Source organism: Rutilus rutilus (genome assembly GCF_951802725.1).
Source record: "Rutilus rutilus genome assembly, chromosome: 15".
NCBI lineage: Eukaryota > Metazoa > Chordata > Actinopteri > Cypriniformes > Leuciscidae > Rutilus > Rutilus rutilus.
In genome coordinates, this window is record NC_140220.1 from 34,809,588 (window position 1) to 35,097,945 (window position 288,358).

Consider the following 288,358-nt stretch of genomic DNA (forward strand, 5'->3'; position numbering starts at 1 on the left):
ACCAGCGCGCTCAACGGGGCGCTCCACCGGCTGCAATGTGATGGTGAGGGGCTCACAGGGATTGGTTACCGGATGGGGAAGCCTCACTATGATCTTCTGATCACCCATCCCACACAGCGCCGTAGCGGGGCGTGGTAATGGGGACTCCACCTTCACCCATTAAGGCGAATCTCGATCTCAACATCGCGATAGTCATATCCTCGCAATTAGAACACAAACTATCCACAAAAAGCTGCTTCAACGTGCTGCATATACAGTGAGGAAAATAAGTATTTGAACACCCTGCTATTTTGCAAGTTCTCCCACTTAGAAATCATGGAGGGGTCTGAAATTGTCATCGTAGGTGCATGTCCACTGTGAGAGACATAATCTAAAAAAAGAATCCAGAAATCACAATGTATGATTTTTTAACTATTTATTTGCATGATACAGCTGCAAATAAGTATTTGAACACCAATGTTAATATTTGGTACAGTAGCCTTTGTTTGCAATTACAGAGGTCAAACGTTTCCTGTAGTTTTTCACCAGGTTTGCACACACTGCAGGAGGGATTTTGGCCCACTCCTCCACACAGATCTTCTCTAGATCAGTCAGGTTTCGGGGCTGTCGCTGAGAAACACCGAGTTTGAGCTCCCTCCAAAGATTCTCTATTGGGTTTAGGTCTGGAGACTGGCTAGGCCACGCCAGAACCTTGATATGCTTCTTACAGAGCCACTCCTTGGTTATCCTGGCTGTGTGCTTCGGGTCATTGTCATGTTGGAAGACCCAGCCTCGACCCATCTTCAATGCTCTAACTGAGGGAAGGAGGTTGTTCCCCAAAATTTCGCAATACATGGCCCCGGTCATCCTCTCCTTAATACAGTGCAGTCGCCCTGTCCCATGTGCAGAAAAACACCCCCAAAGCATGATGCTACCACCCCCATGCTTCACAGCAGGGATGGTGTTCTTGGGATGGTACTCATCATTCTTCTTCCTCCAAACACGTTTAGTGGAATTATGACCAAAAAGTTCTATTTTGGTCTCATCTGACCACATGACTTTCTCCCATGACTCCTCTGGATCATCCAAATGGTCATTGGCAAACTTAAGACGGGCCTTGACATGTGCTGGTTTAAGCAGGGGAACCTTCCGTGCCATGCATGATTTCAAACCATGACGTCTTAGTGTATTACCAACAGTAACCTTGGAAACGGTGGTCCCAGCTCTTTTCAGGTCATTGACCAGCTCCTCCCGTGTAGTTCTGGGCTGATTTCTCACCTTTCTTAGGATCATTGAGACCCCACGAGGTGAGATCTTGCATGGAGCCCCAGTCCGAGGGAGATTGACTGTCATGTTTAACTTCTTCCATTTTCTAATGATTGCTCCAACAGTGGACCTTTTTTCACCAAGCTGCTTGGCAATTTCCCCGTAGCCCTTTCCAGCCTTGTGGAGGTGTACAATTTTGTCTCTAGTGTCTTTGGACAGCTCTTTGGTCTTGGCCATGTTAGTAGTTGGATTCTTACTGATTGTATGGGGTGGACAGGTGTCTTTATGCAGCTAACGACCTCAAACAGGTGCATCTAATTTCGGATAATAAATGGAGTGGAGGTGGACATTTTAAAGGCAGACTAACAGGTCTTTGAGGGTCAGAATTCTAGCTGATAGACAGGTGTTCAAATACTTATTTGCAGCTGTATCATACAACTAAATAGTTAAAAAATCATATATTGTGATTTCTGGATTTTTTTTTTTAGATTATGTCTCTCACAGTGGACATGCACCTACGATGACAATTTCAGACCCCTCCATGATTTCCAAGTGGGAGAACTTGCAAAATAGCAGGGTGTTCAAATACTTATTTTCCTCACTGTATACACATACATTATATACATATATATATAATATACAGTATATATATATATATATATATATATATATATACACACACATACATATACGTTCTACAAACATGTGATACAACTATTGTGACCATCCATTTGGGGGGACAGGGAACAGTCGCATCCAGAAAAGCATGGGTGGAATGGCATCTTGAAAAAGATGCAAACACACCCGTGTTGCTCTTTCAGGAAATGGGACCCATCACCAGTGCCGGAGCACACAAAGGAATGACCGCGGCAACACTGAACAGTGAACTGAAACAGTGCAGCACTCATTTTTCCACCCTCTAACCAGCCATCAACAAACACAGAAATTTGATGCTGTTAAAACAGCAGTTGAGAGCTCAAAGCTCGCGATCACCACTGCACTCGCGCTGTAGAACCACCAGCAACTTGGAGAGTCTTCCTAGAAGAACACAGACACACTCGCTCGTTGTATACAACAATACTCTTCAGAGACATCAAAAATGATCGGCTCCGAAGCAAAAAGCAACTAGTGCGTGCATCCACTTCCGTATTTATACCCGCGCCGCGGAGGCGGAGTATGTGATGCGAATCACACACGCCAACTGCATTGGCTCGTTCAAAAGTACTCGAAGATGACAGGCTCCCTAGTGTGATCCCATTCAGAACGACTGAAAGGGAACTATACTTTAATTCCTGCGTAATAATCAAGGAAATTTGCTGCCGTACCATGGGTGCAGCAGGCACAATGATATTACGCAGCCCCTGAAAATAGTCCCCAGCTAGGTAACTTCCAATGTGACCAGCACTAAGTTTGCATAATATCATTGCGCCTGCTGCACCCATGGTACGGCAGCAAAGTTCCTTGATTATTACGCAGGAATGAGAGTATAGTTCCTAGCCATATCGGCCTAGAAAATCGCAACTTTTCATTTTCTGTCGGTCTTAGTACAGGATGTAACTACAGAAGAGTATCGAAACTCTTTGGTCATTTTTTTGAGAGAGATGCTAACGGTCTAATCAAATTCAATGATCTATGCTAAGCTATGTTAAAAGTGCTACCGCCAGACCTGGAGATCGGCTGAATGGATTCGAAAACGGTAAAACTCAACTCTAGGGGAGTTGGAAAATAAGCCTATTTCCAAAATAAGTGGAGTGTTCCTTTAATATTTGGCATTTTATGTACATTTTATATAACTGATTCATTTACAACATGGAGAAACATCTGTAAATGTCTGTGTGGTTTGATGGATATATGAACGCAACATGGACCAAAGACATTAAAACAAATCAATAACAGAACGTGAGCAAACCAGGACTAAATGTATTTTTTATTTTTTGGCTCAGACCAAAAGGACCAAGAGAACTGAATTACATGTGTGAACACACCCTTAAAGCGTTAGTTCACCCAAAAATGTTTGTAATACTGTCTGTCAGTAATTACTCACCTTCATGTTGTTCCAACCCCGTAAGACTTTCGTTCATCTTCGGAACACAAATAAAGATATTTTTTATGAAATCTGAGAGCTGGCTCACTCCACCATCTTCTCAGTTCTCGCGCATGCATCGTGGCCCACACAGAAGAAAATGAATAGTTGAATAAAGTCGTTATTTTTGTTTTTTTTGTGCACAGAAAGTATTCTCGTCACTTGAGTCACTGTAGTCACTTGGACTATTTTATTGATGTCTTTACTAACTTTTCTGGGCTGGCAGATGATACCTTACAGCCTATGAAGGAGTAAGCCAGCTCTCAGATTTCATCAAAAATATCTTAATTTGTGTTCCGAAGATGAAAGAAAGTCTTACAGGGTTGGAACAACATGAGAGTAATGATGAGTAATTACAGACATAATTTTTATTTTTGGGGTGAACTAACCCTTTAACATAGGCTTTTGCATGGTTCCTTGCACAATACTATTAATAGATAATCTGCCCCAGTACTCATCATTTGTGTAAAAATGGTATAAAAGTTGACATTTTACTGCCTCTAGGATTAATTTCAGATGAAACCTACAGTGAATTTTATGTATAATACAGTAGGTATGTTTTTGGAGTTTTGCAAAAAATGTAGGTAGAGGGCATGTTTTTCCAGTGAGCTGTGTTTATTCGATTTACCATATGCTACATGGTGACATATCCATAAAGCTGCATAAAAATGGGTTTCTAAAGGTTTTTGAGAACCTTGTTTCTATTATATTGGCTGCATCTAAGTTTGAGATGGTGTAACCCTGACAGTGAAGATATGAAAGAAAAAGAAGCTACTTATGTTTGAGTACAGTTATACCTACCCTGCAATATGTGCATTTATGAGTTTTGAAGGGTCTGTTTAGGAGATACATTTGAAGATCACCTGATTTCAAAACTTCATGTTAAATTACAAACACAGCTCAAATACTGTCCTTTGGAAAGATGCTGCACAATAAACACTGATCTCAATGTAAGAGCAGTTTCAGGCATCAAAAGGTGAAGAGCAGAGGTTAGAAGAAGTGTTATCGTAGATTAATAACAAATGAAACTATGAAGCATTTTTTACAGGCTTAAAGCTTTTATTTATTAAATATGCTTTAAGTTTCTATAAAGCACAGAGACTTTGAGTTATCTCCAATATGTGAGCATGCAAATTAGAATTTATATTGCATTTTGTAATTAGATTCAGTACTTTCACACTATAGGATCACTTTAAGGCAAAGGTCAAATATTTCAGGGGAGAAATAAGAAAAGTAATAATCATAGTTGACAAATGATTGTATGTTAGTTTACACTCGCTATTTGTAAATTGGTGCTCTGCATCTTTCAACTAAAATAAGGGGAGTAAAGCTGATAATAAGTGTGATTGTTAATGTGTTCTTAACTGGACCAGCCTTTTTCTTTTAATATTGATGTGTTTTCAGTGGCTGTTCTGTGGCAATAAATCTTGACAGTAAATGGGAATTAGTGGTGCTTTCTTTTGTGAATGAATCAGTATTTTTGAACAAATCTTTCTTGTTCATCTCCATGCACTCCAAGACTTATTTTCAGTCTCTTCCTTTTGAAGGCTTTTCTTGCTTCCAAAGACCAACTATAGCACAAACCAATAGCATTCAAGCCTTTCATTGGTTGTGATTGTAAACCAGTCTTGACCAGTTTTACTGAGGCTTCTAGGCTAGAGTCCTCCACAGCATTGAACGCTAGGATAACCATCTGCCCTGAAGGAGGGAACGGAGACATCACGTCAGAACGAAGAGAGCCCGAGAGCCCAATCACCTTTGAGTGTAAACTAAATGAGCCGATGCACATTGGCGTGCGAGATTTGCATCGCGCAACCCGCCCCGCAAATCGGGTATATAATGCAATTGCACTTTAAAGTTTACGCTGAGGTGCCGAGCTGGTGACCTGGCCGCTTAGCGGTGGTGCAGCAATTGTGGCGATGGGACGTAATGTCTCCATTGGTTACAATAGTAACCTAATCGTTCCCTATCACTCAGTCACATTCAACGTTACGTCAGAACGACTGACGAATTGGGATCCTTACCAAAGCACCACTATTGCTGCCCCTCCCAGCGCTCCACGTAAGCTACCTGATCCCCCTGTACCTACTGGGGCGGAAGATGGGACAGGGCTTTACGCAGAGAAGGTCGATCACCGCTTTTCCTTCTGACCCATACAGTGAGACTATTGGATAACACTGGAAAGCAAGCCTTTTCCAAGTGGAAAAGAATGCTAAGGAGACCACATCCTGCCTGTAGGGAGGTAACATGTGGAGATTTCACATACGGACTGACCAAGAGGGCAATGCAACATATGGAGGGTCTCTGGGGTAGCTCCGGCCTAGTTAGAGGGGAGTCAATACAGAGCGGGCCGTCCCAACTACTTGCTACTGGTGGCAAGTACACGGGAAGACACAGGCTCTACACAGAGATTATAAAATCTCGCAAACGAGTTAGGTGGTGTCGCCCAGCCCGCAGCTCTACAGATGTCTGCCAGCGAGGCGCCATGCGACAGCGCCCAGGAGGAAGCAACACTCCTGGTAGAGTGAGCTCTCACCCCAAAAGGGCACAGCTCGCCTTGGGCCTGGTACGCCAAGAAGAAGGCATCCACTATCCAGTGGGCCAACCTCTGCTTAGAGACAGCCTTTTCCTTCTGCTGGCCTCCATAGCAGGCAATGAGCTGGCCTTAGGTCCTGAAGCTCTGCGTTCGGTCCACTTACAGGCGCAAATCACGGATGGGACAGAGCAAAGCAAGGGCTGGGTGTGCCTTCTCCAGGGGCAGTGCTTGCAGGATCACCACCTGGTCCGCTCTAGCTGAAGTGATTGTGTCTACCACTTCCTGGGGTATACCACTTATTTTCCTCCGTGTCCCGTCCAGAGAGGAGCGGGAGTTCCACAGGGATTTTGCCCGGCTTATAAGCTCTTGCTGAGAGATTCTCGATCTCCCATAGGGTCAAGCAGACCTGCGGCTGTGCTTTTACACAAGCGGCGGCTGGTCAACAGAAGAGGGATCTCAAGCTTTCCAGAGAAAGAAGAGTCACGACTGGTGTGCAACATCTTTAAAAAGACGCAGTGTCACACCCCTTGCTTGCTCTTTTAGGGAAATAAAATAGTGTGCAAAAGAGTTCTTTTAGAAGCTGTAGAAACAGCAGGAAATGCACTTTTAGATTGTGACCACCAATGCAGCGCCGTTACAACAACAGCGCCTTATCTACCCGCTTTGCGGGGCGGAGTGCACGATGCAAATCGAGCACACCAATGTGGGTTGGCTTGTTTAGTTTACACTCGAAGTTGATTGGGCTCTCAGGCGAGATCCCAATTCTTCAGTCGTTCTGACGAAATGTTGAACGTGACTGACTGAAAGGGAACAATAAATACAGTATAATAGACAGATTGTCATATCTATCTATCTTCATATCTCAAACTTGCTTTATCACTCAGCCATTTTAGACATACAATATAACTTTCTGTAAAGCTGCCTTGAAACAACGTGTATTGGGAAAAGCGTTATACAAATAAATTTGACTTGACTTGATTTGGTTTCTTACAGATTTCAAACATTATTCCTTAGAGGCATCAGCACAGAAAAAAAGTTTATTTGTTCCATAACTGCAGCAGAAATGCTGCTTTTCAGTGCTTATAAGAAGGCATTTTGCAGTCTTTCAAATACTATTTCCATTATATGTTGTCACTATAATTCTTTATTATAATACCTTAACAATAATAGCACAAAACCACAATCACAGTCATTTGAATTAAAAAATATTTATCAGGTTGCAAAAAAATGTAAAATAAAAATTCTTAACATCCTGTCAAGTCACATTAATATATACATTTCAGTACATTAAAGATAAAGTAAGTAAAGTAACTAGTATTTCATTATAAATTCACATTGTTATTTATTAACCAACCAATAATCTGAACAAGAATGTCATAATGGTCTTACATGTGCATGTATTTTTTTTAAAGGTACAGTTATTGAAAGAGAAACAAATATGATCTCTGAAGTCTAGGATTTGTACCTTCCATTTGGATTTGTCTGTAGCTTCTCACATTAAATTGAAAAATAAGAAGATGAATGTACACTTTTAAAATGTTCATTTACAAGTGTGAAACTTCAAGAATCTAGACCCTTATAAATTGCAGGTCTTCCAATCATCACAATATCTGAAATAATTTAAGAATAAAACTACTCTGTTCAAAATAGTAAAAAATAAAAAATAAAAATAAAAAAGCAGGAGATTAGAAATTTTGCTGGCTCAAAATTCATCCAGAATTTCCTGTAGTGGAAGTCATTTTAATTTTAACTTAAGTCTGTGAAAGACTCTAAAGTTCAATCATATTGTATGGCAAGAGTCATAAAATTACTGTTCTAATCTTCCTTTAACATATGCTGATAAGAATATAAAACCTTGAGTATACTTTAGAGTTTGTAACTTGAGTCAGCACAGTCAGAGACCTCAAGACTTGGCTGATGTTCAGAAATCACAATCCCAGTCTGAAAACTCCTCCTCTGCTTGAGTCTTATCATAGGGATAGCGGTCAAAGTTTATATAGCAGGGACCCTGAAAACCAAAAATCCACAGACACAATTTGTTACTTTGAATCTTATGTTGTAGATGGATCTGAGTTTCATCCTAAAACAGTTTAAAAAAGCGTCTGAAACCCGTTGCCCATTGGCCCTCACTGATAACTGAAAATATATTTTGAGCTTTGTACTAAAGAGAAACATTCTTGCTAAAGATTTTTTTTTACATTGTGTCAGATGATCTGTGTAAAGAATATGATTTAAGTTAAAAATGTGACCTTTCTTATGAGTCGTACAGTCGGTGCTTCCAGTTGTCCCATTCTTAATCTATGCCAGTTAATGCTGTTAAACCACCTGAGAGATAATTGAGGGAAAATTTGTCATTAATAACAATAGAAACACAAATACACAAAAGCCTAGCACATCAAAATGACTAAATTCAATACACCTAAATTGTAATTGTGGGATATGAAAATATTTGTATTAATTGAAAATATTCATCTGAACTAAGCACAATACACATTCATTAAGGTCACCTGTGATTTCTGACATCTTTGATTCCATTTTTCGTATTGCCCAAACGCTGTCCAGGACGTGACCTGCAAGACATTTAAATAACATATAAACTGAAAAGTAGCATTGTAAATATCTAAAAAAAACTGTTTAAAAAATGGTGACGTTCAAATAAAATAAACTGGGATAAAAGACATTTTATTACTTCTCATACAGAAAACAAATCACAAACTGTGCCAAATAAATTCACTACATGTAAAAACAAGCCAGAGCTTTTGTAATAGTTTCTGTAATTACCTGCACAATTTAGTGATGAGAGATTTGGCACCTTCCCCCATATATGAAGGGAAATTAATCAGACCATCCAAGATCTTGGCGTAGATCTTCTGAGGATCTGAACTGGAGAACGGTGGGCTTTAGGACAAATAAAACTATATTATTACAAGTAATTAAATTTGCCCTGAACAAGAGAAACTCTGATTTAAACACGCATAAAAGGAATAATTTATTCATTTTCACCCAGAAAGTCTTATGTCATATCCCTGATTTAAAGATTTTCATGGGGGGAAAAAAGTGCAAACTTGATAGGAGTCGGACACATTTTTAAATACATACTGTATGAGCTGATCAAATTAGGGCAAGCTCACAGTACAGGACTGTAAGACTAACTGAATTGCTGTGGTGTGCAAACTACACAACACAACGGTGATGAGATGCACAAACTACAAGACATTATGGTCCACAAGAAGTGTGGTGGTGTTTGTGTCTGCAGACATTGTCCTGTGTCTGTGGTCAAGTTTGGTCTGTAGTCATAAATGCAAGTAAGAAATTCACACAAGTGACTTTTCCGTATATAATATCTGCAATGTGACTGGCTGGATTAGCTCCACCTTGTCCACTGTGTCCAAATTGATTTACCGGTACTAAGTCTAAGGGCCCTATTTTAACAATCTAAGCGCATGGTCTAAAGTGCACGGTGCAAGCACACTTAGGGCGACAAAACAGGGCCGTCTAAATCCACTTTTGCTAGTTTAACGACAGGAAAATGGGTCACCTGGTGCATAGTCTAAAAGGGTTGTCCCTATTCTCTTAATGAGTAATGGGTGTGTTTTAGGCGTTACGTGCAATAAACCAATCAGAGTCTCATCTCCCATTCCCTTTAAAAGCCTGTTGCGCTCGCGCCATGGAGGATTCACTATTTATATGGCGCAATTTGCAAGCGGAAAAACTGAACGCTTCTCTAGCGAGGAAACGGATCTACTCGTGCGCGAGGTTAAATCGCGCAAGCAGACCATCTACGGGATAAAGTGTACGCGCATTGTGGACCCGCCTATAGGCGCATATTACTAACGCGCTCTTTAAAGGGATGGTTCGGAGTCATTTCAACCTATGCACCATGACCTCGAGCCAAACACAAGGCTAAAAAAAATAGCCTGCATGCTCGTAAGACAGAAAAAAAAAATGTACGTGTACGGTTTACTGTTGAGGCATGCAGAAAACAATATATGAGAAAACTTTATACCTGCCCACAAGTAGCTCATAGATTAGAACACCAAGTGACCAGAAGTCAGCAGCAAAGTCATGGCCTTGGTTCTGAATGATCTCTGGAGAAATATACTCAGGAGTACCGCAAAACGAGTATGTCTTTTCACCCCGAGAAAGATTTTTTGCAAAACCAAAATCAATCTGAAATCAAAAGATTACAAGAAAATAAGATAAAAACAAACTTCACTGTACTTGACTGTTGCAACATTTTTTTGCATAAATCACATAAATCAAAACAAACTGACAACCTGTGTCGGAAGCTCAGGAAGTTTCGACACAAAAACAATTCACTTATGTTGCTATTGCCTTACTGACTGATATCTTTAACTCGAGTTAGATTATTAGGCATTGTAATTACGTTGTTATGATGACACGTACTGTAATTATTAGCAAGCTAGATTGTAGATGGCTAAAACTCACGTATCTAATACAGATTTGTTCTAATAGATCTGTTAGCTCAGCTGTTCTTTCATGTAGCTACACATAAAATGCTATTATGCATGATAAACGCAATATATGCAAAACAGAGTTGGTTGGGCTGCGTGTGCTGCTGATATCATGTCAGGGGAGAGGGCTTGTTCTTCTGGCGGTTTGAATGTTGTTTTTACAAACAGTAACTGAAAATCCTGCATAGTTCACGTTTAAGGCTGGAATACACTACACACCTTTTGCCCAGATTTCTTCCACGATTTACAGTCTGGAAGAGTCGACACTAGTTGCTGAAAGTCAGAGCCAGTCTGCAGATTTTGAGCAGATAGTGTTGACAAATTTCACAGAAAATCACGTTGTATATAATGAGCACAGGCTCAGATTTTTTTTTTACTTCAGACCATGAATCCATCAAGAGGATACCGAACATGTCTGATATTTTGAGCCTATTTTAAAAGACATATAGTTTAAATGTGTCTTCTAAGAACATTCTTAAGAACATCGTTTAGTGTATGTCCAGTTTTTTTAAAAATGCTGGGTTGTTTTAACCCAATTTTGGGTCAAATATGGACAAACCCAAACGTTGGATTAAAAATTTATTATAAAAATGTAACCCAACGGCTGGGTTTGTCCATATTTGACCCAAAATTGGGTTAAAACAACCCAGCATTTTTTAGAGTGTACAAAGTCTGCAAGTGTATGATGTTTACAATCTGCTCTGATTTTAAAAGTAATGTAGGGTATTCCAGCTTTTAGTGGACTAATAGGGGACCATATGCTTTTAGGTACATTTGATGCCTTGGAATTTGTCTTAGATACATGTTATTTTTTAAAGACAGTTTCAAATTTGTCACTTATAGCAACTCTAAAAAGGAGTTACAGTTCTCTATGACAAGAGATTGGAGGAATTCAAAGAGATAACTTGCACTAACATTCACATTCCACAAAATTGGCATGTATTGTAAAGAAGGAAGCAAGAACAAAATGTGTATCACCAAACTCCTCAGTGAATTCAGATGCCCTGTGTAATGTTTGGGCATCCATCCTAGATGGTAAATCTTGAAATATATCTTGTTCAAATCTATCTCAAATAATTTTTGATCTTTTTTGTTAAGGTAATGAGGATCGATGACAGCCTTGCAGCATGAGAAATATTTGTAATTGTCACAGTGGCAAATTTTTCACAATTTTATTAGCAGCTTATAAATGTAAATGCCTGTAGTTTATCTATTTATGGAAAGTATAAAAACAGATCATTTGTTTTACCAATTTCACATATCCTTTGGAGTCCAGCATGAGGTTTTCTGGCTTCAGGTCTCGATACAGGATGCCTTTGTTATGGAGGTATGCAAAGGCTTCAACCACACAGGCTGTTATAAACACAGCTATATTTTCCTGAAAGCGTCCTCTGCAACATGACAACAAATACACCCACATTCACACATTCAAACAGCACTAATTAGGAATTGTGATATTAGCTTTAAATAAACGCAGTCAAACATTAGAGAGAGACTGGAAATGGATTCTAAAGTGTATCATATTATTCATGCAAAATGAGCAAGAAAGATGATTTCAAGGTGGTTATTCACCAGGGTGTTGCTATGTGTTATCCAAGATGTTGTGAGTGGTTAATGCATTATGGTGTTCCTGCTAGTTTTTATGCAATACAGAAATAGAACAAAAGTAGGCTTAATAGGCATGCTTTCCTAATCAAACTCTACAAACTCATGAACATCTTACACTTCTTTTAGCTTGGTCCAGATTTCCCCACCCGGGCAAAACTCCATTATCATATAGATGTAGCGAGAATCTTTGAAGGCAGCATGCAGCCTGAACAAGAGGAGAAAAGTCAGACCGAAGATTATACAGTTATACAGAAATTATTCAACCCACATTGCAAATCAGGTGTAATTGGCAAAATGTACAGACTTTCAGCTGTTTGCAATGAACAAATCAAACAAAAGTAATTGAAATAGCTCAGCACAGCTAATGTTTCAAGTGGTTTTCCCAAATTTAACTTATATGCAACTTTTAGTGACTTCTGCAGTCTCAAAATTATTCAACCCCTTCATGGCAAGCATCTTTAGTACTTAGTAGAACACCCTTTTGTTGTTATGATCTGCTGCAAACGAGATGCATAACCAGACACCAGCTTCTGGCAGCGTTTCTGAGGAATCTCAGCCCATTCCTCATGAGCAATGGCCTCCAGTTTGAGGTATAATCTCCATAGAGATTTTCTATGGGGTTCAAGTCAGGTGACTGTGATGACTGTAGAATCTTCCAGGACTTCTTCTGAAACCAAGTCTTGGTGGAATTTGAGGTATGCTTGGGATCATTGTCCAGTTGGAAGGTCCAATGACACCCAAGCTTTAGCTTCCTCACTGATGGCATAATGTTTTCTCCTAGGATGGATCTCAACGGGGCGTTCAGAGAACAACAGGGGGCATTGGAAGCAAGATTTTTGAAAGGGGGGCATTCAGGTGTTCACGAGTTTACACCAAAGATCCAGGCAAGACAATATTAAACATGTAATTACTTGTGAATTACATGTAATGCCTACAACATTCTAAAATCTGCCAGTTTAATGCGACATGTAAGCTATGTATCGTTTCTTTTGCAACGACTTCCAGTCATAGACCAGCGCTCAAGAACTGACTAGAATCCAGCGCTGACAAGAATCAGCATTCACATGCTCAAAAATGTGTTTCACGCTGACAACAATCCAGTGGTGGCTAGCATCCAGCGCTGACTAGAATCAACTACTAGAGGAATGGAAAGTTGATAAGCCATTAAAAAAGTATTGACTTAAGAACCACTTATATATTTTCAAATATTTCCAATAAATCATGTTCCCACTCCGGCGACAGATTTTTATATTAATTAAACTAAATTCTATTTATAAGGTAAATGTAGGAGCCATTTGTTGGATGGTAAAGTTTTTGTCCACTGGGTGGTGCTGTGGCTGTGTAATAAAGTAAAAAACAAGTAATAAAGAAAGACATTTGTTTGCATCTACATCCATCTGCATGGATTGCATATACGCGTTCTAAACTTGCTTACTCCTATTATCAACGGCAACGGCATTGAAAAGCCATTACAGTAAAACTTTAGGCATTAACTAATGCCTAATGCCAAAATGTTTTCTTTGTTCACCAAGCAATTTACTGGTCAGGCATTATTGTTAACTTGCAAGACTGTAAGGCAGGGTTTCTCAAACTCGGAAAAAACTGATCAAACACACTTAGCTGTGAGTTTCTAGTGATCCTGAAGACATTGATTAGCTTGCTCAGGTGTGTTTGATCAGTGTTGGAGCTAAACTCTGCAGGACAGCGGCCCTCCAGGACCGAGTTTGAGAAACCCTGCTGTAAGGAGAAAATGACCATTTGATGGATAATTTAAATTTCTGTAATCACATTTTGGTAATGTATTAATTCCGCCGTCACATCTGAGCGCGAAACACTGCTTGGATAGTTTCAAGATAGTTCAAAATAATTGAATTTTTTTGATTATGAAGACAAATTAATCATGACAAACCAAATTAATTGTAATTTGTAATTAATAACATTACCGCTTTAATGACCATATAGCCTACAGTCGTTTTTACTGTCCAATTACAACCCATCTTATATCTACTTTGAGTGGCATGGGAGAGAGTCGGAAGTTAATTTGTTGCCCCTATGAGTTTATAATTGTCACAGTGTCGGGTTTGTGTTCTCCAGGTGTCCACTAGATGTCCTCCTTCCCCACGGTGTCATTCACATTATGAACTACATTTCCCACGATCCTTGTCTTATCATTGCACTCAGCCAATTCCCCATTATCATTGTCTATTCCCTGTGTATATAACGCTGTCTGTTTTAGTGTGTGTCATGGAGTCCTTGCATTTATCACGCCACTTCAGTGTTCTGTTTCTTGCCTGTTCTTGTCTTGTGTTTTGGATTGCTCTATTGGAATTTGACCCATGCCTGGACTTGACCACTGATTCGGATTACCCTCAATAAAAACTTACTGCAAATTGGATCTACCTCTGTTCTTGTGTGGGATCGTGACAATAATAGCATATTTTAACTGATTCTTGCTTTTCCAACTACATATCTCGTCGAGCAGGGATTCAGCCAGGTCATCCACATGCAGTGTAAGTACCGCAATCGCTTGGACTTTCATGCCTCAGGCGCACTAGGCTACAGCTGAAACTAATGTCTCTGCAACCCGCAGTAAAGAAATTAGAAGAAAAGGGGTTGAATCATTTAAATTACAACTGTATGTGAACAATTATTGAATGGTTTGAAAAAAATATATGATTATAAGTTATGTAGGTAGCAGCACCAACCTGACAATGAAGTCACATCGGATTGCCTGAAGAATTTTCTTTTCTAAAACAATGTGTCTTTCCTGCTTCTTTGCAACAATATGCTGTTTACTGATCTTCTTCATAGCAAAGTACTTTCTGTGCTGCAAGGTAGTTACCTAGTAAACAAGCAAATATATTAGTATTTCAGGAGGTCAAATCAGAACAACATTACTATAGTCTGGATGGACTAAACAGTGTTTTTAATTCAGAACTTGTACTGACACATTTTTTTAAATGACTCTCCTCTCACCAGTTCCACTTTTCCAAACCCCCCAACACCAAGAGTGACCGGCTCTCCTTGATAACTTCCCTCCTGGTACAGTACAGGGACGAGCTCTTTCAGCTTTAGAGATGTTTCTGGCCTGGAGACAGCAATACAGAAATGACTACATTATGTATAATTCATATTCTAACTTATTTTAAAGACTTTATTTAGCAGTAGACCAGCAGATCACAATAATTCCTGCTGTTAGTGTATAGGAAAAACTAGATTCATACAAACTCAGATTAATGAAAGGCTTTAAAAAGATGTTATATATTGAACTAATATGTATAAGTATTATACATTAATGCCAATTAAATATTAATAGTAAAGAAATACAGTATATAGAACATTATTTTCCTAATAGGTTGAATTTGGGTTATTCCAGTGATGCTAAAGTTTTCAGCATCATTACTCCAGTCTTCAGTGTCACATGATCTTTCAGAAATCATTCTAATATGCTGCTTTGCTGCTCAAGAAACGTTTCTTATTATCATCACACTTAAAAATGGCTATGTCTAGAAACCTGAAACATGTGAAACCACGATGCAAATATCTTTGAAGAAGAGAAAATCTGAAGAGCAGCATTTATTTGGAATAGAAATATTTTGCAACATTATAAATGTAATTTGTTGAACAAATGTAAAGCAGCCTTAAAAAAATAAAAAAAAATAAACATTTTTAACCAAACTTTTGAACAGTAGTGTATGTGAAACAAGCTTAATATATGACTTTGAAATTGTTCTCTGTCCTATTTGAATTATTAACAAAATATCTTACCCAACTTTCTCTGGCTTTTCATCATCCTCCAGTGAATCAGCACTACAAAAACATTTTGTGATCAATAAACATTTTTCAGAATGAAAATAACCAATACCACTGATGCAAAACACTAGAAAAAGAATATTTTCATAAGTTCAAAACTTGAAGCTGGTTGGAGAACAGAATGCACACTAAATGTTGATAATGAGCCTCCTGTAAACAGGTCAGGAATAGTACAAAATGTTTCTACCGCCTGTCAAATATGTTACACTTACTAGTTAGACAGCTAGCGAAGAAATGCTTTCTGCTTATGAATCATTTTGTGCAAAAATTGGTTTATGGACAAAATCATTTCTCTCTCCTACAAATAGCACCACAGGTGCTCTGAATCTTGCAGACACGGAGATGTGAGTCATATCAAGTTAATTTTGAGTTAACAAGTCCATTCATTTCCACCCGTCTGACTTGCATGCAGATTTGTAAACATGAGCGTTGGTTCAATGGCAGACTAATCAGCCGATCAAAGTGATGTGGAGGCACTGCCTTTTTTCACTTCATTTATTTTGTGTTTATGTAGCAAATTATATTTATTTTGGTACTATCACTATCCGTTATTTTAGACCCGCACAAAACCAGCACTGTATAAGAGCAGGCGTATCTGTATTTCAGTAAAGTGAACACAGTCTCGACTCCACAATCAAAAAGGACTTTCTGGTGGATTTTCCTCTTGATTTCATGTAGGGGAAAAAATGCACTACATGTTACAAGTGACTAAGCAGAAGACTAGACTGAACATATTTACAAATATAGACGTCACAAAGCAGGAAAACTCACTCGTCATGGAGCTCAAGACTTTCAAATGGAATGGTCTCCTCAAAAATTCTGTGAGAAATTTAGGACAATATAAAAAATGTAAACAAATCCTAAATCATATATAGGCATTATATACAAATTAAGTGAAGTAATATTGTCATCATTGACATCAAACTCACTCTTTATCAATGGAAAAGCAAGTGACAACTCCAACCGCTGTACATGTGGCTGTCCTGAGGATCTCTCTGGATTACACACAACAGAAGACTTGGTTGACTTTTACGTTTAAACCAGACAGAACAAATATTTACTCCTGATACAGTGCTAATGATGTTGTCACTAAGTAACAGTCACTATGGTTACCGTATAAGAGCCAGTTCTCCAAAATGTTCCCCCTCTCCCATCGTACGAATTATTTTCTGCTGTCCGTTCACATTTTTCGTCACTGATACCTAATGTGAAATGAACAAAATTATTTAAAGTAAGATTTCTTTTAAGATCATTTAAAATGATGTTTAATACAAACGCAGACCATTCTGTGGCATCTTTTAAAATATGATTGAGAAATATGTGCAAATGTATAGACTTACACAAAAGATTCATGTATTTTGTGTAAGGTTTCGTTTCTGTGTAAAAGTGCTGGAAAGCACACATTTAGATTAAACCCTTATTAAATGCAGGCACTCCTAAGTCATATACTTGTGTAAAGAAATAAAACATGTAAATAATGTGTAATCAGTGTTGCAGAGCATGTTCAGGAATAAAACTATCCTGAGATAAGAGAGCAACTGAGTAATGTTTTAATACGTTTCTTTTACCTCTCCTTTTAGAATGATGTAAAAAGTATTGCCCTCTGCTCCTTCTCGGACAATGACCTCGTTGTTCTGATACTTCACCTTGCAGGGGAACAAACATGGATAGCACATTGAGTCATCATGTCATGCTTAGAAGAAAATATTCCTGATTTACAAAACAAAAGACAATTTTACCTTTAATTCAAACGTCAACTGTTACTAAACATACTGACTACTCTAAAATACACATTAGTACTGATAAAATGAGGGTGTCACACTAATTGACCATTCCTCATTGACCAATTTCCCATCTCTAAGTCAATAGTTTGACTTAATGAAAACTACTGCAAACAACAAAATCCTAGTGATGTCTTGAGATATTTTTTTTAAGGGCTTTTTGTCAGTGCCTGTAGGAGTCTGGTATTGAGGCATCCTTAATTTACAATATTTCCTAATTATAACAATAATGAGTCTATTTACTATTTATAAGAGTAAAATCACACTGACTTCCTCCATGGAATCAATGATCTTTGACAGCTGCACATCATTCAGGGCCTTCAAAGTGCGCGCCCTGGTGGAAACAATTATAATTTACTCAGCAATAATAGACGAATACACATGATGAACAATATACAAACAGTGAAGATTCCAAAGTATGCAACATGCAAAGCATCTAATATTTTACTAGGCTAAATACAAGCCAGAATGTGTTACGCAGAATGTGTTCAAAGTGACCCCAGAATGTCTTACGTTTTCAAGAAGCCCATGAGTTGCTCTCGTTTCATCTTGGATTTGTTGGTCATGATGCTTCGATATGTTTGTCTCTCGATACACCATAACTTTACTGCAGTGACGGCTGTGGGTAAAAGAGTTTTACCGCATCAGTAGGGGGTAACCCACATCACTCGTGTTCAGCCGTCACTCCAGAATGATAACTGACCTTTGACAGATGCCGTGCGTTTACAGTTGTATAGAATGGCCAGTTCCCCAAACATGTCGCCAGAGCTCAAAGTTCGCAGTTCACGTCCAGCCTGAGTGACCTTCAGATCCCCCGCTAGAATGAAAAGAGGAATTTAGGCTCATCAATTCATTTCGACTGTCGAACAGTATTCAAACGAGATGTCGTTTTCAAGAATTGTACTGCAATACATTTTTAATGCAGTAAAAATATATATATAGTAAAACAATAAAAAATTGTTTTCTATTGCACTATATTTTTGAATGTAATTGATTCCTGTGATGATTTTTACCATGACTTTATATGGCAGAAATAGAAAGGGCAGTCTGTTAGTAAGCATTTCTGAATTCAGCGACACTTAATGGCATTCAGTTATCTCTCCTTACACACTCACTAGCGACAATGTACATGCTGTCTCCTTCTGTGCCCTCTCTGATGATGACATCACCAGGACCACAGTCCAGAACCTTCATCAGGTCTACCATCATACTGATCTGCTCCTCATCCAGACGACGGAGAAAGTCGTTCTTCCCAATGGCCTTTACGATCTGAGCTGCCTCACTGACACACACACACACACACAGAGCATGACGTAACATTTGAGGTTCGTTTATTTTAAGACTGGTGTTGAATTAGATTCACAGAGTTCTTGATTAATATGTGTATAAAGTTACCTGGCAGTTTTTTTCACTCTATTGGCCGTGATTTCCAGGACTTCTGGTCCTCGCTCCGGGGCCATGACAGCTGCCCGACTCTGTCGAACCTCAGGCATTTCATCGCAATCTGGCAGACAACATTAGGTGTCAAATAAACATATCTTAATGTGTAAAATGTTTTTATTTTATGCATTTATAATATTGTGAAAAATGGAATGTTAGTTCTTCCATGTTTTTTTAATTACCCAATATGTGACCCAGTCGTCCAAATCGAAATTGATATATGAATTGTTCTGGCTTCAAGCGAAACACTTCATCATTTTTATCAATTATAACATATGATATATGTTATAATTAATTGTTCATATTTTATTAATTGAAAGGAAGCAGATGAAAGGGGACACAGTTAAACCCATTAGTCTGTTCTGTCTTACCGAGCCCATTCAATCGTCCCTTCAGCACTTGTATAAGTCCCTCTTTCTGGTCAAGCTGTCTCTCTGTAATTAGAATACAATATTCTAGTGTGCATTGAAATTGATCACCATCATATACCGTGTACTCAAAAATGAGAAAAACCATTCATCATTCATGCTATGATATAGTGGTCTTACTCAGCTCCTGGTTCTGGTTCTGGAGTTCCTGGTTGAGCTGGCATTGTTTCTCCAGCATTTGCCGGATTTTCTTGAGTTGTGCTTCCATTGGCCTGATGAGATTTACCTCTACTAGAGCAGCATGACACTAACAAAGAGCAGGAAAAAGAGAAAAATTAAAAATTAAAATACTGATTCATTCAACGAGTCTTTAAAATGAATGAATGATCATCATCACAGCATTTATAAAAAGGTTTCCAATGGATTAAAATGTTAAAACAGTTTTAAAAGCAATAATAATGTTGGATTATTGCGCTGACATTATGGTGAATTTTACCGTTACACTTTATTAGTGATTTAAAACGTACTTCTCAAACAACAACATAGTGTCGGCCCAGATCCGGCCCACATCTGGGCCGCGTGGAATCCACGTCTACCAGATGTGGGCCGGATCTGGGCAGACAATATGTTGCTGTCTGGGTTTCCATCTGAAATTTCTATTTGTCTCACACAGTTGTTTGAGCCATTCAGACTGGATCCGACACGTAGATCCTCATCTTCACATGATAAAATCCACAAATTACCTTTTGTGCTTAATAGCACAACAGACTATCAGTTATTTGTAACATACTACTGTAGATGTTATGTGACATTAACAATATGATTAGGTTCAAGAGAAGATAGAACCCCTGGTTCACTTATTGGGTGCTGAGTGCTCTGACACAATTCAATCACTGGTGCTTAAAAAGAGAAGACAGAAAAAGATCAAATTAGACCCTTGGAGTGAAATGGGACAGAAGGACCACAGTGGCATGTTTAGACTAGTGTTAGTTTTTTTACATTCATACTTATAATTCATAGGGTTATTATTACTATCCATTTAAAACATGGGCAGTTAAATATGTAAAATATTCATATAATATTAGCGGATCAAGATGGCACTGATGGCTGTGATAACCATCAGAGGGCACTCCAACCCGGACAATCACCACACAGCCACAAACTACATTTCCCATAATCCTTTGCCCAGACTAATCAGCCATGATCACATTCACCTGTGTATTTACCTTGTTTAGCTCACCCCATATAAGCCTGATTTTCACATTCATTCCCTGTGAAGTCTTGTTAGTTGTTTACACTGCATCTCTGAGCGTTTTCCTGGTTTTATGTCTCTTGGTTTTGGATGTCTTGCCTGTCTCTGGGTTACGCTTTTGCCTGTGCTCCCTGCCTGCCTGTTTGTTTGATTGGACTGCCTGTGTTTGACCTTGCCTGTACTTTGGATTATGTGTTTGGATTGTCCCTATTAAATATACTGCATTTGGATCCTCAACCTTGTCTCAGAGCAGTATGTGACAATGTTTATTTATAATGTGATCTGCTGCAGAAGCCAGCGAATGTATATGTATATATATATATGTAAAAAAAGACGAGGATACAATAAAAGAGGGAGAGTTTTTAAACATGTATGGTACGAGCCCTCATGTTATGCTAGTATACAGAGCCGTCACTGTAATACTTATGAGCTCTGATACATCACTGTCCTTCACTGACTACCTTTCACAACTGTCTTGATAACTTCGGGTGTGTAAAATCTTTGAAGTGACTCCCATGAGCACAGAACTGAGACAAATGTTGATCTAGACTAGAGTGACATGAAAGTCACATTAATTCTGATGTGACTGTGCAGACTGCGGTCATGTTACAAAACATCTGACCTGTGTCGGATTTAGGACCAGATATGGAAGTGGCACAAATCAGAATGAAAAAGATCAGATTCCATGTGGTTTGTGCCGTTCACACTGTCAAGACAAAAACAGATCTGAGTCACATTTGAGCAAAAAAATTTTGGATTTGGGCCACATTGGAACGTAGCCAAAGAAAACCAGAGGCAGCGGATTAAACGAGGTCTTCATCCACTGTAAACCCGGGAGTTTTCATCGTTTATTCTGGTGTGTTTATATTCGCCGTCAAGCCTGTGTGAGTGCAGCACTCCAACAGATGACTGATTTGATCACAGACAAGAAACAATACTCAGACTCTTTCATTATCATTCTCTGTGATTTTAATAAAGCTAATCTCACCTGTTAACTACCTAAATACAGCACATCACATACCCCACTAGAGATAGTAACATACTGCTACTTTCTTTTAAAGGATGCATATCACTCTGTCCCCCGGGCAGCTTTGGGACTAATCACTGTTTGGTTCATCTTCTCCCAATCTACAGGCAGAAATTTAATTCTCCTTAGCCTGTAGTAAGGACTATAAAAGAGATGGACAACTGAAAACAGAGCATGAACTACGAGCCTGTTTTGACTGCACTGATTGGAGTGTTTTTCAAGTCACAGCCACTGATCTGGATGAGCTCACTGATACTGTGAAATTATCTGTTTCCGTGAAGATGTGTGTTCCCACTTAGACTTGTCTGATTTATAATAATGACACAATGTGGTTTACTGAAAAACTCAGACAGCTTCACCAGGCCAGACATGATGTCTTGAACAAGCAGGCAATAAACACACTGACAAAGGTTAAAGAAAAGCTAAAAACAAAACCAAAAAAAAAAAAAAAAAGGTTTTAATCAAACCTGCATCAGTGTGGAAAGGACTGAAGCATTTGAGAGAGTGATGTTGGACTACCTGAAGGACATCACTGGACCCTTGCTGGATCCCCTTGCGTTTGCTCATTGGTTAAGCAATCTCCCTTTACACAAACAAGCTTTTCTTGAAGTTTGCAGACAACATCATGGTCATTGGCCTTATCCAGGATGGTGATGAATCAGTTTACAGAGGAGTTTAAGCAGCTGGCTGTCTGGTGCAGTCATAACACACTCAAATCAGTGGAGATGATAGTGGAGTTCAGGAAGAACACCCCAGCACTCCTCGCTTATCACACTGAACAGCACTGTGTCCGTCATAGAGTCCTTCAAGTTCAAAAGCTCAGCAGCTTTAATCAACAGATGAATTTCAATCTTCCACAGGTTACAATGACAGTTCTACTCAGCTGCACGTCTATAACAGTCAGCCACTGTTGTTCCATGATCCACAAGGACCAGAGGGCGTATTACAGACACGTATATCTTAAGTCTTAAGTTAAGATCTGACAAGTTAATTCATGGAGTTAATTAATAAAACCGACAGTTTTTGTGGAGTTAGGATGCTTCTGTAATAACCTTTTCCTATCTGTAGTTAAGATAAGATAAGATAAGATAAGATTATGCACTTAAGAAATGTCATTTTGTAATAGCTTTTGTCCTAAATGAGGTCCTAAAGTTAGGATCTTTCTGTAATGCGCCCCCAGGCCCAGTGCTTAATTTATAGATTCTGAGGCCCGGAACAATGGGAGGGGATGGATCTGGCAAATTAGATATGAGATATCTAATATCTAAGATATCTGAGATATCTCTTCACAGCATTTAATAAAACGCTGTCCAACAACACAAATAACTCTCTCCCAAGCAATGGGCTCCATCAGGACAAGAGGTTCATAACGTAGTGGATGGAAATGTGCAATGACTCACCTTTTCTTTAGTTGAATATTAATCGGAACGAAATATAGATCGAAACCCAGCATCGCCGGGGAGTTAATTATATAATTATATATATATATATAAATGTATATTATTTGGGTCTGATTATTACATTTCTGCTGAATACTACAGTTTAAGCTTACTTTATTTTTAACTTTGTTATATTGTATTTATCTATGCTTGTAATTAGTGTATTGGTTCTTTTTTCACTGACTGTCAACCTCCAACACTTGTACATCTCCAGAGTGAAGAAATGGGCAGGTAACATAATATCAGACCCCTCTTTTTCCTAGGCCATAGACTGTCTGCACTTCAGACTGTAACGAATGAAAATAAGGTGTGGTCCCTTTAAGAGCTGCGCGCGCCCTGTTGAACTGTCTGCAGTCTGTATTGTATGTGAGCCTCGAACACCCCATATATGCGGGTTATTCCTGTTTGATGCTCATTTTCATCTTATTTTGTTTATTAAGTAACGCTGTGGACGGTAGAACGTATTACAGACAGGTACCCGAGTTCGACTGGAGAATAAAGTGCGAGTTGTGAGATGTCAATCGCCTCCGTAAGTCTGTCTGGCCACAGCAATAACTTCAGCTGTGAGCTATCCCAATTTTTCCTCCTGACACAACGCGTTACAAGACACTACAGATCTCTGCACTAGAACATTCAGGCACAAGAACAAGTTTTTTTTTTTTTCAACAGGCTATCTGTACTCTCCATCAACAGCTAACACACCCACTACTATCTACCTTTTTTATAGGTCAGTATCCTTATAGTATTTATGCCACCAGGCATTGGGCAATACAATAATTATAATTACATGTAAATACATATTTTTATTTTTATTGAAAGGTGTGGTAACACTTTATTTTGCAGTGTCCTTGTTACATACATGTAGGCCTACTTACCATAACAGTAAATTATACATAATTACATGCAACTAACCCTCAACCAAAACCTAGGCTAATCCTACCCTAACCCTTTAGTAAGTAGCCTACATGTAGTTGCTTATTATTACTCAGTACTTACACTGTAAAAGTGACACCTTAAAGCCCCATTATGTTGGATTTCCGTTTTGGTCAAACAACGACCCCTAGAGTCGCTGTGGACTACTTGTATTTAACGTTACTGTCGTAAATACCACTCACGCAGAGCGGTCTCTTCACTCACGGCCTGATCCCCTCCCCCCTGTATACCGGTCCCCGTTCAGTCGGATAGAAGCTGTAACGAGTGGAAATAAGGTGTGGCCCCTTTAAGAGCTGCGCGCGCCCTTTTTAACTGTCGGACTCGGCAGTCTGTATTGTATGTGCGCCTCGAACACCCCGTAAGCGGGTTGTTTCTGTTGATGCTCATTCTTGTCCTATTTTTGTCTATCAAGTAATGCTGTGGACGGTAGAACGTGTGACAGACAGTTACACGAGTTCGATTGTGGAATAAACACAACGCGTTACAAATCGTCGGACATCGAACAAGCACAGCTAGCCTCCGAAGATAATCCATCAACAAGAACGCCAGGTGCTTTTTAGCTCCCACCAATGAGTGAAAGCTTGTCCGAGTGATATACAATATATAAGCAATATACTTACAAGTCCAACAGCATGTGTGAGGACGTGTTGGGGGAAGTGAGGTAGCCTATGCCGTAAAGCAGTCGAATTTTGTAGTTCTTTTTGTGCTGCTCGGGTTACTACCCGAACCCGAAGTTTAAAAGTACGATTTAAAAACTATACAAACCCCGTCAGGCTATGGCAGACGTGTCATTCAACCTATTTTAAGTCGATGTACCATCACAAGGGTTTTGGAAATATATTATGAAGGTTGAAAAGTTACTTAGTGTTACTTTAAAATAAAGTGTAACCAAAAGTGTTTATAGTGTATACAATACCTAATGTGCACATCTGGTCATATGCCTTGGCCCTTCTACTAACTTCATTGGTGTATGTTACTTAAAAAATTTTTACCATAATTATACATTTAATTTTTCTAATAATGATTGTTCTGATGAGTCAAATAATTAATATACCTACCTCATAACACAATGGGATTTTTATACAGCCAGTCACAAACAGACACCGTTATAAAAAATAATTTCAGTATTTCAGTCTATAGTGTCATCTATTTCAGATAAAATAGTTTTTAAATGTCATGTAGATGGTAGAAACAAAAACAAATATAAATGGACACTTTTGGACAGTCTCTTACTGTCGACCCTGACTGTTCTATATAAGCTGGGCCAGACTTTATTCTGTTAGTCAAAAGTCAGGCTAAATGACTTTCAAATGGAATCCATTTTATGATACAGCATATTAAAAGCCACTGTTAAGCTTTAAGGAAATGATTAGCTAGCCTCATTGCCCTCTATGCTGTACACTTTATGACTGAAGAGGTGTTCAGGGTCTACCGAAATCCTTCTAGTGCCCAGCCATCATTGCTTGCTAAAGGAAATCTGAGGGTTTTGACAGGGTTGGTGGACAACATGATGGATAACAGAATCTTTTATACTTGTCCAGAGATATTAAACGTTCTTTAGATTAAAGCGCTCTGTCCCGTCACATGTCTAAAATATTGCCAACTGCAAGGTTTACTAGATAAATGGAAAGCCCTTGTCAGGTATCCCACAGAGCACAGCAGCGTAGATATACACTATTAATCCATAAAAATAAAAATAAAACCTGTTTGTCATCTCTACGGACCAATATCAAATCATTGATTTAATTGTTAATGAAACCTACCTGAAAACCCAAGCTCTCACTCCCTCAGATCAGTGTGTTCTGGCAGAAAGATCAGCTTTATAGGTATAAATCATTAACCTGACGCTCCACCCTTCGCCACAGGTAAAAGGGAAAATGTGATTAACAGACGTAGAAAATGTGTGTGTTCAGGCATTCCTCTTACAAAGCTCAACAGATTTATTGAATGTGTCAGTTATGGGTTATTTATCAACTTCAGGTTACTAAATAATGAACACACAAAGGACAGTAAAAAATGGAGGCTAGTGAGAAAAGCTAAATTCTTAATTCCTTCCACCACTTCTACAGGAACAGGAGTGGAATGGTTACACTGGGAGACAGAAAAATGAAGAATGGTACCTTTAAAGTTTTGTATAGCTCTGAGCTTGTCTGAAAACACCTCTGGGTGTCACTGCAGAATCACTTTTTTTGTATGCAGTGCAAGCAGTTTCAGGACAGTGTCGGCGCCAGCAGCAGAGTTCTGTAATATTTCTGTCATTATGTGGTGAACTCATTTATATACAATATTATTGTTTATCTGTTAAAAATACTGAATCTGTGCACGTCTTATTTTATTATTGGAGCTTTTATGCTTTTATTACTGTCATGCATTATTGTATCGAATTTTGTTTTCTGTGGACAATATGAATACTTTGGTTTTGAATGTATTTATGAATTTAAATAGTTTGTTCCACTGCCCTCTGTTGTATTTATGGTTTGAGAGTTTGTGGAGTGTCTACACACCTTTTTTGTGGAGGGTTTTTGTGTGTGCAATTGTCAAAGTTGAGAAATGATGTGTGTGGTGCATGTGCAGACACATTACGTACTACATAACATTTATTATAATAATCAATATTAATAATTACATATATTAATATTATTAATAATAATTTTGTTTTCAGGGATTACATACACTTTTTTGCAGGAATGCCATGATAAAATGGACTTAAATTGATAGATCCCTTTAAAGGGAAGAATGTCATATACACCTAGGATGGCTTGAGGGTGAGTAAATCATGGGCTAATTTTCATTTTTGGGTGAACTATCCCTTTAAGAGTCAACCATACTGTTATTTAACTTCAATTATAAATGTGCTAACTACTTTTTATGAAGTATTAATGTTGAAGTGATAGCTGTCAGGGAACACTGACTCAAGGAAACGGTGAGTAACTTCAGTAGAAATGGTTTATTGACAACAGATTAAATATGGAGAAATGATGCTGAAGTTCAACAAGAGAGAGGAGAAGGATGACGGTCTGTAATGGTACGTGGCACCACACCCACACACGTTTAGATAGCAGACGGTCTATATAGAAGAATAATGCAGTCTTTTTATCTTACAGGTCTTGCAGGGAGGGATGGTTTAAGATGGATACAAGGACTTGGAGAATCACACAAAGGTAGGTAATCACAGGTAAGTAAGACATTCAACATTATGGCAGTCCTAGTCAAACACCAGACAGTGGTGGGTGGGTGTGTGTGTGTGTGTGTGTGTAGCAGGCTTAAATGGAGTGGAGCTGATGAGAGTCAATGATGGCAGGTGTGGATGATTGTGAAGTGTGCAGGTGGGAGCCAGGAGGGATTATGGGAAATGTAGTGCGAAGGTGACAGGTCATGGTGAAGTGACTGGAAATCGTGACACTTACTAGTGCAATACAACATTGTTACACCAGAGCAATGAAATCCCACATAATTTGCTATTTTAACTGCGCTTATTTCCATTGTTGATATAAGTTGCAGTGGACAGTAATAGACAAGAAATATACAGTTTTACACCATAATGCTGATAATGTTTCTTTAGTCATTATACAATCCTGCATCCTCCTGACTCCACAGTAGTGAAATCACTAAAGATCAAGTCAAACTACAAGTTATACAATAAAGAACAAAAAGGCTTTTAAAATATGGTAACACTTGCAGTGCATTTTGCAGTGTCCTTGTTACACGTTACATATAGTAATTACTATGAATTGTGCATAATTACATGCATCTAACCCTAAACCAAACCCTAATCCCAAACCTATAGTAAGTACATGTAGTTAATTATTATTACTCAGTACTTAAATGCATAATTACACTGTAACACGGACACCTTAAAATAAAGTGTAACCTAAAATATTACTCACCTGTATTATTTTTAAATCTGGCAATTACAACAGTTTTATTTGACCTCAGTTGACAGGCTACTGTATCAATTCAAAATCATCCATTCAGGTTTTAGCAAATCATAAAGTATAAATACATACTACAAAAAAATGACTGAAATATATTAATCAACTTAAGAGAAATGCTGTAGTTTGCTGGAATGCTGCTTCAATTGTGTCCGTCCATTCTTTTAGTATGGTGCATTTTTGTCCACCTTTTGTTTAGATATAATATAATTACTTGGGAATGTCATTGTTGTATGGCCAGATGCTTAAAACAGAAAAGTTTTTCCTTTGAGTTTTCCATGTAGAGGCACACCATTGTCAAAATCCCCATTCACACGGATCCGCGAAAACAACTAAAAACACTGTATTCTGCTACCAAGCCATTAGATGGCGATGAAACACTACTGACTGAACAAGTAATACGCCTGTGCATGATGTCATCGTCCTCAGAGATTCATGTTTTTGTTGCTTACACTGAGACCGTTTTCAAAAACTTGCACTTTTTAAACCCGTTTTCAAAAGTTTGCGTTTTCAGGCTCCCAAAACGCTGTTGTCGTATAAACGAACGGCCAAAACATATAAAAAGTTTACATTTTTAGTTGAAAATGGTATCGTGTAAACAGCCCCTAAGAAGCACTGAATTACTCTGTTCTGGAGGGCAGTGGACGAACAGTCCAGCAGAGGGCGCTGTCAATCTGGAGATTCTGGCAAGATTCGCACTCTTTACACTTTGTACAGATGTGACAATAAAGTCAGTGATATTTTATTTTTGAAAGAAGATTCGTGTTCACCACGGCTGCATTTATTTGATGAAAAATACAGCCAAAAACAGTAGCTAATATATTGCAGGATTTTTCTAACCGGACGTCGTCATACTCAGATTCGAGTCAGAATATGATTTCTGATATCAGTACTGCTCCATTGGGCTGTGATTATGGTTTCAACCGAACCGGGAAAGAAAATGCCTCTGCACTCGGATAGACCTACAACCAATCAGAGCAACGGAGTAGCCTAAGTGACTCAACTGCACGCACGCTGGAAGAAGTAGAAGAAGTGTAAACGATCTTTGCCGGTGTTGTAAAAATCATTTAAGGATACACGGAGTAGCCTACTTACCAACACTTTTGAGAGAAATAGTAAAGGTGAATGCATATACGAACAAGTTCTCCGTTTAGGATTAGAACCATAGACTGTAAAAAAAAATTACACAACTCGCCAATACAGCAAACAAATCTTATCGCAACCCAACCGCTCTTTGGGACGCGGATGATTACGTTACTGTTGATCATCTGTCAATCATCGTATAAAGCCCGCCCTGACAATTTGATTGGTCCGAACAGCTCTGGTTCGAGCATAGTTGCTCCACAACGGATCAAGTCCAGACCGAACTTCCCGACCTCAAAGGTTGTGGACAGGGGCTAAGTTCGGCTGGCATCCAGGCTAGGATTTTTCAAGATTCTTTGATGAACAGAAAGTTTGAATAACAGCATTTGTTTGATATAGATTTGTCTTATTGTAGAAATACATTTAATGTCATGTTAGATCAATTTAAAGGGTCCTATCTGAATAAAAGTAGCCTACCAATTTCTTTTTTTAAAACCTGAAAGCATTTTACACTGAAAGTATTATAGGCCTCATGTCTTATAAACATACTTGTCGTTGTACCTCTATTTGAGTTTGAGTATATAAATATATGAATTCATTAAAAAATAGTACAATAATATAAGTGTGGAAAAATATTGATGAAATGTGTCATTTATATTAATTATTTTACCATGAGTTAACTCTAACACCAATTAATATGATATGATAATATGATACAAAGTGCAAGAAATATGTGATTTAAATATGTTCATGACTTTGAAGTTGGACATGATGATAACGACACATCTTCAGAATCACTATAGAAATTATTTTTACTTCAGCAACCACAAAATAAAATCTGACAGGTCAAACAGATCCTCTCAGGTGCAGATGAATCAATGAATAACATTAACAGTAGAGGGCAGCAGAGAACAATTCAAATCATATTCCTACTATACTGATGTCATTCTTAATTTCAGTAGTTATAGAAACCTTTATGCAACATCACACCTGCAGCTGAACTAAAAAAAAAAAAAAATTAAAACAGCCCATATCATCCTATCACTGTATGTGCTCAATACAAAATTAAAATTAAAATACAAAATATCTCAGAATCTGCACTATTTCTGGGTAACGAATCAAATTTGTGGCAATGACCATGTTAACTTTCTAATCTTTGAACAAAATATTTCCTTGCGTCGAGATGATCAGTGATAACATGATCATCAGCTTCTATCTCAACTCAAGTGGATGTTGTAATAATGCATAAATTAATTTGACCAAATACTTAATATTTTCGAAATATTTTCCATTCACGTTTCAGTCAAACTATTAAACTTACTATTAATCTTATTTGAACATCCTAATTCATGAAAGGAAATCTGACCTTTAGATTAAGCCATCTTTGTCTTAATAACATGGTCAGTGTCACAGAATGAGTGACCTGGAAATAGTACTTTTTCATTTGATGTCCTAATATTCTTGAAATGACTTAAAATGTCCTGCTTATTTAGAGGTTAAAATGTAAAATAAAATATTATGGCTCTATTCTGCCATCTATGGTGTACAAGCTATTGTAAACTTACTAATATCTATTATTATTGTATATGTAAATTAAAAGTTTAAAATATTATATCCAGGATAGTGTTTGTCTGTTTTGTGTGTGCTTGTTTAGATATGTGTGTATAGCACAGCAGTGGGGTGAGTGTGTGTACGTCCTGTCCACAATAGTGCCCCTCTCATAGACAATGAGGCCCGGCAGAGAGCGGCCTGCGCTCCATTATACCCATAATCCCCATGGTATTGTGCTCCGCCGAGAGAGAGAGCGAGAGAGACAGAAAGAGAGAAAGAGGGAGGAGGGACAACCGTGAGCTCATCCTAAACAACTCTCATCCAGGGTCAGATTCACAGAGACACACAAAGAGAGAAAGAGAGAGAGAGAGAGACAGAGAGACGGGAGAGAATGGTGGAAAAGAAACAATCACAGAGACACGTTTGAAATGAAAGAGATGGACAGGAAATAAAGGTTTCAAAAAAAGAGGTCAAATAAAACTAGATTTTTACACAAGAAAATATGAGTGGTGCCTGCCGGTCAAAAACTCGCCACCCTGATGTGTGTGTTCTGGTTGCTTTGTTACTGTTGCGATGCTTAAGTTGAAACACCTCTTTTACACCTCTTGCTTGACTCGAATAGCTTAGGGTTCCTAAAGGGTTTTTGCTTTATTTGGTTATCATTTATCTAAATTATTTTTATTTGCTCATTTGTTAATTTATTTATTTTTTGTGAATTTAGCGTCTCTTTTATCTCTTAGCACATAAATATGGTCACAGTTAATCTGATTACTCTCTTTAAGAAGGTTACGCATCACACATATAACACTGAAGACACAATAGCACAATCCAGAAATTTCTTTTGAGAGCTGGCGAGCTCTCGTGCTTTTAAATATACTTATAATTACACATTTGTAATGAAGTTGCAGTTTAGTATATTCAATGATTAACATATAAATTATCAATATGTTAACTTTAAATATTATATAACAAACTACAGGTAAAATAAGTACTTTACATGTGAGTAAGTTTGTCAATACATCAAAATAAGTGTACTTCTTTAAAGCAAGAAAAAAGATTATTAAAACATGATTTAAATGTTCTTCAAAATAAAACATTTAATTTGACATTATTAAAAAGTGCACTTTAGTGTGTTAAAAAGTGTGTTAAGTGTGTCATGTGGTGTAGTTTTAATTAATATATTATTGTCACATTTATGTTCTGTTTAGGTTTCATTTCATGGTTTCCCCCTGTTTCTGTCAGCCTGATTTTTCCTTCATTTGTTGGTATGGTTTTGGATTAGTTACACACCTGTTCCTTGTTTCGTTAATGATCATTCCCAGAACATTTAAGCCCTCTGTTTTCTGAGTCCTGCATCATCAATGTCACTGTTAAGTGTGTTGTGTTTGCTTAAAATTTCTCTCAGTGTTCATTAACGTTTCTTTGTATTGTTCATTCTGCATCACGCATCGTTCTTGGATTCAACTACACAACCATCATGCGACAGAATGCAGATCCAGCAAAACGAGTAAAAAGAGAAAGACAAATATAGATATACCTGCAGTTTGCCTCCTGCTCGAGCAAGGGGGTTGTTCCCTTGAAGACCACACGTGGGATTCTCTAGATCTGGTGTGCCTCATCCATTATCCCGCTCTCTCGCTCCGGACATTCGATAACACCAGCCCCAATGAGCGGTCGAGGGCACTTCTGCCCGTGGAAGGTCCTCAGGAGAGCTTCACTGCTTATGTGGAGTGGGTGCTGGTTAAGTGTGGATCTCCACTGACCATCTGGCCCGCAGAGGAGGACATCTCCAGTCCCGATTCCACCATGGACTCAGAGCCCAGCCAACCTTCAGCCATGCCCGCAGCGGACCAGTAGCCAGAGCCTGAGCCCGCCACGAAATCAGAGCCAGAGCAAATGCTGAGGTAAATTCCGTCCTGGAGCCAGAGCCCTTCGCAGATTCAGACCAGGTGCATTAGCCGACACCAGTGTCCATCACTGAGGGCATATTATAAGAGTTTGGCTGCATGGATTACAGCCCCACCCATACTCCCATCGCTGAAGTGCGCTCACTGAGCTTGCTCACCCAATTAATAATTATTTGATTTTCTGGATGATGTCATGTTTCAAGGTCTCCAGTCTCCACTGGTCCCGTCCAGTCTCCAGTCTCCTTCGCCACCGCTGGTTCAGCTTAGTCCCTAGTCACCCTTTTCTCTTCATCGCCACTGGTTCAGCCCAGTACCAAGTCGTCTTCCTTGCCATTGATTCAGCCCAGTTCGAAGTCATGTTCATCGCCTCTGGCTCAGACCAGTCCCAAGTCGCCTTTGTCTCTGCTGGTTCAGCCCAGTCTCAAGTTTTCTTCATCGCCACTGGTTCAGCCCAGTCCCAAGTCTCCTTCATTGCCACTGGTTCAGCTCAGTCCCAAGTCTCCTTCATTGCCACTGGTTCAGTCCAGTCCCAAGTCGTCTTTGTCGCCACTGGTTCAGCCCAGTCCCAAGTCGTCCTCGTCACCACTGGTTCAGCCCAGTCTCAAGTCTCCTTTATCGCCACTGGTTTAGTCCGGTCCGAAGTCGTCTTCATCACCTCTGGTTCAGTCCAGTCTGAAGTCATCTTTATTGCCACTGGTTCAGCCCAGTTCCAAGTATCCTTCATTACCACTGGTTCAGCCCAGTTCCAAGTCATGTTCATCACCTCTGGTTCAGACCAGTCCCAAGTCGTCTTTGTCTCTGCTGGTTCAGCCTAGTCTTAAGTTTTCTTCATCGCCACTGGTTCAGCCCAGTCCCAAGTTTCCTTCATCGCCACTGGTTCAGCCCAGTCCCAAGTCTCCTTCATTGCCACTGGTTCAGCTCAGTCCCAAGTCTCCTTCATCGCCTCTGGCTCAGACCAGTCCCAAGTCGTCTTTGTCACCACTGGTTCAGCCCAGTTCCAAGTCATGTTCATCACCTCTGGTTCAGACCAGTCCCAAGTCGTCTTTGTCTCTGCTGGTTCAGCCTAGTCTTAAGTTTTCTTCATCGCCACTGGTTCAGCCCAGTCCCAAGTTTCCTTCATCGCCACTGCTTCAGCCCAGTCCCAAGTCTCCTTCATTGCCACTGGTTCAGCTCAGTCCCAAGTCTCCTTCATCGCCTCTGGCTCAGACCAGTCCCAAGTCGTCTTTGTCACCACTGGTTCAGCCCAGTTCCAAGTCATGTTCATCACCTCTGGTTCAGCCCAGTCCCAAGTCGTCCTCGTCACCACTGGTTCAGCCCAGTCTCAAGTCTCCTTTATCGCCACTGGTTTAGTCCGGTCCGAAGTCGTCTTCATCACCACTGGTTCAGTCCAGTCCCAAGTCTTCTTGTTTGCCACTGGTTCAGCCCATTCCCAAGTATCCTTCATCGCCACTGGTTCAGCCCAGTCCCAAGTCGTCTTCATCACCACCGGTTCAGTCCAGTCCCAAGTCATCTTGATTGCCACTGGTTCAGGCCATTCCCAAGTATCCTTCATCACCTCTGGTTCAGTCCAGTCTGAAGTCATCTTCATTGCCACTGGTTCAGCCCAGTTCCAAGTATCCTTCATCGCCTCTGGTTCAGCCCAGTCCCAAGTCGTCTTCGTCACCACTGGTTTAGTTCAGTCTGAAGTCATCTTCATTGCCACTAGTTCAGCCCAGCCCCAAGTCATCTTCATCACCACTGGTTCAGACCAGTTTCAAGTCATCTTGTCGCCGCTGCTTTAGCCCAGCCTGCCTCTCCCTCCTCTTCTGCCAACATCATCCAGTGCCCCGCCATCGCCTCCGCTGTCTCCCTTCAGCCCCTCGGCTCCTCTCTGTTGCTCTGCCCTGCTGCTCAGATCTTCTTGGGCTTACTGGTTGTCAACTCCGCATTGGTCTGAGGATCCCTCAGCTCCACCTCGAGCTTTGGAGCCCCAGACTCCACCTTGGCCCTCTGCTCCACCAGCTCCACGCTCCCTAGGCTCCACCATGGTATGTCTTCCCTCAGGCTCTGCTGGGCTTCCACGTTCCTTTGGCTCCACCTTGACCTATCGTCACTCTGGCTCCACCCCAGTCACAGATGCCTGCGGCTCCGCCTTGGCCCTCCAGGCCTTTCATCTCCTGGGTTCCACCTGGGTCTCCTCCTTTCATGCCGTGACCTTTGGCAGTGGGGTTCCTGATTCAGTCCTGGCTCCTCCTTCCATTGGTTCCGCCTTGGAACCGTAAGTAAGTGCATTTCTTTTTTGCAAGGGATTTTTTTTAATACCGTGTCGTATCATATGTCGTATCTTTTCAGTTGTGTGATTTCTAAAATTTGTTACATATTATTTTGTTTCTTTCCTGAATAAAGGATGTGAATGCATAAAGGCTGAATGCATTATATTACATCTGAATAGATGGTTCTTAGTCAGAGGAAGGAAATTTTGGCATGCAAGAAACAGTCTTTCCTTATCTATTTAGAGCGACAAAACAGTTTATTTAAAGTTTAATGTCTCAAGTGCAAGAGACATTGTAATTAATTCTCACTGTGGAAAAGATAGCATTCCCAGAAATAATTTTAAAAAAAGCAATAAACTTTTGCTGCCTGTCTTAAGGCCTTACTGGACTAAAGTTTTGACCTCTAATAGTGCTAACAATTCCTAAAGGTGCCCCAACTTTTGTTGATTATTTACAAACCCTACCTACTGCATATTAAATTGCATACTATCAAACAACATTTGATAAACTTAGTTTGTGAAAGTAAAAAATAAAAAAAGTTCTATAAAGTATTCATGCGTGTAGTATGAATACAATTTGGATGTACTACATCCGCTATGTTGGCATTATGGCCTGATGGGATTCAAGAGTGTCCATCAGCTACGCACTTAAAAATCTCGACAGAAGAGGTAAATCACCCAGGTGTTTCGCACGCACTGTTTACGGTTTACACACACATTTTCACATTGTAGTATGGAAGTATGCAGTTTTTGACAAAGGGCTTGTCTATATAAAAGCAGAATACTCTGTTACTATACTCTCTAAAGCATTATTTGGACAGTGTTGTACAGCATGAAGTATAATATAGCTAAATGGCAAGAAAAATACAATTTATGGATTTTAGTCCAAATATGCTAGCCGATCAAAACAATGGGCGTTTACTTTGAAGTCTAAAAGGAGAAGCAGCCCCAACAGGTTTGAAAATGGTCATGTGGTAATACAAGTTATGTTTTTTGGTTCAAACAACTTCACTAACCACTAACATTATAAGTAAATAATAAAAAAAAAAAAAGTATAACACACATCACATCAATGAGTCAGTTCCACAGTCCACAATGCTTTGCACAATCATTAATGGTAAAAGTATGTTTATTTCATAAGAAACCACTACAAACGGAGCATAATGAATATAATCTTTTTATATTTTTTACCCTGCTACAAAATATTAATGATATTGATACACACTATCAAATGAAAACAATTATCACATTACAAACAATAAATAAATACTGTGAATAAATAAGTGAAATACTGTAGCCAAGTCAATTTATAGACCTATGGCGGGCCAAGTAAACCTCCTAGAAAAATCTGCGTCTGTCAACACTGCTCTAGATAGGCGTCTACTATCACCCACAGTGACCAGCTCTGTGAATTGCTAAATTAGTTTGATGCAACATTAAAATTACACCCTTAACTTGATCATAAAATGTAACTTCCAAAGACACAGTCACTCAAAGTTAGGAGGTGATCATCACTTGACTTGCATGAACATGACGTTTTTTGCAGCGATGTTTATATTTGGTTGTTGATTGCATTGTTTTACAGTGTGTAGCAATAGGTACTTCGAACCCCTCAGTGCAAATATCACACAGATGGCTTATACACATAATGATAGATTCTGTATGCATTACTCTCTTGCTCAAAATGCCAGCAGTTTTGCATAGATTTATATCAACAGTCATTTTGGTGAATGCCAATGAAACTCTCGTAAGAACTAAACTCATCATGACAAATAGCTCAACACAAAGGGATAGCAAGTCTTTTGTGCTGCCATGGGTGATCACATTCGCATTCATAGGTATTAGCAGAAAATGTGCGCACATAAATGTTTGTAGTTTAGACACTAAATCTGTACAATATCAATATTAACAGAATCTAAAATGTAAATGTGTTTACATAAGAACAACTTTAGAGTCGTATCCTTAGAGGATTCATTATACATAATGCTTTATGTTTTGAATACTGTCTGTCAGTTCTTTGGTTCTGCACATATTCAGTGTCCATCCAAACATACACATATGCTACAAACCCCTTTTTAAACACGAATACCTATGAATGCTTATGAAATCAGGTTGGTGTTATACAAGCTCACATTGGGCAAAAACGCAATCCCATCATCAGCAGCAGCAGCAGCAGCAGCATTCCAATCCAGGGCTCAGGTCCACCTCACAATCAACCCGCTTTGGTTAAATAGCTTATTTTAAGTTGAGTTGTAGTTACAGCTCTGTTGAATTACTTTCACCCATCGCTTTCATCAGCTCTCTTTTCATTCTCTTCAATGTTCATTTTGTCACAAAAAGTAATCCGGAGGAGTTGGAGAAGGCGAGGTGTTGGGATGGGAAGGCTGAGTCTCGTTCGAACTGACGAGCTTCTCGTAACGCGCTTTGTACGAGTCTCGCTCTCTCAACACGCGAGACAGCTCACACTGCAGCTGCTCCAGCTAGAGGAATCAAAAGAATAGATTTGAAATACTTTTGATTAATATTGGCAAAGAACTTTCTGTAACACTTTACAGTTTTGGCAATACTTTAAAGGTTTCGTTTAGTTAATTCATGAGTTAACATGAACTAACAAACTTCTAAAGCATTTATTAATCTTAGTTAATGTGTATTTCCTCATTTACTAATACATTATTAAAATAAAAAGTTGTATTTGTTAATATTATTTAATGGAATTATATGAACTACCAATGAGCAGTTGTGTCTTATTAACTAACATTAACAAAGATTGTGATAATGCTAGGTAGGGCCTAATGCATTAACTAACCTTAACTAATGAGATCTTATTGTAAAGTGTTACCGAACTTTCTAATGTTTCAAAAACCAAGTGAGCTGCCTTGCTCATTACAGTGGATTATGGGATTGACTTCTTCGCAAAGGATATATGCAGTGTTGCATTAAAAGGTTGGCAATCAACAGAACTTTTCTTCCCTATTGCTAACCAGCTAACAGAAATATGTTCCAAGAACATTATGCGAACAATCCATTTGATAATTTTGTCAGTCTTGAATGTTACTTTTCAATGTTATCTGAACAAGTTCTTCTGAAACAAGTAGGCCTAATGCTGTCAAGGTAGGCAGCGGACTAGGTTTCGGAAGAGAGCTACTGTGACTTTTGTTGTATGTGTCTCAGTTTTGTCATATTTCAGTGTGTGTGTGTGTGTGTGTTGTGTACCTGCTGTGTGAGAATATGTTTCTCGGACTCGAGCGCGTGCCGGTGCTGGAGTCGTTTGTAACGGCAGGACTGGGCGTAACCTCGATTCTTCAGCGTCCGTCTTTTCTGTTTCAAACGGACCACCTCATCTTTGCTCACTCCACGCAAATGTCTGTTCAGCTCTCGCACTGACAGACTTACCAACTGCTCATCAGAAAAACGCTCATCCACCCCACACTGAAAGAGGAAGAGACAAAAAGAGATGAGTCACAGAGATTTGTCACAGAATGGACACAACGTGCGATCATGATAATTAAAGCTTCATCAAACACTCACATGATGGAGGAGAAATAAATAGTACACAGCGCTTGAATTGTACAGTCTGATGAAAACAGCACAGTCATATAGAAGTATTATTTATTTAGTTTGGTTTGCCTTGTAGCTTTTGTATCACTACTAGAACTGTGTTCAAACCAGTTGATACGGACATCGGGAAACATCATGACAATACAAAAACCAGTAATAACAAGAAAACCTGCGATGGTCTGGGGTTGGCTAAGGATAAGGCTGAGCAAGTTCATATTGCAGTACTATATGCTTGCTTTATTCATTCATTTGTTTATTTTTAGTGAAGTAGTTTTGGTTGCGATTGAAACAGTGGAGACAAATTCCTTATAAAACAGCTTGAAAAATGTAATTATAAATCTGTAAGATATTGAATGATTAAGGAATGTTGTGCAAAGTACATGACTTATGATAATTTATTCATGATGTGTTGTGATAATATTAACACACTCTCATGACCATTTGTAATTGTTTTACGTTTTGGCCAATTGAATTGGTCGCATGAATTCGTACTAATCTCATCTGTAATCTCATTTGTACGTCTCCGTACAATCTTCTTACACATCAGTCGGGGTGGACCTTCATGCTTGCTTTTTTTCTAATAATAGTTTTCTTTCGATAAAATCTTACAAATGAATACTATTTTTTTTTCTCATGACAACCATTTGAATAATATGATAATGGAAAATCAAAAATGTATGAGCTTTGTGTAGTACATAGTTTAGCCTATAGATTATGTGAGCGTCTTTGTGCATGTGTGTGATTTTGGCATTACATTTCCATACAGCATAATCTGACTGAGTGTAAGTGACATTGATCAGGATTACATCACAATAATAGTAGATATTACCATAATCTGATAGCGCTGCTCCACATTTAGAGGCAGACATCCACTCCATTAAACTGCTTTCAACTCCCTTCGCCACAATATCACTAGCCATCCACGGTTCAAAATGTGAAACAAGGCGGGTGCACCAACACTTTCTTATTGCATTTATATTTACATGGAAAAAGACAGTGATTTAGTTCTATTAAGATCCCCTTTTAAAAGCAATCTATTTATTTCTACCTTTCATTTGAAACCAAATAACTGTGATTTCTGCATCGCTGCATCAATAATTACAATAATATAAAAGAAGTTCCAGGTGCCCAACCAAAGGGAACACTGATCACCATAATGGTGAGTTCAAACTAAAACATTTTAGGAAAATTAACATCAATTTATGTAGTCAGCTTATGTGATGTTCTCTCAAATGTTTCAGTTGTATTGTCAATTCAACATTCAAGATTACTTTGGGAATTAAGTGAATGCAACCAGAGAAAGATAACTGCAGAAGTGGAGGAAATGAGAGAAAAGTCTATTAAGAATTGTCCCACCTCAAAAACATTTTTTCTTTTTGCTTGAAAATGGTATTTCATCCAATCAATTAATCTTAACTTGGGTTTTCTGAGTAAACAAGGCATATTATGAGAATAGTACAGATTACTATATTTTTACAATTAAGTTAAGATATTTAGTAAAGTTAACTAAAAAGTTATTTTACAGTGTATAGTACACTTTAACTACATTTCACAGACAATAGAAGAAACTTATAAATGGGTCAAAAAAGCATAAAAAAGTTCAGCTAACTGTATTTAACATACATAATAATATAGTTAATTTACATTCAGTTACGTATATTAAGCATATTCTTTTAAAGTATATTATGTCCTTAATAAAAAAAAAAAATTTAAAGTATGTTAAAGTGTACTTCTTTTCACAAAGGAAATGTTTGTATAACAAACAAGCTACAAATTAGTATTACTTGTGGATGTGGACATCAGACTTTGCATTCTTTTAACATTTATTAATTAAATCTCATAAAATGCGGGCATAGCTCTGTGATTGTCAGGGTTCTGTTTAGTTCTGTTTCGTTTCGTTTTGATTCAGTACTTTGTTCCCGTTTTGCCTGTGTTCTGTGTTCCCTAGTTAGTTTCCTTAGTTGTCCTTTGTTCCACGCATCTGTTTCTTTTCAGCTGATTTCCTCTCCACGTGTATTTAAGCCCTGAGATCTTTCTGTTCAGTGTTCGGTCTCGTTTACGTTTGTTTGTGGTTGCGTTTCCTGTTTATTCTGTATATTTGTAATTAAAGATAGCTCTAGTTGGATTATATCATTGTGCGCTTCATTGCAGCCACTCACCCGTTACAGTGATTTCTTTATCTTATGTTAATTAAATATTTAACATATATAATGGGGAAGTGGCATTATCCATTAGCATTCATATTTTGCAGAATTAGAGTCTTAATATCATAGTGGTGTTTGTTGATGATACATAAAAAAAACAGACTGGTTTGATTAAATCATAACAGTGCTTTATGGGGCATGTTGTTCATTGGTCCCTCAAAAGCAACTTGTGTTTATCTGATTTTCAAAGTTATTTTTTATAAAAAAACAAAATGTTGTGATGTGGCCTAAAACTTCTATTGAGCATATGGAGAAAATACTTTGGTACTATTGGTACTTGAGTATGTGATTGTGTTGACAAAGTTTTTGGAGGATAAATTGGTGACTGCTAGTACCTGAGAGAGTTGGAGATGATGATGATGGTGATGATGATGATAATGGCCTTGCATTGGATGGTGTGGGTGATGGAGGCGGCTCTGTGGACTGAGGGGTTGTGAGAAGGGACTGGTCGATGTGTTGACATTGGAAAGAGATGGAGGGGTGGAAGAAACGACCAGTATAGGGCGGTGACACATGTCTGACGGCTTGTTAAGTACAACATCAGCCCCGCTGTCACTGCTGGAGTCACCCATGTGACTGCTGCTCGAACTCTGAGACAAAACCGGGAACTGAGAGTGAAAGACCAGAGGAAATGCAAAGAGATTACAAAGAGCACATTACAAAGAGATTATAATGAAAATGCCACAAACACCCCAACTTAAAAGGCCATTTTTATGCAGGGCGCCAGAATAAGATGGCATGTCAAGTGTTCTCGAGAACCCTGCTCTTTTACATTCTTTTGAGCTCTGTTTTTTGAATGCAAAAACATCCTGCAAAAACTCTCTTGGCCACTGTCCCTGGAGCCCTGCGTGTTTTGTATGTTTCCCTACTCAAACACACCTCATCAAGAGTCTCCAAGACATGAAACGGGTGTGTGAGATAAAGAAAACATTCAAACTGTCCAGTGTCTGGTGGCTCCAGGACCAGGGTTAAGCCCTTGCCAGAGGTGTCAAACACTGCATCTGGAGGGCCACCCTCCATTCAAGCAGGGGTCTCCAACCCTATTTCTGGAGAGCTACCACCCTGCAGACTTCAGCACCAACCCCAAACACACCCGACCTAACTAATCATGGTATTCAGGGTTACTTGAAGTCTATAGGAAGGTAGTTGGAACAGGGTTGGAACTGAACACTGCAGGAAGGTTGACCTCCAGGACTAGGGTTTACGTAAATGCCTTGCTGATACTATGTGGTACATAGCCTACTAAATGTGTGGTCTTCCATTGCTGTAGCGCAGAAGTGCCCAATCCTGTTCCTGGAGATCTACCTTCCTGCAAAGTTCAGCTCCAACACTAATCAGACATGTACTTGCATTGCTTTATGAATTGCGTTTGTCAACAAATTGCGGAATGCAATGGTGTGCGAAAATAAGCTTCAAAGCGTTTGTGTTCACGTGCTTCTACCTGACACACACACACAAATTCGTGGTCCAAATATCTCATATCATACCTGTGAATTCACTGCAGCAGCAGCGGAGTTTAGCAGGGCCTCCACTGCATCCTCACATCCCAGAAACCCTCCTCGATCCCGGTCCCCTCGTTCCGGCACTCCTCCAAGAGCTCCCAGCAGGGACGCGGCGCCTCCGGGCTCCCCACCGAACTGCTGCTGCAGTGCAGCCAGCCAGAGCAGATCCTCCAATGAGGTGGGGTTTGAACATGGTGCGGGGCCTCCAGCGGCTGGGCTCCCGTCCAGGTTCCCTTGAGAGCCGGAGCTCTGGCCCGATATGTATCCAGTGGAGATGGACAGCGGGAAAGAGAGAGAAGAGGAAGAGGAGGATGCAGATTGCGGTGGGTGTCCGTCACTGAGCGTGGGTGATGGAGGAAGTGAAGTGTAGGGGCTGGAGCTGAGGCTGGAGTCAGGAGGAGGGCAAGGAGCATACGGGGAACCGGTGGTCTCCTGATGGAGGCCTGGTTTGGGGTATAGGCAGGTTTGAGGAGGCGGAGGTGTGTCTGGCTTTACTTCAAACTTGAGCAGGTCGAAGTCGTTGAGATACTCCATGGCCAGGGGGCTCGGGGGCAGAGAGGGCAGTGGCAGAGACGAAGACATCGCAACAGGAAGTTGTTGTTGTCTTTCAGTTTTAAAGGCGCGCAACAACAGACTTCGATTGCTACACAGACAAAGAAACAATAATGTGCCAAATTGTTTAAATTATTGTTTCTTTGAATTGAAGGGCTTCCTGTTTTATCATCTGAAACTGGCAGAGGGAAAGAAAGAGAGAAAATAGTGAGTAGACAGCCACAGACTGCTCCATTAATACAGTAGTATTTTTTTTTTTTTTTTTTTTTTTTTTAAAGATGTACAGATCATATTTCACCACAACGTTCCCAAAAAGCTTGTTTGCTTATTTAAAGCTTATTTTTTAGGACCATTAAGTTTGTGGGCCATTTACATTTTTCTTAGCTGTCAAATAATGTGAATTGTGAAGTATTCGTTTGAACATCCATAGTATTTGTTGTACTGTCATGAGTTTATGCAGATTGTTATTGGGGATCAGAATTAAAGAAGGTCAAGATTAAAAAGTCAACGTGCCTTTAGAGATTTTAATTTCAACTCCATATAGTGCAGGTACTGTATAATAATCTGTGACTAAATAATAGTTTGTCTACATTAAGAGGTACTAACCAACATACTTTTGGTTGAAGAGCTGGTGAGATAAGAGGCAAGAAGATTCCAAAAACTGGCTTGATATTACGAGAAAGGCTAATAGTGACACATTTGTTAAAGAGTAAAATATATAACAATGTAAGAAATGAATCGTCGTCATCTGGCTTTAAACCTGTTTTTATGAAACATTACAGAACCTTTGTGATATATGGCAACTCATATAATGGCTAATTATGAATCATGTTGATGTATGGGTTGCAAACAGTTTGAGATTAATAGAGGAAAGGCCTAAATCCAATCCCATAATCTTAATCCATCAATCTAGTCATTCCACGGAACGGCTGCTCCTTAACATAAGTGTTGTAATGTACAACTCAAACAATAGTGAATTTTGTGAGGAAAACTCATAAAATATTGATCAAAGTACTTTCATGATAGACACAGACAACTAAGCACATCTTATCTATAGAAAAAAACAACTATTCAAAGCATTTTGCGCTAAAAAACTGTAACTTTTGTAATTGACATTTCACTTGTTGAAATGTACAAACAGTTAAATTTACAGCACATTTTTTGTTTTAATACAGTAACGAGCAAAAAGACACACTTAAATGGTTAGGCCATAAACTATATTTACTACAAATAAAGAACAAATATGAAAATAAAATTTTGTACCGAAACATCTATATTTTATGAACTGACCTGTCATAGAGTATGTTGAAATTAACATGTACTGAAGTTATTTATTTAAAAAAGTTAGAAGTTTCACTTCATATTCAGCAAGACCTATTTGAATTAAGAGGCTAGATTATAAACTACTAAAGTTATTTACTATTAAAAATCTACAAATAATATTATGAAGAACAAAAATCATCTTCATTATAAGATGAACATTCATTTGTAACTCTAGCTTTGATTACAACATTAGCATTAACAGTCCTGTGACAGTCAATACACTTTTAAAACCATGTTTAAAGTTTCTTACAATCATTATTTGAATCGTTACTGTAGATCGCTGCTAAGAGAATGACCTTCAAGTGGCTTCAGATGGTCTTTACTTTCATTGCAAGAATAGAACAGAAGATAAAGTGGGGAAACGAGAGGATTTGAGAGTGGAATAAAAGAGTAAGAACGACATGGAAAAAAAAAAAAGAGCATCAGGATTACACTAGCATGACTTTAGAGAGAGACAGAGGAAGAAATGTGTTAAAAGTCCATATGTTCTTACCGTGTGTTCATGTGGACAGCTCACACACATCCTGAGTTAATGACTGACTGATTGATTCCTGCCATGAGTGTGTATGTGTCAGTGCGAGAGCTTGTGTTTGGTGTGAGAGCCACTTTGGAGCTGATTGTCACTAACAGCGCCCCAGCCCTCCCCCCTCTGACCCCCCGCTCCAAATCCCCCTCCATCCCATCTTTCTCTCTGTCGTTTTTACACTTATTCTGAAAATGACTGTCAAAGTCAAATGAGGAGCACACTTAGTAAAATCTTGTTTGATTCCTCCAATAAAGTAAAAAAAGAAGAAAAAAAAAGAAGAAGCTGTTCAGAAGACACTTATAGAACTAACAATAGAAAAAAAAAAAAATGTTAGGCTAAGGCTGTTACAAACCCATTATCTTAGAGCTTAACAAGTCGACATCCAAAACCCAAAAATAAAATTCCAACTAAGACAGTGAAAAGCCAAAAATGTATACATGACCATGAATTTACCAGTGTTCTTGTTTAACCATATGACTATTCTTTTTTACCCCTGCATATATATATATATATATGTTTTACATGACTAATAGCAGACCAGTTTTTATTATAATATTCATAGAGCAAACAGGCAGAAACAGGCCTGATTATAAGCGATGAGCTCATGAGGTCCACACCGATCAGAGAGTCATTGCATGCTGCCACCTAGTGCTCTGACTCCAACATCAGCTCTGGCTCTTCAATATAATGGTCAGATTCTATAAAGAAACAGTAAAAGTATGGAACAATTATAATAGTACTACAGACTGTTTCTTTACGTTATTTTAAAGAATCTATAACTATTACTACTTATATCAGAAGTTTCTGTCTTGATGACCTGAAACGACAAATGAACCAAAGTCTATGTTGCATCACCCTATAGTCGAGAAATCCTGCCTATTGAAATTGCTGTCATGATTTTGAACTAATCCCAAAGAATGCTAATGGGATTTTATTATTTCTAACATAAACTTCTGTAGATTTTCTAAAACAATACCTAAAAGAAAATCCTATAAACGTACAGTGTCCTTTAACTGTCCTATAGCGAGACTTTTTTTATAATACAAGTACAAACTGTAGAAATGAAATAATAATAATAATCTTGAAAATGTTCACATTATTTAATTGATTATTAGATCAAAATTACAAAACTTTAGCGATTCCATTAGGAATCCTGAAATTCACTATAATTTTGACATAAAAATAATACATTTGTCTTGTGAATAAAAAAAAGTGTGTGTGGCTTGGTGTGTATGTAATTGTGGAGGTTTACTGGTGGGCAGAAATTGCCAAACTAGCACTTTTAATGATCCTGGGGGGCTGAAGTTGTTAATCTGAGGCTCCTAATAATGTCTCGTTGAGGAATCAATGTGGTAATAATGTCTGAGTAAATCTGATTTAGACACTGGGAGTAGCCTAATACAGTGAGACGTGTAATCTCTCTGACACAAACACACACACACACACACACACACACACACACGCAAGAATTTCTCAGTTGAATTTTGAAATTAGCATGTTCTAGAAAAATACTTATAAAAAACATTAGTACAATAAAATGATATATCTGATATATATATATATATAAAACAACACATCGTTGAGTCACTAGTATTCCAGTAAAATTCACAAAGAGAAAACTAAACAGAACATACCTAATATATTTACCTTCATATCTAACAACCAAGACATATCTTCCAGTGAATGCCCTGATTTTACACCAAACATAACCTCATATGAGGTCACGAGTAGGATGAGAATATTAAAGTGTGCAAAAAAGAAAAAGCCTGTATGGAAGTGATTGTTTTTCTTCTTTCAAATGGGTTTTACAGAAGTCTATGATGCACTTTAATGAAGCTGTCAGAGCCTCCAGCACTCCACCACGATGTGTCCATCTGATCCTGCAGATACATGTCCTAATCCACACTAACACTGTTACAAACCACAGATTAACTATTTCATCCAGCACCCCCCATCCCCCGCCCCACAGAAAACACATTTTATTATGTTACATCCACAAGGGTTTAATACTGTGTGAACTGTTAACAGACGACGCAAGAATTTTAGGTACATTTTAATGAATTAACAACAACATAATGGAATGAAGAAATCATTGGTAGAAAAGAAATAACATTAAACATGTTTTGAAACATGATAAACAAATTTTTTTTCATTAAAGTAGCGCTTTTTTCAGCAGCAACACCATTGGATTAACAATTGTGATGTTATATCTGTTGTTGAGTTTTTAAGTAATATTCTATGTTGGATTTACAATATCTATGAATGCAATTTGGACTTTGCTCTAATTTGGACTTTGCTCTACTCCAGATCTGAGTATTTCAAATGAACCTCTTAACCGGAAGCTCAGAATCTTGCATTTCAGTGAATAGAAGTAATATAACCAACTCTTAATAAGTGCTTTTAAATTCGCTAAAAATATTAGAAATTAGCCATTTTCATAGTGTGACTACTTTACTTGAAAATGTGATTTGTAAAAGCATCAAAAATAACAGTCTTTTGTCATGTATCATTGAAAAGGTCTCAACTAACAGAATACAAAGCATGAAGACATTTTCATAAACATTTTACAGATTGATTTTGTGCTACGTTACGCTTCGCGAAACATTTGGAAACCATCCTAAGGTAGAAAACCATATTCAGAGCGTCAAAACAAGTCCACACACACAATAACATAATGTTATTGATTATTGTAAGAAAAACCTCACGGAATGATGACATGCTGCTTGGCTACAGCTAAAGGACTTCCGGGATCCGATCGCGTCGTGATCTTGACGCAGTGTTTTCCAATGTTGTTTCAAAGTTAAAAAAATGGAAACTGGTCTGGTCAGTGTATGTCGTAATAAAAATCAGTAAAAGCGCACCTTGCTTTGAAACGGAATGAGATCAGATGACGCAGAGGCACAACGTTCTCTCACAGGGATGCAAACTTTTCACCATTCGCCGGTTTTAACATAAAATACTTCGACACGCTCGCAAATTCTCTCATTATAAACTAGCAAAACGTAGACACGGCGTAAATAAGAGATTTGTTGTGCAGTGTGTACTGTAGTTAGATTCATAGATTATGACAGGAGTTTTCAGTCAGTCGATTGCGCTGTAAAGGGTGATCTCTTTGGTTGCTTTGATAGGCTATATAGCCTATAATACATTCACAATTTGAAGAAAAGTTTTGTCATGCTACTAAGAGGACCAACGTCTGGACCACGTATAGGCAAGGCAAGGCAAGGCAAGGCAAGTTTATTTATATAGCACATTTCATACACAATGGCAATTCAAAGTGCTTTACATAGAAGAAATTAAAATAATAAAAAGAAATAAGAATAAATAAAACAGTTTAGAAAAATAAAAAATAAAATACAGTACAAACAGTCGGATGAACATTGGCACAGTGCTCATTCAGTAAATGCATAGCTACAGATGTGTTTTGAGTCTGGATTTGAATGTGACTACAGTAGGAGCACGTCTGATCTCCTCTGGAAGCTGGTTCCAGCTGCGGCTGGCATAATAGCTAAAAGCGGACTCGCCATGCTTAGAGTGAACCCTTGGTATTTCAAACTGATATGATCCTAATGATCTGAGTGATCTGTTGGGTTTATATACTGCAAAGTTTCAGTAGACAAAGCTTTTATTAACAGGAGTGAATCCTGTACAGGATCCATGTGCATTATAACTTTATTAAAATAATAACACTAACAACCAAAATAAACACAAGAAAACCAGGGAGCAGAACTGAGAACATCAACGAAACATCCAACAAAGGACAACACCAGACAAAGAACATGAGAAACACTGGGGTATATCTACACAAGGAGAGACTGGCAAACAAGACACACCTGGGAACAATCAGGAACTAATAAACAAGAAAAACTACAAAGAACTACAAAGCATCGCACAGAACAGGAAATGACATAAAAGTCCACACAAGACGAGGGGAACACAAGACAGGAATCATGACAGGAACAAAAGGAAAACACTAATTTGGTATACAAGAAAATGTGGGTATAGGAGGTGGAAACACAACATTATTAAGAAAAAAAGAAGATTAAATTATAATAAGATTATATATTGGCCACACTGGACTTAATGGTAACCTATATAAACTAAAAACACATCATAGCTAAAAAGTCTTTGACGTTCACAGACAGATTTCGAGAATAGAATAGAGACGCTACTGTAAGTTGCTGTGTGAATTTCAAGACTCACACCTGTAAGTAAATGCGGTTGTCAATCCCAAAAGCTGACAGTGTAAATGGAGCCTAACAGTTATAAAACAAAAGCACAGGAGCAGAAACAAAACAAGGAAACCTGTGACAACTCATGACTCTTATCGAACAGGTTTCATTAATCAGACAAACTGATAAACCTGCCTCAAACTAATGCCATTGGCTAAATTAGAAGTTGACATGTCAGAACAAGAGAACGTTGGTTTTAATGCAACACAATTTAGGGAATTAGCTACTGAACAGCTTACCTTTAATAAAACATTTTTAACACAAATATATTGGATAATAATCTTGAAACTTGATCATTGAGGATTCATTTTAGCAAAGAATATACAGAAGTTTTCAACAGAAATGGTGTATCTTAGTAATGTTCCAGTTTGACCGTGTTAATAATGCTTTCATGTATGTTTTCACATGTTTTGGTTAGAGTAGGTGCTTGTATATTTCTATGTGCATAGAAGTGTAAGTGAGTGTAAATATTCCATTATATCAATGTGCGCATATGTGACATATCAGAGCATTTTGTGTGTGTTTTTTTTACAGTGTGTGAACATGTATGTGACTGTGAATATAGATATGTGTTTATGCATGGAACATGCAGCCGTGTCTGTGTGTGATTAACAGACTGGATTAAGAGACTGATTCTACCATGGTAATCTGGTGTCAGATTAGCAGATTTGACTGATCTGGTAAACTGTCTGTAATGTAGACACCTCCCACCCGTGTAAAGACATACAGCATTAACTCAAGAAAATCACAAAATCCCAAACACAAATGAACAAAAGATTGCTGTTTTTCAGTTGTTTACTGCTTCAGTGCACATGCTATTGAATAAAAAGCTTTTGAACGGCATTGTTTTTATCAGTTCAAGAATGCAGTTTAATCCATAATTTCACAGAACACATTGAACTTTTAAAATAAAACTCTTTTTTATTTAAATGATTGTATTCTATTGGATTATCAGCCAATTTGCATGTCTCTATTCATCACTATTGCATTGTAATGGGTTGTATAGAATTTTTTATAGATTATACCCAAGCCTACCTTTTAAACAGAATGAAAATATAAAGTCTTAGTGTTGATTTTTGTATGTATTTTCGAAGGCTTTTTACATTTTCCGTCATTTTAAGAAGAATTTTTTTTTTTTACGTTTAATATTTAAGAGTGTGAAATCATTAAGAATTTGGACCTCGGTTCAAACAGAGGTAAGTTTCTCTTACAGTCGTACTGGTTTTATTTTAGTCACGTCTTTTATGGGGGAAAAATCGGAGATAATTATTCACTGTGATTCAACATGATTTTACACAGAATTTACTTTATTAGTTTTCTGTGACGAGTTTAAAATGATGTTGCGTTTAGGGTTAGGCTTACTAATGATAAATAACTATTGGTACTTAGCAAAGCTGTACATAATTAGCATTAAAGGTAATTAATGAATAGTTTATTGAATCTGCCATTGAAATATATTGGTTCACCACTCAATCTAAATATTGGTGATCCTTCAGTGTGGTGGTTATAGCCCTGTTACTACTGTATGTGCCGGAAGTTGGAAAAAATAGCTCAGCAGTAACCTTTTTTAAATTATAAAGTTTGGGCCAAATAGCATAATTTCACGACCAACAGCTAAATATCCTGTTTTATCAAAATAATAAAAACAGAATGCTTAATGCTTTGTTTTGTCTAGATGGGCTGTTGGCTAGAATTAATTACCTCTGTCTGGTGACAGTGTCTGCGTTTGAGCCTGAAACCCTCAAAACAACCACACAAACATGGGCATTAGCTGTAATCTGGATAGACCAAAGCAGAAAAAAACTGGTATAAGTGGCAGACAGTAAGTGGTAAAAAGAGGGTTAAATGTAGGTAAGAAGAGGAGAAGAAGTAAGGGATCAGAGGATTAGGATGGTCGATACATATTATCTTACCCTCCAGTCTGAAAGATGACACTAAATCTGTTAAACTCAGCCACCCATGTGTCCCACCTCTCACCCAACCCTTCTTATCATCAGTTCTGACACACTGAAAAAAATGTTCTGTTGACTTTACTTTATTTTATTATGTCAAGGGGTTGCACGAAATAAATTTATCTAAATCCAGATATATTTTGTAATTTGGTTGTACTTTTATTTTATAAGTAATTTCAGATTAATTATATTCATAATTTTAACTAAGTTTAGCAACTTTTGAGTTGAATTTACTAAATTTTTTCAAGAATCAGCCTGTGAATCTCAACAATGGTGACAATTATAAAGCATGTTGCAGTGCATTCTGGGTGCCACCAATCAAAACTCATTCATGGATTGCTGCATGAATAAATAATGAGCTTATGATCAGAGGTGATCATCACCATTGCTGAGATTCATAAGCGAATTCTTGATGTCTGTGTGTGCCTATAAAAACTTTTTTTTAAAGTTTTTTTGTTTTTAATTGATTTGATCATATGGATTTCATTGAAAAGGCTAACAAATATTATGCTGTACAAGGACAGTGCTGCTATAATTAATAAAGTAAACCTAACTAAGAAATTTGGCTCTATATGAATTTAATAATTCAGGTCAAATGATTGTGAAATAATGATAATGCTAAATCACAACCAACACCATCAGATAATTTGATAATCACCTTTTCTCATTGTTCATCTGGCTGTTATAACTTATACCGCAGCCAAATAAAATCTAAAGTTAACGGTTTAAGGGTAAAGAGCCCAACTAAAACACACACTGATCCCCATGATGGTAACTTAAAATTACGGTTTTAACATTACGGTTTTCTCCTTCAATGATTCTGCTTGTTAACATCAGGTGTCTTCAATGTTGGCAATACAAAATAAAGAGTTCTTAATTCATCTTTGACGTCTGTCTGTTATTCAGATATTTTTGTTTACATTTTTTTAAATGGTTATACTTTTAAGGAATTCATTTGATTAATTATTACTCAATTCTAATGTGTTAAATTTAATTAATAATATTGCTTGTAATCTGCGCAATTTTATTGAGTAGATATAGTGTATTCATTTTACAGTGTATATGTAAATTAAATTAAACTTATTTTTTTCTAATTACTTTTAATTGAATGAAATTAACTTGTTTTAAACAAGGGCAGTGAATTTGAAATTAATAATAATAAATAAGTAGGATTAAATAACACATTAAAATCAGTGAAATTAACCAGATAAAAACATGTAACATTTACAAGGGGTCAGAATAATTTTTTTCAGTGCAGTTTTTGACTCAGTATTGCCAATAAATAAATTCACTCTTACATTAAAATGAAAATGAGTGATAACTATAGCAAGAACTCAAATCAGAGTGACTGTCTTTCACAAATTTGTTTATTAAAAGAACATAAAAACTCAAAACAACATTTGCAGCTCTCTCTGGGTCGTGATTTGGGACTCCATTACAGCACACAAACCCCAAATCAGTCTGTACATGTTATGTACTTTGTCATTCATTATGATTCTGGACAGAATTGATGGCGGGACATGTAGGCCTCATATTTCAGACATAAATGTGATTGCAAACTAGAGGCCGTTTCACCACTAGGGGCCACTAAAGTCTTTGTCAAACTCAAGAGGTCATGGCTAGCGTGACCCAGTTAGCCCCTGATGGTAGATACAGAGCGTCTCATTACCAGTGTTGGGGAAAGATACTTTTAAAATATTGCTTTACTCCCTAAAAAAGTAACTAATTGAGTTACTTATTTAATTTTTTATGGAAAGTGATGTGTTTTGTTACATTTGCGTTACATTTTCTTACCTAGGCTTTTTTGGGAAGTGTTCCCGGTTCCGGCTGACCTAATCTATGCAGCCTAACATTGAATTAAAGAAGTTTATAATGTGTTAAGTGTATGCTAGGTCAAAGAGATGTGTTTTTAGTCTAGATTTGAACTGACAGAGTGTGTCTGCTTCCCGGACAATGTTAAGAAGACTGTTCCAAAGTTTTGGGGCTAAATAGGAGAAGGATCTAGCGCCAGCGATCGATTTTTGATATTCTAGGTATTATCAACTGGCAGGAATTTTGAGATCGCAATAGACATGAAGGACTATAATGCGTTAAGAGCTCGCTCAAGTACTGCGGAGCTAAACCATTTAGTGCTTTGTAAGTAATCAGCAATATTTTTTAATTTATACGATGTTTAATAGGGAGCCAAAGCAGTGTTATAGTAATATGGTCATACTTCGTGGTTCTAGTAAGAACTCGTTTTGGACCAGCTGTTGTTTGTTTATTAAGCGTGCAGGGCAACCACCCATAATAGCATTACAATAATCTAGCCTTGATGTCATGAACGCATGAACTAACTGTTCCGCATTTGTTATTGAGAGAATATGACTTAATTTAGATATATTTTTAAGACGGAAAAATGCAGTTTTACAGATACTAGAAACGTGACTTTCAAATGAAAGATTGGTATCAAAGAGCACACACAGGTTCCTAACCGACGACGAAGACTTGACAGAGCAGCCATCAAGTGTTAGACAGTATTCTAGGTTATTACGTGAGGAAGTTTTTTTGTCCAATAATTAGAATCTTCAGAATTTAGTAGTAGGAAATTATTAGTCATCCAGTTTTTTATATCACCTATGCATTCCGTTAATTTTGTGAATTGGTAAGTTTCGTCAGGGCGTGAAGAAATATAGAGCTGAGTATCATCAGCATAACAGTGAAAACTAATTCCATTCTTCCTAATGATATCTCCCAAGGGTAGCATGTACAGAGTGAACAGCAAGGGTCCTAGTACTGAGTCTTGTGGTACTCCATACTGAACTTGTTATCGATAAGACATCTCTTCATTTACTGCAACAAACTGATAACGGTCAGATAAGTATGATTTGAACCATGCTAGTGCAATTCCACTATGCCAACATAATTTTTGAGTCCATTTAAAAGAATGTTGTTGTCAATAGTATCAAATGCAGCAATCCTGACTGGAAATCCTCGCAGATACCATTTCTTTCTAATAAAGAAATGTGCAAAGTCAGGGAGGACGAGGAGCAGGTCTTGCTAGTTGCCCTGTATTAGCCTAACCGGACCTGGTTCCCCGAACTCATGCTCCTCACGACAGCCCCTCCTTGGCCCATTCCTCGGAGGAAGGATCTGCTTTCTCAGAGACGGGGCACCATATGGCCCTCCATGTCTGGCCTCTGGATGGGACACGGAGGACTTAGGTCTACCCCAAGCGGTTCATCCCAAAGATTACACTGCTCAGCCAATAGGTTCTTGCATATATTATATTCTGAGAAAAAAAGAGTTTTTCCCATCGCATCTCGCGACTCAATACGAGTGAACTGTATTGATAGGGAACTCAGATATTTTGTTGTAAATTTTAAAAGTAATGCATTACTTTACAAGTTACTTGAAAAATGTAATCTGATTACGTAACTTGTGTTATTTGTAAAGCGTTACCAACACCGCTCATTACTACACCAACTGGGTGCAAAGAGCATCTTTCTCCACTGACAGACATTTAAAATGAGAAACTTTTGCAATTTGTTTTTGCAAGCAACACATGTGACAAATATTTTAGTACATTATAGCTGCATAGTGTTTTGGATGCATTCATTTTGGAGATAAAAAGAATAATAAGGGAATACGAGAGTGAACATAGCTGTTTTCTTTAGCTAAACCTGAGACATCTACAAAGACCAGCCAGCAGACAACAGTGAACCACTGCTATAATAATGTTCAAACACCTCATTACAACATACTACACAGCAAAATCCCCAGTGTTAAATTAACACTGCTCAGTGTTTATATAATCCACATTGAAGCAGTGTTAAAGTAAATGAGATAATTAAGTGACTAACTGAGTGATGATTGAGCATTATTGAAGACACCTAATGTTAACAAGAAGAATCACTGAATGAGAAAATTTAAATTTGTGAGTCGCCATTGTGGTGATTAGTGTTTGCTTTAGTTGGGCTCTTGACCCTTATTTTATTTTATTTTAGATTTAGTTTGGCTAACTGAATTATAACACCCAGATGAACAAAGAGAAAGTGTTATCTGATGGTGTTGGTTGTGTTTTAACATAATCATTATTTGACCTGAAACACTGAACTCATTGAGAGCCTAATTTCTGAGTTAGATTTACTTTTTTTTTGTTATAACAGCACTGTCCTTGTACAGTGTATTATATAAACACTGAGCAGTGTTAATTTAACACTGAGGATTTTGCTGTGTATGTTGACTTGGTAATCTTTATTGCATCTTGCCAAAACTTGCTCTTATCTGTGATGTGTGTGTCTTTTTTTAGTCTTTATGTTGGCAGAGTTTGAATTTTTTGCCTTATACATTAAGTATATGTCTATCTGCAGATCCCCACAGCAGTTTCAGGTCAGCAGTGTTTGGTCAGCAGTCTCATGGAAGTGAAGGAGACAGAATGCCAAGTGTAATACCATTTTTATTCTGACCTTCTAACTGATAGGTTTATTTTTATATCATCTTATCTCTTCCTGCACTTAATTTGCTTAATGTGCTATGTATGTTTAAAGCAACACAACTTTTTAAATAAAATAAATATTAAATAAAATAGAACTAAATGCACATGTTCTGTGCTGTATTTTGCACTTTGATTATATACTTTACTGTATTGTTTAGCTATGTGCTTTTTGCATGAAATCTAAATCTAATCATCAAATCTAAAATGAAATTATTACGGTTTTACATTGTATATAGTACTGGAACATACTGTTAACAGATTAAAATATTTTTAATGGCATTTTTACAGCATTTTACCATTAAAATGACAAACTGTAAAATTTTGCTGTAAATTTAAATAAAAGCTAAAATGTCGGGACTGCTTTTTTAACGGTAAAGTTCTAGAAACCATAGTTGCCCCTTTTTCTTTTTTTTTTACCATAAATTTCACAATTTCTTTTTCTTTTGTTTTGCAGTGCAGTCTACAGAAAGTGAATCAAACCACACTATTGTAAATAAATTATGTAGTTCACAAAAATCTAGGACATGGAATGATTCCTTCCCCACATAGCAACATTGTGTCGGCCCAGATCCGGCCCACATCTGGCACACGTGGAAAGATGATCTGGCCCACAATGGTTCTTTATTTGTTTTAAACAGCAGACGTAATATTAATCCGTCTCTGGTCATGATTTGGAGACAATGAGCATATTAACCGTTTTGCCGTGCTGCTTATATTTATCACGCAGTAAAAATGCCTCTCCCCGCAGCCAAACCAGTCGTGGATGAGAATCCTGAAACCAGGACTGGTGGGACGTTGTCTTGCTCCACTTCACAGACGCGCGAGTGAAATGAGAATTTTAGAATGACGGGACACTTATTTATATGACACTTTATTAAACAGGAAGACGCTCATACGTCAGGAAGAATGGCGCATCATACGTCATTACGCTATTTAACGTCATTGCACATGCGCAGTCCTTTCAGTTTCGGTTTTCAATCCGATCAAGTGTTTACATGTTCTCTCGATCGGATTACAAAAGGAATAAACCACCCCTTTCAATCCGATCGAAATTTCATTCGGATCGAGCTCAATCGGATCGATTAAGGTGTTTACATGAAGGTTTTTTAGTCCGATTGAGCCGTCAATCCGATTATAAGTGTCCATGTAAACGCAGCTACTGTGTGCTCATACTATGGCCACAATATGAGCTCATCCCAGCTAGAAATGTTATTGAATGTTTTGAGAGCATTATGTTGTTCTTGTAATGTGTTCTGTAGCTAATTTTATTTTTGTTACCAGAATGTAATAATAGGTAGGATAACACTCTCTAAAAACATTTTAAACGTATTTAGATAACATTGATAAAAGCCTGCGCTAGCCGGTCACCACTACCCAGCCTTTTGTTAGCTAACGTGCAGTCTTTGGAAAATAACGCTCAGATCATACCCCTTTCTTCCATATCGACAAAAGCAATACAGAACCTTCATAAATGACAGAGCTGACGTCCAATGAAAAAGTCACGCACCTGCCAACAAATGCTAACAGAGGCATTTCTGCAACTTGACGTTGATTGCGCTCTTAAAAAACTTGCAATGGGTGCTTGCACTCCGTGCACCAGGGAGATCGGACTGCAGCCGCATGATCCGCTCAGAGAGATGGCAATTGCACTTCAAGCTGCATTAAATTTTGATGGACTTGATCAATGGTTGTTTTAGTTAGCAACCTCTTCTGAAGATTATGCCAGCTTTCCATATTATCAGCATGTGCCTTTGAATACTCATGTTCTTATTCTTCCATGTGCAAAATCCACCTTTGCTGAGAGCATTTTCACATTTACAGTGTGCATGCAAAGCAGAATACTGCATATGTGCTGATAGAGTATACAAGCCATGATCTCTTGATTTTCACTAAATTTTTTATTAAAACCTCATAATTGTCTTTTGTGAATCGTCAAGGAACTTTTTCCATTTTGTGGAAATGCTGCATCGGTTAATTGGAAGGAGCCTTTTTTTTTTTTTTTATTCACAGCGCTCATGATCTTTAAAAATCCTGGGCCATTTTGCAACGTCGTCAGACAATAGGAAACTTGTTGTACCTTTGTCAAGATCAATACTGCTGCATGTGGACGAAGTGAGTGGTGTTTCCATCATTAGCAGGTTATTGTTGTTGCAATGTCAGCAAGATTGATGGTACTAAAAACATACAGAAGATATTTAGTCACAAAATACTTTCAAAAAGCACAAATCAATAATGAATTAAATTAGCACTATATCTAACACTCTGAACTTACCATTGTCACTGTCAGGAGAGCCTGGGGAAACTGTTGTCTGAAGTGGTGGTGACAGGAATTGAACCCTAACCCTAACCGACAAAAGCAATACAGAACCTTCATAAACGACACAGAGCTGACGTCCAATGAAAAAGTCACGCACCTGCCAACAAATGCTAACAGAGGCATTTCTGCAACTTGACGTTGATTGCGCTCTTAAAAAACTTGCAATGGCTGACCTCGAAATGAACACGTATCCAGAGCACTTTTTACCATAAAACCCACTTTCTGCAACTGCTGTCTTACACAACATACAGTCCCACATCATTGCAAAAAGTTCTGAATTTCAACAAAGTTTGATGGATAGGATCTACAGATGCAAAAACAAAAGAATTCCAAAATGAGACTTAAATGCCAAACGCCACTCAGAACATGCTCCTTTCTTCAATATTGCAAAAAGCAATACAGAACGATCATCAACAACGCAGAGCTCACAACCAAAATCGCTGCTCTGCACCCAAATCACACCCAGAAAAGAGCATCATGATTCTTCATCATGGGTTGGGAGACAAGCACTTTCGAAACACATTTCCAAGCAAAGAACTATAGAAATGATTCCTGAAAATATAGTCTTAACGATTTATCGAAACTCAATCTGCATTCCATTCTGCTGCGCCTCTCCTCTAAAATGGTTTTGCGAAGTTGAATTCTGTGGGCTTTAACGTTTACGTGACATTTGATGCCTTTTCCTAGCCGGGACCTGCTCCATTGGTCCTGGGCTCCTCTTTCCATTATTGGATTGCCACAAGGCATTCCAGAAAAGCTCCTGAAACAATCCACTTTCTCAAAAGGCACAAATGTCTAACAACGCTCAGATCATACCCCTTTCTTCCATATCGACAAAAGCAATACAGAACCTTCATAAATGACACAGAGCTGACGTCCAATGAAAAAGTCACGCACCTGCCAACAAATGCTAAGGGAGGCATTTCTGCAACTTGACGTTGATTACGCTCTTAAAAAACTTGCAATGGCTGACCTCGAAATGAGCACGTATCCAGAGCACTTTCTACAACTGCTTTTTTAGACGACATACAGTCCCACATCATTACAAACAGTTCTGAATTTCAACAAAGTTTGCTGCATAGGATCTACAGATGCAAAAACAAAAGAATTCCAAAATGAGACTTAAATGCTAAACACCACTCAGAACATGCTCCTTTCTTCGATATTGCAAAAAGCAATACAGAACGTTCATCAACAACGCAGAGCTCACAACCAAAGTTGCTGCTCTGCACCCAATTCACACCCAGAAAAGAGCATCATGATTCTTCATCGTGGGTTGGGAGACAAGCACTTTCGAAACACATTTCCAAGCAAAGAACTATAGAAATGATCCCTGAAAATATAGTCTTAACGATTTATCGAAACTCAATCTGCATTCCATTCTGCTGCGCCTCTCCTCTAAAATGGTTTTGCGAAGTTGAATTCTGTGAATTCTGTGAATTCTGTTCAGCATAGCTACCCGTGTCATGCATTGTAGTTCACTCGTTGGAGCTAAATGTAGAAAATCTTTTAGAAGAAAAGTCACACGCACATTAACAATTCTTTATGTAGACATTTCAGAAACTTGACGTCGGTTTGCGCACTTAGAAAACATGCTAAGGCTGACTTGGAAATGCGAAATGAACCCGTGTCAGGCCTGTTTTTTCCATAAAACCTGATTTCGTATCTGCTGTCTTATCCGAGAAACAATACCACATCGCTGCAAACATTTTAAGTTTTTGCAGTGATGTGGTATTGTCTCTTAGATTAGACAATGTTGGCATTATACAAAAGACGCTGTGACACGCTGTGATTGCTGACAGATCGATTACTCTGGTCTGCCTCGCTGTCTTGCTGCCGTTTGATTTGCGTCTGTAAGCTCCGTATAGTTTTCCGTTTTGAATCTCTATTTACTATCATTCCTTGTCGTGTAAACGTACCCTAAAATCCCCCACCACTGCATATTTTGGGTGCTTCTCAATACTCAAAGTGATGTTTCCTCGTCCTCTGTCCTCCGGCCCATGACCTGAAAACCAATCGAACTCAGGCATCTTGAAGGACATTTCAGTTCTTTAATTGCGGACAAGGAGCGACATTTTCCTCCTCGTATCCTGAGGGGGTGGAGCTCAGCTAAGAAAGGAATTTATATGTCTGAATTCGGAAACTGAGTGCGCCGGAAAGGCTGCTGTTTTTGCATAGTTTGTGCTTGCTGTTTAATAATCATCTAAAACTTATCAAACTAGCAGCTCCAGCATGAAAAGATTTATCTTGAACTCTGTCATGGAAACTATCATTTATAAACCTTAATTAAACAATTTACTAATCAAGTAGAAATGAATTTATACCTGTATGATATTACGCTGTAGCCACATTGGACCATCGGTTTGGAAAATGGATGGATGGATGATTCAGCTTTTTCTGATCGGACACGGGAATTAATTCGACATGTGACTCTCGCTGTGCATTATGGGTATTATCTAGCCACTGAATGTACATTACACTGTTACTGTTACATTACATTGCAGTGCATTATGGGTTTGAATGAGTGCACTTGATAACGTCCTGGCTTTTCCTCTGTGATCTCCGCATCCCTCCCCCTGCACTAACCACTTCTCTTCTCTTGATGTTGATGTCACTGCTGATACTCTCTGACAGTATTAGTCTTCTCATATCCAGCGCTCGGCCCACAGATGCCCTTCGTGACCAGAACAAGTTTCAGTCTCTCCTGTCCTCTTATTCCTCTAGTGTTCTGTTGCCAAGGTATTTTACTATCAAAATATACAGCAACACTTCAGACACTTGAAAAATATTTACAAAATTCTCCTTCCTAGATCCACTCCCACCTTCTACAGGAGATTTGCCAAACCTGCTCTGACATCATCAAGACATCTCGGACCACTTTCCCATTTTTTTTCTGTTTTTAAGCAGGCTCTACCCCACAGCTAAACGCAAACAACACTTAATCCTACAGCAGATGAAAACTATAGACCAGCATCTCTTCAGAAACTTTTAAAAGAGATGTGTTCAGTTAGCTCTGCTTCTCTCTCACAGAACTAGTGGGCAACACAAGTGGACGGCACTAAATACAGGTGTAAACGGGGTCTGAAGTGTTTTGAGCTCGTCCACTTTCCAACACTTCCAGAGATAGTAGAAAACACATTCGACCAGATTGCTTTTGTAGTGTAAACACTCATGTGGTCAAATGCGTTTGAACAGCCACAAAAGACCGTCTCTCCCTCTACTGACCTAATGCATAAACATGGGAAGAGCTCTAGACAGACGGGATTTAAACTTTGTCAGCTGAAGACCTAAGTTTGGTTTGAAGATGAAAAACGTATCAAGCCCAATGTTCTCTCTCCATTTCTGATTTCTAATACACACGGCTGGTCTTGCGTCTGTCAGAGAAGAAACTAAAGCTGCTGCTCTCTGTGTGTTTTTCCAGTCGTCTCCGGGCGCATTCATATAAACTGCGTGAGCTTATTTGTCCATTAGATTGAAAGATCTGAAAAAGCCCAAACATTTACCCATCCATAGACCCTCTCCTTGGAGAAATCAGGACAGAAGTGTTTGAAAGTGGACAAAAGAGACGGATTAAAACACCAGGTGTAAACGGGAATGTGTCTCCCTCGTCTACTTGTGATCCAAATTGACCCAAACACATCTTAATACCAGGTTTAATACAGGGTCTAAGGGCCTGTTTACACCTGGTATTAAGTCTCTTGTGTCCACTTTCGATCACTTCTGTCCTGATAGTGATTTCTTTGAGTGGATGGGTGAAGACATTCAACCACATGAGTGTCTACTAATGCATTTTCGACTGCTTCTGGAAGCTGAAAACGCTTTACAGCCTGTTTACACCTGTATGAAGCGTTCAACAAAAACACATTTTAATACCAGGTGTAAATGGGGCCTAAGACTGGGGCATCAGTCAAAAAGGGGCATCCTGCTGACTGGCAAGAACGAACTTTAGATCATCTATTCTTATTCTACTGGACCGGTCTTCTGTCTTTGACACTGTGAACCTCCAGAACATCCTGTCTGTCCTTTCTGACTTGGGCATTACAGGTATGGTACAGCTCCATGGGGAAACGCTCCTCTGTAGTCCTCATATCGCCCTCAGTGCTAGCCGTCATGGCCTTGTGCATTGCAGAAGGACCGGGGGAAGGAGATTCGACCGCAACATTGCAATGGTCATGTTCTCACAGTGGATGCGTTTACATGCATGTTCTTAACCCGATTATGCTTAATAAGCCATCAATGCACATCATCATTTAAACGCGTTAACCCGTTTTCCTTTATCGGAGGAAGGTCATAAACGGCTTAAGCATAACCCGATCGTCACAGCTGGATTTTTGCATTTACCTGCTTTCTGCTTATTGAAGTGTGCGTGTGTGATACAGTATATGACAGGAACGCATCCTTACTGTGGATTTAAGTGCATCCAGACTGAGCGAGAGTTTTGCAGTAATATATCGCGAACTCAGACACTTTCTTGATCAAACTTTTTCCAAAATGCAGTCAAAATACAGCATCTGTAACTGCATGAGAGGATACCCAGCGGGCACCTTGATGTCAAAATTAGGTCAAGAAATAGGTCAAAAATGAAAGTCAATTTGACGTCCAGAGTTTGACCTCTGCTGATGTCATTTTGCCAAACAAAAAGGTGAAACGCATGGCCGTACACTTATTACCAGCTTCACTTAAAACTAACCAGATTTACTTTATATAATTTCCATTTTTATGAAATCATTAAAATTTTGTATTTTAAAGTCACCATGATGGTGGTTAGCGTTTGCTTTAGTTGTGCTCTTGACCCTTCACTCTTTAATATAAAAGTTCTTTGGCTGCTATACTTGTTATAGGCAAAATAGTCATGAGAAGATAAGGTCAGGGGATGTTGGCTGGTTATAGATGATGACGACAATACCATCATGTAAATGCCTGATTCCCTAATCGTGTTCAGTGTCAAATGTTTTGATTATATAGAATTTACTATTTTTATGACGTATTACAATAGAATCTATTTAATTTTACAGCATTAGGGCAATTTTGTTTATCGAAGACTGTAATGGATTTTAAAAACATTTAGCGCATTAAACATTTTCCTCTACATTATTACTTAGCCATCAAGAATCAGTGTATGACTCTCAACAATAGTGACAATCAATGAAATGCTTCATGCCGCAGTGCATGCTGGGTACCACCAATCAAAACTCACCAAAATCTCCCAGCATGCATTGCAGCTTTAATAAATTATGCACCTGGAGTTGATCTGATTATCTGGATATTTTGTTCGATTGTCACCATTGTTGAGATTCATACGCTGTTTCTTGATGTCTGTGTGCGTCTAAGTAATGCCATAAATAGTTTTTAAAAACCAAGTATGTTATTTGATAAACAAAACTGCTAGACATGCTGTAGAATCAAATGACTTCTGTTATGAATAAAACAGTTTTGAAACCACAAGTCCTATATAATCAGAACATAAGACACTGAATAAGATCAGGGCTTCAGGCATTTACATGATGATATCATCGTCATCATCATCAATAAACAGCCAACATCACCTGATCTCATTTTCTCATGGCTTTTTTAGCTACAACAACTGAGCTTTATAAACACACAATTATAGCAGCCAGAGAAAATTTAATATTAAGAAGTCAAGGGTCAAGAGCACAACTAAAGCAAACGCTAACCACCATCATGGTGACTTTAAATGCAAAATATGATTTCATTAAACCGGAAATTAAATAAAGTAAATCTGGTTAGTGTAAGTGAAGCTGGTAATAAGTGTACGGCCATGCGTTTCACCTTTTTGTTTGGCAAAATGACTTATTATCAAACTCTTGATAGAGGTCAAACTCTTGACGTCAAATTGACATCAACACTTTGACGTCAATATGACTTTCATTTTTGACCTATTTCGTGACCTAATTTTGACATCAAGTTGATGTCATATTGATGTTAAATTGACATCAAATGCCCACTGGGCTGATTTATTAATAAAGTCTTGTAAACGCGGGTTACTTGCTTTGGTTTGCATGTAAACCTGGACAGCAGGTAAGCTGATTTTTGTGAGTTATCAGTGTACTGGTGTGCATGTAAACGTGCTCAGTGAGGAGATGAAGCATCCATGAAAGCTTTGTCAGTGTGGGTACGACCCAAAAACACGAGGCAGACATCATGGCAGTCCGAGGATAAGAGATATCGACCGCATCCAGAAACACACATGTGGATAGGCATCTTTAAAAAGACACTCTCCGTCTGTGTTTTGCTCTTTTAGGGAAACAGGGAGAGAGAGAGGCTGTACCCAGTCTTCTTACAGAGGCGAATGGGCAGAGCGATTGTTTATCACAACCACTCGGCTCCGAAGAGCAAATCTGAATAAGTGAATGCACGCCATATTCTTTTACACCCGTATGTCCGGGGGAGTGGAAATGCAAATTCCACTCGCCAGTTTTCATTGGCCTTTTCTCGAAGTATCAGAGGTGTTTGAGGCTCCCAAGTGCGAGAGTCAGTCTAACATTGAAGTTACTTGCAGATAGGGTAAATTCAGGCTGATTGGCAAAAAGTCCCAGTCACCCTGAATTCACCCTAGGGTTCTGTAAAGATGTTATTTCATCATTCTTTAAGTGGAGATCAGTGTTCGAAATGGACCGGTACACAGAAATAGTTCGGTAGCGTACCTTCACCTTTTCTTGCGTTCCGGCACTTCTCACATGTTGCCGGTATGACCGCTGTCGTAGATTTTTCCCTAAACCTAACTCATCTGACCTAAGTCTACCTGCAGGGCCTATAATATTTATACTCTACCGCGTCTACACATCGACGTCGGCTGAGTCTAATCCTATACCCTAGGATACATTGGCTGGGTGTTAAACCTGTTCCCGTAACTAGCTTACTTCCTGCGCAGGAATAATCGACAAACAGTCCTCTAAATGCTTTAATCACGGCCGGAGGATCTCTCAAGCAGTTCAGAGAATCTCTCCCAAGAAGAAGCAAGGCCGGAGGATCTCAGACAAATTCCATGGAGAATCCCACCAGCTAACACGAATACAACAGTTTTTATAGAATAGGGAGGTATGGCAAAATGATATGAATTTGATTGGTTCTTCACATGCAAACCCTTCTGTTACTAGGTAAAGCAAACTTTGTTTTAATGATTACTTCATTGTTAATCACAAGGTTCAAATTTAGTCATCTGTCTAGTTTCATTTCCCAAATTTGTTATTTTTACACTTACACAACCAAAGTAAAAGGGGTATGGCAACACAACATACAACATTCAAAAACACAGAACAGAACGTTTTAGTACATTGTGTTTCAAAGTGTTATCATGTTAGGCCTGAAAAAGGAAGTAAGGTTAGATGTTAGAGACATGGATAGTTTGATATACAGTTTACTATTTTATCTATTAAAAATCCACCACACCGCCCACACGCTCCCCCTTAACAATGTACTAAAGATGCCTTCATCCGATTGATTTTGAGGACAGCACAGATGCCTCTACAGATGCATGACATCCCACAATCCTGTGTGTAATTCTGCGATGGTATAGCTAAAGGAAAAAGTTACATCTGAACAGACTGGTTGGCAGCTCCTTTGGGTGAAATTAGAGGAATGTGGTAACACTTTACAATAAGGTTCATTAGTTAACATTAGTTAATGTATTTACATTTACAACTTATATGAACTAACCATGAGCAATACATTTGTTACTGTATTAGTTCATCTTTGCTGTAGTTAATAAAAATAAAGCTGTTCATTGTTTGTTCATGTTGGTTCACAGTGCATTAACTAATGTTAACGAGATTTTAATAAAGTATTAGTAAATGTTGAAATTAAAATGAACAAAGATTAATAAATGTATAAGTTCAATTCATGCTAACTAAGGTAGCTAACTAACGTTAACTAATGAACCTTATTGTAAAGTGTAACCAGAAATGTTTGATAATTAAAAAATTTGATGTAATCTGTATCTTATTTTCTGGTGTAACTTTTATTAGAGTATTGCAGAGTAACTGCCAACTAATTGTTACTTTTTTGATGTTTCCAATTTATGTGTATTTATGTGAAATGGAGGAAGCAAGATTGCATCATTTACTTAATGAGTGTAAATATAGACTCATTTGTCCCATTTTATTAACTGTAATCTGGTCATTGAAGAACTTTGAAGAACTAATTTCAAATAATAATGATACTGTTTAAAACGTTCATGTTTTTATTAGTTTGCAGTGTGTAATATGTGTACAATATGTCTTACAATAGTACTTTTTTCTCTCTCTTTTTTTTAAATCAGTTAGTGTTTATAAGTGCTGCATTCTCATTTTGTCATTCTTTCTAGATGGCATGTTTGGAGATTTGTAATATTTGCCAATGGTACACAGAAATGCATCCATTCACGCTTTATAGGTTAGTATTCTCTATAATCTTGTCTTGTTATTTTCTATTTTTTGACGGCTCATGTAAGCTAATATAATGTAATGTTTGAGAATAATGAGATCATATGACATGGTGATACTGGAGCTCTGATGTCATGCACCGCGTGTCCATCTTCTGCTTGATTACCTTCTTCAGGTGTGTTTGATAGTTACAAATAAGTTTTGATTTTATTGTGGTGAAATTTTTGTTTACAAGCTACTCCCAAAATTATGCATGGTCATCAACATGTATAGTGTTATTTTTACAGTCTACAACAACCCTGTTTCACAGACAAGGCTAAGTTAGGCATAGTCCTAAACTAAAATGCATGTTTAAGCTGTTTAACTGAAAGCAACTTGCACTGACAATCTTAAAATATATCAGTTCCATTGTTTTGTCTCAAGATGCACACCAGTAATGTTTTTTTTTTTTTTTTTTTTTAAGGCACGTTTATAATAGCTACTTAAATTGCCTAACTGAACTAAAGCGTAATCCTGGCTTAATTTAAGCCCTGTCTGTAAAACCAGGCTGAAATGTCCTCTGGTCCTTACATTTTCTGATTTTAGCATTTAATCTTTTATCATATGATAAGTTGAGGGGGGGGAAAATGCCATAGCCATGCACACCGTGATGTTTATATTCTAGATAAATATTGAGATTTAATAAAAAATGTACCAATGCACTAGCAAATAGATTATTGAAAATATGACGAGCTATACGACATTTGGCTGATATTGCACAAAAGTCTCGGCGGAAGTGACTCAACAGCGCTTCATGCTGCAGAATAATGCACTTTAACCGCTTAGAGTTTCACATAAAAATGTCTTAAAATGTAATGTTTTCATAAATGCATTTTAATCTCCCACACTGGTCGAGTAATTATCTTAATAAGCTTTTATCGCCGCATTAAGACGGATATTTTTCACACTGATCCTGTTTTCATCTGGATTTCTGCTCATTTGGACTGAAGGTGGACTGAAAAGCACAAAGCGACATAATTTGACGTATACTGAATTTGAGTCAGATTGGGATGTGAACACATTGAATCAAATGTGAAATATTAAAGTGTTTTAAGTGTTGGAGTGACAAGTCGCTTGAGTGCAGTGCGCGAGATTAAACACGTTTGAAGAAGAGATGGACCAAAATGAATCATAAAAAGAGTATATTTATTGAAGGTAAGTCAAAAGACTTAATAATTTGTGTTTATTTGTCTTTATTGTGTTTTAATGAGCTGTTTGTCTTGTGCTCGTGTAGAAATGTGAGTATTATCCGTTAGTTTTCATCGTGTGTGTGTTAGCTCGCATGCTAACCGTGCAGCTCCATTCACACAGGAAAAATACACGCATCTGAGGTCATTAAACAACAAATATACTTAAATTAAAGTGCATTGTATTACACATGTGCAGTTTGAAGGTATGTCCTCTTGTTTAAGCGTTTGTTTCAGTGTATGAATGCTAAAACAAACTGAGGCCTGATGCTATAAGACGATATAAACAAACCTCTGAAATCGTTGAATAAAAATAATGACATTAAAAGACACTAAATGTGCTCATTCTGGCTTGCATCAAAAATTAACAAGACTTTATCTATTTTCATTCATCACCGCTGTCTGTGGATGTTTTAGCCAGTGTTTTAGCGTGGGCCCTTCAATCTCATACAGTGATACATTGTGTGCAGTTGATACATATTATAATGTTATTTCCCTCTGATACGAATGTCTACAAAAGCATATATGATGCTGTTATCAGCAGTATCATATTGCCTTCAAAATACATAAAATGCATTTATAACATTTTTACACATTATGTTGACTGCTCTTGCACTTTTAAAGGAAAAATGTCTGGAGATCTAAAGGTCCAAATTTTACAACTTGAGTTTGAAAAAGTATAAAGATGAGGCTAATTCATGTTCACTGCAGGACAGGTAAATAGGACAGCCATAAAAATGGTAGTAAACACCTCTCTGTCTGTAACAATCTGAAGGTCTGTGCTGAGTTTGGGTTTTAAGTTTGACGTTTAGAAAAGTTGTTCTCAGAACCAGTACTTTTTTAATAATAAAAAGCAAATAGCAACATTTTCCTATTCCTTTACTCCCGTCTGTCAACACTGTTAGGTCTCAATGCTATTGGTCTCAAGTTGGGCCAGTGGTTCAGGAATCTGAAGACAAAAGGGAGGCCACTATTGCATTGCTCCTGGATGTAAAAATGAGTTTTACAGCATTAAAGCAAAGGACAATTTTCATAAACTGCTTCTGAAACGGAGAACAGTACCGCTCCCCGATACACATTCAGACACGGGTCCCATTCCCTCTAGATCTCCAGAGTTTCTGTATTAGTTTATCTATTACTAGTAATGATTGCAGCATCTAGGCAGACAAATCAAAGTCCAGAGTCGAAACTTTAACGATCTTTTTACTTTAATAAATAAGGCACCTCGACACCAAATTTCAAATACCAGTAAAATTTCACAATTCTTGATTCTAAAAAACTAGCCTATATAAAATTCAAATATTATTAATGACAAGTAAACGGGCAGTAATACAATAAGAACAAATAATCAAAGTATGAGCAATGGTACAAATAAATACAAACATACAAGTGAAATAAACAGTGCTATTCATGTTTAGGTAGGTTTAACAGTTGTTTAAAGGTTCAGAAATTCAAATTTAAAGTAATAAAATGTAAAATAACACTGCATAGTCTCTACTGTATAAATTAGCTTAAATATAGAATAATCCTTATTAAAGTTACAAAACGTATTCAGTCCAAGAGCGTTGAGAGATTTTCTCTGTGTCTTATGTAGTTTAATTAACATTAAGGATTCAGACAGTAGCAGAAACATTAGGCATAATGTAATAAACATTATGCCTAAAACATTGAACATAAACATCCCCCTGTGGTGAAAATCAAGCTTTTAATGTTGTGTATTTGCTTTTAATATGCTTTAATACAAATTCATAAGTCAGCACCATTGCTGAGTATTTTCTCCTTAAAACTGCAGTGAACCAAAGACAGTCTCAAAAACACGCTTTGAAATCGCTGGTGTTTCTGACGTCACAAACTACCTTGTAACCAATCAGATCAACGCGTGATCGTCAACCAGTGGATCTCTGAGCTGAGTGAGTGAGTGGAGGCGGGGCTCATTTGCATATTCATAGAACCGCGTGTACTTAATGAGGCAAGGGTGTCGAGTTACATTCAAGCTATTTTAAGGCATGAAGAATTTTTATCAAGAGAAAAACTTTTAAATATGTCATTATGGTGATCAAAGATGAGTTTTAAGGGATACAATTATTAACTACAAGGGGACTTTGAGACATAATGCACGGATCCAACATACTGTTTACACACGCGTTATATTTTGCTCTCTTTCAACCATTCTTACACAATTTGTGCTTGATAAATCTTGTCTTCTTACATGGTTGTTTAAGAAATGAAAAGCTACACACTCCATTGAACTGATGCCAAACATATAACATGATAGAAACATGATGATCGTGGCATTAATGATCCAATCATACACTCACATTCCTATTTAAATCCCAACAGCGACTTTATTTTGGCCGGGCAGCGTAGCTTGTAACATTATAAATGTCTTTAATTTTTTGACCGATTTAATACATCATTGGTGAATAAAAGTCTCATTACAAGCCCTTTAGTGGTAGTTTAACTGTTACTGGGTGAGCTGATGATCGCCAAGTTACAGCTCATTGCATCTCAATAAATGCATGTTGCCGGTCTGAAAGTTGATGTATATTTACATCTCATTCTTATTTCTTATTTATAAGGGAAAGAGATCAAGGTAAATTGATACCTCATGATATAATCCTGTGTATGGCTGTGCTCTGATACGCTGTTCTCATGTGTTTGATAGCCCTGGATAAGTGTGAGGACAGGAGAGATGGAGGCTTTAAGCAGTCCTGGAGGTGTTCTCTCTCAGATGATAGTGAAGACGACAGCAGACATGAGTAAGGTCATTCAGCACAGAGCAGCTTACAGCCCACTCAAGCATCTCTGCATCAACGCTTTGAGTCAAACCATATAACTGTGGTAAACAGAGAAAAATCAAGGTCAAAGAGAAGGTAGAAAACGATATGCGTAGTGGTCCGCTGTGCAGACGAAAAGCTACAATCAAATATCTTTTGCTGAAAGTGGACTTCACTTGTCATTGTCATCGGCACAATCCTCGAAAAAGAGATGTTTAGAAGAATGTTTAAGGTCCTCTTTTCATAACAATAAAAGCATACAGTGACTAGAAGTCTGTCAAGCTTTAGAAAAAGAAAAGGGGAAAAAAAGTATGAATAATAAATGATTGACTTGAAATAGACTTGGTATATGGACAAATGGATCTTTTTTTTTTTGGCGCACAACCCCGGGTCACTTTGCTTTTATTGTATGGAAAAGAGCAGGCTGGTTTATCTCTCATTCTCTCAGTTTTCACTCTAGAACTGAATCTGTGTGATGCCAGGATTCGGTTCGTCTGAAAGTGTTTATGAAGTCGGGTTTACATCAGCAAACCTGTTAGATCGAGTCTCCACGTCAGAAATAGTAGATTCAATCCTGGATGCCGGATCCTGTCAGAAGATATCCATTTTGTTTGGTATCCAAATCCTGTCAACAGCAAGTCAGACTTGTCTGGTTCCCAAAATCAGTGTGTGGCACCCAAAACTGTGTTGACTGAGAAAGACAAAGATGAGCAGAAAGCAGGACATGATGTAATAATAATATAAAAAAGCAATTATTTATTGAGTAATCTTAGTTGCTGATGTTTTAATGCCTAGACTTCGTCTGACCAACAGAAATACAAGTGTCACACCAGTCTGCTTTACCACAACATCCCATAAAGCCTTGAAATATTCCCCTTATCTCTTATTCGTGAAGACAAGCATTCCTCATTCCCTGAAACCCCACATTCATAAGATTAAATCCACTTGAAATGTAGGGAGTGAAAATGCATGAAAAGAGACCTGTGGTGTTGGGGAATAAGGTCCTGATGTACTTCCAGTGAAATCGAAGATTTTACTTGAAGTGTATCTGGGTCTTAAGAATCAAACACTTCGGACCAAGCAATCAAACCAAGTGTGAAAACATCCTAAGTGTCTCTCTCTTGTTGTCCGCTAGCGCTGCCCTTATGACCATGGAGCGAGTGAGTGGCCAGCAGGAGCTTTCACCTGAGGGAATCAAGGTATTTACTCTCTCTGTCTCTCATATGCTCATTTTCCTTTCATTGTCTTTCCATTATCTTTCAATAATTGAGCCCCAATCCTGCCTGTCTTTCTCTTTCCTGCTCCCCTCTGGGTCAGAGTTTGTTTTGCTCTGATGGTGCTACACGTACTTCATACCTAATTACATGTCATGGTACGATACCAGCTGAAGTATCATGTAGTATTACAGGACCAATTCAGTTGTTTGCATGCATCATTACAGGGGCTGTTCTGTTGAATTCGTTTTTACAGGTTACTCAAAGATTTTACTTTTTATGTAAAATTACATTTATATATAAAAATATTATAGTTACATTATGTATTATAATTGTAGTATATTATATATAGATGAACTATGTTATAAAATATAACATTGATATAATAGATGTAGTTTATATTATAATTGCACACAGTTAGTTTAACTTTTCACCTAATTTTTATACATTTTAATTGTTGCAACAAAGTGTCAAATACAGAGTTTTCTAGAATGTCAATGTATGACATATGAGTCCTTCCAGAATTAGCTGGAATAAACAAACTGTTAATTATAAAGGTATTATACTTGTGGCCATATAGTGTAATTGTGGTGAGTTACATGTTTAGCCCTGGTCTCAGGTGTGTTGAACTATGACCTTGTAACCTGAGCGCTCTGATCTGTCTCTAGCAGACTCCATCCATGAAGAGCTTCAGCGCTAATGGCTCTGTGGAGACTCACGAACGACGTCCAAATCAATTAAGACCTCTCAACAGAACTGGCAAGCTTAGGTATTGTAGTTGTATGTATTTATCACCCTGGGTAAAAAAAAAAAAAAAGAGTATTTAAAATATAAATGTTATAGCTTAAAGTTCCATTAATTAGAAACACATTGAAAACATCTGCTTATTTTAGATATTCTCTCTTTTAAGCAATATTCTTTAAGTATTTCCATCAGATATTTATACTCATGCCTTTTGTTGCTGTTCATGGTCTCCCAGTGAAGCAGCTCATTCAGTGAGTGTGTCTGCGCTCCCCAGTCGAACCAGCTATCTGATAATGAGCCCGGCACCGTCCCAAGGAGTCGTGGTTCAGGGGCGGCTCTTCCAGCACGCACAGTTCTCTTCTCCAAGCAGAAAGATGGAGCAAAGGTACGGCACTGGACCAGCTGACTTTACAGAGTTCAGTTCAGTTCAATTTTATTTATATAGCATGTTTAAAAACAACCGTAATTGACCAAAGTGCTTAACAAGATCCAAAATCAAAGAGATAATATACACAAACAATACACAATATACAATACAAAATAACCAACAGTAGAAAAAGGTCAAGATATCAAAGCTCAACTTGAATTGAAAGCCAATGCGTAGTAATGGGTCTTAAGCAAGGACTTGAATGTTTCAATGGTCCGAGCTTTTCTTACATAAATAGGAATAAGTGGCCAATGTAACAAGTGGCCAGCAGAGTAACAAGTGGCCAATGTTTGACATCAAGTAGGTCAGAATATGCTCTACTAGAAGTATGAGTATCAGGAGGAATACTGCCTTGATTTTAGTTAACCGTAAGCTATTTTCAAGTGCAAAGATAAAACAATATGAGACATAAGCCTCTGTGTTCTTGAATTTGCCCCGTTTACACCTGGTATTAAGATGTGTTTTGGTTGATCGGATCACAAGTAGACGAGGGAGACACATTCACCTGGTGTTTAATCCGTCTCTTTTGTCCACTTTCAACCACTTCTGTCCTGATTTCTTCGGGGAGAGGGTCTATGGGTGGGTAAATGTGTGGTGTTTCAGATCTTTTGATCTAATGGACAAAATAAGCTCACACAATTTATATGAATGCGCCCGGAGACGACGGGAAAACACATGGAGAGCAGCAGCTTTAGTTTCTGCTCTGACAGACGCAAGACCCAGACGAACGCTGTGAGTGTGTGTTAGAAATCAGGAATGGAGAGAGAACATTGTGCTTGGTACGGTTTTCATCTTCAAACTAGGGGTGTGCGATATGACGATTTTTGATCGTGGACGATTAAAATGTCTCCACGATCTGCTTTTGAAGAAATATCGTAGTATCGTGTTACAGTGCATTCTATCAGTCGCAGTTCTAACGTGTGCTTTTCTGAGCGCGTACTCGCGAAGTGTAGGAACTAACAGCCTGTCAAACAGCATCTGGAGACTGGACTGAGTTATCTTTAGAGGCTCATTGCGCTAAAACTGTCAAATACACACAAGGTTTATATAAACAGAGTTGGTTATATCTAAAGTGAAAGCAAGAGAAGAGAAAATCTGGTGCGTGTGTCATATGCATGCCTTCTTAAAGCGACAGTAACCTAATAGTAAACATGCTGCCACTTGTCCTTAAAGGGATAGTTCACCAAACAATGAGGGCCTAATGTGAATTGAACCCAGAACATCAGATGTGACGGATCTGCTGTATTTCTGAATTCTCATGCTGTCTGCCAATGTGTCTCTCGTGCAGATCTGATCTGATCCAAAGAGTGGAGCTGGAGAACATTCTTCTCACGTGTCCACCGATGTCAGGTAAGCAGACAAAGCAGCTCCTGCACCAATGAGTCTTCTCACTTACTGACAGATACAGAGCGCATCAAAATTTAGAAAGGAGTGTGATCTGGTTACTGGAGTTACTTTATGAGCAATCAAGTAATGCTGCACTATATAATCTTTTTGTTCGAAATTAAAAAATGTAAACAATGAGCGAGTATATCATAAAAACCCTTTCAAATCGTGTTTTTGCCTTATTCTTAATCACACCACTGTAATTATTTATATTTTAGCGTTGAACTGCATACTTTAATCATACATCCATGCGTGTTTACATCATGTCTGTAAATAAAAGGAGAGGAGCTCAGGCTACTACTACAGTGGAGGTAGCTTGAAGCCCTAACAACTGAACCTTAACACCGAAAAGTGTTTCCAAGCAAAAAGGGGAAGTGATAGTACCCATACTAAAACACAAATCAATATAGTTTTTTTTGCTGTGGATTGATTGTTTATTTTGTTAACAATGCCTGTCTCTAAACAAGTCATAGCCTTGGTTATAGTTTTCACCTTTATCTGCTCTGAATAGCAATCATTACTGTATGTCTAATGTCATCATAAAATAGTGGCATATAAAATACTTACCTACTCATCATAAAACATAACATTGATAAATATGACTGTTGTTCCACTGTACATCCCTAGATTCAGGAAACATCACTATTAAGAGACGTGTCCATCAGAAACGGCGGACGATGAACAACAGTCCTGATACTCTGGGCAAACCAGTTGAGGTGAGATTGGTTTGCTCTACATTTAAATGTATGATAATTCATGTCAAATGTGCTTTTTTGTAGTTTATTCATTTTTGGCTGAACATAACCCTTTAACACAAAAATGTAAAGTTCTGTCATCAATTACTCACCCTCATGTTGTTCCAAATCCATAAGACCTGATGGCTATATATGATGAACAGATTTCATTTAGGCTTTTATTCACGCAGGTGTTTATAGAGTAGGGCTGCAAAATAACGAGATTGCACTTAAGTCTAAAGCACAACTAATGTGAGTAATGCGACGTACTGCTGATATTTACGTTGCGCCATGATGCACTACGCTACTTCTGACATCACAAGTTGCGTAAGTTGCGCTTCAGATGCAAGTAGACGGCGTATGTTCGTTTGGCCGGAAGCTAGAATTTTGCTTTGTAACGTGTAAAATATGAATATTTTTCTTACACAAACTCATTGTTTTGCTTAAATCTGAGTGAACCATCTCACAGTGATGCACTAATAAATAAAAATTGACCATATTGTTTGCCATTGTGGCAGCTGAATAAATGCACTTACTCTCTGCTACCATACAAAAGTATAAATGAAACATCATTTGTAATTATTGGAATTAATATTAGGAATTTCACAGTTTTAGCTTTTGAGAGAAGCTTATTAAAACTACATAGCCACCGTCTGTTTATAGTGTTTAGACTATTCAAAGATGTGAATGGCTAAAAGGAAAAAAAGATGAGTATCTTTCTTTATATATATATATATATATAAAACATTTTTTTTAATTTTTTTTTTATTGATTTTCCATTTGATAAAGCTAACGTATCATGAGTGAAATAATTTGAGCAAAATAATCCTGATTATCAGTTAAACAATTTTCGGGAAGCCCTAATATAGAGCACATCAAATATGGTAAACAAAAGCTCAGACATTTACGATTGACGCGTGAGAACCAATGAGCTTCATTCTAGCTTTTGTTGTGCTGTATGTATGTGCATTGATCATTGATTGTATGTTAACAAAAGGCTGAATTAAATCTGTTCATTATATAAAACTTGGATTCAATTTCTCCATACAAATGGATGTGTTTTACAATCTTATTATAAACGTTTTGAACTGTCAGAAGGCACGTTTCCATTACAGATTTGCGCAAAACTGTGGGGTTTTTTTTCTTCTTTTTTTTTCTTCTAAATGTCGAGAAAAAACTATTACGAGATGACGGCGTTTCCATTAACCGATGTTATGTGACTAAAACTTCCATAAGTCATTACAAAAATCATGGCAACGGACGTTGGTAGGTTTATGTGTATCTCAGCCACTGCACTAGCCATTAGTATTAATCGAAGGAGACGTATGTGTGTTATCATTAATTGCATTAATGTTAAGGAACGACCCTTATAATACTTGTGAGTGGCACATATGAGGTGTTTCTGGGTGTTTCTCCCTCATATCTGCGTCGAGGTCTTGATTGTGGCATTTATTTGAGGTTTTAAATCCAGTATTCCTGTAATTCTTCTGTCTATTATGAATTTAATAAAGAAATCTGTCTCATATTCTGTCCAAACACACCGCGTCGTCTACGTCAGGTGACCTGTAAATGCGCAAAAACTGTTTCCATTGCAGTTTTGCGAAATATTTCTTTTTCGAATTGCCTGAAAAACCTCCTCATGCGAGCGTAAAAACTTTTTAGCAATAAATGTGAGTTTTTGCGAAAATGACGTGTTTCCATTGGCCGTATTTTCAATTCGCAATTTCAATTTGCACTATTTGAAGGGTAATGGAAACGCGGCTTGAGGTTTGGGTGAATAGACTTTCAGTGGAGGGACATACATCTCTCAGACTTCATTAAAATATCTTCACTTGTGTAACAAAGATGAATGAAAGTCTTACGGGTTTGGAACTACATGAGAGTTTTTGGGTTAACTATCCCTTTAAATGATGTCTTCCCACACCCGGCAGCCCCTTCAACCTGATGATTACCTCACAGTTTGTGGTAAATGTAGCCAGCCAAGTGAGGACCATGTAAAATGTGACCACTGTGGAAATATCCTTCCTGCTGAGACTCTTTCTGCTGTTACATCATCACTGCCCCCTCGGCCCTCGGTTCCCTCGCAGACGCCCAGCCTTCAGATCAGCAGAAGCTTTTATGAGCCCACCTCTGGGGGGTGCTCTCAACAGCTAGACGTCATAATAAACCCATCGGTGCGGATCACCCATGGAAACATGCTCGTCCCGCACAATGGACGAGCCGTCGCCACTTCTGGAAGCTCAGCGTGTAACGGACACAAGCCAGCTGGAGGCAAGAAACAGCAGGCCACCAAACTATGTGAATTAAACGACCCTAGTAAGTACGACTACACTTCAAACTCTTACATCCCTTATCACATTATGCTACACCGATCATCTCAAACATTTGTTGTGTTGTTTTCGGTTAGCCGGTTCGATTAGCTTTGCTTAGAAAGGTGCACATAAAAGTGGTCCATAAGGGTAGGGACACACCAAGCAGACGCCAAAGAACTAGCGCTGATGAAAGCCGACTGTTGCCGCCTGCGTCGGGGCAGAAAAACTGCACTTGAACACAGAACTACAGCCGACTCTCAGCTAGCATGCGCGTTCTGTGCCTGCATGGAAATGAGACAACTCTATATCTGCAGATATATTTGTCTATGTTTGTCATTCAAAAAGGGCAATCGACGCAGTTAGATACACAAACAGTAAACAAAGCAGCGCATGCAATAACCACTTTGAATCTCAATCCTGCTGATGTCAATATAAATCCTCCACTATGCTCATGTTAATATTGAAATATTCACCCAGGAACACTTAGGTAAGATTACGTACAATTGGAACTGCCTTCTATCTGCACCTCCTTGACTTCTTTGCTCGCTGTTTTGCTATTATTCTCGTGCACTTACTCATTCACTAAGCTGAACAGCCGACGCTGATTCTACATGCTGAATCGGCCCAAAAAACCCAGAGGGCGTCCGACTAGAGCCAACGGGGCGGATCACACCGGAAACACGACGTCGACCGGCACTCAAAAACGGCACGATCGATCATCGACTTGGTGTGTCCCGGGATTAAGTCTAATGAAGACATGATAACTTTGTGAGGAACGGACCCAATATCAGTAGGGTTGTAACTAATCTAAACAGTAGGGATGTAAACTAATCGATTATAGATTATGAAAATAATCAACTCCGCTTTTGATTGATTAATCGCACCTGCACACTGTGCACAGAAAACATCTGCCTGTCATGTCACTTTGCTATATTTCAGGTGTGTTTTGTCTATAATGCTTGTAGAGGACACAGACTGAGCTGCTACGGGAGACGTGCAAGATCCACTTTACCCAAATCTTGAGAATGCTTTATATAGTATTCTTCAAACTTGTTCGTCAGCGTTTGGTTTGACACGGCTTGGTTTGTCAGATCTGACAGGGTGTGTTGTGTGTTGTTTAGGGGTGGGAATCTTTTGGCACCTCGTGATTCGGTTCAAACCGATTCTTGAGGTCACAATTTGATGATAAATCGATTTTTGAATCATCGATTCAATATATGCATAGGTATATATTTATTTATCTGTGGTAGACAGTTTAATAGATCTTGAAGAAAAAAAGTCCCACTGAATTAAATGTGAACCTTGAAATGTATTTTGTTTTATTATTAAGCTGACTGCAGTCATTACTCGCGTGCCTGGAAGTAATAAAGCAAGGCAGGCATTCTTATTTTATTTTTGATATGAAAAATAAGAACAAAGAAGCAAATTACAAACAATAGGGGAAAAAAAAACTAAGAGAAATATATACAAAAGAAACAAACTTTTTCAGGAACAGTAGCCTAGGTTTATTTAACATGTATAAGAAATACATATCGTATTTCTTTCTTTGTCTCTTCAGCTATCTTATGACTGACTTGCTAACAATTTATTATATTTTTCTTTTTAATAACCTTCCACAAATCCAAGTGCGTAACAAAAGAAGAGGAACATACAACTTGCAACAAAGCAACGTACAATAATGTTACTGATAATAATAAACATTCCAGAATAAATATTATACTATATTCTTAGTGTTCAATAACTGTTTAATCGTGAGTTAAAAAGCATTTTTGATCAGGCTTGACCAAAAGATGTCATATGAGATGACACCAGTAATCCAGATCTGTGTTGTTTGTGTGTTTTGATGAAATGCAGTTGTGCTGTCCAGTGATGAGGATGAAGATAGTGATAATGTCAGCAGCACCGGGACGGTCAACCGTTTAGACAGCGTGTCTCCAAGGCCAGCGGACTCTGCCCACTCGTCTCCAGCGCCCTCCGGTGGCCGGGTGGAAGCAGCGGTGAAAGCAGCCGGGGAACACGAGGACCCTAGTGCTGACTTTTTCACACAGGCAAACCACAGAAACCCGCTGCCCAGGAGGAGTCGAATGAGAGATTCAGTAAGGAGTGTTACATGTGTTTGCTTTTTTCAATAACAAAAATTCAGTAAACATTATTTGTAGAGCACCTGCCATCCGATATTCGCAATAAGCTTTGATACTTTTGATATGAAAATAAATCTGAGCTTTCTAATTATGTCAGTTTTATCTCAGAATAAAAACAAGAAAAACTGTTTTGGCGCTCAGTTGAAGCGGCACGTGAACCGATCATCTCTTCCTCTTTACTAGTTACAGCAATAAGTGCTTCAACTGCAGAAAGACCACAATGACACAGCCTTTAAACTGTCATGTACTGCTGCATTTACCTCAAGAAAGTTATTCAATGTCCATAGCTTGCTAGCTAGAAAAAATATCTTCACTTTTATGATAGCCCCTAATTAAATGTTTATATTTAATTAATTGAATTAGAGTAGAAACTAATTATATTATTAAAAAGTTAATAAAAAACAGCCATATGTGCAATTTAAATGTAGAATTGAGCAGTTTAAATTTTAAGAAACATGCAGATCCGTAAAACTGAAAAACTCTTTACAGGATGTAGAGTTTGTGTTCATTTTTGTTCGTGTTGTGTTTGGATTTTTTATTGGTATATTTCTCTTGCAGTTTGGGAACACTGTGTGTGAAGATCCATCTCCGTCTAAGAAGAGGAAAATGGAGCAGGTGCAGGTGTTGGGCAGTATTATTCTGGAGTGCAGGAGCGTAAGGATTGGCACACTACGCAGGATGGTCACCAAACCTGTCGTGGTGAGATCACTTAAACCAAACACCGGTTTCAGATCATGTGCAAGATTGGGAAATTAGATTAGATTAAAGAATGAACCTCATTGGTTCTTGCAGATGCTCAAACGTGCTGCGTAACACGCCCTCCTAATGCCTGTTAGTTGTCCGTGGATGTGCCTATATTTGGCGTTTAAAATGGAAACGTCTTTAGACATGGAAAATCGATTCAATTAACAATTATGTCTCAAAAAGCGAACAGGATTTTTTCACAAAAGTGCCAGCCCTAGTTCCTGCTATATCAGTAGCCGCTAGCCAATGAGCTTGCGTGCTCAACCTTCAAATACTTAGTTGGCATTTGCCTTAGCAGTGCAGCGCACTTCAGAAACACTCCACCTTCCCCAGCTCCACCTGGATGATTCTGCTACGGGTAATTCATGTACGCTATATTGTAGAGCATCAGCAGGAGCATGTGTTTCCTGCTCACAGCAGCGTGTCATGCATGTATTGGCAGTGGAAACTCCTGTACTTGCTCTGCAGCAGCAATAATCAACAACAGTAGCATCAGCAGCAGTCATACCCATTACGATGCCAAACACTCCGAGAGTTGTCATGACAAGTGTCTTTTTCTTCCTTTAGTTTACAGTGGACTACATTCAGCTGGAGACAGAAGGTAAGACACAGCTTTGAAAAAAAAAGTAAAGTAGAAAGAAACGTTATGTTGTCAAAGGTTACTACTTGATGATTTGTAAAATAAGTGTCTGTTCCAGTCTCGTTTGTCATTTGTTCCCTGTGGTGTTGTGATTTTGAAGGTCCTGAGGTGGACGTGTTGGAGAACGTTTGTTTGAAGTCGTCTGAGCTGACCGGATGTGAGTGGTGTAACGTCAGGAAGCTGCCGGTTCTCTTTCTGCAGACTAACGATAAAGAGTGCCAGCGTTTACAGGCTGAGCTGCAGATGTCTAAGGACAATGAAGGAATATGGTACGACTGCAACGGCAACAGTGAGTATCGGAACTAAATCATATCAAACAAGCATCCAAAAGTTAACGTACGGGTCAGTGCACAAATGAAAAGTTAGTTCTGGGGAAATTTTTGGCAGCATTTTCTTGTAGATGCAGCAACAGACTAAAGGCCAATTCACACTTCACTGACCAACACAGACAAACTATAGTATGTCACTTCTCAGTAGGGCTGCACAATATTGGAAAAAACGTACATTGTGATATTTTGTTTTTCTGTGATATATATGTTCACCAGGTGATTAGAATAGCTCTATTTGTAAAGAATTAATCATTCTAGAATAATTGGGGTGATTTTGTAAAGGTGAATCTGCATAGAAAATAAACAAATTACAGGTGCAGAAATTGAGTATTCAAATGTAAAATAACAGTCTTCACTGTATAAATGAAATATAACTTTATATATATTATATTATTTTATTATATATATATTAAAGCTACAAGTCATTTTGTCTTTCTCTTTTGTTGATTGATCAGCATTGGTGACCCAAACAGCTGCGGGTACATTAGGCTGCTGTCACTTTAAGGACGAATGCACGGACATAATATAAATGACACACATTCGTTTTCTTTCTCTGTTTACAACACATATCCGACTGTGTTCACGAGGATACTCGCCCAGATGGGCATTATGACTTCATTTTGCGTGCATGTGTCCGTTTAAGCTCAAAAGAAAGAGAAAGCGAGCTGAATTCGGCTTTCACGTGCTGTCTGCGCGGCTCTGTGTGTGTGCACGCGAGTCCTCTTGCGCTTGATCCCTGACATCAATCACATGCGTTCCGAACTGGGTGACAGCTGGTCAACCAAACTCAGTTAAACTTGACATCGCACATCCATGCGCGCACATCGCGAGATCAATGCTAAAACGATATATCGTGCAGATTTAACTTCTCAGGAATTCCACAACCCGACAAATGCCGAATCAACATGTTCAGTCGGTGAAATCAAGCGGCACCAACAGACGCAGACAGGGAAGCACACTGATTCGACGAAGAGTCTCTTGCTGTTGGTCAGTGTCTGACGGTGCAGACCGATGCTGACACTTTCAGAGCCACTGCACACGTGCTTATTGCAAATGTCCAAATCAGTTCAAATGAGTTAATGATTCATCAATAGTGCAACTGTTTATAGCCCCAGAAGAGAGTTTTTTCCACGCGATCGATAGAAAGTTCCCACTCAAAAATCGTGACCTCTGTCATGTATCTGTTTTCATCGCTGGGAAATTAAAGTACAATTGCTCAGAGCTGGTAGTGATCACTTCATTGTCTTGGTTTCATCTTTGTTGGTGATTTTACTGCTTACATTTGGACTAAATCTGAATTTTTCTCTGTGATTTCCCTTTCTCGTTCTGCTGATGCTCAGACGATGAGAAGTACATTGTGTTGATTTTCGAGAACGGCCCCTCGATGCCAGAACAAATGATTCTGGAGGATATCCTTGCTGAAATCGGCCGAAACAACAAACTGGCAGATTTCCCCAAGAAGATTAATTTTGATGAGGCCAATGTTAGACTGGTTGAGTACAATAAAGCCTCCAAAGACAAAGTAAAGGTGATTTATGTTACGATCTTTCATAATAATTCTGACTTGATGTTTGTTGTGTTAAAGGTGCCAATATTTGTCCCTCACCTCAGGTTAAAGAAGAGAAAACTGTAGTATCAGCAACACCTTCACCTTCATCACCTTCAGCATCCTTTTCGGTCGTGACGGTTACCGTGGCAACAGCACATGCAGCCCCGACAGTCCCCATCCAGTCTGCAACGACGAGTTTCCAAACACGCATGTCTGCTCGGCTCCTAGAGTTCTGCGAAGAGGAGGATGAGATGGCAGAGCTCCAGCCAACCTTCACTGGTCCAATCGTCAAGTAAGACCCATTACATCTGCCTGTTTCATGCGTCACATTTTGGCTTTGACAGGGCTCAATAATAACACTTGAACTGCTAGCTTAGTCAGGCCAGTAGTTTAAATTAGGGCTGGGCGATCTGAGGAAAAAATATATATAATCTCTTTTTGTTATTTTTTCAGAACGTTTCACCAAGTGATCGACATGGTGTAAACATTAAACAAATGACATGTTAAATATCTGCAGAAAAGATGTATGAAATATGAAGGCGAATATCATACAAACTTATTTTAACCCTAACACTGGCAATGTGATCTGGGTGTAACATAGTTTTTGTCATCTTTTTTGGGGCGTAAGAATGATTTTTATTTAATTTTTTTTCATCAAATCCTTTTTGGCTTTTTTTTTACCATTTTTATGGTAACGCAAGGTCCGATTTCAAAACGGTTTTTCACAGGCTGAATCTTGCGTTTGTAAGCTTTCCAATGATATATAATATGTCAACATTATATGAGTTGAAGTATAGGATATAATTGTTTTAAACATGCAATGGCAGTTACAGTTATAGATTTGATCCTTTTTTTTATACCCTAAACAGGCAATGTGATCTGGTACTCGCAGCTCATAAAGTCCAAAATACATAACATTTTTCAAAAATGATTTTGGATATGATTTACTTAAGTCCAGATGATATAAAAAATGACATGAAATTATTTGTTGCTTATCATTTTCTACTCTTGCCTGTTTAAGGGTTAAACTAACCTATATGTTCAGAGTAGCCAAAAAGTAGACATTCAGTTTTAGATGTCAACCCCAAAAACTCAAGGCAATTCAAAATGACTAAAAGTCACCATCATGTCATAATTGACATTGCTGTATTGTCAACATGTCTAATTGTAACATTTGCTAATATTTTTATTCAAAACCACAATTTGTTGATTTAAAAAAGAAAAAAAGAAAATCTTGGCAAAACATTCAATTCAGATTAATCAGAAAAATCGCCCTGGCCTAGTTCAAATGTTTACTTCTATTTTGTAAATGCATTTTAATCTTATTGTGAATGATTCATCCTGTCGTTTCTTTTTTTTTCTTTTGACTGCAGCACTTTGGTATCTTTTAATATGAATCAATTTATACTTAATTCATAGAGTGAAGACTACAGTATACAGTATTTTATTTTTACAATTGATTATTCAATATCTGTATTATTTCTTAAGACATGTTTTTTATAATGGAATTTTATTTATGTACCAAGTAGTTTTTCTTTTTTGTCTTAGGTCTGCCTTGCTTTATTACAGAAAACTTCCAGCCATATGTGTAATGATTGCAGTCAGCTTAAAGCTTAATGTTGGGTGGACTAAAATGGGAAGAAAAAAATTAATTAATTTCAAGGTTAACAATTCATTCAGTGAGATTTTTTTTCTAGACCTATTAAACTGTCTGCTGCTGTCAAATAAGAGAAGTAACACAAAACCATAAACTACGATCAAATCTATGCATATATCGAATCCTTTGATTTAAAATTGAGAATCGATTTTCAATCGAATCATGTCCTGAAGAATCAATTTGTAAAATTTGAAGAAACAAATCTTTCGTTAAGGTACCAAGAGATTCCCAGCCAACTGTTTATTTCATTTGTGTCTTTGTTTTTATTGTATTTATTTGTGCTATTGCTTGTAATTAGTTTATTTGTTCTTATAACTGACTATTTACTTGTCTTTAATAATGTTTGAACTTTATAACAGTTTGGCTAGTAGTTTTTGCTGTGGTATCGAAATTTCACTGGTATCTAAAATGTTGGTGTCATTGCAATACAACGTTGCATGGGTGAAAAACAACATTAACGGTAGCTTTTTTTAATTATTTTTTTTTTTTTTTTTCATCTTCTTTGTGGTGAAAACTTTGGCATGGCAAGTGAAAATCTGAACCACTGGCCGGACCAGGAAAAAGTCCCGCCCAAATGCCATGTGAAACAAATAAAAAATGTTCTATACATCTACAAAACAGTAAAAGCCGCATTTAAGTTGTTACTGTTGTTTGTTTTTTCTGTAGGTTGTTGGTTTACCCCCCACCACCTGCTAAAGGAGGAATCTCTGTAACCAATGAGGACCTGCACTGTCTGAATGATGGAGAGTTTCTCAACGACGTCATCATTGACTTCTATTTAAAGTCATTATCTTTATTTCAATCAATATTGAGTGTTCAGACTAAATACATTGCTTTGAAAAAATAAGTACACCCCATGAAAGGTTTTGTCCCATGTGGACATTTCATATTAATACTAAAGTTGTATTAATAGGACATTAGAATTTTTGGGACTTTTGGTTTATTTGGAATTTTTATTGATTGGCGAAGGTGATAAAGTTTAGCAAGAAAAATTAACTTTGAAGTATTTAATTCAGCAAAAAACATTGATCCCTTTGCAGAAGTATCACTTGTGTGATATTGAAGAGGTTTTAAGCAGTATTTTAATTGTATGATCTATGGAACTTAGACATTTTTTTATCATGTTAAAAGGTCACTTATGGCTTCAGCTTCAACTTGTTTAGAAATGGGCTTACGTTCTTCTCAAGCACTTTTGTTATAATGTGGAATTGATAGTTGTGGCAACCAATCCATAACAATCACACCATTGATTCACAGTTGGTTTTCTCAAACGGAGTGTTTGGTTTGGAACTGTTGTGAAACATCTCCACCTTTGACTCGTCTGTGAAGGCCTCACTCAGACACTGGATGGAGAACTTCTCTTGGGAATATTTGGTTTAGACAGATTGCCAGTAGTCTGAAACATTCTCCTTTTTTGGTGCCTTTTCTTATTTTACAATCTTAGGCTACGCTAGCATGACAATGATGTACTAAATAACAGAAAATTAGCATTTTTCGCGTACAGATGACAAGTTGTCAAAGTGATCCTTGTTCACACGGATCTTCGAAAACGACTTTAAATGCTGTATTCTAGCTATATATAGGTAGCAATGTCACACAAAAAAACCCCGCTACAGACTGAACACGTAGCCTAATACGCACGTCTCCGTTTTCATTTTCCGACAGCAGCCCCACGATGCATGAACTGACGTTTTTAGTTGAAAGCGGTGTCATGAAATGACCCCTTAGAAGTGGCTTTAAATCTCTTTTAAAGAGCTTCTCAGGCAGCTTGTTTGATGTGGGCATATTACTCCCACGATGTACTTCAAATTTCAACTTCACCTTGAGTTTTTAATGGTTTATATAAGTTGTGTTCTACTAATTAGTGCATTTTCCAAATATTTGGCAGTTGATGTAGTGATTAATGGGCGGCGAATGGGTGTGCTAACTTTTTCCACACAAGAAATTGAAATGTCAGTGTCTTTTAATCTGCTGAAATCATTACGAAAGTGTACGGTTGAAGTGTCTTTCCTTAACTCTTTCCCCGCCATTGACAGAAATTGTCCGGTTTTCCGTGTTTTCACTGTTATACGGTAGGGGGCGCTATTATGGCGGTGTTGATGGACTCGATCTACTCTATCGGTGTTTGATCATCTTTCTGAATCCAGATGTAGTCTTTGGCAAAAACAAGATTTTCAAGAAAAGTTCAATTATATTTCCTCGATTTACAAAAATAGACTTATCATGGGGTGTACTTGATCTTGTATGAAGTTCGACATGTTCTGATCAGCATGTGTGCTCTCTGCTACTAGATATCTGTTTTTGGAGAAGTTAAAGAAGGAAGATGCTGGCCGCAGTCATGTGTTTAGCTCATTCTTCTATAAGAGACTCAATCAAAGAGAGCGGAGAAACGCAGCTGACACGTCCAGCTTACCGTGAGCTTACGTCATTTACTCAAATATTCACCTGTTCTTGGAGCTCGCTTACTGTGCTGAGATTCATTTTTGGGATGGGACTGTCATGTGTTTCAGCATTCAGAAGAGGAAGCACAACAGAGTGAAGACATGGACACGTCACGTGGATCTCTTCCAGAAAGACTTCATCTTTGTGCCCATCAATGAGTCGTGAGTGTTTATCTACATTTAACCAGCAGTTACTTGAGAAGTTGATACATGTGGATGTCTTTCATTGCAGTTTAAATGAAAGTAGTGTTTCAAGTTTAAATTGTTCGAAGGCAAATGGATATCATGAATTGATTTTTGTTTGCATGAATGTTTTGTTATTTTTTTACACTAAATTAACGTTAAATAGCCTTGCTTTAAATGCTTAGTATTTGTGATGTGCAGGCTCATTAAAACTGAAACCATAAAAAAGTTACTTTATTTAATTACTTGAAATAAAATAAGTCTACTGATATAAAGTAAAATATAAAATCTTAAACTTATTTCATTTCAGTCAGTTGCTAAGGCAAACTTTTCATTTAGTTTACCTTGATGTGTTAAAATAGCTAAAACATAAATATATATATTTTTTAAACTATATAGACAATTTAAAGTGCACCTATTATGCTATTTTAAAGGTTCTCAATTTTGTTTTGGAGTCTCCTACAATAGATTTACATGCATCAAAGGTCAGAAAACATCTTAAACTTGCTCATATACATTGCACATCACCTATTTTATCACAGTGCCTGAAAATGGTTCATTTGTAGATTCAGTCTCTCTAAACCCCTCCTTTCCGAGAGCCTCCTCTGCTCTGATTGGTCAGACAGCCCAGTCTGTTGTGATTGGTCTACTCTGCTCTGATTGGTCAGATGGCCCAGTCTGTTGTGATTGGTCTACTCTGCTCTGATTGGTCAGACGGCCCATTCTGTTGTGATTGGCCTACTCTGCCCTGATTGGTCAGATGGCCCAGTCTGTTGTGATTGGTCTACTCTGCTCTGATTGGTCAGATGGCCCAGTCTGTTGTGATTGGCCTACTCTGCTCTGATTGGTCAGATGGTCCAGTCTGTTGTGATTGGTCTACTCTGCTCTGATTGGTCAGATGGCCCAGTCTGTTGTGATTGGTCTACTCTGCTCTGATTGGTCAGACGGCCCAGTCTGTTGTGATTGGTCTACTCTACTCTGATTGGTCAGATGGTCGTCTGTTGTGATTGGTCTACTCTGCTCTGATTGGTCAGACGGCCCAGTCTGTTGTGATTGGTCTACTCTGCTCTGATTGGTCAGACGGCCCAGTCTGTTGTGATTGGTCTTCTCGACATGTCGACAACACGAACCAAACTCTTCCAGTCTCTGATACAACTACAGTGCTTGAGGGTCAAAGTAGACGTTGTTCACGGACAGCCAATAAAAGACCATAGGCTGGCATTACGTAAATTTGTTATGTAGGTTTGTAACAGGAAGTGAGACTGGAATTACTGATGAATCGTTTCAACAGTTCAGATTCGATTCTTTATTCTTTGTGCACTTTGATCTTTGAAACTTTGCAGACCTTTTACATTCATAAACGGCTACATTACACACTACATGAAAGGATAATATTGGAATAAGCATAATGGGGCACTTCAACAAAAAAACATAAAAAATGACAAACTTTTAACTGAAATTGAAATATAAACACCAAATCTAATTAAAAAATAGTACTAAAAACTATAACAGTATCCCAATGATACAAAAATAATACTCCCATATTATCATGTTTTTAAATCGACTTGTAATCTCATGGACCCGTCTTTCTATGTCCGTCTAGTGCACACTGGTATCTGGCCATAATCTGTTTTCCGGGTCTCGAGAAGGCTCATGTTGAGCCAAACCCACTGTACCAGCCTCAAGCTCCTGTCCACAGCACTGCGGCCTCCTCCGGCCCGCCCAACGCTGGAGGTTCAGATGAGCTGGAGGACCCCGGCCAGCACACAGCCGTCCTGCACAGATCAGCAGCTGATGTGAACAGACAGCAGTTCACAGGTGAGCAGACGTGAACCGCACCAGTCAGCGGAGGCTGGCGGCTGTTGAGTGTCACTGCTTGACGTCTGTTTGGCTTCTGTTGCAGATGGTTTACACAGAATAATCGAGTGTTACGGAACAGACGACTCCCAATACTCTGATGACCAAAGCTCATGTCCGGTAATTCACTTCAGTTTGGATAATCTGTGGGCAGTAAGATTGCTTTATTTATTTTGGAAGAAATGAATACTTCTATTCATCAAGGATGCATTAAATTGATCAAAAGTGACAGGAACAACATTTATAATGCTACAAAAGATTTCTATTTCAAATAAAAGCTGTTCTTTTGAATTTTCTATTCATCAGAAAGTCATGATTTTTTTAATTTATTATGGTTTCCACAGAAATATGAAGCAGCACAACTGTTTTCAACATTGATGATATTCAGAAATGTTTCTTGAGCAGCAAATCATCATACTAGAATGATTTCTGAAGAATCATGTGACAGTGAAGACTGGAGTAATGATGCTGAAAATACAGCTTTACTATCACAGAAATATATTATAATAAAATATTTCACAATATTGCTGCTTTCACTGTGTTTTTGATCAAATAAATGCAGCCTTAGTGAGCATAAGAGACATCTTTGAAAATAATTTAAAAAATCGTACCGACCATAAACTCTTGACAGTAGTGTAAATACTTATTCCTGCAAACAGGTGGTAACATTGGGCTGTTTTGACTAACAGAAACTCTAACATTGCTGTTTATTTTTCTCTACCCCAGAGTTCTCACGTTGATATGCTTTGCTTGTTATCTGTGTTTTCAGGATGAGTGCAGCGATGACGGCACTTTGGTCGATGACACTGGGAGCTCTGACCGAGCGGAGTGGACGTCCAAACCCACCATCTGCAAACAGTGAGCGCAAATATTCCTCTCTTATTGTGAATATAATATTACAGGAATAAGGAAGGATAAATAAAAAAAAAAATAGCTGGTAAAATGAACACATCTGCAACATTCATTTAGCGAAGGTTTTTCATTTAATATTTACACTACCGTTCAAAAGTTTGGGGTTGGTAAGGATTTTTTAATGATTAAAAAAAATAAGTCTCTTCTGCTCACCAAGGCTGCATTTATTTGATCACAAATACAGTAAAAACGGTAATATTGTGAAATATTATTACAAAATAACTTTTTATTTTAACATATTTTCAAATGTAATTTATTCCAGTGATCAAAGCTGTATTTTCAGCATCATTACTCCAGTCTTCAGTGTCACATGATCCTTCAGAAATCATGATATGATGATTTGATGATCAAGAAACATTTCTGAATATTATTATCAATGTTGAAAACAGTTGTGTACAATTCTTTTTCCAAGATTCATTAATGAATAGAAAGTTCAAAAGAATAGCATTTGTCATTTATAATGCATCCTTGATGAATAAAAGTATAAATTTCTTTCCACAAAAAAACAAACATTTAAAAACATTTCAAAAACATAAAAAAACCCCCATTTAAATCTTACAGATTACAAACTTTTCGAATTTTTAAAATATTTTTGTATATTTTAATTTATTTCAGCTTTGTTTTTCAATTAACAATATTTTAATTGTTTATTTAATAATAACTACCCTATTTGCATAGTCAACCAAATCAGATATGGCAATTAAATGTCACAGAACAGTGGATCAGTTATATCAAATGTGTCAACAGTGTGGACAAATGAACAATTATGTTATTGCATATTTTAACGTGCCAACTTTGATTGTCCGATAAACGTTACACCTGTTTGTCTTCAGATAGAAAGCTGCGGGACAGTTTCAGTCACTACATTATAATATCAGAAGCACAAACCAGGGTCCAGGCAGAACTGAATTGAGATTCATTGCAATTTCTCAACTTAGGTTAAAAAATAATTCGGGATCGACTGATTACGATACATGTTGTGTATATTTTCCAGCACTCATTGTCATGTTATTGAAATCCTCAGGCCTTGCATTCTGATCATGGACTCTCTGCGTGGACCCACACGGTCGACTGTGGTGAAAACGCTGCGACAGTGAGTTACTGCTTGAAAATAAAACCTTTATTCCACATGGATGTGTGATGTCATGATCACAGATGTTTTTGCATATAAAATTGAAAGAATAGTATTTTTTTTCCTGTGGGAATCATGGAGAATCTGCACGAGTCTTTAAACGATAACACGAGTGGCCTTGAGTTTCTCATTCATGTTGGTGTGAGTAATGTGAGTGTTTGTCTTGGTGTTTGTGCAGGTATCTAGAGGTGGAGTGGGAGGTGAGGAAGGGCTCCCAGAGGAGTTTCGGGAAAGAGGTGATGAAGGGCTCGAGTCCTCGTGTGCCCCAGCAGGATAACTTCAGTGACTGTGGGGTTTACGTGCTGCAGTACGTGGAGAGCTTCTTCGAGGTGAGAGTGAGCCGCTTCCCAAACACCTAGAACTTTTCTGCCGTTGCATCATTGTTAACTTGTGTAATGTGCTTTAATTCACACACATCCCAGACAGCCCTGTTAAGACAAATGACATCACAATGTTTCCAGGATTTAATATTAAATAGGGAAAAGTTTCATATAAATTATTTCCATTTTGCACCCACACGCATACATAGCAATGGGTGCTTTCAAGAAGCCTCATGATCACTGCCAAAGTCACTGATTTCAGTAAACAAGGCTTTGTTGCCGAAATTACATTGGTTCACCACTAGGGGTGATGATTCCTGTGAAATCATGAACCGGTGTCTGTATGGTTTTTACCTGATCTCAGATCTGTTTTATACATTTGTAGACATTTAATGACACATTTGTATAATAAAAGGTCTCTTATTGAACTGAGTAACCAAGCTCCAGGGATTTAAAGTAATGAATTACAAATACTCATGTTAATGCAAGTAGTTGTTATCAGAAATTTTACTCTAAATAGTTTCACATTTGTGTACTTTTACTTGAATACATTTCAAGTGATGTATCTGTACTTTTAGTCTGCTATTTTCCCTCCGTTTGTGGACGTTACAGGCTTGTTTTAATTCATCTTTTAAATTTGTGTTATGTAGCTTGATGCTAAAAGCACCAAAATCACCTCTAAAGCCCCGTTCAAAAAGCCGACTTTGTCGCTGTATGTTAGATAATAGACTGCAAATCGGTGTTTACTGGGCAAATTTGTTTATTTTATTAGCATCTTTTCAGCCTTTTCTAAAAACTCACATGACATGGTCTCACAAAATGCTTTATAAAATGCGTGGTTTTAGAGATATAATCCTCAGACTTGAAATGAAGTATGAGCAGACTTGTAGGTTCACTTTAATTGTGAATATAAGTTGTTATACCACATACGCATAATATTTTTATACATTTAAAAAAATATTCTTTATGTATGTGTATATATATATGTTTGAGCATATATATGTCCATATTAATAACAGTCTGAGTAATTCTGAGTCTTGAACTGTTAACTCTCAAGTGTTGGCTTTATAAATACATGTTGGTTATGTGTCTATTCAGAATGACTTGTGAGCAGTTTCATTTGTTTTCAAATTGCTCATCATTTGGAGGACAATTAAAAACATTTAAATTAATATTTATTAATATTTTTCCATCTGATTAATTAAAGAGAGAGTCTATTTGGATTAATCGGTTATCAAAATAATGGTTAGTTGCAGCCCTACAACAGTAGCCGCTTTCCGACCAAGTAGTTCTAGGAACTTAGTTCTAGGAACTGTCCACTTCTAAACAGTTCTAAGAACTACTCTCCCCTAAACTCGGTTTTGCTGTTCGCGTTCGCACTGGCCAAGTGGCCATAGGAACTGGTAGGAGGGGTAAGGGAGTGACGCAAGCATGGTGACTTTTATTTTGACGGCGCGACCCACCTTTATTTTGGCGGCGCTGAGAACGCCAGAGCAAACAATGCTCGCATTCTCTGTGTTTATTTGTTAGCGATCTGTCTAACAGTACTGTTATTATCTTATTAGATAGAACTGTTATAGAAAGTAGACCGTATATTAAAAAAAGGTTATTAGCCTATGCCGTGTGGTTGATGTCCAGTGTTGCTAGCTGGGCAGATAAACATAATCATGTTTGGCTTGGTCCCCTCAAAGTTGCGTTGGATTTTCTCTTCAGCATAAAGGTTTAGAGACCCATCTATCACTGTTTTCCATGTTTGTATAGTTAGTTTATGGAGTAAATATATAGGCTATAATCTGTGTGTTTACATTCTAGCTGTTTTAAAAATGGCGGGTGCTGGTGCTCCGCGTGCGTTCGGTCAATCAGCGTACACTAACGTCACGGATAGTTCCTATAGTGCTGGTTTAGACCCTACTCTGAAGTAGGACCCAAATTAGTTCCTACAAATGGAGTTCCTAGAACTAAAATCGTTCCTAGTTCCTGCGGTGCGAACACGCCGACATCCGGGTACTTTAGCCAATAGTTCTAGGAACTGTGAAAAGGTTCCTCCGGTCGGAAAGCGGCTAGTGTCATGATGGCACTTTATTGGTTATGTTTTTCCCCGCTTACACTGCCTTATGTCAGTAAATAGCTGCTTCAGGATGCAGATGAAAGATCATCAAAACAGAAATATACATTACAGCTGTTTAGTGACATTCATATCCATATTGAATTGACTGCTCAGTTTAGGCTTTTTCGTTTGTAACTAATGCAATAATCGATTTTTTTTATTTGTGTCTCCTAAAGAATCCTCTTCCAAGCTTTGATCTGCCGATGAATCTATTGGATTGGTTTCCCCAGCAAAGGATGAAAACCAAGCGGGAAGAGATCAAGGAGCTCATTCTGAAGATTCAGACTCAGCAGCAGCTCAGCCTGGAGAGCGAGAAACATCCGGACGCCGGCCACAGCCCGTACGAGGACACGTTAGAGTCAGCTGATCTAATCCCTCCAATCAGCTCCTGAGCTCCGCCCACGCTGCTACGCTTCTACCATCACATGACTTATAAACACTAAAAGCCAATCAGGGCCTTGTGTGATTTTTCGCTGCTGGACAACTCTGCCGTTATTTCTTATAGTTTCGATGATGCGAAATAAGAAAAAAAGTTTTTCATTTGTATTGAAGTGTACATAAGCTAGGCTTTTCCTTTTACTTTGCTGTTTTTTTAAATGCCTTTTGAGTTTTACCTCTCATTTATTGTTAATGCATCGGGTTTTCAATTTTGCACCATCTGTGAAATAAAAGTTCATGTGTTCATCTTTGATGATTTACTCTAATGTGCCTAGAGGATTAAATACAGAACTGTTCAGTATTCCATTGGGAATTAATGCCTCTGAAGGAAAAGAAATCATTTTTTTTGTAAAATCAGTATCCAAGCGAAATTTGTGATTACAACGAAATCATTTTTCAATGTTCTACTATTTGCCGTTCAAGAGTGCACATTTGCCTTGGTACTGTCTAATACAAGAATATTATGTGTCAAAAATTAGGCTTGCTTGCTTTATGAATATCTTGTTTACATTATTTCAGTTGATTCACAACATTTGAGTATTGGTCTTTTCAAAGCACTGTCACATGATTCATAAACGTTCCTCAAAGTATCGGACTTAAGCAGGTCAGACGTGTGAAGCTTAAAGTCAGATTCAACTTTGACCCTGTTTGCTGTAGACTTGTAGCCGGTGATTAAGTATTGTCAGGGTTCGAATTACGGGGGAGCTAAGGGGAGCTCGGCTCCCCTGAAAAGGACCTGGGCTCCCCTGAAAGCCTACTTTGAGACATTTAGGGGGAGCTCTAAAACACTGTCCATTTTTTTGTGTCGCATATAGATTTTGATTTTCTGTACATTTTTTTGTACATTCTGTACAAGGGAAAACTCCTTTTCTCGAGAATATTGAAGCCTTTATTTTAAAACGTATTGCAGCAGCACAGGCGAGAGCATCAGAGCTCGCGCGAGCGCGCTGATGGGCTGTGCTGAGGCAACTGCACAAACCAATGGCGAGAAAGCAGAAGCACGCGATCCAATAGGAGCGCTTGGCGACCTGCCAGACTCTGCGCGCCAAATAGAAGAGTATAAATACAGAGAAAACTCGCCATATGACAGATCTAATCGACTGAAGCGAAAACACCTGACGTGAGAGAAATAGCACGGCAAGGCAACGCAGTACTCGTTCCCTTATCTCCGAGGTAAGGGAACCGAGGTTACGTAAGTAACCAAGTACGTTCTGTACTGTTTACTGTAAAACTATTGTTTTAAATGCCCGAACATGCACCAAAAGCGTTAAAATCAGTCAGGGAGGATCGGAAAATAGGGCTCCCCCGAAAGCCACTTTGTAATTCGAACCCTGAGTATTGTTACATGGTATGAAAAATCAAAAGATGGAAAAGACGCTGATTCTGTGTGTATCTAGATGCATTGAGTTGAAGGAACATCTATAATTAATCAAAATGTAAAATTTAACGTTTCATTTTGTTGGTTTTACATGGGCAATGTAGAATAACACTAGTTCTAAAAACACACATTAAAAAATGTATTCGCTCAGTTGAGGTGGATAAACTTTTTATCTGATAAGACATACGTAATATACAATGGAAACACATCCCTCAAAGTGCAACAATAACCTCAGATGACTTTGCCTCAGCAGAGGACGTGATTGGATAACTGGACTAACCAGTGGACCAATCACATCACAGCATCTCAAATGTTGTTTTAGTGGTTCTGAAACTACTGAGTCAATGTCTGTCATCAGAATGATTTGGTTTAATTCCTCCCAGAAACGTCTCAAAGATTCCCAAACACCAGCATCCGAACGCAAGAGAACATGACGACGTTTATTGCGACAGCATCTGCGCGCAAGTCATTTATGATACAGAAAAAAAAGAGCCATGGTTTTTTCCACAATTGCAGCAACTTCGATTTTTATTAGGAATATCAGTTTCCAAGGAAGTGGCGATTTTGTTCTGTTTTTTGTTCTCGCAAATGTTTTATGCGATATTCCAATTTTGCGCATAAGTTAAATTCACAGGTTTGGATGGAAACTTAGCTACTGTTACATATAAAGCAGATACTCTGCACATAGACTTCTGGTTATGTCCCTGGTTATGCCTTTCAACAAAACAAAATGACAATGAAAAAATAAAAATGTGAAATAGCATAAGAATGCGTTTACAAATTTCATTTCATTTCTTTTATACAAATTTACAGGTCTATTAGAAACTTCAAACTCAAGTGGAGGTCAACGGGTTGCATGCATGATGTTTTGGTCCCGCCACACCCTAAAATTAATTAGGTTAAGCTCCACCCACTAGGTTCACGAGGGCTGTCACCAATTGCCCGAGCCTAAGTGTCATCGATTAATGACTCTAGAGCTGCAAGAAAAATAACCAGTCATATTTATTTGTACGGCACTTTTCATAATATACATTGTTTTAAAGCAGCTTTATAGAAAATCATCTTCATGTTCATGCTTTATATATTCAGAAAATGTCTTCATATCTTATAGTTGCATTTATCAGATTAGAACTGGGCGATGATATAGTTATGTATGCGGATAAGTTTGGACAAACTTATATATCCAATTTTGTATAAAGTAACATTTTGTCACTGGATAAACTCACACACCTCTAAAATTCAGTACAGCACCAAACTCAGTGATCAGTTTATGAAAATAGTCATTATTAGTTTTATTATTTCATCACGTTGAATGTTTAAATTTAAATCAAGACAATAACACAACACTACACTACACTGACCATCTAGGAGGCGCTATAGAACCCCCTGTACCCGTCCATCACAACCCTGGTGTCCACTGAGGCGAGTTGCAGTGAAAACCCAAGTGCCGTTTATTAAACAAAATACAGATAAACAAACCAAGACAATGACTAGAACTTGGCTTGACTAAGAACATAACTTGAACATAAACCTGAACTGACAAGACTCAACAAAAGCAGGTTACAACCAACAAAACTAGACAAGAGACAATGGGAACATGAGGGCTATATATACATGAAGACTAATGACTAACAAGAAACACCTGTGAACAATCGGAAAAAGGGAATCGCATGGCATCTGAAAACTACAAAATAAAACAATGAAAACATGAACATGGACCAAAACGTGACACCTGCCATAGTCATGAGTTGCGGCTACACACGCTTTCCTGGGGGCCCTAGGGATGATCTATTGCTGCATTTACGCAATGTTATAATAACCCTAATTACCGGATGACAACATGTGATGTTGTACCCACCAAATAGAGTTTTCAGCGGCGTTGATTTTTTCCATTAATTTCTTCGTCAAAGTGTTATAAGCCATGAACCTGGCCAACCACCTATGAGGGGAATCATAACATTACATTGACAAAAAAGTATTTGAATATCGGACATGAACACTAGGGGTGTAACGGTTAAAATTACTCATGGTTTGGGTTGTATAGCAGTTTTAGGGTCACGGTTTCAGTACAGATTTCCAGTCAGGATATAGACCATATCATAGTACTGAGACTGCTCTTATTAGAGTTACAAATGATTTGCTCTTATCTTCCGATCGTGGTTGTATCTCTCTATTAGTGTTACTGGATCTTAGTGCTGCATTTGATACCATTGACAACAACATTCTTTTAAATAGATTCGAAAATGATGTTGGCATTAGTGGAATTGCATTAGCATGGTTTAAATCATACTTATCTGACCGTTATCAGTTTGTAGCAGTAAACGAAGAGATGTCATATTGATCACAAGTTCAGTATGGAGTACCACAAGGCTCAGTACTAGGACTGTTGCTGTTCACCCTGTACATGCTACCCTTAGGAGATATCATTAGGAAGAATGGCATTAGTTTTCACTGTTATGCTGATGATACTCAGCTCAATATTTATTTGCGCCCCGATGAAACTTACCAATTCACAAAATTAACGGAATGCATAGCTGATATAAAAAACTGGATGACTAGTAATTTCCTACTACTTAACATATATTCTATTTATTAGACCAAAAACATCCACACGTTATAACCTAGAATACTGTCTAACACTTGATGGCTGCTCTGTTAAGTCTTCGTCGTCGGTTAGGAACCTGGCTGTGCTCTTTGATACCAATCTTCATTTGAAAGTCACGTGTCTAGTATCTGTAAAACCACATTCTTCCATCTTAAAAATATATCTAAATTACGACATATGCTCTCAATGACAAATGCAGAACAATTAGTTCATGCGTTTATGAGCTCAAGGCTAGATTATTGTAATGCTATTATGGGTGGTTGCCCTGCATGCTTAATAAACAAACTCCAAAACGCAGCAGCTCGAGGTGGTCCAAAACGCAGCAGCTCGAGTTCTTACCAGAACCAGGAAGTATGACCATAATAGCCCCGTTCTGTCAACACTGCACTGGCTGCCTATTAAACATCGCATACATTTTTAAATATTGCTGATTACTTACAAAGCACTAAATGGTTTAGCTCCGCAGTACTTGAGCGAGCTCTTAACGCATTATAGTCTTTCACGTCTATTGCGATCTCAAAATTCTGGCCAGTTGATAATACCTAGAATATCAAAATCGACTGCTGGCTGTAGATCCTTTTCCTATTTAGCACCAAAAACTTTGGAACAGTCTTCCTACCATTGTTTCAGAAGCAGACACACTCTGTCAGTTTAAATCTAGACTAAAAACCCATCTCTTTTACCTGGCATTCATATAGCACATGATCAATTTCTATTATACAAATCATGTAAAATGTTTATTATAGCACAGGTACGTCTGTAAGATGTCTGCTAAAGATCTGTTCATCTGGAAAGCTTCTGCTGTGTAAAAACATCTGATAAACATCTTAGAAAAGGCAGTTTTACATACATTCTAAATTTTAAACATCTTAAAGAAATATTCTAAATGTCTAAATGACATCTAACAGGAAACGTCCTAGAGACATATTGCAGATGAGCAAACACTCTAAAAAATACATCTTGCAGATGTAAATGCAGACATCAAAAAGACATCTCCGAGATGTACTTGTGCTATCAGCCTATAGGCTGTGTAAACTAGGTCAGCCGGAACTGGGAACACTTCCCATAACACCTGATGTACTCGTTACATCATAAGAAGAATGGCGTCTACGTGGATATTAGTCTCTCTGTTTATCCCGAGGTTTACTGTAGTCAGCCGGATCCGGGCCGTATCCAGATCAGATGGTGGACCTGCGCCTAGACACGACCACAACACATGTTGTTGTCAGCCGGATGAAGGCCGTATCCAGATCAGATGGTGGACCTGCGCCTAGACACGACCACAACACATGATTTAGTCAGCCAGATCCGGCCGTATCCAGATCAGATGGTGGACCTGTATCTAGACACGACCTCAACGCATTCCTGAAGTGTCAGACGAGATTGTGTTAGCTAGACTCTCCCTGTGAAGGCCTCATCGACACGACAAAAGTTTTAAAACTTACTTTATTTTCTTCTGCAGCTGCTGTACAGCCAAAACAATCTTTGCATCAATGTCCTATTATCACTGTAAAGTTGCTTTGAAACAATCTGTATTGTAAAAAGTGCTATATAAATAAAGTTGACTTGACTTGACTCAGTGTCAGTGCTTCTGTAGCAGGAATCATGTTTTTGTGTATAAATTACAGTATGTGTGACCAGTACTGTAAAAAGTATTACCTTGAAAAAATTAAGTTTAAATTAAATTTAAATTACTCTTCATTTTTATTTATTTGAAAATTAAAAGAGCAGTTTCATGTCTGTCTTTGTGTTGTTCAACTGGTCAAGGTTGATATGGGATATTTATATGGAATAGAAAGTAATAAGTAATGCAATACTTTTTTGAGAGAGTAATTAGTACAGTAATCTAATTGCACCGTTGATGATGTAGGCCTAATTAGCTAGTTCTTGGTAATAAATTACTTGTTTAGAGTAACTTACCCACAAACACTTTTGACAGTGCATTCTCTGCATAGGGAAAAAGCGTCTTAAGCTATAAATGGTTGGAAAACACATGTTTGTGAGAAGATTAAATCACCAGTAATTTGGCTGTCTTGTTTTTCTATTTTCATTTAAAAGCAACATAATTTAAACTGCATCAAAATTATTAGGAAATGAGCGTAAATCACACGATATTCGCATTTTAATCACTAATCAATATTTTACAGTAGTGCACATTTTCAATGGGAAACCACTAGAGTGCGATGTTTTCCATTCATTAACAAACAAGCCATTAAAGATCAACAGTCCAACCGTATACAGTAGGCTATGCATCACTTTCAGCTAATCAGAGACTCATGTGTGTTTCATGAAGTAATTCACATGAGATGATGAAGCCCATCCCACACCGAGGAGCGGAGGCAGGCGCACTCCCATGGACGCGCGTGACGTCACAATGGAGCGTGGACTTCATCCCGGGAGTGGAGGCTGATCAACATCCGGGACACCGGGTCTGAGTTCATGTGAATGCCTACACACACACACACACACTACACTGCACTACACACTTCACCGACTGACTGCACGGGCAGCGAGCGACGGAGGTGAGTCTCTACATCATATTCGCTTTGGCTATATATTAAATTGGATGTGAGTGTGTTTGGTTCAGCTAAACACAAAACGGACTGGGATTATTGTTAGTTTTAGCAAAAACGTTCGGGTAGTATTGCGGAGGAAAACATAGGAGCTCATTCCCAACATAAGTGTATTCTTGTGTGTGTGTGTGTACTGTGTGTTCATGCGCGTGCTTTTATGATTCTATGACTGATGATGCATTGATGCATTGATGGTCACATCTCTGAGATCAGCTGATGGTCAAGGCTGCTTTATATCATCTCATTGCATCATTTTAGTCTATGTATGTGTTCATAAGGCCTTTACTTTAGAAATACCTCTGTTTCCTGGTCACTCAAACCTCATTTACCTTGCAAATGTTGCTTGTGTAAGGAATTCAAATGTTGAACACAAGGCAAACTTTTACTTCCAGACTATATTGTATTGTTTTTTTTTTTATCCGTCTTAATGGTTATAAAAGCTCGAATATATCCATGGATGTTGAAAAGTAGGTTACCTTAACAGTAAATGACTCCTGCTTTGTCACAAGAAGTTGTAAATGCCCTTTGCTCCTTGGGAACTTTCACATGCACTTGTCCCATATAGGACAGTCACACACCTGTCATTGTCTAAGGAATCGATCGTTTGGGAAAAGCTGACAGAAAACAGTGTTATGCTCTGGCTGTCCATTATAATGAAAGAAATATGAGAGGGACACACAAATATTGTGTGTGTGTGTCAAACAGTCTGACCACAACGACACACCTACAGGTGCGGCTGGCGAGAGTCATGACTCACCTCACTTTCATTCTCAAATCATTTCTGTCATTTGTACCATAAATGAGTCTATAGGCTTGCTGTATACCTTGGGAAGTTTTACAGAAATAGCAGGGCTCGACATTAAGCTTTGCAATGTGCTTGTGAAGTAAATCGCTCGTTCACTTGTCCGAGTAAAAAAGTTGCCTGTCCAGAAAAAATTGGATTTTTGTGTTGTGAATATAATTTATTCTAAAGCAACAGCTTTGACATATTTAAATCTGCATATTTGTGATATTTACCCTGAGAGTTTTTTTTTTTTTTTTTTTTTTTTTTCTTTGGGTCATTGAATCTTTGACTCAACCATTCGTTCAAAGCGCTGACTCATTCAGTAATGAAACCCGGATGAGTGTTGCTGTGAGATGCGTTACGGTTCTGCTGTGATCTTTCTTTGGAACTATTTTCGCTGTTGAAACAGAACAAAAACTGTCAATATTGCTTCTAATATGGAAGTGACTTCATTTTAACTACTTATTCATTAACTGTCATATGAAATCATTTTCAGTGTCACATTTTCAATTGTGATGGCATTATTGTGTACCATATATTGTAAAAATAAACTCCACATTTCTTTGTGAGTGCTGCGCTCATTTGTTTGGATTTCTCCTCGAGAGGCTGCGTGAGCCTCAACAGCGCAACCTTGTTACCATTATTAAATTATTATTATCCGCTATCGATTGCCACTTAGACTAAATGTAATAACATCAGAATCATTCTCGCATTTTTGTTGATTCCCATAGTTCACAGCAAAAGACATGTTTTGGAGTTAGAGTAAAGGGGAAGAAATGTGGTTAAATGTGGCTAAAATTTCTGTTATTTCTAATAAAAGCTACTGTAATTTTAATATATTTATACATTTATAGTGGACACTACATCCTTGACCCACTTAACCATGGATGATGGGACCTCAGCAACTATGACCTTACCTAGTTCGCTGTACTACTGACTTCTATTATTCAACTTTGACAGCATTCAAATATATCCACACTAGGTAGAGGATAACCATAGCAACTCAGCTTTAGTTTGCTCCTGTCCTGGTGTCATATTTTCATGACAAGCTTTTGTTCATCTATACATCACTGTACACACCTTCACTGATTCGGTGTGAACCGAGGTATGTTCAGCATGTGTCTTATGACTCCAATACAACCCACACAAGACTTTTCGTTGTATTAATTTTGTCTTATGCTGAACAGTGGATCCGTGCCAATCCTCGTTGGCAGTCTACGTAGGCAGCATTTGAAGTCATCATAGACATGCTGCCTTCATAAAGGAAAAGGTAGGCAGCATAATTGTTACCCTGCCTTCTAAGATACCTTGTTTTGGCCAAATTGTAAAGGTTACTTTGCACGTGTCCTTTGTGGAGAAGAAGGCGTTGTTACATGATCTGTGTAAAAACGAAACTGAAGATTGCAATGTGAAAGAATATGAATATAAATATACTACCTTATTTAAATTAAAGTCAGTAGTGAATTAAAGTCTCAATGTAGCTAAATAGTTTAATCTAAAAAAAAATTGTGCTTTGAGTATTTTGCCTTGCAATATGCATGTATCTCTATTGAAATTAATGAGAAAACTTATGTGAAAAACAATATGCAAAAAGAATAGAATGTCTTAATTCACAATATTTATTAACTCTTTCCCCGCCAGCATAAAAAAAAAAAAAAAGTTTCCATCCACCGCCAGCATTTTTGATCATTTTCACAAAATTTTCATGGCCCCCAGAATATTTTGTTGTTTATCTGAACATGCAATATATCAAAAGCAAGAACAGATCCTCTGCTTTTAAACAGATTTTTTTTTTTTTTTGCTGTTTTAACACTTGAACGTGGATAAGTTTTATTAAAAAAAGCAACATTTTGAGGAAAAAGCTGAGAAAATCTTGTTTTTGTCAAAGACTAGGCCTACATCTGGATCGGGTTCAGAAAGATGATAGGTTGAGCTGCACGATTCTGGATGAATTAAGAATCACGATTTTATTTATTTTTCAAACAGAGATCATGATTCTCCCACAATTCTAGAACAGACAACTTAACAGAGGTTCTGACAAAATGCTAATTGCTGCTGTGCTGTCTATTTAAAATATTTAAGCAATCAGAATTAATTAAAAAAGTTTGAGTGAATGATTCAATGACTCTCTCATAAAGACTTCATTAATGGATGAATCAGCGTTTTTGAATGATTCTCTTGAATGAATAAATCAATGACAAATACATTTTAACAGTCACTTGTCGCCACCTACTGGTTGGTCACAAGGTAAGTTTCAAAATTAATGTTGTAGCTAATAGACATAGGCTAGTATGCGATTTCGGACGCAGCTTAGCCTATTTGCGAGTTGTGTCTCTAGTATGTTTTAGTGTGTCATACAGACAGAGCTGGTCACTTATGAGGTTTCATTTCAGTGTCTGTCTACTGCCACATAGGCCATGTTCTAAAACACAGCATTATTAGGTTTTGGATTTAGGTTAAAGGGGTGGTTGATTATGATTTCACTTTTCTAACTTTAGTTAGTGTGTAATGTTGCTGTTTGAGCATAAACAACATCTGCAAAGTTACGACACTCAAAGTTCAAAGCAAAGGGAGATATTTGCTTTTAAAGAAATCGCTTTTTAAGGCCTACAACAAACGGCTGGTAGGGACTACACGAGCTTCCTCCCGGGTTAGTGACATCACTAACCCTAATATTTACATAAACCCCGCCCCCGGAACGCGATTTATAGATTATCATGACAGAATATGCTAATCAGTGACTAGAAGATAACTACACATAAGCAACATAAATTCACCAACTAACCATTCAGAAATGTCCTGTTGCTTCTACATGTTGTCACTTCTTCTTGAGTCTCTCCATCATCGTCTGACTCCGTTTTGAACATAAAAGGCTAAAGGTTTTTGAAATGTTCAGTGTGTGTCTGTGTGAGGTAAAAGGACACAACCTCTTGAAGCTCCGCCCCCTGTGCCGGGAGCAGCAGCTCATTTGCATTGAAAGGAACACACACAAAAAGATGCGTTTTTGCTCACCCTCAAAAAGTGACAACTTTAACATGCTATATAAAAATATCTGTGGGGTATTTTCAGCTAAAACTTCACGTACACACTCGGGGGACATGAGAGACTGATTTTACATCTTGTGAAAAGGGCATTATACCACTCCTTTAACAGATCCACCATGTGTGAAAAGCTTTGTGTCGTGCTGAACTCGCCCAACTCACTTTTCAACACATCATCCATAATCAGGTACCAAGTATTTATGAAATGTTAAATATTTTAGCATTAGACTGATAGTGTCGCATCACTTGCTAAGATAATTCTTGCATGTTCAACTTGTTCATACAGCAAAACATTGGTGTACAGTGAAGACCTAGGCTACTGTATGATTAGCTGGAACAGGTCCACATTAATGACAGCAGTGTTTGTGTAGCTCTTGTCAGGTCTTTTGTGTTTCTGGATGAACAGACAAGCTCGTGTGTGACCTTTCTATCGGCAAACAGGTTGTGTCACTTCAGAACTTCATATTCTTTCATGTTCACGTTGTCTATTTAAGAGCTAAAATCATTAACCATTCTTTGTCAAACATGTAGGCTAGTACACTTATTTAGAGAATTGCTTGTCTGTCATGCGTGTGTCTTACGATGTAGAAACCTCTGCCACTGATTAACTTTTTTACCAGTGCTGTCACACCATGGTCAGGTCTTTAACATTAGCCTGAGAGTTTGACCTGTGATCGCGGTAAAGAGTCAATCTTTAAGCCGGCGTTAAAATCACCAAATACTTCAGCTCAGACTGAACTAATATGGAAGCTAAGAGTTGAATAATGTTGTGTTGAGTGTGTCATAATGAGCTGCACCTGCTCTGTTGTCATTGAGTGGGAGCTGCTGACTGCTCCTACATCAGCCTTCATATACAGTAGTGACACCCTACCGCTGGTTAGTGTTCAGTCTAGCAAGTTAAATAAAGATGACGTTAAAGTCCCCCTGTAGTCAATCCCTTAAAACTCATCTTTGATCACCAAAATGACACATTTAAATGTTTTTTCTTGTGAAAACAGCTTGAATGTAACTCGACACCCTTGCTTCATTTAGTATGCGGTTCTATGAATAATATGCAAATGAGACCCGCCTCCACTCACTCACAGCAGCTCAGAATAACTGATCCACTTGGTCAACTTTACTAAGGCTGCACAATGGCAAGTGGAAATACTGGTTTAATTCAGCCATATGTGTTTGAACCAGAAACTGGTCGGACAGCTGCCATCTGACAGTCAGCATCCTTAGAAACGCTTTGAACATCACAGAACGTCAGTGGAGAAAGGCATATAGGTCATCATAACATTGTCATATACATCATGTACATAATTCACCCGCTATATTGCTAAATCTATCCGATTTTTCATATCAACAGAATAATATAGCGGGATAACCTTTCATCTCTCGTGACTTTGCAGTTAATGATATGCTAAAGCCCGCCGTCACGTTGATCTGATTGGTTACAAGGTAGTTTGTGACGTCAGAAACACCAGCGATTTCAAAGCGTGTTTTTGAGACTGTCTTTGGTTCACTGCAGTTTTAAGGAGAAAACACTCGACTTATGAATGTGCACATGGTTTGTCCAATGGCTCGTTTCCACCGAGCGGTACAGTACAGTACAGTACATTCCAGTACGCATTTTTTTACGTTTTGATTGTCAGAAGTTGTGAATTGTACCAAAATACAGAACTGTCCTCTAGCACTTTTTTTGGGGCCCCTTCTGTTGGGGCAGTAGCACAGTAGTCCGGTACCTAAAGGGCGGAGCTAGACTCACTGCAGAACGTTGATTGGTTGACAGAGAATCGTCACTTGCTCGTGCTACAAGGGGAATCACAACACAAGAGGTGCCGTTTTTTAATATACAGTTGAAACACAATACCGTTGCAACGCAATGTTTGCGTTGACAAACCGCCACATGCCGAGAAGCAAAACCAAGATCTGCCATATGTCCTCCATTGTTGTTTACTGTGTCGTTTTCTTCTTCGCTCGAGAATGACGTCGGTCGCTACTTTACGCCTATCAAGCGTACTGTTAAACGAGCCATTGCACATAGACATACACATTAAAAACGTGATTTTCACCACAGGGGGACTTTAATACAATTACTGAAAAATATGCAAAAGCCATATATAATATAATAGCCTATATAATATATTAGTGCGATTTTTGGAGAAATATATTTTGGGCACAATTAATGTCTAGTACTATTAAAATAAAAAAATATGCAAAAACCGTACATATTAGCTTCTTTCCTTTACCATTCATTAAGTGAAAAATTATATTATATTATATTATTATATTATAATGAGTCATAAAACTCGTTTGTTTATTGGAGAAATATAATTTAGGGACAAAAATGTGTATCACTTAATATTATAAATATGTTTAAAATTTTAAACAAAGTAAATAAAGTTAAAAAATATATAATTTTTTTTATATTTATTTATTTATTTATCTTGGTATTTATAGAAATATAATTTAGGCAGTCAGCCAGCATTGTTATCAATGTATTGTTAACTTATTTTTAATGTAGTCAGTTTTAATGTAATAAATGAGTGTGATATTTCAGTTTCAGCAAACACTTTGAAGTGGTTTAATGTTCTCTTTAGACGTCTTTATGCTCGTTCTGATAGGATGAGTACTAAAACATTTGCTGGACTCTTTTATTGCTGTCGTCTTGTGTCGTGAACACGCTGTGCTCTCATGATCTCATGCAGTGACAGTGAGCCTCAGTCCTCTCACTGCTCTTTCAACAAGCCAGACTTGTGTGGAGGAAGAGTGGGCCTGGACTCGAATAACTCAACTCAACTTTCTGCTGCTGAAATGTCAGTTCACAGCAGCGATTACTTCCCTTGTTTCCCCTCTCTTTTCTTGAGGCCTTTTGATGCTGTTTGGTGCGGTGTAGCATTATCCTAATCTGTGTCAGTTTAAGTTCTACCACCAGATCATCATCATGGTCATGCTGGAGTCGTGAAACTGTGAGTTATTATAGTGATTTTAGATGCATGTTTTGTCTCAGAGTGATGTCATAGCATAGATTGAATGACTTGCTTTGTATTTAATGTGTATGGTGACATTTTTTTAGTGACGTAATGTTTATTTTACAAACAAACAATGTTAAATTAACTTTAAATTTCATAGCTTATATATAAAGCTTTAAATCATGTACATTTCACTTGTATTCAGTTGAATTCATAATTTATGTATACAGAATAACTACATTTTTGTATAAGCAGAACATTATTTTTATTTTATACTTTTAATACATTTTAACTGTGAAGTAATACACAGTAAATCTGCATTGTGATGCCCTTTACAGGAACCACACTAGCATCCAGGGGCAATCATGTATCTAATCAGTTTGGTTTACAGTGTCTCTGCTAAATGAATAAATCTTAAATTTATAGTTATAGGTGTGCGTGTATCTTTACAGTACAAACACAAAGCAATATCACAGTACTATATGTACATGTGTGACGGTACACTGAAAAAAATGATTCGTTGAATTTAATAAAAAAAATGTATCGTAAGTGGTTGCACACAATTGATTTTACCTACATTTAAACAAATGCATTAGGTTGAACTAAAATTTAAGTTCAACTTAATACATTTGTTTAAATGTAGGTAAAAAATGTGTATAAAATTGTCATGTTGCGATAATTGCTGAAACTTTAATCATGGTATGCGGTATTATCATGATATTGAAACAAGTTGAAAAAAAAGTTGTCATACTATAACAGCTTTAATAACTTCTTTCTTATAACAAAAAGAACAACATTTAAATACAATAAAACAATACACAAAAATGTATAAAGCATGTAAAGTTGAACAGATGAAAGTGCAAAAGAATAATAAAGAACAATAGGTATTACTTTACAAAAGGTCTTATTAGTTAAGGTCTTTAATGCATTAAAGGGTTAGTTCACCCAAAAATGAAAACTCTGTCAGTAATTACTCACCCTCATGTTGTTCCAACCCCGTAAGACCTTCGTTCATCTTCAGAACACAAATTAAGATATTTTTGATGAAATCTGAGTGCTGGATCACTCCTCCATAGGCTTCTAGGTGACCGAAACTTGCTGGCCCAGAAAAGTTATTAAAGACATCGTTAATATAGTCCAAGTGACTCCAGTGGCTCAATCTTAAGTTTATCAAGCGATGAGAATACTTTTTGTGCGCAAAAAAACAACAAAAATAACGACTTTATTCCACTATTCATTTCCTTCTCTCTGGGCCTCGAGTGAGTTCACGTAGTGTTTTAGCGCAGCGCGTCTGTTACACGTCACCACGCAGGCTCACTATTGGCCGACGCTGGTCATGTGTGTGATGCGTGTGACGCACAACACAGACGCGCTGCGCAAAAACACTACGTAAACTAACTCGAGGCCCAGAGAGAAGGAAATGAATAGTGGAATAAAGTCGTTATTTTTGTTTGTTTTTGTTGTTTTTTGCGCACAAAAAGTATTCTCGTCGGGTGAGTAATTACTGACAGAATTTTCATTTTTGGGTGAACTAACCCTTTAAAGGTTGTATCAGTGATTTCAGGCCCTAATCTTTCCTAACGATCCGCTAGCTGCCCGCCCCATAAGCATGCCGTCAAAAAACGCGTCTCTGTAGGCAGCCTAGGCTCTGAGATCTGCACACAAAAACAATTGGTTTCACCAACTCAAAACCAAAACAAATAGTGTTCCAACCAATCACCGACAGGGGGAGGGGTGTTGTGTGGTTTTGAGCCAGCTTCTTCTTCAGCTCCGACTTCGCGTGCAGCCGTGCACGAGCACAAAACCTGCTTTTTTTTGGGCCTGAAATCACTGATACAACCTTTAACATTAACAATGCGAGCGATGGCATTTGATACAGAAGTTATTATTCTTTGATAACGTCAGTTTAAAATACAACTGATCATTGTTAGTTCATGTTTAGCTCAGGTTTTGATTTTAATAATGCAGCCTATTATTAAATGTTGAAACTAACATTAAGATTAACATTAGAAGCATTTTTATTGTTAGATATAAATTAACTAATGTTAACTAAAGGAGCCTTTTGTAAAGTGTTACGAACAATAAAATAAAAAAAATTTCAAGTGGGCATGTTGTAGTCCAGATTAAAATATAAAAATGTTTAATTTTGAAAATAAATTGCCTATTAAGTCTTTAAGATTCAGTGACTCGCTCATAAAGACTTTAGTTGTTTCATTGTTGGATGAATCTGCTTTTTTAAAATGAAACCCTTGAATGAATGACTCAATGACATTCAAACACACATGTGAATGCTCCGCTGTACTTGTCATACTTGTCGAAGGTTTAATAATCTATATTTACACAAAAAATATTGTGTCTGTGTTTGAATGGAGATCGCCATCTTTTAACGATTAACCGTGCTGCTCTAATGCACAACATATGCACAATTTACAGTTATGCAGTGTTCAGCCACTCACAAACAATCACACATTATAGTTTTTAATACCTTATAGAGGACAAGAAAATAATGTTAGAAATAAAGTGGATGCGTGTAACTTTGATGGGAAATTTACGTGTAATCCTTGTTGCAAAATTAGCCAGTACATTTTTGGGTGATTGACTGAAACAACATGTTTGTTATCTTGATGCATCCATTGAAAATATAGTGCGGATACATTCATTTCATGTTGAAATATGACTTTTGAATAATAATGTGTTTGTTTAAGACCAACTCACTGCTGTCACCATTACTGAAAAATGCTCATCCCTAGTTTTTAGTTTTCCCGTCTGTATGATAAAAAAAAAAAACCTTATTTAAAGCATTCTAAAAAAGGCGTAAATGCTCCTCATTGTCTGCGTCATACGTGGAAATGGACATATGTAAATCTTGGCTTTTGCTTGATAACCAAATGGCTCTTTTACATGCAGTTTACAAAGCCTGTAGTAATAGCGTCTGCATGGGGGGAAGCTCTACAGGAAATGTTTTAAATATGCTATCCACAGAGAAGAAAATTTGTATGCTGTACCATTATTTTCCATTACAGTAACACTTTTGTTTATTATATTCCAGGAATCATTTCTTTATAAATGATTTACTCGTCCCTTGGCAATCTCATACAGTTGTGGTCAGAATTAATGGCACCCCTGGTAAATATGATCAAAGATGGCAGTAAAAATAAATCTGCATTGGTTATCTTTTTGATCTTTCATTCAAAACATTTGCAAACATCTAACATTTTATTGAAGTAACAATTGAAAGTGGGGGGGGGGGGGGGGGAATCACATCACTCCAAAATACGTTGCCCATAATTATTGGCACCCATTTATTAAATACTTTTTGCAACCTCCTTCTGCCAAGAGAACAGCTCTGAGTTTTCTCCTGTAATGCCTGATGAGTTTGGAGAAGACATGACAAGAGATCAGAGACATTCACTCATTCATACAGAATCTGTCCAGATCCTTCAGATTCCCAATAACTTCTTTATTATGTCCCTGATGGTGGAAATGGGGAATTTTCAATTCTTTAGCTATTTTCTTACAGCCACTTTCTCCTTTGCTGCACATCAGAACTATATTGTTTGGTTTTACTCATTGTGACGGATGATTAAGGCAATTTGGCCTTTGAGTTTCCTCATATTTGAACTATAGCTCGAGTCATAGCTCAAATTTCATGTTCCTAGTCACCCTGGTGTGCTGAAAAATGTCAATATTAATGGGAATATACTTCAGATATATATTTTACAAAAAATTCTAGGGGTGCCAATAATTGTGGAGAAAACATTTATTTCATAATGTGATTCATGGCACTTGTTTACATAGACCAACATACTTAAAATATTCCAAAAAATATACCGCAAGAATGTGGTGTGTGTGAACGGCCTCTAAATAATTAAAATGTCATTAGTGCAACAAGAAGATCACTGACTCATTCAAACAGTCTGAGAAACTGAGACGTGTGGCTGCGTTACAGCAAGACCAAAACACTGTCTCTGCTCCTGTGTTTCATTCATCCCAGATCATGTTTCACTTCTCATCCTGAATCGATACCTCCCGGATCCATTCTAATAGACTCACACAACTAAACTGCTTGCAGGGCAGCTTCCTGTAGTTTCCTAATTCTGTTGCCAGCCCAGCCCAAACTAAGGCCTGTTCACACCATGTAACTGCATTAGCTTCCACAGCGGTGCATGATATCATTGTGCACTGTACAAAATGATCGTGATTTTAATGGTCAAAGACTGTAAAAATGCTACAGTGAAAAACTGTTAATTGGTTAACAGGAAATGTCCTTACTATATACGGTAAACAACTGTGATAGATCTAATGGTACATTTAATGTAATTTTACTGTAAAATACCGTTTTTGGAAGGGAAAAAGAACAAGTCATTGTATAACTTGCAGTGAAAAAACGTAAATTGACATTCCCACAATTCCCTGCGTGACACTTCGCATTTGATGTATTTTTGTTGAAATAACTGTTTCTTCATAGTTTTCTTACTTTTTTCTAATCAGTTATGACATTAGGGTTTTGTGTTATATTTAATGTCGTTAAATGAATGTTTATTGCATTTTTAAAATTTCATGTGTGTTACCATGATGGTGTTTAGTGTTTGTGTGAATGACACTGTGTAGCTTCTATATATTAGCATTAACTTTCTTGTGAAATAGCTGCTTGTTATGAGCTTTAATTCATCATGTGACTCTCATTACTGCTGTGATTGGTGGTTGTCAGTGTATTACTATGGTACAAAACAGATGTTAATACTTCAATAGGTCAGTAAATGAACATTATGTCAGATAATTAAATACGGTTTATTACTGTAAATTTAAGTAAAGTCTGTAAAATCGAAAATGTTGCTGCCGTATTTTTTACGGTAAATGTCTGGCCACCACAGCTGCCGTTTTTTTTACCATAAATTTTACGGATTTTTTTTTTTTTACAGTGTGTTCATTATAAGCGTGTTGCAGTTTTGTCGTCTGCCGCTTTAAATGCTTGAGCCCTTTTAAAGTAGGATTCTGATTGGCTGTTTGTGTTGTGGGTCTCTGCTATTCTTTTACATTTAGAACGATTTTGACAAATATCTTTATCGTCCTTGGTGTGAACGTGCCTTTAGTCTTCACATTCATTGGAAAGGCAGTTGCTCAGTTGCACAAGAACCCTGGAATTACATGACTTGAACGGGACCTGTAACTGATCACCGTTTCTTTGACGTTTTACACTTAATCCGCATACACAGTAATACAATTAGAAAAATTTACTACAGGACATTTTAGGGGTAATTAAACTATTTTAAGACTTTCAACCACACAAATAAACTAAATGCAAGTTATTAATGCTGAAAATCAATTTTCATTGACTTTAATGCTGTAAACATGGCATATACAGTAGCTGTATGTTTAGTTATTCCAGTAATTTCTGAGAGAGCAAATAGCAAATGATTTTTTGGCAATAGTTTCTATTTCAGCTATTCAGTGTCCCTGTGCACAAAGCACGGTCTGTATTGCAATGGTTTACTGAGTCTATTGTGGAAAAGCTTGACTGGCCTGCACAAACCCCAGACTTGAACTCACTGAACAGCTTTGAGATGAATTGGATTGCAAAGCTGATGCTCTTGTGTCTGAATGGGAGCAAAGCTCTGCATCCATGTTCAAACATCCTAAAGAAAGGCCTTCCCAGACAAACAGAAGCTGTTATAGCAGCGAAGGAAGGGATTACTGCATGTTGTCCTGCACACAGTCGTCTATAATTCCATTGTGTTCACTGGAATAGCCAAACTGAGCGGCCGCTTCAAGAAATTGATTGATTGAACCAGTTCAACCAATCGTACTGAACCGCCTGAGACAGTTCATGGCTCAGATCAGCACAGTTACTTTCAGACGTGCCTGACAGTCCTCCAACTCCAATTGAGCCAATATCCAGGAGTATATGATCCTGCAATGCCTGTATTTGCCAACTCATTCAGCGCTCCAGTTAGTCCAACAGTCCACTGAACTGAGAACAGTCTTTCCGACATCCGACATGCTGAGAAGAACTGTGTGCCGAGGGTTTCATAAAGGGGCAAACTGGATGTTTCTGAAAATCATAAAGTATGATAAATCACACCTATAGTAAATCTAACAGTGATCCGATGGCAGTAGTTCTGGAGTCAACAGTACTGATAGCAGTTCTCTCTCTCGTCAACAGTCGGTTAATGGATACAGCAGATCTCGAGTCACCAGTACACTGAACTGAGGAAACAGTTCGGACTCTGACACGTCCTCGAAGAACCGATGAGCTGCTGATACAGCTGATTGATTTTTATGGTTTTTCATGGTTCATGTAAAAGGATGAGTTGAGATTAGTTTATCACCTTTATAGACATGTAGAACATCCGCGTTTAACATCATTATCGGGTGCTTTAATAACATAATTGCATACGTGATGTCATTGTGTGATTAAGTAAACAAACTGTTTTGGTTTTTTTTTTTTTTTTAACTGGTTCATTGAAGTGAACTGTCCAAAAGGACCATTTTTCAGAAAAGAATTTGACTTCCCATCAAAACCAGTCTATCATCATCCTTCACCTATGATGTATATTACTGCCGGTCAAAAGTTTGAAATAAGTAAGATTGTTTTAATGTTTTGGAAAGAAGTCTCTGATGCTCACCAAGACTGCATTTATTTTGATACAGTAAAAACAGTAATATTGTGAAATGTTATTACAGCATCATCATTACAGTCTTCAGTTTCACGTGATCCTTCAGAAATCATTGTAAAATGCTGATTTGCTTCTCAAGAAATATTTCTTAGCCATATTTTTGCCGCTTAAAGCTGCAGTTCGTAACTTTTTTTGGTTAAAAATGTATTGCAAGTACATACCCAGCCTGTGTTCCCAAACTATCTCCTTACCGTAGCCCGATTAACAGCGGTTGATCTTGGAATAATGTGTTCTGAATATGAGTGGTACTGGTCGGTTTCCGCGGGAAATATCTTTGCGTCATTACGTCACGTGTGTAACATAAAGAAGGAGTCCCGGCTAGTAAGCTATATCGCATGTGAGGATGCCATTGCTGCAGGTGGAAGATCATTTATAGTCTTTTCTCACAGCAGCTGGAGTAATTACATTTATCATTCTGATGGCGGATTGTAATCCAGAAAGGTCCAAACGATTAGAGATTAGACTGTAGTTAATTAATATTACTCAGTGCTTAAGTGTATAATAATTATACTGCAGCAAGAACATCCTAAACACATTAGTTCACATTTGTCTAGTAAGCTGAATCTTCATTTCAATTCTCAATTTTGTTTGTTTTGTGAATAAATCTGTCAAAAATATTAAAAAAATGCAATATACTCTGTACGTGTGTGTGTGTGTGACATGAATACCTCTTTTATAATTTCTGGTTAAAAATGTATTTTAATATTTTTGGGGAGGGACATAATGTCAGGGTAATACAACTGTTCTCATATCTTAATTAAGAAAAAATCCTCATTAAAATAATAATAATAAATAAAAAAACATAAAAATAAGTTTTGTATAAGTATTGAACATATTTTATTTAATTTTTTTTTTTTAAACCAAAACAACAACTGCATTGCTTAATATTTGTAAAAAAAAACTTCTCAAATTCATATCAAAGTTGTATGATCCAACCTTCAAGCAGAACATGACTGTCATGGTCAATAATTGTCTTAAAATATTGAATAATTTGACCTTTTTCTAACAAGACGAAGTGAGTTCAGGTTTTAAAATGTGATGTGGTGGAAAACTAATGAAATTATGAATTAATAATGATTTTTAGGTGAAAAATATTTGTAATGTTTTAAAACATTTTTGAAAATAATGAGTGAGATGTGTACACATTTAAAGCGACACTATGTAACACTTTAAAATGATCAAAATCTAAATAATGAGTCAATGCATAATCAAACCTTATTCTAAAACGTGTTTTTGTCTTACACTGATTCACTATGGTAAGTGTTTATATTTTAGACCTGACGGGATGGTTTTGTCGGGTAAATTGCATAGATGCATCACTCGCCCGCTACTTTGACGCGTGTCTGGTGTGAGAGGTCAGGGGTTAGTTGTCACAACGAGCGAGAAATGTTGACAAAGAGCCGCTAAATCTCCAACCTCCAGAAAATCATCCGTTTAAACGCGAGCTCGTAATAAAACAAGAATCAACATTGGTTTGGCTTTTTGGAGATGGCGAGAGAACTGTAAGAATCAGTATCGAAAAATCTATATTTTTGACAAAACATTGCACTTAAGTTTATTATTTTAGATGTCTTTTTGAAAGATTACAACTGAAACATGTATATTATATAAAATTCAACCCAGCAAAGTGACAAGTAGGAGGGACCGCATTACACGCCACAGCTGTGTAAATATCAAGTAAAAAGGTTTTTCCAAACCCAACATGAATACATAGTATAATCGTAAGAAATTGTTAAACTAGATTTTGTCTTATCTTTATTATGGACTCTCTCATATGTCATTGACCCATAAATGGAAATGATTATACAGCAACACGAGACCAGGAAGAAATAATGCGTTCCGTTTGCCTAGATCCAGTGATACTCAATAAATTTTACAACCTGGACAATAAGTTACTTTGTGAACTTTGGCCTTTTTTTTGGTCTTTTTCTGGGCTTGAACTTGAAGAAAAGAGGACATCAGTGTCGTGGCAACATTTCAAACACTAATCAAGTGTCGCATCTAAAGGCGTCACTCAGAGCATGTGTAGCGGTGCATTCACAGTAATACACAGAAGAGAGGTTTATTCATTCAAATAAAGAAAGGCGGTGATTAAATGTGATGCGGGGAAGGTAGCAAGTCCTCAGATCTAGCTGCCGTTTGACTTTGTAGTGATCTTGCTCTGGCATGTCAATCCTGGACCCAGAGGCTGTTTCACTGCCAAACTGGTTTTGAGAGACGTGATGTGGGACTTGCACAATAAGGCTCTGGTGTCAGCAGTGCTCCATCTTTTAGACCTGGATGTGGGCGGATACTCTGCGACTTACCCGTCCAGGACGCTTGCCTGAAGAAGTCCTTTCTTTACTTTTAACTGAAAAATATGGGTTGTTCTTGTCATGTCAGGAAGGACACACCTAACCCATATATATATATATATATATATATATATATATATATATATATATCTGACCCAAGTGTGCCACATTGACATTGCTCAAATGCAACAACTCCAATGATTTCCTTCATTGGAAGGACTTCTCGAGGTGTAGAAAGCAAGACTGCTGAATTTCATAAGCAAGTGTACAGACTTCAGACCGTAAAACACATCCTGAGTAGTAGATCAGTTAGCTTTAACTGACAGAAGGTGGAAAATCTTATACATTACGTTTTCAGTTTGTTGACTTTTTTACAGACTTAAAGACTCATATAGGCCACTGGAGGGCGGAAAATGCCTCACACACGCAAAAGTAGCCTAGCCGCAAAAGTAGCCTAATGATTAGGAATGTAAAAATAGCAAGAAGTGTTTTTGCTAGCATTAAATTGTGTCTAGTACTAGAGTCCTACTTGCTATAAAGCTGGATAGTTAAAATAACCTCCATTACTTTCCAGTTATACTCGGTACAAGGAATGATCTACTGGGCAAATTAAGGGAACATTATGAACAAACTTACTAGATAACAACAGTTCCTATATCAAAAATCTGGCAAATAAAACCGCCTTAAATGCACTGACGCCTAACGAAGAGTCGAGAGCCGCGACAGTTCGAAACTACTGGCAGGACGGACTTGCACTGACAGAAGAAGATAACTTTTATTTGACAAGTAATCATCTAATTACACAACATGCATCATAAGTGTATAAAATACTAATACAGTAATCCAAGTAAGCCAAGACCAGAGCACTTAATTCCCTAAAAAGAGGGAACATTTTAACTTGCTGCTTTTTATTTTTGTTTGTTTTCATTTTTAGTTCAAATAAATCAAATTCAGATTTGAAATCAAACTTTCTATGCCATTTATCTTTGGTATAGACAGAAACACAGTGTACCTCACCCCCACTGTGAAGTATGGTGGTGGATCTCTAAAGTTGTGGGGCTAATTTTTTATTTATTTTTCAAAGACCCTGGACAACTTATGATACACGATATCATAAACTCCATCAAATACCAGCAGATATTAAATCAACACCTGACTGACTCTGTCCGGAAGCTTAAACTGGGCCGTGGCTGAATCTTCCAGCATGACAATGAAAGCACATCTTGCATTTTGCATGACCATATTCTACATCCCGTAACCCTACCCAATGCCTAAACGTAACAGCTACCTAACTAACTATTAATAAAGCAGTAATTAGGAGTTTATTGGGGTAAAAGTCATAGATAATAGTTGGTTAATAGTGAGAATAATGAGACGGTGTTTTTAAAATATGTTGTATTGAGACGTTTGTAGACTTGCACCACAGTCACTCCATTGTTCTCCTCGCTGTACTTTGGCTTGATGTCATGCAGAAAGATTTGTGTTCATTCTGAAATCTGAGTTAAGTGATCTGGATAAAGCACCTCTCTGTGTTTTGCTCCATTTATCTTTCCCTCAGTAGTCATTAGTCTTTCTAATTAAACCCATCCCAATATGACCAGCAGTTTCACAATAGACATTGTTTTCTGAATCTAAATCAGAGTTTTTAAATACTAATTATAAATTTCATTTATCCTATGCAACTAAATAAAATGCCTATAAATGTCTTAAACGCCCCTTTGAGATTGTTGACTATAAATTGTGAACAATTTAACCACATAATGTTCACATTTCAATTTGTGAGTGTAGATATATAGTTTTCTTAAACTGTTTATTATTGAAAACTTGAATCAGGCAATATTTATTTATTTTATATATAATTTATATATATAATTTATTATTATTATTATTATTATTATTGTTATGTATGTATGGTATATATGGTATGTATGTATATAAAATATATAAAATATATAAATATAAATATATATATATATATATATATATATATATATATATATATATATATATATATATATATATATATATATATATATATATATATATATATATATATATATATATATATATAATTTTTTATTTTTTTATTATTTTTTTTAAAGGGCAAAGAACAATTGGCTGTTTATTTTAATGCCATTTTAAAGGTATTGACTGTGTATATATACATGAATATTTTATTCATGTTTAAAATGTTACTTAAATACAACAATATAAAATAATACATTAATAAAAAAAAATATATATATATATTATTTTTTCATTTTTCATATAGGACCGATAGAAGAACTGTACATTTTAATAGTTACAAATGCCATTAAACTTTGCTTTAAATATGTTTGCATGTAATTTGAGAGAGAGAGAGAGAGAGAGAGAGAGAGAGAGAAAAGCTATAAGTTTATCTGGTTCAAGAACAGCGCCATCATTTCCTCGCTGAGAAATGTCATGTGGCTTTTAAGTTGTTAAACTGTGTGAGGGTGTGTCTGTACTCTGTGTGTGTGTGCGCCTTTGAGCGGGAGAAAAGATAATATGTGCTTTTGGTCCATAATAAAAATGTAATTTTGTGGCAAAAACACATGGGAATAAGTTGTTTCAATCCTATTGTTTCCTATATTTATTTGCATGGTCAGTGTCATTGTGGGTTTTGGTTCTTTTGCTGTTGTCAGCTGTAAGGACCTCTTGAAATAACTGGCGAAGTGATATGGAACTGTAATTGCGGTCAAGACCTTCCTGGAACTACTTTAGCTATGCGTTTACCTGAAAATAACTGCACACCTTAGAACGTTTGTCAACCAATCAGAATCAAGCATTCAACAGCCCCGTAGTATAAAATGTTTTAATTACTTTTAATGAAAGAAATTTTATTTTACTAACGTTTTCTCTGTTCTTCTTCCATTGGCATTTGATAGTTCTCCTGTTTTTCTTCCTCAGCGGTGAAATGGACGATGGAAAGCCGGTGTGGGCGCCCCACCCTACAGATGGGTTCCAGCTGGGAAGAATCATCGACATCAGTGCCGATAGTCTGACCATCGAACCTCTCAACCAGAGAGGGAAGGTGAGGAGGAGCTTCTGCAGAAATACACGTCACGTTTAAAGCTGAAACATGCTGCGTGCAAGTACATGAACACTTCCAGTTACACAAGCTCTTTTTAGACATTTTTGCATATATTGTGTGTCAGAAAATGTAATTCATTATCCAATGGAAGTACATGCTGTAGTCCCAAGGGCTCTACATTAATAGTCTTTTATGCTCAGTTTTCATTTAAATATCAATGTCATGGCAGATCAACAATTTGAATCTCGCTGAGCAAGCTAAACTGTCATCATGTTTATAGCGTGTATAACAACACATCTGGTTTAATGGGATAGTTCACCTAAATGTGAGAAAATTCACTCACCCTCATGTCATTGCAAACGTATGGTTTTCTTTCTCAAAAGAAGGAATTTTGAAGACTTTTAGTAATCAAACTGTTTTGGTTACAATTGACTTGTATGGACAAAAAAAAAAATTCTCAAAATATGCTCTTTTGATGTTCCACAGAAGAGTAAAGGATGACAAAATTTTCATTTTGGGTGAACTATTCCTTTTATGGTACAAAAGTCATTTTGTTGCCTGCCTGAATACTGAGGTTTGCTAATGCAAGAACTCATGTTAAGCATCTACAAAAAGAAACACGCTCTTAAAATGCGTTAGCTGATCATTTGGGCCTGCGTATTTGTGTAATGTTTTTTTTGTAGCCTTACAAGCTTGCAATTCTTCAGCCTGACATCAGAGGGTGTAAACCCATAGAATATGATTTAGTGAGAGATATTCATGAAACAGGGAATGGCAGTTAGTTAAAAATCTGTTTTTTAAGTAAGGGATAATGTACATCCAGCCGGTTGTTATCTCAGAATAAACCCAGACAGGGTGATCAGGATCAGGTCTTCATCAGCCTGAAGGGGTTTATTCTGTGATAACAACCGGCTGGATGTACATTATGCCACTTATTAAACGGCTACTTGCCACATAAGTAAATAATTAGACGCTAAATATTGATCTGAGTTGAAATATTTTATTAGCTCTTTAAAGGAGAACTTGGTAACTTTTTTAACTTAATAAAACTGTCTAGAAATCATTTGGATGGTTAAACAACCTGTTCTGGTGATATTGGTGACTTTCCCCGCTCCCCCCAGCGTTCCCAGGAGGAAAACCAACCTTGCAGCTTGGGCACTACCGTCCCGGCAAGATAGAAATTGGAAGTCTCGTGAGAAGCGAGAACTAGAACGAGAATGAGCGCAAAACACAAATTGCTTTACGGCAATTCGACATAAACACACAGCATGTATGATGTATTACCAGAGAATGTCTAGATTACCCACCTCGGTAGACATAGCTCCACGCGATACAGTTGGCTTGCTCCGATCAAAACAAACGCACATGAGCAGCAGTAGAGAGGGGGAAGAGGCCGCCGCAAGTGAGTTTTTTACGACTGTGTTGTGAAATATACGCCCCCCCACAGCTGTAGGGGGAGCTCGTGGGGAAAACATGCGACAACAAAAGGGAAAATCAGCGAAGAAGTGACTAGAGTTCGCTAGAGTTACCGAGTTCTCCTTTAAACGCAAAGCTTCCGCGGAGAGAGCACTTATTACACAGCATTTCCTCACAGAAATAATTATTAGATTCGACTGAGTTGTTTGATTAGCTCACCTAACGCAAAACTTGTGTTTGGCACAAACCATGTTTATCTTTATTTTTCTACTTTGTGTCGTACTGTGGTTGTTGAGGGTCGTGTCACACAACTTCCTGATGCTGACATCTGTCTAATTGTTTGAGATTCATAAGTGACAGACGAATGTGCATCTTGGATTGGACACAACCTTTTATATGAGAATTAGTTTCTCCTCAGGTGTTAAAGTTTATAAGCCTGCTTATGATTTTGCAGTCATAACGATGCCAAATTCTATAGTTACGTCCATGTTATTATTTGCATCTAGTTTTGTTTTTCCCTACTGTGACCCTGTGAGCACAGACCTGGTGGCCATTTTTAGATTGCAGCTCAACAGTTAAGAACCACTGACAACAGTGTTTCCTGCACAGCTTTGTCAATCTGCTGCAAAAATATCATATTTTATCTGACTTATTAGTAAATATGACCGTGTACAGATAACCAATGGCAAGAAAACCTGACACAAACAAATGAACTCACGTTAAAACTCGCGTTAAAAAACTCACATTACCTGTTTAAATTATTCTAATGAATCCTGAACTCCTGAACTGAATCCATTAGAGCGGTTAATGAATCATTAAACAACTGACTCACTGATCTGCAAGCTGTCATTGCGTTCAGCCTTGTCCGTCTTGAAAGGAAGTTTTGTATTTAACTGAACTTTAATACAATTTCTCATCAAAAACTGACTGATTGTTCATCTGAATGTAGTTTTAATGTACTTTTATCTATGTGTATCTTAAATGTATGTTAAATGTGTATCTTTAACTAAGAACGGTCAGTTAGTAATGATTAAAATGTGTGTGTTTCGCAAACCTTAAGTACACAAAGTAGTACACAAAATGTACTTCATTTCAAGGTGGTCATTGTTAAAATGACTGAAGTGTGGAAGAGTTAATGGGAGCCACAGTTCTGTAGAAAACCAAGCCAGACAGGACTTATAGTTCAGGGTGGAAATGAAACCGCTCGCTCTCTCACAACTCTTACTGGTTGTCAAGGAACACCAGTGAAAATCTCATTAAAAACCGCATTCCAAAGGGAAAGTTCTGTTGATTTAAAGGGCTTTCAGGAAAAAGCTTGTGCTTTCAAAACAAGGAACTGCTAATATGATCTCATAATGAGGTACTTGCATTGTTGTCATGCTTCTGTCAAAAACATTTTTTGCACTTCACAGATTGTTTGCAGAAGCAGCAGAATGACTTAAATCTATGGCTGAATGCTTGTGTTTTCAGAGCTGCTGCAAACATGTCCTGTTGCCCATATGGAGTCCGGCCCTCTCTGGAGCTTTACACACATTACAGTAGCAATATCTGTGTGTGTGTGTGTATGTGTATGTGTGTGTGTTTTCACGTCTGACAGCTACAAGACAGCGTGTTGTGTGCAGCATTACATCTCGCCCATGTGATTTGTGTGCAGTGTGATGTCGCCGGGCTGTGAAAGCACAATGGGCTGTCTGTTTACACGCTACAAGTGTGTGTGTGTGTGTGTGTGGAAGACACACTATTGTCTGATACCACAACAGAAGCATGGAGGTGGAATACATAAAGTGGGAACCGCACATAATTAGTTGTAGTTGTGTTTGCTAAGACAAGCATCAATATTGCTATCAGATCCCAAGTATTAAAGGGATAGTTCTCCCAAAAATGAAAAAATTCTGTTATTAATTGCTCACCCTCACGCCGTTCCAAACCTGTAAGACTTTCGTTCATCTTCAGAACACAAATGATTTAAGATGATTGAGGTTTCAAAGAGTTCATAAAGTGACCGTAATGAGGAAGTGGTTTAATCCAAGTCTTCAGAAGAGACTCGATCTGGCTTTGTATTAGTGCTGGGTTGAAAATATTGGTTTCTCGATTTTAATCGATTCTCGTATTGATGAATCACTATCAATTCTTAAATCCTAATGGTCGATCTTTTAGTCTTTGCTGTTTTCAGTTGAGGCGTGAACAAAACTTGATTAAACATTATTTGTAGAGCACCTGCCATCCAATAAATCGCAAGCTTTGTTACTCTTGATATGAAACAAAGTGTCAGCTTTCAAATTCTGTCAATTTTATCACGAAACAATAAATACCAATTCATGTGGCGTGACAGATCGCTACAGCGCCTCAGTTGAACCGATCATCTCTTCCTCTTTACTACTAGTTACAGCACCAAATAAACATGAATGAACATCAGAAGGAATGTTGAAAGAGACAGTTCAACTTACTAAAATCTGTATCATGTCTCAATCAGTGCTTCAACTGCAGAGAGATGCCAATAAAACATTTTGCTAAATAGGTGCACAATATTACATATCCATTATATATTTTTTCTTAAAGGATTAGTTCACCCCAAAATGAACATTTCCTAATAATTTACTCACCCCAATGCCATCCAAGATATCCATGTCTTTCTTTCCTCAGTGGGAGAGAAATTATGTTTTTTGAGGAAAACATTTCTGGATTTTTCCTCTAACAATGGACTTCATTGGTTACCATCGTTTTTAAGTCCAAATCAATGCAGTTTCAAAAGTCTTTGAAGTGTTTAAACGGGCTGTACGCGATCACAGCTGAAGAAGAGGTTGTTATCTAGCGAAACGATAGGTCATTTAAAAAAATTGTTTTATCATTTATAGACTTTTTACCTTCAATAGTTCGGATCAATGAATATGAATAGTATATGAATAACATTCTGATGAATATGAATAGTAGTTCAAATAGTATTGCCGGCGCTGGCGTGACCTTTCAACGTGATGATGTAGTTCCCTGTCCGTTTGTTGATCAGCTCAATCCAAACTATTGAAGGTAAAAAGTCTATAAATTATTATTTATTTTTTTTAAATGACCTATCGTTTCGCTAGATAACAACCTCTTCTTCAGCTGTGATCGCGTACAGCCCGTTTAAACACTGCAAAGACTTTTGAAACTCCATTGATTTGGACTTAAAAACGATGGTAACCAATGAAGTCCATTGTTAGAAGAAAAAAACATAATTTCTCTCCCGCTGAGGAAAGAAAGACATGGATATCTTGGATGGCATTGGGGTGAGTAAATTATTAGGAAATTTTCATTTTGGGGTGAACTAATCCTTTAACCTTTAATTTAATTGGGATTTAATTGGGAAAATCTAAATGGAATTGTGAAAATTGTGTCAATGACCAGCTCTACTTTAAATGATGAACAGATTTAATGTAGGCTTTTGTTCAACTGCTGTACTGATAGAGCACTTGCAGAACAGTAAACAGAAGCTCAGCTGTAATTTCTTGACACACAAGAACCACTGAGGTTTGTTTTCACATCAAGCAAATACGGTTGAGCTTTCATTTACTGTGTTTGATGTGCTTTATGTGGTAAACACACAATGTCCTCTATGATGTCTTTTATAAACTTTATGAATCATCATTGTTTTGGTGAAGTGGATTCTCAAGTTTCAGTAAAATATCTTTGTGTTTCAAAGATGAATAAAAGTCGATAATTTTTGGGTGAACTTTCCCTTTAAACTTCAGCATGTAACTAATCCTGCATTTGTGCTTTAGAAGTAAATAACACTTTAAAGTGTGCAGCTTGTTGAAGAGAGACATTCAGAATTGACTTACATGCACCTAGTAACACCTTAGAAAACCGTCCAGAACCCCCTAGCAACAGCATAGCAACATGCTAAAAACACTGTGAACGCCACAAATGAGTCACCACAATTAATACGGTAAACAACATCTGAGCAACTGCATATCTAGAGTTCCCTAGCAACAGCCTGTCAACTCCCTAGCAACACCTTAGCTTCATGATTCCAAATACTGCTCACCTTTTCTTCTCACTGACATGCAGAATCCAGATTATGAAAGTGCTCATTAACGTTCAATGCAAGCAGAGAGTTGTATGATTGTGCATGTGCAAGAGAAAGCGTGTGGCACTTTACACAAGTTTTCACAGGCTTTTAGCGTGCCGTACGGTTAATGATAGTCATTTCTCTGTGTTCCAGCACTTTCAAGCTTCTGTCAATCAAGTCTTCCCTGCTGAAGATGATGTCAGCAAACATGTGGAGGACAACTGTAAGTGTCAATGTGTTTGAGATGTACATGTTGGTCATGTGTTGGATAAAGTGGCACAGTTCATTAATGGCTGTGTGTGTGTGTGTGTGTGTGTGTGTGTGTGTGTGTGTGTGTGTGTGTGTGTGTGTGTGTGTGTGTTACAGGCTCGTTGATGTACTTGAACGAAGCCACGCTTCTAAATAATGTCCGTGTGCGCTATAGTAAAGATAAGATTTATGTAAGTATATTCTTTGTTGCCAATGTTGTCATGAAGACACTATTCTTTATGTCCCCTTCATGCTTACTTCTCTTCTATGATTAAATGTTATTAATTTCTGAAATTCCTCAAATAAATTATGTACAAATTTTCAGGGTTCATTAATATTTTAAAATGGTTGTCTGCAGAATAAAAAATTCATTTATTGGTTCCTTTCTTGCTGCTCATTTTACTTTGTGTTCTAGACATTTGTTGCCAACATCCTGATTGCTGTGAATCCATATTGTGAGATTCCCAAGCTGTATTCCCCAGAGAGCATCAAACAGTACCGGGGCCGATCGCTGGGCACTCTGCCACCTCACGTCTATGCAATTGGTAAGTGGCCGTGGACCTACATGCTTCATTTAATCCAAAGGAAGTGATATTACAGTGCCCCTATTATGCTATTTTAAAGGTTCCTACAACAGATTTACATGAATCCTTGGTCAAAAAACTCTTTTTCTCATTATATACATTGCAGCATCGTTACTTTTCTCAGTGTCTGAAATGGTTCGATCAAGGATTCAGTCTCTCTAAACCCCTCATTTCTGAGAGCCGACTCTGCTCCGATTGGTCAGATGACCCAGTCTGTTGTGATTGGCCTACTCTGCTCCGATTGGTCAGATGACCCAGTCTGTTGTGATTGGCCTACTCTGCTCCGATTGGTCAGATGACCCAGTCTGTTGTGATTGGCCTACTCTGCTCTGATTGGTCAGACAGCCCAGTCTGTTGTGATTGGCCTACTCTGCTCTGATTGGTCAGACGGCCCAGTCTGTTGTGATTGGCCTACTCTGCTCTGATTGGTCAGACGGCCCAGTCTGTTGTGATTGGTCTACTCTGCTCCGATTGGTCAGATGACCCAGTCTGTTGTGATCGGTCTACTCTGTTCTGATTGGTCAGATGGCCCAGTCTGTTGTGATTGGCCTACTCTGCTCTGATTGGTCAGATGACCCAGTCTGTTGTGATTGGCCTACTCTGCTCTGATTGGTCAGACAGCCCAGTCTGTTGTGATTGGCCTACTCTGCTCTGATTGGTCAGACGGCCCAGTCTGTTGTGATTGGTCTACTCTGCTCGATTGGTCAGACGGCCCAGTCTGTTGTGATTGGCCTACTCTGCTCCGATTGGTCAGATGACCCAGTCTGTTGTGATTGGCCTACTCTGCTCCGATTGGTCAGATGACCCAGTCTGTTGTGATTGGCCTACTCTGCTCGATTGGTCAGATGACCCAGTCTGTTGTGATTGGCCTACTCTGCTCCGATTGGTCAGATGACCCAGTCTGTTGTGATTGGCCTACTCTGCTCTGATTGGTCAGATGACCCAGTCTGTTGTGATTGGCCTACTCTGCTCTGATTGGTCAGACAGCCCAGTCTGTTGTGATTGGCCTACTCTGCTCTGATTGGTCAGACGGCCCAGTCTGTTGTGATTGGCCTACTCTGCTCTGATTGGTCAGACGGCCCAGTCTGTTGTGATTGGTCTACTCTGCTCCGATTGGTCAGATGACCCAGTCTGTTGTGATCGGTCTACTCTGTTCTGATTGGTCAGATGGCCCAGTCTGTTGTGATTGGCCTACTCTGCTCTGATTGGTCAGATGACCCAGTCTGTTGTGATTGGCCTACTCTGCTCTGATTGGTCAGACAGCCCAGTCTGTTGTGATTGGCCTACTCTGCTCTGATTGGTCAGACGGCCCAGTCTGTTGTGATTGGCCTACTCTGCTCTGATTGGTCAGACGGCCCAGTCTGTTGTGATTGGTCTACTCTGCTCCGATTGGTCAGATGACCCAGTCTGTTGTGATCGGTCTACTCTGTTCTGATTGGTCAGATGGCCCAGTCTGTTGTGATTGGCCTACTCTGCTCTGATTGGTCAGATGACCCAGTCTGTTGTGATTGGCCTACTCTGCTCTGATTGGTCAGACAGCCCAGTCTGTTGTGATTGGCCTACTCTGCTCTGATTGGTCAGACGGCCCAGTCTGTTGTGATTGGTCTACTCTGCTCGATTGGTCAGACGGCCCAGTCTGTTGATATTGGTCTACTCTGCTCTGATTGGTCAGACGGCGCAGTCTGTTGATATTGGTCTACTCTGCTCTGATTGGTCAGACGGCCCAGTCTGTTGTGATTGGTCTACTCTGCTCTGATTGGTCCGACGGCCCAGTCTGTTGTGATTGGTCTACTCTGCTCTGATTGGTCCGACGGCCCAGTCTGTTGTGATTGGTAAACCGCTTATAGCATGTGTTGGAAACAAAACGGCTATTGTCATATCTGAATTTTGTCTCCAGTAATAATGGCGTCGGTTTTACGTATCAATTCCAGCGCGAGTCTTAATTCTTTGGAAGTGGTGCAAAGTGGTGTTTGCTTTCGTAGCGCAGACACTAGCATCTTCTCAACATGTCGAAAAACACGAACCAAACTCTTCCAGTCTCTGATACAACTACAGTGCTTGAGGGTCAAAGTAGACGTTGTTCACGGACAGCCAATAAAAGACCATAGGCTGGACAAACAAACAGATTTGTTATGTAGGTTTGTAACAGGAAGTGAGACTGGAATTACTGATGAATCGTTTCAACAGTTCAGATTCAATTTTTTCTTTAGGAGACAATAGCTTTATTCTTCGTGCACTTTGATCTTTGAAACTTTGCAGACCTTTCACATTCATAAACGGCTACATTACACACTACATGAAAGGATATTATTGGAAAAAGCATAGTAGGGGCACTTAAGGCTTCTCAATGATGTACACAAAATATTTACTATTAGCTTGAATATGTAAATTTATATTTATTACTCCCTGTATATACTCATACCTATTATTTATGTTTAGCGGATAAAACTTATCGTGACATGAAGGTGCTGAAGATGAGTCAGTCCATCGTTGTGTCGGGAGAGTCAGGAGCTGGAAAAACCGAAAACACCAAGTTTGTTCTCAGGTATAGAAAGGTCTCATTTATATAGCAATAAAATAGTTTGAATAAAAGGAAGAGATGCATTTCTACACAACACTCCAATCCTTCGTTTTTAACACTAAATACGTACATGATATGAATTTAGGAATATGAATGTTTAATTTAATGTGAGATGGGTTGTTCTCTCCTCTCACAGGTACTTAACTACGTCTTATGGTACAGGTCAAGACATTGATGAAAGAATAGTTGAAGGTACGCTTGAATGACTAATCTAAATTTGTACCCCACTATACTTTAACTAATGTAAGTCATAGAAAATATGACGAAGAAACAACTGTTTTCCTTCACTCAATTCTAGCAAACCCTCTGCTCGAGGCATTTGGAAATGCCAAAACTGTCCGAAACAACAACAGCAGTCGCTTTGGGAAATTTGTGGAGATTCACTTCAATGAAAAGGTGCGTCTTGTACAAAAGTCTCACTAGAGACAGATAAATGTAATGCTTTGTAGATATCAGTGCACAGTTTTACTTTACCGCTGAATTTGTTGTCCTCTGAGTGCGTGGTGCAACACCATGTGCTGTTGTTTTTTTTAATTGATATAGTGAGTAGTGATGCAAATGTGTGATTTTTGTAAATGAATTTGTTAGACATTTCTTTGCATGCTGATTTGTTTTCCAGAACACAGTAGTAGGTGGTTTTGTGTCCCATTACCTGTTGGAGAAGTCCCGCATCTGCACACAGGGTCAGGAGGAGAGGAACTATCACATCTTCTACAGGCTGTGCGCTGGAGCTCCTGAAGACATCAAGGAGAAGTTCCACCTCAGCTCTCCAGACTGTTTCAGGGTGTGTGTATCCTGCGTCTCACAGACCCACTACACTTACATTACACTTCAACTTCTTTAAAATAGCCATGTGTGCAGATTTAGACCCCTGTTTACCTCTGGTTTCAATCCGTTTACACCTGGTATTAAGATATTTTTGGTCCATCGGATCACAAGTGGACGACACTAAATACAGGTGTAAACGGGGTCTAAACCACTTTGAGCTCGTCCACTTTCCAACACTTCCAGAGGTAGTTGAAAAAACGCATTTGACCGGATTGCTTTCGTAGTATAAACACTCATGTGGTCGAATGTGTTCAAACAGCCACAAAAGACCGTCTTCTCTCCGTCTACTGACCTAATGCGTGAACATTATGGGAAGAGCTCTAGACAGGCACAAAACGTTCCAAGCACAATGTTCTCTCATCATTCCTGATTTCTGTCAGAGCAGAAACTAAAGCTGATGCTCTCCTTATGTTTTTCCAGTCATCTCTGACTACTCTGACGTTCATATGTAAATTGTGTGAGCTTATTTTGTCCTTTAGATCGAAAGATCTGCAAAAACCCATACATTTACCCGTCCATAGACCCTCCCCCCTAAGAAATCAGGACAGAAGTGTTTGAAAGTGGACAAAAGAGACGAATTAAACACCAGGTATAAACGGGAATGTGTCTCCCTCGTCTACTTGTGATCCGATTGAACTAAACGCATCTTAATACCAGATGTAAACAGGGTCTAAGTGACTCAACAATGAGTGTGTTTACATGCACGTTCTTAACCCGATTATGCTTAAGCCATCAATGCACATGGTAATGTAAAGGCGTTAACCCGTTTTCCTTTACCGGAGTACGGTCATAAACAGCTTAAGCATAAACCGATCGATTTTTGCAAACTCGGACTCTTTCTTGACCCAAGAAATGATTAAAATGTGTTCTCATCTTGTGCAGAAGTGGTTCAGCCAAAATTCTGCATCCGTAACTGTGTAAGAGGAGAATATGGGTCTGTAAGCTTCCCGCTGATATTTTGGAGTACTCTTGGGTTTTTAATGCTTTATTTAACATCAAAACTGACATAAAAATGGAATACTCTAAATCAGATACACGGATAGTTAGGTTTTGACCTCAATACCGGGGAATAACCTGATTTATTAATGAAGTCTTGTAAACGTGGTTTACTTGCATTGCCAGGTTATTGGTTTGCATGTTACCCGGGCTGACGGTCTAATTCATTAAGCTGATTTCTGGGAGTTATCAGCGTGTTATCAGTGTATTGATGTATGCATTGTCAATAAACATATTAACAAACAACTTTATTTTGACATCTGGCTTCCTGAACATAACATTTTTTATGCATTCCACTTATGACAGGCACATGTCTGTTCTTAATTTGTGTTATATTATTAGCATGACAGTATCATTTGCCATATTCAGGTTGATCATGAGTGTGATCAAGCAAAGTGTTGAAGTTGCATTATTGAAATAGTCATTCATAAATATCTGTTAGCTAAACCATGTTTATTGTACACTTTTTTTCTTTTTTTTTCCATCTAGTATCTATGTCGAGGATGCACGAGGTACTTCTCTACCAAGGATTCAGACAAGCTGATTCCTCAAAACCGCAAGAGTCCAGAGGTAATACATTTATTTTCTATCAGTTGTCTGTATAATCAGAGGAACTGCCATCAGTGCGGCTTACAACGACTCTAAGGGTTATTTGAGAGGGAACTCACTTGCCTTTCTCTAGTATAAATGTTTTGGATACATCTGTTAAAGTTAACAGCAAAGATCTGTTGCGTTTTATACTTCAGTTAAAGATGTACATTCCAATGGAAAGCAATTTTAGCATTCTTATCCACCAATTTGATACATTTTCACACCAAACACCAAAAATTGATTGAATTTACTGGAAATAATTCATAGTTGTCATTTTTTTAAATATTCCGTTGTCAAAGTTTTGGATTAAGGGGGCAATAGGGTCATTGGTGAGATGGGTAGAAGAATAGTCATTGATGAAGGGGTCAGTGGAGGGTCACTGGGACGGGATTCTGGATTTATAGATTCGCTGTTGATTTAGGCACGATACGCCTCAGCACTGATTCATCTCAGCCTTTGCGAGTGTCTACACTTGTGTTTGGTTGCTGGCCACTTGCTTATGACCATGTATATATCGAATTGTTTATAATTTATGCATGATTGTATTCATACTAATCTAATCACTGCACTAATCATCGTTGTCTGTGGTTGTGTGTGTGTGTGTGTGTGTTTGTGTGTCCCTAATACATCAAAGGATGGGCAGGTGAATATGTGTGTTGTGCAATCAGTGGGACTTTGGTTTTCTTCTCTCCTTTCGGGATATAAATACATGACCTGGGTCCAATGTATTTCTTGGAGGACAATGCTAATTATATTGTGCCATTTGGAATGTGGGTTTACTAGTTTTAATCGATTTCTCATCGTTTCCTTGTTCCTTTAGTTAACAAACTTGAAAGAATATTCTACTTGAGTTACACTGGTTACATATTAACCTTTTTGCATTATACCCACATTTACAGCAAGTTCCTGCCATGGCCATGTAACGCTTAAAAGCTAAATAAAAACACACAAAAAGACATGTGAAATATATATTTGACCCAGATCTTGTAAAAGTGGTAAGTTACTTTCCTTTATTGGGAGCTAAACTGACATTGCGCTCCTGTTTTGGCTTTTCTTGGCTTTCCATAAGGTAACGGGATATTCCTCTCTTAATATTCCTGTTTATGATTTGTCACACAATATGTGTTGAAGTCACTTTCAAAGCAAGCAGCTTTCTGTTGGTTAACATGGCAAATTTACACGACGACAAACTTGAGCTACTCTTTCCACTTAATATGACTTGACTTTGCCTGCAAAATTTCTCTGAACAACAGTAAATGTGACTGCAACTACAAGACCTCAACGCAATAAGCAAGCACTACTATACAGTAAACTTTACTGTAATTTGGTTGTCTGCAGTCACATAAGAGGGACCGAACAACTGCATGTAAGCATATTGGATCTCAGTTGACAGCCTGAAGGCAATGACATGGAGACTACGACAGTCACGAGTTTCACGATGTAGCTTTGTGTATATATTTAAAGGATTACGTGGAGTTGGTGTTCTGCTGCCCATGTGCTTATGGTTATGCTGTGTAGGGTAACAAAACTTTGAAATAAATTGATTCTAGTTGCTGTGCTTTATGATGATAAGCTCACGTGTTTCTGTTCTGACAACATGCCTGAGTCTAACTTGAGATTTGTTCCTCAGCTTCTGAAGACCGGTCCTCTGAAAGACCCTCTGCTGGACGATCACGCCGACTTTAACCGAATGTGTGTGGCCATGAAGAAGATCGGTCTGGACGACACAGAGAAGCTCAACCTGTTCAGGGTGGTGGCTGGGGTTTTGCACCTTGGAAACATTGATTTCGAGGAGGCCGGAAGCACCTCAGGTAAACGGAGAGCTAGTGTAGCTCCTGAATATACTTACTACACAGTTATTACACACACACACTGGTCTGGTGCTTACTGTTAAAATACTCTTGTGACTCCGCAAACACTTTTAACAGTCAACCCTGAATCCGTTTTAGAGTTTTTGACTAAAGCTACATTTTAAAATCTTAGGTAGGCTTTTTATATTGCTCTTTTGAAGTATTTTTACTTCTAACTCACCTTTATAATAGCCAAGGGATCTGGCATGACATTAAAACAGCAACCAGCTAACTTTGTGTTTATTCTTTGAAAGCTGCCGACAGTGAAAATAATCCAGACTATAGCACTATCTACAAACTTGTAAGGTTTATACATTTGTAACCAGCTGTTTAGTTTTCAGTAAAATTGGTTTCTTTCTTACCAGTTAGACAGAACATGTTGCTGTGAGTTTATTTTACATTAAAAATAAATGCTTTCATTATGACTTGCTGTTTCTGATTGCAAACTCACTTGAGCCATCTATCTATCTATCTATCTATCTATCTATCTATCTATCTATCTATCTATCTATCTATCTATCTATCTATCTATCTATCATTTTATTTTATTTTTTATTTGATACATATATATGACATAACCTTTCCCTCACAATAAACATCAGGTCACATTAGCCATCAGCTCAATTATAAAGCAGATCTTGATGAAAACGAAGAAAAGCATCTAGGAAATGTTTCTGTGTATTGTGTTGGTCTCTCACTGCACTGCTGTTGATGTGTGTGTTTCAGGGGGGTGTGTCTTAAAGAAGACGTGTGGCCAGTCGTTGCAGTTCTGTGCCGAGCTGTTGGGTCTGGATGAGGAAGATCTGCGGGTCAGTCTGACCTCCAGGGTCATGCTCACCTCTGCAGGGGGCGTCAAAGGCACAGCCATCAAGTAAGAGCCAAGTCTCGTGCTCTCTGATGAAGAATTGAACCGAGATGCTTGGAATCCAGTGGGAAACCAATCACAGCCACGGCACTCCCTAACCAGAGATAATAGCTACACTGAGTGCTTTCCCTTGAGTAGTCACAATACCCAGCGTGAAAGACACAGTTGGTTTTAATCGTGTAACGGTGCTCTTGTTGTCTTCTGCAGGGTTCCTCTGAAGGTGGAGCAGGCCACCAGTGCACGTGACGCTCTGGCTAAAGCCATCTACAGCCGTCTCTTCGATCATGTGGTCACCAGGATCAACCAGTGCTTCCCCTTCGACTCGTCTGCTCACTTCATCGGTGTGCTGGACATCGCTGGCTTTGGTACAAGACCGTCTTTGCTCAATTTTCATTGAGTCACCTGAGCCATTAATGCCATGTGGCTGATCATTCAAATTCCATTTCATGCTGTTAGGATCCTTACAAAAATAAAACATCACTAGCACAACATCTACAATATAACGAAATATTTGCCATTTGCGTTTAGCTTTCCAAATATCAGAATTGAAGTTAACCAACTGTAAAACCAAATTGTTCTCTTCCTTTTCCTCAGAGTATTTTGAGCACAACAGTTTTGAGCAGTTCTGCATCAACTACTGTAATGAGAAACTGCAGCAGTTCTTTAACGAGCGCATTCTCAAAGAGGTGAGATCTTCACAGCTCATTCACAACCGCCTCATCCGGTCACAATTTACACCCATGTGTTTGTACATATTAAAGCTACTGTCAATTATCTTCCTATTACATTTTCTTTAATATTATATTACATACACTAGTTCAAAAAATTTGAGGATTTGAGACCTTATTGAAAAAGGCTTACCAATAAATGAGTACTTATTAGCAAGGATGCATTGAACTGATCAAAAGTGACAGGAAAGACATTTATAATGTTTTCTAACATTACTGAAAAAAAATATATATGACAGTTTCCACGAAAATATGAGGCAGCACAACGGTTTTCATCATTAATGATCATAAATGTTTCTTGAGCATCAAATCATCATATTAGAATGATTTCTGAAGGATCATGTGACACTGAAGACTTGAGTAATGATGCTGAAAATACAGCTTTGATCACAGGAATAAATCACACTTTACTGTATATTCACATAGAAAACAGCTGATTTAAATTGGAATAATATTTCACAATATGACTGTTTTAGCTTATTTTTGATCAAACAAATGCAGCCTTGCTGAGCAGAAGAGATCATCCCAGCCCTAAACTTTTGAACAGTAGTGTATGTTAGCTTTCTTTCTGCACATATTCGTGTTGCATTATGTATTTGTGTTGCCGTATTCATATGTGTGCAGCGTACAGAGCGTTCGTACAAAATGATGATTCATACAGTACTGTATATCACAAACATGTACGCCTTTGTGGCAAAACCCTTCTGGCAAACATTTCTGATTTGGGGTTTTTGTTTTGTTTTTTAATACAAATATAACATTGTAAAGGAGTATGGAGTATTTTCTAAATGTATTTATCAACCGCAACAAACTGTGCGGTTGATAAATGTGAAAGTGATGAAATTACATGAATAGGAATCAGCAATTCACTAACATTGTTCATCAAATTAAACAGAACAACACAAAAAAAATACAATGCAGAAACAAATTCAACAGAATTTGAGAACAGCCGTTTTATAGCCGTTATCATAACCATTGTAGAACAAAACAATCAAAAAAGTGTTATTCAATCATTCATTCATTTGTATGTCTTTGCTTTTTCTTTTACACATGATTATGGGTGTTTTACATCTTTTGTGGCAGATTTGCCACAAGTTAACTGCATTTTGCTGTAAATAAACAGTTTAGTTTTTACAGAATCAACCAAAACTGAGGATTGTTTTGGTGGTGCACTGAGAAAAAAGCTTGAGCTGGACTGATATCTTGTCTGTCGTTTTGTGTTTGGTTAACAGGAGCAGGAACTGTATCAGAAAGAAGGTCTGGGAGTCAATGAAGTCCATTACGTGGATAATCAGGACTGTATAGGTCTGTGTCTCATTAAACATGACTCTACGCCACAAATATATGATGTTTGCACTCTTTTATAAACCAGAAGGCTGAATCTTTTAGCATGAATTTACCTTTGTATCTGCATCTGTTCAGACTTGGTGGAGTCGAAGTTAGTTGGCATCTTGGACATCTTGGATGAAGAGAACCGGCTACCTCAACCCAGTGACCAGCACTTTACTGAGACCGTCCACAGCAAACACAAGGAGCATTTCCGCTTGACCGTGAGTCACACTTCACAATAGCCCTCGTTTCAGCATCTCACTCGAGTTTAGTGGCTTTAGTTTTTAAATCGCGCGTCTCACAGGTTCCCAGGAAGTCCAAGCTGGCAGTGCACAGGAACGTCAGAGACGACGAGGGCTTCATCATAAGACACTTCGCTGGAGCAGTCTGCTATGAAACGGTACACACACACACACACACACACACACACACACACACACACTTCCATTGATTTTTATATCAGGTTAGTGATATTTTCTATTGCTTAACCCAAGATCTACCCCTAAACTGCTCATCACAGAAACATGTGCAAAACACTAGATTAAAAGAAAAACACTTTCTCTTTTGTCCACTTTCAAACACTTCTGTCCTGATTTCTTCGAGGAGAGGGTTATAGGTGGGTAAATGTATGGGTTTTTGCAGATCTTTCAATCCAATGGACAACATAAGCTCACGCAAGACCAGCCGAACGCTGTGAGTGTGTGTTAGAAATCAGGAATGATGAGAAGAGAACATTGTGCTTGATCCGTTTTTCCTCTTCAAACCAAACTTGGGTTTTCAGCCGACAAAGTTTAAATCCCGTCTGGCTAGAGCTCTTCCCATAATGTTCACGCATTAGATCAGCAGGCAGAGAGAAGACAGTCTTTTGTGGCTGTTTGAATGCATTCGACCACATGTGTTTACACTACGAAAGCAATCCGGTCTAATATGTTCTCGACTACCTCAAAACATTTTAGACCCCGTTTACACCTGTATTTAGCGTCGTCCACTTGTGATCCGATCCACCAAAAACATCTTAATACCAGAGGTAAACAGGGCCTTAGACTACTAAAACTGATATTAAAATGTATACAAAATAAATTAAAATGTGTTTTTGAAACAAAATCTACATTGTACCCCACATATTGAGCATGCCTGCAAATTGTGATCACAAAGTGAAAGTGAAAAGTGACCCCGGTGTTATCAGTAATACTGCTGTTGTCACAAGTTAATTTACCGGTGTGAAGATTTCCTCACCGTAGAAGCCAACACTCTCCTAAAATCACTACTTCACAATCTCTTATGTTATTCCAGATATTGTTTTCACTCTAAATGTTGATCTGCTTCCTACAACAGTGTTTTAAAGTGTTGTGATACAATACTTACATGATACCTTTTCCTCTGTCTTTCAGACTCAGTTTGTGGAGAAGAATAACGACGCTCTTCACATGTCGTTGGCGTGTCTGGTGAGCGAGTCGAAGGATAAGTTCATCGGCGAGCTCTTCGAGAACTCCAACCACTCCAAAGACACCAAGCAGAAGGCCGGCAAACTGAGCTTCATCAGTGTCGGCAACAAATTCAAGGTCAGTCTCTAGATCATTTAGTCGAAGTAAGCGTACTGTTAGCGGTGGAAACGCAAGCCGGATCAGGGTTTACCGTCCCGAATCGGACTGTACTGTAAACGAGCCATTAGTCTCACAGCTGTTTGAAGGGAAAAATGAACCGATGTGTACAGGAAATAGTTTAATTCAGTTTGATCAAATGTAAGGTCATAAAAAGTCTGAAATATCCTAAAGCCCCCCTGTAGTCAATAATTTGATCCCTTAAAACTTATATTTGATCACCAAAATGACACCTGTAAACGTTTTTTTCCTTTAAATAAAATTCTTCATGCCTTTCACTAGCTTGAATGTAACTCGACACCTTTGCCTCATTAAGTACACGCGGTTCTATGAATATGCAAATGAGCCCCGCCTCCACTCACTCACTCAGCTCAGAGATCCACTGGTTGACGATCACACGTTGATCTGATTGGTTACAAGGTAGTTTGTGACGTCAGAAACACCAGCGATTTCAAAGCGTGTTTTTGAGACTGTCTTTGGTTCACTGCAGTTTTAAGGAGGAAATACTCAGCAATGGTGCTGACTTATGAATTTGCACATGGTTTGTCTTAAAGCACATTAAAAACACCACATAGACATATAAACTACACTAAAAGCTTGACTTTAAATGGTATAACAAAAGTCTTCATGTCATTTAAGAAGTCTTAAATTTGGGGATGTAATAGCAGTAATGGTGACACGGGAACACACTACACCACTGATCGTGCTCAACCGGACCGGCTCTGTTCCAGTCGGTGTCTACAGTCCTGACGTCTGCAGTGTCTAAACACTCGAGTCGAAGAATTTAATGTTGCCAGTCGTCCTCACAAAGATTTCATTAAACATGTTTAATATCTGTGACTATGCCGTGAGGAAGCGTTCCCTGTCAAACAGCATTCATGCTTATTTTTCTTTTTTTTCTTAATTACACATCTTGTTTCGATGTTTCTTTTATATTTATTCATAAGTTAACATTGCAAGTAAAACATTTTTAGGCTATTCATTTTGTCCTGCAGACGGAATAAAGTGAAACCGCATTCTGTAAAAATTCTCTCATTTTAAAAATAAAATTAAGTATTCTTTTATTTCGATCTGCAGTCAAATGGTAGCTTATGTAGGCTATATATAACTGCACTTGTTTATGAATATTTAATAATAATAATTTAAATAATGTAAGTCGCTTTGGATAAAAGCATCTACTAAATGATTAACATATAAAAAAAAAAAGAAATAATAATATTTGTGAATAAAATGATTTTATATACACTCCTGGGGGGAAAAAGGGCCAAGCAAAAAATGGCACAATATTGTATAAGCCTGATGGATGAAAAATACCATCTGATCATTCCTCTTTCGATAACTTTTCTTTTGTGGGAAGCCATTCTGCAATATTCTCCTGTACTCCAAAGCCTTAAATGACTTTATCACAGTGAAGTGGCTCACCAGTACCAGCACAATCTTTAACGAGCAGCTGGAAGTAGAAAAGTAAAGGCATTTTAAAATAAGAGTTCCAGTGTATTTTGGTCTTTATAATTAAAAGTCCTGCATTATGCATTTAAAAAAAATAAAAAATAATGGATATTATTGTTATTTCAGTGACACAATAAGCTGTATCTGACGTTCAATTGAAAGTAAACTCTTCTCTCTGGGCCGACCTGTTACAGGAAGGAAAGACTAAGAACATGATTTAACACGTTCAGATTTTGCAAGTATTTCAGCACAATAATCCTTTTTTTTTTTTTTTTAAGCACATTATTATTATATCAGCAAAATCTAATATTGATCCACCTCTAAATTCTAATGTATTGATATGTTAGTAAGTATGCATATATTGAAAACATATCTTGAGTGTTTTAAATGTGCAGTTACCCTGTTTAATTAAGGCAAAGAATCTGAAATGCATGCTTTAATTTGAGGTTGAATGGCTTCGTTCTGTATGGACATACTCATACAATATTAATGTTATTTGCTCAGGTTTTAAATTTGATGTGTTTTTTTTTTTTGTTTTTGTTTTTTCAGACTCAACTGAATATTCTTCTGGAAAAGCTGCACAGTACTGTGAGTACATTTTTGTTGGGATTTTCAGTTTTACCTTAATGTTACATATCATCGCTGTCGGACAGACACTTCGTAGCTCCATTTTTTAAAAATAAATCATTACAATTGGTCACTATTTTTGCCTGTCTGCGGGTTTTGCAAATATTTAACCAGTGAAAAGTATTAAAAAGAGCTTGACTAAACCTGGTAACTCCATTGGATCATCAAACTGTCAATCAAACCTCATAACTCCGCCCACCTCTATCTTGAATAAAATTTTTTTAAAAAAGTGTTTTTTCCTTCCTGAAAAGTAGCTGTTTTGGATATACAAGGTTTCCGCCGACTTACACATATATGAGCTCAGGTGGCACAGTAAGATTGTTTGAAAGCGATGATGTGTTTTTCTGATTGACCGCTGGTAATGATTTTGCTGCTGTGTTTCAGGGTTCAAGTTTTGTTCGTTGTGTGAAGCCCAATCTGAAGATGGTCAGCCGTCAGTTTGAGGGAGCTCAGATTCTGTCTCAACTACAGTGCTCAGGTACACACACACACACACACAGACTCTCTCTCTCTCTCACACAGGGGGTGTAATACTTTATTGATGCCTTAAATATGGGACGGTTCCATATTATACGGAACGGTTGGCAACCCTACACACACACTTTCTGCATTTTTACTGTAATGCAGTTCGTTGTTGTGGGAAGAAGGAGGCGGGAATCGGCGAACATTTAAAGACTTCAATAACCAAATAAATAACCAAATACAAAAGTAAAGACAGAAGCCCCTCACGGACGACTGCTGTCACATATAACAAAACACAACATAAATCCAGGCCTGGCCTCTCTCGCTCTCCTCTGTCGTCACTCCTCCTTTATGCCTCCGCTCCTCCGTGAGAGATACGAGACTGGTCGCAGGAGTCGCTCATCATTAATCACGAATGATGAAACATCATTTCAGTAATTATATATTATGAATGCAGCTTTTATGACCTCATTTTAATTGATAGACTACCTGGAAAAACTGTAGCATGATATTCATCTTGTTATGGTGAAGAAGGGAAGCTCATGGACATGCTAAGCATCAACTACCTATTATTTCAAATTCCACACAGTTTTACCGTTTTACAGACACAGACATTTCAGTCAGAGTCTTCAAGCCGACCGCTGGACTGTTCCATGTCGAAAGCATTGTTGCATTCTGTCTGTCAGGATCAAATGCATCATAAGCTCATGATCATGTGTGTTCTCTCAGGAATGGTGTCTGTCCTGGATCTGATGCAGGGCGGCTTCCCCTCGCGAGCGCCCTTCCATGAGCTCTACAACATGTACAAGCAGTACATGCCCTCCAAACTGACCCGACTCGACCCGCGCCTCTTCTGCAAGGTGTGTGTCACACCTGGACACTTACACAGCGTAAACACACTTCTCTAGATCGTTCACACATTACAAGCATTTACATTGTTTTTTTCTTCTCCTCAACAGGCTTTGTTCAAAGCTCTGGGACTCAATGAAAATGATTATAAATTTGGTTTGACAAAAGTTTTCTTCAGACCTGGAAAGGTGATGTATTTTTATATATTATAAAAATAAATTTTTATCCATCCATCCATCTATCCTTCCTTTTATCCATCCATCCATCCTTCCTTTTATCCATCCATCCTTTCTTTTATCCATCCAGCCATCCTTCTTTTTATCCATCCATCCTTTCTTTTATCCATCCATCCATCCATCCTTTCTTTTATCCATCCATCCTTCCTTTTATCCATCCATCCATCCTTCCTTTTATCCATCCATCCTTCCTTTTATCCATCCATCCTTTCTTTTATCCATCCATCCATCCATCCATCCTTTCTTTTATCCATCCATCCTTCCTTTTATCCATCCATCCATCCTTCCTTTTATCCATCCATCCTTCCTTTTATCCATCCATCCTTCCTTTTATCCATCCATCCTTTCTTTTATCCATCCATCCATCCTTCTTTTTATCCATCCATCCTTTCTTTTATCCATCCATCCATCCATCCTTTCTTTTATCCATCCATCCATCCATCCATCCATCCATCCTTTCTTTTATCCATCCATCCATCATTCCTTTTATCCATCCATCCATCTATCCTTTCTTTTATCTATCCATCCATTCTTTCTTTCATCCATCTATCCTTTTATCCATCCATCCATCCATCCTTTCTTTTATCCATCCATCCTTACTTTTATCCATCCATCCTTTCTTTTATCCATCATCCATCCATCCATTCTTTTATCCATCCATCCTTCCTTTTATCCATCCATCCATCCATCCATCCATCCATCCTTTCTTTTATCTATCCATCCATCCATCCATCCATCCATCCATCCATCCATCCATCCATCCATCCATCCATCCATCCATCCATCCATCCATCCATCCATCCATCCATCCATCCATCCATCCATCCATCCATCCATCCATCCATCCATCCATCCATCCATCCATCCATCCATCCATCCATCCATCCATCCATCCAAACTATGTTTGTAGAAAAGTGTAACACCATTGTGCACCGTACATCTTCATTTTAAGATATATGGCAATAGCATGATATCTTTTCTGCCATTTTTTTTCTTTCTTTAGATTTTGGGATGAATATGGAATGACTCTGATTGATTTAATCCTGATATGTCTTTATGTGATGTGAATATCCTTTTTTTTTCTGTTTGTAGTTTAGGAATGGTTGATTGTAGTTTTCTTTACTCGTGACCATGAATATCCTCCATAAAGCTTTGACCTGTGCAGATGATTGACTGACTGATGTTGCTCTTGTGTCAGTTTGCAGAGTTTGATCAGATCATGAAGTCGGATCCGGATCATCTGGCTGAACTGGTGAAGCGTGTGAATAAATGGCTGATCTGCAGCCGCTGGAAGAAAGTGCAGTGGTGCGCCCTGTCCGTCATTAAACGTACGTAACAAACGACCTACCATTGGGACCTGACGTTTACAGACACCTAATCTCAAATTACAGCGACAAATCTCTGGAAATTACAAAGAAGGGAAAAATGGTCCATCCTTTGTTTAGATTTAGTCTCTGCACACTTTGGACTTTCATTTGACTGTGATCCATCCTGGGATGATTTTAAACACTATTGAAGGAGTTCCCTTGTATGATGTACACTTGTTGGCTGCTTTTAAATATAAATACATAATTACAGAACTGAATGAATAAATAAAGGACTAACCCTCAGTTGTTCATTGTTGCTCTGTCAGTGAAGAACAAGATGCTGTACCGAGCCACGGCGTGTATCCAGATGCAGAAGACGGTTCGCATGTGGCTGTGCCGGAGGAAACACAAACCACGGTGGGCGGCACCTCCTCTCCTCTTCACTGTTCACTGTAGCCTCAGAAGATTCTAGTGACAGGCTGTCAGTAACTACAGCCAATCACTTCAGCTCATGTGGGACGTGTGCTTACACTAATACGTTTACAAGGGAAGTCTAGATGGCAACTTTGTAAATAAACATTTACTGTTAATGAAAATGAACACTCATTAGTTAACATGAACTAACACTAATCAATATTACTACAGTGTTTATTCATCTTAGTTAATGTTAATTTCGACATTTACTAATACAGTTTTTAGTAACACTTTAGTTTAGGGTCCAATTCTCACTATTAACTAGTTGCTTATTAGCATGCATATTACTAGGATATTAGTACTTATAAAGCACATATTAATGCCTTATTCTGCATGACCATATTCTACATCCCTTAATTCACCCAATACCTAAACTTAACAACTACCTTACTAACTATTAATAAGCAGTAATTAGGAGTTTGAGGCAAAAGTCATAGTTACTAGTGAGAATTGGACCCTAATCTAAAGTGACCCATTTTTTTAACCCATTAGTTAATGCACTGTGAACTAACATGATCAAACGATGAACACATTTATTTGTATTAATAACATTAACAAAGGTTAATAAATGCTGTAAAAATACACTGCTCATTGTTCATGTTAACTAATGCATTATCTAAAGTTAACAAGTGAGACCTTATTGTAAAGTGGGTAACACTTTATTTCACAGTGTCCTTGTTACAAATGTTACATGTACTTACCATAGTAATAACAGTAAATGATGCATAATTACATGCAACTGACCCTCAACCAAACCCTAATCCTATAGTAAGTACATGTAGTTGCTTAATATTACTCAGTACTTAAATATACAATTACACTGTAACAGTGACACCTTAAAATAAAGTGCAACCGTAAAGTGATACCAACATTTAAACTATGCAAATATCACACTGTTATCAGATATAACTAACTAAACCCACATTTACGACATTAACACGTGAACAGAAATTCATACACTACTGTTCAAAAGATTGGGATCAGTAAGATTTTTTTTTTTTCCTTTCTTTTTTTTAATGTATATATATATAATAATCTACCAGCATTGATGTAATTGTGTGTGTTTGTGTGTGTTAGGATCGATGGGCTAGTGAAGGCTCGTAACCTGAAGAAGAGTATGGAGAAGTTGAATCAGGTGGTGTCCGGACTCAAGGAGGGCAAACAGGAAATGAGCAAACACATGCAGGAACTAGATTCCTCTATCAACGCCCACATACTCAAGATAAAGGTGTGTGTCAGAGAGAAGGACCTCTCTTGAGCAGCTCAAATTCCCTGAAACCCCTGTAGATAAAGAAGTGTGTATGTGTCCCTCATCACAGAGCACTGTCATGAGCCGCATGGACATCGATCACGAGCACCAGGCTCTGGTCACTCGCTCGCAGGAGCTGCTCAGCACCATGCAGAAGAAGAAACAAGAAGAGGAGGAGATGGAGCGCCTGAGACGCATCCAAGAGGAGATGGAGAGAGAGAGGAAGAGACGTGAAGAAGAGGATCAGAAGCGCAAACAAGAGGAAGACGATAGACGCCTGTGAGTAGACAAATCACCGACGTCATTTATTCACCTTCATCACGGTCCAAACCGTTTTTTTTAAGCATTTACTAGGTATTTGCTCTATAATAAGATGAATGAAGTCCATAAAGCACCATAAAACTATCATATAAGCTTTGTGCTACATTCTGAAGTCACCTAGATTTTAACAAAAGTTGTCAGAAAATGAAATTTCACACAGTCTATTTTCTAAATGTAAGTTATAGATTTTATAGCGAACAATTAATCTATGCATTTCATTATTTATTTATTTTATTAGTTTTGACCTAGTAATTTCTAATCAAAATGTCATAACATGATCTTCCAGTGAAACAGATTTTTTTTAGTCCACTTAAACCCGGCATTTGTCTTTTCCTGTAATACACTATACTTGGATATACGTCACAATACTGAAGGACAGATCTGTCGATACGTCTGTTTCATCATTTAAAAGTAATCTCGCCTCCAGCTCAGCTGAAGCTTGCATCTGTCGGTCTGTTTTAGGAAAGCGGAGATGGAGCAGAAGAGAAAACAGGAAGAGGAGGAGCGTAAGAAAAGAGAGGAGGAGGAGAGGAGACTGCAGGTGAGCTCAGCGTTTTACTCCACATTATTTCTTCTGCGTTTTGCCTTCCTGTAGCAGGGTCTAAAACCTTAAAGGTGCAATCGGTGATTCTCCACAGAAACATTTTTTTGTTATGCTGGTTGAAAGTTTCCTCATATCCTGATAGCAATCACTATGTTCAGCGGTCTAAATGTGTTTTTAGAAATATATATCATCTGTGGAAGGCTTAGGACCATAAAATGTTCGGTCAATCATTGCATTCGGTCCGAATGAAAAGACGTGTTCCCTGTCAGTCAACGTGTGTTTGCATACCACTGTTCACACACACAGATATCATATGTCATCGGCGTGCTGTGGAAGCCGGCTCGCACAGGTGTGAAGCCGCTGCCAGCTGTCCAGAAAATGCTTTTGCATTTACCCTGTTTCCCTCGACAAAAACCCAATGGGATTGTTCCATTGGCTTTTGGATTATTGCAGAAAATAAGCTCTGTGACCAACAAAAGCTTAGGATTCTTACACATTTTGGTCATCGCGATAATCTTCGTGTTAATAAACATAATTCCCTGAAAGTTCGAGTTATAATAGTCGGCAAGAGCAAGATTTATAAACACAGTGAGGCTGTGAAATCGAACTAGTGAGTAGATGAGTTTATCTGTTCGGCTGATGATGTTTAATTTAATTCTACAACCGCTGTAGTCTCACATACTTAATAGCAACCGCCTTTTCAAGACCAGTAAAAGCTTTAAAAAAACACAAGAGGGTATTACTGATGTTTTTGTGTTGTCGAATAAAACTCGAGAATATGTTAAGCTTGTGTTCAGCGCCTTGTTTAAGGCATTTAACCAAAAATTCCATTGATTTTAGGACGATGGAACAGGAAGTGCTAAAATGATAACTCATTTATTGGTTTTGACCTACAAAAATACATCATCCCTCCAGGAAGAATCCCGAACCGGCTCTCCTGAGTCTGTACTCTTGTGTTTGGTGGTGACTGATTAACACCATTACAATTACACAAAATCTGAACGGATGTTTGACTTCTCTCTGGCAAACGGGTGTCGGAAATGTGAAGTTGCACAGCGCTGTGTGTACCAGGGTAATCAGAGTATTTCTGCTTTTCTAAAAGCGCCACCTGCTTTCAGACAGTGATTTTTGCACTTTCATTCAGCCCGTCTTGTCATATTTGTTTTACATGTTTGTCTGAACTGACAAATCACATAATAAAACTACGCAGAATTTTTGTGCTGAATATTGTTGGTGTGACGCATGTTCCTCAGGAGGAGATGGACCTGCAGCTGGAGGCCGAGAGGGAGCAGGAGGCGTCCCGACAGGCGGTGCTGGAGCAAGAGCGGCGGGACCGAGAGCTGGCCCTGCGGATCGCTCAGAGCGAGGCCGAACTCATCCCAGAGGAGACGCCTGTGGAAGCCGGATCGCGCAGGTGTGAAGCCGATGCCAGCTGTCCAGAAAATGCATTCCCTCTCAAAACCTTTACCCTGTACCCCCTACAGCTAAACACACCCCATAGGAAAACCTTACCTCACACTGGGCCAAATAAAACACTCATTATATTCAGATGACTTACAGTACATGTACTTTACACATGCATTTAAACATTAGAGTGTAAATTTCCCTACAAACACAGTCAATCATACAGCTACAGGTTAAAGGATTGTTCCGGGTTCAATGCAAGTTTAGCTTAGTGGCATCCGGGAGTAAAAACTGTAATGCTCTTATAATGGAAGTCAATTAGTGCCAGAACAAGCCAGATCCGGCTCCTCATTTGGGGGATCCTCCAACTCATACGCCACTGAAAGATATTTAGGTTATGACCTGTGCACATATGTTCAGGAAAATTAGGTATAATAATGATAATGTTGTCAATAACTTGCTAAATCCATGTTGAATGTATAAAAAGTTATTAAGAAGTGGAAAAAAGCGGTCCATGCCATGTTTTGGCAATGATCAATTGGATTTGACAGCTATTCGCATTTCCAACGCATGACAAGCATATAGATTAATAAACTTTGATGCACTTCTGTTATTTGTGAAACAGTTTTCTGAAACTTGCGCATGATTCGTAGTCATCGAAAGTTACCATAAAGATCTCTATTTAAAAACAAAATGCTGTTCTTTTGAACGTTCTATTCACCAAAGTATCCTGGGAAAAAAATGTGTCGTGGGTTTCCACAAAAATATTAAGTAGCACAATTGTTTTCAAAAAAATGTAACTCAAATATAGTAAAAGATCAAGCAAACTCATGTTTCCTCATGGTGTGAGTCGTTTAGCTTGTCTTGAACCTGGAACATTCTTCTAAAGCATTGATGGTGGTGGGATTTTGAGTCTTGTTTAATAACCGACGGACGCTTTGATTGGTCTCTCCATCACATATTTAATGCTCTTCCTGTCTGTTTTTACAGTGTTGCACCACCACAAAAGCTCAAGAGCTTGACCATGTAGGTTACATTTTCACTATGTCTCCTATTGAAATATTGCTTGTTTACTGCAAATTATTAGATTTAGTTTGGTAGTTTTGTAAAACATTTCATGAAACTAGCATTTATTTTCACATTTATCACCATGAGCTTAAATTAGGTCCAACTGGTAATCTTGTTGGTAAAATGCACAAATGGAGGGAATATTCTTTTAGCGGGTTATTGCTGACGTCATATACTAACATATGTACGGTCCAATAATCATGTCCTTTAGGGAGGAAATGGCCAAGGAAATGTCTGATCTTCTGGCTCGGTGGGTAGAAGGGTTTGTTATCACTACAGAAATACACAACCAAAAATCGAAACCTTATCCACTGGAGAAAAATAAAGAGCCTAAAATTAATCTTCAGTGTTTCATTTTGATAATCAAATGAATCCAGAGTCACATCTAGTTTTTCTTCTGTCCACGAATGAATGTGTTTCTTACTTGTAATCTGATTAATGCCGATTTGTCCTTTTTTTCCTGAAATTGATCTTCCTGTTATTGGTGTTGTGATGTTTAAACTCTTCTCTTCTTCAACCGATCTCTCATACTTTTCACAATTTAATGAATGTAGCCATTTTTGTTGCAAAATAAATGTATTTGATTTAGTTATACATATTAGTGTGTTTAGTAAGTCTTATTTGTTGTTTGTAGTGTAAATGTATCTTATGTTTGATTGGTAAGTTGATTAGTAAATCTTGTCTTTTTTGTACCAGACAGCTGTAATTCCACAGTACTTTAAGTAGCTCTAGTTTCTGTCAGATGCCTAGTGTAGGAAAATGCATCAGTATTTTCTCTTCATTTGGTTTTGTTTGTGTTGTTTCCATGGATTCAGAAGTCCACAGGTGAGCGCCACGAACGCCCAAGTTGATGTCAAGAAATATGAACTCAGCAAGTGGAAATATGCTGAATTACGGGATGCCATCAATACATCCTGTGGTAGGAAAGCTTTTATTTGTTTTCATCAGTAAATTTGAACAGAATATGTTTGATTTTATTTGTTTCTGCATTTCAATGGAAAAAAGTCTTATGACAGTATACGGTCCGAACCATAAATTTGCATTCTTAGCCAATTTCATACATATTTTCTCTTTATAAATCATATTGTCAGCATAACAAGTCAAGTAAATAGAGTATTTCTTTTTGGTATGTCCCGCTTCTGCACTCAATCTGGCCTAAACGATACCTGATGATCATGTGATCGGCATCATTTGACATCTTGTGTTGCTCAATGTCATAAATTAGCTTGATTCACACGATTATTAACCTTAACTTCTGAAATTGTCGTTTTAGATTTTACCTTTTGTATTAAATGTTCCAAAATCGGTCAAAAAGATTCTTCTTACATAATCTGCTGAAAAATAGTTTCTGTGCTTCATTGCTTTCAGATTATTTCAATTTATTTAAAATGAACTTCATTCTGAGCTGATGGGTATGAATGTGGATATTGTAAAAGTCTGCTTTATTTCAGTTTCGGCTCTTTTCACTCTCTCCGTGTAGATATCGAGTTGTTAGCTGCGTGTCGTGAGGAGTTTCACCGCAGACTGAAGGTGTATCACGCGTGGAAGTCAAAGAACAAGAAACGCAACACTCAGGACGAGCAGCGGGCGCCGAAAGCCATCACAGACTACGGTGAGAAATCCCACAAATCCCACCGGAGTCAGGATGAAACTCATATTACAGAATCATGTAAGGCAGAAATCATTTTTTGGTGGTGTTTTTTTATTTATTTTTTATAGTTGATATAATTGAAAGCAAAGCCTTCATCGGTAAGTATGGACAAAACACTAAAAAGTTAACATAACTAAAAGGCCTAATAAAATGAAAAGAGACGAAATACAATAATTAGCTTAACTCACTTATTTAACAAAGCCAATAGAAAACAATATTTACAATAAATAAAATATCCCTCTCTCCCTGCTGCTTTCCTAACTATATGTAATATATTTACACTACTGGTCAAAAGTTTTGAAAGGTCTCTGATGCTCACCAAAGCTGCATTTATTCAATCAAAATACAGTAGAAACAGTAATATTGTGAAAAACTGTTTTCTATTGTAATATATTTTAATGTAATTTATTCCTGTGATCAAAGCTGGATTTTCAGCATCATTACTCCAGTCTTCAGTGTCACATGATCCGATGATTTGATGCTCAAGAGACATTTCTGAATATTATCAGAAAAAGGTTGTGCTGCTTCATATTTTTAAGGATTTTTTTAATAAATACAAAGTTCAAAAGAATTTTTTTTGTAACAAACATTATTAATATCTTTCACTTTTGATCAGTTTATTGCATCCTTGTTCAGTAAAGTATTAATTTCCCACCACCCAAAAAAAGAAAAAAGATCTGACCCCAATAAATCAGTATATCTGCCATTGATATGAATTTAGGTGATTATGAGGAAATGCTAGTGTTTGGCTTTATTTTGGTAATATTGATGTGTATATATAGACTTATAGTATTGCTAGGTCTGATGTTTGACTCAGGTCTGATGTTTCTTTTGGTCCATTGACGTTCTATTCAGCCTAGTTACTTTGACAATATTTTTTCAGCTGACCATTCATAATGCTCTTTGAATCAGATCCACACATGCAGAGTCCAGTAATACTGTATCAAATATTTCATGATGAGCACATATGCAGTAGGGTTTCATTCAGATAAAGAACATTTAAAGCTTTTATGAATCAATATAACTAATATATATAATTGCTGTCAATGAAATTAATTGAAAGCTTCATGTAGAAGGTCAGCACAAAAATAGCATTACTGTTAATGTGAGTCACTTCAGCTTGCTCTGTTGGTATTGTTTCATATTATACCATATCCTGGGTTCTAACAAATCCCCCCAAAACATTTTTTAGTTTAGTCAGTAATTAAAAAAAATTCTGTTCTCACTAAAGAAATACTTTGTGGGTTGACATGTCTCATCCAACTAAGCCTCGTTAATACCGTCAGTCCAAATCCAATATTTGTCATTTTCCGATTGAAATCCGATCATATTTAGCAAGTGTGAACGCCAAAAAATCACTTTTTTTTTCTATTTCGAGCTACATCCATATGTGGTTTGAAATCTTATTCAAATCGGATTTTGTGTGGTTTGTGACTTTCTCTTGGCACATAGCTTAAACAAAACAAGGTAGTGTTGTTGCAAAGTGCTGAACGAGCAGAAAATGCCAATTTAACAGAGACATGTTTTGAGACCGGCAGAGACGACAGCACAGAATAAACAACATCTATATTGCAAACCCCTCCATGTTGATGTTGTTGTTTTTGGCGTATGTGTGGACAGTCAATAATTTAAATCAGATTCCAATCGGATACACAAATAACAGCCTTGGAATATTTCATATTTATATACTATTATTTGTAGCCATGTGGATTGGGAGTTTTGGACCAATGATATTACACTGTGGGCGGAGCTTAACAAATGCATCATAATAGAAAACATGACAAAGTCTTGATGCACATCGCTTGACTGTAGATTTATTCTGCCGCGTTATCTTGTGGCAGCTGGCTAGATGTTAGGAGAATCAGATTGTGTTTTTCTAGCCCTATAACGGTGTCGTCTTCCCATCATCCTCCAGCCCAGCAGAACCCCGTTGTGCCTGTAATGCCTCGGCAGCAAGAGATCGTCATGAACAGACAGCAGCGCTTCTTTCGCATTCCCTTCATCCGACCAGGAGACCATTTTAAAGACCCGCAGAACAAGAAGAAAGGATGGTGGTACGCCCACTTCGATGGGCCGTGGATCGCCAGACAGATGGAGCTGCACCCCGATAAACACCCCATTCTGCTGGTGGCAGGTGCCATTCACTTTCACTCACATTTATTCCTCTCGTGTGGAGATGTCAGTTCACTGCCTTTACCTCACTGCTGGTGTCAGTGTTATCTTTCTGATAACCTTATCAGTACTAGACAGTTTTTGCCAAATCACGCCTGCAACACTCTGTGTGTGTCCTAATTTACTGATAGTCATCATACTCAAAAATGCTCCGATACCAACATCTAAGTACGTGGTTTATTTTATTAAATACATTTTCATGGGTTTATTACTTGCATACATCATGGCTAAAAATGCGTTAACCCTTTAGTATAGGGAACACATATTCATTATTAACTACGACTTTTGCCTCAAACTCCTAATTACTGCTTATTAATAGTTAGTAGGGTAGTTGTTTATTAAGGGATAAGACATTAATATGTGCTTTATAAGTACTAATAAACAGCCAATATCCTAGTTAGTGTTGTCAAACGTGTCGTACCGGTACTGAAATTTAAAAAATGTGATGATACCAGCATTTCCCTCTAGCATTTTGAGCGCTGTTGAACAGATTCTTAAACAGCTCTGAATGGCCAATGTGTTGACACGCTCAACATGTATGTCTCTGATTGGCCAATGGCACACTTTTAAATTTCAGTACTGAGTTTGTACCAAAGTCTGTACTTTTTGACGACTCTAATCCTAGTAATATGCATGCTAATAAGCAACTAGTTAATAGTGAGAATTGAACTCTAAAATAAAACTAAAAGTACTGCTATCCATATCCAGTGTGCTGTTTTACAAAATATTGTACAAAACTGTACAAAAGTGCTTCATCTCTGTGTGACTGTGTGGATGAATATGACCCTTCACAATAGATAATGCTTTACAATGAACTATAGAGAGCTACATATGACAGTTTATCTGTTCAATAAAACATGTTACTCGTGATGATAAATAACGGCATATCCGCGTCGCTTTTACAACATTTCAAATCCCTCAGTTCTCGCCATCTCCGAAAAGACAAGCCAATGTTGATTCTTGCTTTATTACGAGCTCTGTGGCGCTCTGTTTTCCCCTGCAGACTTTCCATGTCTACCTATCTTGCTCGTTGTAACAACTAACCTCTGACCTCTCGCACCAGACACACGTCAAAGCAGCCGGAGCAACTTTACTCTGTTTACGGATAAGACTAGACACATGTACGCAATTTCCCACAAAACCATCCCGTCAGGTCTAAAATATAAAAACGTATAAAAGGCTTACTATATTATACATGTATTGACTGACAAAAACAAAAAAGTTACATACTTAATTGGTTAATATTAGCCCAAAAAAAGGATCTACTTTCTCTGCATCGACCAAAAGTTCTACATGGCTTCATTCCTTGTTCAGTTCCAAACGCAGTGTCTGTTTGTGTGTTGATAGGTAAGGATGATATGGAGATGTGCGAGTTGAGTCTGGAGGAGACCGGTTTGACACGGAAGCGTGGCGCTGAGATTCTGCCCCGTCAGTTTGAGGAGATCTGGGAGCGCTGCGGAGGAGTTCAGTACCTCAGAAGCGCCATCGAGAGCAGGCAGGCCCGACCCACATACGCCACCGCCATGCTGCAGAGCATGCTCAAATAAACACACACACACACTCTTTAGTTTCATGAGGGACGGCTGCCAGCTCTTACATAACCAGCACTGACTTTCACTTACTTCTTCTTTTTATTTTTTATTCTTTTAATATTCTTTTTCGTGTTTTTTTTGTTTCGTTTTGTTCTTCTTTTTAGTTGCCGTTTCATTTGTTGTTTTTATTTGAGTTTCTGGTGCGTTGAATCATCTCACTGATCTTTGATTGCTGTTCTTGACAGTGTAATTGCCTCTAATCTGCCTCTTATTATAATTTACTTCATGTAATATTTTGGTATGATATATGATCAGTAATCCATAAATACTTCACTGGGAGTGTTCCTGTAGAGAAGTTCAACAAGTGTGTCTTTTCCTAACATTTAAATCAGTCTCGCATTGAAATAAAGCTCCTCTTCGACTTGCAGATGTAAATACTGATATTGTTCAGCACTTTACTCTATTTTGAGTTTTGTTTTTCACTGTGAGTTTAACTGCTTGCAAAAAGTATTTACGAAAGCTACAAAACAGTAAATACAATAACTCTGGTAAGTAATGACCACTAAATTATGACTTTTGAATGGAAAATGTTTAATAAAAGAATAATGATTTTAATAATATAATTTAGTCATTCTTGTGATATTGTTATTTCCCCTAATTTTGTAACACTATAATTTTAGCAAATTATGCAATAAGATAGACAAAGCACAGTCTGTAATTGTGATATCTGACCAAATATGTATAAGAGCAATATGCAAATGAGATTTATTTCTATAAACAAAATGAAGATTTGTATCATCAAACTAAACAAGGTACTGGTGTAGGCATGATCTGTCCAGCTAAATAAAGTTGTCTGTTTTCTTCCAACAAATACAGTGATTTTATATAGATATAAACCAGCACAATTCATGTAAAAAAAAAAATAAACCACAATTGTACAATAGAGTTATGAGAACCTCATTTCAGGGATTCCCTCTTCTTTAACATTTGACATTACAATTACAATGGAAATATCTATCTAGATATATTTTATAGATAGATAGATAGATAGATAGATAGATAGATAGATAGATAGATAGATAGATAGATAGATAGATAGATAGATAGAAGAACTACATTTAACCATTTAATTTCTTTGGATACATTTTACAAAAATTTTTTTTATTTTTTTTATGTTTGGTGCTATTTAAAGCTACATTGTGTAATTTTTTTTGTTGATTCTTAGCAAAAAACACTTAGTTCTTTCAAAAATATATGTGCTCATTAATGTATATTTACTTCTTTCAAGTAATAAAGTATTCTCGTAAGTTTATAATCTGCCATTGAAAGTACATACGGGTGAGGGGTTCGAATGCCGGTCGCCATGTTGCCCCTCCATCTTGGAACTACATTAGCCAAAGAGGGACATACCTGTAAATTCAAGCTTCGCCTTTCGCGCTTTACACTCAGTGACACCGTGACGAATGCGAGGGGGAGATTACTCGCGACTGCCGGCAGATTTGAAAGATTGCTGATGGAGGATCACGCCTATTCTCGAGGACATGTAGCAGAGTCGCCAAGGAAGCGAAAGAGAGAATTAAAACGTCAACGCGACAGGCAAATCAGCAAGACCAAAGTCAATACTGGAGTAACTTTTCCCAGATGGAAAGAGCTCATGAGGAGCAAAGATTTTAAAACGGACGCCGAAGTTGCCTGCTTTCTTCTCGACGGGTAATTCAGCCTATTTGTGTAAATTCGAAGTTTTATAGTTGCTTGTCTAAACATAGCATGGCTGTGCATAACGCCAGAACGACCTCTAGTATAACTTGCGTTACTTTTCCTCACGTCAATGGTGAAAAAGTATTGTTTACCTTGTAACATAAATCTGTGCTGCGACGGATCACAGGTGATAGTTTTAAAGGCGCAATTGGACGAAGTCGAACCGGAAGCCATGTTAATCTTGGAATAATACGGCCACCGTAGGAGTTAAAACGCCCTCGGAATTTAAAGGAACAGAAACTAATATTTACTGGGTAGTCATATACAATTTCACCGCTAGATGGGGGAAAATATCACACAGTGTAGCTTTAACATTCAGTCAAATAATGTTTGCAACAAAGTTCTCTTCTCAAGACAACCATTCTAAAAGACAAAAAAATATATATAATTTATAATTATTACACATCAAAACAATTATGTTCCAACCTATGAGAACATTTTAACAGTGTATTCTTTATGATCATACAAGAAGAATTTCCTCATTGTGAGAAAACCCTTAATCATTTCTGCCTTGTGAAAACATTCTACCTGAAATCCAGTTGCGTTTCTTAACGTTCTCATGAGAACGACATGTAACATATTAACCAATAGCAACTCAACTTGGCTATCCATCTGTTCAGGATGTTTGGCCACTCATTCTACTATCTTCATGAGTTGTGGGATCATGGGAACATCTTTTAATGGCTGGACAAGCACCATTGGAAGACAGCATGACACGTCCCACTTCTGTTAAAAGAGAAACAAGTCATTTTGCATTGATGTTGTGCAATAGATAAAAAGATGTTTATCTATATAAATCATGTAGGATGTACTTTCATCATTATATGCTTATGTTATCAAATTTAAGTAATCCTATATCCATTAAAAATATTAAAATGACTTAGTTTTAGGCCCTGTTTACACCTGGTATTAAGATGCGTTTTGGTCGATCGGATCACAAGTGGACGACACTAAATACAGTGGCCTGTTGCACAAAGCTAGCTGAACAAACTCTGAGTTTCAGAGTTTCTATCCAAATCCAGGTTTCAGGTTTAGATCAGGTTCAACTGGCTCACAACACTCGGTATAAATGTTCTCTGTCAACTCAGGTTTTGAAGCAGAATGCATGATGTGAGTCAATTAATATAATAATTATATGAATGTATTATATGAATTATGCATAATTATATAAATATTGCATCTTAACTCACAACTGATTGGTCTAACCCAGAATAAAGCCATGTAGCGCAAGTTCCCATAGCAATGAAACCCACTAAAAAAACAATCCACCTCCTTGAGCCCGAAAAACCAGAGTTTGCTCAAACTAATCTTGAACTTGCCTTGGAACATCTGAAACCGGCTTTGTGCAACAGGTGTAAACAGGACCATATTGTTCAACTGGATTCAATTGTGCTGAAGTACAGTCCAGCTAGTAACCCCACAACATTGTAGTCTTGATTTCATTAACCTGCAACATGACATTAAGCTAGACCTGGTCTAATAGTTTGGGATTTGATTTGAACAACCACAACACAAGGTGATATGAGATCTGATCTTACCTCAGGGACAGTATTATAATGTGGAGATCATCTGTGATTAACTCGTCAGGCCTGGTATGGTGGTCTGGTCTCGGCCTCTGTAAAACAGGACAACACACGCAACAATATGAAGCTCAAGTTTCAAAAGGCAAAGAAAGACATCAATATCAGCTGAAGGGGAAAAAGAAAATGTCATATCCCAAGGACAAATTCACAGGTGTAAGGCATCACAATTTCTGTAAAAAAGACACATTAGTAAGTAAAAGTTTCTATGTACAACACAGGCTGTTGTTTTAGAACATTCTGGAAATCATTTCATTTGGATTCCTTGGGTAAAGTCCTGTTTTATGGGAAAAGTGTTCGCAAATATTTTCTATTAAATTATAACTACAACAAAAAAAGAGGTTTAATTAGAATGTGTCCTGAAAGTGCTTGCAAGGCAGCAAAAAAGTAACTGTTTTACGAATTGGCAATTCTGTACAAAAACTTACAAATTAAAATGTAAGCATGAAGCTCTACCTCTAACATTAACTCTAATACAAGTGTATGAATGACATTGTACAAATTCATCACAGTATGTTTTATTTTGCCAATGCGTAAATTAGTAACAGGACCAATTGTCATGAGGGTGTATAACATCTAACATTGTACATTTAAGATTTTCAAACTAAGGATAAAGTTGATTTATTAGTGAATAAAAACCAAAAATAGCCCACATAGAGCTGAAAATGTGTGTAAAAGTTTCAAATGGAATTTGGTGGTTATATAATATTTTGGAGAAGAAAACGTAATGGGAAATTTCAAACCGGTTCTGCCTTGCAATCACTAATTCGATGTTCATACTCTTTAGTTTTGGTTAACATGAGGATGTGAAAACCACATGTGTCCTAATCAGAAAAGATGCCTGCGGTTCAGCCCACTGTTGGAAGATGCAACTGGAAGCATATACACTCACAAGCCACTTTATTAGGTACATCTTGCTAGTACCAGTACCAATTCTTCATGGCACAGATTCAAAGGGTGCTGGATCTCCTCAGAGATCCTGTGTGATGATGATAGCATCACACAGTCACTGCAGATTTGTCACCCGCACATCTGTGATGTGAATCTCCTGTTCCTCCACATCCCAAAGCTGCTCTATTGGATTGAGATCTGGTGACTGTGGAGGCCGTTTGAGTTTATTGAATTCATTGTCATGATCAAGACACCGGTTTGAGATGATTTGAGCTTTGTGATATTGTGCGTTATCCTGCTGGAAGTAGCCATCAAAAGATGAACACTGTGGTCATAAAGGGATGCACATGATCAGCAACAATACTCGGGTAGACTGTGGCATTTAAATGATGCTCAGTTGGTACTGAGGAGCCCAAAGTGTGCCAAGAAAATAATCCACACACCATTACACCACCATCAGCCTGAACCTTTGACACAAGGCAGGATGGATCCATGCTTACATGTTATTTACACCAAATCCTGACCCGACCATCTTAATGTCGCCGCAGAAATCCAGACTCATCAGACCAGGTAAAGTTTTTCCAATCTTTTGTCCAATTTTGGTGATCCCGTGTGAATTGTAGCTTCAGTTTCCTGTTCTTTGCTGACAGGAGTGTCACCGGTGTGTCTTCTGCTGCTGCAGCTCATCTGCTAGAGAAGGTTCGAAGTTTTGTGTGTTCAGAGATGCTCTTCTGCACCTCGGTTGTAACGAATGCTTTTTTGTGTTACTGTTGCCTTTATATCAGCTCGAACCAGTCTGACTCTGTCTGACCATTCTCCTCTGACCTCTGGCATCAACAAGGCATCTTTGCCCACAGAGCTTTGCCCACTGGATATTTACTTATTATTTATTTTAAATACTCAGACCAGCCTGTGTGGCACCAACAACCATGCCACATTCACATGCCAAGTCACTTAAATCACATTTATTCCGCAGCCATAGCCATATCACCCAGTAGCCCAAGACTGGTTGAGCAATGAAAGGGTTGAGCCTGGTCAGTACCTGGATTTGACACCTCCTATGAAAACTAGGTTGCTGCTGGAAGAGGGGTTAGTGAGGCCAGTAGGGGGCGCTGCTCACCCTGTGGTCTGTGTGGGTCCGAACACCACAGTATAGTGACGGGGACAATGTACTGTAACAAGCACCGTCCTTCGGATGAGATGTTAAACCGAGGTCCAGACTCTCTGTGGTCATCAAAAATCCCATGGCACTTCTAATTCCCTCCATTAGCCTTTATCAGTCATGACCTCCTAATAATCTCCATCCTTTGAATTGGCTCGATCACTCTCTCTCCTCTCCACCTATATCTGGTGTGTGGTGAACGCACTGGTGCCTTTGTTCTCTGCCGTCGCATCATCCAAGCGGATGCTGCACACTGGTGGTGGTTGAGACCCTTGAGGAGAGAATTTCCAACATGATTGTAAAGCGCTTTGGGTGTACAGTAGTACACATTAAAACGCTATATAAATGCCTCATTCATACATTCATGCATTCTAATGCTCAGTTTGAACTTCAGCAGATCATCTTGACCATGTCTGCATGCCTAAATGCACTGAGTTACTGCCATGTGATTGACTGATTAGATCTTTGCCTTAACGAGAAGTTGAAGAGGTGCATCTAATAAAGTGGCTGGTGAGTGTATATTGACTTCAGTAAATGGGATATTGCAATCAATGTATGCAAGACTTTAGATTTTTTTGAATTTTTCTTGAATAATTTGTACTTGTGGAGGCTCTAGTTAATCCAGTTAGGCTGGAACAGAGACATCTGATTGTTCAGTCAATGAAAAGATACTATCCCAAAGATAAAAGGCACAGAATGAAACTAAGGAATGAGATGTATATCTAATGAGAGTTTAAAAGTGTGTTCATAAATGTGTTTAGAACAGAATCACATGAAGAATAGACTGGGAAGCAAGTAAAGATGTTATACATTTTATGCAAAGCAATTTTGTAAATAACATATATTTCGAATTAACTGTGAATAGTTCGCTTAAGAAAGATATTATTAAAATTAATTTGTATGCTTTTTTCACAGCAATATGCCATTAAAGGAATTTCTTCTCTTTGTAAAAACAGATGAAAATTGCGTTAGTATGCAACAAACTATTTTTTGTTTGTTCTTACAAACTGAATAACTTGGGTACTGGACCTGGAACATTCCTAACATAAGAAATAAAGAATTTGCATTTGGTATGTTGCTTACATTTGTATTATCTATTTGTCTAGTCAAAATTACAAAGATAAATTTAATTGTATATCTTGTCTTTGGTATCTTTAACACAACAAATGATTTAACCGCAAAAAAAAAAAAAAAATCAGAAAATCTGACGAAAAAAGACCTGCTTACACTAGAGTTAGTGTCTTTCTGGTCCGTACACATTTCCTGCACATAGATAACAAGAGAGAAATGATGGCATAAAGAAAGGCGAGCACCCCCACGAGGCACACTAGGGAAAGAAAGGGGTCTAGTGACACGGAGACCAGCTCTGCACATCTCTCCCCGATAAAGTGCCAGAATTTACCTACAGGACATCTAAAAGGTTCAAGAGAGACAGTTAGAACATGTACAATGGAGGTTTTACTATTAAAGGGTTAGTTCACCCCAAACAAATTTCTGTAATTAATTACTCACCTTCATGTCGTTCCAAACCCGTAAGACCTTCGCTCATCTTCGGAACACAAATTTAGATATTTTTAATGAAATCCGAGAGGTTTCTGAATCAGCCATATAGGCAGCAACGTCATTGCAACTTTCAAGGCCCGGAAATATGTAAAGTCGGCATTCTGACGTAGAAGTAATTCATGACAGAAATTTCATTTTTGGGTGAACTAACCCTTTAAAGAGATCCTTCACAGCTATACAGCAGCATCCCTCTGCTTACATTTTTAAAACATTTGAAGAAATTACCACAAAGCATAAGCAAAACTACTGGAGTGCTGGAAAAAATGTCCCACTATAAATGTATTAAACAAGTTAGCTAGCGAAGAGTAAGAAACTTGATTTACTTAAGGTAAAAACAAGAGCATTTCATTCAATTCCGAAGCAGAATTGAGTTGAATTTAGATTGTAGAATTTAACTGTTTATATCTATATATGATTGTTCGCTGAGGTACCTGCAAGCGGCACCATGCCCTGGTACAATCTCACACTCTCCTCCATTGAGACAGAAATCAGGCTGGACCACACAGAGGCTCTGACATGGCAGTCCTTCCAGCGTTACATAGCCTGGGTCACATAAACATTGTGCTTCCTTTGTCCAGAGGTTCACCACGCACTTCGAAAACTCGTTGCAGGCAAGAAACTTGCAAGGGTCACCTTGATCAGCTAAAATGAAAGAACAAATTAGACTCATCTAAGTTGTATCAATTCTTTGCCTTCTGTGAGAAGTTCTGTCCATGTTTCTGCTTTCCAGACTGACTGATCTAGTTTGAAATCAATAGTAATGGATGCTTACAAAGGTAAGACTCTTACCTGGTTCTATGTCTAGGGAATGGCTGTCGATCTCTATGTCCAAACGCTGGGCTGCAGCATCACAAAACTCCTCCAAGACATGCTGGACAGCCTGAGTAATGTTGTACGGCACAGACTTGGCAAATTTCACCTTGCTGTTGACCACCACACTTCCATTTCTGAAGTTAAGGATCTCTAACTGCTTAAAGCCTGTTAGGTTAGACTGTAGATATGGAAGTAGCTGTGCACAGAGGAGACAAAAGCATAATTTATGTATGTTCACCATACAAAAATCACTGGACAATTACAGGAGTTAGCGGAAGGACCTTCTATTAACCTAAGTGATAACCTTGAAAAGAATAATACCATTCTGCATAGTATAAACTGTATACCGCCTCATGATCTTAAAATAATTTATATATAGAGTATGCAACGATAAACATTACAATAAAGCTGCAATGTGCTACATTATTGTGACAAGACCCATCTATAGCCACGTTTCCATTACCCTTCAAATTGCGCAAATTAAAATTGCGAATTGAAAATACGTTTAATGGAAACACGTAATTTTCGCAAAAACTCCCATTTATCGCGAAAAAGTTTTTACTCTCGCATGAGGAGGTTTTTCAGGCAATTCGAAAAATAAATATTTCGCAAAACTGCAATGGAAACAGTTTTTGCGCATTTACAGGTCAGCTGACGTAGACGACGCGGTGTGTTTGGACAGAATACAAGACAGAGTTTTTAAGAATTCATATAATACAAAATAATTACAGCAATAATGGATTCTAAACCTCAAATAAAGCAGATATGAGGGAGAAACACCCAGAAACACCTCATGTGCTGCTCACAAGTATAAGGGTCATTCCTTACCATTAATGCTTGGAAAACACACATACATCTCCTTCGATTAATAATAATGGCCAGTGCAGTGGCTGGGATTAGTACATAAACCTCCATTTTGGAATGATTTTACTGATCGCGAGAGGAAAAAAAGAAGTTTTAGTCGCATAACATCGGTTAATGGAAACAACGTCATTTTGCAATCGTTTTTTTGTCGACATTTCGAGAAAAAAAAAACGCAAAAATTTTGCGCAAATCTGTAATGGAAACGCGCCTTATGTTGCATGTTAGTTCAGCAAGTGGTGTCCTGTAGTCATCATGAACCGATGAAAAAAAAATGTCAGTGATTTTACTTAAATGAATCAAGAAAATAAAGAGTTGTATGTTCTCTCACTGTAGAATATCACTGCTCACCACAATCAACAGAAATCAACATCTGAAATAGCTGCACTCACCAGTTCAACAAATCTGTTTTCCAATGATCGGTATTCTGTAGAGCTCTTATCGAAAAGATCTTCAGAGAACATCATGTTTGTGACACGCAAACTGAAAAACACAATTAGTTCTTTGCCTTTGCTCGCAGTGGTCATTGAGGGAGTTGTGAAGTACGTTAGTGATGGCACTTTTGTTGTCTCCAAGGGATATCCTTCATTTGGAAAAGAATATCCATTGTCATAACTCAAGAGGTCAATGGTCTCAGTACTTACTACATCTATTTGGTCTAACTCCGTGGCTAGGTCTTTTAAATTAGTAAATGGGTCCTCAGTTTCCACATTCGGCACTTCAGTACTTACTACATCTATTTGGTCTAACTCCGTGGCTAGGTCTTTTAAATGAGTAAATGGGTCCTCAGTTTCCACATTCGGCACTTCAGTACTTACTACATCTATTTGGTCTAACTCCGTGGCTAGGTCTTTTAAATTAGCAAATGGGTCCTCAGTTTCCACATTCGGCACTTCAGTACTTACTACATCTATTTGGTCGTCTAACTCCGTGGCTAGGTCTTTTAAATGAGTAAATGGGTCCTCATTTTCCACATTCGCCACTTCAGTACTTACTACATCTATTTGGTCTAACTCCATGGCTAGGTCTTTTAAATTAGTAAATGGGTCCTCAGTTTCCACATTCGGCACTTCAGTACTTACTACATCTATCTGGTCTAACTCCGTGGCTAGGTCTTTTAAATTAGTAAATGGGTCCTCAGTTTCCACATTCGGCACTTCAGTACTTACTACATCTATTTGCTCTAACTCCATGGCTAGGTCTTTTAAATTAGTAAATGGGTCCTCAGTTTCCACATTCGGCACTTCTGTACTTACTACATCTATTTGCTCTAACTCCGTGGCTAGGTCTTTTAAATTAGTAAATGGGTCCTCAGTTTCCACATTCGGCACTTCAGTACTTACTACATCTATTTGCTCTAACTCCGTGGCTAGGTCTTTTAAATTAGTAAATGGGTCCTCAGTTTCCACATTCTGCACTTTGTCATTTTCGGACTCTTTAAATACAACATCCTGGACAACAGTTGATTGTACATTTTCAGTTGGTGAATCATAATCCTTTTCCAAAGATGTCGGAGTAACGATCGATACATCTGTTAGGACTACTTCAAAAAGATCATGGTCTGCAGGTGAAGTTGTCAAAGGTGTATCAGTTGCAAGTATATCAGTGGGCAGTGATGCATTTTCTTCCTCTTGTTCTATAAGGACAACCTCTGTCTTAGTGTCTTCCTCTGGGAAATCAAAAATGACAGGTTAGAAATTACATGTAAAATGGAAAATAGTTATTTACGTGGATCAATATGACTGTCCTGCAATCTTAATTCTCCTATCCCCGATAGATGTAGCAGAAGACTTTCACCTAAAACAGCTCCTGTCACTTCTGCACTCAGGTATCTTTTTCCTTCTTTATTCCTTCTTTTTCCTTCTTTAGCCTTTCTTAACTTATATTTAAATCAAATTTAAATTAAAGACCCTGTAAAGTTCAGTAATCAGATCTGTTATTGGAAACTTGTATGGATGTCTCCAGTGTTTCAGATGATGCCAAAACTTTGGCTCTTTGCCATACATATTCCCATGTGAACCTTTTCAAAGGTGATTCTAAAAAACATTCTGACAAACATTTTAGTAACACACATAGCATATCTCTCTCACCTATATCCGTGAGCTGTGGCTCCTCAGTATCTCCAACAACAGATGGTAAGTCCTCTTCTTTCTTCGAAGCTGATTCTGTGACCATTTCAGATAGAGATTCTGAGGCAGTTGATACGGTAGGGTGAACATCAGCCACTTCTGGTTTTGTGGTGGTGTCCTCTATAACCATATCTGGTATCTCAAGAACTCCCTCAGTAACCTCAGTTTTGGAGTTTGGATCCTCAAGCCCAAAGTCTTCCACATATTCAGGTTTAGCAATGTCCATTTCTGGTTGAACACGGTCAACTGGCACAAAGGGTAAATTATCACTTACAGGTTGGTAATAGTCATTGTTCTTAAGGTAAATTTCTGTCACAGAAATCTCTGGTGGTATAATCTTAATCATCTCTGAAGGAGGTTCTGTTGAACCTTCAGTAGGTTTGGGGACTTCACTTGCTATCTCCACATCAGGCTCTTCAGTTTTGATACCTTCCTCATATTCTACCACATCAGAAGGCTTTGATTCATCAGCTTCTCTCTCAGGTTCCACCACCTCACCCTCTTCTTCAAGTTCTGTTAAACGAGGTTCCTCCTTGGGTTGTACTGCCTCAGTTCCTGGCTTCCTAGTTACCTGAACATCCTCCTCTTCTCTCACTTTAATCTCCTCGTCAGTTTTATGTTCCTCAACATCTTCTTTTGATTCTATAATGACCTCTGTTTCTTCCTCTAAAACTTTTCCCTCTCGTTCTGCCACTTCATCCTGTTTAGTTGGTTTTCCAATCCAATCTCCTTCTGGTTCTGGTGCCGCAGTCGTTCTCACAGGTTCTAATGTGCTATACTCTGTATGAGATTCTGTTACCATAGTCACTTCTTCAGGTCGGAATACCTGATCTTCTAAAACAACAGAATCTTCAGTTACTCCCTGAGATCCAGTTACTTCTACAGTTTCTGTTGTCACAACCTTTACCATGGGTAAATCAACCTCAGACTTAGTTTCTTCCACTGGTTCAGCCATCACCATTTTGGTATCTTCCTCCTTTAGTACAATTACTGTGTGAGGCACCTCTGGAATTTCATTAGAATCTGTAACTTCAGTTATTGGATCAATTGGTTCAGTTGAAGGTTGTAGGGTGATGGTGAAGTCGGTTGTGACGGCCAACCTTGGTTGTTCAGACCCAGGACTTACGGTTGTAGCGGTGGTGAACAAAATGGGGGTGGTGGTTACTGGGTTAAACATGATGTCATCTTCTGGTATTGTGTTTAGATTAAAGTCACTCTCAGGTGTAGGTTTCTCTGTAGTTCTAGGCTGTTCTCCACTCGAGGGTAATGCTGAGATAGCAACTGAAGATGTTGGAGCCAGATTGTTGTCTTTATCAACAATAACAACTGGTTTGCTGTCATCGTCAGCAGGAGCTTCCTCTACTGGTGGAATCTTTATGAGCTCACCAGTTTCCCCTTTAATAGTTTCAAGCTGGTGTATAATGACTGCCTCATTCTCAGGTTCAACTGTTGATTTTGCTGTTGTGGCGCTGATTGTGTCTACAGTTGTGTGTAAAATGGTCTCCAAAACATTCTCATCGTCATCTGAGGAAAGATGAACTTCAGTCTTGGTTTCTTTTGTTGGAAAACTGAGGTCACCATATGAATCTCGATCAGAGGACTGCAAATTAACAGATGTACAATTATGTTGTTGCATTTAAAGATGTTATGCTAGTGTTATTCTCTGTAAAACAGCAAAAAAAACAAAAAAAAACATGAAGCACAAAAGACTTAAAACAGCCAGTTCTGGTCCTGGTAGTGCATTTTACACTAAATGGCATCTCTCGCTTATTTGGTAACTGTTTTTTAAAACAAAGCACTTGAGGTTGTTCTATATTGTCAATATGGAAGGCGTTTCTGGTAAGGGTGTTGCGATTGATTGGGCACCAATAGCTATCGGCCGATAATAGCTTTATATAGTTTGATTGGTGGTCTCTATAAAGGCAGATCAGAAAACTCACGAGACAATTTTTTATGCGCAGCTAAAATTGCTTCACTACATTCACCAGTCTGGTAGTTCTACCAGGTGTATGAAAAGGACATTTGCAATGTCTTTTTGCGGACAGCAGAGACATTGCATCCCTACAGCAATGACAGCAAGAAACTAGGGCTGTGCGATTTTAGTACATTTCTTTCCTTCACAGCGGTGTGCTTTTGTTCTTCCCTAAAAGCCCAAACTTCCCCAAAATCCAAATCCCAGTTAAGAAGGCGGTTATAGCACACAAGCCCAAGAATATTACTGAACTGGAGGCCATTGCTCATGAGGATGAGGAATGGGCTAAGATTCCTCAGAAACTCTGCCAGAAGCTGGTGTCTGGTTATAGCCTGCATCTCATTTGAAGCAGGTCATGAAAGCAAAAGCGTGTTCTACTACTGAAGATGCTTGCCATGAAGAGGTTGAATATATTTGAGAATGCAGAAGTCAAAAAGTTGCATTTTAAGTTGAAAATTGGGGAAACCACTTGAAACATTTGTTGTGTTGAGCTATTTCAATTACTTTTTTTTGATTTGTTCATTACAAACAACTGAAAGTCTGTACATTTAGTCAATAAACCTGATTTGCAATGGGGGTTGAATAAGTTCATTTACAACTGTATATTTAACTTATACAGTGTAGATGATGCAGTGTTGTTTTACATTTTATTACTTTTGTTGATAAAGACTGTTCTGTTTCTTTATTTTTATTATTTATTTCACAGGAATGCTATATTTGTTAAGCTCTAAGTAAGTTTTAAGAGAGGGAATGGAATATGTTGCTTACCAATTAATAAAGAGTTGTCAATTCATGATACTTTCTCATCTCTTAAATTGTTCTATAAATGCATTGTTGTTAAGAATAGTATTATTTATTTCAGTAATCGTATCGGCCAATACTGCTGCCATTGATCGGTGATCGGCCCCAAAAATCCTGATCGGAGCACCCTTAGTTTCAGGCATTTGTAAGTTGTGCCCCTTTATCCATGTCGACCATATAAAATGGTCTCTTGTACCTCATTGTTTTATTATATGAGATTAGTCACCTCAGTTATTATGTCTTCAGAAACCTCAGTGACAGGCGTTCTGGTTGAAGGTTGGTCTTTGCCTGATGAGAGAGAATTTGTACACAACTTGTAAAAACTGTAATTAACTTGTAAAATATAATTAAACGACTTTTTTATTTATTTAAATTGTACACAGAACTTAATTTGGTAACACTTTATAATAATGGTCCGTCATTAATAAGTAACTATGCAGGAAGTAATGAAGGACTAATGAGCAGTTCTACATTAACACTTCAGCTACTACTATTAACTAATTAAGAAACAAGCTTAACTAATCAGTAAGTAATATAAAATTTAGGAGATTATTCCTTATTAGGTAATCAATAATTACTTAATGAGATTAGCTTCATTAATAACTATTAACTAACTGACAAATTATAAAGAACATTATCGTGTGTCTGAGACGTAATCAGTCATCATTTTTACTATGAAAATAGTCATAAAATACATCACTACTTACTCAAGTGTTAGCTAGTCACTATGCAGGAACTACTAGTGATCTGGACCATTATTTTAAAGTGAAAAACATCTTTTTCACTTTAAAATAATGGTCCAGATCACAAGTAGTCCTTGAAGAGTGACTAGGTAACACCTGAGTAAGTAGTGATGAATTTTATGACCACGTTGAAGGTAAAAAAAGATAATTACTAACGTCTCAGACACGATAATGTTGTGATTAGTAATTAATTAGTCATTCTTTATAAGTTGTCATAATTACTTATTAGTTCTTAATGATGCCAATCTCATTAAGTAACTATTGATTACCTAATAAGGAACTATCGTAGTCCTAAATTCGATATTACTTACTGATTAGTTCATATTGTTTCCATATTAGTTAATAGTAGTAGCTGAAGTGTTAATGTAGAACTACTCATTAGTCCTGCATTAGTTCCTGCATAGTTACTTATTAATGACGGACCATTATTATAAAGTGTTACCCTTCATTTTTATTTGTGCATGTACCTGTATCAAATGTCAGTGAATTAAGATCAAGAAGAGAGGTCTTTTTGCTCAGTGCTTTAACTATCATGTCCTTCAGACTTGGTCCTGTAGATGAAACAACTGTGCCAAGACGTTCATCAGCAATGCTTGGTACAATAGTCTCAAAAACAGCCGAGTAGACTGCAGATATTCCTCCAGCCCTGGAGAAATGGAGGCAGTATGCATTTACATTTATTTATGTAGCAGATGCTTTTTATCCAAGAAATAAATGGATAATACTAAAGGTGATTCTACACAGCACATTATATACATATGTAACTTTTACCCCTCAGGCTCTTCCGCCTCGCTTGCATGTAGGAAAGGATACAAAGATGTAAAGTAAAATGCAACAGAGAAATCAGATATACACAAACACTTCCCTGGTGAAATATGAACAGCTAATGATGGAGATACAAACACAAATGTCAGTGTGAATGTTATCATTATTATTTTTATTTTTATTTTTTTAGTACACCTACCTAATTCTTAACACGTGGACATCCATAAATCCAGGTAGGTCTTTGAAAACATGTTGCATCTGCAACAAACAGACAAGTGTACAGTTTAACATGTTGCTGGAAGCTTGTTTCCACAACTGAATAAAACATTTTAAAAAAGGTAGTAGCGACTTCTCGCAGTTCTGACTTTATAGCTCGCAATTGTGAGTTTACATCTCACAATTCGGACTTTTTTCCTAAAAATTGGACTTATAACTTGCAATTGCGAGTTTATATCTCACAATGCTGAGGGAAAAAGTCAGGATTGTGAGATAAAAAGTCACAATTATCTTTTGTATTTTTTTTATTCCATGGCAGAAACAAGATTCCATTGGTTGCCCATTATATACATTTAGGCAAATGTATAAACTAATACCGCCAGGTAGCACAATCCATAATTTTCAAGACAGAATAGAAAGTCTTCCAACAGATTGACAAAACGTTACATTTCCTACAACCCCTTCTGTCCCTAGATCCCTCAGTCTAACCCTGGTGAAGCCTCTTAACCCGTTGAAGCTTTGATTCCTCAAAAACACTGAATGGTGGATCACTGTTTGGTCATTTTCACAAACCTGATCTTGAAGATGCTGTGACAGGTCATGATACTGAGGTGAATCGGCACCTCTCAGTATTTCTTGATACCCGTGGTCCACCAGTGTAACGCTGAACTCTATGACATGATGTACTGGCTGCTCTGGAACCACATTGTGAAGATCCAACTCCTGAAAATATAGCACACAAGAACTATTAAACAAGTACTGCAACAATGTATAACCTGCATTATTCCCCAAAAGGTTTAGGCAACTTTACAGGTTAAATAACAAATATTTAAATTGAAGTATTCATGAAAGTGCTGAAAAAAAGATACTTTGTCATACAGGAATAGCACACATTGTAAATTGCCTTACCTAGAGTTAAAGAAGCTCAATTGTAGACCTGTAATTTCTTAAAGGAGAAGTTCACTTTCAAAAAAACTTTTGCTGATAATTTACTCACCCCCATGTCATCCAAGATGTCCATGTCTTTCTTTCTTCAGTCGCAAAGAAATTAAGGTTTTTGATGAAAACATTCCAGGATTTCCCCCCATGTAATGGATTCTATTGGGACCCAAACGGTAGAAGGTCCAAATGACAGTTTAAGTGCAGCTTCAAAGGGCTTTAAACGATACCAGATGATGAATAAGGGTCTTATCTAGCGAAACGATCGGTCATTTCCAAAATAAATAAAAAAGTTTAAGTTTTATAAGCACAAATGTTCGCCTTGCTCTGTTCTGTGATGCGCGTTCGTGACGTCACGTAATACGCAATTACGTTGAAAAGGTCACGCTTGAAAAATTTCTGTCCTGAAGAAAATGTTCTTTTTGGCTTTTTAATATTAAAACACCCAGGATACGCACACGAAATGGGCATTTTAAACGATAAACTGACACAAATACATTTGAAAATGTGTATATGGTCCTCCTCCTGCACATTTGTAAACACGTCAAGCGTGACCTTTTCAACGTAATTGCGTATTACGTGACGTCACGAACGCGCATCACAGAACAGAGCAAGGCGAGCGTTTGTGCTTATAAAACTTAAACTTTTTTATTTATTTTGGAAATGACCGATCGTTTCGCTAGATAAGACCCTTATTCATCGTCTGGTATCGTTTAAAGCCCTTTGAAGCTGCACTTAAACTGTCATTTGGACCTTCTACCGTTTGGGTCCCAATAGAATCCATTACATGGGGGGAAATCCTGGAATGTTTTCATCAAAAACCTTAATTTCTTTGCGACTGAAGAAAGAAAGACATGGACATCTTGGATGACATGGGGGTGAGTAAATTATCAGCAAAAGTTTTTTTGAAAGTGAACTTCTCCTTTAATAAAGCAGGCAAATGTCAAAGATTCATGATCCCCGCATTCAAAAATATTGCTCCAAAGTTATCAAAGGCAATCTTGTTCTCTACTCTGGATAAATATTTTGGTTTCTGGCAGATCTCTTTATATGCCAGTTGTGAGACACTGACCAACTTCATCATCGCAGTTGAGTATTTTTATTATAGTATATTAGTATATTATTAGTATATATTATTAGTAATATTATATTATATTATATTATATTATATTATATTATATTATATTAATCACATCAAAGTCATGTTGCATTGTGGGATATGGAGCTGCCTGAAGTGTAAGTAGATTCGCTGCCTCAGTCAAAATCAAGGGGTTGAGGGTCTGTCCATATAAACTTTCCTTGTCCACTTGAAGTGGAACACACTTCAAAATGGAGGATTGGTTTTCCCAAGGGTAAGTACTTAGGGAAGATTGTGAGTGTATGGTTGCGTTTAACTCCACTTTTAGACATTTACTCACGAACATCCCTAAGCACTTCCCCTCTGGGAATCCCCACCGCCATTTTGAAGTTTATTTGGACCGACTCTCAACCCCTTGATTTTGATCCGAGTAAATGAGTCCACTCAATATGTACTCGAATCCATAGACCGCAATGCAACAGGATTGTGACCTCACAACAGGAACTCCAAGGGCGCAGGGTTCTGCCAGTAGTGGGCACTAATGCAACGTAAGCAATGATGTACATCCGAGTGAACGAGTCAGAGGGAAGTTAGCAAGGGTAGGGCATAAAAAAATTGACTTAAATGAAGCCGAGGTCTAAAAGCTGAACACAACTCAGCCATCCTGAAGACCCTAGCTGGATCAGGTGTGTTTAATTGGTGTTGAAGTTAAGCTCTGTAAAATGAACCACCCTCCTCCACCAGCCACCACCATTTCCCACAAGACAGTTGAGAAAGCAGTGTATACTGTGGATGTTGCTGCAGCTAGATCTGCACACAGTTCTGATGTGCTATGAAGCTACACCTAATATAGCTACAGGGTGAATCCTGCGCAATTTATGTTGCAAATCCGTACTACCTTATCTGTCTTAGAAGTTAAGCTTAAGCTAAGGCTTATCGGCCTGGTGGTCATGGCCCACGGTCATGGACAGCAGAGCAAAGGCTGCTTATAAATAACACTGTGTAATGATTGAAATGCAGTCACTATATTTTTAAAGTGAATTTCTAGCAAGCACTGCTTCCAGTTGTTTAATGTGAAAATTAAGTATATGAAGTATGTTAGACAAATGTGCTCCAGACCTGTGAGGCAGTAGAGGTGTCTGTTGTAGTGCGGACAGTAGTAGATACAGTAGTAGATTCAGCTGCTGTGGGAACAAATTCATGTACTGCTGCTTCAGTCAGGACTTCCTCTGAACCTGAACAACAGAAATTGAGCTTAGGTCGGCTTACCAAAATTATGAAAACTTCTCACTGAAGACCAAAAACAATACCTTCCATTTCTTGTGCTTCATCGGTTGCTGGCTCTTCACTTATATTTCTATAAAATTAAATTGAATATGTATCATGATATTAAAATAATCACAGTCCATAATTTTTGTTATAGATGACTTATAGCTGTTTTCAGGATATGAAATTATATGCCGTCTCACCGTTCTAATTTGTCACTATTCTTATTCAACCTCTGTAAAGAAAAGGAAAATCATTACAGGAGAATTTTGATTAAACATAAATTTTTTGGCCATTGACTAAAAACTCTAGAAAAATGGTAACCTAAAAATTGCAACTTTTAAATTTACTGGATTCATTTAAGTAAAAAAAAAAATATTTTTTAATATAGATTAATCGACCTTACTTTTATGGTTAGAAATAGCTCTTTAAGGTATTAATTTCAGGTTACCACTTTTTAAAGTGTACACAGCTAAACCTCTCCCGGGAGTTTATTTGGCTCCACGCTCAAGAGTGTTAAAGTGTTAAAATATGAGTGTTAAATGAACACTGAAGCTGTGAAGTGCTAAAGTTAATGAGATAATTAAGTGATTAATTGAGTGATGATTGACCATTATTGAAGACACCTGATGTTATGACAAGCAGAATCACCAAAGGAGAAAATCACAATTTGTAAGTTACCATTATGGTGATCGGTGTTTGCTTTAATTGAGCTCAAGACCTTTAAATTATTAACATTAGATTTAGTTTGGCTCTTGTAACTGAGCTATAACAGCTAGATGATCAAAGAGAAAAGATGATCTGGTGGTGTTGGTTGTGTTTTGACATAATTATCATTTGACCTGAATCACCAAACTCATATAGAGTTAGAATTATATTGTTGATTACAGTATAAGATCAAGCTTTTTCAAAATAATCCAAAGCATTTCTTAGAAGTTGTTCTGAAAAAAAAAAATTAATCATCTAAAAAACCTTTCATGTAGGCAGTGCACACACATACATCAAGAATCAGCGTAAGAATCTCAACTATGGTGACAAACAGCATATTCAGATAAACAGATCAACTCTGAATATTAGAAAACAAGCGACTAAAAAGTCACATAAAAACAGCAGAAATAAAAACAAAATATTAAGAATAAAGTAAATTACTAAGACAATTCAGATCCTAATTTATTCATACCGCAATGCATTATGGGAGCCATGAATGAGTTTTGATTTGTGGCACCCAGAATGCACTGCAACATGCTTTATTATTGTCACCATTATTGAGATTCACGGGCTGATTCTTGATATCTGTGTGTCTAAATAAATGTAAAAAATCAAAGGTTTTGTATTAAAACAACTTTTTAAGAAATCCGTTGGATTACACTGAAAATGCTAATGCTATTATGCTGTACAAGGACAGTGCTGTTATAATCAATAAATAATGATTATGTCAAAACACAACCAAAACCATCAGATCACCATTTCTCTTTGTTCATCTGGCTGTTATAACTCAGTTACAGCAGCCAAACAAAATCTAAAATTCTAAATTTAAGGGACAGAAGCCCAACTAAAACAAACACTGATCACCATAAAGGGACTTAAAATTTTGATTTAGAAATTTAGATTCTGCTTGTTAACATCAGGTGTCTTCAATAATGGTCAATCATCACTCAAAAATCACTTAATTATCTCAAAAACTTTAACACTCTTCAGTGTGGAGCCAAATAAACTTCCAGGACAGTTTAACACTGGAGTTTTTGCTGTGCACACACACACACACACACACACATTCCAGTTTTATGACATCTTTTGACTATATAGTATTGTGTGCATTTTTGATTAGTTTACCCTGTAGACCATGTCTACGTGTTCCTGCGAATGGCTGAAATTCATGGCGAGATCTGAGATGCACAGGGAGTTGTGCTGGCATGTGTGGACCCATTTCTGGTACTCCGAGTTGCTGGGAATTCTGTCCAAAAAGATCCGGAAAGCCTCCCATACAGCCTCCTGGCAAACTGACAATGTCAATAAATTACAAAAAAGTCTTTCACAGCATATGTCCATCTTTCTGAATCTGTTTTGTATATTAAAATATATTCTTCTGTATTGCTGAATTGCAATCAAATATAAATCAAGACAACAGATCAAATCAACAGAGGTGTTTCATTAATTAATTCATATTAGACAATTTCTTATCTAATTTTGACTAATTATGCCTGATTATTCTCTGATATAGTGTACATTTTCTCTCAACTTACTGGATATATTTCTCTAAATTTGAATGTATATACAAGTTATATGGTGGATACATAAAAGAGCGTTTTTAAATTTGAATTTAAATTCATATGTTTAATGTCTCCTTCGTCTGACACACTTGTCTTGTGCTGTGTCCAAATTCGCATACTGTAAAATAGGTACTATATTTGTTTTGAAACTTGCTTTGTGACCGTTAAAAAAGTATGTACTATATACGATGTGTGTGTGTTGTGTAGTATGAATGAAAAGCGGATGTACTACATCCGCCATGTTGTCACTGTCATGTGACCTACGGACCACGACGCCAGTTGTGTCGCTTCCCTGCCATTCACTCATGGGATAGTAAAGTGTCCATCGGATACGCAATTCAGAATCTCTGCAGTAGTAAGTAATCCGGATACTTTTCGCCTGCTGTTTTATGAACATTATTAATTCAGACGCTCACACACTGTCTTCCGCCTACTATATAGTTGGGGGTGGAAGTCTTTGCTAGATTCTCACGATCTCAATCAGGTGTGTTAGATGACGGAGACATCCAAATGCTGCATCCCAATTCAGAGGCTGCATCCTTCTTAGGCCTACTGCATCACCGCAGCACGACAAAGGCTGTCCCAATTCGAAGGCTCCCCCAAATGCGTCCTTCGTTTTCCGTGAAATAAAGGATAACACAGATGGATCCTTCGTGGCCTTGCCTACCCCAGAATTCATTTCACACCAGTGACAACAGATTTTTTTGCAGAGAAAATTGCCAAATTATACTTTTACACGTAAGTATTGGGTTTCAACTTACTCAAATATCTAATGATACAAATGTAAAAAGAAAAAAGAATCGGTTTAAATTGGTTCAAATGTTGACATATCTTACTAAGATGTGATTAGTTAATGGACCATGGTGAACACATTTAGACAGTTTGTGAACTGTGACAGTTTAACATAACTTTCAGAAAAGTCTTGTACAAACGTTGCTGCTGCTCATCAACGGTTGTCATACAGTAGTCCATATCTGAGCTATTGAAAATTATTCTGGCAAAAGAGTCCTGGATCTTAAACGTTCTATTCATATCACGCCAAAGGATCCTCATAGGGTAACACTGTTACATTCTAATGTACTGATGTTACATCAACCATTCACTTTTTGATCTACTGAAAATATTTCTGGCCAAAGAGTCATCAAAAAGTACCTAACAATGTGTTCTCATAAACTACTTTAGATGTTACATCAACAAGAACAGTCCTCCGTAGGTTAGACCCAAGTGGCAACCTCCCTGTCTCTCTCTTGAAACCAACACGGAAGTGAATTCAACGGCAATTCATCGACTGGCCGCTTGAGGCCGGCTGCAGAAGTGAGTCAAATCTGCATCTCCCCCATGTTAAAATGCCCACCTTTACAGCAGAAAAAAACATGTTTACAGCCTGGTGCAAAAAGTGGCTTTGGTCTATACAGCTAATTTTTCCCTTCATGACGACTGTGCAATTTTTTATAACTCATCCGTTTAAATTATATTAAGCCTTAAAATTTCTGCATAATTAAGGGTGTCCACTTTAGAGTGACGGGTGGATTCCCGCTGCTGTGGTCATTAGTCATCATTAGCCATTTGTCTGCTGTCTGTTAGCCGTCACGTTACCTCAGTTCATTGTCTGACTGTAAAAATAAATAAATTCGGGAGTGACGCGCTGCCAAGATGGAGACGGTCGGCCACGCCCACTTTAGGCTTCAAAAACGGTCTTCAGAAACCTACGGGTGACGTCACGGACACTATGTCCATATTTTTTTACAGTCTATGGTTAGACCATCCCATTTAACAACGCTCAGTCCAAACTTCGCAGCCTTCGAAGGATGCTGCCTCTGAATTGGTACACAGCCAAAATGTGCAGTGTTGGGAAGGAGGGGCTTCCAGGAATAGGGTTGATAGCCACTGTACTAAACAAAACCATTGATGCATTTGAAAGGGTTAAAGGAATAGTTCACTTAAAAATGAAAATTCTGTCATCATTTCCTCACCCTCAAGTTGTTTCAAACCTGTATGAATTTCCTTTTTCTTCTGAACACAAAGGAAGGTATTTTGAAGAATGTCGGTAACTAGACAGTTGATGGACCCCATTGACTTCCATTGTAGAAAACAAAACTGTTTGGGGTCCATCAACTGTTTGGTTTCCGACATTCTTCAAAATATCTTTCTTTGTGTTCAACAGAAGAAAGAAATTCATACAGGTTTAAAACAACTTGAGGGTGAGGAAATGATGACAGAATTTTTTTAACCTTTCTAACAGGGAAGATGCTTATTGTACATAAGTTTGCGAGTTACCTCTCAGTGTGTAGAATGTTCGGTGGCTGGCTATGACCTCTCTCATTGTCTCCTGTGGACATACTTTCACCTCCGAGTGGAAGAAATCTGACCTCTTGACGCGATGCTTTTCCATTTCAAATATAGTTCTGACCCCTGAATTCTGCTTTGGTGCATTTTGGTTTGTTAAGCTGCTAGCATCAAGAGTCTCTAATGGGTTTAGCCTTCTTCTGTCTGAAAAATATAGTAAGTTCAAAATAAAAGGTTAGTAACTTCATTGTAATTCAGCATATTTCTGCCAAAATATTCTTTAGAAAGTTGACATTTATCAGCTCTCAGCCCTCATGGACTTTCAATACAGTAATTTTTTCCCCAAAATTAGGATATTCTGCAATGCTATGCTTTGTTTCTGCACTCATGTTTGAAGGACATTGATGGGTTTTTTTTTTGTGTGCACAAATGGCAAGCAAATTTACATTTTGAAAAATAAATCTGGAACTGTGCGCTTCCACCTATATAAATTCTGCCATACACCTATTTAAATTCTGCAGAAACTTACTTTGAATTTTACTTTGGCCATTTTTGCAACAATTTGTAAAAAGAAAATCTGTATATCATTTAGAAAAGCTAAAAGCAAAATCAAAAGCAGTATATTTTAATGCATGGCACATGACTACTTGTTGACATGTATCTAGTGAATATCTAGAGTTCAAAAAAACTTCATTGTTTGATGATCCAAATACCAAAAAAACATCCTTAACACATTTTCCTCTGTAGTCATTTGTGTGGCTATATTTGAAACTTGTGACTGTTTCTTATAAAACACTAAAACACAAATATATGTTCTTTATCAAAACAACATTTTGGTTGCACTCTACTACGCATTGAATAACATTTTGTTTCCTGGTGTGTCCGGTAATTTCAAATCACTTGAGTATCATAATACACATCTAGAAGTGCCACCTCATGTTTGACTAATACACTGCACTGCACACTGTAGCAGAAATCACCAATTCACAATTTTATACCGAAAATTCTGTCCTCATCTACATCTTGTTGTAAAATTTGACTTTGTTACCTTGAATTCCTGTGACGGACAGTATAAAGAAGAAGAGTGTGAAGAGATGCCCACTTTTCAAAGACATGCTGACTTCAAGTCGTACATCTAACCCCATGCTGTATTAAGACAGCACAATACTTCAGGTGCTAAGTCCCTTTTCTTGGATATATCCGTCAGAAGCTGGAGAAGCCATTATGGTCCCTGAGACCTTGCTGTCAAGCACTGAGACCTAAAGATGGAAATGAAGAAACCTGGAAATTGAGACGGACTTTCAGTGTCTCACAGAAAACAACACTGTGAATGTTAAAAGCAGAAAGAGAGAAAGCAGGCAGGGATATATGATAGAGATGCAGTATTGGTGTAGAGGCGTGACATTGTGTGACAGATTACAGTGAAGTAGTTAAAAAAGCAAGATCTGTTTCTGGAATAATCTGATTATCTGATGCTCAGACATAATCCTGCTTTACCCGTGGCCCGCCCACCTCATCCAATTACTGGCTTTTCCATTCAAGCGTCTGTCAGCTGCAGTGCCAGATCAATCGCCCACTCCGTGTTGGGCAGCACCTCATGAAGTAACAGTGTTCACCCCAGTGCTGCTGAAATCATGCCTCCCGTATCAGTGCGTGTTTGGAGACGAGGTGTACTTGCTTGGTTTAAAGAGGGTGTCCATTCTCAAAAATGGATGTCCGTTCTTGGGATCACCTGTAATGGCCGTTTAAAGCCTGTTGAGTCTGACTGCTTTTGAACTATGACCCCTGTGATAGGGATAAGTGGAGGAAAGTTAGAAGTAATTACTGCTGATATTGACGGTCCAAAGGCTTGGTCTATAAATACCAAAGCCTTGGCATCAGATGAATTGCATGCGAATTCACTGCTGTTTTTCTTTAATGTCAGTCCGCCTCACATCTAATCAGCTATGTTGTTTTGTGCACATTTGATCATGGTAGAATTGTCAGGTCAGTAAATGGTTTGTTTAACAGTTTGCATTGTTTTAGAAAAAAAAATCATTCATCTCATTCATCAGAAGTGCAGACTGGAGAGTATTTCCAGGAACACTTCAAATGACGACAGAGACGTTGCGTCATCAGATGCTGAGGATGTCAACGTGACTCCAGGGTTACACTGACTTTAATTGGCTCTGATGCTCATGTATTATAATAAATGAAAATGTATCAAAAAAACTAGTGTGTAATATCCAGCCCTGTCATAACACCAGTAATTTATATAGCATAAAACTGAGTATATAAAACTTAGAATAAAACTACAGGTTCCTTGCAATTGTCTTACAAACAAACAAATTAATCTGTCTGTTGATTCAACCCTACTATGTAAACAGAATTCCTGATAAAGGGCTTTTGCAAAGAGGTCTGATCCGATTGAACTGTCTTGTTTTGATGACTGGAGAGCGGATCACTGTCTGGCGAATGCTTTATTGTTCAATCAGCCTGAGTGTCCTTCAAGTAAGATACAATTGTGTGTTGTAACAAAATTGGAATCCCTTGCTTAGACATTTGCATGTTTTTGAAAGAAGCCGATTCTTCTGTTCACTAATGCAACGAGCAACAGTGAATTTTTAAGACTGTTTGAAATAACTTTTCTTATTTTTCCGTTTTTATGATGCCAAACCCCATTTTCAGCAGCCATTAAATTATAGCCATATAATGCCTCCTCATGTATTCAAGTCAACCTGTACATGAAATTACTTTTTCAACTGGTTTACTTTGACATCAATTATGAACATGTTCCGTGTGCCACAGTACAAAGTGCCACAGTACAAATGTCTTCATTGTCAACACTATGCAAAATTGTGTGCTTCTGCCATCTCTCTTTAAAATAAATACCACTTGCTTTCATATTTTGTGTGCATTCATACATTTTTAACCCTCTGGTGCTGCTCATGTGGAGGTACAAAATTACTTAATTTTTATTGTTTATTCAATGAAATCAGTGTACTATGTTTTAGTGCGCTGTGCGATAATGTTTTTTTATTTGTTTAACTCCATTTCTTACCTGTTACCCACTTTTTGAGCATAGACCTGCAAATAAAATGTAAATCTTGAAAGCTTTGGAGCACAGACTTAAATTTGGCATATTATTGCTGAAGTTAAAGTTGTGATGATGAAAAAATGCATTAAAATATTATTTTAAACTTTTATATGAAATATATATTTTCCAAAACATGGTTTACCCTAAAACTGTGAGAAAATCAAAGCCATAATCTTAACAAGCTGTGTTCCAAATTTGACGTTGATATCTCAAAAAATGAGCTTTCAGTGAGATTTTGTTTGGGTGCAGTACCAAATGCTTCCTCTGGATGAAATACACCATGTAAAAAAAAAAAAAAAAGGAAAGGAACCAAATAAGCAACATGAACAAAAAGCAAAAAAAAAAAAAAAAGAAGCAATTTTATTTTCTATAACATTGCAGAGATTTATTTTACATTTTATGTCAAGTGCACGGTTGTACAGTTATTTTATTTATTTTTTGCATCGTGAAATAAACATTTCTATGTTCTGTATCACTGTGTTGTGTTTGTTTCCTTTTTCTGTTTAGAAGATAACTGCACCTTTAAATCTCCTTTGTAAAAGCTTTACGAGGCATAAATAGTCCTCACTTTAGATGAGCTCACAAAATAGTTAACTGACTACTACTAAATGTTTTATAACTACCTGAATTACAGTAAAAATACATGTGAAGCATTTATTACCAAACTAAGTAACTATTACTATATGTCTGAATAATGAGAAGTGATCTTATGAACCACTGACTACTCCTAAATAACTGGTTTGTAAATAATGCAATTCTTCATTTAGAAATGATAAATTGATCATTAATAAAGTATGAAAATACAATTATTAAACATATTATAGATATGCTTAAATCAAGAAAAAAGCATTAATAGCTGTGTTTGTAAACTACTTTTTTAATGTCTATTAATGCTTTATAAATTATGAATTAATTGTTTACTTATGCTTACTAATTAACTAATTAATTGCATGCAGTTATTATAAAGTGTTCCCAAATGTTAGAATTTTCTACAACAATAAGAATGTGCATTGCTCTGTTATTTATTACATGCAGTTCTACAGAAGCCCTTTGTCCACCTCCTCTGCATTCTTTTGGTCTTTTGTAGCCTACTCGTGTATAGCCTAGTCTATGAATGAATTTAGATTCATAATAACCATTCCTTTACTGTCAAAAATTGCATTGCATGTATGTATTTAAATCTACTGAAAATGTTCAGAGAAAAGAGACCCAACACAGTGATATCTTGTTCCCTATTAATAGGCTATTGTGTTAAACTGCCTGCCTGTCTTTCCCCCTAAACATTATGTAAATAACACAAAATTGTTAGTGCATACACATTCAAATATGAATGTATATGAAAATATTACATGAATTATAGTTACATGTTGCTTCTATATGAATGTGCATAAGCTAATGATTTGTTAAGCCTGTATGCACAGTTTTGAATGAACGTTTAGTAATCCTCACCAGTCTAAAGACAGTTAAACAGGGGAAACAGCGCCGTCTAGTCATAGATTTCTGCATAACAACACATGACAACTGTTCTCCCTTTTCTCACACATGGTCATGCTTTGAGTAGTCTAGCAGTTTAGGCCTGAATTGTTTACTAAAAGTTTGTAGGTTTAGTTTAAACCCCACAGGGCTGAACATCTGCTCTGACTGCCGAGAAAATAAACGGGTAGTGTTGCTGGACAATACTTTACTTGAATAATGACACTGACAAACTACTGCCACTGAACAAGACACAATAAATAGTTAAAACTATGCATCGATCCAATGTGCCTGACCAATTATTTGGCCGCATTCTACATTTGAATGAATATGTATTAGAGTGGGCGTGGTTATTCTGTTTAGCGTTGACTGCTAACACTCGTCAATTAGCACCGATTTATCAATGGATTTTCTTGGAAATTACTTTTATTCGACGTTTATGTGACATTTATTAAAATGAGTATACATAATGTAAGCGTCTCAGATTGACATCCTAATATCTGGAGAATAAATGGAGGAGAAAGCTGCCTCATGCCGTCAAGGTAAAATCCCTCAGATTGCAAATTAATCACGATGTAAGCTAACGATATAACTTAATTCTATCAAAAGCTGATAACGCTTACAAAAACATACTGTGGCAGCACAGTGCCAAGACAAAACTGCTATGAAGTTTTTTTAAATGATTATTAGATAGTCAAATCAAAAAGCATGTTGCTGCAAACCATCTAACTTAAGTTACTGATCTAACGTTATATAAATTCTCGATCAGTGGTCCCATCCCCACATCTGTTCAACTGGGAAACCTAAAATTGTTCTAATGGGTTAACTTATAGTCATTAATTTTCGACTGTCAGACAATATTTCGAGTGTAGACATGTTCTGATTGCAGCTGTGCCGTTGATGACTCAGTGCGTTGACATTTGTGTGGAAACAGTTCATCATAGCTTTTTAGCCAGCAAGTTAATAAACTGCCTGGGGTCCAATCCTCAACGATGTCTGCCATGACATATTCTTCCTGTAGAATACGTTATTTGGTGTTTACAACAACAACAACAACAACAAAAAAAGTCCCTTTTCACATATTCTGCACTATTTTACACCATTTTGTAAGGTAGTGTAAGCAGTGGGTCCATGCTGAGAAAAAAAAGTAGTTGCATTTTTACATTTTTGGATAAATATATAGGCCTAATAGCTCATTGTTGAATGAAAACATAAAAATGTGTGTGTGTGTGCACTTGATGATTTTTGTTAAAATAACAAAAGTTCAATATGTATCCGCGGACATAGGGGTGGAGCTCCAGCTCCATCAGTGTTGTTGTATTTGTTGTCTCTATGAGTTATGAGTGCATTCGATTACCTGCATTTGTTAAGGAACAAAAGCAGATTCAGTAAATCTCACAGCAGTTAAAGTTTTTTTTTTTTTTTTAGTGTGTGTGTTGATTGTGTCTAGTGTGGATCATGTGATGTTAGAAGTGGACTAGTTCTTTCTTAAGGTGAACTGTTGCATTGTCTCTGTAGGAGCGGTGAGCTGGTACATAAGAGTCTCCAGACTGGCTGTGGCCGTGGCTGTTATTAAGTCCAGACCATCAGGAGGAGCCAGACAGTTCGCTGAATCTCTGGCTGATCGACTCCGACTGCAGGATGAATGCTGGAGGTCTAAAGCTCAAGGTCTTCATGACGATCTGCTGCATCTCAGACAAGAGCTGCTGCTCACGCGCTTAATGTTCAAGACGAGGAGCAACACTGAGCCGGGACAAGGTAAGGTTTCATATCCACCTGTTTAAGACCTGGAAAATACATAGAGATTAATAAAATCTTTTTATGGATAGTTTGTTTAAGTTTAGCGTATTCCCTAAAATATATTTAGTACAACATATTGTTGCGACTTATTTTATACTGCAACTTAGTGTTGTCACGATACTGGAATTTCCAACTTCGATACGATACCTTGATAAATATCGATATTCGATATTCTGGAAAACTGACATATACTGCCATTCAGATATTTTTATCTCATAATTTTTTTGATAATTTTGGTCATTTTATTGCAAGAGAGTTTACACACAGCACAGGGTGGCTTTATTTAAATCTTGGAACCAAAATAAATAAAAAAAAACAAGTAAAAAGCCAGTAATAAAATGAGAACAAATAAACAAATTGCAAACAACAGCACAAACAATTTTCTCTTTGTCTTTTGTTTTTTGATTAACATGACAGACAGCAGCAGGTTTATTAGGCTGCTGTCCTTTTAAAGGGATGGTTCGGAGTGAAATCAACCTAGGGTCCTATGCACCGTGACATCGAGCAATTATTAGTTAACACTAAGTTGTCAACACTTCGGAAAAAATAATAATTCGTTGTTATACTACATCCTTATACACATAGTGTACATATATTGCACATACGTGTTCCCATATAAATGAGTATTAACATATTTTTTGTTCCCAGCATGCTTTGCTCCGTTAAAGGAGAGTAAATGTTAAAATTAAGTGTTATTTAATGTTTTACTCAATATTAATATATATGATATGCTGTGTTTTGTTTTCACAGGTCATGAGATTGCCAAAGCACTCTCTCAGGATGACCCGCAGCAGTTAAAGGGTGACTCTGGCCGTGACACTGATAACAGCTCCCAGACACATATTAACATTGCTAAGGGACCATGTTTGCCTCCAACCCCTCCAAACAGTCAGAACTTTCCCCTCCAGGATAGGCAGTGGCGCCAGGACAACAGGCTGTTAAAACACATGCAGTTCCTACAGTGCCTGAGCGGCTTGCGCAGAGTTTGTGAGTCTTCTCTGTGTCGTGATGGTGACGTGGTCTGGGATTCAGTGGTGCAACTGCTGGATTCGGTGGTGGAGGTTTTCAGGCAGGCACATGTTGGACAGCCTCTACTTCACCCAGAGCAGCTGCATCATGCCACACAGGTGGTGGCACAGATCCTGGGAACTCGTCATGGGTGTTCAGTGCAACATTTTAGCAAAGTGGAAAATCTGCTGAAGGAGATGATCAGCCTACTACTAACCAACCAGCAACTCGATGCGGTAAGAGAGAGACTTGTGTATTGTGGGTAAAGTCAGTTGCAGACCAGACGAGAATAACACACTTATTAATAACAGTGTTGAAGTTAATGAGATAATTAAGTGATTAATTGAGTGATGATTGAGCGTTATTGAAGACACCTAATGTTAACAAGCAGGATCACTGAAATGGAAATTTCACCATTATGGTGATCAGTGTTTGCTTTAGTTGGGCTCTTGACCCTTACGTTTTTAACTTTAGATATAGTTTGGCTGCTGTAACTGAGTTATAACTGCCAGATGAACAAAGAGAAAATGTGATCTGGTGGTGTTGGTTATTTTTTAACATAATATTTTTTTGACCTGAATCACTGAACTCATTTAGAACCTAATCTCTGAGTTAGATTTACTTTATTGATTAGAGCAGCACTGGCCTTGTACAGTATAATAATTTGAGCATTTTCAATGTAATCCAAAGGATTTCTTAAGTTATTCTGATAAAAAAAAAAAAAAAAAACTTTAATTTAGGCACACACAGACATCAAGAATCAGCGTATGAATCTCAGCAATGGTGATAAACATCATATTCAGATAAACAGATCAACTCTGAACATTTGAAAACAAGTGACTAAAAAGTCACATAAAAACAGCAGAAATAAAATAAAATAGTACGAACAAAGGAAATTAACAAGAAGATTAACCTCAAGCAATGCATGATGGGAGCCATGAATGAGTTTTGAAGTTAATGCACCCAGAATGCACTGCAACATGCTTTATAATTGTCACCATTGTTGAGTTTCACAGGCTGATTCTTGATGTCTATGTGTCTAAATGAAAAAACGTTTCCTTTCAGAACAACTTTAAGAAATCCATTGGATTACATTGAAAATGCTAAACAATGTATTATGCTATGCAAAAACAGTGCTGTTATAATTAATAACGTAAACCTAACTCAGAGATTAGCCTCTAAATTAGTTCAGTGATTCAGGTCAAAAATGATTGTTAAAACACAACCAACACCATCAGATCACTTTTTCTCTTTGTTCATCTGGCTGTTATAACTGAGTTACAGCAGCCAAACTTAATCTAAAGTTAAAATTTTAAGGGTCAAGAGCCCTGTCTCCTCTCCACCAGTAAGCTGGTGTGTGGTGGGCGTTCTGGCGCAATATGGCTGCCGTCGCATCATCCAAGTGGATGCTGCACATTGGTGGTGGTTGAGGAGATTCCCCCTTTCATGTAAAAAGCGCTTTGAGTAGGCCTGCCTAGAAAAGCGCTATATAAATGTAATGAATTATTATTATTATTATTATTAAATAAAGCAAACACTGATCTCCATAATGGTGACTTATACTTTGTGATTTTTCTCCTTCAGTGATTCGGCTTGTTAACATCAGGTGTCTTCAATAATGCTCAATCATTACTCAATTAATCACTTAATTATCTCATTAACTTTAACACTGCTTCAGTGTTACTTATAACTCTCTAAGTGTGGATTATATAAACACTGAGCAGTGTCAATTTAACACTGGGGATTTTGCTGTGTAAGCAATTCGGTTCTTTCTCATTAGTGGGACCAACCATTAAATGGAAAAGAAAGAAACTTGAGAGGAACCAGACTCGGCTGAGGCAGCCCATCTCCCTCTGGCATTACAATGAATGTACATATGTTAAAGGTGCTATAAGCGATCTCACGCGTTTTTTAGGCTAAAACATTTTTTTTCACATACCGCAAACATCTCCTCACTATCCGCTAGCTGCCTGTCCCCTGAACACACTGTAAAAAAACACGGTCTCTGCAGACAGCCCACGCTCCACAAACTGCAGCAAAAACAAACTGAGCAACAAACAGAGCGACCGCACCACGAAACATAACAAACTGTTCCAGCCAATAACCGACAAGAATGATGTGGGGGTGGGGTTCGGGGGTTAGTGCGCGGATGAGGAGGAGGGAGGGTCTAGCTAGCCTCCGTTTTGTTTGATAATAATTCAAACATCAACAAAAGGGTTACGCCAACCGAGATCGCTTATAGCACCTTTAAATATGATCTATTTTTCCATATTCTATTTTTTTATATCATCGTATCCACCCGCTACTTGGATAACTGTGGCAATTCCAGAGCTAATACATGCAAACGAGCGCCGACCCGGCTCCCCCCGGGGGGTCGGGGACGCGTGCATTTATCAGGCTAAAGCATCGTAGTTTTTTTTCTCCACATAAATCATTACTTTTGGTCACCCTCTATGTCTGTCTGTGGGTTTTGCAAATATTTAACCAATGAAAAGTATATAAACCTTGTAACTCCATTGGACCCTCAAACTGTTCAGTGAAACCGCATACCGCATAACCGCCTCAATCTTGAATGAGGTGCCGCACACATTTTGGACCATCTCTGCTTGTTTGCAATGCCAGGGTGAATAAAGAACTTGTTCTTTGAATAATGGTGCGTTCAAGTCACGTCGTAAATATTGTATTTACGAGTTGAACCCACATGAACGACACCACAAAGTCATACATTTAAATGGGAAGCACGGAATTTTCACTGAACCCCGAGTTTGGGGCGTGGTGTATTACATGGTGTAATACCTCAATACTTACAGGATCTAGCAGTGACATTGTCAGGCTTTTTATTGACAACAGCAAAAGCTAATTATCTGCACAAAATAAAGTATTCAGATAATGAACCTAATTAACACGGGAGAAGCACATTCAGTTAATCAACTCAATCAGCATCAGGAGGTGTATGCAGCAGACTTACCTCTGTTCTATGACAGTTTTCCAGCATTTGGCCCCCGCTCAATTGCAGCCATGTTTGAACTCGAACTCTATCCATCTGATGACGAATCATTTCTTTCCACCGATCCTCTGCCGTACACCACCGCCAAGCCCCCTGCTTCATCGCGCGGACGTCGTTCCGTCCGAACTGCTACTCGCACACCAAGACGCCGAGCGAGGGAGGGAGGGAGTCACTTTTATACTTGTCATAAGCTGTTTTCAGCAAAGAAATGGTCCGTATCTCCCAATGGAATCAGTGTCCCTACTGGGATGCACTTGATTCTGATCTTCACAACAGGGTCTTCTTAGGATGTTGGAATATTTCCTGCGCTGTCTGCAGATCGCTCGCCCATTACACTCTTGTCAGCTGATAAATCCTTTAATTCCTCCATGCCCAGAACCAGCCATAAAATCAACCAGTGAACCTGGCAACGTCACTAGAGATAATTCAGCGTTTTCATCTGGCAGACAAGCCTGCAACAATTTTAACATAGGAAAATGCACTAGGCCACGTTGTCGTTTTTTTGTATGTATGTAATTAATGTGACGGCGCTCATGCCCACTCCATATGTCCAGTGATGAAAGATGTCAATAAAAGATCATAAAATGATTTGTCTACTCCCATGAATATATCCTGTCTGTCTATCGAATTATCTCATCATCCAGACGTTACCTTTACTAACTATCTGCTGTCTGGTCTTGAACATGGGTGGAGAGCCTGCCTTCCCATTAAAATTATCTGTGACAAACTTCAATCCGCTTTTTCAGAACCAGACGTAGAAGATAATTTAATCAAAAAAAGAAGTCGAATCAGGATTCATGATTGGACCTTTCGACAACTCCCCTTTTGAAATCTTTCGCATCAGCCCTATTGGAGTGGCTACTAGAAAGTTCTCAGGGAAAAACACGCCTCATAATCGATTTGTCATCTCCAAGTTCCCAAGCATAAATAGCATTATCTCTATTGAAGAGTTTTCTCTTCAATACCACAACGTTGATCAAGCAATTTCAATTATAAAAAAAAACGTAGGTCGCGGCGCCTGACTTGCTAAAATCGACATCGCTTATAGCTGCATGTTTGATTTCGTCTAATAATCACACAATCCCTTACATCATTCATTTGCTTGATGAATTCCTAATTATCCCTCCTCCCAACGCAATCCCAGCCGTGCATCTTGTCACAGTCCAAAACGTTTTTTTGCAGAGTTTGGGATTCCCATCGCCAAAGAAAAAACATAGGGTCCAGCTACAACCATCTCATTTTTGGGCATTAACCTGAATACAATCAATTTCCAGGCTTCATTGCCCAAGGAAAAAATTGATAGGATAATTCTGGTTGTGTCTACCCTCCTAGACAGACCAAATTGTTCCCGCCCTTTCATCACACATCTTCTCTCGCTGGCGTCTTCAGTTTGTGCTTTAGATGATCAAATTGCTTGTGCATGCAGTGACGAGCTTAGTTTATGGATAACATTCCTTGAACCGTGGATCAGAGCCTATCTTTCTTTTACAGTAACCTCCGTTGGCTTTGGGAGATTTTATCAAGGCCGTTGGTTTGCATCTCCATGTCCCCCTCAAATTTTGGTCACGCCACAGCTATCAGCCTCCTCAGCACTATTTAAAATTGACCCCATCGTTGACAATAAAGCAACCGTGCACTGCATTAACAAAGATCGTTCTCGCTCCTCCGCGCTGATGCCACAATGCTAAACACATTTCCTGAGCAAAAAAACGAATTGCTGACACCTTTGTCGCTTCTCTTTTCAGAGATTCAGGCTGCTTGCTCACTATTCTGACTAGTACCTCACTATTATACCTCACCCGCTTAAACCTCTTCTTGACACATCACTTGACACCGTCCTACTGTAGCAAAAAGAGTGTGGATGTTGTTTCTGTTTATTATCTTTGAGAAGGTCTCTCTAGCTGTGCATAATTCCACTTTGAAAACATCATGAAAACATGAAGGCTGTCTTAGATGTTATAATGGTTTCAATTTTATCTTCCGCTTCATGTGCCCAGCTTTTATGCATTTTCTTTTCATTCTTTGGACTGCTGTTGCGTTCTTCAATGTGCTAGGTGTCAGTCGTCCTGAATTTTACAGGAGCAATGATATCAATAACATTCCTCTTTTTGAGTTAAAGAAATCAAGAAGAGAATATCAACAGAATCTGCAGAAATGCTTGGTGTCATAGCCTTGCAGGGCTCTAGAGTGCGACCAAATTTTGTAAGTGTGCGACTAACATTTTTCCTAGGTCGCACCGGTGCACCTAACGTCCTCGCATCCGCTGCCTCTCCACGAACGTTTGTTGGCGTTTGTTCTCCTTTGACGGAACTCACCCTCTTCTCTCACGCGGTGCCACAGCTCGCACAACACGACAGCCCTGCTTAATGAGTGACGACGGAGGACAGAATTAAACATTCAAACGTAGCCTGGTTACACTTAAGGTCTGTTATATTAGTCTGATTTTATTTAAAATTTCGGCTTCCAAAGATTATAAAAAATAATATATTGAGGTAAAACCATTAAACACTATCTAACTACGCGCAACTTCTTCCCTTCGCAGCATTACGCTGTCATTTCTCCCTAAAACACAGAATCAGAATCAGATCGGTGATTGTTGTAAATGCAGTCTAGCTACTGTTGCTAAATTGCGGGACGCGTTTAATAATTGAAAGAGCTATTAAAAACACAAAAATCTGCGCAAGAGATGTTGTTCGCATGGCGGCGCGCGCTCCGAAACAGTCCGAGACAAGCAAATTATACTTTCGGTTTCATGTGCAGATTGTGCGCGTCTAAACGATCAATTGTACACAAAAGCGTGTCAAAATTACCCGCTTTGAGATTCACTAAAAACAGTTTATGTCTTAAATGGACGTAGTTATGGAAATAGTTGGGAGAATATGGTGCATCAGTAGCCTATTAGATCTGCACCCGGTCTTAAAGGGGCCGCAGTCTAATAAACATGCTGACGATTGCGCCATTACTGCAAATCAAACAACAAGAGAAAAATCACTCACAGCTCTCGAAAGAATAACTTCAGCTTTAATAAGCATGAATCTATTTATGATAAATTTTACAGTGTTATTTTACATTTTATTACTTTATTAGATTTCTTTTTAGACCATGCCTGAACAGTAGTAGGCCTTCCTGAAATTAAAGCACTGTGTAGGCCTATATAAAGTGTATCTTTGTTTAATTGTTTATCTTTTGTTTATCTATTGTTTATCTTTGTTTATTATATATAAAACAAAAAGAACCATAAGAATACTGTATCGATAAGCAGTATCGGTAAGAGTAGGAATACCGTTAATAATTGTGCTTCAAAAAATAAATAAAAGTTTTTACCTACACCTTCTTGTTTAAATTCATTTACATAATATATATGAATGTGTATAGAGCGTGATAAAAAGGTGACCTTAAAATTGTGGCGTTAAAGGTGATACATCCGAGGAAAAATTTGGGTGCACCCAAATTTTGTGCTGGTGCACCTAAATAAAAAAGTTAGGCGCACCAGTGCAACCAAGGCAAAAAGTTAGTCTGGAGCCCTGCCTTGATAAATGGGACACTACTGTTCTCAGTTATGTATTTATTTTGACAGAATCAGTGGCAGGAGAGATCAATATATTAAAACATACAGAAATTAGCAGACGCTACGTCCTTAATAACAATGTTTAGACCCTTACTGAAGTAAATCAAGTGTGTCCACAATTGTGTTTGGGTCCATGTACAAGCGGAGTCAGATCAGGAGTGTTTACACAGTTATGAGTTCTGATGTGAATATTAAAGGCACACTATGCAAGATTTGACCTTAATATAACAGCTTCGAAATCATTTCGATGGTAAACGAACTCAAAGTAGGGCGAATCATCCCGATAGCAAAGCAGGGGGTGGACGGCGCTGGCAAAACCAGCATTGCAAGTTTGAGAGGTGGCGCTTAGACAAATCTCGCGAGAATCACGACTTGCTTTACGGCACAACGTCACATACATCAACAACATATGAAGCAGCCTCTATGGAAGACACTAGCACACATTTCACACGTGAATCATGGCAGAGTCGACGAAGAAAGTACGGTCGGAAGAGTGCAGAGACGGCTCTGCGTGAGTGGTATTTTACGACAGTAACGTTACAAGTACTCCACAGCGACTCTAGGGGTCGCTGTTTGAGAAAAAACGGAAACTGCATAGTGTGCCTTTAAAGTAACAATCCAATGCCAAAGTGAATAACATTTTTAACAAACCTACATTTCACCTTAGCCAGCATGTTTACTGTAAATATCAGACAATCTGGCTTCTGCAATATATTTGACTGCAGTTGATGTTGTGTCTGTTTTTATAGTACAGCAGTGCATCAATAAGTGGTAAGAACCTATTTCAAACTCTAAGGGGGTCACATTACACTTTTTATTTCATTCACGCAAACAGGAGATGGGAAACACATGCTCATGCAAATTTTGCTGTGTTACAAAGTTCATGTTTGGTGAACTCTGCCAGTGCATAGTTTTACATTTTAGATGAATTACATGTTGTAGTATAAAAGAAAAAAGCTATGACCGTTGCAGTGTCCGACTGCCCGTAGAAATTTCTGTGCTCAAAGTCTAGTTTGACCGTGGATTTACAGGAACGGGAGAGCGGTGCCATTGACCTAGAAAATGTTTGTGTGTGACAGCGTTCATAGTCCTTTAGAAATCTAATATGGGAGCATTGCTTAATTTACTGCATCGGTCGTAGCAGCATTGAAATTTGGTAACATGCTCCATAACAGTGTGTTAAATGTGACAGCATAGTACCAAACAGCAACTAAAAACCTCATTTTAATTCCCTGATATATGAATCATAATCAGTAATTCAAGTCTGTTTATTTCATTATTAACGGGATTTCTTTTCTGTCATGTTCTGGAGGTGTGTTCTGGATCAGTTTTATTATTGTATCTAGGGGCTGTTTACACACTGTTTTGTTTTCAACAAAAAATGTAAAACTTTTATGTGTTTTAGCCGTTCATTTACACGACAACGGCGTTTTGGGTGCCTGAAAACGCAAACTTTTAAAAACGGGTTTCAAAGTGCAAGTTTTTAAAACGGTCTCCATGTAAACAACAAAACCTTGAATCTCTGAAGACGATAATGTCATGCACATGCGTGTTACGTATTCAGTCTGTGGTGTTTCATCGCCATCTAATGGCCTGGATGCAGAATACAGCATTTTTAGTCGGTTTCGCGGATCCGTGTGAATGGGGATCGCTTTGACAATGGTGTCGTCTGTACTGGGAAAACTCAAAGGAAAAACTTTGTTTTAAGCATATTGTTGTCGTGTAAACGTACCCCTAGAGAGCCACTGTCCTGCAGAGTTTAGCTCCAATCCCTTATCAAACACACCTGAACAAGCTAATCAGTGTCTTCAGGATTACTAAGGCTACAGGCATGTGAGTTCCAGTGTTGGAGCTGAACTCTGCAGGACAGTGGCTCACTAGGATTCAGTGATACACCTGATCTAGAGAGAGACAGATCAGTCTGATGGTGTCTCATTCTGCTGTTAGTTCTCAGTCCATGAAGTGCTGTCAGAGTGTCTGCTGGCTCTGGGAGGAAGTTGTGTCCTGAGAACTCCATTTATTCAACTCCTGATGTCTGAGATCCTTCAGCTAGCACAGCAGCTATGGGAAACCTGTGAGGTAAGTTACACCACACTACACATATAGATATCAAAACATTCTTCCTATTTAGGGACTTGTTTGTCAGTGGAAAAGTTTAGTGTTTTAATTTAATGCATTTTTCTAATGAAACTGAAATCAGTAAGTTACAGTATTATTGACCGTATTACTGAAGCACCTTAAAATATATTAATAATAACATTTTGCAAAACAATTGCAACTGCCGCATTTTGAAATGTAAGTGGGGCTAATGTCAATTAACAGTAGACTAAGGATGTAATACTACAACTATGGTCATTTCCAAATAAGCCTACAACAAACATGAAAAAAAAAAAAAAAAAGATTTTGCTGTACAATAATGAAACAACCTAATATTTGGTGCAGTTGAAACTGCATGTTATAGACCTAGTAATAATTTTATTATTAAAAAAAGAAAGAAAATTTGGTTAATGTTGTTTAAACAAATGATGCATACATGTAGACTATTATTTGAACGAACAGTGAACTATTATATATCTCTGTATATCTGTAATCTGATCTATATCTTCTTATTAAAAAAAAAAAACACAGCACAACGTATTGTAAACAAAACTTTTGTTTATTATTTTAACAAGAATGAGACTGATTAAATATATATAAAAATAAACAAACAAAACAGAATAGAACAAACTTTTAGAATAAAAAAAATATATATATAAACAAATAGGCTATTTGTTTATATATTTTTTTGTGTTCTAAAAGTTTGTTCTATTCTGTTTTGTTTGTTTATATTTCATATTGTAGACGTCGGTGGGCAACAGAAGCCTGTTCATGGGGAGAGCAGCGCGATAACAAACAAACAAAAAATACACCAAAAGACCATCATAGGCCTATCTCGCAGTCTGTGAAAATAAATTAGATGCAATGACGCTGCTTATTTTTACTATTCTATTCAGGAATGATACGAATGAAGAGCTTTTCTCTCTTGTGCACGCACACACTGACTGCTGAACAACCGAACTTCTGGGCTTTCTAGTAAATTTGTGGTCGAGTGGTAGAACTTAGGTTTCAATGGTTTAGATGACACGGGTTCAAATCCCGAACAAACAAAGGCTGCTGTATTTTATTTATTTTTTATTAATGCAAAGAGATTTGTCTAGTTCTAAAACTGTTACACCATATAGTTTTTTGTTATTGTTGTTGCTTATATTTAAAAAAAGAAAATGACCACCATGCATTTCCATTTCACACTAAGGAACAAATAGTATCCAACAGAATGACTGAATTTACATTTGTATAATAATTCTAATCGTAATTTCAAAAGCAGTTCTGTTACAAACAGAATTTTTTTTTACTTTATGGGGTTGCTACGGTGGCCGAGAAGTGCAAAACAAACCACAATTCTGAAAACCAAACAAATTTATAAACACAATGGAAAGACTAAAAACAAATTAACAAGTTAGAAAACACAATAACAATTCCGAAAACACGATAACAAATCAGAAAACACAACGACAAGTCAGACAAAACGGAAAATACTGACCGCTGATTGGACGAGACATCTGTCAATCAAGACATGCAGAAAGTACAGCCGACTGCGGCACGAGAAAGTCGATTCGCGTGTGCATGTGTAAATATTAGAGCTGTATCGTCTATGATAATAATAGTTTTTTTTAATAATGTGCAGGCTGCGAGCTGACATTATCGAGTATGTCACTCACTTTGCAAAAAACAAACAAAAACACTATTAGAATGCAGTTATAATGCCCCTAAAATTCCAGATATAGGGGCAGTTCTCCTCATCAGCTCAGCCACAATAAGAAATATGTCTCAGAGGATCTACTCAAACTTGTTTAGCTATGTGTTTGAGCGCGTCTTAATGAGGAAAGGACAACGCAAGAGTGAAAATCTCGCTCTAATTAAACGTAATAATGCCATTACTATCAAACTTATGATTTGCATCTCTTCTTGTTCAGTTTAATACATTTGTCTATTATTTAATCCAACTGATCTTAATGGTTAATCAATGAATAATTTGGTACACCTATAGATTTCTATAGATACAGATTCTATAGATATAGTTTCTGCTTTGTTTGCAATTTCTTATACAGATAACCAAATGTAATTTTTTTTTTTTTACATTATAAGTTATTTTTCTTCGATTATGGGCCCTATTTTAACAATCTAAGGATGAAATAGTTTGGAGCAAAATAATGAGACAGGCATCATCTCAGCTTAACGGGAAACTTTACTGAACAAGATTAGATGATAAACAAACGTTGCAAAGCATAGCAAAACAAGCATAGAGCGCACTCCTCATGGGTAATGTAGTTTATTTGAATATATTGTAAAGGTTGAGAACAAAACGGTCAAACATTAAAGTAAACATAATAATTTCATATTTACCATTACCCAAACAAATCAATTGTAACATACTCCATAATGGTAAGGTTTTGTCTCGTGCAGAGGTCCAGAGAGGAGCTGCAGCATCCGATGGACTGGATCCACTATCAGAATTCCTTCTATGTGTTCTGGCTGCTGGAACAACTTGCACAGGACACTAATTGTAATGTAAATCAGGAGCTTGTGATCGACCTGGAAACTAAAGCGTTCACTCTCGCAGATGAGTTTCCTCTGTTCTCTCTGTATATGTGGCGGATCTGTGGTCTCTTCAGGGTGGGACACCAGTGAACCAACATGGGCTGCTGTCATTCCAAATCTTTGCTCCTTTTTAAGAGCTCACTTTACATGAACTGCCTTGTCTTAAAACAATATGAATTAACTGTTTATTAATAAATAATACAAATTTTGTTTTGCTTTTTGGAAGTCTTGTGTTGATGAATGCTTGATTATAAATCATCTATAGAAGGGGTGTCAAACTCCTGAAGAGTTTAGCTCCAACCCTAATTAAACACACAATTTCCAGGCAGGTGTTTTGGAGCTACACTCTGTAGGAAAGTGGCCCTCAAGGAACGGAGTTTGACACCTGATCAATAACGTGACAAAAAAGTCTTAAATGAATTTCCACAACACGCTTACGTTTACATCAGGCACGTTTTATATGGAAGAAAATGTATATGGTTCAGAAGATATTGATTAATTCACTGTGGTTGTATTATTCATTCACTGACAGTAATCCACAGTGAATGAATAATACAACCACAGTGAATTAATCAATATCTTCTGAACCATATACATTATTCATTCACTGTGGATTACTGTCAGTGAATGACAAGTTACTATTCTATGATACAGACTTTATGACAGGCGTTACATCATCTGAAAAAAATTAACTATTGCGTGTGTAAGGCAAGGCAAGGTAAGGCAAGTTTATTTATATAGCACATTTCATACACTATGGCAATTCAAAGTGCTTTACATATGTAATTAATGTAGTTAATTTTTTAATCGATTGACAGTACTTGTGTGTGTGTGTGTGTGTGTGTGTGTATATATATGTATATATATATATATATATATATATATATATATATATATATATATATATATATATATATATATATATATATATAATATCCGTGGTTAGTCATGGACTGTGTATGGCATTAAAAATGTAAAAAATGTCATTTAAAAAAGGCATTAAAAAGCATTAAATTGAATTTGAAGATACCTGCAGAAACCCTGATAAATCCATCTTGCCTTCCACATGCTGCAGGTTTCCAGTGCCAGAGGATGTAAAGCAGCCCCAGAGCATCACCGAGCCCTGTCATGCTTAACTGCAGGCAGAGTGTTCTTTTCAGCATCACTCAAGGGTTTTTCTGAACCTGCCTTCTCAGAAATCTGGTTGCAGCCGTTGATAGCTGCCTTTTTCTGCTCCGTCCAGGTAGTGTAACCACTGTTCCTTTAACTTTGAACTTGTGAACTATGCTTCCAACTGTGTCTCTAGGAACATGTAGTGCCTTCGCTGTCTTTTTATATCATGTTCCTTGTTTGTGAAGGACAATGATACCTTCTCTTAACTTTTTGGACCATTCTTTTGACTTTGCCATATTTCTAACATGCAGTCAAACGTGACTCTCAATAAAACTAGCCAGTTCAGATATTTCATGTGTTCTACCTCAAGCAGTCCTGGTTCAACTAATGAAGCCTTTGATTAGTTGCATCAGGTGTGCTTGAGACAACACCTTTTTGCAGATTTGTGCTGTTGTGAGGGATTTTATTCAGGGGGTTGAATAATTTTGAAACTGCAGATGTCATTAAAAGTTGTATTTTCAGTTAAATGTGTATATATATATTAGGGATGCGCGGTATACCGGTACTGCAAAAATACCGGTATATATTATATTTCAAACGGTACAATATCATAATTTTGCTCACTTCGGGAATTTGATGCGCTGCTGTTTCGAAGTTCACCGCTAGGCGGCAGTGCGCTACCCAAACTGACGCGGGTCACGCAAAACCGGCAAACGGTGACAACGGAGGAACACGATGGATCAAACAGATGAATCTCATTCTACACGCCCGAAATTAATAAATAAAGAGAGCAATAGGAGTGAAATATGGCATTACTTTGCCTACAAAAGTAATGAGAAAGGTGAAGCAACAGACCTCAATGCACCACTGTACAAACGCTGCTTTAAATTTGCCACGGGAGGCAACACATCAAATCTGGCTAACGTTGACCACTTGTCACTTGATCATCCTGACTTGTTCAAAGAGTTCAGAGATCGACACGTGAGTCCATCATTCAACTGATTTAATTTAGACTTTTATTCACAGCGCACATAGAGCTTATCAATTAAATATGACACGGTAAACACGAAAGCTCAAATGTGCTTTCATGACACGCTAGAACCAATGAAGTTTAGTTCTCATAATTTTTTTGCCCTTTCAAACAATCATATATTAATTGAATTTGAATGAATAAAGAGATAAGTGATATTAATTTTAGTATTGGTGATAGTAAAATGAAAGGCATATCTATCACTGCTGCTGTGGCGACCGACTGAGGAATCAGCTGAGAGAGAGTAATAGTAGTAATATGGATATTACTAATATGAATGTTAGAGTAACACTTTACATTTAAGCTACATTTGTCAACATTCATTAGGTAACCTGACCTGACAGTATTATAGCATTTATTAATCTAGAATAGATCAATCCGTAATTATTATTTAAATATACTAATACATGTTTAGCATGTTAGCATTACTTTATGCATTAAACTAATATGAACCCAAACCAAACAGTAATCAAACCAAGATGAATAAATGCTATAAATGTTGATAATTCTGTTGATGCATGACAGCTAATGGTTTACATTTCATTTCATTATTCTATTATTATTCTATATTAATAAATTATTATAGATAATAGATATTAACCTATTTTAATTGTATCATTTCAGGTGTCCTTTTCTTTTTTTTGTTTTTTTTTTTAAATCAAAATTTAACCTACTGTAAGTTCCCTGACTGTTTTTTATTTATTAATTTTTTTTTTTTTTTACATTTTGATAACTTTTTGTTTGCACATTCGGTGCAGCAGAGTTTCAAGCAGTGTTTTTTAATAAAACTGTTTCAATTCACTTAAATTTAAAGGCTGGTTATTTGTCACCTGTGGTATCGATTTAGTATCGATACCGAGGTATTAGGTTCTGGTACCGTACCGAAACCAAAATTGTGGTATCGAGCCATCCCTAATATATATATATATATATATATATATGTGACTTTCTGCATGTTTCCTATAACAATGTCTGACGTTTACGCTACGTGCCATGAGAAAGTCACATAAACCATGTGGAATCCGATCATAGCATTTGTATAGGATTTCAAACCATATATGAATGTAGCTTGAAACGGATTTTCACGTGATAATTTTTTCGGCTGGGGATTTTAACGCGGGTTGTGGGAGAAAAACACTGACATTCTGGATTCAGACGGCAATAAACTGACTTACCCCTGTAAATGTTGAAAATACCATACAACTCCATAAGGAACAATTACCGTCCGAATAGGGCTTTAGTGAGACTTGATGACTGCAGCGACCAACAGCATGTTCTCAATAAAGAGTCCTGCTGAAGATACAACCGAGTCTCCTGGTCTTTGCTTCTGAGTTTCGTACAATCCCCTAAAATGCCTTTAAATACCTGTAAACAAATACCCAACACAATCAGATCTTTGCATTCTATACTGTACATCCTACATAAACAGGTCCCATTAACAATCCTGATTAAAGTAAAAAAAAAAAAAAACTTTCATTGAAAAAGTTTTACACATACTACAAAATATATTCACAAGAAATGTAGAGTTCTTTTAAGAATGAGCACGTTTACATGCACACCAGTACTCTGATAACTCACAAAAAAACAGCTTATTGAAATATTATTGAATGCTTATTGAAAAAACTGAAGAAGAGTATTGCAACATGTGAGCGGTAAACTTACGGCTCATATATTATCCTCTCATGCAGTTATACATGCAGCATTTTGACTGTAACGCTTCTTCTGCTGCACGAGATGAGAGCACTTTTATAATTTTTTGGGTCAAGAAAGAGTCTGAGTTTGCGATATATTACTGCAAAACGCTCACTCTGGTGGATGAGCACTGTTGCTAGACTAATAAAATGAAAAGTAGAATACACAAATAACATTAAGGTGCTTCTGTTTCTAAATAAATAATGCAGTAATTGATGTCATTATCACAAGTCTGATTTGATTTAATGGTCAGAAGCTATAGCCAACCTACATGATAAATAAAAATCAGAAGCATGACACTTTAAATTAAGTAATTTTATATATACAGTTTATTTGTTATAAGGACTGTGTTGTAAGAGCATACACAAACATGATGATGAATCCAAACAGAGAGAACGGCTTTCAACACAGGTACACATGAACGAGACTCGACAACACTGAACAGAAAGAGAGGAACTTGTATATACATCAATCAAGTATAATTTACGACACACACCTGAACTAAATGACGAAATCAAATATTTTTTAAATTGTTTATGCAGAGACGGGTAGCTGCAGCTTGGAGTAATCGGCGTGTCGAAAGGTACTAGACAATTTAATGGTATAATTTAACATTTTTAATTTTCCAACTTTTCGCGTTTGAGGCGAACGTGATAACCACTACACTTCTGAAACCTGTCTTCAGGGTGCAGACATTAATCTTCTGGAGCACGCTTGTTAAAAAGAGTATAAAGGAAAAGAGAGCTAAACCCTCCTGGCATGGCAAATAGTTTAAATTTTCTGTCACAATCCGACTGCTGTTCCTACTCAGTTTCGAGCCAAGAACCTTTCGCGTGTTAGGCGAACGTGAAGACAGGTTTCCGTAGTGTAGTGGTTATCACGTTCGCCTCACACGCGAAAGGTCCCCAGTTCGAAACTGGGCGGAAACTGTGGACAGTGTTTGCGAACATTTCTTATGTGGTTTTGTGTTGAGCAGGCCAGTACACTTGCAGGGGGATTTGCCGTGTAAACTCTTTAGAAAAGGACAAAAATAAAACAAATGACCATTGAGGTTTCCTGTAGCGTAATAACATTTTTTTGGTCTGCCACCAAAAATAGCTGCTTTTTGCCATTTTAAGAACACTGGGCAGTCTATCGTTTCAGTCGCTTTTGAACAAGCGTACGCTAGAAGAGGTCGGACTGTTTTCCAACCGAAGTTTCCGTAGTGTAGTGGTTATCACGTTCGCTTTACACGCGAAAGGTCCCCAGTTCAAAACTGGGCGGAAACAAGTGGAGGTGTTTTTAATATACATGCCGAAATTCGCTACAAAGTCCTCACTTTTGAGACCGGTGAAGGCCATCGTACCAAGGAGCTGTAGGCAGGCGGCCATGCCGAATGAGGTTTGTTCTGTTGTTCGTGGAATGTACAGACTGGCACACTGCTTGCAGGGCAGGTTATGGGACGGAGCCATCTTCGAAAAAGCACATGCAATGGACCGTTAGGTTTCTGTAGTGTAGTGGTCATCACGTTCGCCTAACACGCGAAAGGTCCTCGGTTCGAAACCGAGCAGAAACAGTGGTTGTGTTTTGACAGAAACTTTTGGCCATGCTAGGAGGGTTCAGCTCTCTTTTCCTTTATACGCTTTTTAACAAGCGTGCACCAGAAGATTTCTGTCTGCAACCTGAAGACAGGTTTTCGTAGTGTAGTGGTTATCACGTTCGTCTCACACGCGAAAGGTCCCCAGTTCGAAACTGGGCGGAAACTGTGGGCAGTGTTTGCGAACATTTCTTATGTGGTTTTGTGTTGAGCAGGCCAGTACACTTGCAGGGGGATTTGCCGTGTAAACTCTTTAGAAAAGGACAAAAATAAAACAAATGACCATTGAGGTTTCCTGTAGCGTAATAAAAAATTTTGGTCTGCCACCAAAAATAGCTGCTTTTTGCCATTTTAAGAACACTGGGCAGTCTATCGTTTCAGTCGCTTTTGAACAAGCGTACGCTAGAAGAGGTCGGACTGTTTTCCAACCGAAGTTTCCGTAGTGTAGTGGTTATCACGTTCGCTTTACACGCGAAAGGTCCCCAGTTCAAAACTGGGCGGAAACAAGTGGAGGTGTTTTTAATATACATGCCGAAATTCGCTACAAAGTCCTCACTTTTGAGACCGGTGAAGGCCAACGTACCAAGGAGCTGTAGGCAGGCGGCCATGCCGAATGAGGTTTGTTCTGTTGTTCGTGGAATGTACAGACTGGCACACTGCTTGCAGGGCAGGTTATGGGACGGAGCCATCTTCGAAAAAGCACATGCAATGGACCGTTAGGTTTCTGTAGTGTAGTGGTCATCACGTTCGCCTAACACGCGAAAGGTCCTCGGTTCGAAACCGAGCAGAAACAGTGGTTGTGTTTTGACAGAAACTTTTGGCCATGCTAGGAGGGTTCAGCTCTCTTTTCCTTTATACGCTTTTTAACAAGCGTGCACCAGAAGATTTCTGTCTGCAACCTGAAGACAGGTTTCCGTAGTGTAGTGGTTATCATGTTCGCCTCACACGCGAAAGGTCCCCAGTTCGAAACTGGGTGGAAACTGTGGGTGCACCAGAAGATAAAAATATCTTATGTGGTTTTCTGTTGAGCAGGTCAGTACACTTGCAGGGCGATTTGCGGTGTAAACTCTTTAGAAAAGGACACAAATAAAACAAATGGCCATTGAGGTTTCCTGTAGGGTAATAAAAAATGTTTGGTCTGCCACCAAAAAGAGCAGCTTTTTGCCATTTTAAGAACACTGGGCAGGCTATCGTTTCAGTTGCTTTTGAACAAGTGTACAACTGTACAAAGTCCTTACCTGCTGCAGTTCTTCGGAGCAAGCCGCAAAAAGTCCTCTGTTCTTTAACAAACGCATGTAGCTCTGCTGTGAGCAGGGCATCCAAAAATACCAGACACTCGTAAATGTTCCCCTCCACGGAAATCTTTAGTAAAAGGCGAAAGATTTATGCGTGAATGAAGAGAAACTCGAGCTGTACCTATGAGACGTTGGGACAATGTGCTCCCACGCACATGCCACCATGCTCAGCAAGGGTAATGTCTGGTGCAGGCTCCTCCCACCCGGCTCTTTTTCTTTTCTTTTTTTTTCAAAACGCAAAGGACCGTGAGGTTTCTGTAGTGTAGTGGTCATCACGTTCGCCTAACACGCGAAAGGTCCTCGGTTCGAAACCGAGCAGAAACAGTGGTTGTGTTTTGACAGAAACTTTTGGCCATGCTAGGAGGGTTCAGCTCTCTTTTCCTTTATACGCTTTTTAACAAGCGTGCACCAGAAGATTTCTGTCTGCAACCTGAAGACAGGTTTCCGTAGTGTAGTGGTTTACATTTACATTTACATTTATTCATTTAGCTGACGCTTTTATCCAAAGCGACTTACAATTGCTATATATGTCAGAGGTCGCACGCCTCTGGAGCAACTAGGGGTTAAGTGTCTTGCTCAGGGACACATTGGTGTCTCACAGTGGATTCGAACCCGGGTCTCTCACACCAAAGGCATGTGTCTTATCCATTGCGCCACACCACCCCATAGTGGTTATCACGTTCGCCTCACACGCGAAAGGTCCCCAGTTCGAAACTGGGCGGAAACTGTGGGCAGTGTTTGCGAACATTTCTTATGTGGTTTTGTGTTGAGCAGGCCAGTACACTTGCAGGGGGATTTGCCGTGTAAACTCTTTAGAAAAGGACAAAAATAAAACAAATGACCATTGAGGTTTCCTGTAGCGTAATAACATTTTTTGGTCTGCCACCAAAAATAGCTGCTTTTTGCCATTTTAAGAACACTGGGCAGTCTATCGTTTCAGTCGCTTTTGAACAAGCGTATGCTAGAAGAGGTCGGACTGTTTTCCAACCGAAGTTTCCGTAGTGTAGTGGTTATCACGTTCGCTTTACACGCGAAAGGTCCCCAGTTCAAAACTGGGCGGAAACAAGTGGAGGTGTTTTTAATATACATGCCGAAATTCGCTACAAAGTCCTCACTTTTGAGACCGGTGAAGGCCAACGTACCAAGGAGCTGTAGGCAGGCGGCCATGCCGAATGAGGTTTGTTCTGTTGTTCGTGGAATGTACAGACTGGCACACTGCTTGCAGGGCAGGTTATGGGACGGAGCCATCTTCGAAAAAGCACATGCAATGGACCGTTAGGTTTCTGTAGTGTAGTGGTCATCACGTTCGCCTAACACGCGAAAGGTCCTCGGTTCGAAACCGAGCAGAAACAGTGGTTGTGTTTTGACAGAAACTTTTGGCCATGCTAGGAGGGTTCAGCTCTCTTTTCCTTTATACGCTTTTTAACAAGCGTGCACCAGAAGATTTCTGTCTGCAACCTTAAGACAGGTTTCCGTAGTGCAGTGGTTATCACGTTCGCCTCACACGCGAAAGGTCCCCAGTTCGAAACTGGGCGGACACTGTGGGTGCACCAGAAGATAAAAATATCTTATGTGGTTTTCTGTTGAGCAGGTCAGTACACTTGCAGGGCGATTTGCGGTGTAAACTCTTTAGAAAAGGACACAAATAAAACAAATGGCCATTGAGGTTTCCTGTAGGGTAATAAAAAATGTTTGGTCTGCCACCAAAAAGAGCAGCTTTTTGCCATTTTAAGAACACTGGGCAGGCTATCGTTTCAGTTGCTTTTGAACAAGTGTACAACTGTACAAAGTCCTTACCTGCTGCGGTTCTTCGGAGCAAGCCGCAAAAAGTCCTCTGTTCTTTAACAAACGCATGTAGCTCTGCTGTGAGCAGGGCATCCAAAAATACCAGACACTCGTAAATGTTCCCCTCCACGGAAATCTTTAGTAAAAGGCGAAAGATTTATGCGTGAATGAAGAGAAACTCGAGCTGTACCTATGAGACGTTGGGACAATGTGCTCCCACGCACATGCCACCATGCTCAGCAAGGGTAATGTCTGGTGCAGGCTCCTCCCACCCGGCTCTTTTTCTTTTCTTTTTTTTTCAAAACGCAAAGGACCGTGAGGTTTCTGTAGTGTAGTGGTCATCACGTTCGCCTAACACGCGAAAGGTCCTCGGTTCGAAACCGAGCAGAAACAGCTGTCGGATTGGGATGGAAACTTTAAACTTTTTGCCACGCCAGGAGGGTTTAGCTCTCTTTACCTTTATACGCTTTTTAACAAGAGTGCACCAGAAGATTTGTGGCTACACCCTGAAGACAGGTTTCCGTAGTGTAGTGGTTATCACGTTCGCCTCACACGCGAAAGGTCCCCAGTTCGAAACTGGGCGGAAACTGTGGGCAGTGTTTGCGAACATTTCTTATGTGGTTTTGTGTTGAGCAGGCCAGTACACTTGCAGGGGGATTTGCCGTGTAAACTCTTTAGAAAAGGACAAAAATAAAACAAATGACCATTGAGGTTTCCTGTAGCGTAATAACATTTTTTGGTCTGCCACCAAAAATAGCTGCTTTTTGCCATTTTAAGAACACTGGGCAGTCTATCGTTTCAGTCGCTTTTGAACAAGCGTACGCTAGAAGAGGTCGGACTGTTTTCCAACCGAAGTTTCCGTAGTGTAGTGGTTATCACGTTCGCTTTACACGCGAAAGGTCCCCAGTTCAAAACTGGGCGGAAACAAGTGGAGGTGTTTTTAATATACATGCCGAAATTCGCTACAAAGTCCTCACTTTTGAGACCGGTGAAGGCCAACGTACCAAGGAGCTGTAGGCAGGCGGCCATGCCGAATGAGGTTTGTTCTGTTGTTCGTGGAATGTACAGACTGGCACACTGCTTGCAGGGCAGGTTATGGGACGGAGCCATCTTCGAAAAAGCACATGCAATGGACCGTTAGGTTTCTGTAGTGTAGTGGTCATCACGTTCGCCTAACACGCGAAAGGTCCTCGGTTCGAAACCGAGCAGAAACAGTGGTTGTGTTTTGACAGAAACTTTTGGCCATGCTAGGAGGGTTCAGCTCTCTTTTCCTTTATACGCTTTTTAACAAGCGTGCACCAGAAGATTTCTGTCTGCAACCTGAAGACAGGTTTCCGTAGTGTAGTGGTTATCACGTTCGCCTCACACGCGAAAGGTCCCCAGTTCGAAACTGGGTGGAAACTGTGGGTGCACCAGAAGATAAAAATATCTTATGTTGTTTTCTGTTGAGCAGGTCAGTACACTTGCAGGGCGATTTGCGGTGTAAACTCTTTAGAAAAGGACACAAATAAAACAAATGGCCATTGAGGTTTCCTGTAGGGTAATAAAAAATGTTTGGTCTGCCACCAAAAAGAGCAGCTTTTTGCCATTTTAAGAACACTGGGCAGGCTATCGTTTCAGTTGCTTTTGAACAAGTGTACAACTGTACAAAGTCCTTACCTGCTGCGGTTCTTCGGAGCAAGCCGCAAAAAGTCCTCTGTTCTTTAACAAACGCATGTAGCTCTGCTGTGAGCAGGGCATCCAAAAATACCAGACACTCGTAAATGTTCCCCTCCACGGAAATCTTTAGTAAAAGGCGAAAGATTTATGCGTGAATGAAGAGAAACTCGAGCTGTACCTATGAGACGTTGGGACAATGTGCTCCCACGCACATGCCACCATGCTCAGCAAGGGTAATGTCTGGTGCAGGCTCCTCCCACCCGGCTCTTTTTCTTTTCTTTTTTTTTCAAAACGCAAAGGACCGTGAGGTTTCTGTAGTGTAGTGGTCATCACGTTCGCCTAACACGCGAAAGGTCCTTGGTTCGAAACCGAGCAGAAACAGTGGTTGTGTTTTGACAGAAACTTTTGGCCATGCTAGGAGGGTTCAGCTCTCTTTTCCTTTATACGCTTTTTAACAAGCGTGCACCAGAAGATTTCTGTCTGCAACCTGAAGACAGGTTTCCGTAGTGTAGTGGTTATCACGTTCGCCTCACACGCGAAAGGTCCCCAGTTCGAAACTGGGTGGAAACTGTGGGTGCACCAGAAGATAAAAATATCTTATGTGGTTTTCTGTTGAGCAGGTCAGTACACTTGCAGGGCGATTTGCGGTGTAAACTCTTTAGAAAAGGACACAAATAAAACAAATGGCCATTGAGGTTTCCTGTAGGGTAATAAAAAATGTTTGGTCTGCCACCAAAAAGAGCAGCTTTTTGCCATTTTAAGAACACTGGGCAGGCTATCGTTTCAGTTGCTTTTGAACAAGTGTACAACTGTACAAAGTCCTTACCTGCTGCAGTTCTTCGGAGCAAGCCGCAAAAAGTCCTCTGTTCTTTAACAAACACATGTAGCTCTGCTGTGAGCAGGGCATCCAAAAATACCAGACACTCGTAAATGTTCCCCTCCACGGAAATCTTTAGTAAAAGGCGAAAGATTTATGCGTGAATGAAGAGAAACTCGAGCTGTACCTATGAGACGTTGGGACAATGTGCTCCCACGCACATGCCACCATGCTCAGCAAGGGTAATGTCTGGTGCAGGCTCCTCCCACCCGGCTCTTTTTCTTTTCTTTTCTTTTCAAAACGCAAAGGACCGTGAGGTTTCTGTAGTGTAGTGGTCATCACGTTCGCCTAACACGCGAAAGGTCCTCGGTTCGAAACCGAGCAGAAACAGCGGTCGGATTGGGATGGAAACTTTAAACTTTTTGCCACGCCAGGAGGGTTTAGCTCTCTTTACCTTTATACGCTTTTTAACAAGAGTGCACCAGAAGATTTGTGGCTGCACCCTGAAGAAAGGTTTCCGTAGTGTAGTGGTCATCACATTCGCCTCACATGCGAAAGGTCCCCAGTTCGAAACTGGGCGGAAACTGTGGGCAGTGTTTTTAATATACATGCCGAAATTCGCTACAAAGTCCTCACTTTTGAGACCGGTGAAGGCCATCGTACCAAGGAGCTGTAGGCAGGCGGCCATGCCGAATGAGGTTTGTTCTGTTGTTCGTGGAATGTACAGACTGGCACACTGCTTGCAGGGCAGGTTATGGGACGGAGCCATCTTCGAAAAAGCACATGCAATGGACCGTTAGGTTTCTGTAGTGTAGTGGTCATCACGTTCGCCTAACACGCGCAAGGTCCTCGGTTCGAAACCGAGCAGAAACAGTGGTTGTGTTTTGACAGAAACTTTTGGCCATGCTAGGAGGGTTCAGCTCTCTTTTCCTTTATACGCTTTTTAACAAGCGTGCACCAGAAGATTTCTGTCTGCAACCTGAAGACAGGTTTCCGTAGTGTAGTGGTTATCACGTTCGCCTCACACGCGAAAGGTCCCCAGTTCGAAACTGGGCGGAAACTGTGGGTGCACCAGAAGATAAAAATATCTTATGTGGTTTTCTGTTGAGCAGGTCAGTACACTTGCAGGGCGATTTGCGGTGTAAACTCTTTAGAAAAGGACACAAATAAAACAAATGGCCATTGAGGTTTCCTGTAGGGTAATAAAAAATGTTTGGTCTGCCACCAAAAAGAGCAGCTTTTTGCCATTTTAAGAACACTGGGCAGGCTATCGTTTCAGTTGCTTTTGAACAAGTGTACAACTGTACAAAGTCCTTACCTGCTGCGCTTCTTCGGAGCAAGCCGCAAAAAGTCCTCTGTTCTTTAACAAACGCATGTAGCTCTGCTGTGAGCAGGGCATCCAAAAATACCAGACACTCGTAAATGTTCCCCTCCACGGAAATCTTTAGTAAAAGGCGAAAGATTTATGCGTGAATGAAGAGAAACTCGAGCTGTACCTATGAGACGTTGGGACAATGTGCTCCCACGCACATGCCACCATGCTCAGCAAGGGTAATGTCTGGTGCAGGCTCCTCCCACCCGGCTCTTTTTCTTTTCTTTTCTTTTCAAAACGCAAAGGACCGTGAGGTTTCTGTAGTGTAGTGGTCATCACGTTCGCCTAACACGCGAAAGGTCCTCGGTTCGAAACCGAGCAGAAACAGTGGTTGTGTTTTGACAGAAACTTTTGGCCATGCTAGGAGGGTTCAGCTCTCTTTTCCTTTATACGCTTTTTAACAAGCGTGCACCAGAAGATTTCTGTCTGCAACCTGAAGATTTCTGTCTGCAACCTGAAGACAGGTTTCCGTAGTGTAGTGGTTATCACGTTCGCCTCACACGCGAAAGGTCTCCAGTTCGAAACTGGGCGGAAACTGTGGGTGCGCCAGAAGATAAAAATATCTTATGTGGTTTTCTGTTGAGCAGGTCAGTACACTTGCAGGGCGATTTGCGGTGTAAACTCTTTAGAAAAGGACACAAATAAAACAAATGGCCATTGAGGTTTCCTGTAGGGTAATAAAAAATGTTTGGTCTGCCACCAAAAAGAGCAGCTTTTTGCCATTTTAAGAACACTGGGCAGGCTATCGTTTCAGTTGCTTTTGAACAAGTGTACAACTGTACAAAGTCCTTACCTGCTGCGGTTCTTCGGAGCAAGCCGCAAAAAGTCCTCTGTTCTTTAACAAACGCATGTAGCTCTGCTGTGAGCAGGGCATCCAAAAATACCAGACACTCGTAAATATTCCCCTCCACGGAAATCTTTAGTAAAAGGCGAAAGATTTATGCGTGAATGAAGAGAAACTCGAGCTGTACCTATGAGACGTTGGGACAATGTGCTCCCACGCACATGCCACCATGCTCAGCAAGGGTAATGTCTGGTGCAGGCTCCTCCCATCCGGCTCTTTTTCTTTTCTTTTCTTTTCAAAACGCAAAGGTCCGTGAGGTTTCTGTAGTGTAGTGGTCATCACGTTCGCCTAACACGCGAAAGGTCCTCGGTTCGAAACCGAGCAGAAACAGCGGTCGGATTGGGATGGAAACTTTAAACTTTTTGCCACGCCAGGAGGGTTTAGCTCTCTTTACCTTTATACGCTTTTTAACAAGAGTGCACCAGAAGATTTGTGGCTGCACCCTGAAGACAGGTTTCCGTAGTGTAGTGGTTATCACGTTCGCCTCACACGCGAAAGGTCCCCAGTTCGAAACTGGGCGGAAACTGTGGGCAGTGTTTGCGAACATTTCTTATGTGGTTTTGTGTTGAGCAGGCCAGTACACTTGCAGGGGGATTTGCCGTGTAAACTCTTTAGAAAAGGACAAAAATAAAACAAATGACCATTGAGGTTTCCTGTAGCGTAATAAAAAATTTTGGTCTGCCACCAAAAATAGCTGCTTTTTGCCATTTTAAGAACACTGGGCAGTCTATCGTTTCAGTCGCTTTTGAACAAGCGTACGCTAGAAGAGGTCGGACTGTTTTCCAACCGAAGTTTCCGTAGTGTAGTGGTTATCACTTTCGCTTTACACGCGAAAGGTCCCCAGTTCAAAACTGGGCGGAAACAAGTGGAGGTGTTTTTAATATACATGCCGAAATTCGCTACAAAGTCCTCACTTTTGAGACCGGTGAAGGCCATCGTACCAAGGAGCTGTAGGCAGGCGGCCATGCCGAATGAGGTTTGTTCTGTTGTTCGTGGAATGTACAGACTGGCACACTGCTTGCAGGGCAGGTTATGGGACGGAGCCATCTTCGAAAAAGCACATGCAATGGACCGTTAGGTTTCTGTAGTGTAGTGGTCATCACGTTCGCCTAACACGCGAAAGGTCCTCGGTTCGAAACCGAGCAGAAACAGTGGTTGTGTTTTGACAGAAACTTTTGGCCATGCTAGGAGGGTTCAGCTCTCTTTTCCTTTATACGCTTTTTAACAAGCGTGCACCAGAAGATTTCTGTCTGCAACCTGAAGACAGGTTTCCGTAGTGTAGTGGTTATCACGTTCGCCTCACACGCGAAAGGTCCCCAGTTCGAAACTGGGCGGAAACTGTGGGTGCACCAGAAGATAAAAATATCTTATGTGGTTTTCTGTTGAGCAGGTCAGTACACTTGCAGGGCGATTTGCGGTGTAAACTCTTTAGAAAAGGACACAAATAAAACAAATGGCCATTGAGGTTTCCTGTAGGGTAATAAAAAATGTTTGGTCTGCCACCAAAAAGAGCAGCTTTTTGCCATTTTAAGAACACTGGGCAGGCTATCGTTTCAGTTGCTTTTGAACAAGTGTACAACTGTACAAAGTCCTTACCTGCTGCGCTTCTTCGGAGCAAGCCGCAAAAAGTCCTCTGTTCTTTAACAAACGCATGTAGCTCTGCTGTGAGCAGGGCATCCAAAAATACCAGACACTCGTAAATGTTCCCCTCCACGGAAATCTTTAGTAAAAGGCGAAAGATTTATGCGTGAATGAAGAGAAACTCGAGCTGTACCTATGAGACGTTGGGACAATGTGCTCCCACGCACATGCCACCATGCTCAGCAAGGGTAATGTCTGGTGCAGGCTCCTCCCACCCGGCTCTTTTTCTTTTCTTTTCTTTTCTTTTCAAAACGCAAAGGACCGTGAGGTTTCCGTAGTGTAGTGGTCATCACGTTCGCCTAACACGCGAAAGGTCCTCGGTTCGAAACCGAGCAGAAACAGCGGTCGGATTGGGATGGAAACTTTAAACTTTTTGCCACGCCAGGAGGGTTTAGCTCTCTTTACCTTTATACGCTTTTTAACAAGAGTGCACCAGAAGATTTGTGGCTGCACCCTGAAGACAGGTTTCCGTAGTGTAGTGGTTATCATGTTCGCCTCACACGCGAAAGGTCCCCAGTTCGAAACTGGGCGGAAACTGTGGGCAGTGTTTGCGAACATTTCTTATGTGGTTTTGTGTTGAGCAGGCCAGTACACTTGCAGGGGGATTTGCCGTGTAAACTCTTTAGAAAAGGACAAAAATAAAACAAATGACCATTGAGGTTTCCTGTAGCGTAATAACATTTTTTGGTCTGCCACCAAAAATAGCTGCTTTTTGCCATTTTAAGAACACTGGGCAGTCTATCGTTTCAGTCGCTTTTGAACAAGCGTACGCTAGAAGAGGTCGGACTGTTTTCCAACCGAAGTTTCCGTAGTGTAGTGGTTATCACGTTCGCTTTACACGCGAAAGGTCCCCAGTTCAAAACTGGGCGGAAACAAGTGGAGGTGTTTTTAATATACATGCCGAAATTCGCTACAAAGTCCTCACTTTTGAGACCGGTGAAGGCCATCGTACCAAGGAGCTGTAGGCAGGCGGCCATGCCGAATGAGGTTTGTTCTGTTGTTCGTGGAATGTACAGACTGGCACACTGCTTGCAGGGCAGGTTATGGGACGGAGCCATCTTCGAAATAGCACATGCAATGGACCGTTAGGTTTCTGTAGTGTAGTGGTCATCACGTTCGCCTAACACGCGAAAGGTCCTCGGTTCGAAACCGAGCAGAAACAGTGGTTGTGTTTTGACAGAAACTTTTGGCCATGCTAGGAGGGTTCAGCTCTCTTTTCCTTTATACGCTTTTTAACAAGCGTGCACCAGAAGATTTCTGTCTGCAACCTGAAGACAGGTTTCCGTAGTGTAGTGGTTATCACGTTCGCCTCACACGCGAAAGGTCCCCAGTTCGAAACTGGGCGGAAACTGTGGGTGCACCAGAAGATAAAAATATCTTATGTGGTTTTCTGTTGAGCAGGTCAGTACACTTGCAGGGCGATTTGCGGTGTAAACTCTTTAGAAAAGGACACAAATAAAACAAATGGCCATTGAGGTTTCCTGTAGGGTAATAAAAAATGTTTGGTCTGCCACCAAAAAGAGCAGCTTTTTGCCATTTTAAGAACACTGGGCAGGCTATCGTTTCAGTTGCTTTTGAACAAGTGTACAACTGTACAAAGTCCTTACCTGCTGCGCTTCTTCGGAGCAAGCCGCAAAAAGTCCTCTGTTCTTTAACAAACGCATGTAGCTCTGCTGTGAGCAGGGCATCCAAAAATACCAGACACTCGTAAATGTTCCCCTCCACGGAAATCTTTAGTAAAAGGCGAAAGATTTATGCGTGAATGAAGAGAAACTCGAGCTGTACCTATGAGACGTTGGGACAATGTGCTCCCACGCACATGCCACCATGCTCAGCAAGGGTAATGTCTGGTGCAGGCTCCTCCCACCCGGCTCTTTTTCTTTTCTTTTCTTTTCTTTTCAAAACGCAAAGGACCGTGAGGTTTCTGTAGTGTAGTGGTCATCACGTTCGCCTAACACGCGAAAGGTCCTCGGTTCGAAACCGAGCAGAAACAGCGGTCGGATTGGGATGGAAACTTTAAACTTTTTGCCACGCCAGGAGGGTTTAGCTCTCTTTACCTTTATACGCTTTTTAACAAGAGTGCACCAGAAGATTTGTGGCTGCACCCTGAAGACAGGTTTCCGTAGTGTAGTGGTTATCACGTTCGCCTCACACGCGAAAGGTCCCCAGTTCGAAACTGGGCGGAAACTGTGGGCAGTGTTTGCGAACATTTCTTATGTGGTTTTGTGTTGAGCAGGCCAGTACACTTGCAGGGGGATTTGCCGTGTAAACTCTTTAGAAAAGGACAAAAATAAAACAAATGACCATTGAGGTTTCCTGTAGCGTAATAACATTTTTTGGTCTGCCACCAAAAATAGCTGCTTTTTGCCATTTTAAGAACACTGGGCAGTCTATCGTTTCAGTCGCTTTTGAACAAGCGTACGCTAGAAGAGGTCGGACTGTTTTCCAACCGAAGTTTCCGTAGTGTAGTGGTTATCACGTTCGCTTTACACGCGAAAGGTCCCCAGTTCAAAACTGGGCGGAAACAAGTGGAGGTGTTTTTAATATACATGCCGAAATTCGCTACAAAGTCCTCACTTTTGAGACCGGTGAAGGCCATCGTACCAAGGAGCTGTAGGCAGGCGGCCATGCCGAATGAGGTTTGTTCTGTTGTTCGTGGAATGTACAGACTGGCACACTGCTTGCAGGGCAGGTTATGGGACGGAGCCATCTTCGAAATAGCACATGCAATGGACCGTTAGGTTTCTGTAGTGTAGTGGTCATCACGTTCGCCTAACACGCGAAAGGTCCTCGGTTCGAAACCGAGCAGAAACAGTGGTTGTGTTTTGACAGAAACTTTTGGCCATGCTAGGAGGGTTCAGCTCTCTTTTCCTTTATACGCTTTTTAACAAGCGTGCACCAGAAGATTTCTGTCTGCAACCTGAAGACAGGTTTCCGTAGTGTAGTGGTTATCACGTTCGCCTCACACGCGAAAGGTCCCCAGTTCGAAACTGGGCGGAAACTGTGGGTGCACCAGAAGATAAAAATATCTTATGTGGTTTTCTGTTGAGCAGGTCAGTACACTTGCAGGGCGATTTGCGGTGTAAACTCTTTAGAAAAGGACACAAATAAAACAAATGGCCATTGAGGTTTCCTGTAGGGTAATAAAAAATGTTTGGTCTGCCACCAAAAAGAGCAGCTTTTTGCCATTTTAAGAACACTGGGCAGGCTATCGTTTCAGTTGCTTTTGAACAAGTGTACAACTGTACAAAGTCCTTACCTGCTGCGCTTCTTCGGAGCAAGCCGCAAAAAGTCCTCTGTTCTTTAACAAACGCATGTAGCTCTGCTGTGAGCAGGGCATCCAAAAATACCAGACACTCGTAAATGTTCCCCTCCACGGAAATCTTTAGTAAAAGGCGAAAGATTTATGCGTGAATGAAGAGAAACTCGAGCTGTACCTATGAGACGTTGGGACAATGTGCTCCCACGCACATGCCACCATGCTCAGCAAGGGTAATGTCTGGTGCAGGCTCCTCCCACCCGGCTCTTTTTCTTTTCTTTTCTTTTCAAAACGCAAAGGACTGTGAGGTTTCTGTAGTGTAGTGGTCATCACGTTCGCCTAACACGCGAAAGGTCCTCGGTTCGAAACCGAGCAGAAACAGTGGTTGTGTTTTGACAGAAACTTTTGGCCATGCTAGGAGGGTTCAGCTCTCTTTTCCTTTATATGCTTTTTAACAAGCGTGCACCAGAAGATTTCTGTCTGCAACCTGAAGACAGGTTTCCGTAGTGTAGTGGTTATCACGTTCGCCTCACACGCGAAAGGTCCCCAGCTCGAAACTGGGCGGAAACTGTGGGTGCACCAGAAGATAAAAATATCTTATGTGGTTTTCTGTTGAGCAGGTCAGTACACTTGCAGGGCGATTTGCGGTGTAAACTCTTTAGAAAAGGACACAAATTAAACAAATGGCCATTGAGGTTTCCTGTAGGGTAATAAAAAATGTTTGGTCTGCCACCAAAAAGAGCAGCTTTTTGCCATTTTAAGAACACTGGGCAGTCTATCGTTTCAGTTGCTTTTGAACAAGTGTACAACTGTACAAAGTCCTTACCTGCTGCGGTTCTTCGGAGCAAGCCGCAAAAAGTCCTCTGTTCTTTAACAAACGCATGTAGCTCTGCTGTGAGCAGGGCATCCAAAAATACCAGACACTCGTAAATGTTCCCCTCCACGGAAATCTTTAGTAAAAGGCGAAAGATTTATGCGTGAATGAAGAGAAACTCGAGCTGTACCTATGAGACGTTGGGACAATGTGCTCCCACGCACATGCCACCATGCTCAGCAAGGGTAATGTCTGGTGCAGGCTCCTCCCACCCGGCTCTTTTTCTTTTCTTTTCAAAACGCAAAGGACCGTGAGGTTTCTGTAGTGTAGTGGTCATCACGTTCGCCTAACACGCGAAAGGTCCTCGGTTCGAAACCGAGCAGAAACAGCGGTCGGATTGGGATGGAAACTTTAAACTTTTTGCCACGCCAGGAGGGTTTAGCTCTCTTTACCTTTATACGCTTTTTAACAAGAGTGCACCAGAAGATTTGTGGCTGCACCCTGAAGACAGGTTTCCGTAGTGTAGTGGTTATCACGTTCGCCTCACACGCGAAAGGTCCCCAGTTTGAAACTGGGCGGAAACTGTGGGCAGTGTTTGCGAACATTTCTTATGTGGTTTTGTGTTGAGCAGGCCAGTACACTTGCAGGGGGATTTGCCGTGTAAACTCTTTAGAAAAGGACAAAAATAAAACAAATGACCATTGAGGTTTCCTGTAGCGTAATAACATTTTTTGGTCTGCCACCAAAAATAGCTGCTTTTTGCCATTTTAAGAACACTGGGCAGTCTATCGTTTCAGTCGCTTTTGAACAAGCGTACGCTAGAAAAGGTCGGACTGTTTTCCAACCGAAGTTTCCGTAGTGTAGTGGTTATCACGTTCGCTTTACACGCGAAAGGTCCCCAGTTCAAAACTGGGCGGAAACAAGTGGAGGTGTTTTTAATATACATGCCGAAATTCGCTACAAAGTCCTCACTTTTGAGACCGGTGAAGGCCATCGTACCAAGGAGCTGTAGGCAGGCGGCCATGCAGAATGAGGTTTGTTCTGTTGTTCGTGGAATGTAGAGACTGGCACACTGCTTGCAGGGCAGGTTATGGGACGGAGCCATGTTCGAAAAAGCACATGCAATGGACCGTTAGGTTTCTGTAGTGTAGTGGTCATCACGTTCGCCTAACACGCGAAAGGTCCTCGGTTCGAAACCGAGCAGAAACAGTGGTTGTGTTTTGACAGAAACTTTTGGCCATGCTAGGAGGGTTCAGCTCTCTTTTCCTTTATACGCTTTTTAACAAGCGTGCACCAGAAGATTTCTGTCTGCAACCTGAAGACAGGTTTCCGTAGTGTAGTGGTTATCACGTTCGCCTCACACGCGAAAGGTCCCCAGTTCGAAACTGGGTGGAAACTGTGGGTGCACCAGAAGATAAAAATATCTTATGTGGTTTTCTGTTGAGCAGGTCAGTACACTTGCAGGGCGATTTGCGGTGTAAACTCTTTAGAAAAGGACACAAATAAAACAAATGGCCATTGAGGTTTCCTGTAGGGTAATAAAAAATGTTTGGTCTGCCACCAAAAAGAGCAGCTTTTTGCCATTTTAAGAACACTGGGCAGGCTATCGTTTCAGTTGCTTTTGAACAAGTGTACAACTGTACAAAGTCCTTACCTGCTGCGCTTCTTCGGAGCAAGCCGCAAAAAGTCCTCTGTTCTTTAACAAACGCATGTAGCTCTGCTGTGAGCAGGGCATCCAAAAATACCAGACACTCGTAAATGTTCCCCTCCACGGAAATCTTTAGTAAAAGGCGAAAGATTTATGCGTGAATGAAGAGAAACTCGAGCTGTACCTATGAGACGTTGGGACAATGTGCTCCCACGCACATGCCACCATGCTCAGCAAGGGTAATGTCTGGTGCAGGCTCCTCCCACCCGGCTCTTTTTCTTTTCTTTTCTTTTCTTTTCAAAACGCAAAGGACCGTGAGGTTTCTGTAGTGTAGTGGTCATCACGTTCGCCTAACACGCGAAAGGTCCTCGGTTCGAAACCGAGCAGAAACAGCGGTCGGATTGGGATGGAAACTTTAAACTTTTTGCCACGCCAGGAGGGTTTAGCTCTCTTTACCTTTATACGCTTTTTAACAAGAGTGCACCAGAAGATTTGTGGCTGCACCCTGAAGACAGGTTTCCGTAGTGTAGTGGTTATCACGTTCGCCTCACACGCGAAAGGTCCCCAGTTCGAAACTGGGCGGAAACTGTGGGCAGTGTTTGCGAACATTTCTTATGTGGTTTTGTGTTGAGCAGGCCAGTACACTTGCAGGGGGATTTGCCGTGTAAACTCTTTAGAAAAGGACAAAAATAAAACAAATGACCATTGAGGTTTCCTGTAGCGTAATAACATTTTTTGGTCTGCCACCAAAAATAGCTGCTTTTTGCCATTTTAAGAACACTGGGCAGTCTATCGTTTCAGTCGCTTTTGAACAAGCGTACGCTAGAAGAGGTCGGACTGTTTTCCAACCGAAGTTTCCGTAGTGTAGTGGTTATCACGTTCGCTTTACACGCGAAAGGTCCCCAGTTCAAAACTGGGCGGAAACAAGTGGAGGTGTTTTTAATATACATGCCGAAATTCGCTACAAAGTCCTCACTTTTGAGACCGGTGAAGGCCATCGTACCAAGGAGCTGTAGGCAGGCGGCCATGCCGAATGAGGTTTGTTCTGTTGTTCGTGGAATGTACAGACTGGCACACTGCTTGCAGGGCAGGTTATGGGACGGAGCCATCTTCGAAATAGCACATGCAATGGACCGTTAGGTTTCTGTAGTGTAGTGGTCATCACGTTCGCCTAACACGCGAAAGGTCCTCGGTTCGAAACCGAGCAGAAACAGTGGTTGTGTTTTGACAGAAACTTTTGGCCATGCTAGGAGGGTTCAGCTCTCTTTTCCTTTATACGCTTTTTAACAAGCGTGCACCAGAAGATTTCTGTCTGCAACCTGAAGACAGGTTTCCGTAGTGTAGTGGTTATCACGTTCGCCTCACACGCGAAAGGTCCCCAGTTCGAAACTGGGCGGAAACTGTGGGTGCACCAGAAGATAAAAATATCTTATGTGGTTTTCTGTTGAGCAGGTCAGTACACTTGCAGGGCGATTTGCGGTGTAAACTCTTTAGAAAAGGACACAAATAAAACAAATGGCCATTGAGGTTTCCTGTAGGGTAATAAAAAATGTTTGGTCTGCCACCAAAAAGAGCAGCTTTTTGCCATTTTAAGAACACTGGGCAGGCTATCGTTTCAGTTGCTTTTGAACAAGTGTACAACTGTACAAAGTCCTTACCTGCTGCGCTTCTTCGGAGCAAGCCGCAAAAAGTCCTCTGTTCTTTAACAAACGCATGTAGCTCTGCTGTGAGCAGGGCATCCAAAAATACCAGACACTCGTAAATGTTCCCCTCCACGGAAATCTTTAGTAAAAGGCGAAAGATTTATGCGTGAATGAAGAGAAACTCGAGCTGTACCTATGAGACGTTGGGACAATGTGCTCCCACGCACATGCCACCATGCTCAGCAAGGGTAATGTCTGGTGCAGGCTCCTCCCACCCGGCTCTTTTTCTTTTCTTTTCTTTTCAAAACGCAAAGGACTGTGAGGTTTCTGTAGTGTAGTGGTCATCACGTTCGCCTAACACGCGAAAGGTCCTCGGTTCGACACCGAGCAGAAACAGTGGTTGTGTTTTGACAGAAACTTTTGGCCATGCTAGGAGGGTTCAGCTCTCTTTTCCTTTATATGCTTTTTAACAAGCGTGCACCAGAAGATTTCTGTCTGCAACCTGAAGACAGGTTTCCGTAGTGTAGTGGTTATCACGTTCGCCTCACACGCGAAAGGTCCCCAGCTCGAAACTGGGCGGAAACTGTGGGTGCACCAGAAGATAAAAATATCTTATGTGGTTTTCTGTTGAGCAGGTCAGTACACTTGCAGGGCGATTTGCGGTGTAAACTCTTTAGAAAAGGACACAAATTAAACAAATGGCCATTGAGGTTTCCTGTAGGGTAATAAAAAATGTTTGGTCTGCCACCAAAAAGAGCAGCTTTTTGCCATTTTAAGAACACTGGGCAGTCTATCGTTTCAGTTGCTTTTGAACAAGTGTACAACTGTACAAAGTCCTTACCTGCTGCGGTTCTTCGGAGCAAGCCGCAAAAAGTCCTCTGTTCTTTAACAAACGCATGTAGCTCTGCTGTGAGCAGGGCATCCAAAAATACCAGACACTCGTAAATGTTCCCCTCCACGGAAATCTTTAGTAAAAGGCGAAAGATTTATGCGTGAATGAAGAGAAACTCGAGCTGTACCTATGAGACGTTGGGACAATGTGCTCCCACGCACATGCCACCATGCTCAGCAAGGGTAATGTCTGGTGCAGGCTCCTCCCACCCGGCTCTTTTTCTTTTCTTTTCTTTTCAAAACGCAAAGGACCGTGAGGTTTCTGTAGTGTAGTGGTCATCACGTTCGCCTAACACGCGAAAGGTCCTCGGTTCGAAACCGAGCAGAAACAGCGGTCGGATTGGGATGGAAACTTTAAACTTTTTGCCACGCCAGGAGGGTTTAGCTCTCTTTACCTTTATACGCTTTTTAACAAGAGTGCACCAGAAGATTTGTGGCTGCACCCTGAAGACAGGTTTCCGTAGTGTAGTGGTTATCACGTTCGCCTCACACGCGAAAGGTCCCCAGTTTGAAACTGGGCGGAAACTGTGGGCAGTGTTTGCGAACATTTCTTATGTGGTTTTGTGTTGAGCAGGCCAGTACACTTGCAGGGGGATTTGCCGTGTAAACTCTTTAGAAAAGGACAAAAATAAAACAAATGACCATTGAGGTTTCCTGTAGCGTAATAACATTTTTTGGTCTGCCACCAAAAATAGCTGCTTTTTGCCATTTTAAGAACACTGGGCAGTCTATCGTTTCAGTCGCTTTTGAACAAGCGTACGCTAGAAAAGGTCGGACTGTTTTCCAACCGAAGTTTCCGTAGTGTAGTGGTTATCACGTTCGCTTTACACGCGAAAGGTCCCCAGTTCAAAACTGGGCGGAAACAAGTGGAGGTGTTTTTAATATACATGCCGAAATTCGCTACAAAGTCCTCACTTTTGAGACCGGTGAAGGCCATCGTACCAAGGAGCTGTAGGCAGGCGGCCATGCAGAATGAGGTTTGTTCTGTTGTTCGTGGAATGTAGAGACTGGCACACTGCTTGCAGGGCAGGTTATGGGACGGAGCCATGTTCGAAAAAGCACATGCAATGGACCGTTAGGTTTCTGTAGTGTAGTGGTCATCACGTTCGCCTAACACGCGAAAGGTCCTCGGTTCGAAACCGAGCAGAAACAGTGGTTGTGTTTTGACAGAAACTTTTGGCCATGCTAGGAGGGTTCAGCTCTCTTTTCCTTTATACGCTTTTTAACAAGCGTGCACCAGAAGATTTCTGTCTGCAACCTGAAGACAGGTTTCCGTAGTGTAGTGGTTATCACGTTCGCCTCACACGCGAAAGGTCCCCAGTTCGAAACTGGGTGGAAACTGTGGGTGCACCAGAAGATAAAAATATCTTATGTGGTTTTCTGTTGAGCAGGTCAGTACACTTGCAGGGCGATTTGCGGTGTAAACTCTTTAGAAAAGGACACAAATAAAACAAATGGCCATTGAGGTTTCCTGTAGGGTAATAAAAAATGTTTGGTCTGCCACCAAAAAGAGCAGCTTTTTGCCATTTTAAGAACACTGGGCAGGCTATCGTTTCAGTTGCTTTTGAACAAGTGTACAACTGTACAAAGTCCTTACCTGCTGCGCTTCTTCGGAGCAAGCCGCAAAAAGTCCTCTGTTCTTTAACAAACGCATGTAGCTCTGCTGTGAGCAGGGCATCCAAAAATACCAGACACTCGTAAATGTTCCCCTCCACGGAAATCTTTAGTAAAAGGCGAAAGATTTATGCGTGAATGAAGAGAAACTCGAGCTGTACCTATGAGACGTTGGGACAATGTGCTCCCACGCACATGCCACCATGCTCAGCAAGGGTAATGTCTGGTGCAGGCTCCTCCCACCCGGCTCTTTTTCTTTTCTTTTCTTTTCTTTTCAAAACGCAAAGGACCGTGAGGTTTCTGTAGTGTAGTGGTCATCACGTTTGCCTAACACGCGAAAGGTCCTCGGTTCGAAACCGAGCAGAAACAGCGGTCGGATTGGGATGGAAACTTTAAACTTTTTGCCACGCCAGGAGGGTTTAGCTCTCTTTACCTTTATACGCTTTTTAACAAGAGTGCACCAGAAGATTTGTGGCTGCACCCTGAAGACAGGTTTCCGTAGTGTAGTGGTTATCACGTTCGCCTCACACGCGAAAGGTCCCCAGTTTGAAACTGGGCGGAAACTGTGGGCAGTGTTTGCGAACATTTCTTATGTGGTTTTGTGTTGAGCAGGCCAGTACACTTGCAGGGGGATTTGCCGTGTAAACTCTTTAGAAAAGGACAAAAATAAAACAAATGACCATTGAGGTTTCCTGTAGCGTAATAACATTTTTTGGTCTGCCACCAAAAATAGCTGCTTTTTGCCATTTTAAGAACACTGGGCAGTCTATCGTTTCAGTCGCTTTTGAACAAGCGTACGCTAGAAAAGGTCGGACTGTTTTCCAACCGAAGTTTCCGTAGTGTAGTGGTTATCACGTTCGCTTTACACGCGAAAGGTCCCCAGTTCAAAACTGGGCGGAAACAAGTGGAGGTGTTTTTAATATACATGCCGAAATTCGCTACAAAGTCCTCACTTTTGAGACCGGTGAAGGCCATCGTACCAAGGAGCTGTAGGCAGGCGGCCATGCAGAATGAGGTTTGTTCTGTTGTTCGTGGAATGTAGAGACTGGCACACTGCTTGCAGGGCAGGTTATGGGACGGAGCCATGTTCGAAAAAGCACATGCAATGGACCGTTAGGTTTCTGTAGTGTAGTGGTCATCACGTTCGCCTAACACGCGAAAGGTCCTCGGTTCGAAACCGAGCAGAAACAGTGGTTGTGTTTTGACAGAAACTTTTGGCCATGCTAGGAGGGTTCAGCTCTCTTTTCCTTTATACGCTTTTTAACAAGCGTGCACCAGAAGATTTCTGTCTGCAACCTGAAGACAGGTTTCCGTAGTGTAGTGGTTATCACGTTCGCCTCACACGCGAAAGGTCCCCAGTTCGAAACTGGGCGGAAACTGTGGGTGCACCAGAAGATAAAAATATCTTATGTGGTTTTCTGTTGAGCAGGTCAGTACACTTGCAGGGCGATTTGCGGTGTAAACTCTTTAGAAAAGGACACAAATAAAACAAATGGCCATTGAGGTTTCCTGTAGGGTAATAAAAAATGTTTGGTCTGCCACCAAAAAGAGCAGCTTTTTGCCATTTTAAGAACACTGGGCAGGCTATCGTTTCAGTTGCTTTTGAACAAGTGTACAACTGTACAAAGTCCTTACCTGCTGCGCTTCTTCGGAGCAAGCCGCAAAAAGTCCTCTGTTCTTTAACAAACGCATGTAGCTCTGCTGTGAGCAGGGCATCCAAAAATACCAGACACTCGTAAATGTTCCCCTCCACGGAAATCTTTAGTAAAAGGCGAAAGATTTATGCGTGAATGAAGAGAAACTCGAGCTGTACCTATGAGACGTTGGGACAATGTGCTCCCACGCACATGCCACCATGCTCAGCAAGGGTAATGTCTGGTGCAGGCTCCTCCCACCCGGCTCTTTTTCTTTTCTTTTCTTTTCAAAACGCAAAGGACTGTGAGGTTTCTGTAGTGTAGTGGTCATCACGTTCGCCTAACACGCGAAAGGTCCTCGGTTCGAAACCGAGCAGAAACAGTGGTTGTGTTTTGACAGAAACTTTTGGCCATGCTAGGAGGGTTCAGCTCTCTTTTCCTTTATATGCTTTTTAACAAGCGTGCACCAGAAGATTTCTGTCTGCAACCTGAAGACAGGTTTCCGTAGTGTAGTGGTTATCACGTTCGCCTCACACGCGAAAGGTCCCCAGCTCGAAACTGGGCGGAAACTGTGGGTGCACCAGAAGATAAAAATATCTTATGTGGTTTTCTGTTGAGCAGGTCAGTACACTTGCAGGGCGATTTGCGGTGTAAACTCTTTAGAAAAGGACACAAATTAAACAAATGGCCATTGAGGTTTCCTGTAGGGTAATAAAAAATGTTTGGTCTGCCACCAAAAAGAGCAGCTTTTTGCCATTTTAAGAACACTGGGCAGTCTATCGTTTCAGTTGCTTTTGAACAAGTGTACAACTGTACAAAGTCCTTACCTGCTGCGGTTCTTCGGAGCAAGCCGCAAAAAGTCCTCTGTTCTTTAACAAACGCATGTAGCTCTGCTGTGAGCAGGGCATCCAAAAATACCAGACACTCGTAAATGTTCCCCTCCACGGAAATCTTTAGTAAAAGGCGAAAGATTTATGCGTGAATGAAGAGAAACTCGAGCTGTACCTATGAGACGTTGGGACAATGTGCTCCCACGCACATGCCACCATGCTCAGCAAGGGTAATGTCTGGTGCAGGCTCCTCCCACCCGGCTCTTTTTCTTTTCTTTTCTTTTCAAAACGCAAAGGACCGTGAGGTTTCTGTAGTGTAGTGGTCATCACGTTCGCCTAACACGCGAAAGGTCCTCGGTTCGAAACCGAGCAGAAACAGCGGTCGGATTGGGATGGAAACTTTAAACTTTTTGCCACGCCAGGAGGGTTTAGCTCTCTTTACCTTTATACGCTTTTTAACAAGAGTGCACCAGAAGATTTGTGGCTGCACCCTGAAGACAGGTTTCCGTAGTGTAGTGGTTATCACGTTCGCCTCACACGCGAAAGGTCCCCAGTTTGAAACTGGGCGGAAACTGTGGGCAGTGTTTGCGAACATTTCTTATGTGGTTTTGTGTTGAGCAGGCCAGTACACTTGCAGGGGGATTTGCCGTGTAAACTCTTTAGAAAAGGACAAAAATAAAACAAATGACCATTGAGGTTTCCTGTAGCGTAATAACATTTTTTGGTCTGCCACCAAAAATAGCTGCTTTTTGCCATTTTAAGAACACTGGGCAGTCTATCGTTTCAGTCGCTTTTGAACAAGCGTACGCTAGAAAAGGTCGGACTGTTTTCCAACCGAAGTTTCCGTAGTGTAGTGGTTATCACGTTCGCTTTACACGCGAAAGGTCCCCAGTTCAAAACTGGGCGGAAACAAGTGGAGGTGTTTTTAATATACATGCCGAAATTCGCTACAAAGTCCTCACTTTTGAGACCGGTGAAGGCCATCGTACCAAGGAGCTGTAGGCAGGCGGCCATGCAGAATGAGGTTTGTTCTGTTGTTCGTGGAATGTAGAGACTGGCACACTGCTTGCAGGGCAGGTTATGGGACGGAGCCATGTTCGAAAAAGCACATGCAATGGACCGTTAGGTTTCTGTAGTGTAGTGGTCATCACGTTCGCCTAACACGCGAAAGGTCCTCGGTTCGAAACCGAGCAGAAACAGTGGTTGTGTTTTGACAGAAACTTTTGGCCATGCTAGGAGGGTTCAGCTCTCTTTTCCTTTATACGCTTTTTAACAAGCGTGCACCAGAAGATTTCTGTCTGCAACCTGAAGACAGGTTTCCGTAGTGTAGTGGTTATCACGTTCGCCTCACACGCGAAAGGTCCCCAGTTCGAAACTGGGTGGAAACTGTGGGTGCACCAGAAGATAAAAATATCTTATGTGGTTTTCTGTTGAGCAGGTCAGTACACTTGCAGGGCGATTTGCGGTGTAAACTCTTTAGAAAAGGACACAAATAAAACAAATGGCCATTGAGGTTTCCTGTAGGGTAATAAAAAATGTTTGGTCTGCCACCAAAAAGAGCAGCTTTTTGCCATTTTAAGAACACTGGGCAGGCTATCGTTTCAGTTGCTTTTGAACAAGTGTACAACTGTACAAAGTCCTTACCTGCTGCGCTTCTTCGGAGCAAGCCGCAAAAAGTCCTCTGTTCTTTAACAAACGCATGTAGCTCTGCTGTGAGCAGGGCATCCAAAAATACCAGACACTCGTAAATGTTCCCCTCCACGGAAATCTTTAGTAAAAGGCGAAAGATTTATGCGTGAATGAAGAGAAACTCGAGCTGTACCTATGAGACGTTGGGACAATGTGCTCCCACGCACATGCCACCATGCTCAGCAAGGGTAATGTCTGGTGCAGGCTCCTCCCACCCGGCTCTTTTTCTTTTCTTTTCTTTTCTTTTCAAAACGCAAAGGACCGTGAGGTTTCTGTAGTGTAGTGGTCATCACGTTTGCCTAACACGCGAAAGGTCCTCGGTTCGAAACCGAGCAGAAACAGCGGTCGGATTGGGATGGAAACTTTAAACTTTTTGCCACGCCAGGAGGGTTTAGCTCTCTTTACCTTTATACGCTTTTTAACAAGAGTGCACCAGAAGATTTGTGGCTGCACCCTGAAGACAGGTTTCCGTAGTGTAGTGGTTATCACGTTCGCCTCACACGCGAAAGGTCCCCAGTTCGAAACTGGGCGGAAACTGTGGGCAGTGTTTGCGAACATTTCTTATGTGGTTTTGTGTTGAGCAGGCCAGTACACTTGCAGGGGGATTTGCCGTGTAAACTCTTTAGAAAAGGACAAAAATAAAACAAATGACCATTGAGGTTTCCTGTAGCGTAATAACATTTTTTGGTCTGCCACCAAAAATAGCTGCTTTTTGCCATTTTAAGAACACTGGGCAGTCTATCGTTTCAGTCGCTTTTGAACAAGCGTACGCTAGAAGAGGTCGGACTGTTTTCCAACCGAAGTTTCCGTAGTGTAGTGGTTATCACGTTCGCTTTACACGCGAAAGGTCCCCAGTTCAAAACTGGGCGGAAACAAGTGGAGGTGTTTTTAATATACATGCCGAAATTCGCTACAAAGTCCTCACTTTTGAGACCGGTGAAGGCCATCGTACCAAGGAGCTGTAGGCAGGCGGCCATGCCGAATGAGGTTTGTTCTGTTGTTCGTGGAATGTACAGACTGGCACACTGCTTGCAGGGCAGGTTATGGGACGGAGCCATCTTCGAAATAGCACATGCAATGGACCGTTAGGTTTCTGTAGTGTAGTGGTCATCACGTTCGCCTAACACGCGAAAGGTCCTCGGTTCGAAACCGAGCAGAAACAGTGGTTGTGTTTTGACAGAAACTTTTGGCCATGCTAGGAGGGTTCAGCTCTCTTTTCCTTTATACGCTTTTTAACAAGCGTGCACCAGAAGATTTCTGTCTGCAACCTGAAGACAGGTTTCCGTAGTGTAGTGGTTATCACGTTCGCCTCACACGCGAAAGGTCCCCAGTTCGAAACTGGGCGGAAACTGTGGGTGCACCAGAAGATAAAAATATCTTATGTGGTTTTCTGTTGAGCAGGTCAGTACACTTGCAGGGCGATTTGCGGTGTAAACTCTTTAGAAAAGGACACAAATAAAACAAATGGCCATTGAGGTTTCCTGTAGGGTAATAAAAAATGTTTGGTCTGCCACCAAAAAGAGCAGCTTTTTGCCATTTTAAGAACACTGGGCAGGCTATCGTTTCAGTTGCTTTTGAACAAGTGTACAACTGTACAAAGTCCTTACCTGCTGCGCTTCTTCGGAGCAAGCCGCAAAAAGTCCTCTGTTCTTTAACAAACGCATGTAGCTCTGCTGTGAGCAGGGCATCCAAAAATACCAGACACTCGTAAATGTTCCCCTCCACGGAAATCTTTAGTAAAAGGCGAAAGATTTATGCGTGAATGAAGAGAAACTCGAGCTGTACCTATGAGACGTTGGGACAATGTGCTCCCACGCACATGCCACCATGCTCAGCAAGGGTAATGTCTGGTGCAGGCTCCTCCCACCCGGCTCTTTTTCTTTTCTTTTCTTTTCAAAACGCAAAGGACTGTGAGGTTTCTGTAGTGTAGTGGTCATCACGTTCGCCTAACACGCGAAAGGTCCTCGGTTCGAAACCGAGCAGAAACAGTGGTTGTGTTTTGACAGAAACTTTTGGCCATGCTAGGAGGGTTCAGCTCTCTTTTCCTTTATATGCTTTTTAACAAGCGTGCACCAGAAGATTTCTGTCTGCAACCTGAAGACAGGTTTCCGTAGTGTAGTGGTTATCACGTTCGCCTCACACGCGAAAGGTCCCCAGCTCGAAACTGGGCGGAAACTGTGGGTGCACCAGAAGATAAAAATATCTTATGTGGTTTTCTGTTGAGCAGGTCAGTACACTTGCAGGGCGATTTGCGGTGTAAACTCTTTAGAAAAGGACACAAATTAAACAAATGGCCATTGAGGTTTCCTGTAGGGTAATAAAAAATGTTTGGTCTGCCACCAAAAAGAGCAGCTTTTTGCCATTTTAAGAACACTGGGCAGTCTATCGTTTCAGTTGCTTTTGAACAAGTGTACAACTGTACAAAGTCCTTACCTGCTGCGGTTCTTCGGAGCAAGCCGCAAAAAGTCCTCTGTTCTTTAACAAACGCATGTAGCTCTGCTGTGAGCAGGGCATCCAAAAATACCAGACACTCGTAAATGTTCCCCTCCACGGAAATCTTTAGTAAAAGGCGAAAGATTTATGCGTGAATGAAGAGAAACTCGAGCTGTACCTATGAGACGTTGGGACAATGTGCTCCCACGCACATGCCACCATGCTCAGCAAGGGTAATGTCTGGTGCAGGCTCCTCCCACCCGGCTCTTTTTCTTTTCTTTTCTTTTCAAAACGCAAAGGACCGTGAGGTTTCTGTAGTGTAGTGGTCATCACGTTCGCCTAACACGCGAAAGGTCCTCGGTTCGAAACCGAGCAGAAACAGCGGTCGGATTGGGATGGAAACTTTAAACTTTTTGCCACGCCAGGAGGGTTTAGCTCTCTTTACCTTTATACGCTTTTTAACAAGAGTGCACCAGAAGATTTGTGGCTGCACCCTGAAGACAGGTTTCCGTAGTGTAGTGGTTATCACGTTCGCCTCACACGCGAAAGGTCCCCAGTTTGAAACTGGGCGGAAACTGTGGGCAGTGTTTGCGAACATTTCTTATGTGGTTTTGTGTTGAGCAGGCCAGTACACTTGCAGGGGGATTTGCCGTGTAAACTCTTTAGAAAAGGACAAAAATAAAACAAATGACCATTGAGGTTTCCTGTAGCGTAATAACATTTTTTGGTCTGCCACCAAAAATAGCTGCTTTTTGCCATTTTAAGAACACTGGGCAGTCTATCGTTTCAGTCGCTTTTGAACAAGCGTACGCTAGAAAAGGTCGGACTGTTTTCCAACCGAAGTTTTCGTAGTGTAGTGGTTATCACGTTCGCTTTACACGCGAAAGGTCCCCAGTTCAAAACTGGGCGGAAACAAGTGGAGGTGTTTTTAATATACATGCCGAAATTCGCTACAAAGTCCTCACTTTTGAGACCGGTGAAGGCCATCGTACCAAGGAGCTGTAGGCAGGCGGCCATGCAGAATGAGGTTTGTTCTGTTGTTCGTGGAATGTAGAGACTGGCACACTGCTTGCAGGGCAGGTTATGGGACGGAGCCATGTTCGAAAAAGCACATGCAATGGACCGTTAGGTTTCTGTAGTGTAGTGGTCATCACGTTCGCCTAACACGCGAAAGGTCCTCGGTTCGAAACCGAGCAGAAACAGTGGTTGTGTTTTGACAGAAACTTTTGGCCATGCTAGGAGGGTTCAGCTCTCTTTTCCTTTATACGCTTTTTAACAAGCGTGCACCAGAAGATTTCTGTCTGCAACCTGAAGATTTCTGTCTGCAACCTGAAGACAGGTTTCCGTAGTGTAGTGGTTATCACGTTCGCCTCACACGCGAAAGGTCTCCAGTTCGAAACTGGGCGGAAACTGTGGGTGCGCCAGAAGATAAAAATATCTTATGTGGTTTTCTGTTGAGCAGGTCAGTACACTTGCAGGGCGATTTGCGGTGTAAACTCTTTAGAAAAGGACACAAATAAAACAAATGGCCATTGAGGTTTCCTGTAGGGTAATAAAAAATGTTTGGTCTGCCACCAAAAAGAGCAGCTTTTTGCCATTTTAAGAACACTGGGCAGGCTATCGTTTCAGTTGCTTTTGAACAAGTGTACAACTGTACAAAGTCCTTACCTGCTGCGGTTCTTCGGAGCAAGCCGCAAAAAGTCCTCTGTTCTTTAACAAACGCATGTAGCTCTGCTGTGAGCAGGGCATCCAAAAATACCAGACACTCGTAAATGTTCCCCTCCACGGAAATCTTTAGTAAAAGGCGAAAGATTTATGCGTGAATGAAGAGAAACTCGAGCTGTACCTATGAGACGTTGGGACAATGTGCTCCCACGCACATGCCACCATGCTCAGCAAGGGTAATGTCTGGTGCAGGCTCCTCCCATCCGGCTCTTTTTCTTTTCTTTTCTTTTCAAAACGCAAAGGTCCGTGAGGTTTCTGTAGTGTAGTGGTCATCACGTTCGCCTAACACGCGAAAGGTCCTCGGTTCGAAACCGAGCAGAAACAGCGGTCGGATTGGGATGGAAACTTTAAACTTTTTGCCACGCCAGGAGGGTTTAGCTCTCTTTACCTTTATACGCTTTTTAACAAGAGTGCACCAGAAGATTTGTGGCTGCACCCTGAAGACAGGTTTCCGTAGTGTAGTGGTTATCACGTTTGCCTCACACGCGAAAGGTCCCCAGTTCGAAACTGGGCGGAAACTGTGGGCAGTGTTTGCGAACATTTCTTATGTGGTTTTGTGTTGAGCAGGCCAGTACACTTGCAGGGGGATTTGCCGTGTAAACTCTTTAGAAAAGGACAAAAATAAAACAAATGACCATTGAGGTTTCCTGTAGCGTAATAAAAAATTTTGGTCTGCCACCAAAAATAGCTGCTTTTTGCCATTTTAAGAACACTGGGCAGTCTATCGTTTCAGTCGCTTTTGAACAAGCGTACGCTAGAAAAGGTCGGACTGTTTTCCAACCGAAGTTTCCGTAGTGTAGTGGTTATCACGTTCGCTTTACACGCGAAAGGTCCCCAGTTCAAAACTGGGCGGAAACAAGTGGAGGTGTTTTTAATATACATGCCGAAATTCGCTACAAAGTCCTCACTTTTGAGACCGGTGAAGGCCATCGTACCAAGGAGCTGTAGGCAGGCGGCCATGCCGAATGAGGTTTGTTCTGTTGTTCGTGGAATGTACAGACTGGCACACTGCTTGCAGGGCAGGTTATGGGACGGAGCCATCTTCGAAAAAGCACATGCAATGGACCGTTAGGTTTCTGTAGTGTAGTGGTCATCACGTTCGCCTAACACGCGAAAGGTCCTCGGTTCGAAACCGAGCAGAAACAGTGGTTGTGTTTTGACAGAAACTTTTGGCCATGCTAGGAGGGTTCAGCTCTCTTTTCCTTTATACGCTTTTTAACAAGCGTGCACCAGAAGATTTCTGTCTGCAACCTGAAGACAGGTTTCCGTAGTGTAGTGGTTATCACGTTCGCCTCACACGCGAAAGGTCCCCAGTTCGAAACTGGGCGGAAACTGTGGGTGCACCAGAAGATAAAAATATCTTATGTGGTTTTCTGTTGAGCAGGTCAGTACACTTGCAGGGCGATTTGCGGTGTAAACTCTTTAGAAAAGGACACAAATAAAACAAATGGCCATTGAGGTTTCCTTTAGGGTAATAAAAAATGTTTGGTCTGCCACCAAAAAGAGCAGCTTTTTGCCATTTTAAGAACACTGGGCAGTCTATCGTTTCAGTTGCTTTTGAACAAGTGTACAACTGTACAAAGTCCTTACCTGCTGCGGTTCTTCGGAGCAAGCCGCAAAAAGTCCTCTGTTCTTTAACAAACGCATGTAGCTCTGCTGTGAGCAGGGCATCCAAAAATACCAGACACTCGTAAATGTTCCCCTCCACGGAAATCTTTAGTAAAAGGCGAAAGATTTATGCGTGAATGAAGAGAAACTCGAGCTGTACCTATGAGACGTTGGGACAATGTGCTCCCACGCACATGCCACCATGCTCAGCAAGGGTAATGTCTGTTGCAGGCTCCTCCCACCCGGCTCTTTTTCTTTTCTTTTTTTTTCAAAACGCAAAGGACCGTGAGGTTTCTGTAGTGTAGTGGTCATCACGTTCGCCTAACACGCGAAAGGTCCTCGGTTCGAAACCGAGCAGAAACAGTGGTTGTGTTTTGACAGAAACTTTTGGCCATGCTAGGAGGGTTCAGCTCTCTTTTCCTTTATACGCTTTTTAACAAGCTTGCACCAGAAGATTTCTGTCTGCAACCTGAAGATTTCTGTCTGTAACCTGAAGACAGGTTTCCGTAGTGTAGTGGTTATCACGTTCGCCTCACACGCGAAAGGTCTCCAGTTCGAAACTGGGCGGAAACTGTGGGTGCGCCAGAAGATAAAAATATCTTATGTGGTTTTCTGTTGAGCAGGTCAGTACACTTGCAGGGCGATTTGCGGTGTAAACTCTTTAGAAAAGGACACAAATAAAACAAATGGCCATTGAGGTTTCCTGTAGGGTAATAAAAAATGTTTGGTCTGCCACCAAAAAGAGCAGCTTTTTGCCATTTTAAGAACACTGGGCAGGCTATCGTTTCAGTTGCTTTTGAACAAGTGTACAACTGTACAAAGTCCTTACCTGCTGCGGTTCTTCGGAGCAAGCCGCAAAAAGTCCTCTGTTCTTTAACAAACGCATGTAGCTCTGCTGTGAGCAGGGCATCCAAAAATACCAGACACTCGTAAATGTTCCCCTCCACGGAAATCTTTAGTAAAAGGCGAAAGATTTATGCGTGAATGAAGAGAAACTCGAGCTGTACCTATGAGACGTTGGGACAATGTGCTCCCACGCACATGCCACCATGCTCAGCAAGGGTAATGTCTGGTGCAGGCTCCTCCCATCCGGCTCTTTTTCTTTTCTTTTCTTTTCAAAACGCAAAGGTCCGTGAGGTTTCTGTAGTGTAGTGGTCATCACGTTCGCCTAACACGCGAAAGGTCCTCGGTTCGAAACCGAGCAGAAACAGCGGTCGGATTGGGATGGAAACTTTAAACTTTTTGCCACGCCAGGAGGGTTTAGCTCTCTTTACCTTTATACGCTTTTTAACAAGAGTGCACCAGAAGATTTGTGGCTGCACCCTGAAGACAGGTTTCCGTAGTGTAGTGGTTATCACGTTCGCCTCACACGCGAAAGGTCCCCAGTTCAAAACTGGGCGGAAACTGTGGGCAGTGTTTGCGAACATTTCTTATGTGGTTTTGTGTTGAGCAGGCCAGTACACTTGCAGGGGAATTTGCCGTGTAAACTCTTTAGAAAAGGACAAAAATAAAACAAATGACCATTGAGGTTTCCTGTAGCGTAATAAAAATTTTTGGTCTGCCACCAAAAATAGCTGCTTTTTGCCATTTTAAGAACACTGGGCAGTCTATCGTTTCAGTCGCTTTTGAACAAGCGTACGCTAGAAGAGGTCGGACTGTTTTCCAACCGAAGTTTCCGTAGTGTAGTGGTTATCACGTTCGCTTTACACGCGAAAGGTCCCCAGTTCAAAACTGGGCGGAAACAAGTGGAGGTGTTTTTAATATACATGCCGAAATTCGCTACAAAGTCCTCACTTTTGAGACCGGTGAAGGCCATCGTACCAAGGAGCTGTAGGCAGGCGGCCATGCCGAATGAGGTTTGTTCTGTTGTTCGTGGAATGTACAGACTGGCACACTGCTTGCAGGGCAGGTTATGGGACGGAGCCATCTTCGAAAAAGCACATGCAATGGACCGTTAGGTTTCTGTAGTGTAGTGGTCATCACGTTCGCCTAACACGCGAAAGGTCCTCGGTTCGAAACCGAGCAGAAACAGTGGTTGTGTTTTGACAGAAACTTTTGGCCATGCTAGGAGGGTTCAGCTCTCTTTTCCTTTATACGCTTTTTAACAAGCGTGCACCAGAAGATTTCTGTCTGCAACCTGAAGACAGGTTTCCGTAGTGTAGTGGTTATCACGTTCGCCTCACACGCGAAAGGTCCCCAGTTCGAAACTGGGCGGAAACTGTGGGTGCACCAGAAGATAAAAATATCTTATGTGGTTTTCTGTTGAGCAGGTCAGTACACTTGCAGGGCGATTTGCGGTGTAAACTCTTTAGAAAAGGACACAAATAAAACAAATGGCCATTGAGGTTTCCTGTAGGGTAATAAAAAATGTTTGGTCTGCCACCAAAAAGAGCAGCTTTTTGCCATTTTAAGAACACTGGGCAGGCTATCGTTTCAGTTGCTTTTGAACAAGTGTACAACTGTACAAAGTCCTTACCTGCTGCGGTTCTTCGGAGCAAGCCGCAAAAAGTCCTCTGTTCTTTAACAAACGCATGTAGCTCTGCTGTGAGCAGGGCATCCAAAAATACCAGACACTCGTAAATGTTCCCCTCCACGGAAATCTTTAGTAAAAGGCGAAAGATTTATGCGTGAATGAAGAGAAACTCGAGCTGTACCTATGAGACGTTGGGACAATGTGCTCCCACGCACATGCCACCATGCTCAGCAAGGGTAATGTCTGGTGCAGGCTCCTCCCACCCGGCTCTTTTTCTTTTCTTTTTTTTTCAAAACGCAAAGGACCGTGAGGTTTCTGTAGTGTAGTGGTCATCACGTTCGCCTAACACGCGAAAGGTCCTCGGTTCGAAACCGAGCAGAAACAGTGGTTGTGTTTTGACAGAAACTTTTGGCCATGCTAGGAGGGTTCAGCTCTCTTTTCCTTTATACGCTTTTTAACAAGCGTGCACCAGAAGATTTCTGTCTGCAACCTGAAGATTTCTGTCTGTAACCTGAAGACAGGTTTCCGTAGTGTAGTGGTTATCACGTTCGCCTCACACGCGAAAGGTCTCCAGTTCGAAACTGGGCGGAAACTGTGGGTGCGCCAGAAGATAAAAATATCTTATGTGGTTTTCTGTTGAGCAGGTCAGTACACTTGCAGGGCGATTTGCGGTGTAAACTCTTTAGAAAAGGACACAAATAAAACAAATGGCCATTGAGGTTTCCTGTAGGGTAATAAAAAATGTTTGGTCTGCCACCAAAAAGAGCAGCTTTTTGCCATTTTAAGAACACTGGGCAGGCTATCGTTTCAGTTGCTTTTGAACAAGTGTACAACTGTACAAAGTCCTTACCTGCTGCGGTTCTTCGGAGCAAGCCGCAAAAAGTCCTCTGTTCTTTAACAAACGCATGTAGCTCTGCTGTGAGCAGGGCATCCAAAAATACCAGACACTCGTAAATGTTCCCCTCCACGGAAATCTTTAGTAAAAGGCGAAAGATTTATGCGTGAATGAAGAGAAACTCGAGCTGTACCTATGAGACGTTGGGACAATGTGCTCCCACGCACATGCCACCATGCTCAGCAAGGGTAATGTCTGGTGCAGGCTCCTCCCATCCGGCTCTTTTTCTTTTCTTTTCTTTTCAAAACGCAAAGGTCCGTGAGGTTTCTGTAGTGTAGTGGTCATCACGTTCGCCTAACACGCGAAAGGTCCTCGGTTCGAAACCGAGCAGAAACAGCGGTCGGATTGGGATGGAAACTTTAAACTTTTTGCCACGCCAGGAGGGTTTAGCTCTCTTTACCTTTATACGCTTTTTAACAAGAGTGCACCAGAAGATTTGTGGCTGCACCCTGAAGACAGGTTTCCGTAGTGTAGTGGTTATCACGTTCGCCTCACACGCGAAAGGTCCCCAGTTCAAAACTGGGCGGAAACTGTGGGCAGTGTTTGCGAACATTTCTTATGTGGTTTTGTGTTGAGCAGGCCAGTACACTTGCAGGGGGATTTGCCGTGTAAACTCTTTAGAAAAGGACAAAAATAAAACAAATGACCATTGAGGTTTCCTGTAGCGTAATAAAAATTTTTGGTCTGCCACCAAAAATAGCTGCTTTTTGCCATTTTAAGAACACTGGGCAGTCTATCGTTTCAGTCGCTTTTGAACAAGCGTACGCTAGAAGAGGTCGGACTGTTTTCCAACCGAAGTTTCCGTAGTGTAGTGGTTATCACGTTCGCTTTACACGCGAAAGGTCCCCAGTTCAAAACTGGGCGGAAACAAGTGGAGGTGTTTTTAATATACATGCCGAAATTCGCTACAAAGTCCTCACTTTTGAGACCGGTGAAGGCCATCGTACCAAGGAGCTGTAGGCAGGCGGCCATGCCGAATGAGGTTTGTTCTGTTGTTCGTGGAATGTACAGACTGGCACACTGCTTGCAGGGCAGGTTATGGGACGGAGCCATCTTCGAAAAAGCACATGCAATGGACCGTTAGGTTTCTGTAGTGTAGTGGTCATCACGTTCGCCTAACACGCGAAAGGTCCTCGGTTCGAAACCGAGCAGAAACAGTGGTTGTGTTTTGACAGAAACTTTTGGCCATGCTAGGAGGGTTCAGCTCTCTTTTCCTTTATACGCTTTTTAACAAGCGTGCACCAGAAGATTTCTGTCTGCAACCTGAAGACAGGTTTCCGTAGTGTAGTGGTTATCACGTTCGCCTCACACGCGAAAGGTCCCCAGTTCGAAACTGGGCGGAAACTGTGGGTGCACCAGAAGATAAAAATATCTTATGTGGTTTTCTGTTGAGCAGGTCAGTACACTTGCAGGGCGATTTGCGGTGTAAACTCTTTAGAAAAGGACACAAATAAAACAAATGGCCATTGAGGTTTCCTGTAGGGTAATAAAAAATGTTTGGTCTGCCACCAAAAAGAGCAGCTTTTTGCCATTTTAAGAACACTGGGCAGGCTATCGTTTCAGTTGCTTTTGAACAAGTGTACAACTGTACAAAGTCCTTACCTGCTGCGGTTCTTCGGAGCAAGCCGCAAAAAGTCCTCTGTTCTTTAACAAACGCATGTAGCTCTGCTGTGAGCAGGGCATCCAAAAATACCAGACACTCGTAAATGTTCCCCTCCACGGAAATCTTTAGTAAAAGGCGAAAGATTTATGCGTGAATGAAGAGAAACTCGAGCTGTACCTATGAGACGTTGGGACAATGTGCTCCCACGCACATGCCACCATGCTCAGCAAGGGTAATGTCTGGTGCAGGCTCCTCCCACCCGGCTCTTTTTCTTTTCTTTTCTTTTCAAAACGCAAAGGACCGTGAGGTTTCTGTAGTGTAGTGGTCATCACGTTCGCCTAACACGCGAAAGGTCCTCGGTTCGAAACCGAGCAGAAACAGCGGTCGGATTGGGATGGAAACTTTAAACTTTTTGCCACGCCAGGAGGGTTTAGCTCTCTTTACCTTTATACGCTTTTTAACAAGAGTGCACCAGAAGATTTGTGGCTGCACCCTGAAGACAGGTTTCCGTAGTGTAGTGGTTATCACGTTCGCCTCACACGCGAAAGGTCCCCAGTTCGAAACTGGGCGGAAACTGTGGGCAGTGTTTGCGAACATTTCTTATGTGGTTTTGTGTTGAGCAGGCCAGTACACTTGCAGGGGGATTTGCCGTGTAAACTCTTTAGAAAAGGACAAAAATAAAACAAATGACCATTGAGGTTTCCTGTAGCGTAATAACATTTTTTGGTCTGCCACCAAAAATAGCTGCTTTTTGCCATTTTAAGAACACTGGGCAGTCTATCGTTTCAGTCGCTTTTGAACAAGCGTACGCTAGAAGAGGTCGGACTGTTTTCCAACCGAAGTTTCCGTAGTGTAGTGGTTATCACGTTCGCTTTACACGCGAAAGGTCCCCAGTTCAAAACTGGGCGGAAACAAGTGGAGGTGTTTTTAATATACATGCCGAAATTCGCTACAAAGTCCTCACTTTTGAGACCGGTGAAGGCCATCGTACCAAGGAGCTGTAGGCAGGCGGCCATGCCGAATGAGGTTTGTTCTGTTGTTCGTGGAATGTACAGACTGGCACACTGCTTGCAGGGCAGGTTATGGGACGGAGCCATCTTCGAAATAGCACGTGCAATGGACCGTTAGGTTTCTGTAGTGTAGTGGTCATCACGTTCGCCTAACACGCGAAAGGTCCTCGGTTCGAAACAGTGGTTGTGTTTTGACAGAAACTTTTGGCCATGCTAGGAGGGTTCAGCTCTCTTTTCCTTTATACGCTTTTTAACAAGCGTGCACCAGAAGATTTCTGTCTGCAACCTGAAGACAGGTTTCCGTAGTGTAGTGGTTATCACGTTCGCCTCACACGCGAAAGGTCCCCAGATCGAAACTGGACGGAAACTGTGGGTGCACCAGAAGATAAAAATATCTTATGTGGTTTTCTGTTGAGCAGGTCAGTACACTTGCAGGGCGATTTGCGGTGCAAACTCTTTAGAAAAGGACACAAATAAAACAAATGGCCATTGAGGTTTCCTGTAGGGTAATAAAAAATGTTTGGTCTGCCACCAAAAAGAGCAGCTTTTTGCCATTTTAAGAACACTGGGCAGGCTATCGTTTCAGTTGCTTTTGAACAAGTGTACAACTGTACAAAGTCCTTACCTGCTGCGGTTCTTCGGAGCAAGCCGCAAAAATTCCTCTGTTCTTTAACAAACGCATGTAGCTCTGCTGCGAGCAGGGCATCCAAAAATACCAGACACTCGTAAATGTTCCCCTCCACGGAAATCTTTAGTAAAAGGCGAAAGATTTATGCGTGAATGAAGAGAAACTCGAGCTGTACCTATGAGACGTTGGGACAATGTGCTCCCACGCACATGCCACCATGCTCAGCAAGGGTAATGTCTGGTGCAGGCTCCTCCCACCCGGCTCTTTTTCTTTTCTTTTCAAAACGCAAAGGACCGTGAGGTTTCTGTAGTGTAGTGGTCATCACGTTCGCCTAACACGCGAAAGGTCCTCGGTTCGAAACCGAGCAGAAACAGCGGTCGGATTGGGATGGAAACTTTAAACTTTTTGCCACGCCAGGAGGGTTTAGCTCTCTTTACCTTTATACGCTTTTTAACAAGAGTGCACCAGAAGATTTGTGGCTGCACCCTGAAGACAGGTTTCCGTAGTGTAGTGGTTATCACGTTCGCCTCACACGCGAAAGGTCCCCAGTTCGAAACTGGGCGGAAACTGTGGGCAGTGTTTGCGAACATTTCTTATGTGGTTTTGTGTTGAGCAGGCCAGTACACTTGCAGGGGGATTTGCCGTGTAAACTCTTTAGAAAAGGACAAAAATAAAACAAATGACCATTGAGATTTCCTGTAGCGTAATAAAAAATTTTGGTCTGCCACCAAAAATAGCTGCTTTTTGCCATTTTAAGAACACTGGGCAGTCTATCGTTTCAGTCGCTTTTGAACAAGCGTACGCTAGAAGAGTTCGGACTGTTTTCCAACCGAAGTTTCCGTAGTGTAGTGGTTATCACGTTCGCTTTCACTTTTGAGACCGGTGAAGGCCATCGAAACTGGGCGGAAACTGTGGGTGCACCAGAAGATAAAAATATCTTATGTGGTTTTCTGTTGAGCAGGTCAGTACACTTGCAGGGCGATTTGCGGTGTAAACTCTTTAGAAAAGGACACAAATAAAACAAATGGCCATTGAGGTTTCCTGTAGGGTAATAAAAAATGTTTGGTCTGCCACCAAAAAGAGCAGCTTTTTGCCATTTTAAGAACACTGGGCAGGCTATCGTTTCAGTTGCTTTTGAACAAGTGTACAACTGTACAAAGTCCTTACCTGCTGCGGTTCTTCGGAGCAAGCCGCAAAAAGTCCTCTGTTCTTTAACAAACGCATGTAGCTCTGCTGTGAGCAGGGCATCCAAAAATACCAGACACTCGTAAATGTTCCCCTCCACGGAAATCTTTAGTAAAAGGCGAAAGATTTATGCGTGAATGAAGAGAAACTCGAGCTGTACCTATGAGACGTTGGGACAATGTGCTCCCACGCACATGCCACCATGCTCAGCAAGGGTAATGTCTGGTGCAGGCTCCTCCCACCCGGCTCTTTTTCTTTTCTTTTTTTTTCAAAACGCAAAGGACCGTGAGGTTTCTGTAGTGTAGTGGTCATCACGTTCGCCTAACACGCGAAAGGTCCTCGGTTCGAAACCGAGCAGAAACAGTGGTTGTGTTTTGACAGAAACTTTTGGCCATGCTAGGAGGGTTCAGCTCTCTTTTCCTTTATACGCTTTTTAACAAGCGTGCACCAGAAGATTTCTGTCTGCAACCTGAAGACAGGTTTCCGTAGTGTAGTGGTTATCACGTTCGCCTCACACGCGAAAGGTCCCCAGTTCGAAACTGGGCGGAAACTGTGGGTGCACCAGAAGATAAAAATATCTTATGTGGTTTTCTGTTGAGCAGGTCAGTACACTTGCAGGGCGATTTGCGGTGTAAACTCTTTAGAAAAGGACACAAATAAAACAAATGGCCATTGAGGTTTCCTGTAGGGTAATAAAAAATGTTTGGTCTGCCACCAAAAAGAGCAGCTTTTTGCCATTTTAAGAACACTGGGCAGGCTATCGTTTCAGTTGCTTTTGAACAAGTGTACAACTGTACAAAGTCCTTACCTGCTGCGGTTCTTCGGAGCAAGCCGCAAAAAGTCCTCTGTTCTTTAACAAACGCATGTAGCTCTGCTGTGAGCAGGGCATCCAAAAATACCAGACACTCGTAAATGTTCCCCTCCACGGAAATCTTTAGTAAAAGGCGAAAGATTTATGCGTGAATGAAGAGAAACTCGAGCTGTACCTATGAGACGTTGGGACAATGTGCTCCCACGCACATGCCACCATGCTCAGCAAGGGTAATGTCTGGTGCAGGCTCCTCCCACCCGGCTCTTTTTCTTTTCTTTTCTTTTCAAAACGCAAAGGACCGTGAGGTTTCTGTAGTGTAGTGGTCATCACGTTCGCCTAACACGCGAAAGGTCCTCGGTTCGAAACCGAGCAGAAACAGCGGTCGGATTGGGATGGAAACTTTAAACTTTTTGCCACGCCAGGAGGGTTTAGCTCTCTTTACCTTTATACGCTTTTTAACAAGAGTGCACCAGAAGATTTGTGGCTGCACCCTGAAGACAGGTTTCCGTAGTGTAGTGGTTATCACGTTCGCCTCACACGCGAAAGGTCCCCAGTTCGAAACTGGGCGGAAACTGTGGGCAGTGTTTGCGAACATTTCTTATGTGGTTTTGTGTTGAGCAGGCCAGTACACTTGCAGGGGGATTTGCCGTGTAAACTCTTTAGAAAAGGACAAAAATAAAACAAATGACCATTGAGGTTTCCTGTAGCGTAATAACATTTTTTGGTCTGCCACCAAAAATAGCTGCTTTTTGCCATTTTAAGAACACTGGGCAGTCTATCGTTTCAGTCGCTTTTGAACAAGCGTACGCTAGAAGAGGTCGGACTGTTTTCCAACCGAAGTTTCCGTAGTGTAGTGGTTATCACGTTCGCTTTACACGCGAAAGGTCCCCAGTTCAAAACTGGGCGGAAACAAGTGGAGGTGTTTTTAATATACATGCCGAAATTCGCTACAAAGTCCTCACTTTTGAGACCGGTGAAGGCCATCGTACCAAGGAGCTGTAGGCAGGCGGCCATGCCGAATGAGGTTTGTTCTGTTGTTCGTGGAATGTACAGACTGGCACACTGCTTGCAGGGCAGGTTATGGGACGGAGCCATCTTCGAAATAGCACGTGCAATGGACCGTTAGGTTTCTGTAGTGTAGTGGTCATCACGTTCGCCTAACACGCGAAAGGTCCTCGGTTCGAAACCGAGCAGAAACAGTGGTTGTGTTTTGACAGAAACTTTTGGCCATGCTAGGAGGGTTCAGCTCTCTTTTCCTTTATACGCTTTTTAACAAGCGTGCACCAGAAGATTTCTGTCTGCAACCTGAAGACAGGTTTCCGTAGTGTAGTGGTTATCACGTTCGCCTCACACGCGAAAGGTCCCCAGATCGAAACTGGGCGGAAACTGTGGGTGCACCAGAAGATAAAAATATCTTATGTGGTTTTCTGTTGAGCAGGTCAGTACACTTGCAGGGCGATTTGCGGTGCAAACTCTTTAGAAAAGGACACAAATAAAACAAATGGCCATTGAGGTTTCCTGTAGGGTAATAAAAAATGTTTGGTCTGCCACCAAAAAGAGCAGCTTTTTGCCATTTTAAGAACACTGGGCAGGCTATCGTTTCAGTTGCTTTTGAACAAGTGTACAACTGTACAAAGTCCTTACCTGCTGCGGTTCTTCGGAGCAAGCCGCAAAAATTCCTCTGTTCTTTAACAAACGCATGTAGCTCTGCTGCGAGCAGGGCATCCAAAAATACCAGACACTCGTAAATGTTCCCCTCCACGGAAATCTTTAGTAAAAGGCGAAAGATTTATGCGTGAATGAAGAGAAACTCGAGCTGTACCTATGAGACGTTGGGACAATGTGCTCCCACGCACATGCCACCATGCTCAGCAAGGGTAATGTCTGGTGCAGGCTCCTCCCACCCGGCTCTTTTTCTTTTCTTTTCAAAACGCAAAGGACCGTGAGGTTTCTGTAGTGTAGTGGTCATCACGTTCGCCTAACACGCGAAAGGTCCTCGGTTCGAAACCGAGCAGAAACAGCGGTCGGATTGGGATGGAAACTTTAAACTTTTTGCCACGCCAGGAGGGTTTAGCTCTCTTTACCTTTATACGCTTTTTAACAAGAGTGCACCAGAAGATTTGTGGCTGCACCCTGAAGACAGGTTTCCGTAGTGTAGTGGTTATCACGTTCGCCTCACACGCGAAAGGTCCCCAGTTCGAAACTGGGCGGAAACTGTGGGCAGTGTTTGCGAACATTTCTTATGTGGTTTTGTGTTGAGCAGGCCAGTACACTTGCAGGGGGATTTGCCGTGTAAACTCTTTAGAAAAGGACAAAAATAAAACAAATGACCATTGAGATTTCCTGTAGCGTAATAAAAAATTTTGGTCTGCCACCAAAAATAGCTGCTTTTTGCCATTTTAAGAACACTGGGCAGTCTATCGTTTCAGTCGCTTTTGAACAAGCGTACGCTAGAAGAGTTCGGACTGTTTTCCAACCGAAGTTTCCGTAGTGTAGTGGTTATCACGTTCGCTTTCACTTTTGAGACCGGTGAAGGCCATCGAAACTGGGCGGAAACTGTGGGTGCACCAGAAGATAAAAATATCTTATGTGGTTTTCTGTTGAGCAGGTCAGTACACTTGCAGGGCGATTTGCGGTGTAAACTCTTTAGAAAAGGACACAAATAAAACAAATGGCCATTGAGGTTTCCTGTAGGGTAATAAAAAATGTTTGGTCTGCCACCAAAAAGAGCAGCTTTTTGCCATTTTAAGAACACTGGGCAGGCTATCGTTTCAGTTGCTTTTGAACAAGTGTACAACTGTACAAAGTCCTTACCTGCTGCGGTTCTTCGGAGCAAGCCGCAAAAAGTCCTCTGTTCTTTAACAAACGCATGTAGCTCTGCTGTGAGCAGGGCATCCAAAAATACCAGACACTCGTAAATGTTCCCCTCCACGGAAATCTTTAGTAAAAGGCGAAAGATTTATGCGTGAATGAAGAGAAACTCGAGCTGTACCTATGAGACGTTGGGACAATGTGCTCCCACGCACATGCCACCATGCTCAGCAAGGGTAATGTCTGGTGCAGGCTCCTCCCACCCGGCTCTTTTTCTTTTCTTTTTTTTTCAAAACGCAAAGGACCGTGAGGTTTCTGTAGTGTAGTGGTCATCACGTTCGCCTAACACGCGAAAGGTCCTCGGTTCGAAACCGAGCAGAAACAGTGGTTGTGTTTTGACAGAAACTTTTGGCCATGCTAGGAGGGTTCAGCTCTCTTTTCCTTTATACGCTTTTTAACAAGCGTGCACCAGAAGATTTCTGTCTGCAACCTGAAGACAGGTTTCCGTAGTGTAGTGGTTATCACGTTCGCCTCACACGCGAAAGGTCCCCAGTTCGAAACTGGGCGGAAACTGTGGGTGCACCAGAAGATAAAAATATCTTATGTGGTTTTCTGTTGAGCAGGTCAGTACACTTGCAGGGCGATTTGCGGTGTAAACTCTTTAGAAAAGGACACAAATAAAACAAATGGCCATTGAGGTTTCCTGTAGGGTAATAAAAAATGTTTGGTCTGCCACCAAAAAGAGCAGCTTTTTGCCATTTTAAGAACACTGGGCAGGCTATCGTTTCAGTTGCTTTTGAACAAGTGTACAACTGTACAAAGTCCTTACCTGCTGCGGTTCTTCGGAGCAAGCCGCAAAAAGTCCTCTGTTCTTTAACAAACGCATGTAGCTCTGCTGTGAGCAGGGCATCCAAAAATACCAGACACTCGTAAATGTTCCCCTCCACGGAAATCTTTAGTAAAAGGCGAAAGATTTATGCGTGAATGAAGAGAAACTCGAGCTGTACCTATGAGACGTTGGGACAATGTGCTCCCACGCACATGCCACCATGCTCAGCAAGGGTAATGTCTGGTGCAGGCTCCTCCCACCCGGCTCTTTTTCTTTTCTTTTCTTTTCAAAACGCAAAGGACCGTGAGGTTTCTGTAGTGTAGTGGTCATCACGTTCGCCTAACACGCGAAAGGTCCTCGGTTCGAAACCGAGCAGAAACAGCGGTCGGATTGGGATGGAAACTTTAAACTTTTTGCCACGCCAGGAGGGTTTAGCTCTCTTTACCTTTATACGCTTTTTAACAAGAGTGCACCAGAAGATTTGTGGCTGCACCCTGAAGACAGGTTTCCGTAGTGTAGTGGTTATCACGTTCGCCTCACACGCGAAAGGTCCCCAGTTCGAAACTGGGCGGAAACTGTGGGCAGTGTTTGCGAACATTTCTTATGTGGTTTTGTGTTGAGCAGGCCAGTACACTTGCAGGGGGATTTGCCGTGTAAACTCTTTAGAAAAGGACAAAAATAAAACAAATGACCATTGAGATTTCCTGTAGCGTAATAAAAAATTTTGGTCTGCCACCAAAAATAGCTGCTTTTTGCCATTTTAAGAACACTGGGCAGTCTATCGTTTCAGTCGCTTTTGAACAAGCGTACGCTAGAAGAGTTCGGACTGTTTTCCAACCGAAGTTTCCGTAGTGTAGTGGTTATCACGTTCGCTTTCACTTTTGAGACCGGTGAAGGCCATCGAAACTGGGCGGAAACTGTGGGTGCACCAGAAGATAAAAATATCTTATGTGGTTTTCTGTTGAGCAGGTCAGTACACTTGCAGGGCGATTTGCGGTGTAAACTCTTTAGAAAAGGACACAAATAAAACAAATGGCCATTGAGGTTTCCTGTAGGGTAATAAAAAATGTTTGGTCTGCCACCAAAAAGAGCAGCTTTTTGCCATTTTAAGAACACTGGGCAGGCTATCGTTTCAGTTGCTTTTGAACAAGTGTACAACTGTACAAAGTCCTTACCTGCTGCGGTTCTTCGGAGCAAGCCGCAAAAAGTCCTCTGTTCTTTAACAAACGCATGTAGCTCTGCTGTGAGCAGGGCATCCAAAAATACCAGACACTCGTAAATGTTCCCCTCCACGGAAATCTTTAGTAAAAGGCGAAAGATTTATGCGTGAATGAAGAGAAACTCGAGCTGTACCTATGAGACGTTGGGACAATGTGCTCCCACGCACATGCCACCATGCTCAGCAAGGGTAATGTCTGGTGCAGGCTCCTCCCACCCGGCTCTTTTTCTTTTCTTTTTTTTTCAAAACGCAAAGGACCGTGAGGTTTCTGTAGTGTAGTGGTCATCACGTTCGCCTAACACGCGAAAGGTCCTCGGTTCGAAACCGAGCAGAAACAGTGGTTGTGTTTTGACAGAAACTTTTGGCCATGCTAGGAGGGTTCAGCTCTCTTTTCCTTTATACGCTTTTTAACAAGCGTGCACCAGAAGATTTCTGTCTGCAACCTGAAGACAGGTTTCCGTAGTGTAGTGGTTATCACGTTCGCCTCACACGCGAAAGGTCCCCAGTTCGAAACTGGGCGGAAACTGTGGGTGCACCAGAAGATAAAAATATCTTATGTGGTTTTCTGTTGAGCAGGTCAGTACACTTGCAGGGCGATTTGCGGTGTAAACTCTTTAGAAAAGGACACAAATAAAACAAATGGCCATTGAGGTTTCCTGTAGGGTAATAAAAAATGTTTGGTCTGCCACCAAAAAGAGCAGCTTTTTGCCATTTTAAGAACACTGGGCAGGCTATCGTTTCAGTTGCTTTTGAACAAGTGTACAACTGTACAAAGTCCTTACCTGCTGCGGTTCTTCGGAGCAAGCCGCAAAAAGTCCTCTGTTCTTTAACAAACGCATGTAGCTCTGCTGTGAGCAGGGCATCCAAAAATACCAGACACTCGTAAATGTTCCCCTCCACGGAAATCTTTAGTAAAAGGCGAAAGATTTATGCGTGAATGAAGAGAAACTCGAGCTGTACCTATGAGACGTTGGGACAATGTGCTCCCACGCACATGCCACCATGCTCAGCAAGGGTAATGTCTGGTGCAGGCTCCTCCCACCCGGCTCTTTTTCTTTTCTTTTCTTTTCAAAACGCAAAGGACCGTGAGGTTTCTGTAGTGTAGTGGTCATCACGTTCGCCTAACACGCGAAAGGTCCTCGGTTCGAAACCGAGCAGAAACAGCGGTCGGATTGGGATGGAAACTTTAAACTTTTTGCCACGCCAGGAGGGTTTAGCTCTCTTTACCTTTATACGCTTTTTAACAAGAGTGCACCAGAAGATTTGTGGCTGCACCCTGAAGACAGGTTTCCGTAGTGTAGTGGTTATCACGTTCGCCTCACACGCGAAAGGTCCCCAGTTCGAAACTGGGCGGAAACTGTGGGCAGTGTTTGCGAACATTTCTTATGTGGTTTTGTGTTGAGCAGGCCAGTACACTTGCAGGGGGATTTGCCGTGTAAACTCTTTAGAAAAGGACAAAAATAAAACAAATGACCATTGAGGTTTCCTGTAGCGTAATAAAATTTTTTGGTCTGCCACCAAAAATAGCTGCTTTTTGCCATTTTAAGAACACTGGGCAGTCTATCGTTTCAGTCGCTTTTGAACAAGCGTACGCTAGAAAAGGTCGGACTGTTTTCCAACCGAAGTTTCCGTAGTGTAGTGGTTATCACGTTCGCTTTACACGCGAAAGGTCCCCAGTTCAAAACTGGGCGGAAACAAGTGGAGGTGTTTTTAATATACATGCCGAAATTCGCTACAAAGTCCTCACTTTTGAGACCGGTGAAGGCCATCGTACCAAGGAGCTGTAGGCAGGCGGCCATGCCGAATGAGGTTTGTTCTGTTGTTCGTGGAATGTACAGACTGGCACACTGCTTGCAAGGCAGGTTATGGGACGGAGCCATCTTCGAAAAAGCACATGCAATGGACCGTTAGGTTTCTGTAGTGTAGTGGTCATCACGTTCGCCTAACACGCGAAAGGTCCTTGGTCCGAAACCGAGCAGAAACAGTGGTTGTGTTTTGACAGAAACTTTTGGCCATGCTAGGAGGGTTCAGCTCTCTTTTCCTTTATACGCTTTTTAACAAGCGTGCACCAGAAGATTTCTGTCTGCAACCTGAAGACAGGTTTCCGTAGTGTAGTGGTTATCACGTTCGCCTCACACGCGAAAGGTCCCCAGTTCGAAACTGGGCGGAAACTGTGGGTGCACCAGAAGATAAAAATATCTTATGTGGTTTTCTGTTGAGCAGGTCAGTACACTTGCAGGGCGATTTGCGGTGTAAACTCTTTAGAAAAGGACACAAATAAAACAAATGGCCATTGAGGTTTCCTTTAGGGTAATAAAAAATGTTTGGTCTGCCACCAAAAAGAGCAGCTTTTTGCCATTTTAAGAACACTGGGCAGTCTATCGTTTCAGTTGCTTTTGAACAAGTGTACAACTGTACAAAGTCCTTACCTGCTGCGGTTCTTCGGAGCAAGCCGCAAAAAGTCCTCTGTTCTTTAACAAACGCATGTAGCTCTGCTGTGAGCAGGGCATCCAAAAATACCAGACACTCGTAAATGTTCCCCTCCACGGAAATCTTTAGTAAAAGGCGAAAGATTTATGCGTGAATGAAGAGAAACTCGAGCTGTACCTATGAGACGTTGGGACAATGTGCTCCCACGCACATGCCACCATGCTCAGCAAGGGTAATGTCTGTTGCAGGCTCCTCCCACCCGGCTCTTTTTCTTTTCTTTTTTTTTCAAAACGCAAAGGACCGTGAGGTTTCTGTAGTGTAGTGGTCATCACGTTCGCCTAACACGCGAAAGGTCCTCGGTTCGAAACCGAGCAGAAACAGTGGTTGTGTTTTGACAGAAACTTTTGGCCATGCTAGGAGGGTTCAGCTCTCTTTTCCTTTATACGCTTTTTAACAAGCGTGCACCAGAAGATTTCTGTCTGCAACCTGAAGATTTCTGTCTGTAACCTGAAGACAGGTTTCCGTAGTGTAGTGGTTATCACGTTCGCCTCACACGCGAAAGGTCTCCAGTTCGAAACTGGGCGGAAACTGTGGGTGCGCCAGAAGATAAAAATATCTTATGTGGTTTTCTGTTGAGCAGGTCAGTACACTTGCAGGGCGATTTGCGGTGTAAACTCTTTAGAAAAGGACACAAATAAAACAAATGGCCATTGAGGTTTCCTGTAGGGTAATAAAAAATGTTTGGTCTGCCACCAAAAAGAGCAGCTTTTTGCCATTTTAAGAACACTGGGCAGGCTATCGTTTCAGTTGCTTTTGAACAAGTGTACAACTGTACAAAGTCCTTACCTGCTGCGGTTCTTCGGAGCAAGCCGCAAAAAGTCCTCTGTTCTTTAACAAACGCATGTAGCTCTGCTGTGAGCAGGGCATCCAAAAATACCAGACACTCGTAAATGTTCCCCTCCACGGAAATCTTTAGTAAAAGGCGAAAGATTTATGCGTGAATGAAGAGAAACTCGAGCTGTACCTATGAGACGTTGGGACAATGTGCTCCCACGCACATGCCACCATGCTCAGCAAGGGTAATGTCTGGTGCAGGCTCCTCCCATCCGGCTCTTTTTCTTTTCTTTTCTTTTCAAAACGCAAAGGTCCGTGAGGTTTCTGTAGTGTAGTGGTCATCACGTTCGCCTAACACGCGAAAGGTCCTCGGTTCGAAACCGAGCAGAAACAGTGGTTGTGTTTTGACAGAAACTTTTGGCCATGCTAGGAGGGTTCAGCTCTCTTTTCCTTTATACGCTTTTTAACAAGCGTGCACCAGAAGATTTCTGTCTGCAACCTGAAGACAGGTTTCCGTAGTGTAGTGGTTATCACGTTCGCCTCACACGCGAAAGGTCCCCAGTTCGAAACTGGGCGGAAACTGTGGGCAGTGTTTGCGAACATTTCTTATGTGGTTTTGTGTTGAGCAGGCCAGTACACTTGCAGGGGGATTTGCCGTGTAAACTCTTTAGAAAAGGAAAAAAATAAAACAAATGACCATTGAGGTTTCCTGTAGCGTAATAAATTTTTTTGGTCTGCCACCAAAAATAGCTGCTTTTTGCCATTTTAAGAACACTGGGCAGTCTATCGCTTCAGTCGCTTTTGAACAAGCGTACGCTAGAAGAGGTCGGACTGTTTTCCAACCGAAGTTTCCGTAGTCTAGTGGTTATCACGTTCGCTTTACACGCGAAAGGTCCCCAGTTCAAAACTGGGCGGAAACAAGTGGAGGTGTTTTTAATATACATGCCGAAATTCGCTACAAAGTCCTCACTTTTGAGACCGGTGAAGGCCATCGTACCAAGGAGCTGTAGGCAGGCGGCCATGCCGAATGAGGTTTGTTCTGTTGTTCGTGGAATGTACAGACTGGCACACTGCTTGCAGGGCAGGTTATGGGACGGAGCCATCTTCGAAAAAGCACATGCAATGGACCGTTAGGTTTCTGTAGTGTAGTGGTCATCACGTTCGCCTAACACGCGAAAGGTCCTCGGTTCGAAACCGAGCAGAAACAGTGGTTGTGTTTTGACAGAAACTTTTGGCCATGCTAGGAGGGTTCAGCTCTCTTTTCCTTTATACGCTTTTTAACAAGCGTGCACCAGAAGATTTCTGTCTGCAACCTGAAGACAGGTTTCCGTAGTGTAGTGGTTATCACGTTCGCCTCACACGCGAAAGGTCCCCAGTTCGAAACTGGGTGGAAACTGTGGGTGCACCAGAAGATAAAAATATCTTATGTGGTTTTCTGTTGAGCAGGTCAGTACACTTGCAGGGCGATTTGCGGTGTAAACTCTTTAGAAAAGGACACAAATAAAACAAATGGCCATTGAGGTTTCCTGTAGGGTAATAAAAAATGTTTGGTCTGCCACCAAAAAGAGCAGCTTTTTGCCATTTTAAGAACACTGGGCAGGCTATCGTTTCAGTTGCTTTTGAACAAGTGTACAACTGTACAAAGTCCTTACCTGCTGCGGTTCTTCGGAGCAAGCCGCAAAAAGTCCTCTGTTCTTTAACAAACGCATGTAGCTCTGCTGTGAGCAGGGCATCCAAAAATACCAGACACTCGTAAATGTTCCCCTCCACGGAAATCTTTAGTAAAAGGCGAAAGATTTATGCGTGAATGAAGAGAAACTCGAGCTGTACCTATGAGACGTAGGGACAATGTGCTCCCACGCACATGCCACCATGCTCAGCAAGGGTAATGTCTGGTGCAGGCTCCTCCCACCCGGCTCTTTTTCTTTTCTTTTCTTTTCAAAACGCAAAGGACCGTGAGGTTTCTGTAGTGTAGTGGTCATCACGTTCGCCTAACACGCGAAAGGTCCTCGGTTCGAAACCGAGCAGAAACAGCGGTCGGATTGGGATGGAAACTTTAAACTTTTTGCCACGCCAGGAGGGTTTAGCTCTCTTTACCTTTATACGCTTTTTAACAAGAGTGCACCAGAAGATTTGTGGCTGCACCCTGAAGACAGGTTTCCGTAGTGTAGTGGTTATCACGTTCGCCTCACACGCGAAAGGTCCCCAGTTCGAAACTGGGCGGAAACTGTGGGCAGTGTTTGCGAACATTTCTTATGTGGTTTTGTGTTGAGCAGGCCAGTACACTTGCAGGGGGATTTGCCGTGTAAACTCTTTAGAAAAGGACAAAAATAAAACAAATGACCATTGAGGTTTCCTGTAGCGTAATAACATTTTTTGGTCTGCCACCAAAAATAGCTGCTTTTTGCCATTTTAAGAACACTGGGCAGTCTATCGTTTCAGTCGCTTTTGAACAAGCGTACGCTAGAAGAGGTCGGACTGTTTTCCAACCGAAGTTTCCGTAGTGTAGTGGTTATCACGTTCGCTTTACACGCGAAAGGTCCCCAGTTCAAAACTGGGCGGAAACAAGTGGAGGTGTTTTTAATATACATGCCGAAATTCGCTACAAAGTCCTCACTTTTGAGACCGGTGAAGGCCATCGTACCAAGGAGCTGTAGGCAGGCGGCCATGCCGAATGAGGTTTGTTCTGTTGTTCGTGGAATGTACAGACTGGCACACTGCTTGCAGGGCAGGTTATGGGACGGAGCCATCTTCGAAATAGCACGTGCAATGGACCGTTAGGTTTCTGTAGTGTAGTGGTCATCACGTTCGCCTAACACGCGAAAGGTCCTCGGTTCGAAACCGAGCAGAAACAGTGGTTGTGTTTTGACAGAAACTTTTGGCCATGCTAGGAGGGTTCAGCTCTCTTTTCCTTTATACGCTTTTTAACAAGCGTGCACCAGAAGATTTCTGTCTGCAACCTGAAGACAGGTTTCCGTAGTGTAGTGGTTATCACGTTCGCCTCACACGCGAAAGGTCCCCAGATCGAAACTGGGCGGAAACTGTGGGTGCACCAGAAGATAAAAATATCTTATGTGGTTTTCTGTTGAGCAGGTCAGTACACTTGCAGGGCGATTTGCGGTGCAAAATCTTTAGAAAAGGACACAAATAAAACAAATGGCCATTGAGGTTTCCTTTAGGGTAATAAAAAATGTTTGGTCTGCCACCAAAAAGAGCAGCTTTTTGCCATTTTAAGAACACTGGGCAGGCTATCGTTTCAGTTGCTTTTGAACAAGTGTACAACTGTACAAAGTCCTTACCTGCTGCGGTTCTTCGGAGCAAGCCGCAAAAAGTCCTCTGTTCTTTAACAAACGCATGTAGCTCTGCTGCGAGCAGGGCATCCAAAAATACCAGACACTCGTAAATGTTCCCCTCCACGGAAATCTTTAGTAAAAGGCGAAAGATTTATGCGTGAATGAAGAGAAACTCGAGCTGTACCTATGAGACGTTGGGACAATGTGCTCCCACGCACATGCCACCATGCTCAGCAAGGGTAATGTCTGGTGCAGGCTCCTCCCACCCGGCTCTTTTTCTTTTCTTTTCTTTTCAAAACGCAAAGGACCGTGAGGTTTCTGTAGTGTAGTGGTCATCACGTTCGCCTAACACGCGAAAGGTCCTCGGTTCGAAACCGAGCAGAAACAGCGGTCGGATTGGGATGGAAACTTTAAACTTTTTGCCACGCCAGGAGGGTTTAGCTCTCTTTACCTTTATACGCTTTTTAACAAGAGTGCACCAGAAGATTTGTGGCTGCACCCTGAAGACAGGTTTCCGTAGTGTAGTGGTTATCACGTTCGCCTCACACGCGAAAGGTCCCCAGTTCGAAACTGGGCGGAAACTGTGGGCAGTGTTTGCGAACATTTCTTATGTGGTTTTGTGTTGAGCAGGCCAGTACACTTGCAGGGGGATTTGCCGTGTAAACTCTTTAGAAAAGGACAAAAATAAAACAAATGACCATTGAGGTTTCCTGTAGCGTAATAAAATTTTTTGGTCTGCCACCAAAAATAGCTGCTTTTTGCCATTTTAAGAACACTGGGCAGTCTATCGTTTCAGTCGCTTTTGAACAAGCGTACGCTAGAAGAGGTCGGACTGTTTTCCAACCGAAGTTTCCGTAGTGTAGTGGTTATCACGTTCGCTTTACACGCGAAAGGTCCCCAGTTCAAAACTGGGCGGAAACAAGTGGAGGTGTTTTTAATGTACATGCCGAAATTCGCTACAAAGTCCTCACTTTTGAGACCGGTGAAGGCCATCGTACCAAGGAGCTGTAGGCAGGCGGCCATGCCGAATGAGGTTTGTTCTGTTGTTCGTGGAATGTACAGACTGGCACACTGCTTGCAGGGCAGGTTATGGGACGGAGCCATCTTCGAAATAGCACGTGCAATGGACCGTTAGGTTTCTGTAGTGTAGTGGTCATCACGTTCGCCTAACACGCGAAAGGTCCTCGGTTCGAAACCGAGCAGAAACAGTGGTTGTGTTTTGACAGAAACTTTTGGCCATGCTAGGAGGGTTCAGCTCTCTTTTCCTTTATACGCTTTTTAACAAGCGTGCACCAGAAGATTTCTGTCTGCAACCTGAAGACAGGTTTCCGTAGTGTAGTGGTTATCACGTTAGCCTCACACGCGAAAGGTCCCCAGTTCGAAACTGGGCGGAAACTGTGGGTGCACCAGAAGATAAAAATATCTTATGTGGTTTTCTGTTGAGCAGGTCAGTACACTTGCAGGGCGATTTGCGGTGTAAACTCTTTAGAAAAGGACACAAATAAAACAAATGGCCATTGAGGTTTCCTGTAGGGTAATAAAAAATGTTTGGTCTGCCACCAAAAAGAGCAGCTTTTTGCCATTTTAAGAACACTGGGCAGGCTATCGTTTCAGTTGCTTTTGAACAAGTGTACAACTGTACAAAGTCCTTACCTGCTGCGGTTCTTCGGAGCAAGCCGCAAAAAGTCCTCTGTTCTTTAACAAACGCATGTAGCTCTGCTGTGAGCAGGGCATCCAAAAATACCAGACACTCGTAAATGTTCCCCTCCACGGAAATCTTTAGTAAAAGGCGAAAGATTTATGCATGTATGAAGAGAAACTCGAGCTGTACCTATGAGACGTTGGGACAATGTGCTCCCACGCACATGCCACCATGCTCAGCAAGGGTAATGTCTGGTGCAGGCTCCTCCCACCCGGCTCTTTTTCTTTTCTTTTCTTTTCAAAACGCAAAGGACCGTGAGGTTTCTGTAGTGTAGTGGTCATCACGTTCGCCTAACACGCGAAAGGTCCTCGGTTCGAAACCGAGCAGAAACAGCGGTCGGATTGGGATGGAAACTTTAAACTTTTTGCCACGCCAGGAGGGTTTAGCTCTCTTTACCTTTATACGCTTTTTAACAAGAGTGCACCAGAAGATTTGTGGCTGCACCCTGAAGACAGGTTTCCGTAGTGTAGTGGTTATCACGTTCGCCTCACACGCGAAAGGTCCCCAGTTCGAAACTGGGCGGAAACTGTGGGCAGTGTTTGCGAACATTTCTTATGTGGTTTTGTGTTGAGCAGGCCAGTACACTTGCAGGGGGATTTGCCGTGTAAACTCTTTAGAAAAGGACAAAAATAAAACAAATGACCATTGAGGTTTCCTGTAGCGTAATAACATTTTTTGGTCTGCCACCAAAAATAGCTGCTTTTTGCCATTTTAAGAACACTGGGCAGTCTATCGTTTCAGTCGCTTTTGAACAAGCGTACGCTAGAAGAGGTCGGACTGTTTTCCAACCGAAGTTTCCGTAGTGTAGTGGTTATCACGTTCGCTTTACACGCGAAAGGTCCCCAGTTCAAAACTGGGCGGAAACAAGTGGAGGTGTTTTTAATGTACATGCCGAAATTCGCTACAAAGTCCTCACTTTTGAGACCGGTGAAGGCCATCGTACCAAGGAGCTGTAGGCAGGCGGCCATGCCGAATGAGGTTTGTTCTGTTGTTCGTGGAATGTACAGACTGGCACACTGCTTGCAGGGTAGGTTATGGGACGGAGCCATCTTCGAAAAAGCACAAAGGCATGGACCGTTAGGTTTCTGTAGTGTAGTGGTCATCACGTTCGCCTAACACGCGAAAGGTCCTCGGTTCGAAACCGAGCAGAAACAGTGGTTGTGTTTTGACAGAAACTTTTGGCCATGCTAGGAGGGTTCAGCTCTCTTTTCCTTTATACGCTTTTTAACAAGCGTGCACCAGAAGATTTCTGTCTGCAACCTGAAGACAGGTTTCCGTAGTGTAGTGGTTATCACGTTCGCCTCACACGCGAAAGGTCCCCAGTTCGAAACTGGGCGGAAACTGTGGGTGCACCAGAAGATAAAAATATCTTATGTGGTTTTCTGTTGAGCAGGTCAGTACACTTGCAGGGCGATTTGCGGTGTAAACTCTTTAGAAAAGGACACAAATAAAACAAATGGCCATTGAGGTTTCCTGTAGGGTAATAAAAAATGTTTGGTCTGCCACCAAAAAGAGCAGCTTTTTGCCATTTTAAGAACACTGGGCAGGCTATCGTTTCAGTTGCTTTTGAACAAGTGTACAACTGTACAAAGTCCTTACCTGCTGCGGTTCTTCGGAGCAAGCCGCAAAAAGTCCTCTGTTCTTTAACAAACGCATGTAGCTCTGCTGTGAGCAGGGCATCCAAAAATACCAGACACTCGTAAATGTTCCCCTCCACGGAAATCTTTAGTAAAAGGCGAAAGATTTATGCGTGAATGAAGAGAAACTCGAGCTGTACCTATGAGACGTTGGGACAATGTGCTCCCACGCACATGCCACCATGCTCAGCAAGGGTAATGTCTGGTGCAGGCTCCTCCCACCCGGCTCTTTTTCTTTTCTTTTCTTTTCAAAACGCAAAGGACCGTGAGGTTTCTGTAGTGTAGTGGTCATCACGTTCGCCTAACACGCGAAAGGTCCTCGGTTCGAAACCGAGCAGAAACAGCGGTCGGATTGGGATGGAAACTTTAAACTTTTTGCCACGCCAGGAGGGTTTAGCTCTCTTTACCTTTATACGCTTTTTAACAAGAGTGCACCAGAAGATTTGTGGCTGCACCCTGAAGACAGGTTTCCGTAGTGTAGTGGTTATCACGTTCGCCTCACACGCGAAAGGTCCCCAGTTCGAAACTGGGCGGAAACTGTGGGCAGTGTTTGCGAACATTTCTTATGTGGTTTTGTGTTGAGCAGGCCAGTACACTTGCAGGGGGATTTGCCGTGTAAACTCTTTAGAAAAGGACAAAAATAAAACAAATGACCATTGAGATTTCCTGTAGCGTAATAAAAAATTTTGGTCTGCCACCAAAAATAGCTGCTTTTTGCCATTTTAAGAACACTGGGCAGTCTATCGTTTCAGTCGCTTTTGAACAAGCGTACGCTAGAAGAGTTCGGACTGTTTTCCAACCGAAGTTTCCGTAGTGTAGTGGTTATCACGTTCGCTTTACACGCGAAAGGTCCCCAGTTCAAAACTGGGCGGAAACAAGTGGAGGTGTTTTTAATATACATGCCGAAATTCGCTACAAAGTCCTCACTTTTGAGACCGGTGCAGGCCATCGTACCAAGGAGCTGTAGGCAGGCGGCCATGCCGAATGAGGTTTGTTCTGTTGTTCGTGGAATGTACAGACTGGCACACTGCTTGCAGGGCAGGTTATGGGACGGAGCCATCTTCGAAAAAGCACATGCAATGGACCGTTAGGTTTCTGTAGTGTAGTGGTCATCACGTTCGCCTAACACGCGAAAGGTCCTCGGTTCGAAACCGAGCAGAAACAGTGGTTGTGTTTTGACAGAAACTTTTGGCCATGCTAGGAGGGTTCAGCTCTCTTTTCCTTTATACGCTTTTTAACAAGCGTGCACCAGAAGATTTCTGTCTGCAACCTGAAGACAGGTTTCCGTAGTGTAGTGGTTATCACGTTCGCCTCACACGCGAAAGGTCCCCAGTTCGAAACTGGGCGGAAACTGTGGGTGCACCAGAAGATAAAAATATCTTATGTGGTTTTCTGTTGAGCAGGTCAGTACACTTGCAGGGCGATTTGCGGTGTAAACTCTTTAGAAAAGGACACAAATAAAACAAATGGCCATTGAGGTTTCCTGTAGGGTAATAAAAAATGTTTGGTCTGCCACCAAAAAGAGCAGCTTTTTGCCATTTTAAGAACACTGGGCAGGCTATCGTTTCAGTTGCTTTTGAACAAGTGTACAACTGTACAAAGTCCTTACCTGCTGCGGTTCTTCGGAGCAAGCCGCAAAAAGTCCTCTGTTCTTTAACAAACGCATGTAGCTCTGCTGTGAGCAGGGCATCCAAAAATACCAGACACTCGTAAATGTTCCCCTCCACGGAAATCTTTAGTAAAAGGCGAAAGATTTATGCGTGAATGAAGAGAAACTCGAGCTGTACCTATGAGACGTTGGGACAATGTGCTCCCACGCACATGCCACCATGCTCAGCAAGGGTAATGTCTGGTGCAGGCTCCTCCCACCCGGCTCTTTTTCTTTTCTTTTCTTTTCAAAACGCAAAGGACCGTGAGGTTTCTGTAGTGTAGTGGTCATCACGTTCGCCTAACACGCGAAAGGTCCTCGGTTCGAAACCGAGCAGAAACAGCGGTCGGATTGGGATGGAAACTTTAAACTTTTTGCCACGCCAGGAGGGTTTAGCTCTCTTTACCTTTATACGCTTTTTAACAAGAGTGCACCAGAAGATTTGTGGCTGCACCCTGAAGACAGGTTTCCGTAGTGTAGTGGTTATCACGTTCGCCTCACACGCGAAAGGTCCCCAGTTCGAAACTGGGCGGAAACTGTGGGCAGTGTTTGCGAACATTTCTTATGTGGTTTTGTGTTGAGCAGGCCAGTACACTTGCAGGGGGATTTGCCGTGTAAACTCTTTAGAAAAGGACAAAAATAAAACAAATGACCATTGAGGTTTCCTGTAGCGTAATAACATTTTTTGGTCTGCCACCAAAAATAGCTGCTTTTTGCCATTTTAAGAACACTGGGCAGTCTATCGTTTCAGTCGCTTTTGAACAAGCGTACGCTAGAAGAGTTCGGACTGTTTTCCAACCGAAGTTTCCGTAGTGTAGTGGTTATCACGTTCGCTTTACACGCGAAAGGTCCCCAGTTCAAAACTGGGCGGAAAAAAGTGGAGGTGTTTTTAATATACATGCCGAAATTCGCTACAAAGTCCTCACTTTTGAGACCGGTGCAGGCCATCGTACCAAGGAGCTGTAGGCAGGCGGCCATGCCGAATGAGGTTTGTTCTGTTGTTCGTGGAATGTACAGACTGGCACACTGCTTGCAGGGCAGGTTATGGGACGGAGCCATCTTCGAAATAGCACGTGCAATGGACCGTTAGGTTTCTGTAGTGTAGTGGTCATCACGTTCGCCTAACACGCGAAAGGTCCTCGGTTCGAAACCGAGCAGAAACAGTGGTTGTGTTTTGACAGAAACTTTTGGCCATGCTAGGAGGGTTCAGCTCTCTTTTCCTTTATACGCTTTTTAACAAGCGTGCACCAGAAGATTTCTGTCTGCAACCTGAAGACAGGTTTCCGTAGTGTAGTGGTTATCACGTTCGCCTCACACGCGAAAGGTCCCCAGTTCGAAACTGGGCGGAAACTGTGGGTGCACCAGAAGATAAAAATATCTTATGTGGTTTTCTGTTGAGCAGGTCAGTACACTTGCAGGGCGATTTGCGGTGTAAACTCTTTAGAAAAGGACACAAATAAAACAAATGGCCATTGAGGTTTCCTGTAGGGTAATAAAAAATGTTTGGTCTGCCACCAAAAAGAGCAGCTTTTTGCCATTTTAAGAACACTGGGCAGGCTATCGTTTCAGTTGCTTTTGAACAAGTGTACAACTGTACAAAGTCCTTACCTGCTGCGGTTCTTCGGAGCAAGCCGCAAAAAGTCCTCTGTTCTTTAACAAACGCATGTAGCTCTGCTGTGAGCAGGGCATCCAAAAATACCAGACACTCGTAAATGTTCCCCTCCACGGAAATCTTTAGTAAAAGGCGAAAGATTTATGCGTGAATGAAGAGAAACTCGAGCTGTACCTATGAGACGTTGGGACAATGTGCTCCCACGCACATGCCACCATGCTCAGCAAGGGTAATGTCTGGTGCAGGCTCCTCCCACCCGGCTCTTTTTCTTTTCTTTTCTTTTCAAAACGCAAAGGACCGTGAGGTTTCTGTAGTGTAGTGGTCATCACGTTCGCCTAACACGCGAAAGGTCCTCGGTTCGAAACCGAGCAGAAACAGCGGTCGGATTGGGATGGAAACTTTAAACTTTTTGCCACGCCAGGAGGGTTTAGCTCTCTTTACCTTTATACGCTTTTTAACAAGAGTGCACCAGAAGATTTGTGGCTGCACCCTGAAGACAGGTTTCCGTAGTGTAGTGGTTATCACGTTCGCCTCACACGCGAAAGGTCCCTAGTTCGAAACTGGGCGGAAACTGTGGGCAGTGTTTGCGAACATTTCTTATGTGGTTTTGTGTTGAGCAGGCCAGTACACTTGCAGGGGGATTTGCCGTGTAAACTCTTTAGAAAAGGACAAAAATAAAACAAATGACCATTGAGGTTTCCTGTAGCGTAATAACATTTTTTGGTCTGCCACCAAAAATAGCTGCTTTTTGCCATTTTAAGAACACTGGGCAGTCTATCGTTTCAGTCGCTTTTGAACAAGCGTACGCTAGAAGAGGTCGGACTGTTTTCCAACCGAAGTTTCCGTAGTGTAGTGGTTATCACGTTCGCTTTACACGCGAAAGGTCCCCAGTTCAAAACTGGGCGGAAACAAGTGGAGGTGTTTTTAATGTACATGCCGAAATTCGCTACAAAGTCCTCACTTTTGAGACCGGTGAAGGCCATCGTACCAAGGAGCTGTAGGCAGGCGGCCATGCCGAATGAGGTTTGTTCTGTTGTTCGTGGAATGTACAGACTGGCACACTGCTTGCAGGGCAGGTTATGGGACGGAGCCATCTTCGAAAAAGCACAAAGGCATGGACCGTTAGGTTTCTGTAGTGTAGTGGTCATCACGTTCGCCTAACACGCGAAAGGTCCTCGGTTCGAAACCGAGCAGAAACAGTGGTTGTGTTTTGACAGAAACTTTTGGCCATGCTAGGAGGGTTCAGCTCTCTTTTCCTTTATACGCTTTTTAACAAGCGTGCACCAGAAGATTTCTGTCTGCAACCTGAAGACAGGTTTCCGTAGTGTAGTGGTTATCACGTTCGCCTCACACGCGAAAGGTCCCCAGTTCGAAACTGGGCGGAAACTGTGGGTGCACCAGAAGATAAAAATATCTTATGTGGTTTTCTGTTGAGCAGGTCAGTACACTTGCAGGGCGATTTGCGGTGTAAACTCTTTAGAAAAGGACACAAATAAAACAAATGGCCATTGAGGTTTCCTGTAGGGTAGTAAAAAATGTTTGGTCTGCCACCAAAAAGAGCAGCTTTTTGCCATTTTAAGAACACTGGGCAGGCTATCGTTTCAGTTGCTTTTGAACAAGTGTACAACTGTACAAAGTCCTTACCTGCTGCGGTTCTTCGGAGCAAGCCGCAAAAAGTCCTCTGTTCTTTAACAAACGCATGTAGCTCTGCTGTGAGCAGGGCATCCAAAAATACCAGACACTCGTAAATGTTCCCCTCCACGGAAATCTTTAGTAAAAGGCGAAAGATTTATGCGTGAATGAAGAGAAACTCGAGCTGTACCTATGAGACGTTGGGACAATGTGCTCCCACGCACATGCCACCATGCTCAGCAAGGGTAATGTCTGGTGCAGGCTCCTCCCACCCGGCTCTTTTTCTTTTCTTTTCTTTTCAAAACGCAAAGGACCGTGAGGTTTCTGTAGTGTAGTGGTCATCACGTTCGCCTAACACGCGAAAGGTCCTCGGTTCGAAACCGAGCAGAAACAGCGGTCGGATTGGGATGGAAACTTTAAACTTTTTGCCACGCCAGGAGGGTTTAGCTCTCTTTACCTTTATACGCTTTTTAACAAGAGTGCACCAGAAGATTTGTGGCTGCACCCTGAAGACAGGTTTCCGTAGTGTAGTGGTTATCACGTTCGCCTCACACGCGAAAGGTCCCCAGTTCGAAACTGGGCGGAAACTGTGGGCAGTGTTTGCGAACATTTCTTATGTGGTTTTGTGTTGAGCAGGCCAGTACACTTGCAGGGGGATTTGCCGTGTAAACTCTTTAGAAAAGGACAAAAATAAAACAAATGACCATTGAGGTTTCCTGTAGCGTAATAACATTTTTTGGTCTGCCACCAAAAATAGCTGCTTTTTGCCATTTTAAGAACACTGGGCAGTCTATCGTTTCAGTCGCTTTTGAACAAGCGTACGCTAGAAGAGGTCGGACTGTTTTCCAACCAAAGTTTCCGTAGTGTAGTGGTTATCACGTTCGCTTTACAAGCGAAAGGTCCCCAGTTCAAAACTGGGCGGAAACAAGTGGAGGTGTTTTTAATGTACATGCCGAAATTCGCTACAAAGTCCTCACTTTTGAGACCGGTGAAGGCCATCGTACCAAGGAGCTGTAGGCAGGCGGCCATGCCGAATGAGGTTTGTTCTGTTGTTCGTGGAATGTACAGACTGGCACACTGCTTGCAGGGCAGGTTATGGGACGGAGCCATCTTCGAAATAGCACGTGCAATGGACCGTTAGGTTTCTGTAGTGTAGTGGTCATCACGTTCGCCTAACACGCGAAAGGTCCTCGGTTCGAAACCGAGCAGAAACAGTGGTTGTGTTTTGACAGAAACTTTTGGCCATGCTAGGAGGGTTCAGCTCTCTTTTCCTTTATACGCTTTTTAACAAGCGTGCACCAGAAGATTTCTGTCTGCAACCTGAAGACAGGTTTCCGTAGTGTAGTGGTTATCACGTTCGCCTCACACGCGAAAGGTCCCCAGTTCGAAACTGGGCGGAAACTGTGGGTGCACCAGAAGATAAAAATATCTTATGTGGTTTTCTGTTGAGCAGGTCAGTACACTTGCAGGGCGATTTGCGGTGTAAACTCTTTAGAAAAGGACACAAATAAAACAAATGGCCATTGAGGTTTCCTGTAGGGTAATAAAAAATGTTTGGTCTGCCACCAAAAAGAGCAGCTTTTTGCCATTTTAAGAACACTGGGCAGGCTATCGTTTCAGTTGCTTTTGAACAAGTGTACAACTGTACAAAGTCCTTACCTGCTGCGGTTCTTCGGAGCAAGCCGCAAAAAGTCCTCTGTTCTTTAACAAACGCATGTAGCTCTGCTGCGAGCAGGGCATCCAAAAATACCAGACACTCGTAAATGTTCCCCTCCACGGAAATCTTTAGTAAAAGGCGAAAGATTTATGCGTGAATGAAGAGAAACTCGAGCTGTACCTATGAGACGTTGGGACAATGTGCTCCCACGCACATGCCACCATGCTCAGCAAGGGTAATGTCTGGTGCAGGCTCCTCCCACCCGGCTCTTTTTCTTTTCTTTTCTTTTCAAAACGCAAAGGACCGTGAGGTTTCTGTAGTGTAGTGGTCATCACGTTCGCCTAACACGCGAAAGGTCCTCGGTTCGAAACCGAGCAGAAACAGCGGTCGGATTGGGATGGAAACTTTAAACTTTTTGCCACGCCAGGAGGGTTTAGCTCTCTTTACCTTTATACGCTTTTTAACAAGAGTGCACCAGAAGATTTGTGGCTGCACCCTGAAGACAGGTTTCCGTAGTGTAGTGGTTATCACGTTCGCCTCACACGCGAAAGGTCCCCAGTTCGAAACTGGGCGGAAACTGTGGGCAGTGTTTGCGAACATTTCTTATGTGGTTTTGTGTTGAGCAGGCCAGTACACTTGCAGGGGGATTTGCCGTGTAAACTCTTTAGAAAAGGACAAAAATAAAACAAATGACCATTGAGGTTTCCTGTAGCGTAATAACATTTTTTGGTCTGCCACCAAAAATAGCTGCTTTTTGCCATTTTAAGAACACTGGGCAGTCTATCGTTTCAGTCGCTTTTGAACAAGCGTACGCTAGAAGAGGTCGGACTGTTTTCCAACCGAAGTTTCCGTAGTGTAGTGGTTATCACGTTCGCTTTACACGCGAAAGGTCCCCAGTTCAAAACTGGGCGGAAACAAGTGGAGGTGTTTTTAATGTACATGCCGAAAATCGCTACAAAGTCCTCACTTTTGAGACCGGTGAAGGCCATCATACCAAGGAGCTGTAGGCAGGCGGCCATGCCGAATGAGGTTTGTTCTGTTGTTCGTGGAATGTACAGACTGGCACACTGCTTGCAGGGCAGGTTATGGGACGGAGCCATCTTCGAAATAGCACGTGCAATGGACCGTTAGGTTTCTGTAGTGTAGTGGTCATCACGTTCGCCTAACACGCGAAAGGTCCTCGGTTCGAAACCGAGCAGAAACAGTGGTTGTGTTTTGACAGAAACTTTTGGCCATGCTAGGAGGGTTCAGCTCTCTTTTCCTTTATACGCTTTTTAACAGGCGTGCACCAGAAGATTTCTGTCTGCAACCTGAAGACAGGTTTCCGTAGTGTAGTGGTTATCACGTTCGCCTCACACGCGAAAGGTCCCCAGTTCGAAACTGGGCGGAAACTGTGGGTGCACCAGAAGATAAAAATATCTTATGTGGTTTTCTGTTGAGCAGGTCAGTACACTTGCAGGGCGATTTGCGGTGTAAACTCTTTAGAAAAGGACACAAATAAAACAAATGGCCATTGATGTTTCCTGTAGGGTAATAAAAAATGTTTGGTCTGCCACCAAAAAGAGCAGCTTTTTGCCATTTTAAGAACACTGGGCAGGCTATCGTTTCAGTTGCTTTTGAACAAGTGTACAACTGTACAAAGTCCTTACCTGCTGCGGTTCTTCGGAGCAAGCCGCAAAAAGTCCTCTGTTCTTTAACAAACGCATGTAGCTCTGCTGCGAGCAGGGCATCCAAAAATACCAGACACTCGTAAATGTTCCCCTCCACGGAAATCTTTAGTAAAAGGCGAAAGATTTATGCGTGAATGAAGAGAAACTCGAGCTGTACCTATGAGACGTTGGGACAATGTGCTCCGACGCACATGCCACCATGCTCAGCAAGGGTAATGTCTGGTGCAGGCTCCTCCCACCCGGCTCTTTTTCTTTTCTTTTCTTTTCAAAACGCAAAGGACCGTGAGGTTTCTGTAGTGTAGTGGTCATCACGTTCGCCTAACACGCGAAAGGTCCTCGGTTCGAAACCGAGCAGAAACAGCGGTCGGATTGGGATGGAAACTTTAAACTTTTTGCCACGCCAGGAGGGTTTAGCTCTCTTTACCTTTATACGCTTTTTAACAAGAGTGCACCAGAAGATTTGTGGCTGCACCCTGAAGACAGGTTTCCGTAGTGTAGTGGTTATCACGTTCGCCTCACACGCGAAAGGTCCCCAGTTCGAAACTGGGTGGAAACTGTGGGCAGTGTTTGCGAACATTTCTTATGTGGTTTTGTGTTGAGCAGGCCAGTACACTTGCAGGGGGATTTGCCGTGTAAACTCTTTAGAAAAGGACAAAAATAAAACAAATGACCATTGAGATTTCCTGTAGCGTAATAAAAAATTTTGGTCTGCCACCAAAAATAGCTGCTTTTTGCCATTTTAAGAACACTGGGCAGTCTATCGTTTCAGTCGCTTTTGAACAAGCGTACGCTAGAAGAGTTCGGACTGTTTTCCAACTGAAGTTTCCGTAGTGTAGTGGTTATCACGTTCGCTTTACACGCGAAAGGTCCCCAGTTCAAAACTGGGCGGAAACAAGTGGAGGTGTTTTTAATATACATGCCGAAATTCGCTACAAAGTCCTCACTTTTGAGACCGGTGCAGGCCATCGTACCAAGGAGCTGTAGGCAGGCGGCCATGCCGAATGAGGTTTGTTCTGTTGTTCGTGGAATGTACAGACTGGCACACTGCTTGCAGGGCAGGTTATGGGACGGAGCCATCTTCGAAAAAGCACATGCAATGGACCGTTAGGTTTCTGTAGTGTAGTGGTCATCACGTTCGCCTAACACGCGAAAGGTCCTCGGTTCGAAACCGAGCAGAAACAGTGGTTGTGTTTTGACAGAAACTTTTGGCCATGCTAGGAGGGTTCAGCTCTCTTTTCCTTTATACGCTTTTTAACAAGCGTGCACCAGAAGATTTCTGTCTGCAACCTGAAGACAGGTTTCCGTAGTGTAGTGGTTATCACGTTCGCCTCACACGCGAAAGGTCCCCAGTTCGAAACTGGGCGGAAACTGTGGGTGCACCAGAAGATAAAAATATCTTATGTGGTTTTCTGTTGAGCAGGTCAGTACACTTGCAGGGCGATTTGCGGTGTAAACTCTTTAGAAAAGGACACAAATAAAACAAATGGCCATTGAGGTTTCCTGTAGGGTAATAAAAAATGTTTGGTCTGCCACCAAAAAGAGCAGCTTTTTGCCATTTTAAGAACACTGGGCAGGCTATCGTTTCAGTTGCTTTTGAACAAGTGTACAACTGTACAAAGTCCTTACCTGCTGCGGTTCTTCGGAGCAAGCCGCAAAAAGTCCTCTGTTCTTTAACAAACGCATGTAGCTCTGCTGCGAGCAGGGCATCCAAAAATACCAGACACTCGTAAATGTTCCCCTCCACGGAAATCTTTAGTAAAAGGCGAAAGATTTATGCGTGAATGAAGAGAAACTCGAGCTGTACCTATGAGACGTTGGGACAATGTGCTCCGACGCACATGCCACCATGCTCAGCAAGGGTAATGTCTGGTGCAGGCTCCTCCCACCCGGCTCTTTTTCTTTTCTTTTCTTTTCAAAACGCAAAGGACCGTGAGGTTTCTGTAGTGTAGTGGTCATCACGTTCGCCTAACACGCGAAAGGTCCTCGGTTCGAAACCGAGCAGAAACAGCGGTCGGATTGGGATGGAAACTTTAAACTTTTTGCCACGCCAGGAGGGTTTAGCTCTCTTTACCTTTATACGCTTTTTAACAAGAGTGCACCAGAAGATTTGTGGCTGCACCCTGAAGACAGGTTTCCGTAGTGTAGTGGTTATCACGTTCGCCTCACACGCGAAAGGTCCCCAGTTCGAAACTGGGTGGAAACTGTGGGCAGTGTTTGCGAACATTTCTTATGTGGTTTTGTGTTGAGCAGGCCAGTACACTTGCAGGGGGATTTGCCGTGTAAACTCTTTAGAAAAGGACAAAAATAAAACAAATGACCATTGAGATTTCCTGTAGCGTAATAAAAAATTTTGGTCTGCCACCAAAAATAGCTGCTTTTTGCCATTTTAAGAACACTGGGCAGTCTATCGTTTCAGTCGCTTTTGAACAAGCGTACGCTAGAAGAGTTCGGACTGTTTTCCAACTGAAGTTTCCGTAGTGTAGTGGTTATCACGTTCGCTTTACACGCGAAAGGTCCCCAGTTCAAAACTGGGCGGAAACAAGTGGAGGTGTTTTTAATATACATGCCGAAATTCGCTACAAAGTCCTCACTTTTGAGACCGGTGCAGGCCATCGTACCAAGGAGCTGTAGGCAGGCGGCCATGCCGAATGAGGTTTGTTCTGTTGTTCGTGGAATGTACAGACTGGCACACTGCTTGCAGGGCAGGTTATGGGACGGAGCCATCTTCGAAAAAGCACATGCAATGGACCGTTAGGTTTCTGTAGTGTAGTGGTCATCACGTTCGCCTAACACGCGAAAGGTCCTCGGTTCGAAACCGAGCAGAAACAGTGGTTGTGTTTTGACAGAAACTTTTGGCCATGCTAGGAGGGTTCAGCTCTCTTTTCCTTTATACGCTTTTTAACAAGCGTGCACCAGAAGATTTCTGTCTGCAACCTGAAGACAGGTTTCCGTAGTGTAGTGGTTATCACGTTCGCCTCACACGCGAAAGGTCCCCAGTTCGAAACTGGGCGGAAACTGTGGGTGCACCAGAAGATAAAAATATCTTATGTGGTTTTCTGTTGAGCAGGTCAGTACACTTGCAGGGCGATTTGCGGTGTAAACTCTTTAGAAAAGGACACAAATAAAACAAATGGCCATTGAGGTTTCCTGTAGGGTAATAAAAAATGTTTGGTCTGCCACCAAAAAGAGCAGCTTTTTGCCATTTTAAGAACACTGGGCAGGCTATCGTTTCAGTTGCTTTTGAACAAGTGTACAACTGTACAAAGTCCTTACCTGCTGCGGTTCTTCGGAGCAAGCCGCAAAAAGTCCTCTGTTCTTTAACAAACGCATGTAGCTCTGCTGTGAGCAGGGCATCCAAAAATACCAGACACTCGTAAATGTTCCCCTCCACGGAAATCTTTAGTAAAAGGCGAAAGATTTATGCGTGAATGAAGAGAAACTCGAGCTGTACCTATGAGACGTTGGGACAATGTGCTCCCACGCACATGCCACCATGCTCAGCAAGGGTAATGTCTGGTGCAGGCTCCTCCCACCCGGCTCTTTTTCTTTTCTTTTCTTTTCAAAACGCAAAGGACCTTGAGGTTTCTGTAGTGTAGTGGTCATCACGTTCGCCTAACACGCGAAAGGTCCTCGGTTCGAAACCGAGCAGAAACAGCGGTCGGATTGGGATGGAAACTTTAAACTTTTTGCCACGCCAGGAGGGTTTAGCTCTCTTTACCTTTATACGCTTTTTAACAAGAGTGCACCAGAAGATTTGTGGCTGCACCCTGAAGACAGGTTTCCGTAGTGTAGTGGTTATCACGTTCGCCTCACACGCGAAAGGTCCCCAGTTCGAAACTGGGCGGAAACTGTGGGCAGTGTTTGCGAACATTTCTTATGTGGTTTTGTGTTGAGCAGGCCAGTACACTTGCAGGGGGATTTGCCGTGTAAACTCTTTAGAAAAGGACAAAAATAAAACAAATGACCATTGAGGTTTCCTGTAGCGTAATAACATTTTTTGGTCTGCCACCAAAAATAGCTGCTTTTTGCCATTTTAAGAACACTGGGCAGTCTATCGTTTCAGTCGCTTTTGAACAAGCGTACGCTAGAAGAGGTCGGACTGTTTTCCAACCGAAGTTTCCGTAGTGTAGTGGTTATCACGTTCGCTTTACACGCGAAAGGTCCCCAGTTCAAAACTGGGCGGAAACAAGTGGAGGTGTTTTTAATGTACATGCCGAAATTCGCTACAAAGTCCTCACTTTTGAGACCGGTGAAGGCCATCGTACCAAGGAGCTGTAGGCAGGCGGCCATGCCGAATGAGGTTTGTTCTGTTGTTCGTGGAATGTACAGACTGGCACACTGCTTGCAGGGCAGGTTATGGGACGGAGCCATCTTCGAAATAGCACGTGCAATGGACCGTTAGGTTTCTGTAGTGTAGTGGTCATCACGTTCGCCTAACACGCGAAAGGTCCTCGGTTCGAAACCGAGCAGAAACAGTGGTTGTGTTTTGACAGAAACTTTTGGCCATGCTAGGAGGGTTCAGCTCTCTTTTCCTTTATACGCTTTTTAACAGGCGTGCACCAGAAGATTTCTGTCTGCAACCTGAAGACAGGTTTCCGTAGTGTAGTGGTTATCACGTTCGCCTCACACGCGAAAGGTCCCCAGTTCAAAACTGGGCGGAAACTGTGGGTGCACCAGAAGATAAAAATATCTTATGTGGTTTTCTGTTGAGCAGGTCAGTACACTTGCAGGGCGATTTGCGGTGTAAACTCTTTAGAAAAGGACACAAATAAAACAAATGGCCATTGAGGTTTCCTGTAGGGTAATAAAAAATGTTTGGTCTGCCACCAAAAAGAGCAGCTTTTTGCCATTTTAAGAACACTGGGCAGGCTATCGTTTCAGTTGCTTTTGAACAAGTGTACAACTGTACAAAGTCCTTACCTGCTGCGGTTCTTCGGAGCAAGCCGCAAAAAGTCCTCTGTTCTTTAACAAACGCATGTAGCTCTGCTGCGAGCAGGGCATCCAAAAATACCAGACACTCGTAAATGTTCCCCTCCACGGAAATCTTTAGTAAAAGGCGAAAGATTTATGCGTGAATGAAGAGAAACTCGAGCTGTACCTATGAGACGTTGGGACAATGTGCTCCCACGCACATGCCACCATGCTCAGCAAGGGTAATGTCTGGTGCAGGCTCCTCCCACCCGGCTCTTTTTCTTTTCTTTTCTTTTCAAAACGCAAAGGACCGTGAGGTTTCTGTAGTGTAGTGGTCATCACGTTCGCCTAACACGCGAAAGGTCCTCGGTTCGAAACCGAGCAGAAACAGCGGTCGGATTGGGATGGAAACTTTAAACTTTTTGCCACGCCAGGAGGGTTTAGCTCTCTTTACCTTTATACGCTTTTTAACAAGAGTGCACCAGAAGATTTGTGGCTGCACCCTGAAGACAGGTTTCCGTAGTGTAGTGGTTATCACGTTCGCCTCACACGCGAAAGGTCCCCAGTTCGAAACTGGGCGGAAACTGTGGGCAGTGTTTGCGAACATTTCTTATGTGGTTTTGTGTTGAGCAGGCCAGTACACTTGCAGGGGGATTTGCCGTGTAAACTCTTTAGAAAAGGACAAAAATAAAACAAATGACCATTGAGATTTCCTGTAGCGTAATAAAAAATTTTGGTCTGCCACCAAAAATAGCTGCTTTTTGCCATTTTAAGAACACTGGGCAGTCTATCGTTTCAGTCGCTTTTGAACAAGCGTACGCTAGAAGAGTTCGGACTGTTTTCCAACCGAAGTTTCCGTAGTGTAGTGGTTATCACGTTCGCTTTACACGCGAAAGGTCCCCAGTTCAAAACTGGGCGGAAACAAGTGGAGGTGTTTTTAATATACATGCCGAAATTCGCTACAAAGTCCTCACTTTTGAGACCGGTGCAGGCCATCGTACCAAGGAGCTGTAGGCAGGCGGCCATGCCGAATGAGGTTTGTTCTGTTGTTCGTGGAATGTACAGACTGGCACACTGCTTGCAGGGCAGGTTATGGGACGGAGCCATCTTCGAAAAAGCACATGCAATGGACCGTTAGGTTTCTGTAGTGTAGTGGTCATCACGTTCGCCTAACACGCGAAAGGTCCTCGGTTCGAAACCGAGCAGAAACAGTGGTTGTGTTTTGACAGAAACTTTTGGCCATGCTAGGAGGGTTCAGCTCTCTTTTCCTTTATACGCTTTTTAACAAGCGTGCACCAGAAGATTTCTGTCTGCAACCTGAAGACAGGTTTCCGTAGTGTAGTGGTTATCACGTTCGCCTCACACGCGAAAGGTCCCCAGTTCGAAACTGGGCGGAAACTGTGGGTGCACCAGAAGATAAAAATATCTTATGTGGTTTTCTGTTGAGCAGGTCAGTACACTTGCAGGGCGATTTGCGGTGTAAACTCTTTAGAAAAGGACACAAATAAAACAAATGGCCATTGAGGTTTCCTGTAGGGAGGTTTCCTGCTTTTGAACAAGTGTACAACTGTACAAAGTCCTTACCTGCTGCGGTTCTTCGGAGCAAGCCGCAAAAAGTCCTCTGTTCTTTAACAAACGCATGTAGCTCTGCTGTGAGCAGGGCATCCAAAAATACCAGACACTCGTAAATGTTCCCCTCCACGGAAATCTTTAGTAAAAGGCGAAAGATTTATGCGTGAATGAAGAGAAACTCGAGCTGTACCTATGAGACGTTGGGACAATGTGCTCCCACGCACATGCCACCATGCTCAGCAAGGGTAATGTCTGGTGCAGGCTCCTCCCACCCGGCTCTTTTTCTTTTCTTTTCTTTTCAAAACGCAAAGGACCGTGAGGTTTCTGTAGTGTAGTGGTCATCACGTTCGCCTAACACGCGAAAGGTCCTCGGTTCGAAACCGAGCAGAAACAGCGGTCGGATTGGGATGGAAACTTTAAACTTTTTGCCACGCCAGGAGGGTTTAGCTCTCTTTACCTTTATACGCTTTTTAACAAGAGTGCACCAGAAGATTTGTGGCTGCACCCTGAAGACAGGTTTCCGTAGTGTAGTGGTTATCACGTTCGCCTCACACGCGAAAGGTCCCCAGTTCGAAACTGGGCGGAAACTGTGGGCAGTGTTTGCGAACATTTCTTATGTGGTTTTGTGTTGAGCAGGCCAGTACACTTGCAGGGGGATTTGCCGTGTAAACTCTTTAGAAAAGGACAAAAATAAAACAAATGACCATTGAGGTTTCCTGTAGCGTAATAACATTTTTTGGTCTGCCACCAAAAATAGCTGCTTTTTGCCATTTTAAGAACACTGGGCAGTCTATCGTTTCAGTCGCTTTTGAACAAGCGTACGCTAGAAGAGGTCGGACTGTTTTCCAACCGAAGTTTCCGTAGTGTAGTGGTTATCACGTTCGCTTTACACGCGAAAGGTCCCCAGTTCAAAACTGGGCGGAAACAAGTGGAGGTGTTTTTAATGTACATGCCGAAATTCGCTACAAAGTCCTCACTTTTGAGACCGGTGAAGGCCATCGTACCAAGGAGCTGTAGGCAGGCGGCCATGCCGAATGAGGTTTGTTCTGTTGTTCGTGGAATGTACAGACTGGCACACTGCTTGCAGGGCAGGTTATGGGACGGAGCCATCTTCGAAATAGCACGTGCAATGGACCGTTAGGTTTCTGTAGTGTAGTGGTCATCACGTTCGCCTAACACGCGAAAGGTCCTCGGTTCGAAACCGAGCAGAAACAGTGGTTGTGTTTTGACAGAAACTTTTGGCCATGCTAGGAGGGTTCAGCTCTCTTTTCCTTTATACGCTTTTTAACAGGCGTGCACCAGAAGATTTCTGTCTGCAACCTGAAGACAGGTTTCCGTAGTGTAGTGGTTATCACGTTCGCCTCACACGCGAAAGGTCCCCAGTTCGAAACTGGGCGGAAACTGTGGGTGCACCAGAAGATAAAAATATCTTATGTGGTTTTCTGTTGAGCAGGTCAGTACACTTGCAGGGCGATTTGCGGTGTAAACTCTTTAGAAAAGGACACAAATAAAACAAATGGCCATTGAGGTTTCCTGTAGGGTAATAAAAAATGTTTGGTCTGCCACCAAAAAGAGCAGCTTTTTGCCATTTTAAGAACACTGGGCAGGCTATCGTTTCAGTTGCTTTTGAACAAGTGTACAACTGTACAAAGTCCTTACCTGCTGCGGTTCTTCGGAGCAAGCCGCAAAAAGTCCTCTGTTCTTTAACAAACGCATGTAGCTCTGCTGCGAGCAGGGCATCCAAAAATACCAGACACTCGTAAATGTTCCCCTCCACGGAAATCTTTAGTAAAAGGCGAAAGATTTATGCGTGAATGAAGAGAAACTCGAGCTATACCTATGAGACGTTGGGACAATGTGCTCCCACGCACATGCCACCATGCTCAGCAAGGGTAATGTCTGGTGCAGGCTCCTCCCACCCGGCTCTTTTTCTTTTCTTTTCTTTTCAAAACGCAAAGGACCGTGAGGTTTCTGTAGTGTAGTGGTCATCACGTTCGCCTAACACGCGAAAGGTCCTCGGTTTGAAACCGAGCAGAAACAGCGGTCGGATTGGGATGGAAACTTTAAACTTTTTGCCACGCCAGGAGGGTTTAGCTCTCTTTACCTTTATACGCTTTTTAACAAGAGTGCACCAGAAGATTTGTGGCTGCACCCTGAAGACAGGTTTCCGTAGTGTAGTGGTTATCACGTTCGCCTCACACGCGAAAGGTCCCCAGTTCGAAACTGGGCGGAAACTGTGGGCAGTGTTTGCGAACATTTCTTATGTGGTTTTGTGTTGAGCAGGCCAGTACACTTGCAGGGGGATTTGCCGTGTAAACTCTTTAGAAAAGGACAAAAATAAAACAAATGACCATTGAGATTTCCTGTAGCGTAATAAAAAATTTTGGTCTGCCACCAAAAATAGCTGCTTTTTGCCATTTTAAGAACACTGGGCAGTCTATCGTTTCAGTCGCTTTTGAACAAGCGTACGCTAGAAGAGTTCGGACTGTTTTCCAACCGAAGTTTCCGTAGTGTAGTGGTTATCACGTTCGCTTTACACGCGAAAGGTCCCCAGTTCAAAACTGGGCGGAAACAAGTGGAGGTGTTTTTAATATACATGCCGAAATTCGCTACAAAGTCCTCACTTTTGAGACCGGTGCAGGCCATCGTACCAAGGAGCTGTAGGCAGGCGGCCATGCCGAATGAGGTTTGTTCTGTTGTTCGTGGAATGTACAGACTGGCACACTGCTTGCAGGGCAGGTTATGGGACGGAGCCATCTTCGAAAAAGCACATGCAATGGACCGTTAGGTTTCTGTAGTGTAGTGGTCATCACGTTCGCCTAACACGCGAAAGGTCCTCGGTTCGAAACCGAGCAGAAACAGTGGTTGTGTTTTGACAGAAACTTTTGGCCATGCTAGGAGGGTTCAGCTCTCTTTTCCTTTATACGCTTTTTAACAAGCGTGCACCAGAAGATTTCTGTCTGCAACCTGAAGACAGGTTTCCGTAGTGTAGTGGTTATCACGTTCGCCTCACACGCGAAAGGTCCCCAGTTCGAAACTGGGCGGAAACTGTGGGTGCACCAGAAGATAAAAATATCTTATGTGGTTTTCTGTTGAGCAGGTCAGTACACTTGCAGGGCGATTTGCGGTGTAAACTCTTTAGAAAAGGACACAAATAAAACAAATGGCCATTGAGGTTTCCTGTAGGGTAATAAAAAATGTTTGGTCTGCCACCAAAAAGAGCAGCTTTTTGCCATTTTAAGAACACTGGGCAGGCTATCGTTTCAGTTGCTTTTGAACAAGTGTACAACTGTACAAAGTCCTTACCTGCTGCGGTTCTTCGGAGCAAGCCGCAAAAAGTCCTCTGTTCTTTAACAAACGCATGTAGCTCTGCTGTGAGCAGGGCATCCAAAAATACCAGACACTCGTAAATGTTCCCCTCCACGGAAATCTTTAGTAAAAGGCGAAAGATTTATGCGTGAATGAAGAGAAACTCGAGCTGTACCTATGAGACGTTGGGACAATGTGCTCCCACGCACATGCCACCATGCTCAGCAAGGGTAATGTCTGGTGCAGGCTCCTCCCACCCGGCTCTTTTTCTTTTCTTTTCTTTTCAAAACGCAAAGGACCGTGAGGTTTCTGTAGTGTAGTGGTCATCACGTTCGCCTAACACGCGAAAGGTCCTCGGTTCGAAACCGAGCAGAAACAGCGGTCGGATTGGGATGGAAACTTTAAACTTTTTGCCACGCCAGGAGGGTTTAGCTCTCTTTACCTTTATACGCTTTTTAACAAGAGTGCACCAGAAGATTTGTGGCTGCACCCTGAAGACAGGTTTCCGTAGTGTAGTGGTTATCACGTTCGCCTCACACGCGAAAGGTCCCCAGTTCGAAACTGGGCGGAAACTGTGGGCAGTGTTTGCGAACATTTCTTATGTGGTTTTGTGTTGAGCAGGCCAGTACACTTGCAGGGGGATTTGCCGTGTAAACTCTTTAGAAAAGGACAAAAATAAAACAAATGACCATTGAGGTTTCCTGTAGCGTAATAACATTTTTTGGTCTGCCACCAAAAATAGCTGCTTTTTGCCATTTTAAGAACACTGGGCAGTCTATCGTTTCAGTCGCTTTTGAACAAGCGTACGCTAGAAGAGGTCGGACTGTTTTCCAACCGAAGTTTCCGTAGTGTAGTGGTTATCACGTTCGCTTTACACGCGAAAGGTCCCCAGTTCAAAACTGGGCGGAAACAAGTGGAGGTGTTTTTAATGTACATGCCGAAATTCGCTACAAAGTCCTCACTTTTGAGACCGGTGAAGGCCATCGTACCAAGGAGCTGTAGGCAGGCGGCCATGCCGAATGAGGTTTGTTCTGTTGTTCGTGGAATGTACAGACTGGCACACTGCTTGCAGGGCAGGTTATGGGACGGAGCCATCTTCGAAATAGCACGTGCAATGGACCGTTAGGTTTCTGTAGTGTAGTGGTCATCACGTTCGCCTAACACGCGAAAGGTCCTCGGTTCGAAACCGAGCAGAAACAGTGGTTGTGTTTTGACAGAAACTTTTGGCCATGCTAGGAGGGTTCAGCTCTCTTTTCCTTTATACGCTTTTTAACAGGCGTGCACCAGAAGATTTCTGTCTGCAACCTGAAGACAGGTTTCCGTAGTGTAGTGGTTATCATGTTCGCCTCACACGCGAAAGGTCCCCAGTTCGAAACTGGGCGGAAACTGTGGGTGCACCAGAAGATAAAAATATCTTATGTGGTTTTCTGTTGAGCAGGTCAGTACACTTGCAGGGCGATTTGCGGTGTAAACTCTTTAGAAAAGGACACAAATAAAACAAATGGCCATTGAGGTTTCCTGTAGGGTAATAAAAAATGTTTGGTCTGCCACCAAAAAGAGCAGCTTTTTGCCATTTTAAGAACACTGGGCAGGCTATCGTTTCAGTTGCTTTTGAACAAGTGTACAACTGTACAAAGTCCTTACCTGCTGCGGTTCTTCGGAGCAAGCCGCAAAAAGTCCTCTGTTCTTTAACAAACGCATGTAGCTCTGCTGCGAGCAGGGCATCCAAAAATACCAGACACTCGTAAATGTTCCCCTCCACGGAAATCTTTAGTAAAAGGCGAAAGATTTATGCGTGAATGAAGAGAAACTCGAGCTGTACCTATGAGACGTTGGGACAATGTGCTCCCACGCACATGCCACCATGCTCAGCAAGGGTAATGTCTGGTGCAGGCTCCTCCCACCCGGCTCTTTTTCTTTTCTTTTCTTTTCAAAACGCAAAGGACCGTGAGGTTTCTGTAGTGTAGTGGTCATCACGTTCGCCTAACACGCGAAAGGTCCTCGGTTCGAAACCGAGCAGAAACAGCGGTCGGATTGGGATGGAAACTTTAAACTTTTTGCCACGCCAGGAGGGTTTAGCTCTCTTTACCTTTATACGCTTTTTAACAAGAGTGCACCAGAAGATTTGTGGCTGCACCCTGAAGACAGGTTTCCGTAGTGTAGTGGTTATCACGTTCGCCTCACACGCGAAAGGTCCCCAGTTCGAAACTGGGCGGAAACTGTGGGCAGTGTTTGCGAACATTTCTTATGTGGTTTTGTGTTGAGCAGGCCAGTACACTTGCAGGGGGATTTGCCGTGTAAACTCTTTAGAAAAGGACAAAAATAAAACAAATGACCATTGAGATTTCCTGTAGCGTAATAAAAAATTTTGGTCTGCCACCAAAAATAGCTGCTTTTTGCCATTTTAAGAACACTGGGCAGTCTATCGTTTCAGTCGCTTTTGAACAAGCGTACGCTAGAAGAGTTCGGACTGTTTTCCAACCGAAGTTTCCGTAGTGTAGTGGTTATCACGTTCGCTTTACACGCGAAAGGTCCCCAGTTCAAAACTGGGCGGAAACAAGTGGAGGTGTTTTTAATATACATGCCGAAATTCGCTACAAAGTCCTCACTTTTGAGACCGGTGCAGGCCATCGTACCAAGGAGCTGTAGGCAGGCGGCCATGCCGAATGAGGTTTGTTCTGTTGTTCGTGGAATGTACAGACTGGCACACTGCTTGCAGGGCAGGTTATGGGACGGAGCCATCTTCGAAAAAGCACATGCAATGGACCGTTAGGTTTCTGTAGTGTAGTGGTCATCACGTTCGCCTAACACGCGAAAGGTCCTCGGTTCGAAACCGAGCAGAAACAGTGGTTGTGTTTTGACAGAAACTTTTGGCCATGCTAGGAGGGTTCAGCTCTCTTTTCCTTTATACGCTTTTTAACAAGCGTGCACCAGAAGATTTCTGTCTGCAACCTGAAGACAGGTTTCCGTAGTGTAGTGGTTATCACGTTCGCCTCACACGCGAAAGGTCCCCAGTTCGAAACTGGGCGGAAACTGTGGGTGCACCAGAAGATAAAAATATCTTATGTGGTTTTCTGTTGAGCAGGTCAGTACACTTGCAGGGCGATTTGCGGTGTAAACTCTTTAGAAAAGGACACAAATAAAACAAATGGCCATTGAGGTTTCCTGTAGGGTAATAAAAAATGTTTGGTCTGCCACCAAAAAGAGCAGCTTTTTGCCATTTTAAGAACACTGGGCAGGCTATCGTTTCAGTTGCTTTTGAACAAGTGTACAACTGTACAAAGTCCTTACCTGCTGCGGTTCTTCGGAGCAAGCCGCAAAAAGTCCTCTGTTCTTTAACAAACGCATGTAGCTCTGCTGTGAGCAGGGCATCCAAAAATACCAGACACTCGTAAATGTTCCCCTCCACGGAAATCTTTAGTAAAAGGCGAAAGATTTATGCGTGAATGAAGAGAAACTCGAGCTGTACCTATGAGACGTTGGGACAATGTGCTCCCACGCACATGCCACCATGCTCAGCAAGGGTAATGTCTGGTGCAGGCTCCTCCCACCCGGCTCTTTTTCTTTTCTTTTCTTTTCAAAACGCAAAGGACCGTGAGGTTTCTGTAGTGTAGTGGTCATCACGTTCGCCTAACACGCGAAAGGTCCTCGGTTCGAAACCGAGCAGAAACAGCGGTCGGATTGGGATGGAAACTTTAAACTTTTTGCCACGCCAGGAGGGTTTAGCTCTCTTTACCTTTATACGCTTTTTAACAAGAGTGCACCAGAAGATTTGTGGCTGCACCCTGAAGACAGGTTTCCGTAGTGTAGTGGTTATCACGTTCGCCTCACACGCGAAAGGTCCCCAGTTCGAAACTGGGCGGAAACTGTGGGCAGTGTTTGCGAACATTTCTTATGTGGTTTTGTGTTGAGCAGGCCAGTACACTTGCAGGGGGATTTGCCGTGTAAACTCTTTAGAAAAGGACAAAAATAAAACAAATGACCATTGAGGTTTCCTGTAGCGTAATAACATTTTTTGGTCTGCCACCAAAAATAGCTGCTTTTTGCCATTTTAAGAACACTGGGCAGTCTATCGTTTCAGTCGCTTTTGAACAAGCGTACGCTAGAAGAGGTCGGACTGTTTTCCAACCGAAGTTTCCGTAGTGTAGTGGTTATCACGTTCGCTTTACACGCGAAAGGTCCCCAGTTCAAAACTGGGCGGAAACAAGTGGAGGTGTTTTTAATGTACATGCCGAAATTCGCTACAAAGTCCTCACTTTTGAGACCGGTGAAGGCCATCGTACCAAGGAGCTGTAGGCAGGCGGCCATGCCGAATGAGGTTTGTTCTGTTGTTCGTGGAATGTACAGACTGGCACACTGCTTGCAGGGCAGGTTATGGGACGGAGCCATCTTCGAAATAGCACGTGCAATGGACCGTTAGGTTTCTGTAGTGTAGTGGTCATCACGTTCGCCTTACACGCGAAAGGTCCTCGGTTCGAAACCGAGCAGAAACAGTGGTTGTGTTTTGACAGAAACTTTTGGCCATGCTAGGAGGGTTCAGCTCTCTTTTCCTTTATACGCTTTTTAACAGGCGTGCACCAGAAGATTTCTGTCTGCAACCTGAAGACAGGTTTCCGTAGTGTAGTGGTTATCATGTTCGCCTCACACGCGAAAGGTCCCCAGTTCGAAACTGGGCGGAAACTGTGGGTGCACCAGAAGATAAAAATATCTTATGTGGTTTTCTGTTGAGCAGGTCAGTACACTTGCAGGGCGATTTGCGGTGTAAACTCTTTAGAAAAGGACACAAATAAAACAAATGGCCATTGAGGTTTCCTGTAGGGTAATAAAAAATGTTTGGTCTGCCACCAAAAAGAGCAGCTTTTTGCCATTTTAAGAACACTGGGCAGGCTATCGTTTCAGTTGCTTTTGAACAAGTGTACAACTGTACAAAGTCCTTACCTGCTGCGGTTCTTCGGAGCAAGCCGCAAAAAGTCCTCTGTTCTTTAACAAACGCATGTAGCTCTGCTGCGAGCAGGGCATCCAAAAATACCAGACACTCGTAAATGTTCCCCTCCACGGAAATCTTTAGTAAAAGGCGAAAGATTTATGCGTGAATGAAGAGAAACTCGAGCTGTACCTATGAGACGTTGGGACAATGTGCTCCCACGCACATGCCACCATGCTCAGCAAGGGTAATGTCTGGTGCAGGCTCCTCCCACCCGGCTCTTTTTCTTTTCTTTTCTTTTCAAAACGCAAAGGACCGTGAGGTTTCTGTAGTGTAGTGGTCATCACGTTCGCCTAACACGCGAAAGGTCCTCGGTTCGAAACCGAGCAGAAACAGCGGTCGGATTGGGATGGAAACTTTAAACTTTTTGCCACGCCAGGAGGGTTTAGCTCTCTTTACCTTTATACGCTTTTTAACAAGAGTGCACCAGAAGATTTGTGGCTGCACCCTGAAGACAGGTTTCCGTAGTGTAGTGGTTATCACGTTCGCCTCACACGCGAAAGGTCCCCAGTTCGAAACTGGGCGGAAACTGTGGGCAGTGTTTGCGAACATTTCTTATGTGGTTTTGTGTTGAGCAGGCCAGTACACTTGCAGGGGGATTTGCCGTGTAAACTCTTTAGAAAAGGACAAAAATAAAACAAATGACCATTGAGATTTCCTGTAGCGTAATAAAAAATTTTGGTCTGCCACCAAAAATAGCTGCTTTTTGCCATTTTAAGAACACTGGGCAGTCTATCGTTTCAGTCGCTTTTGAACAAGCGTACGCTAGAAGAGTTCGGACTGTTTTCCAACCGAAGTTTCCGTAGTGTAGTGGTTATCACGTTCGCTTTACACGCGAAAGGTCCCCAGTTCAAAACTGGGCGGAAACAAGTGGAGGTGTTTTTAATATACATGCCGAAATTCGCTACAAAGTCCTCACTTTTGAGACCGGTGCAGGCCATCGTACCAAGGAGCTGTAGGCAGGCGGCCATGCCGAATGAGGTTTGTTCTGTTGTTCGTGGAATGTACAGACTGGCACACTGCTTGCAGGGCAGGTTATGGGACGGAGCCATCTTCGAAAAAGCACATGCAATGGACCGTTAGGTTTCTGTAGTGTAGTGGTCATCACGTTCGCCTAACACGCGAAAGGTCCTCGGTTCGAAACCGAGCAGAAACAGTGGTTGTGTTTTGACAGAAACTTTTGGCCATGCTAGGAGGGTTCAGCTCTCTTTTCCTTTATACGCTTTTTAACAAGCGTGCACCAGAAGATTTCTGTCTGCAACCTGAAGACAGGTTTCCGTAGTGTAGTGGTTATCACGTTCGCCTCACACGCGAAAGGTCCCCAGTTCGAAACTGGGCGGAAACTGTGGGTGCACCAGAAGATAAAAATATCTTATGTGGTTTTCTGTTGAGCAGGTCAGTACACTTGCAGGGCGATTTGCGGTGTAAACTCTTTAGAAAAGGACACAAATAAAACAAATGGCCATTGAGGTTTCCTGTAGGGTAATAAAAAATGTTTGGTCTGCCACCAAAAAGAGCAGCTTTTTGCCATTTTAAGAACACTGGGCAGGCTATCGTTTCAGTTGCTTTTGAACAAGTGTACAACTGTACAAAGTCCTTACCTGCTGCGGTTCTTCGGAGCAAGCCGCAAAAAGTCCTCTGTTCTTTAACAAACGCATGTAGCTCTGCTGTGAGCAGGGCATCCAAAAATACCAGACACTCGTAAATGTTCCCCTCCACGGAAATCTTTAGTAAAAGGCGAAAGATTTATGCGTGAATGAAGAGAAACTCGAGCTGTACCTATGAGACGTTGGGACAATGTGCTCCCACGCACATGCCACCATGCTCAGCAAGGGTAATGTCTGGTGCAGGCTCCTCCCACCCGGCTCTTTTTCTTTTCTTTTCTTTTCAAAACGCAAAGGACCGTGAGGTTTCTGTAGTGTAGTGGTCATCACGTTCGCCTAACACCTGAAAGGTCCTCGGTTCGAAACCGAGCAGAAACAGCGGTCGGATTGGGATGGAAACTTTAAACTTTTTGCCACGCCAGGAGGGTTTAGCTCTCTTTACCTTTATACGCTTTTTAACAAGAGTGCACCAGAAGATTTGTGGCTGCACCCTGAAGACAGGTTTCCGTAGTGTAGTGGTTATCACGTTCGCCTCACACGCGAAAGGTCCCCAGTTCGAAACTGGGCGGAAACTGTGGGCAGTGTTTGCGAACATTTCTTATGTGGTTTTGTGTTGAGCAGGCCAGTACACTTGCAGGGGGATTTGCTGTGTAAACTCTTTAGAAAAGGACAAAAATAAAACAAATGACCATTGAGGTTTCCTGTAGCGTAATAACATTTTTTGGTCTGCCACCAAAAATAGCTGCTTTTTGCCATTTTAAGAACACTGGGCAGTCTATCGTTTCAGTCGCTTTTGAACAAGCGTACGCTAGAAGAGGTCGGACTGTTTTCCAACCGAAGTTTCCGTAGTGTAGTGGTTATCACGTTCGCTTTACACGCGAAAGGTCCCCAGTTCAAAACTGGGCGGAAACAAGTGGAGGTGTTTTTAATGTACATGCCGAAATTCGCTACAAAGTCCTCACTTTTGAGACCGGTGAAGGCCATCGTACCAAGGAGCTGTAGGCAGGCGGCCATGCCGAATGAGGTTTGTTCTGTTGTTCGTGGAATGTACAGACTGGCACACTGCTTGCAGGGCAGGTTATGGGACGGAGCCATCTTCGAAATAGCACGTGCAATGGACCGTTAGGTTTCTGTAGTGTAGTGGTCATCACGTTCGCCTAACACGCGAAAGGTCCTCGGTTCGAAACCGAGCAGAAACAGTGGTTGTGTTTTGACAGAAACTTTTGGCCATGCTAGGAGGGTTCAGCTCTCTTTTCCTTTATACGCTTTTTAACAGGCGTGCACCAGAAGATTTCTGTCTGCAACCTGAAGACAGGTTTCCGTAGTGTAGTGGTTATCACGTTTGCCTCACACGCGAAAGGTCCCCAGTTCGAAACTGGGCGGAAACTGTGGGTGCACCAGAAGATAAAAATATCTTATGTGGTTTTCTGTTGAGCAGGTCAGTACACTTGCAGGGCGATTTGCGGTGTAAACTCTTTAGAAAAGGACACAAATAAAACAAATGGCCATTGAGGTTTCCTGTAGGGTAATAAAAAATGTTTGGTCTGCCACCAAAAAGAGCAGCTTTTTGCCATTTTAAGAACACTGGGCAGGCTATCGTTTCAGTTGCTTTTGAACAAGTGTACAACTGTACAAAGTCCTTACCTGCTGCGGTTCTTCGGAGCAAGCCGCAAAAAGTCCTCTGTTCTTTAACAAACGCATGTAGCTCTGCTGCGAGCAGGGCATCCAAAAATACCAGACACTCGTAAATGTTCCCCTCCACGGAAATCTTTAGTAAAAGGCGAAAGATTTATGCGTGAATGAAGAGAAACTCGAGCTGTACCTATGAGACGTTGGGACAATGTGCTCCCACGCACATGCCACCATGCTCAGCAAGGGTAATGTCTGGTGCAGGCTCCTCCCACCCGGCTCTTTTTCTTTTCTTTTCTTTTCAAAACGCAAAGGACCGTGAGGTTTCTGTAGTGTAGTGGTCATCACGTTCGCCTAACACGCGAAAGGTCCTCGGTTCGAAACCGAGCAGAAACAGCGGTCGGATTGGGATGGAAACTTTAAACTTTTTGCCACGCCAGGAGGGTTTAGCTCTCTTTACCTTTATACGCTTTTTAACAAGAGTGCACCAGAAGATTTGTGGCTGCACCCTGAAGACAGGTTTCCGTAGTGTAGTGGTTATCACGTTCGCCTCACACGCGAAAGGTCCCCAGTTCGAAACTGGGCGGAAACTGTGGGCAGTGTTTGCGAACATTTCTTATGTGGTTTTGTGTTGAGCAGGCCAGTACACTTGCAGGGGGATTTGCCGTGTAAACTCTTTAGAAAAGGACAAAAATAAAACAAATGACCATTGAGGTTTCCTGTAGCGTAATAACATTTTTTGGTCTGCCACCAAAAATAGCTGCTTTTTGCCATTTTAAGAACACTGGGCAGTCTATCGTTTCAGTCGCTTTTGAACAAGCGTACGCTAGAAGAGGTCGGACTGTTTTCCAACCGAAGTTTCCGTAGTGTAGTGGTTATCACGTTCGCTTTACACGCGAAAGGTCCCCAGTTCAAAACTGGGCGGAAACAAGTGGAGGTGTTTTTAATGTACATGCCGAAATTCGCTACAAAGTCCTCACTTTTGAGACCGGTGAAGGCCATCGTACCAAGGAGCTGTAGGCAGGCGGCCATGCCGAATGAGGTTTGTTCTGTTGTTCGTGGAATGTACAGACTGGCACACTGCTTGCAGGGCAGGTTATGGGACGGAGCCATCTTCGAAATAGCACGTGCAATGGACCGTTAGGTTTCTGTAGTGTAGTGGTCATCACGTTCGCCTAACACGCGAAAGGTCCTCGGTTCGAAACCGAGCAGAAACAGTGGTTGTGTTTTGACAGAAACTTTTGGCCATGCTAGGAGGGTTCAGCTCTCTTTTCCTTTATACGCTTTTTAACAGGCGTGCACCAGAAGATTTCTGTCTGCAACCTGAAGACAGGTTTCCGTAGTGTAGTGGTTATCATGTTCGCCTCACACGCGAAAGGTCCCCAGTTCGAAACTGGGCGGAAACTGTGGGTGCACCAGAAGATAAAAATATCTTATGTGGTTTTCTGTTGAGCAGGTCAGTACACTTGCAGGGCGATTTGCGGTGTAAACTCTTTAGAAAAGGACACAAATAAAACAAATGGCCATTGAGGTTTCCTGTAGGGTAATAAAAAATGTTTGGTCTGCCACCAAAAAGAGCAGCTTTTTGCCATTTTAAGAACACTGGGCAGGCTATCGTTTCAGTTGCTTTTGAACAAGTGTACAACTGTACAAAGTCCTTACCTGCTGCGGTTCTTCGGAGCAAGCCGCAAAAAGTCCTCTGTTCTTTAACAAACGCATGTAGCTCTGCTGCGAGCAGGGCATCCAAAAATACCAGACACTCGTAAATGTTCCCCTCCACGGAAATCTTTAGTAAAAGGCGAAAGATTTATGCGTGAATGAAGAGAAACTCGAGCTGTACCTATGAGACGTTGGGACAATGTGCTCCCACGCACATGCCACCATGCTCAGCAAGGGTAATGTCTGGTGCAGGCTCCTCCCACCCGGCTCTTTTTCTTTTCTTTTCTTTTCAAAACGCAAAGGACCGTGAGGTTTCTGTAGTGTAGTGGTCATCACGTTCGCCTAACACGCGAAAGGTCCTCGGTTCGAAACCGAGCAGAAACAGCGGTCGGATTGGGATGGAAACTTTAAACTTTTTGCCACGCCAGGAGGGTTTAGCTCTCTTTACCTTTATACGCTTTTTAACAAGAGTGCACCAGAAGATTTGTGGCTGCACCCTGAAGACAGGTTTCCGTAGTGTAGTGGTTATCACGTTCGCCTCACACGCGAAAGGTCCCCAGTTCGAAACTGGGCGGAAACTGTGGGCAGTGTTTGCGAACATTTCTTATGTGGTTTTGTGTTGAGCAGGCCAGTACACTTGCAGGGGGATTTGCCGTGTAAACTCTTTAGAAAAGGACAAAAATAAAACAAATGACCATTGAGATTTCCTGTAGCGTAATAAAAAATTTTGGTCTGCCACCAAAAATAGCTGCTTTTTGCCATTTTAAGAACACTGGGCAGTCTATCGTTTCAGTCGCTTTTGAACAAGCGTACGCTAGAAGAGTTCGGACTGTTTTCCAACCGAAGTTTCCGTAGTGTAGTGGTTATCACGTTCGCTTTACACGCGAAAGGTCCCCAGTTCAAAACTGGGCGGAAACAAGTGGAGGTGTTTTTAATATACATGCCGAAATTCGCTACAAAGTCCTCACTTTTGAGACCGGTGCAGGCCATCGTACCAAGGAGCTGTAGGCAGGCGGCCATGCCGAATGAGGTTTGTTCTGTTGTTCGTGGAATGTACAGACTGGCACACTGCTTGCAGGGCAGGTTATGGGACGGAGCCATCTTCGAAAAAGCACATGCAATGGACCGTTAGGTTTCTGTAGTGTAGTGGTCATCACGTTCGCCTAACACGCGAAAGGTCCTCGGTTCGAAACCGAGCAGAAACAGTGGTTGTGTTTTGACAGAAACTTTTGGCCATGCTAGGAGGGTTCAGCTCTCTTTTCCTTTATACGCTTTTTAACAAGCGTGCACCAGAAGATTTCTGTCTGCAACCTGAAGACAGGTTTCCGTAGTGTAGTGGTTATCACGTTCGCCTCACACGCGAAAGGTCCCCAGTTCGAAACTGGGCGGAAACTGTGGGTGCACCAGAAGATAAAAATATCTTATGTGGTTTTCTGTTGAGCAGGTCAGTACACTTGCAGGGCGATTTGCGGTGTAAACTCTTTAGAAAAGGACACAAATAAAACAAATGGCCATTGAGGTTTCCTGTAGGGTAATAAAAAATGTTTGGTCTGCCACCAAAAAGAGCAGCTTTTTGCCATTTTAAGAACACTGGGCAGGCTATCGTTTCAGTTGCTTTTGAACAAGTGTACCACTGTACAAAGTCCTTACCTGCTGCGGTTCTTCGGAGCAAGCCGCAAAAAGTCCTCTGTTCTTTAACAAACGCATGTAGCTCTGCTGTGAGCAGGGCATCCAAAAATACCAGACACTCGTAAATGTTCCCCTCCACGGAAATCTTTAGTAAAAGGCGAAAGATTTATGCGTGAATGAAGAGAAACTCGAGCTGTACCTATGAGACGTTGGGACAATGTGCTCCCACGCACATGCCACCATGCTCAGCAAGGGTAATGTCTGGTGCAGGCTCCTCCCACCCGGCTCTTTTTCTTTTCTTTTCTTTTCAAAACGCAAAGGACCGTGAGGTTTCTGTAGTGTAGTGGTCATCACGTTCGCCTAACACGCGAAAGGTCCTCGGTTCGAAACCGAGCAGAAACAGCGGTCGGATTGGGATGGAAACTTTAAACTTTTTGCCACGCCAGGAGGGTTTAGCTCTCTTTACCTTTATACGCTTTTTAACAAGAGTGCACCAGAAGATTTGTGGCTGCACCCTGAAGACAGGTTTCCGTAGTGTAGTGGTTATCACGTTCGCCTCACACGCGAAAGGTCCCCAGTTCGAAACTGGGCGGAAACTGTGGGCAGTGTTTGCGAACATTTCTTATGTGGTTTTGTGTTGAGCAGGCCAGTACACTTGCAGGGGGATTTGCCGTGTAAACTCTTTAGAAAAGGACAAAAATAAAACAAATGACCATTGAGGTTTCCTGTAGCGTAATAACATTTTTTGGTCTGCCACCAAAAATAGCTGCTTTTTGCCATTTTAAGAACACTGGGCAGTCTATCGTTTCAGTCGCTTTTGAACAAGCGTACGCTAGAAGAGGTCGGACTGTTTTCCAACCGAAGTTTCCGTAGTGTAGTGGTTATCACGTTCGCTTTACACGCGAAAGGTCCCCAGTTCAAAACTGGGCGGAAACAAGTGGAGGTGTTTTTAATGTACATGCCGAAATTCGCTACAAAGTCCTCACTTTTGAGACCGGTGAAGGCCATCGTACCAAGGAGCTGTAGGCAGGCGGCCATGCCGAATGAGGTTTGTTCTGTTGTTCGTGGAATGTACAGACTGGCACACTGCTTGCAGGGCAGGTTATGGGACGGAGCCATCTTTGAAATAGCACGTGCAATGGACCGTTAGGTTTCTGTAGTGTAGTGGTCATCACGTTCGCCTAACACGCGAAAGGTCCTCGGTTCGAAACCGAGCAGAAACAGTGGTTGTGTTTTGACAGAAACTTTTGGCCATGCTAGGAGGGTTCAGCTCTCTTTTCCTTTATACGCTTTTTAACAGGCGTGCACCAGAAGATTTCTGTCTGCAACCTGAAGACAGGTTTCCGTAGTGTAGTGGTTATCATGTTCGCCTCACACGCGAAAGGTCCCCAGTTCGAAACTGGGCGGAAACTGTGGGTGCACCAGAAGATAAAAATATCTTATGTGGTTTTCTGTTGAGCAGGTCAGTACACTTGCAGGGCGATTTGCGGTGTAAACTCTTTAGAAAAGGACACAAATAAAACAAATGGCCATTGAGGTTTCCTGTAGGGTAATAAAAAATGTTTGGTCTGCCACCAAAAAGAGCAGCTTTTTGCCATTTTAAGAACACTGGGCAGGCTATCGTTTCAGTTGCTTTTGAACAAGTGTACCACTGTACAAAGTCCTTACCTGCTGCGGTTCTTCGGAGCAAGCCGCAAAAAGTCCTCTGTTCTTTAACAAACGCATGTAGCTCTGCTGTGAGCAGGGCATCCAAAAATACCAGACACTCGTAAATGTTCCCCTCCACGGAAATCTTTAGTAAAAGGCGAAAGATTTATGCGTGAATGAAGAGAAACTCGAGCTGTACCTATGAGACGTTGGGACAATGTGCTCCCACGCACATGCCACCATGCTCAGCAAGGGTAATGTCTGGTGCAGGCTCCTCCCACCCGGCTCTTTTTCTTTTCTTTTCTTTTCAAAACGCAAAGGACCGTGAGGTTTCTGTAGTGTAGTGGTCATCACGTTCGCCTAACACGCGAAAGGTCCTCGGTTCGAAACCGAGCAGAAACAGCGGTCGGATTGGGATGGAAACTTTAAACTTTTTGCCACGCCAGGAGGGTTTAGCTCTCTTTACCTTTATACGCTTTTTAACAAGAGTGCACCAGAAGATTTGTGGCTGCACCCTGAAGACAGGTTTCCGTAGTGTAGTGGTTATCACGTTCGCCTCACACGCGAAAGGTCCCCAGTTCGAAACTGGGCGGAAACTGTGGGCAGTGTTTGCGAACATTTCTTATGTGGTTTTGTGTTGAGCAGGCCAGTACACTTGCAGGGGGATTTGCCGTGTAAACTCTTTAGAAAAGGACAAAAATAAAACAAATGACCATTGAGGTTTCCTGTAGCGTAATAACATTTTTTGGTCTGCCACCAAAAATAGCTGCTTTTTGCCATTTTAAGAACACTGGGCAGTCTATCGTTTCAGTCGCTTTTGAACAAGCGTACGCTAGAAGAGGTCGGACTGTTTTCCAACCGAAGTTTCCGTAGTGTAGTGGTTATCACGTTCGCTTTACACGCGAAAGGTCCCCAGTTCAAAACTGGGCGGAAACAAGTGGAGGTGTTTTTAATGTACATGCCGAAATTCGCTACAAAGTCCTCACTTTTGAGACCGGTGAAGGCCATCGTACCAAGGAGCTGTAGGCAGGCGGCCATGCCGAATGAGGTTTGTTCTGTTGTTCGTGGAATGTACAGACTGGCACACTGCTTGCAGGGCAGGTTATGGGACGGAGCCATCTTTGAAATAGCACGTGCAATGGACCGTTAGGTTTCTGTAGTGTAGTGGTCATCACGTTCGCCTAACACGCGAAAGGTCCTCGGTTCGAAACCGAGCAGAAACAGTGGTTGTGTTTTGACAGAAACTTTTGGCCATGCTAGGAGGGTTCAGCTCTCTTTTCCTTTATACGCTTTTTAACAGGCGTGCACCAGAAGATTTCTGTCTGCAACCTGAAGACAGGTTTCCGTAGTGTAGTGGTTATCATGTTCGCCTCACACGCGAAAGGTCCCCAGTTCGAAACTGGGCGGAAACTGTGGGTGCACCAGAAGATAAAAATATCTTATGTGGTTTTCTGTTGAGCAGGTCAGTACACTTGCAGGGCGATTTGCGGTGTAAACTCTTTAGAAAAGGACACAAATAAAACAAATGGCCATTGAGGTTTCCTGTAGGGTAATAAAAAATGTTTGGTCTGCCACCAAAAAGAGCAGCTTTTTGCCATTTTAAGAACACTGGGCAGGCTATCGTTTCAGTTGCTTTTGAACAAGTGTACAACTGTACAAAGTCCTTACCTGCTGCGGTTCTTCGGAGCAAGCCGCAAAAAGTCCTCTGTTCTTTAACAAACGCATGTAGCTCTGCTGCGAGCAGGGCATCCAAAAATACCAGACACTCGTAAATGTTCCCCTCCACGGAAATCTTTAGTAAAAGGCGAAAGATTTATGCGTGAATGAAGAGAAACTCGAGCTGTACCTATGAGACGTTGGGACAATGTGCTCCCACGCACATGCCACCATGCTCAGCAAGGGTAATGTCTGGTGCAGGCTCCTCCCACCCGGCTCTTTTTCTTTTCTTTTCTTTTCAAAACGCAAAGGACCGTGAGGTTTCTGTAGTGTAGTGGTCATCACGTTCGCCTAACACGCGAAAGGTCCTCGGTTCGAAACCGAGCAGAAACAGCGGTCGGATTGGGATGGAAACTTTAAACTTTTTGCCACGCCAGGAGGGTTTAGCTCTCTTTACCTTTATACGCTTTTTAACAAGAGTGCACCAGAAGATTTGTGGCTGCACCCTGAAGACAGGTTTCCGTAGTGTAGTGGTTATCACGTTCGCCTCACACGCGAAAGGTCCCCAGTTCGAAACTGGGCGGAAACTGTGGGCAGTGTTTGCGAACATTTCTTATGTGGTTTTGTGTTGAGCAGGCCAGTACACTTGCAGGGGGATTTGCCGTGTAAACTCTTTAGAAAAGGACAAAAATAAAACAAATGACCATTGAGATTTCCTGTAGCGTAATAAAAAATTTTGGTCTGCCACCAAAAATAGCTGCTTTTTGCCATTTTAAGAACACTGGGCAGTCTATCGTTTCAGTCGCTTTTGAACAAGCGTACGCTAGAAGAGTTCGGACTGTTTTCCAACCGAAGTTTCCGTAGTGTAGTGGTTATCACGTTCGCTTTACACGCGAAAGGTCCCCAGTTCAAAACTGGGCGGAAACAAGTGGAGGTGTTTTTAATATACATGCCGAAATTCGCTACAAAGTCCTCACTTTTGAGACCGGTGCAGGCCATCGTACCAAGGAGCTGTAGGCAGGCGGCCATGCCGAATGAGGTTTGTTCTGTTGTTCGTGGAATGTACAGACTGGCACACTGCTTGCAGGGCAGGTTATGGGACGGAGCCATCTTCGAAAAAGCACATGCAATGGACCGTTAGGTTTCTGTAGTGTAGTGGTCATCACGTTCGCCTAACACGCGAAAGGTCCTCGGTTCGAAACCGAGCAGAAACAGTGGTTGTGTTTTGACAGAAACTTTTGGCCATGCTAGGAGGGTTCAGCTCTCTTTTCCTTTATACGCTTTTTAACAAGCGTGCACCAGAAGATTTCTGTCTGCAACCTGAAGACAGGTTTCCGTAGTGTAGTGGTTATCACGTTCGCCTCACACGCGAAAGGTCCCCAGTTCGAAACTGGGCGGAAACTGTGGGTGCACCAGAAGATAAAAATATCTTATGTGGTTTTCTGTTGAGCAGGTCAGTACACTTGCAGGGCGATTTGCGGTGTAAACTCTTTAGAAAAGGACACAAATAAAACAAATGGCCATTGAGGTTTCCTGTAGGGTAATAAAAAATGTTTGGTCTGCCACCAAAAAGAGCAGCTTTTTGCCATTTTAAGAACACTGGGCAGGCTATCGTTTCAGTTGCTTTTGAACAAGTGTACCACTGTACAAAGTCCTTACCTGCTGCGGTTCTTCGGAGCAAGCCGCAAAAAGTCCTCTGTTCTTTAACAAACGCATGTAGCTCTGCTGTGAGCAGGGCATCCAAAAATACCAGACACTCGTAAATGTTCCCCTCCACGGAAATCTTTAGTAAAAGGCGAAAGATTTATGCGTGAATGAAGAGAAACTCGAGCTGTACCTATGAGACGTTGGGACAATGTGCTCCCACGCACATGCCACCATGCTCAGCAAGGGTAATGTCTGGTGCAGGCTCCTCCCACCCGGCTCTTTTTCTTTTCTTTTCTTTTCAAAACGCAAAGGACCGTGAGGTTTCTGTAGTGTAGTGGTCATCACGTTCGCCTAACACGCGAAAGGTCCTCGGTTCGAAACCGAGCAGAAACAGCGGTCGGATTGGGATGGAAACTTTAAACTTTTTGCCACGCCAGGAGGGTTTAGCTCTCTTTACCTTTATACGCTTTTTAACAAGAGTGCACCAGAAGATTTGTGGCTGCACCCTGAAGACAGGTTTCCGTAGTGTAGTGGTTATCACGTTCGCCTCACACGCGAAAGGTCCCCAGTTCGAAACTGGGCGGAAACTGTGGGCAGTGTTTGCGAACATTTCTTATGTGGTTTTGTGTTGAGCAGGCCAGTACACTTGCAGGGGGATTTGCCGTGTAAACTCTTTAGAAAAGGACAAAAATAAAACAAATGACCATTGAGGTTTCCTGTAGCGTAATAACATTTTTTGGTCTGCCACCAAAAATAGCTGCTTTTTGCCATTTTAAGAACACTGGGCAGTCTATCGTTTCAGTCGCTTTTGAACAAGCGTACGCTAGAAGAGGTCGGACTGTTTTCCAACCGAAGTTTCCGTAGTGTAGTGGTTATCACGTTCGCTTTACACGCGAAAGGTCCCCAGTTCAAAACTGGGCGGAAACAAGTGGAGGTGTTTTTAATGTACATGCCGAAATTCGCTACAAAGTCCTCACTTTTGAGACCGGTGAAGGCCATCGTACCAAGGAGCTGTAGGCAGGCGGCCATGCCGAATGAGGTTTGTTCTGTTGTTCGTGGAATGTACAGACTGGCACACTGCTTGCAGGGCAGGTTATGGGACGGAGCCATCTTTGAAATAGCACGTGCAATGGACCGTTAGGTTTCTGTAGTGTAGTGGTCATCACGTTCGCCTAACACGCGAAAGGTCCTCGGTTCGAAACCGAGCAGAAACAGTGGTTGTGTTTTGACAGAAACTTTTGGCCATGCTAGGAGGGTTCAGCTCTCTTTTCCTTTATACGCTTTTTAACAGGCGTGCACCAGAAGATTTCTGTCTGCAACCTGAAGACAGGTTTCCGTAGTGTAGTGGTTATCATGTTCGCCTCACACGCGAAAGGTCCCCAGTTCGAAACTGGGCGGAAACTGTGGGTGCACCAGAAGATAAAAATATCTTATGTGGTTTTCTGTTGAGCAGGTCAGTACACTTGCAGGGCGATTTGCGGTGTAAACTCTTTAGAAAAGGACACAAATAAAACAAATGGCCATTGAGGTTTCCTGTAGGGTAATAAAAAATGTTTGGTCTGCCACCAAAAAGAGCAGCTTTTTGCCATTTTAAGAACACTGGGCAGGCTATCGTTTCAGTTGCTTTTGAACAAGTGTACAACTGTACAAAGTCCTTACCTGCTGCGGTTCTTCGGAGCAAGCCGCAAAAAGTCCTCTGTTCTTTAACAAACGCATGTAGCTCTGCTGCGAGCAGGGCATCCAAAAATACCAGACACTCGTAAATGTTCCCCTCCACGGAAATCTTTAGTAAAAGGCGAAAGATTTATGCGTGAATGAAGAGAAACTCGAGCTGTACCTATGAGACGTTGGGACAATGTGCTCCCACGCACATGCCACCATGCTCAGCAAGGGTAATGTCTGGTGCAGGCTCCTCCCACCCGGCTCTTTTTCTTTTCTTTTCTTTTCAAAACGCAAAGGACCGTGAGGTTTCTGTAGTGTAGTGGTCATCACGTTCGCCTAACACGCGAAAGGTCCTCGGTTCGAAACCGAGCAGAAACAGCGGTCGGATTGGGATGGAAACTTTAAACTTTTTGCCACGCCAGGAGGGTTTAGCTCTCTTTACCTTTATACGCTTTTTAACAAGAGTGCACCAGAAGATTTGTGGCTGCACCCTGAAGACAGGTTTCCGTAGTGTAGTGGTTATCACGTTCGCCTCACACGCGAAAGGTCCCCAGTTCGAAACTGGGCGGAAACTGTGGGCAGTGTTTGCGAACATTTCTTATGTGGTTTTGTGTTGAGCAGGCCAGTACACTTGCAGGGGGATTTGCCGTGTAAACTCTTTAGAAAAGGACAAAAATAAAACAAATGACCATTGAGATTTCCTGTAGCGTAATAAAAAATTTTGGTCTGCCACCAAAAATAGCTGCTTTTTGCCATTTTAAGAACACTGGGCAGTCTATCGTTTCAGTCGCTTTTGAACAAGCGTACGCTAGAAGAGTTCGGACTGTTTTCCAACCGAAGTTTCCGTAGTGTAGTGGTTATCACGTTCGCTTTACACGCGAAAGGTCCCCAGTTCAAAACTGGGCGGAAACAAGTGGAGGTGTTTTTAATATACATGCCGAAATTCGCTACAAAGTCCTCACTTTTGAGACCGGTGCAGGCCATCGTACCAAGGAGCTGTAGGCAGGCGGCCATGCCGAATGAGGTTTGTTCTGTTGTTCGTGGAATGTACAGACTGGCACACTGCTTGCAGGGCAGGTTATGGGACGGAGCCATCTTCGAAAAAGCACATGCAATGGACCATTAGGTTTCTGTAGTGTAGTGGTCATCACGTTCGCCTAACACGCGAAAGGTCCTCGGTTCGAAACCGAGCAGAAACAGTGGTTGTG

General features: G+C 40.5%; 6 protein-coding genes across 16 annotated transcripts; 3 read left to right on the forward strand and 3 right to left on the reverse strand.

The window, feature by feature from the left end:
* Positions 1–7,056: 7,056 nt before the first annotated feature.
* On the reverse strand, positions 7,057–25,811 carry prkg3 (protein kinase cGMP-dependent 3). The gene is made up of 22 exons (XM_084431721.1): positions 25,764–25,811; positions 19,530–19,656; positions 19,353–19,415; positions 18,937–19,045; positions 18,657–18,823; positions 18,245–18,358; positions 18,055–18,160; positions 17,812–17,875; positions 17,329–17,406; positions 16,874–16,962; positions 16,690–16,755; positions 16,532–16,579; positions 15,716–15,757; positions 14,924–15,035; positions 14,653–14,789; positions 12,063–12,152; positions 11,589–11,730; positions 9,871–10,034; positions 8,646–8,762; positions 8,372–8,434; positions 8,114–8,189; positions 7,057–7,872 (listed from the first exon to the last, which is right to left on the reverse strand). Exons 2-22 carry the CDS (start codon positions 19,615–19,617, stop codon positions 7,786–7,788), a joined length of 2,022 nt encoding a protein of 673 aa, XP_084287847.1. The 5' UTR covers positions 19,618–19,656; positions 25,764–25,811; the 3' UTR covers positions 7,057–7,785.
* Positions 25,812–35,807: 9,996 nt separating this feature from the next.
* nrl (neural retina leucine zipper) lies at positions 35,808–44,460 on the reverse strand. The gene is made up of 5 exons (XM_084433273.1): positions 44,357–44,460; positions 41,974–42,718; positions 40,822–41,094; positions 37,938–38,153; positions 35,808–37,204 (listed from the first exon to the last, which is right to left on the reverse strand). The coding sequence occupies exons 2-5, from the start codon at positions 42,568–42,570 to the stop codon at positions 37,055–37,057; spliced, it is 1,236 nt and encodes a 411-aa protein (XP_084289399.1). The 5' UTR covers positions 42,571–42,718; positions 44,357–44,460; the 3' UTR covers positions 35,808–37,054.
* Positions 44,461–66,500: 22,040 nt separating this feature from the next.
* senp6a (SUMO specific peptidase 6a) lies at positions 66,501–93,264 on the forward strand. 6 transcript variants are annotated; one of them, XM_084433385.1, is made up of 23 exons: positions 66,517–66,942; positions 69,640–69,733; positions 70,887–70,950; positions 71,634–71,734; positions 71,945–72,094; positions 73,425–73,486; positions 74,150–74,238; positions 76,188–76,572; positions 78,423–78,664; positions 79,268–79,408; positions 80,021–80,054; positions 80,194–80,382; positions 81,763–81,944; positions 82,034–82,263; positions 84,295–84,411; positions 85,920–86,042; positions 86,139–86,231; positions 87,856–88,070; positions 88,156–88,229; positions 88,879–88,967; positions 90,046–90,114; positions 90,332–90,482; positions 92,757–93,264. In XM_084433385.1, the coding sequence occupies exons 1-23, from the start codon at positions 66,912–66,914 to the stop codon at positions 92,970–92,972; spliced, it is 3,141 nt and encodes a 1,046-aa protein (XP_084289511.1). In that variant the 5' UTR covers positions 66,517–66,911; the 3' UTR covers positions 92,973–93,264. The 6 variants fall into 6 exon arrangements, with proteins under 6 accessions (XP_084289513.1, XP_084289511.1, XP_084289509.1 ...); XM_084433383.1 differs by having other exon boundaries at positions 66,520–66,942; positions 81,763–81,950; XM_084433384.1 differs by having other exon boundaries at positions 66,520–66,942; positions 71,637–71,734; positions 81,763–81,950.
* A 6,110-nt stretch (positions 93,265–99,374) lies between these two features.
* Positions 99,375–152,299, forward strand: myo6a (myosin VIa). 6 transcript variants are annotated; one of them, XM_084432593.1, is made up of 35 exons: positions 99,375–99,523; positions 118,256–118,379; positions 123,994–124,063; positions 124,207–124,280; positions 124,505–124,634; positions 127,113–127,218; positions 127,391–127,446; positions 127,553–127,650; positions 127,874–128,038; positions 129,568–129,648; positions 131,300–131,480; positions 132,246–132,390; positions 132,592–132,749; positions 132,979–133,070; positions 134,345–134,417; positions 134,535–134,662; positions 134,746–134,841; positions 135,833–136,003; positions 138,041–138,079; positions 138,503–138,596; positions 139,310–139,440; positions 139,540–139,617; positions 140,864–140,993; positions 141,299–141,389; positions 142,524–142,674; positions 142,766–142,974; positions 143,479–143,557; positions 144,814–144,974; positions 145,955–145,990; positions 146,244–146,282; positions 146,848–146,951; positions 147,513–147,644; positions 147,752–147,781; positions 149,599–149,817; positions 151,203–152,299. In XM_084432593.1, exons 1-35 carry the CDS (start codon positions 99,447–99,449, stop codon positions 151,400–151,402), a joined length of 3,948 nt encoding a protein of 1,315 aa, XP_084288719.1. In that variant the 5' UTR covers positions 99,375–99,446; the 3' UTR covers positions 151,403–152,299. The 6 variants fall into 6 exon arrangements, with proteins under 6 accessions (XP_084288719.1, XP_084288720.1, XP_084288721.1 ...); XM_084432594.1 differs by lacking the exon at positions 147,752–147,781; XM_084432595.1 differs by lacking the exon at positions 146,244–146,282.
* Positions 152,300–153,752: 1,453 nt separating this feature from the next.
* On the reverse strand, positions 153,753–175,898 carry impg1a (interphotoreceptor matrix proteoglycan 1a). Its single transcript, XM_084432592.1, has 17 exons — positions 175,529–175,898; positions 174,472–174,684; positions 171,758–171,924; positions 170,128–170,159; positions 169,969–170,015; positions 169,778–169,893; positions 167,215–167,364; positions 166,625–166,683; positions 166,432–166,452; positions 166,128–166,306; positions 165,144–165,205; positions 162,106–163,744; positions 160,408–161,684; positions 159,131–159,350; positions 158,773–158,983; positions 154,684–154,760; positions 153,753–153,871 (listed from the first exon to the last, which is right to left on the reverse strand). The coding sequence occupies exons 1-16, from the start codon at positions 175,623–175,625 to the stop codon at positions 154,721–154,723; spliced, it is 4,530 nt and encodes a 1,509-aa protein (XP_084288718.1). The 5' UTR covers positions 175,626–175,898; the 3' UTR covers positions 153,753–153,871; positions 154,684–154,720.
* Positions 175,899–177,689: 1,791 nt separating this feature from the next.
* mei4 (meiosis-specific, MEI4 homolog) lies at positions 177,690–193,201 on the forward strand (the record flags this gene model as incomplete). The annotated part of the gene is made up of 5 exons (XM_084432009.1): positions 177,690–177,707; positions 180,523–180,787; positions 181,580–182,073; positions 190,360–190,491; positions 192,916–193,201. The coding sequence occupies 5 exons, from the start codon at positions 177,690–177,692 to the stop codon at positions 193,138–193,140; spliced, it is 1,134 nt and encodes a 377-aa protein (XP_084288135.1). The 3' UTR covers positions 193,141–193,201.
* Between the last annotated feature and the right edge of the window lie 95,157 nt (positions 193,202–288,358).

Bases quoted from the DNA above. Each gene is read 5' to 3' on its own strand.
- senp6a (XM_084433383.1), top strand. From the start codon at position 66,912: ATGAATCATAAAAAGAGTATATTTATTGAAG. The intron at 88,071-88,155 runs GTGAGCAGACGT...CTTCTGTTGCAG, and splicing joins GAACAGACAGCAGTTCACAG to ATGGTTTACACAGAATAATC. The intron at 90,115-90,331 runs GTGAGTTACTGC...GTGTTTGTGCAG, and splicing joins GTGGTGAAAACGCTGCGACA to GTATCTAGAGGTGGAGTGGG.
- impg1a (XM_084432592.1), bottom strand. From the start codon at position 175,625: ATGGGGTTAGATGTACGACTTGAAGTCAGCATGTCTTTGAAAAGTGGG. The intron at 170,016-170,127 runs GTGAGACGGCAT...TTAATTTTATAG, and splicing joins AATAGTGACAAATTAGAACG to AAATATAAGTGAAGAGCCAG. The intron at 166,684-167,214 runs GTTTGTGAAAAT...TGTTTGTTGCAG, and splicing joins CACAGCATCTTCAAGATCAG to ATGCAACATGTTTTCAAAGA.
- prkg3 (XM_084431721.1), bottom strand. From the start codon at position 19,617: ATGGAAGCACAACTCAAGAAAATCCGGCAAATGCTGGAGAAACAATGC. The intron at 14,790-14,923 runs GTGAGAGGAGAG...CTTGTTTACTAG, and splicing joins GGTTTGGAAAAGTGGAACTG to GTAACTACCTTGCAGCACAG. The intron at 8,763-9,870 runs GTATAAAGTTTT...TTTGTCCTAAAG, and splicing joins TATGAGCTACTTGTGGGCAG to CCCACCGTTCTCCAGTTCAG.
- myo6a (XM_084432593.1), top strand. From the start codon at position 99,447: ATGCCTACACACACACACACACACTACACTGCACTACACACTTCACCG. The intron at 128,039-129,567 runs GTGTGTGTATCC...TTTTCCATCTAG, and splicing joins GCTCTCCAGACTGTTTCAGG to TATCTATGTCGAGGATGCAC. The intron at 140,994-141,298 runs GTACGTAACAAA...TTGCTCTGTCAG, and splicing joins CGCCCTGTCCGTCATTAAAC to TGAAGAACAAGATGCTGTAC.
- nrl (XM_084433273.1), bottom strand. From the start codon at position 42,570: ATGTCTTCGTCTCTGCCACTGCCCTCTCTGCCCCCGAGCCCCCTGGCC. The intron at 41,095-41,973 runs GTATGATATGAG...TTTCACTCTCAG, and splicing joins CTGCTGCAGTGAATTCACAG to TTCCCGGTTTTGTCTCAGAG. The intron at 38,154-40,821 runs GTACTAGCAGTC...TTCCTCTTTCAG, and splicing joins ATCATCTCCAACTCTCTCAG to TGTGGGGTGGATGAGCGTTT.